This window comes from Delphinapterus leucas, chromosome 1 (genome assembly GCF_059928025.1).
Source record: "Delphinapterus leucas isolate spDelLeu-1000000601 "Yukka" chromosome 1, BTC_Dleu_Yukka2, whole genome shotgun sequence".
NCBI classification, from domain to species: domain Eukaryota; kingdom Metazoa; phylum Chordata; class Mammalia; order Artiodactyla; family Monodontidae; genus Delphinapterus; species Delphinapterus leucas.
Genome location: NC_143129.1, coordinates 62,428,521 through 62,716,878, shown reverse-complemented (window position 1 = coordinate 62,716,878; position 288,358 = coordinate 62,428,521). Strand labels below are relative to the sequence as shown.

At 38.7% G+C, this 288,358-nt stretch overlaps 2 protein-coding genes and 1 long non-coding RNA gene across 5 annotated transcripts; 1 reads left to right on the top strand and 2 right to left on the bottom strand.

The window, feature by feature from the left end:
• Positions 1 to 114,741: 114,741 nt before the first annotated feature.
• TNFSF18 (TNF superfamily member 18) lies at positions 114,742 to 236,387 on the bottom strand. Of its 2 annotated transcripts, none has more exons than XM_089911030.1 (4): positions 233,603 to 236,387; positions 158,696 to 158,872; positions 152,855 to 152,885; positions 114,742 to 150,582 (listed from the first exon to the last, which is right to left on the bottom strand). In XM_089911030.1, exons 1-4 carry the CDS (start codon positions 233,651 to 233,653, stop codon positions 150,236 to 150,238), a joined length of 606 nt encoding a protein of 201 aa, XP_089767156.1. In that variant the 5' UTR covers positions 233,654 to 236,387; the 3' UTR covers positions 114,742 to 150,235. The 2 variants fall into 2 exon arrangements, with proteins under 2 accessions (XP_089767156.1, XP_089767160.1); XM_089911034.1 differs by lacking the exon at positions 233,603 to 236,387 and adding an exon at positions 169,768 to 170,276.
• On the top strand, positions 232,875 to 247,531 carry LOC111170262 (uncharacterized). Of its 2 annotated transcripts, none has more exons than XR_016393127.1 (3): positions 232,875 to 234,419; positions 234,521 to 235,719; positions 238,419 to 247,531. It is a non-coding gene; the product is annotated as an uncharacterized LOC111170262 (long non-coding RNA). The 2 variants fall into 2 exon arrangements; XR_004022717.2 differs by having other exon boundaries at positions 232,876 to 234,419; positions 240,170 to 247,531.
• On the bottom strand, positions 238,719 to 287,386 carry TNFSF4 (TNF superfamily member 4). Its single transcript, XM_022565234.2, has 3 exons — positions 278,359 to 287,386; positions 262,103 to 262,151; positions 238,719 to 260,554 (listed from the first exon to the last, which is right to left on the bottom strand). The coding sequence occupies exons 1-3, from the start codon at positions 278,506 to 278,508 to the stop codon at positions 260,205 to 260,207; spliced, it is 549 nt and encodes a 182-aa protein (XP_022420942.1). The 5' UTR covers positions 278,509 to 287,386; the 3' UTR covers positions 238,719 to 260,204.
• Positions 287,387 to 288,358: the final 972 nt, after the last annotated feature.

Genomic DNA, 288,358 nt, shown 5'->3' with positions numbered 1-288,358 from the left:
AGTGAAGGTTTTTTCAGTGTAGTTGGAATATAGTTGGTTAAAGGAGATTAACTGAAGATTAAAGTGGAAAGAATCCTAAACTGTTAGGGCTGGCGATGGCTTAACCATCAGTTACTCTAGCTCCCTTATTTACTGACAAAGAAAACGAAACCCAGAGAGAGAGAGAATGACTGGAGCATCACCCTGGTGGGGCTATGGCTGGCAGAGCCTGGACCAGAGCTCTGTTCTACTGACTCGCTAGGCCAGGAGTTTTCTTATTCCACCAAATTATAGGAGCAGATCAAGGAGAAACTTTATATGTAAGTAACAGTAAACTACTAAAGGATTTTGAGTAGGGAAAGAAGACCTAAATTTGAATCCCAAGTCCTTAACCTGCCAGCTGTGTGATTTGCAAGGATATTACTTAACCAGTTTCAATTCAGTAGGTTGAGCTGTAAAATGGGGAAAATAAAATGCCTATGTCATAGGGTTGCTTTGAGAAGTCGATGAGGTGTCTTACACATAGTAATAGTAGGTGCTAAAAAAGTAGTGAAATCAAATTTTCTTCTCCCTTCCTTTCTTTCTATTCTTTTTTTTCTTTTCTTTTTTTTGTTTTGTTTTACTAAACTTTCCTTTTCCTCCCCCCACTTCTTCTTTTTCTTCCTCTATCAAATAGAAGGGTGGGGAAAGGCAGACACTGATCCACCCCACACCTACCTGCAATGTGTTCCTGCCCAGGATCTGCACCTCTTGGCCTGAAGTTTGCCTTGGAAGCATGCTATCCCCAAGCTCATGGCAGACCAAACATACCAGAATGCCCATAATCCACCCCCCAGAGAAGCCCTCAAGCAATGGCTGAAGAATTTGGTTGGAGAAATTCGTCAGCTTCTTCCTTGACACACTGGTTAAGCTTCCTCTGAGGCACAGGTTCCAGGTCGTTTCCCAGGGTTTCCCCCGAGAATTGATCTCAGTGCCCTCTGGGATAGCACACCCTTCATTGGCTGCCTTCCCTTCCCTGACTCACTTCTTCATTCCCCTTTCAACCTTTCCAATAAACTACTGGCAAATGATTATTTGTGTGCTTTGGGAGGAATTCCACACTCAGATGGCACGGGATCATAAATGATGGAACTGGGTCCTAGAAGATCAGGGAGGAATGGGAATAAAAGCATAGATTCCCCTAGTCCAGGGGAAGAAAAAGGACATTTTCAGGGTTGATACTGGCAGTTTACTGACAGCCAAGCTAGCTCTCTTATCTATGTTATCCTGCCCTCTCATCATTTCTTGACATTCCAGGGCTGAACAACATAATCTCAGAAGTCTCATTATAATGTCTACTGGGAAATCCTGAATGGCCTGGCTCCTGGGCTGACCTTTCTTTCCCAAGGCTGATAACCTCTCGGGTTTTTTTAATTTTGGTTTGGTTTGGTTTGGTTTGGATTTTTTGCAGTACGCGGGCCTCTCACTGTCGTGGCCTCTCCCGCTGCGGAGCACAGGCTCCGGACGCGCAGGCTCAGCGGCCATGGCTCACGGGCCCAGCCGCTCCGCGGCATGTGGGATCCTCCCAGACCGGGGCACGAACCCATGTCCCCTGCATCGGCAGGCGGACTCTCAACCACTGCGCCACCAGGGAAGCCCCCTCTCTGGGTTTTTGATAGCAGAACGAGGAGGAAGCCACCAGTGTTAATATGCGCCGTGATTCTGCGAACAAGGGTATTCCCAATACACAAACACCAATAACTGTCATTTTCAGAATTACTGTGGTGGTGCTGCTGATAAAGGCACCCCAGAGTAGTTGCCTGCTTATCTAGATGACAGTCAGTTTTCTGGAACTATGTAGATGGGTCTGGGCCAGGAAGAGGCTTTTCTCTGAGGCTGCAAGAGATTTGCCAACAAAAGCAGAGAGCTCCTGTAGCCTAGCCCTACCCTTACACCGAGGAGAGTGCTGCCTTGAGGAGGGCAAGGCTGGTCTTTGTTGCCTACCTAGAATCTCCAGTTTCACACATCCATCTCCCAATTAGACCTTCTTTGTGCTACAAGGCAGAATCCAAGAGAGCTTGTTGTGCACAATGCAGACAGGAGGAAGGAATATCTTTAGCAGACTCACATGAAAATATCTTTTAAAAGTCTAGAGCACTAGGAGAATGAAACCAACTGGTGTCCAAAAGGACCTTTTAACAGTCCAGGGAAACAAAGCCATTCAAGTTTCAGGGGTTGTCAAGGCTAGACTTTCTGAGGAGATTATCACTAATATGGCCTCTGTGTCCAGATGATGATGAAGTCCTTTTCACGCAGTAAATACCTAGACTACACAAATAATGTGAGAAATAGTTTTCTAACACATTGAGATTTGAAATATGACCTGTGTTTGAAATTTAAAATGGGGGTGCAAATATGAGCAAATTGAAAGTAGATAATTTTCTAAAAATCAATTGGTTGAAAACAATTGTTAAAATCAGGATTTTGGTCAAAAATGGATATTTCCAATCTCGGCAACTTTTCGCTCAGTGATGTTTACCACTTCATTATAAAAATCATTTGTTCACAAATGGGGATAGCACTCATCATGTATTGAGTATTTAGGGTGAATAGTAAAATAATGTCTATGATTATTGGAAAACTAAATTAATTAAAATGATCTATAAAGTATTTCCAATCTCTTTATTTCTTATTCCACTCCTAAAACAATATACTGAACTGTAATTAATGCTCTTTCTAAAAATATTTGACAAAAAGAGAAAAAGAAAATAAAATCAGGCATTCATTTGTTCCTTTGGGAAGTTTAATTTCTTTATAAAGAATTGTTTGTCACAATTCCTTACGTTACAAAAAGTCAGGAAAATGTAGTTAAGTATCAACTGAAAGTAGACAAAATGGCTTTTAAAATGTGTTTTTAAAATTTTTAAATTACTCTAGGTTGCTTAAATATTAGTAGTATATGAACAAGTGGTTAGACACTTTAAATGTTTACCAATTTATTTTGCGTTATTTATTTAGACAAATATTTTTTATAATTCCTGAAAATATTAACCAATGAATTTAAAATAATTTTATAAGATTTTTAAAATAAATAAAAGTACTAAAATATAAACAAATATTTACAAACAAGTGTAAGAAAGATGATTCCCTAACCAAATACTTTCTGAAGAAAAGACTTAAAAAGAATTGTAGCCTAAAAATTATAAAATGGTCGCATGATACACAGAAATTACATATTTTTTTAAAGCAGTGACTGGAAAGGTTTTTGTTTTCAACTAATTTGTGATTTTAACCAATTTGTCTTAGAGTAAGTCACTTGGAAAAATTTTAGTCATGAAGTTTATACAGGGCAGTCACATTCTACAAGAGGTTGATACAAGATTTAGTGACTTTCATGTGTATGATTTCCAAAATGACTTATTGAAATCTAGAAATAAAGACTTTAGGGGTGATGACTGTCCCTGTGTTACGTGATTACTTGGCTGTTGGGTAGAGAGGGCATCCATGTGATAGAGAGATGTTCCTTGAAGCAGGGCTCTTCATCATGATTTCCTGCAGAGGTCCAATCAGGCCTGAATGGATGACACAGGGGAGACCCTCTTATGTGCTTTATACAAAAGATTTTGGTACTGTGGTCTGTGGATTGTTTCCTGAAAGAGAGTAGTAAGGTAAATCACAATAAAGCACTCTAGTGAACAAAATAGGTTCTGCGCAAGCCACAGAATAGATCTGGGTGTGTCAAATACTATCATATGATTTCTATTCCAAATTCCCTTGGTGGAGACAAAAGGGTAAGGATACTTACCTTGAAAAGATCAAGAGACAGAGGCAGAGAGAAAGAGAGAGAGACCTGAGAAGTCTTTATAGATTATTATGATATTTAACTCTCCCAGGCTCAATAACACCAAAACTAGGAAAGGACACCTGGTCAAATTCTTTGCAAATTTTGAGTCATAAAAAGCTTGTGACTAGTACTGTACATTTCATATTACTAAATTAGAGCCTATAGAAGGTTTTATGACTAGTTCTTGGCAAAAAGATCAGAGAATGTCCTTTCAGCTGCCAGTGCTAACTGAAAAGGCAGTAGATTTTTGTAAGCAAAGGCAGTGGGCTGAGTAAGTATATTTCCTGAAGGGTGCCTTTGACATTTGCAAGTAAAGCTCAGCATTAGAAGCCTAGATATATCCGGTGAAAAACAATCTGTGAGCTGTGAAACTGCAAAACAATTTTGTGGATCATTTGGTAAAGTAATTTCTTGATCTGGTCTCCTTTGTCAGTAGTGCTATGATATTGACAAGATTGCTCTATTCTGGCGTTTTCTTTCTATTTTCTATTCTTTTGAATGCTGATGAATTAATGTTTCCATAAAATAAAACTTTTGATGATAGGAATGTAATCATCATGGCTTTTATATTTACTAAATTTTCTATTTAAAAAAAAACTTATGAGGGTAATGAACGCTTGGTGTAGTAGTCAAGCAAATACAAATGAATAAAATATTGTCTCCTTTGCCAATCCTTCCCCCAAGTGAACAGTATTATCAGTTTACTGTGTATCCTTCCATACATTTATGTCTATAAAATGTATTAATTTGTAAAAATTGGCATGACATTCTTCTCATGCCTGTATACACTCATTTTTGCAATGTGACTTTGTGGCTCCTTCCATCAAGAAATCGAGTCTATTTCTTTACCCTTTAGATCTGGGCTTGGCAGGGTGAGTTCCTTTGATCATTAGGGCCTGACCAACATGACACTGGGAGAGCAAACGATGGAAAGCATTTGCCTTTGGGACTTGTCTTGAGCACCACGTGAGTTTTATCACATCATAGTTATGCATAGAGCCCCTCCAAATTATGAAACAAAAGTAGCACATAAAGAAAGGATTTCTGAAGTCTTTGTTTAATGAGATAGGTCTTTTATCGCATTGTGTGATCTGATGGAACTTATATGCAATAAAATCTCTTACATTTCTATCTATGTATATGTAAATATATGCTTTACTTTTTAAATTGAAGTATAGTTGATTTACAAGGTTGTGTCAATTTGCTGTACAGCATAGTGATTCAGTTACGCATATATATACATTTTTTTTACATCTTTATTGGAGTATAATTGCTTTACAATGGTGTGTTAGTTTCTGCTTTATAACAAAGTGAATCAACTATACATATACATATATCTCCATATCTCCTCCCTCTTGCATCTCCCTCCCACCCTCCCTATCCCACCCCTCTAGGTGGTCACAAAGCACCGAGCTGATCTCCCTGTGCTATGCAGCTACTTCCCACTAGCTATGGATTTTACATTTGGTAGTGTATATATGTCCATGCCACTCTCTCACTTCTGCCCAGCTTACACTTCCCCCTCCCTGTGTCCTCAAGTCCATTCTCCATGTCTGCGTCTTTATTCCTGTCCTGCCCCTAGATTCTTCAGAACCATTTTTTTTTTTTAGATTCCATATATATGTGTTAGCATATGGTATTTGTTTTTTATATTCTTTTTCATTATGGTTTATCACAGGGTATTGAATGTAGTTCCCTGTGCTATACAGTAGGACCTTGTTGTTTATCCATTCTATATATAATAGTTTGCATCTGCTAACCCCAAATTCCCACTCCATCATTCCCCCCCACCCAACCCCCCGGCAACCACAAGTCTGTTCTCTGTGTCTGTGAATCTGCTTCTGTTTTGTAGATAACTTCATTTTTGTCATATTTAGATTCCGTGTATAAGTGATATCATATGATATTTGTCTTTCTCTTTCTAACTTGCTTCACTTAGTATAACAATCTCTAGTTGCATCCATGTTGCTGCAAATGGCATTATTTTGTTCTTTTTTATGGCTGAGTAGTATTCCATTGTATATGTGACCACACCTTCTTTATCCATTCATCCATTGATTGACATTTAGGTTGTTTCCATGACTTGGCTATTGTGCCTGGTGCTGCTATGAACATAGGGGTGCATGTATCTTTTCAAATTATAGGTTTGTCTGGATATATGCCCAGGAGTGGGATTGCTGGATCATATATAAACTCTATTTTTAGTTTTTTGAGGAACCTCCATACTGTTTTCCATAGTGGCTGCACCAATTTACATTCCCACCAGCAGTGTAGGAAGGTTCCCTTTTCTTCACACCTTCTCCAGCACTTGTTATTCATAGAATTTTTAATGATGGACATTCTGACTGGTGTTAGGTGGTACCTCATTGTAGTTTTGATTTGCATTTTTCTAATAATTAGCGATGTTGAGCGTCTTTTCATATGCCTGTTGGCCATCTGTGTGTCTTCTTTGGAGAAATGTCTATTTAGCTCTTCTGCCCATTTTTCCATTGGGTTGTTTGTTTTTTTGTCATTGCGTTGTATGAGTTGCTTGTATATTTTGGAAGTTAAGCTCTTGTCAGTCACATCATTTGCAAATGTTTTCTCCCATTCTGTAGATTGTCTTTTCATTTTTTTTATGGTGTGCAAAAGGTTGTAAGTTTGATTAGGTCCCATTTGTTTATTTTTACCTTCATTTCTATTGCTTTGGGAGACCGACCTAAGAAAACTGGTACAATTTACGTCAGAGAATGTTTTGCCTTTGTTCTCTTCTAGAAGTTTTATGGTATTATGTCTTATGTTTAAGTCTTTTATGCTTTAGTTTTAAGAGGGCAAGCATATGAGAATACATGACACCTTTTTAAAAAAAGCTTTTTAATCTAGCTGAAAAGACAAAGGCATTATAGCTGTCATCTCTCACCTTTTTGTACTCTACTTTCCACTTCAGCCAGTGTGTTTCTCCCCCTAAATTCCTGACATTCCCGTGTTTGCTTCATCTTTCTATTCTGTAGGGATAATGTTGGAGAGTGATCTGCTAAATTAATTTACACTAACGTGACAGGAATTTATTGGGTTATCTTTCTGATGTGGGTAATCTAGAGAGAGACTAATCAGAGTTTATTCCAAAAGCATGAATTGATAATGGTGGAATTTTAGGCCAGGAATATCCGATAGTTGAAAGTTCACACACAACCTCTTCCACCTCAGCCAGCCTGTCCCTAATACATTCTCAGATATATGCCTTCTCAGGAACACTGCTGTTCCTTACCCCAGGATTCAATTGGATGTAACTGGAGATAGAATACTTTTCCATTTTATCAACAGAGATAAAAGAGTAGAAAGAATTGTGGTAGTATGTTTATGATTAAAATCAGGATATTGATCACTAATGTAGTCAAAAGATTTTTTCGTGTAAGTTGCAGGAGAGAAAAAACCAACATGTGACTCAGCTAAAACTATATACAAATATCTCAGTATACTGAAGCATTAGAACCAATCAGGTCATTTTTTAAGATGTATGAAAAATTACAATAGTGTCAACTCATCAGTAACAACACTCACAAGCCAGTTATTTCATTGCAAATCATCTTTAGCATGGCCAACTGTTATACATATGTAAACACTTAGGGGCCTGTAGTGTGATAGATAGACAAGATGATAGAGATAGATAGATAGATAGATAGATAGATAATTGGGTTGGCTGAAAAGTTCGTAACATCTTACAGAAAAACCCGTAGATAGATAGAGAGATAGATAGATGATAGGTACATAGATGGATAGATAGGGAGAGATAGATGATGGCCATGGATAGAGATGTAAATTTGTTTTACAAGAAATATTTTACAAGAAATATTTAATTTAGTATAGAATTGTTTGCTGCTTTTGTCTATTGTCTTCTGGTTATGCCTGGCTCATAGTATTCTTCTATATGCCCACCCTGCTGTCATCCTTCGTGAATTCAGTGTGTATGTGGAAGGACCATTCAGCACTCTGGCCTCTCAAGCTCTTGATCTCCTCCACTGCAGTGACCTTTATTTATATTCCACGTAAGCCATATACTCCAGTGATCACACACTGGACCTTGACATCACTCATGCATGCTTTCCCTTGAAACCTTAAATTCAAACAGTCTGATCTCCGATCATAAACTCTGGTCCTCCAGTTCTATCCCTTGATTTACTATACCCTATTCTCATAGCTCATGAAGACCACCAGTCTCTTGATCCCTCCTAGTTCCCATGTACTCAGCCTCTTCCTTTTCTATGCAGCTTAAAATCCATAATTAATCACTTTTAATATTCTCTTGCTAATTAGATCAACACCCTTTCCTGTTGGTCTTCCACCACACCAGCTGGATAAAACTCAAACTATTTATAGATAGTTTACATAATAATATATATCAGTCCAACTGCTTTCTCTGTTTTTATGTCCAGGCTGCCTAGCTAAATTTGGTATCATGATAAAAACGTGGTCTTCAACCTTAACTGGACCCTCATTGCTGTTAAACAGTCAAATATTTCATCAGTTGTAGCTCCCATTTCTAATAGTGACTGTTTAAGAGCTTATCTACTCTTCTCAAGCTTCTTACCTGAATACACTCTCCCACAGTCTCAACAAATTACCACTCTCACCTTCTACTATGCCAAAAAGTAGAAATCTGTAGGTAGGAACTCCTCATCTTCTTGCAACCGCATCTGCAAGCTCACCTGCATCTGCACATATCTTTGCCTTCTTCCTTTGGATTTTAGTGAAACACATGCTCCTCTCTGTGTAGTCAGGTTTTCCATCTGTGTTCTCCATCCTATTCTGTTCCTGTCTGTTCAGGGAACTTATACCGTCAACTTTCCTTTTATCTTTTTGTTCAACTTTTCCTTCTCTACATGTTTTTTCTACTAGTATTCTTTTTCTTTATGGTGAGTGCTTTTAGTAACCTCTTTAATAATTCTTTCTTTACCCCAAAGTGATGGATATATATGGAATTAATTTCTATATATATATTAATTTCTATATATATTTCTATATGTGAGATAAGGATCCAGTTTCACATTTTTCATATAGGTGTTTAATTGCTCCAACACCATTTATTGAAAACAATATGCTTTCCCCTACTTGTTATAAATTGAGTGTCCATATAAACATCTCTTAGTCTTGTAATTCTTCACTACCTTGTTAGCTTCCTGATGCCATCAAGGAGATTTACTTTGGAGGGAGTCCAGTTTTCTGGTTGTCATCGATGTTCTAGAAATAAATAGCTCTTTTTCAAATTTGCTACTTAAAAAAAATAATCCACAGTCTCTGCTGAAATTCATTTTTTGTAACATCTTTATTGGAGTATAATTGCTTTACAATGGTGTGTTAGTGTCTGCTTTATAACAAAGTGAATCAGCTATACATATACATATATCCCCATATCCCCTTTCTCTTGCATCTCCCTCCCACCTTCCCTATCCCACCCCTCTAGGTGGTCACAAAGCACCGAGCTGATCTCCCTGTGCTATGCAGCTGCTTCCCACTAGCTATCTATTTTACATTTGGTAGTGTATATATGTCAATGCCACTCTCTCACTTCATCCCAGCTTACCCTTCTCCCTCCCTGTGTCCACAAGTCCATTCTCTACATCTTCTGCTGAAATTCTTGATATTATCTATTGTCTCCCTGAAAATAACAAGCAGAATTATTCTAAAGTTGTGTCTGATAACCATAATATCTAGAAGCCTTATAGGTCTATTTCTGTATCTGTTGTTTCTGCTGGTTCTCACCTATGTTACCTTGTCTCCCCATGTGTATGATTAATTTTTATTATCTTCTAGACTTTGTGTTTGACAAATTTCTTTTTTTTTTTTAATTGTCTTGTTTGTTTTTGTTTTTGTTTGCGGTACGCGGGCCTCTCACTGTTGTGGCCTCTCCTGTTGTGGAGCACAGGCTCCGGACGCCGCAGGCTCAGCAGCCATGGCTCACGGGCCCAGCCGCTCCGCGGCATGTGGGATCTTCCCGGACCAGGGCACGAACCCATGTCCCCTGCATCGGCAGGCAGACTCTCAACCACTGCGCCACCAGGGAAGCCCTTGACAGATTTCTTGTCTGAGACCTAGGATAGTGTCATCGTTCTCCAGAGAGGTTTGCTTTTGTCAGGTTCCTGGGAAATTTGCAACCTGTCTTCACTGAAATCCAATATCAGGTGTTGATCTGATTTGAATCTGGCTGGATGCTCTATAAGGACAGTTCTACCCCTACTTTACCCTTACTCCTAGAGTACCCCTCCAAATCAGGGACTTTGTAGAAACTATACCCTTGGTGAGCCCTGTGCTCTTTCCAGAGAAAGAGCATTCCTCCACAACACCAACTTAAAAAAAAAGAAAAAGTAAACCGTAATCCCAAATATAAAATTGATAAAAGCAACAGTGCTCTAGTTGAAACTAGACAGTAGGACCTGAAACAGGGAATTAAATCTTCTTAGTCTCATTGTGGCTCCTAAGATGGTTCCTAAAATACCTCCAATGAATCCACCTCTTCTAGAATATCTTTTAAAAACCATGTAATTTTAGAAAAAAGCACTTTGATCTACTTTTATAAAACTAGATGGTTGGCTCAAGCAAAGGTCTAAGTCATGCACACATGCCCCTTATATCTAATTAGTTTTACTTACATCTATAGTCACAGGCTGCATCCTTAAACTCAGGCTTTTATAAATAAAATTTAAGCCAAGGATAATAGAACCTGAAGATATGGTTGGCTCAGTACAAATCAGCAGTAGTCAAAAGACCCCAAGCCTCCTGTCCTTTGTAGATGGACAGAATGTTTCAATTTTTATTTATTCATTTATGAAATACTTTTGGAGTACCTACAATGTTCTAGACTTTGAAGATATCATAATTTAAAAAAGCAATCAATGTGTTTTTTATCTTCTAGTCTTCTGCTTAATTAGGTAGGAAGGCTATTTTTGTATTATGCTTTAATGTTATGTGCAAGCACCAAGCTCTCAGTAAGTCTATATTTTTATCTCTTCAGTAAATTTCCCCTTTTTACCACTTTAAAAAAATCTGGATTCTTTATTCACCTCTTTTATCAGTGATACCACTTCCTTTGAAACCCCCTCAGGCAGAAGCACTGATTCTATCGTAGCCTCCTCTCTTGAGCCTGGGAGGCTGTGTCTGCTTTCTATGCTCACCCACAAATTCCTCCTGACTACACCTTTAGTTCAAAAGCCTTTATTCCACTGAAAGCCATGCCGTCTAACTCTGCCACTCCTTTCCCATGGGATTCATGCAGCGGCAATTTCATACACCACATGATTTAAATAATGGGTTGGCCAAAATGTTCATTCGGGTTTTTCCATAAGATGTTACAGAAAAACCTGAATGAACCTTTTGGCCAACCCAATATTATGACTTACAATTGAATTTTGCCCCTTTTCTCACCATTTGTTATTTGCCCAACTCAAGGTTACTCCTCCTAACTGTTACAGAATCTAATAAATGGTCCACAGTTGGTCCTCAACGTCCCACTCTATTATTTATCCTGGTGGTAACATCTAATGTCTTCATGGTTACTTTTTCTTCTCCAATTATCCCGTCCTCTCTACTTCAACAACACACTTACTTATGTGGATATGTCTTGGACTTGATCAGTACCTGCGAGGAGGTGACCTTTGAAGTCTTGAACTCGGAAATTTCTCTTTTGACCACAACCCCTTATTCTTCTGTATTTCTCTCTCCCTCATGCCCACTAAACCTCATCACTGAAATAATTTTAACTTCTAGCTCCCTTGACCAGTTTTATTAGGCTTATTTTCCCAAGTCCCTTACTGCCTCCACTTTCCTTTACTTCCAATATACCATCTCCACACCCTGCAAGTTTTCTTATCCCCCCATTATTCTGCCAAATTAAAACATCCAGTTCAGGACTTAGTGTTCTAATTATTCTGTTTCTGATTTAGGTCTGATATAGGCTCCTGGAGAAAAAGTGCATGATGCTGTTGATTAGTTTCATTACAAGTGCAATACCTCTAATCTCAGTCAACATTGCAAAAGAGTTCCTTTATTCTTTTCTTTCTTGAATTTATTTTTTTTTAATTTTTATTTTGTATTGGAGTACAGTTGATTGACAATGTTATGTTAGTTTCAGGTGTACAGCAAAGTGATTCAGTTATACATACACATGTATGTACTCTTTTTCAAGTTCTTTTCCCATTTAAGTTATTGCAGAGTATTGAGCAGAGTTCCCTGGGCTATACAGTAGGTCCTTGTTGGTTATCTATTTTATGTATACTAGTGTGTACATGTCAATCCCAAACTCCCAATCTGTTCCCTGCCCCGCCTTTCCCTGGTAACCATAAATTCATTCTCTGTGAATCTGTTTGCTTTGTAAATAAGTTCATTTGTATCATTTTAGTTCCTTTATTCTTTCCCAGCAGCTTCTGTTCCTATTCCCCATAGAGAAATAGAGAATACCCAGAAGTTTTCACTCTACACAAAGCCTCAGCAGATGACCCAGGTTCCTATTTCACTGAGAAAAGAAACATTATCAAGTAAAAATGTTCTTAGTTCAAACCTATATCTTCAACCCACTTTTTTGTCTTATTGAAGTGGAATAAATATAACTTCTGAATTGCTAGGTTAATTCTGCTACATATATTTTTGGTCCCATTTCCTCTTGCATCCTTAGAGATTTTCTTCTGTCAGTAAGCTTCATTCTTTGCACCTCCGTTTCTTTCACTCTCTTTACGTAAGTTCCAAATACTCAACCCACAGACATGTTTATTATTTCCCCTTTCTGAAAAACCCTGTACCACACAACTTTCTCCTTCTCTTCACCACCATTTATTCTCTTTCCCACCCAATTTATTGAAATAAGCCTTACCTGCCACCTCTACTCCTTTACCTTTCTTTCATACATTATTAACCACTAAAATTTGACTTCTGCCTCTTCTGATCTGACCTTCTCAAAGGTCACCAGTGAAAAAATCCTATTTCCCAAATCCAGTGGTTTTTGTGCTTTCCTCATTCTTTGAATCTGGCTATGGTATTTAACAATATTGACCACTTCTTCTTTCTTGAAAGTCTGTTCTCCTTCAACTTTAAGATAGGTTCTGTTTCCTTTTATTCCTTTCCTATCTCCTTTATCCACTCTCTCAACCTCCTCTTCTTCTATCTGTCTCTTAATTGTTGTTTATCAGAATTCCAACTTCTGTTCTCTCCTTGCCCTCACTCTTTCTTGGAGTGTTTCCAAGCATTCTCTCTTCAGCTCTCCCCTATATGCCTTAAAGCATGTCTTTTACCCCTACCCTACACTTCTCTTGAGCTACAGCTCTATATTTCTAACTGCTTCCTAGAAATCTCTTTCCATTGTCTTACTCCTGCAGATATACCTCAAGTCTAACTTAGAACTTCTCTTCTCCACTTCTCACCACTCCAACGAAACTTTAGAATTCCTGTTTCTTACCTTACACTCTTTCCCTATTACTAATCCCCTCATTTTCTCCATTATCTGAGTTGAAAACCCTGGAATCACCCTAATTCCTCCTCCTTCCTCACCCCATTAAATCAATAGGTCAGATCCTCTCAATTTTGTCTTCAAAGCATCTTTTTATTTGGTGAGGCTCTCTGCTTCCCCTTCGGACCCTCCTCATCAAGGCATCCCTGGCTTTTTCACCTAACCTGTAGGTGGCCTTGATGAGTCCTGGCTCTCTTCACTCTAGAGCTCTCTTACTTCTACTCTCAAGTTATACTTTTATACAATCTGACCCAAATAAAACTCAGTTACTGTGTGCTGGAAGGAATTTTTAACTGAACAAAAATTTATTCCCTTCCACTAATAAATGAGTTATTAATGTACAGACAGTTATTAGAATTATTACCTTTCAGAATGTTTTTTAGATGTCTGAAATTAGTGGAGGGTTCGTTAAGGATGCTTTAATTCTACAAGGTGTAAAATAAGAATGCTTTAATATGAATAAATGAATCTGAAGTCATCTTTGCTTCTTATTGTGACTATTTATCAATTCTCTCTTACATTAGAATTTCCCCATTTAAAAAAGGGGGGGAATGCAAGAGAACCATGCCCACCACAAACTAGATGATCAAGAACTAACTCTTTTGAATTGTTTCTGTTGGAAAGCCTTTAGAATATTTGCTCTTCTCTCCCTGGTTTGAAGACTTTTAAAAATTACATCTGTGATCATGAAAACCTTAGAAAGTAAAGTATACAATGAATAGAAAACATGGAGCTTAGTCAGTTTTTCTACTTGTTAGAAGTTCTGATTGAACACATTGTTGAGAGGAAGGTGTAATAAATAAACCAAAGGACTTGAGATTTTAAGTAGATGCTAATTACATATAGATTCATTCACTATTAGTGTCAGTGATTGAGAGTTGACAGTTGTGATTCTAATTTTTTCGCTTTGGCATAGAGTTTGCACAGATAAAGCAAAGCACTGGAGATTTGGTGGTGCTGAATTTTTCTAAAACTTTATTTCTGATGTAAAAAAAAACCCCCTGAATGCTTAACAATACATAACAATGCATGAATTAATTATGGAATCAGAATAAAATTCAGTGTTTTTTACTTTGAATTCTCTATTCTCATGTAACAGTCAGCATTCTACATTATTGCATTACCTTAGATCACAATAAAATTAGGGCAAAGAACGTAATAAAAGAGGGTTTTATTTTGAAAGAGATTTAATATCTAGACCTGAAATTGACTGTCAATTTAGTTATATCCATTAAGTGTGTGTGTGTGTGTGTGTGTTATAAGGTATGTATATCTCAAATTAGTGAATGTGGAAGTGATTTTAAATGATTTTTTAAATACAAATAAGTATTTTCACAATGTTTTGAAATTTTGAACTGGTCCTGTAGGGCTGTAAAGTAGAAAAATGATGTCTTCTCTAAAATATATGTTTGACATTCTTCAGCTGAGAAAAGAAGTAATTTCTGGACATTCCATACATGACTACCCATATGTTGAGCTCAAAATCAGGTCATTTAGTTTCTCTTCTATTAAAATTAAATGTCATGATATAAACATGGTGCAGCATTGACCTTACAAAAGACTTGAAAATACTATTCCTGTGGTAAAATTAAATAAACCTCTCATTTCAAATGGGTTTCAGAATGTACATTAGCCAGTTTTAAGATCCAGTGACTAACACTGTTATTAGTTTGTGTCTTCCAGTGACAGTGTTAGTCATTGCATCTTTGGATGTGTCAAGATACATAAAGCAGCTGTAGAATTTTTTGTAAAACCAAATGTGGCAATACCAGTATGTAAGACAAAGATTTTCATAATTTCATATTTTGTATGATTCATCTAATTATTCAGAAGGCTGAACCAGTGCAAATGCCAGGTCATTTTCTAAATTTTTTTTTTAATTAGATAATGGAGAAGAACTGGTTGTTTTTTTTATGAATTATATTTAATTACAAATGAGATGGTAGCCACTTTAGAAAATGACTAGACAATTTCAATTTCATGTGATTCATTGAAGACAGAATGTCTAAAGATATTTCATACTCAAGTCTTCTGAGGGTCACATGACAATATTAAGTTTTGGAAGTTAACACAAAGTCAAAAATGCTGGTAAGTGCTGTCATATTTGAAATGAAATTGAAAACTCTATACTTTTATAAATGTCATATGTTGTACAAATATATTTAATACACGTTTGTAATATGTTCCCCCTTGGGGGAAGGGTGACTGTATTTTGGCCCAATTGTGACATTGTGCTAGCCCTAGTAAGTAGCTGGAGCCAGAGAATATATAATGAGATAATACTTTTATGGGCTGGTAAAATTATTTTAATGAGGACTTAATTAAGCTTCCAAGGATCCCTTCATATATTCCTAAGAAGTGAGAGTTAAAGTTAGGTCAAAGTATATAACCTTTAATCAAAAAGGAATGTATTCTCATGTGACCATTGTTAAATGAATATATTGTTTCCCTGCATGAAGTGCTTTAAGTTCACTTTTGTGGTTTTCATAAGAACCCTTGAGGGTCATTACTTTCCTTTCCCAATCCTTTAAGTTTGAATACTTTAATCTCCAGCTAGGGAAAATTTATTTATTAAAACTGAAATGGGGACTAAGAAATTTAGTCACAACAAATGAGTCTTTTGATGGAGAAAAATCTGAAGGGAAATTCACCATTAATTTTTAGACTAGTCAAGTCATAACTCTTATACCCATGGGAATTCCATTATTGCCCTTTAGGAGTTTTTACCCAGTCCGATAACATGTCTTCATTCAGCATTGTTAGTCTTGGTTGCGTTCTTCTTAAATGCCACTCCAATTTTAGTCTTTCTAAATGAACTACTGGCTGTATGTCCTTTGTGTTACCGTAAAGCACATTTATCCCTTTTCTTTCCGAAATGCTGAGCAGATGACGGGTGAGACAAGGAAGTGTCATTCAGTCTTCATGAAGTGGAAACAGCCTTTTCTTTTTTCACATCCTCACTGTGCTCCTCACTCAAAGTGGTATTCTTCGAGGCCTTACGGTTTCAGAGCTGAAAGGCCAACCTTGGATTTCAGATCTTCCATGAGATACTTTTCTCAGGAAGGTGGAGTGAGGGGAGGTGGATTTCTGCTCCCTTGAATGCAATCGTTAATCACAGTGTTTCTAACTAATGCAAAAATAGTTTGAGTTGAAATTAAATAATGTTTCCATGGTTATTTATCTAAATGGCTAAACTGCACAAACCTAATGTCTCAGTCACCCAAGCTGAAAAGTGATTGTTTATTATTGTGTATTTTAGGGACTTTTGAAAATTTTTATTATTTAAATTGAAGTATGGTGTACAATATTATATGTTACAGGTACACAATATAGTGATTCACAATTTTTAAAGGTTATACTTCATTTATAGTTATTATAAAATATTGGCTATATTCCTTTAGGGATGTTTTAAATCAAAGAATTTGGAATTCTTAAAGAACACCAAAATTTGGAGATTTTCCTGATGTTTGGTAAAAACTAGCTATCTCAAATTGGAGAATGTTTTTCTCCTGCCTCGAGGGCTTTGCATATGCTAGTCCCTTGTCATAGAATGCTATCTTTCACCTCCATGCCCAATTAATTTTTTGACACTTAAGATTCAGCTTATATACTCCTACCTTGAGGGTGCCAACTCATGACCCCTCAGCCTGAGTCTTGATTCTTGTTATATGCTCTTGTAGATCTTTGAAAACATTATTTAAGGCACTAACCACAAGTAGTACTTACCCATTTTTTTTTGTACATGTGATTAGTTTTAATGTGTCTCCCCTGCTAAACTCTAAAGCTCTGTCTGACTTGCTAACTCCAAACAGTTCCAAGTGCCTAGCAGAGTACTTTGTGTATATTGTAGATATTCAATGCATATTTGTGACTAAAATATAAGAACAAGTGTAGGGATGGAATACTTTCCCCCCCAAAATTAATGTGTGCTTTCCTAATTGTAAACTATGCATTTCTAATGGACAGTTTTCTCTAGATCTCTCAGTACTCCAGTATGGGTTTGTTCTAATCCATGAAAACCACACTTCAAGTGTTTCTGGTGACCTGCTCACTGCCAAATTCAGTGTAGCTTAAATATCATTTTAAGCTTTTAAACTTCAGTGTAGCTTTACACACAGTGAACTGTCAGCAACATCCTTTCTTTTTTTAAATTTAGACGCCTTCTTTTAAAATTGAAGTATAGTTGATTTACAATACTGTGTTAGTTTCAGGTATACAGCAAAGTATCAACATCAATTTTAACACTGGCTTCTCTGGCATGACTGTCTGCACTTGACTTTTTTTCTAGTGACTCTTACATCTACTCATATTAGAAGCTATCTTAGGTCAGATTCTCAGATCTAAGTAAGGGATTGGGGAAAATAGGATAGAGAGAGGGAAAGGAGTCAAACAAAGGTATAATTTCAGGCAAAGTGCACTAGAGACCAGCTTAGTCTGATCCCAAAGGAAACTCTGGGGTACGAGTTATATAAGAGAGGTAGACTTTCATACTCCTGCACTGGGCAGTCACTGGCTAACAATGGTGGGGGGAATAACTTTCCCAGCACTTTGGCTTTCTACCCTTGCAGGAAAAACAGCTCAAGTAGCTAGAGGACTGTCTGAGGGGAGTCTCATATGTGGGCACTAGAAGAAAAAGCACACAGAAGCTGCTGAGGCTGCATAGAAACACCAGAAAAGACGGGAAGGAAGCTGGGAAGAGTGCCAACACTGTTGCTCTAGAGGCTCAACCTGAAACATCATCCCTATCAAGGCAGATAACCATTTCTTTGCTCAACTGTGTATTCTATAATTTTGGATCCAACTACCATCTGTTCACAAAAGACATGTAAATCTACTTGTCCTTCCCTGAACATTATTGCTTCTAGCACAGTTTTTTAATTATAAGCTGGAAGTGCCTAGCAGGTGATCACCAAAAGTGAGAAAAGAAAAAAGAAAAATTAGGAAAATCATCAAAAACAATGAACTAAATTAAATGGCCCAACTATGACTCTTGCCTCACCCTGCCCACCTTATTAGATACCTACAAGGCTATCAAGCAATTTGCCTGGCCTCTGAGGAAAAGCTGTTTGACTGGGTCTTGAGAAAGAGAGACTGAGAAATTCAGGAGTAATTAATGGGTATGTGCCTGATTAATTGAATCCCATTAGAGTTTTACAGTTGACAAGGAGAAAAGCACACAGATATAATTATGTCATTTGATCAGCAATACAAAACCGTCCCAAAGCCTAGGAAATGGAGACCTTACGAGGAATCTTGCAGGAAAATGTCAAGTGTCGAGATACAGGTAGTCTGTAACTTTCTAAAAAGGTAGCTAATTAGAAAAGAGTGTTGGGAATGGGTGGGAGAGATACAAACAAAGGAATCTGAAACCTTGATAATATTTATCTTGCCTCAGAATATCTTAACTACCATCAAATAAAGTTATGCCAGGATTTTCCTATGGAGTTTAGGTTGTGGCTTTCATCTGGTGTGAATTGATTGCTGCAGGACAGGGGCTTTTATCTCAAATCCAGATTATAAAATATATACAAAATAAGATTATGTTTTATAAATTTACATTGATTAAGGCATAAATTGGAAGTAAAGGAGATTCTAAGACTATTTAGAGAACTGTTTTAATGATATCTTTACAAGGGATCGTTTTTGACAAATGTCAAGACAGGTTGAGGCATTTAGATAGGTAGGTAGTGATGGAGGGAGGAAAATTCATCAGTGAATGGATCATCAGGGCATTCTGCGGGATGGCATCTCCTTTACATGAACTAGATACCACAGCAACGGAAAAATCACTTATACATATTTGCACACTCTTGGATCCTTAAGGCTCTGGGGAGCAAGCTAGTATCTCTCCATAGCCATGAGACTCAAATGAGACACATGAACACTATACTCACTACATGTGCTGAGTTCCTTCTGTCTTAAGTCCCTGCTGATCTTTTCAGAGTTCTACACCACCAGTGCCAACCCATGGGAAAAGAGCAAATATTGACTTTGTCTTCTGCCCGAGGATGACTTCATATCTGCTGGAGCCAAGGTTCATTTATTTGTTATCAGCATTCAGAAACTGTCATTTCCTTTTCTACCTGCAAGGCTTAATAATCACTTTTAAAACTCTTAATTCTTTGTGTATTCATCACACATCCTGCTCTCAGATGTGGGCCTGAAACCTTGCTGAGAACCTGCTTCCGGTTTTGCTCCCTTGACTTTCACTGTGGAAAAACTTTGAAAGAAGTTGGCCATACCTTTCAATGGAAGGACAAGGAACTAGGTAAATTGCTTGACCTTAATAAGCTTTCAGATTTTTTACTGTACTTTCATTCTTGAAGGATAAAAATGTTCTCATAGAATTTAACAAAGAATCTTATGTCATTGAGGTTTTTTATATTTGTTGTAATCACTTTAGATACTTAGAAAAATGTCTCTGTTGTGGCTGAGCGAGTCTCCAGGATTTTCCTACGGAGTTTCTGTTGTGGCTTTTGTCTAGTGGGAATTGATTGCTACAGGACTTGGGCTTTTATCTCAAATCCAGATTACAAAATATATGTCCAGCTTGGAAATGGTGGCACTGCCTGGACAGGGGTGAGGAGTATGAAGCATAGAAGGGGGGACTGCTACTCTTGGTTTATCACCTCAATTGGAATGTGAATTCAATAGGTTTTATTACCAGTGGTACCAAAAAAAAAAGTTTTCACTGACAACAAAAGTCTTAAAACTGTAACTCACGGAGGATTAGCAAAACTATTAATTCAAGCCGAGTGGTACCTCATAAAAATGAATTTGTTCTGACTTGATCTAGTGGAGTTGGAAAGACCAAGACTCAGGAGTCCAAACTTGATTCTTTTCATACGGAATAGGTCCAAATGCCATATATTCCAAGAAAAGTACAAATGTGAGATAAAAATGAGCATGTGCTCCTCTAGCCCTTTGAAGTTAAAAAAATTACTAACCATGTCCACTGTCCCAGGAGCCTAGAGGGATGGTGAAACAAAACACCCACAATTGAGTGCATTTGCCAGAGCTACAAGGAAGTTTGCATGTTTTATGCCAAGATTTCAAATGCAACATCTCCCATCCTGAACTTCCATGGAAACTCCCTCTCATCAATCTTGGTCCTTCTTTTACTCATACCCTTAAGTTGCAAAAAACTTTATTTTAGAGGGCAAAGGGCAGAACATTTTTCTCACTCTTTTCATATTCCCCTGGGTGACTAAGTTCTCATTCAACACGGGAGAGAATGTTTATTCCAGAACTGCCTGTGGTGTAGAATGGCTCCAGAATATTCCGCCTACGTCTGTGTAAAGGGTTATGCAGTGACCAGCTGGCGAGGGTTGGAAAACAATGAGAGGCATGCCACTCAGCCCACAGAGGGTTTGTGAGTAGCTAGGGCTGAGTCCTTCTGCTTCTGCTTCTCACCCGAGGTTATCAGTCTGGCCGCTATGCTTGGAGAAGCCTGCAGCCACTGAGAAGGCTCACAAAGAACAATACCTATTTGCTGTTTTTATGACTTTGGTATGAAGTCTAATCAAATCATTTACTTAATGGAGGCCACCTGTTGGCAGCTGTTGCCTGGGCGTGTACCTATTCACCTGCATGGTACTTAACTTCATCCAAAGATGGGGTTTGCTGTGTTATGTTATGAAGGAGCAGATATGGTTCTGAGCCTCTCAACCAAAACAAAAGTGAACTAATTGATGACTACTGCTTTCCTACTTGTTTCCTGAGGCACACCCTTTGTTTCTCCTCACTCTTGCCCTTATATCTCATAATCAGTTTATTCATTTTCTTAGTATTGTTTATGCTATTCTTCTTGCTTTCCTAACTGCCCCCTCCCTTAGTTTCTGTTATATATTAATCTAAATCCAACTTCTCTTCCAAGGTTATCATGCCTCTCTACTTAGTTCGTGGTGATTTGTTTGTGTGTTGGTTTAGTTTTGCTGAATGTTTTTAAATCTTAATTTTAATGTAAACTTTTTAGTCTTTTTCTTTTGATTTCTGGATTGGATTTTGTTTAGAAAGGCCTGTCCTATAATGAAATTAACTTTTTATTTTCTTTTGCAAATGGAATGTATTTTGATATAAGGGATGAGGTAGTAATCTAGTTTTGTTTGAGTTTTTGCTTCTGTAAAAATGACTGCCTGATTATCCCAGCATCATTTGTTGCACTTTTCTCTACTGACTCAAGTACCATCCTTATCTGGTGCTGATTTCCCATGTGGATTTGGGTATGTCTCTAGATTCTCTTTGCTAGTACATAGATCTTCCTATCTCTACCAGTGCCAATAGTTTTCATCATTCTGGCTTAATTTCATTCTTTTATGTCTTTATCCAACATATTTATTGAGCACCTACTGTGTAACAGGCATTCTTCTGTGTGTTGGGAATACACCAGTGACCATTTTAATCCCTAGCAGTACTTTTAATCTTTCATTACTTTTGTGGATCAGAATTCTTCTTGTGGATCACTTTCTTTGCTTGTTTATTGTCATACAAATTTTAGAATCAGTTTACCATGTTAAAGAAAGTCCTCCTGGGATGTTTATTGGGATTGCTTTGAATTTCTACCCTAATTTAGGGAGAATTGGTATCATTTAAATATCACATATTCCTGTCCAGAAAATAATTATTTTTCTATTGATTCAATACTTCTATGTTCCTGCATAGAATTTAAAGCTTTGTTTAGGTAGGTCCTGCATATTTTTTGTTAAGTTTTTTTCCAGGTATTTATCTCTTTTGTTTTTATCGTAGATGGTATCTTTTCCCCATTATATTTTATCATATATTTTTGTACTGCAAAACTACTGATTGTTGTGAATTATTTAACCAATCACTATGCTGATTTCTCTTATTGTAAAAGTTTTTAATCAATCCTAATATTTTCTAGGTTTACATATCTATCTCTTATTTGCAAAAAAATTATAATTTTACCTCTTCTGTTATGATTTTTATTTTCTTTCTCTTGCCTAATTACATGAGATTGTAATTCCAGTAGTGATGTTGATAATGGTTATCTTTATTCAGTTTTGGATAATAATGGGAACACTTTTAGTACCCCGTCATAACGGTGGGTCTTGATTTGAGCTGCAAAACTGTTTTTCACCCAAGAAACTAATCTATTAATTTTTATTTTAAATTTTATTACCACGAAGTTGATTTAATTATTCTCTTTGACTCTGAATACAGTGGATTATATTCATAGATTTTTTATTTTTTTTGAGTAAAACATTTTGTCCCCCTTCCATTGTATTTTATTTAGGTTGAATCATAAGGAAGTGAATTGTGTGGGTGATTGCCACTAATTCTATTTGGGGTTTTTAAAAAACTGACTCTGGGATATTGGCCAAAGAGTCGAATATCTCTCCCTCTTCTTACTTCCTTTGTTTAAATAAGGAATATGTATGTCGTGTGTATAGATAGATAGATATAATAGATATAGATATGTAGATATACATATAGATATTTTCTTAAAGTAGAAATAAAATAAAAAATTAAAAGTCACAGTGAAAGATGTGCTATAAGCTTGCTAGTTTAAAATATCCTATTAGAAAGAATTCCAGAGGACATCTGGCTCAGATTTGCCTCCTCTATAACTAAAACCCAACAGTTGGGCACAAGTGTTCCAAATGTTGTGTTTGCCCTCCTTGAGCTTACATCAAAAATAAACTTGGTTTGAATGATTATTCAATAAGTATTAAACAGATCATCTGACTCTGGCCTTAAACCAAGTCACTACAGGTATCACTTACTAAGAATTATTATCTAGTTTCTAAAACCTTGAAAATCTTGTGGAGCTTTACTGAGGTCTAGAAGGCAGTAGCTGAAGGTGTATATATAGGACATCATACAGCAAACTCCCAACGATATTCTTTGGTCATGTCTTTCTATCTCCCAAGTTTCACTCATGGTGGTTATTAAGAATCAGTCCTTCTCTCCAAATTCCCTTCTCTACAGTGTCTTCCGAGGAGTACTGTTTTCCACTCAGTTCCTCCTTGCTAGTCTGACCCAGCATTCCCTTCATTCTACCTTAAGAAAAGCCTGTTTCAGGAAAGGTGAAACTTCCCACCACCCTCAGAAAAGACTGAGCTTCTCCAGAAGGATAGTTCCTGCCATAATTCTAGCAAATAAAGCCTTTCATCACTTTAAAATTATACTGCTGCTATCACAGCCACACTTCTACCTCTTAGGTGGGAGTTATCAAAATGAAAGAAATACTGTGAACCATCAGAGGAAGGAGGAATTTCAGATAAGCAGCTACCCATGCTCCTTCGTTCCTGGGAGCACTAAAAAGTTTTCAGAGGTGACATTTTGAGGAATTATTTAGGATACGCATTGGGGCAAAGATATAGCTTTAAAATATAGCATTCTACTTTGATCTTTTTTTCTTTTTCTTTCTTTCCTGTTTTTTAAAAAAAATATTTATTTATTTATTTATTTATTTATTTTGGCTGTGTCAGGTCTTAGTTGCAGCATGCAGGATCTTCTAGTTGTGGCATGTGGGCTTCTTAGTTGTGGCATGCAGACTTCTTAGTTGCTGCATGGGAACTCTTAGTTGTGGCATGCATGTGGAATCTAGTTCCCCAGCCAGGGATCAAACCCGGGCCCCCTGCATTGGAGCATGGAGCCTTACCCACTGGATCACCAGGGAAGTCCTCATCTTTTTTTTTTCAATTCATTGATGAATCTCTTGCAAATCAATGCCACTTTTATGCAAATCAGTATATAGTTGTCCTAACTTTGATGCAGAGCCTGTTTGGAAATCTCTAGTGGAGTTCTCTGAATTTTAAATAAAACATGTAGTTTTTGAGATCATTTGAGCCCTTGGGCACTTAATTAACTGACTGATTTTCCTATCAGGGATTCATAATTGAAGATAAAAGAAGTTACAGAGAAAGCCAGCTTGGGTTGTTTTGGATCCTGTCATATCCAAGCAAGACCAGAAAATAAAAAAGAGTATTTCTCTCCCAACTCTTCTTCAGATGAAATATTTTTCTACTGCAGAGCAGAAAGGATAACTAAGATGGAAAAAAATATGGCTTAATGAGGAGTTGGGCTGGAGGAGGTAAATTTAGTTGAATAGTGGAGCTTAGCTCTTCCTTGCCCACTTTAGAGAAGCAATTTCCTTTCTTACTAGAGTTTGGTTTCTAAGGAACAAGGCTTCCTAAGGAAGTAGGTCACCCACCCCTTTCCTGTGAGAGTGACTTCATTATAGGAAAGGCTATGTCATACTGGTGTCATTATGTCATATTGATGTCATCAGTCAAAGGAATGACAAGAAGTGGTTTATTAATGCCAAACAAAAACTGAGGTATTAAGAAATGAAGCAGGGGACCTCTGAGTGCAAACTTGTCTGTTCTCCCAGACATTTTGTTTATTTCCCACATGGGGAGCATCTATTTCTGTAGCTCCATCAAGGATGTGAGAATCAGGTTTTATTCTAAATATGGCTGTTCTAACATTAGCCAGTTAAAAAACAGAATCATAGGAATTGAAAGGACATCCAGGGCTTTTTTTCCAGACATTCCCCTATTTCGCAGTGGCCTTCCTAAACCCTTCCCCAAGTGTATCCTGTTTGTCCAGACCCTGAGGAAGAAACATCCCACGGTCTGTTTCAGAGTCCAACATGGTCAATGTTGGAAACTACTTCCCAGCCAATCCAAGTGTATTCAGTCCAAGTCTACATTTTTTCTACTTCAATGTGAGAGCTAATAAAAATAATCTTAAATCATAAAATCTTAGCAGAAAAAGAGGCCTTCAAATGTCATCTAGGTCAGTGATTCCCAACCAGAATTATACTCCAGGCTGTTAATAGACCAGTGGTTCACCTATGCCAGATTGAGTTCTGGTGCCTGGAGAGCTGCACATCAGATCATTTAGGCAGCTTGTGAAGAATCCAGATTTCTAGGCTCCCCTCTCCTACCTAGATCCTAATTCAGTAGGTCTGTATTGCTAAAGTGCTCCTCTGATTTCAGAATCTGTACTAAACCAACACCCCCTACCCTAGCCAATGTAGGAAGCCTGCCTGCATATCTAGCCCAGCTCTGCTTCAATGCCTCTAGTGATAGAGAGGCTGTGGGGAAGGGGGCGGGGAGGGGGCTGTCCATTACCTAATGAAGCAAACAATCTCTTTTCCAAGCAATTTTAATTATTACAAAATTTTCCATGTACCCAGTTGAAATCAACCACTGCTTGACTCTTATTCATTGGTTTCAGTTCTATGATATAGAACACAACAAGAAAATGTAAGTCTCTAACAGATTAACTCTTCAAATGTTTGTTGATCAGATGTCATATTTCCCTTCTCTCTCTCTTTTTTTCTTTTAAACAAACAGAATAAAACAAATCATGATTCTCTGAAATCCAGGAAAAGGTCCTGGAGCACTCAGCCAGGAACTTTCAGCCCCACGCCTTGATCCATACCCCAATTAATTAGCCAACTCATAGTTCATTTTGAATTAAAACTTCCTTGCTCAGAATGCCTTTGTAAAAGTCAGCCCTGTCCCACTCTTACTGTGTAATAAAGATCTTCTAGGAAGTCTCAGATTTATTTCAGGCTATCTTTGAAAACCTTTGCATCACCCCACCTTCCTCTAGATCTCTCACCTCACTGCTTTGGGTCTGAGTAGATATTAGAGCCTCAAGAGGTCCCTTGTTCCTGCAGAACCCAGGGGGACCTGAGCTGAGTTACAAGTCCAGCAGTTGTAGATTTTATCCAGGAATGAAGTGCACATTTCTGTTTTCTATCAATTTTCTTCCTTCTCCCATCTCCTTTGCCTATGTCTTACTTCTTTCACATCTCAGCATGGATATTACCTCCTTGAAGACACTGACTCCCCATACTGGGTGAGGTTGCCCACCCCATCATGTATTCCCATAGTATCTGTGTTAATCATAATAGCTACCATGTAGCATGGAAATTACCCGAGTAGTTGTCTGGTGGCTCGTTATTATGTTATAAATTAGTTCCTTGAGGACATGAGCTGTGTCTTATTTACTGTGAACCCTAGTTAGATACCTGGTAACTGCTCAGTCAATGATTGCTAAATAAATAACTAAATGGATGGATAGATAGATGGATGTATTGGGCTAAAGAGAAGCTTGAAGAATTCTGGATGAACAGAATTTGCCTTCCCCTTTCACTTTTTGGGTGGTTTCTTAGCTTTTTCTCAAAATGGTCACTTGAGAAGTCTCCAGTCTTGCCGTGAGGTGGTGTTAATTGCCTGTATGTATGTATGTATATATTTCCTCCAGGCCTGGAGACTCCCAGGGAATACTGCCCATAAAGTTCCCAAGCTGATCTGGGAAAGAAGCATCAATGATGCATTTAGTTTCTCACCCTTGAGACTGAAAGTTGTCCTATTTTCCAGTTGGTAGGTGGGTTGGGAAATTTTTTTTTTTTTTTTTTTTTTGGTTGGGAAATTTTTGAAGCTTATCCAAACCTCATCTTGGCATTCCTAACCTTAATGAAATGTTACAAAGGCTCCTGTCTCCTGGAAAGGCTAGTTTGCTGGAAGTAGCATGACACTCCTGTGATGGAGATTGATATGCAACATTCCTTCCACTCCTGTGTTGCCTAAGAACTCCCAAACTGCATTAAAAAATCTGGTATTTTCTCGCTGGCAAGTGTTCTCCCATCAACCATGCTCTCCCCAGGGAATTGCATTCTTCTTTCATGAGTAAAACATTATTTTATTCTGCCAGTGAGTCATTGGGACCCAGTGCAATTCAGAGGAGAAATACAGAACTGAAGTTGAGCATGCGGTTCTAAATATTTGGATTTACATTTTATGTTGCGACTAAATGAGCTCAAGGCATCGTCCAGCAGAAAGCACTTCCACGTTCTATTATGCACAGCTTTCCACCATCTCCACCCAGAAAAATGAAATAGATCTTGGGTCTTTCCTATTTATTCATACTTTTCATACTTGGTATCTCTCTTCCAAAGTAACTTCCATATAACATTTTCTCCTATTTAAATGACAGTGCATGGTAAGTTACAGTTTAAAGTTAATTCAAGAGAAGGACCACATACAAGCTAAAAAATGACATATATAGAGAGATTATGATTGGGGATCAGTCCCATTACTTCACAGTCTCACTTCAATCAGTCTCTTCAGTTAATTTAGAAAATAATTAAACCTTAACATACATCTCCAGTTTTACTTCCTAGTTATCCTTTCGGGGTGAGACAACATGGTAAACTCAAAAGAATATAGGAAAATCAAATGCTATAAAGTATTCTGTTATATGATCTTGTTGCACCCTGTTCTTTGGCTTTACAGTCATTGGAACAAATAATTGGCTATTGTATTTTTTTGGTTTATTTACTTAATTTTTTAAATTAATTTTTATTGGAGTATATAGTTGATTTACAATATTGTGTTAGTTTCTGCTGTACAGCAAAGTGAATCAGTTATACATATACATATATCCACTCTTGTTTAGATTCTCTTCTCATATAGGTCATTAAGAGTATTGACTTCCCTGTGCTCTACAGTAGGTTCTTATTAGTTGTCTACTTTATATATAGTAGTGTGTATATGTCAATCCCAATCTCCCAATTTATTCCTTCCCGCCATCTCCCTTGGTAACCGTAAGTTTGTTTTCTATGTCTGTGATTCTATTTCTGTTTTGTAAATAGGTTCATTTGTACCATTTTTGAAATTCCACATATAAGTGATATCATATGATATTTGTCTTTGTCTGACTTCACTCAGTATGACAATCTCTAGGTCCACCCATGTTGCTGCAGATGGGATTATTTCATTCTTTTGATGGCTGAGTAATATTCCATTGTGTATATGTACCACATCTTTTTTATCCATTCCTCCATTGATAGACGTTTAGGTTGCTTCCATGTCCTGGCTATTGTAAACAGTGCTGCAAAGAACATTGGGGTACATATATCTTTGTGAATTATGGTTTTCTTTGGATATATGCCCAGGAGTGGGATTGCTGGATCATATAGTAGCTCTATTTTTAGTTTTATAAGGAACCTCCATACCGTCTCCATAGTGGCTGTACCAATTTACATTCCCACCAACAGTGTAGGAGGGTTCCCTTTTCTCCACACCCTCTCCAGCATTTATTGTTTGTAGGTTTATTTACTTTAAATTCCTGTCTTCCACTAAACTGTAAAGTCCAGGAGAACAGAGGCCATGTCTGTTTACCCAGAATCTAGAACAGTGCCCCATACATTGTAGGCACCCATGAGTAATCCGTAAATGAATAGGACTAATTATTGGTTACCATCTACTTGATTGAAAGCAAGCCCAAAGGGTTACTTTTAAGGGTCTATGGTTGTCCCATGGTAGGATTAAAGGGAAGCCCACAGAGCTCTGCACCCTTCTGTTGAGACCCCCCACACCCACCCCCACTGACCGCCGAGTCTCCCAAGCTCTGTGCTCAATACTCCTCTTCACTTCACCACTACACATGGCCTGAGGACTAAATGCAGGAAAGCACTGTGGTCAGAACTGAGCATCCGTCTTCACCAAAGAGTCTTTAGGGCTTGCCCGAGTGTTATCCCACCTCTCCTCTCCTCAGACTGCTCTACATTCCTTACTTGGACTCCATCTCCAGTCCTCTCAGTCAGATCCCCCAAATCCTTCTTCTGGTCTGTGTTCTTATAGTCATGCCTCAGCAAAGTCTCCTATATACACAACCTCTTTTTCCATTACTCTCTTCATTAGTTTTTCCTAACTGAAATCTAGGTCTCCTTTAAAGACACCACTTCTTCCACATCCCTTCAAAGTGAAGGCAATTTTTTTCTTACAGTCCTTGTACCACAGTACTGGAGGTAAGTATTTGATTATTAGTTCTTCTTCCAAATATTGTTAACCATTTTAAACAATTCTCTGAAAACACCTACCATTAGATTCTATGCACATCACTCACCTATCTCCTAAGCTCTAGGTCTCCCACCTTTTTCAGTAAAAATTTTACCCTCTGTTTTCCCCCACCCACTACACTTGTCAGAATTTTTGATGCCTCATTATCCACAGAGATAATCCATTCTCTACTTGGTCTGTCAGTACCTTGATCTCATTTCTAGTGTTCTTACCCTCCACCTGACCTCACCTCAGTCATTTACTTCTATCAGAAATAAGACAACAGGCCCAAGTGGAGTCACTTATGATAAACCCCACATCCCCAAACTGAGACTTAACATACTTGCAGTTTTGACTCTTCCAGAAATGGAATCTTAAACCAGTCAATCAGGAATCACCTGATCAGCACTAGTGAGCACTAGTGCCTGACAGACCCCTGCCATCTCATTAAGGAAAGTGACCATCCCACAGCCAATCCACTTTTTGCTAGTATAACTTCCTTGTTCCTGCTCCCTTCTGACTACAAAAGTCTTTCATTTTATCCAGCTCCTTGGAGCTTCTTTCTGTTAGATTGGATGCTTCCTGACTCATGAATCATTGAACAAAGCCAATAAGATCTTTAAAATCTATCCCGTTGAATTTTGTTTTTTAACATTCCTACACTTATATACCCTAGACCATATAATTTGCAAGGACTGAACCTCACTCAAAATTCTCTGATCACCACTCTTAATGTCTCCAGTTCAGTTCCTGTAGTAACCCTCCTCCACTCCCCAAGGATCCTCCTCCACTCCCCAAGGATCCTTCTCCCATTCACCCTGTTCTCTTTTCACTGCCTATTATCTCCTCCACAGCCTGTCTTCCCTCCTTACCCAAATTAGTTCACTAGTTTATTCTCATTACTCCCTTAGATATACTTCCAATTCCCTTGCCCTTTTAGTTGCTCATCATATTCACCTGGTTAGATCCAGTTCTTCACCCAATTTGTTTGCACCTGAGCAGCTGAATATGGCTGGAAAAAATATACAGCTAGGCAGACTGATACATTTGAAATTCGTGGGTATTAACCTCAAATGACATAATCATACTGCACTTACCAGCAAGTCTTTCTCCTGCTTTCTAGGATGTTTAGTTTTCACCTTTTCCTCTCTCTCCAAATCTCCAACAACTCTACTCTTCCTCCCTCTCAGCTGATTACTCTGCTTGATATTTCACTGCAGAAATAAGAGCGATCAGAAAAGAAGCTCCTCATCTTTTCCTCCACCAAATCTCTAACCTCCCTGCACCTTTTGTACCCATAGATTCTGCCTCCCTTCCTATTGAAATGAATGTATTTTCTGTCCCCCTATGTGAGGTCAACCCTTCCACCTGTGTCCTGGATCCTTTTTTTTCATTCACACTGTGTCAGACTGATTGACACTTTGCTATCTTAAGAGGGAACAATCTTCGTCATGAGACCAAGACATCAAAAACCTCAAGGTTTTAGCAAAGAAGAATTCTAGGAGGAAATCCTCAATGGAGGTGGGGGTAACAGTTTAAGCAGAACTTACTCTGATAGCCCAAGTTTCATCTTCCCCTTGAGATTTTGTTGTTTATTTTTGCAGCCACTACCTTATCCTGTACTCAAAGGTAAACTGTTCCCCTAAGACTTTGATTCATGTACTGCCACAACCAAAATTAAATTTTGGTCTTTGGCATAACTGAGGCAGTCTGGATTTTCCCAAAGGCATTTTACTAGAAACTAAAGAAAAATACCTTAATATGTTGTGGCCCAACTTAGGTATAGAAAAGATGCATTCGTTTATTTGTTTATTCATTAAGTCTTAGCTATCTATTAAGCATCTCCTATCATACTTGGTATTGAGGGTAAAGACAGAGGTTTTATCAGGTGGTATGTGTTTGCAGATGGCTCAGAATCTAGGAGAGAAGACAATAAAAGAGAAACAAATAATTGCATAGAAAGTAACAGTATATAAATTAGGTACAGTGGTGGGACAGACATGGGGGTGACTTTCTTTACTTGAAGAAGGTGGGAAGGTGCATAGAGGGGAGGGTACTTGAGTTTAGAGAATGTAAACAGGTCAGTGTAGATGGAGTATTGATGTGAGAGAGGAGAGAGGTGAGGAAGAAACTAGGAGGGCAGACAGGTGCCGAGTCTTGGAGGATGTTAAATATTATACTAAAGAGTTTAGACTGTATCGCGCATGTGCAGTAAGGAGATGTTGACTTTTTTAAGCGTTAAAGTTTACATGTTAGACAATTTTCTTTGGCAGGGAGACTACTTAGGAAGTCCAAGAGAAAGAGAGAAGGTGAGGAGCTAAACTTAAAATGTTTAGGAGGATGAATCATTAGGTCTTAATGACCAATTGGAAGGAAGAAGGGAACGGAGTCAAGGATGACTTGCCTGTTTCTAATTTGGATGTCTAGATGGATGAGGGAAGAAAACAGTAGTGAAAGGAATAAATAATTTCCAGTAGCAAGTGTTTTGACTATATCCTTTTTGAGGTTAACATTAGAAGTTAATTTTTGCCTGCAAAATCATCTTTTGTGACCTTTTCTCTAAACTGGATTAATGAATGATATCATCTAAAATCCATTGTGTGTGTTATGTTATCATGATTTTTAAAAACTAAACAAAACTATTTGCAAGATGATAAATCCATCCCCATGACACCCCAGCATTTAGTGAAGATATCTGAAGACTCCTTCTAGAGCTCACATCCTGACAAATATGCTTTGGAAAATTCTATTCAAATTCTTTTCTATCAATGTTAGCTGAATATTGACTTTAACTCATTACTCCAGTAAAGACACCATAGCCAGGTTTATGCAAACATGGTAAAATAAAACATACCAAAAGGAGTCAGTCTTTCTGAATTATCAATTAGACAGTTCTGTGATCTCAGGGCGATTGTTTCCAATGGAGAAAATCAGACCATCCAAAAGATCTTAGCTGTGTCTACCATGATTGTATAGATTGGGCCATATAATTGGTCCTGTGACTACTGATCTTGAATCACATAACTTGAATCTGAGAGATAAGCATATGTTATCTTTCTATTATGCCATTACCCTTTATTAAGGAGATAGGAGGGAATATATAAATGATAAACTCCCTAGGAATTGGTTAGAAGTATGAATAAAAATGAGAAAATGAAGCAGTTATGAAGTTCTTTGAGATTTAGAGATGGTGAAACTAGGATCATAATGTTAATAGTGCTTACTCTATTCCAGGCAATATTCAACACTATGCCTCTATGATCTTATTTAATCCTCACTATGATCCCATGGGTTAAGCATTGTAACATCAGCTTTACACACAAAGCTGCTGGCTTTAGAGAGGTTAAGTCACTCATTCAAAGAAGCAGAGTCAGTAAACAGCAGAACTGGGATTTAGCTAAAGGGCCAGTGGAAACCCCAAGAGTTTAAGAAGCATGGACTTGAACCTCTGTTCCACAATTTCAGTGATGAGTTGTATCTGAGGCTAATCTTAGGGCAATGAAGTTAGGCTCCAGTAAGCACAGCAGAGACAAAGAATGGAGGAGATATTTGTTATTATCATCCTTTATGAGGTACACACACACAAATAACATGATGGAGTTTCTTCTAGGAAATCTGACAACCCTAAATTCTGGCCACTTGTCAGGCCTCAGCATGGCGGATGCCGGTCCTAATACACAAAAAGACAGGATGCTTAAGTGTGGTGGTCATCAAAGACTTTGTTTACATAATCTCTAAAAGACTTTTGTAAAATGATCTAAAGCTATGTAGTTACCGCTCATGTTAAGTTACCAGATAAAATTTTTCATTTAAGTTTAAATAATTGTAAAATATGAAATTTCCATGTGTTGTAAATATTACTGCCAATTAAACTGTTAAATCGTTCTTTTAAATATATCCAGTGGTATCTAAATATCATAATGGTTTGATACTGTCACCCACATTGGAATAGCTGAACATGTTCTATAATATTTGAAAGTTTTATCATTATCTTTGAATTAGTATTTCCATTCCCGCGGAGTTTTATCCTAATGTAATCTACTTTAGCCTTGAAAGTCTTTCATTGATTACCCTATCATTTCCTTTGTAGAAAATATATGAATATAAACTGAAATTTCCTGGGTTGCATTACCATACAATTTATTAGTACAGAATGGTTGAAACATGAATACGTACCATGTGGAATGTAATGTAATTGGCTAAAATTTAGAACATTTTTACTTTAAAAAAAAGTAAATAGGAGTTTTTTATTCCAATTGTTTCAGACATTCCATTCATGGATGAGTTTCTCATTACTAGAATGAGACAAAGTTCACAAATTTTACTCTTATTTTTCGTTTGTAAACGTATAAGCACTGAGAAATCTTGTTCACATGATTATGTAGAAATGTCACTCAATTAATAATCCTCCTTTTGTGTTAAATGCCAACACTTACATCAGGACATTGAATAATAAAAAATTTATTTAGTGGTCTATCAACTGACAGATCAATTAAGCCCACCTCCAGTTTTTTAAAAATCAAAGAGCTGAAAACCATCCAACTTGCAACAAATCTCCTGTAAGTAGAGTCATTTGCTTTCTCAACACCAACATCAATATTTTTAAATGTCCCCTTGTTTGTCACCCAGTGATTTTTTACACACTGGATCAATGAACCAAAGCAACTTTAGGATAGATAAGAGATGGTTCTTTCTTTTGTAAAGTGGACAAAAAGTTATTGTGAAGAGCCAGATGGGAAAGAAAAACCTAGGCTTGATCATAGGCATTTTATGGACTCTGAGGATAACCTAGTGCCTTGAAACCGTCTACATCTGCATATCCCTCAGAAAGTCTTCAGATACAATCAGGATATATACAACACTTTGAACACTACTTCTTTAGTGCCTGTGCTTGTATACATGGAAATCATAGTGTTTGGGGTCATCTGGGGTGTCTTTATTCCTAAGTGATAGCTAAGTGCCTAATTAATGTGGTTTGAAGGGCACCAGAATGTTTTTCTGGATTCTAAATTTCTCTCAAAGCAGTGGTTACCATTACTCATCTGAGTAAAGACCCCTCAAGTGTGTAATTGGTACTGACTGGGAAGAGTAATATCTACTGTTTACTGAGTATGTATCATGTGCCAGATACTTGAAATTTTTTACATAAATTTTATACTACTAGCAACCCTGTGAAGTAGATGCTATTAGTCCTACTTTACAGATGAGAAAAATTAAGGCACAGAAAGCTTAAATAACTTGCCCCTGGTTTCACCAGTAGTTGGTAGAGCTGGTCTTCAAACCCAGGCAGTTTACCTCCAAAAGCTACTAAGTTTAACCATTAGGCTAAAAAGCTCTCAATATTATTCCTATCTTTACACACTAGATTTCTTGGATTAATTTTCCAGACATATTTTGGGACCTTGAGAATAAGGGGCAGAGAAGAGATATGGGTTTGGGGGTTTTGTTTGTTTGCTGTGGGGGAACTATAGGTAATGCTATACAATGCAAGTAGGAGTGGGGTCTTATAGCAAGGGCCGTGGGCAACTGAAAGCATGACTGAAGATGTTGAGTCTTGGAAGTGGAAGACAGGGGTTCAGAAACAAGGAAAGCAGACTTCAAAGAGAAAAAAGAGATAATGACTTTATCATAATGGTTCTCTGCCCAGACCCACCAGGAATTTGGTGGGCCAAGCAGAGAATAATTCCATTTGGTCAGTGATAGATGTTGAGTATCTTATGCATCTAGGTGTATATGGAAAACCTATAGGAAGGCCTATAATGCCAGTTACTTCATTCACTGGACACATGCTTATTGATTGAAGTCTCTGTGTGTGGAGAGTAGCATACTAAAGATGTGCAAAAATGATCAGGAATATAGGGCTTCCCTGGTGGCTCAGTGGTTGAGAGTCCGCCTGCCGATGCAGGGGACATGGGTTCGTGCCCCGATCCGGGAAGATCCCGCATGCCGCGGAGCGGCTGGGCCCGTGAGCCATGGCCGCTGAGCCTGCGCGTCCGGAGCCTGTTGCTCTGCAACGGGAGAGGCTACAACAGTGAGAGGCCCGCGTACCGCAAAAAAAAAAAAAAAAAAAAAAAAAAAGATCAGGATTATAAATGCCTTAGATCATAAAGTGTGACTGTCACAGTAAGTTCCCAAGTCAGGAATGTTTCAGTCTTAGTTTCACACTATTTTCCATTCTACTTGCCAGTAGCAAGTTTAAAACAAGGCAGGAAGGACCTAGGTAGATTAGATCAACTAGTACTTTGGGATGAATATTGAAAAACACAAACCTTAATGTATGCCTTGGAGGTCAGAAAGTCAGTACTTATGAGAACCAGAAAGGAATTGGCAGAAAGTACGTTTGGCCATCTGGAACCACAGTTGTGCTGTTTGCAGCGTTGCATTAAACCCTGTATTTAAGTGTGGCTATTGTTTCGATGGAAAAGAAGATAAGCAGAAGAATTAGCACCCAAACCATGGAGACGTGTGAGTTGGCATTTGAGATTGTACCTAGAAAGAAACAAGAAGTTTGAGACACTGCTCTCAGGTTCCCTGCTCTTTGTTCCTGGAAACCTTCTGAGGGCCAGAATATTATAAGAAGTTTGCTGATAAATAGCCATCAAACAAAGTCAAAGAGCCAGAATTGAGGATTAAATGTTAAACCCACCTGGAAAGTGCATCAAGTAAGAAGGAATTCTTGCCTTTATTGGTAACTATACTGAAATCATTAAAAGTCTAGAAAACCCTAAGTTAACCTAATTCTCCCCTTGCCATTGTATACCCTTCTGTAAAATTTGACAGAGGATTTAGGACATCACTAAAGTGAGAGAATCTTAACCCACATGTTGTAAATATGAGTCAACTGTGACAAAGCTGTCAAAACACTAATTTAGTGTGGGCACGGGACCAAAGTAAGGGGAATGTCAGCGTTGTATACCATGAAACAGTCAAGCCACTTGTTTACTGTCAGGTTTACCTCTGGAGTTTACATTTTAAGAGGGATATTGATCAATTGGAGCATGTACAAAGGAAAATAACCAGAGTGATCAGGGACTTGGAACCAATTCATAAAAGAAACAACTAAAGACAAATTAGAAAACTTGGCCTCAAAAGAGAACAAGGAAGAACTGATTGATTCCATGTTTGAAGGAGTGTCATGTAGGAAAGGGAACAGATTCATTTATGTTGGTCTAGAGGGCAGATGGATAGGGAAGTTTTAGAGAGGCAGATTTAAGGACATGATTGGAAAGAATTATCTAATAATTCAAACTTTTCAATCATGGATCGGGTTGTCTTGTGAACTAATGGGCTGGAAATGATCAAGGAAAATCTGTCATGATATTACAGGGGGCGGGGCTTCTGCATTGGGTACAGGTTTGGGCTGGGTGACTTACATAGTGCTAGCTCTTGAATTCTGGAACCCCTTCCCTCAAACCACTTAACTCTTGACACAGATTTTTTTAATGAAAATTGCACTTGGAAACTCACTTTCTTTGTCTCTTTTACTTTAAAGATAAGCCTACCACATGAGCAAAGTAAATCCACTTGCTTATCGGGTTACATTTACTTATTAGAGAATATGAATATGGTTTGGAAAATAACCTTCTATGGGGGGTGGGGGAGGTGTGGTCTGAATTTGAATTGTCTCTCATACTGCATTCCAGGTCCCAAAGACTTCACTGTGAGCAAAAGGAAGTAGTTGATATTTTTCCTCAGAAAGGAAAGACTTTTTCTGTTTGATGGTTGGAAAGCATTCCTGCCCTGGGAAATGTTAATAAATTTTAATACCCCTTTGCACACCAATATTCTATACTGAAAATATGTTTAGACTTCCCCTAACTAATTCAGACTTTATAACATGATACTAGCTAATGATTCAGGTTTACTTCACTAGAGTCTTATAAATGACTAGTTTTTTAAAAAAGAACATTATATACTGTTATTCTTCAAAATATTCTGTATGGCATATGCATTCATTCACTTATATATTCAGAAAATATTTATTATCCTATTACACCTGGGAATACAGGAATGAACAAGACAGAAAATTCCCCTGTTTTCAGGGAACCTAGATTCTAAGTGAGGGGAGACAGAAAAAACAAACTAAAAACAAAAGTACTTAGCAAACAACATGCAGAAAAGTGAATGGGTTGAGGATAGACTGATAAATGTGCTTAGCTAGTTTTAAGTGCTACATAAAAGAGTGTAATAGTGGCTGTGTAAAGATTGCTAACTGAGAGTATTTGCTCATGCTTCCTGGAAAAGCTAATGTTTGATTTGAGACCTAAATAAACAAAAGCCATGTGAAAATATGGAGAGGACCTTTCTAGGCAAGAGAACAGCAAGTGCAAAGGCCCTGTGGTGAGGAGACTGACTTGTTTAGGAGCAGAAAGACCACGGTGACCAGAGGATAGTGCCCGTGGAAGGGAAAATAGTGACGGAGGAATGAGGAAAGTACATGGGGGCCAGATTGTGAAGACTCTTGCAGGCTTTATAGAGAAATTTAGGTTTTATTTCAAGTGCATTTAAAGTTATTAGAGAGTTTTAAGGAAGGAAGTAACACAATGGGATTTTCTTCTTGAAAGAATCTTTTGGCTTCTGTGTAGCAAGTGGATTGGAAGGAGGCAAGTAAGAACCAGGAGAAGGGGAACTATCATAATACTGTCCTCATAGAATAAATAAATATTTATTGATGAATTAAGTATCTGGGGCTGAAGCCAAGTTCCTTGTTCTTTCCATGAACTGTGCTCTTTTTATTTGGCTCCCAGGTAATGAAATTACAAGCACTATGTACACTCATATTTTAGAAGACTTAAGGGAGAGAATTGCTGCCTTGTGAGAGGACTAACGTTCAAAATAGGGACATGGTATCCCCAACAGGTAGCTGTTCAACTGAAGGAAAATCATGGACACAGAGGTGACAGAAGAGGTTGGTGGGAAACAAAGCAGAAAGAGACTCAAGGGTTATGGTCCCTTAAGCCCCTGCTCCTAATGCTGCCTATGTTGCTCTAGTTATTTAGCCTATTCTGTCATAACATCACTAACAGGTCCTCTGCACCTCTTCTAAAGGCTCTGTGCTGACTGGTTGGCTTTCAGCTTCACAGCAGAAGGCATAATCTACTGTCTCATGGATGCAAGAGCAGTGGTTCTCAAGCTTTAGCATGCATCAGCATCACCCGCAGGCTTGTTAAAACACAGACTGCTGGACTCCATCCGCAGAGTTTCTGGTTCAGCAGGTGGGGCCCAAGAACTGAAATCTCTGTATATTTCCAGGTGATACTGATGCCCCAGGTCTGGAAACCATGCTTTGAGAATCTCTGGCCTATAGACATAGAGTGATAGGTGAGAAATGAGAGAGAAGATGGTAGTGATTAAAGCAAACCCCTGTTTATGGCACTTGTGCAATAGATACATATAAGATAAAACCAAGTTAACTTGAACTTCAAAGGTCTCTTAAGTGGGGAAAATGTCAAAAGGAGGAATTACAGCTGCAAGAATGCAATACAGGGAAGAACGATTTTACCCTTTGCTTGAATATGGTGACATGGCTGGGAGCTTGGCGTTCTAGGATAATTGCATGGAAACAAATTGCATGTGACTTTGAGTTCCAGATGTTAGGAGCATCTTTCTCTTTCCTCTGGCCCAGGAGTTCTCAACCTTGGCTATTCATTGGAACAGTTTTTGAAAATACTAATGCTTGGGTTGCATGGCCAAAGATTCTGATTTAACGGGTTGAGGATGTAACCTGGGCATCAGAATGTTTAAGTGCTTTCCAGGTCGTTGTGCTGCCAGTGCTCTAGCTTCTGCCTCGTTCTGTTTGCAATCACTCTCTTTACCCTGAGGCCAATCCTTCATTTCCCAGTGTGGAGCATTGTAGGTTGAATGGAAGGGACAATGGTGGACTTCTTAGGGCTATCATTAACATTCCTCACTGTCAGCCTAAGAACAGGAAAAAACAGCCAAGAAGAGAAACTCAGGTGTAACTAGACAGCTGGATCCAAGTGACTCTCAGTTAGTGGCTCTAGAAAGTAAGATAATTTTAGATATTGGAGGAAGGGGTCGCTTTTTAAAAAAAAAACTTTGCACCATTAGCTGTTTAAAGAAATCTTTTTTTATAAAAATGATAGCAGCTTAGAATTCTTTGAAAAGTAATTAATTATTTTCTGGTCTTGATATAGGTCGTTTTAAAAAAATTTCAGTTGCCTTCAGAGGCAATCCTGTTTTCAGATTAGTTCTTACCTTATTGGAATAGAGACAGCAGGCTTGGCTAAGCATTTGGTTCTTATTTTCTGTTACATCACTTTTTCCAGCAAACCACTTGAACATGTATATTTTGTTAGCCTGTCCTTGTCAGATCTCAGGCAACCTGAGAGATGAAGGGAAGGGGGTGAAGGGGAATCATAAAGACCTGGAAGCCCTCATGGGCTCAGGCTGTGGTCAGGGTGCTTGCTGGAAATACACCAGGGAATGGAGAGTAAGTTATAGCCACACTAAAACAGGTTAGCAAGGTAACCGTCGGAAGGATTTCCTGTTTGTCTCTGTGGGACACAAATGAGAATCATTCTTCTCCTCTGATTTTACCCATATGTGTTGCAAATGACTCTGTAGATGGTAGGTCCTTTGACTCTCTATCAGAAGGCTCTTGCTCTGTTCATCCAAATACAGAAGGAAAGATGGGTGTCATGGTCCTTGAGTGAGTCTGTCTTAATGGGTGAGTTTGACATAAATTTTGCCATTAAGTGGAGAGAATCGCCAGGCCTCCTGAGTGTAGAACCTGGAATGGGGAAGACTGCTTTCTGTCCTTCCCCTGGGTACTGGAGTATCCAGATGGTTAGTAATGGGGGAGAGGAGAGCTCAGTTAGTTACAAAGGAGACAGAGTCAATGCCAAATTCAGAGGTCCAGGAATGGTTACTCTGGACGATCATCATCATCACTGAATGATCAAGGAAAGGATCCCAACCAAGTCGGCTCAATCTCTAGAAGTGGAGTTTGCAAACGTGGGTGTGCCTGAGTCTTCTGGGATGCCTCTTACCAAGGCAGATTCCCTCTTTGGATGTACAGTCCTGAAATCTACATTTCTAAAAAGAAAGCTCTCTCCACTAGTGATTTTAATACACTTGAAAAACTTTGCCTTGGATAACATTCACTTCTGGACTTAGTCATTGAATGTGCTGAAAATCATAGTGTCTAGAATATGGAAACATAGAGCTAAAATTTACGCTGGGAATGACTTTGATATATGAGAGAGGACAGAGGTGTGGGTGGGAAAGAAAAAAGAAAACAGGAGCACACCGAGGTCAACAGAAGAACAATTTTAAGGTAGCTGGAGAATGTGAGGCTTCTGAGACCCAGAGTACCAGACTCAAATCACACATATGTCTCTGTCCAATGTGCCTCAGCAATACATCAGATGTATTGCTCTATCATGGAAAAACTATGATTTAGACTGGTCTTGACTTTTCAAATACCATACAAATCAGTTTTAAAGTATACAACTAAATAGTGTCTAGTATATTCACAAAGTTTTGCAAGTATCAGCACTATAATTCCAAAATATTTTCATCACCCTCTAAATAAATTCCCATTCTCTTTCCTCTCCAATCCCAGGAAACCACTAATCTACTTTCTGTCTCTATGCATTTTCCTAGTGTGTAAATGCCATATAAATAGAATTGTACAATCTGTAGCCTTTTGTAACTGTCTTCTTTGGCTTAGCTTTATGTTTTCAAGGATCATCCATATTGTAGAATGTATCAGTACTTCATTCCTTTTCATGGCCAAGTAATAGTCCACTGAAGGATATACTACATTTTATTTATCTATTCCTCAGTTGATGTATATTTGGATCGTTTCCATTTTTGACTATTATGTGTAAGGCTGCTATGAATACTTGTGCACACATTTTTTTGTGGATATATGTTTTCATTTCTCTTGGGCATAAGCTACAAGTGGAATTGCAAGGTCATATTGTTACTCTGAGTTTAAACTTTCGAGGAACTCACAAATTGTTTTCCAAAGTGGCTGCACCCTTTTACATTCCACCAGCAATTTGTGAGAGTTCCAATTTCTTCACATCCATGCCAAAACTTCTTGTTATATGTCTTTTTTTTTTTTTTTTTTTTTTGCGGTACACAGGCCTCTCACTGCTGTGGCCTCTCCTGTCGCGGAGCACAGGCTCCGGACGCGCAGGCTCAGCGGCCATGGCTCACGGGCCAGCCGCTCCGCGGCATGTGGGATCCTCCCAGACCGGGGCACAAACCCGTGTCCCCTGCATTGGCAGGCGGACTCTCAACCACTGCGCCACCAGGGAAGCCCCTATATGTCTTTTTGATTATAGCCATCGTAGTAGATGTGAAGTGGCAGCAAAGTGTGGCTTTGATTTATATTTCATTAACGACAGATAATGTTGAACTTGTTGGTCATTTGCATATCTTTAGAGAACCGTCTATTTAAATCCTTTGTTTGTTTGGTGTTTTTACATCTTTATTGGAGTATAATTGCTTCACAATGGTGTGTCAGTTTCTGCTGTATAACAAAGAGAATCAACTATACGTATACATATATCCCATATCCCCTCCTTCTTGCATCTCCCTTCCACTCTCCTTATCCCATCCCTCTAGGTGGTCACAAAGCACTGAGTTGATCTCCCTGTGCTATGCAGCTGCTTCCCACTAGGAACCTATTTTACATTTAGTAGTGTATATATGTCAATGCTACTCTCTCCCTTCGTCCCAGCTTATCCTTCCCTCTCCCCATGTCCTCAAGTCCATTCTCTACGTCTGTCTCTTTCTTCTTGTCCTGCTTCTAGGTTACTCAGAACGTTTTTTTTTTTTTTTTTTAGATTCCATTATATGTGTTAGCATACGGTACCTGTTTATCTCTTTCTGACTAACTTCACTCTGTATGACAGTCTCTAGGTCCATCCACCTCACTACAAATAACTCAATTGCGTTTCTTTTTATGGCTGAGTGATATTCCATTGTATATATGTGCCACATCTTCTTTATCCATTCATCTGTCGATGGACATTTAAGTTGTTTCCATGTCCTGACTATTGTAAATAGAGCTGCAATGAACATTGTGGTACATGACTCTTTTTGAATTATGGTTTTCTCGGGGTATATGCCCAGTAGTGGGATTGCTGGGTCGTATGGTAGTTTATTTTTAGTTTTTTAAGGAACCTCCATACTGTTCTCCATAGTGGCTGTATCAATTTACATTCCCACCAACAGTGCAAGAGGGTTCCCTTTTCTCCACACCCTCTTCAGCATTTATTGTTTGTAGATATTTTGATGATGGCCATTCTGACCCGTGTGAGGTGATATACTTCATTGTAGTTTTGATTTGCATTTCTCTAATGATTAATGATGTTGAGCATTCTTTCATGTGTTTGTTGGCAATCTGTATATCTTCTTTGGAGAAATGTCTATTTAGGCCTTCTGCCCATTTTTGGATTGGGTTGTTTGTTTTTTGATATTGAGCTGCATGAACTGCTTGTAAATTTTAGAGATTAATCCTTTGTCAGTTGCTTCATTTGCAAATATTTTCTCCCATTCTGAAGGTTGTCTTTTTGTTTTGTTTATGGTTTCCTTTTCTGTGCAAAAGCTTTTAAGTTTCGTTAGGTCCCATTTGTTTGTTTTGGTTTTTATTTCCATTTCTCAAGGAGGTGGGTCAAAGGGTCTTGCTGTGATTTATGTCATACAGTGTTCTGCCTATGTTTTCCTCTAAGAATTTTATAGTGTCTGGACTTACATTTAGGTCTTTAAGTTTATTTTAAGTTTATTTTTGTGTATGGTGTTAGGGACTGTTCTAATTTCATTCTTTTACATGTAGCTGTCCAGTTCTCCCTGCACCACTTATTGAAGAGGCTGTCTTTTCTCCATTGTATATTCTTGCCTCTTTTATCAAAGATAAGGTGACCATATGTGCGTGGGCTTATCTCTGGGCTTTCTCTCCTGTTTCATTGATGTATATTTCTAGCTTTGTGCCAGTAGCATACTGTCTTGATTACTGTAGCTTTGTATGTAGTATAGTCTGAAGTCAGGGAGCCTGATTCCTCCAGCTCCATTTTTCGTTCTCAAGATTGCTTTGGCTATTCAGGGTCTTTTGTGTTTCCATACAAATTGTGACATTTTTTGTTCTAGTTCTGTGAAAAATGCAGTGGTAGTTTGATAGGGATTGCATTGAATCTGTAGATGGCTTTGGGTAGTAGAGTCATTTTCACAATGTTGATTCTTCCAACCCAAGTACATGGTATATCTCTCCATCTGTTTGTATCATCTTTAATTGCTTTCATCAGTGTCTTATGGTTTTCTGCATACAGGTCTTTTGTCTCCTTAGGTAGGTTTATTCCTAGGTATTTTATTCTTTTTGTTGCTGTGGTAAATGGGAGTGTTTCCTTAATTTCTCTTTCAGATTTTTCATCATTAGTGTATAGAAATGCAAGAGATTTCTGTGCATTAATTTTGTATCCTGCTACTTTACCAAATTCACTGATTAGCTCTACTTGTTTTCTGGTAGCATCTTTAGGATTCTCTATGTAAAGTATCATGTCATCTGCAAACAGTGACAGCTTTACTTTAAACACAGTAAGTTAAGCAAAATGAGAAGACAGAGAAACACACAGCAGATGAAGGAGGAAGGTAAAAACCCACCAGATTAAACAAATGAAGAGGAAATAGGCAGTCTACCTGAAAAAGAATTCAGAGTAACGATAGTAAAGATGATCCATAATCTTGGAAATAGAATGGAGAAAATACAAGAAACGTTTAACAAGGAACTAGAAGAACTAAAGAGCAAACAAACAATGATGAACAACACAATAAATGAAATTAAAAATTCTCTGGAAGGAATCAGTAGCAGAATAACTGAGGCAGAAGAACGGATAAGTGACCTTGAAGATAAAATAGTGGAAATAATTAAAGCTTTTTTTTATATTGGAGTATAGCCGATTAACAATGTTGTAATAGTTTCAGGTGCACAGCAAAGAGACTCAGGCATACATATACATGTATCCATTCTCTAATGTTTTAATTGCTTGCCATGCTTGAAACACCACTTCAGCCATGGAGCTTAGTGTTCTTATGGAAGTTAGAGCGCACATCCTGAGTAAGAAGGACACTAGCATGATTTGTTTGTTTTATGCATACCCTTGGAGAAAGAAAAACGTGTGTAAATAATACAGTGAACCAAGAAAACTGAAGTTCTAACCTTCTTACAGAGTTGCTCATGACCTACAATGTCATTGAGATGAGACTATTTGCCCCTCCCAAACTCAGCCTTCCTATACATAAATCCTTGTGTTAACCTTTTTTTGGTGACATAAGCTTGGTTTAGGGTCAATTTTTTTTTTTAATAGATATCTAAAGAGAGGCATCTTTTATTTATTATTTTTGGCTGTGTTGGGTCTTCGTTTCTGTGTGAGGGCTTTCTCTAGTTGCGGCAAGCCAGGGCCACTCTTCATCGCGGTGCGTGGGCCTCTCACTGTCACGGCCTCTCGTTGCGGAGCACAAGCTCCAGACGGGCAGGCTCAGTAGTTGTGGCTCACGGGCCTAGTTGCTCTGCAGCATGTGGGATCTTCCCAGACCAGGGCTCAAACCCATGTCCCCTGCATTGGCAGGCAGACTCTCAACCACTGTGCCACCAGGGAAGCCCTAGGGTCAATTTGAATTAGAGACCAAGCAAAGTAAAACTTCATCTTAAAAAAAAAAGAAATGTTTACATAATTCACGTGCAAGCTAATGTGTATCTGAGACAACAGAATACAATTTGACATTAATATGAATACGATAATTATGTTGGTACTCCCCCAAAATAGTCAACTATGAAAGGGCATAACTTGTCATCGAGGCTTAATTTATGACTAAAGGAAATGCTGTTATGAAATGTAGCTACATATTAAGTAAGAAAAGTTTTCCTAGAATAAGAAGTGTTTAAGAATGACAGTCTTATAAAAGCGTGTCAGTTGTATGAGCAGAAATGACGTGTACTAATCAGGAATGACCATTTGAAAATGGAAATCTAAGCACACGTAATATTTCTTATCATTTTTAAGACATGACTGAGAGGCTATAGGATAAGTTTTGTGAAAAAGTAAAATCACTTGGTGTTTTAAAAAATTGTAGCTGATAGGAACACACATTTGAATACTACCAGCTTATTTTTGTGGTGTTGATGAATACTTTTCCATTACTAAATAACTTTTGGAAGAGGCCCAGGAGAGACACCATCTCAGAAAATAACCTTTTTATGTGTTGAGAATAGTCTTCAAAGATTTAATGCAGACTACTGAAAAGTACTGTGTGACTTTAAGTGGTACTCTTGCGAGTTTGGTTGGTATTTGGTGTCAATATTAGATTATATTGAAACTAATCCAGGTGGCAAACAAATCCATTGTTTTACAAAGACCTGGAACTCAAATCTGCCTACTACCTTGCTCACAGAAATCATTTTGTGCTAGGAAGTTGAAAATCTCACCCACTGTGGATGTGGTTATAGCTCCAGGAACTGGACATGCCCCTGTGCTGGAGCCACAGACAATGCAGTACTTTGCTTAGGGAACGCAATGACTGATACCAAATCTGCTGTAGAACAGACAAGTTAGATGGCTTGGTCATTCATTACAGGGTGCGAAAAACATGTTTTAGCTTCTTGGGAAAAAAAACCTGACTTGTTCCTGTTTTTCAAAGGGAAATTCTAGAAAAAATTTATGGGAGAGGTTAGAGCTCCCTTTTAAGCCTATTTCTTACTATGAGATATCGTAGGTGTGTACAAATTATTGACATACCATGACTACAAAAGGTTATTCCTTGTCCTCTCATATTCCTAGGCTCAAAAATAGAGATTTTCCAACACTCTTTCCCTTAAAAAAAGAAAACCAAAGAACAAACAAACAAGCGAAGAAACTTGGCCATTTTCATTGTTATTACAATGTAAATATTAAAATATTTTCCTACAGGGGCATTTATTAATGGTACCCAAATCTATTATTTCATTTGCTCTTTCCTTAATAAAACTATGTCTTTAGGAAACTCATTTGTTAAGGAAGAGTATGACCCACTTTCACACATTGAAATTGTTCTCTGTTCCACCTAAATGAAAGTGATGGCCAAAACTGCTGTTCCAAACTTAGGGATTTGAACACTGAAATTCAAAAATTGTTTTCTGAAATCAGATTTTTGAAAATGAACTAAAATTGTTCAAGTTGTTATTCACAATTAATATTATTGGTGTGAGCACAGAGCTGAGGAACAGTGCCCTAAATACAAAAACCAACGTGAAAAGTCTCTCTGTTTGGAAGAACGTATGTTTGTGACTGGCTATCATTAAAGTGAATAAAATAACACATTATTCCCAGTTTAAAAATAGGGGGCTGAATTCTCTATAATGCATATCACGAAGTGCAATAGAAGATCTGACATTGTCAGGTTTCTGATTCCTAATCAAGGAACTCAACTACAAAATTTAAAGTGCAATAATTTAAAATTTCACACATGCACCCCCCCATACACACACACATACAAAATCTTAAACAGGATGTTCACCATCATGGAACACACACCACAGGTCAATAAAAATAGATACAATTTAGGCAAAGGATTTAGCTTACTCTGACATGCTTTATTTATTTGTGTTGGCTGCCTACTTCTTGGCTTCTGAGTTGTAATGTCTAGTTCAACTCATGTATCTGTTATGGTAGCACCAAGATTCTTTGATTGGTTATAGATACTTATAAACTGCCTTAGGTTCTTTCTGGAAAAAGATGGATGGATAAATGGATGGATGGGTGGATGGATGGATGGATGGATGGATAGGCGGGCGGATGGATAAATGGATGGGTGGAGAGACAGGTAGATAAATAGTAAAAATGGATTTCGATCCACACTTAGATGTGCAGGATATACACATTGTTTATATTTTTATATCTTTACTTAATTACTACTTTGAGCTCACAATTACACCATAGAAAGGGAAACTTAAGCTAGTCAATTTAAGATTCCTTCCCCTTTTCTGCAGACCCATGGCTCAGTCCTGAAGAACTTACATAGAGCCAGACATTGGGTTGCAGGAAAACATCATTTGTCCCCACCGGTTTTTACTGAGACTCCATGGTTCAGTCTTGTCCTCAGTTATTAGTCCATTCAAGTCGCTGTTGAACTGTCCCTTCCTTTTGCGTTAAGCCTGGTAAATCTCCTTACAGATTCTGGGCCCCATTGTGAATCATGGGGACTATGTTTCTGCTGCCAGATCATCCTGGGACACAGTGATCTTACCAATTGTCTGTGGCATTCCCTTGCCATGATCCACCACATAGTAAGCCCTCCTCTCTGGCTCTGCTCCTTTTCCTGCAATGTGCAGATTCTCTTGACTCCCCTAAATCTCTCAGGGGTCTTGCCACCTCTCTGGGACTCTTCTCAGAAAACACAATGTCAGACCCCTGTCTCTGGAGCCCACTCATTTATCTACTTTCATCATATCTGTTCTTCCTCTACCTCTCCCCAGCCTGGAGAAACTTTTTCTAGCAAAGAGGGAATGTTTTCCTTCAGTCTTGTTCCTCATACATTTTAGATGAACCCAGAACTCTCTTTTTCCCTCACAGAGCTGAGGATTTTAGAACCAAAGCAAGGAAATAGCTCTCAGAATATTTTTGGCTTTCTACCCTGTCACATTTCTCCTCCAAGGCAATAAAGACAGAGACAATAATTGAGTAAAGGGCTTTTTTTTTTTTTAATTTTATTTATTTATTTTTGTATAGCAGGTTCTTATTATAAAGGGAGTTTAGATGTTAGGAGACAGGAATGCAGTGGGGGAGCAGGGAGGAGAGAAAGACAGAAAGAAGACTTGTAGAACATAAGAGAAAAGAAAGTTGAGAATCACTGTTCTAGAATACAATATTAAAAAGCACTCCAGGACTTCCCTGGTGGCGCAGTGGTTGAGAGTCCGCCTGACGATGCAGGGGACACGGGTTCGTGCCCCGGTCCGGGAAGATCCCACATGCCGCGGAGCGGCTGGGCCCGTGAGCCATGGCCGCTGAGCCTGCGCATCCGGAGTCTGTGCTCCGCAACGGGAGAGGCCACAACAGTGAGAGGCCCGCGTACCGAAAAAAAAAAAAGCACTCCAGATGGTTTGAATAGTTAACTACTCAAAGGGCAGATGTTGCAAGTATCTGGGTGGTGATCCTAATGAGTCTTTTCTGCGTTATTGGCATCAACACATTCTGTAGCATTGTTACAACTAAAAGCAAAAGGCTGTAAATACCCTCACTTGTGACTTGCCTTCCTTGAAAACAAATTTCTCTGAAAAGTAAGTGCTTTTTCAGTAGATTACCCATTGATTGCCAACACACATTCCTTAGTCAGTTTTCCTGAGTTACCTCATGGAAATTAATCCTTTGCAGGGTTAATTTTCTCCCACTGCCAGGTTTGAGTTGCTTATGCATGGTGAGTGTGATGATTTGTCTCCATCCATCTACCCATTTTACTCACTCAGCCACTCAACATTTGGTGGACACATATGCAAGGAAGTGGGAAAAGTACGGATAAAATACAGTCACTGCCTCCAAGGATTCAGCCTGTTGAGGATGGCAGACCTACACACAGTTACAATACAATGTGGTAAGGGATCTGATAGAAACTAGCCAAGGGTTTTAGGGGATCTTTGAGAAGCTGTGCCTAACTTTGCCTTCCCTACCTCAGAGGTATCAGAAGAGTCAAATAGCCAGTTATTCTGTCTCTAGCTACCACTAGGGTTCCTATACTCCTTTTCCTAGGCAATAGCAGCCATCCTAAAGCTAGTATCTTATTTATTTATCTAGGTAGTTTTGAACTCCACATGCAGGGAACTGAGTTAATAATTCCCTTTAGTTCATGGACCATTAAGCAGTTCATCAGTCAGCTACCAGGACACTTAGGAGGAGGCTAATCCCAGCAAGCTAGCAGGCGTGCACAGACTTTGGAATAGCAGCTTTAAATGAGGTCAGTCTCCCCTACTGTACATTGCTTACTTGCTCAACTGTTGATTTACCACATTATTCCACAAAGGATAGGAGACTGGTGAGAGTAAGTTAGATCCTGCACTCACCAAGGTCAACAGTAATCCTTCCTGGGTTGTCCATTTGCCTTGATTTGAAACATTTGAAAAGAACACATACCTCACAAACACCAGTGTTAAACTGCTTTTGACAAAAACTTTTATTTCTGAAAATCTGAAGTGTTTCTAATCAGAAAAGGATTATCAGCTTAATTCAGAACATTTTGGAGCTAAACAGTTCCACCTCTCGTTTCTTTGGACGTTTCTATCCTCCCCCTCCCTCCCTCCCTCCCTCCCTCCCTCCCTCTCTCTCTCTCTCTCTCTCTCTCTCTCTCTCTCTCTCTATTTTGTCATCACTCCACCCTCAGAAAGTTGCCAGCTTATGCTTTGGACCACATCATGTCACCATTATTCTTCTACTTGGAGGAATCTCCCTTCCAGATGAGTTAATGTGTTGACATCAATACAGGAAATAAATATTTCTCTAGAAAGCAATGCTGCTTCCTTTTTTTTTTTTTTTTTTTTTTTTTTGCAGTATGCGGGCCTCTCACTGTCGTGGCCTCTCCCGTTGCAGAGCACAGGCTCTGGACGCACAGGCTCAGCGGCCATGGCTCACGGGCCCAGCCGCTCCGCGGCATGTGGGATCTTCCCAGACCGGGACTCGAACCCGTGTCTCCTACATCGGCAGGCGGACTCTCAACCACTGCGCCACCAGGGAAGCCCGCTGCTTCCTTTTTTGACATGTTGTGACAAGTATAACTAAATGAAAATAAAAAGTAATGAAACAGCTTTCAACTCACAAACACGTATCATGGTTAGTTGTTTACATGTCTGTCAGCCTTGTGAACCTGGAGTCTGGGGAAGGAATATGGGCTTTGGTATTAAGTAGCTTTACTTTAGTTCCTTATATAGTAATGCAGGAGCTGTGTATGCTTAGTCAAGTTCCTTAGTCTATCTGAGCCTCAGTTTTTTCATCCGTTAAAGCCGTGTGTAATAGTGGTCTTGTGCTTTCTGCTTGCTTTGTACTTGGCATCTCCCTCTGCCCAGCAAGCCCCTCCTTTCTCTCTCCTTTCCACTTAATCTGAATCTCACCCATCCTTGAAGTTCAAGTTCTAGTCACTATTTCCCCGGTTGCTGCAGCCCACTGTGATCTCTGCTCCTTTGAACTCTTTTTAGGAAACAGATACTCTTCGTACTACTCAATTAGCACTTATCACACTACCTTTGTAAAACATTCTCAAGGAGAAAGAAAAGAGAGCCCAAGAAGTAGGTCTAGATCAAAGCGCTTTTTCACCAATTTTCTGGTTCAAGTCTCCACGAAACATGTCTTGGTCTTTCAGTGGTAAAATAGATTGCCCTGGTACTACTTCTTAGGTATTCCATTGTAAATTCTCTGTCATCCATCTAGTTCTCGTTTGAAAGAAAAAAAAAAGAGAGAGAAAATGCCGTCGGACACTGTGGCTCCACCAGGGGTGTGAGCCTTCTGACTCTTCCTTGCCATTTCCCTTATCCCCCACTGGACCAGGAGAATTACGAGTTTTTCCCCTAACAACTGAGATCAGCATTGCCACTGCTGTCAAATGACAAAACAGACAAATTTGCCTAACACAAGACCCAAGTTGAAACTTAAGCCTTTCTATCTCTGCTTGCCTTGAGTAAAAACCTTCTCCAAATCACTCCTGACACTGCAGCCAAAGCTGCTTTCTTGCTCTCAACACTTTAACCAGGCTCTGCAGTGATTTTAAATGGTTATCCAGAAGCTCTGCTCCATTTCAGAGTCCTTTACCAGACAACAAACAACTTGTTCACTCTGGCTCCACATTTGGTCCTACACCACTTCTATCTGGGACTGTGTTGCAGCATTAGCTTGGAATATTGAGTGTTCTCTTTGAATCAGCATCCCCCAGTGTGCCTAGTCCTTACTTATAATGTTCTATAATGTTTTTTGGATTGCACTGAAAAGGACGTCATCATTCCATTACCTCCAAATTCATAGTTATCTATTATTCTGCTTATCATCAATGAACGCATCACTTATTTCATTTTAATACTTAGCCAGCCTATGATGTCTCTAGGTCATTTATATTTTTTATCATGGGGTCTGTGCAGCCTGGGTCTAGTTTTTTTCTTCCCCAATAATTTAGGAACCTGTTGAACATACAGCATCCTGCTGTGTACTGGGCTGGCCAAAAGGTCTGTTGGGTTTTTCTGTAAGATGGCTCTAGTGGCACTTAGCTGTCTTTTAACTTCATTCGAAACAGTTGTTTTAGATTGTATGCGATAGCGGTCATATCAGCGTGCATTTAAAAAAAGACATCAAAATTGGTGGATTTTTGTGTAGCCATTTTAATATTGAAGATGGAAGGAAAAAAGCAACATTTTTGGCATATTATGCTTTATTATTTCAAGAAAGGTAAAAGGACAACTGAAACGCAAAAAAACAGACTTGTGCAGTGTATGGAGAAGGTACTATGACTTGATCGAATGTGTCAAAAGTGATATGCAAAGTTTCGCGCTGGGGATTTCTTGCTGGATGATGCTCCACGGTCTGCGTAGACCAGCTGAAGTTAATAGCAATCAAATTGAGGCATTAATTGAGAATAATCAATGCTATACCATGCGGGAGACAGCCCACATACTCAAAATATCCAAATCAAGCGTTAAATGATTTGCACCAGCTTGGTTATGTTAATCGCTTTGATGTTTGGGTCCCACATAAATGAAGTGAAAAAAACCTTCCTGACCATATTTCCACATGCGTTTCTCTACTGAAATGTAATGAAAACATTCCATTTTTAAAATAAATTGTGACAGGCGATTAAAAGTGGTTACTGAACAATAATGTGGAACAGAAGAGATCATGGGGCAAGAGAAATGAACCATCACCAACCACACCAAAGGCCTGTCTTCATCCAAAGAAGATGATGTTGTGTCTATGGTAGGATTGGAAGGGAGTCTTCTATTGTGAGCTCCTTCCGGAAAACCAAACGATTAATTCCAACAAGTACTGCTCCCAATTAGACCAACTGAAAGCGGCACTCGATGAAAAGCGTCCAGAATTAGTCAACAGAAAACTCATAATCTTGCATCAGGATAACGCAAGACTGCATGTTTCTTTGGTGACCAGGCAAAAACTGTTAAGTTCTGATTCATCCTGTGTATTCACCAGACATTGCACCTTCAGGTTTCCATTTATTTAGATCCTTACAAAATTCTCTTAATGGAAAAAATTTTAATTCCCTGGAAGACTGTAAAAGGCACCTGGAACAGCTCTTTGCTCAAAAAGATATAAAAAGTCTTGGGAAGATGGAATTATGAAGTTGCCTCAAAAATGGCAGAATGGGGGCTTCCCTGGTGGCGCAGTGGTTGAGAGTCAGTCTGCCGATGCAGGGGACACGGGGTTGTGCCCCGGTCCGGGAAGATCCCACATGCCACGGAGCGGCTGGGCCCGTGAGCCATGGCTGCTGAGCCTGCGCGTCCAGAGCCTGTGCTCTGCAACAGGAGAGGCCACAACAGTGAGAGGCCCGCGTACCGCAAAAAAAAAAAAATGGCAGAAGGTAGTGGAACAAAACGGTGAATACATCACTGTTCAATAAAGTTCTTGGTGAAATGAAAAATGTGTCTTTTATTTTTACTTAAAAACCAAAGGCACTTTTTAGCCAACCCAGTATATTTACCAACTGCTACAATGCTGCATTTTCCAAGATAGTCTCTGATTCTAGTATGCTGCCTAATCTTTATGTGCATATTTTTTGTAGGTCCTATTTTGAGGTTTGGAAACCTCAGGTTTGTATAATATGATCCCAGGTTTCAAGGAACCTTCCATTCTGTGGTTGTAGGGCAGAACCACAAAACAAAAACCAGAAGACTGTAAATAAAAAGGGTCAGTCTGATCAATACAGGTAAGAGCATTATATCATTTCAGAGTAATTTAGGGTTGGGAAGGCAGGGAAATCTCACTTTGAAGTGATATCAAAGTCAAGGCCTTAGCATATATTCTACCCATTCAGATTTTTAAAGTAATAAACTTGTTAACATCTTAAGGGATATATTGTCTTGGAGCTGGGGAGACTTGATGGGTCTGGAGGAGGATGTTCTCAGCGTGGTGAGTCTACTTTCTGCAGGCCTGTAGGCTGCTTGATGCTAGCTGGTGGAGCTCAGCGTGGCCCACATGGGGCTGCATGGAGCATAATCCATAGGGAGTCATGTGCTTGCAGCTCACAATGAGCCTGGTGTGAAGCAGAAGTGATGACAGAGGTGGTAAAGCCACTAAGTTGGCTTACTCATTGCGAGGGTGAAATTCAAGGTCAGTCAGCTTCTGTTATTCCAGCAACCCGTCCCCACTTCCTCTTGGTGAATAAATCACACAACACGCAGCGCTTGAGTTGGGGAGGACTGAAAGAACACTAGAAAGGAGGTTAAAATGCCTACGTTCTGACTCTGCTTCCAGTGCACCAAGATTCCTGGGCAATCTGTTTACTTTGTCAATTAATTAGGGTGCTGGATGGTAGGGAATTTTGTCAGTCAACTATGTGCACACAGTAAATACTGTTTCTGAGGCAAAGGTAACTTTTTGTAAAATGTAGTTGTAAAAGTTCCATTATATTCCATTGCCAAAGAAACATTAAGAACTTTGTATAGCTGTAGAAAAAGCAACTAATTTTTTAAAGAATAAACATTCCAAAGTCAGCAAAAATAAAACAAAACAACTTTTGCTTTGCTACATGCAAAAGAAGGTGACTAGAGCAGGTGGGTGGTTTTATGCTTTTAAAAAATAATGGTAGGGCTTCCCTGGTGGTGCAGTGGTTAAGAATCCACCTGCCAATGCAGGGGACATGGGTTCGAGCCCTGGTCCGGGAAGATCCCATATGCCACAGAGCAACTGAGCCTGTAAGCCACAACTACTGAGCCCGCATGCCTAGAGCCCATGCTCCACAACAAGAGAAGCCATCGCAATGAGAAGCCCGCGCACCACAACGAAGAGTGACCCCTGCTCGCCCCAACTAGAGAAAGCCCGTGTGCAGCAACGAAGACCCAACACAGTCAAAAATAAATAAATTTATTTTTAAAAGTAATAATAATGGTAGCCTTTTATCAGTAAAATCTTACACAGAGCCATGGTGTATAAAACGGTCAAAGCAGAGCCACGCTGGTTGAAGTGGGCAGCAAACTCTATGTAGCTTCCCCTGCAGAGAGCCTGAGGGCACCGCATAACAGAATCCGAAACTGCTAACCTCCACACCTCCACAATGACTTCTGGCTCTGACATTCTATGAGGAAGAAATGTTCCCAATTTTCTTTTTTTTTTTTACAAGGAAATATTTTATTCTACTTTTCTGATATGAATAAAAGGAAAGGCAGTATATAATACAGCATGGTCATATGTTTTTGTTTTTTAACACCTGTACTGGAGTATAATTGCTTTACAATGATGTGTGAGTTTATGCTTTAAAACAAAATGAATCAGCTATACATATACATATATCCCCATATCTCCTTCCTCTTGCATCTCCCTCCCACCTTCCCTATCCCACTCCTCTAGGTGGACACAAAGCACCGAGCTGATCTCCCTGTGCTATCCAGCTGCTTCCCGCTAGCTATCTATTTACTATTTGGTAGTGTATATATGTCCATGCCACTCTCTCACTTCGTCCCAGCTTACCCTTCCCCCTCCCTGTGTCCTCAAGTCCATTCTCTACGTCTGTGTCTTCATTCCTGTCCTGCCTCTAGGATCTTCAGAACCATTTTTTTGTTGTTGTTTTTGAGATTCCATATATATGTGTTAGCATACAGTATTTGTTTTTCTCTTTCTGACATACTTCACTCTGTATGACACTATCTAGGTCCATCCACCTCATGACAAATAATTCAATTTCGTTTCTTTTTATGGCTGAGTAATATTCCATTGCATATATGTGCCACATCTTCTTTATCCATTCTTCTGTCGATGGCTATTGTAAATAGTGCTGCAATGAACATTGTGATACATGACTCCTTTTGAATTATGGTTTGTTTGGGGTATATGCCCAGTAGTGGGATTGCTGGGTCATATGGTAGTTCTAGTTTTTGATTTTTGAGGAACCTCCATACTGTGTTCCATAGTCACTGTATCAATTTACATTCCCACCAACAGTGCAAGAAGGTTCCCTTTTCTCTACACCCTCTCCAGCATTTATTGTTTGCAGATTTTTTGATGATGGCCATTCTGAATGGTGTGAGGTGATACCTCATTGTAGTTTTGATTTGCATTTCTCTAATGATTAGTGATGTTGAGCATCCTTTCATGTGTTTGTTGGCCATCTGTATATCTTCTTTGGAGAAATGTCTATTTACGTCTTCTGCCCATTTCTGGATTAGGTTATTTGTTTTTTCGATATTGAGATGCTTGTAAATTTAGGAGATTAACCCTTTGTCAGTTGCTTCATTTGCAAATATTTTCTCCCATTCTGAAGGTTGTATTTTCATCTTGTTTATGGTTTCCTTTGCTGTGCAGAAGCTTTTAAGTTTCATTAGGTCCCATTTGTTTATTTTTATTTTTATTTCCATTTCTCTAGGAGGTGGGTCAAAAGAATCTTGCTGTGATGTATGTCACAGAGGGTTTTGCCTGTGTTTTCCTCTAAGAGTTTTGTAGTGTCTGGTCTTACAATTAGGTCTTTAATCCATTTTGAGTTTATTTTTGTGTATGGTGTTAGGGAGTGTTCTAATTTCATTCTTTAACATGTAGCTGTCCAGTTTTCCCAGCACCACTTATTGAAGAGGCTGTCTTTTCTCCACTGTATATGCTCGCCTCCTTTATCAATGACAAGGTGACCATATGTGTGTGGGTTTATGTCTGGGCTTTCTATCCTATTCCATTGATCTATATTTCTGTTTTTGTGCCAGTACCATACTGTCTTGATTACTGTAGCTTTATAGTATACTCTGAAGTCAGGGAGCCTGATTCCTCTAGCTCAGTTTTCTCAAGATTGCTTTGGCTATTCGGGGTCTTTTGTGTTTCCATACAAATAGTGACAGTTTTTGTTCTACTTCTGTGAAAAATGCCATTGGTAGTTTGATAGGGATTGCATTGAATCTGTAGTTTGCTTTGGGTAGTATAGTCATTTTCACAATGTTGATTCTTCCAACCCCAGTACATTGTATATCTCTCCATCTGTTTGTATCATCTTTAATTTCTTTCATCAGTGTCTTAGTTTTCTGTACACAGGCCTTTTGTCTCCTTAGGTAGGATTATTCGTAGGTATTTAATTCTTTTTGTTGCAATGGTAAATGGGATTGTTTCCTTAATTTCTTTTTCAGATTTTTCATCATTAGTGTATAGGAATGCAAGAGATTTCTGTGCATTAATTTTGTATCCTGCTACTTTACCAAATTAATTGATTAGCTTTAGTAGTTTTCTGGTAGCATCTCTAGGATTCTCTATGTATAGTATCATGTCAACAGTGAAAGCTTTACTTCTTCTTTTCCAACTTGGATTCCTTTTATTTCCTTTTTTTCTCTGATTTCTGTGCCTAAAACTTCCAAAACAGTGTTGAATTATAGTGATGAGAGTGGGCAACCTTGTCTTTTTCCTGATCTTAGAGGAAATGGTTTCAGTTTTTCACCATTTCTCCTTCAATTTGTTAATATGGTGTATCACATTGATTGTCTGGCGTATATTGGAGAATCCTTGCATCCCTGGAATAAACCCCACTTGATCATGGTGTATGATCCTTTTAATGTGCTGTTGGATTCTGTTTGCTAGTATTTTGTTGAGGATTTTTGCATCTATGTTCATCAGTGATATTGGCCTGTATTTTTCTTTTTTTGTGACATCTTTGTCTGATTTTGGTATCAGGGTGATGGTGGCCTCGTAGAAGAAGTTTGGGTGTGTTCCTCCCTCTGCTATATTTTGGAAGATTTTGAGAAGGATAGGTGTTAGCTCTTCTCTAAATGTTTGCTAGAATTTGACTGTGAAGCCATCTGGTCCTGGGCTTTTGTTTGTTGGAAGATTTTTTTTTTTTTTTTTGCAGTACGCGGGCCTCTCACTGATGTGGCCTCTCCTGTTGCGGAGCACAGGCTCCAGATGCACAGGCTCAGCGGCCATGGTTCACAGGCCCAGCCACTCTGCATCACGTGGGATCTTCCCTGACTGGGGCACGAACCCGTGTCCCCTGCATCCACAGGCGGACTCTCAACCACTGCGCCACCAGGGAAGCCCTGTTGGAAGATTTTTAATCACAGTTTGAATTTCAGTGCTTGTGATTGATCTGTTTATATTTTCCATTTCTTTCTGGTTCAGTCTCAGGAGGTGGTGCTTTTCTAAGAATTTGTCCATTTCTTCCAGGTTGTCCATTTTATTAGCATATAGTTGATTGTAGTAATCTCTCTTGACCCTTTGTATTTCTGCAGTGTCAGTTGTTACTTCTCCTTTTTCATTTCTAATTCTGTTGATTTGAGTCTTCTCCCTTTTTTTCTTGATGAGTCTGGCTAGTGTTTTATCAATTTTGTTTATCTTCTCAAAGAACCAGCTTTTAGTTTTATTGATCTTAGCTATTGTTTCCTTCATTTCTTTTTTATTTATTTCTGATCTGATCTTTATGATTTCTTTCCTTCTGCTAAATATGGGGTTTTTTTGTTCTTCTTTCTCTAATCGCTTTAGGTGTAAGGTTAGGTTGTTTATTTGAGGTATTTCACGTTTCTTGAGGTAGGATTGTATTGCTATAAACTTCCCTCTTAGAACTGCTTTTGTTGCCTCCCATAGGTTTTGGGTCATCCTGTTTTCATATTGTTTCTAGGTATTTTTTGATTTCCTCTTTGATTTCTTCAGTGATCTCTTGGTTATTTAGTAGTGTATTATTTAGCCTCCATTTGTTTGTATTTTTCACATGTATTTTCCTGTAATTGATATCTAGAATCATAGCATTGTGGTCAGAAAAGATACTTGATACAATCTCAATTTTCTTAAATTTACCAAGGCTTGATGTGACCCAATGTATGATCTATCCTGGAGAATGTTCCATGAGCACTTGAGAAGAAAGTGTATTGTGTTGTTTGGATGGAATGTCCTATAAATATCAATTAAGTTCATCCTGTTTAAAGTATCATTTAAAGCTTGTGTTTCCTTATTTATTTTAATTTTGGATGATCTGTCCATTGATGAAAGTGGGGTGTTAAAGTCCCCGACTATGATTGTGTTACTGTCGATTTCCCCTTTTATGGCTATTAGCATTTGCCTATATATTGAGGTGCTCCTATGTTGGGTGCATAAATATTTACAATTGTTATATCTTCTTCTTGGATTGATCCCTTGATCATTATGTAGTGTCCTTCCTTGTCTCTTGTAATAGTCTTTATTTTGAAGTCTGTGTTTTTCTGATATGAGAATTGCTGCTCCAGCTTTCTTTTGATTTCCATTTGCATGGAATATCTTTTTCCATCCCATCACTTTCAATCTGTATGTGTCCCTGTCTAAACTGGGTCTCTTATAGACAGCATATATATGGATCATGTTGTTGTATCCATTCAGCCAGTCTATGTCTTTTGGTTGCAGCATTTAATCCATTTACATTTAAGTTAGTTATTGATATGTGTGATCCTATTACTATTTTCTTAATTGTTTTGGGTTTGTTATTGTAGATCTTTTCCTTCTCTTGTGTTTCCTGCCTAGAGAAGTTCGTTTAGGATTTGCTGTAAAGCTGGTTTGGTGGTGATGAATTCTCTTAGGTTTTGCTTGTCTGTAATGGTTTTAATTTCTCCATCAAATCTGAATGAGGTCCTTGTGGGGTAGAGTGATCTTGGTGTAGGTTTTTCTCTTTCATCACTCCCTTCTAGCTTGCAGAGTTTCTGCTCGAAGACCCACTGTTAACCTTATGTGGATTCCATTGCATGTTGTTTGTTGCTTTTCCCTTGCTGCTTTTAATATTTTTTCTTCGTATTTAAGTTTTGGTAGTTTGATTAATATGTGTCTTGGCCTGTTTCTCCTTGCATTTGTCCTATGGGACTCTCTGTGCTTCCTGGGCTTGATTGACTATTTCCCTTCCCATAGTAGGGAAGTTTTCAACTATAATCTCTTCCAATATTTTCTCAGTCCCTTTCTTTTTCTCTTCTTCTGGGACCCCTATAATTCGAATGTTGGTGTATTTAAGGTTGTCCCAGAGGTCTCTGAGACTGTCCTCAATTCTTTTCATTCTTTTTTCTTTATTCTGCTCTGCAGTAGTTATTTCCACTATTTTATCTTCCAGGTCACTTATCCATTCTTCTGCCTCCTTATTCTGCTATTGATTCCTTCTAGAGAGATTTTGTTATCATTTATTTTGTTGTTCATCATTGTTTGTTTGCTCTTTAGTTCTAGGTCCTTGTTAAGTGTTTCTTGTATTTTATTCATTCTATCTCCAAGATTTTGGATCATCTTTACTATCATTAGTCTGAATTCTTTTTCAGGTAGACTGCCTATTTCCTCTTCATTTGTTTATCTGGTGAGTTTTTTACCTTGCTCCTTCATCTGCTGTGTGTTTCTCTGTCTTCTCATTTTGCTTAACTTACTGTGTTTGGGGTCTCCTTTTTGCAGGCTGCAGTTTCGTAGTTCCCCTTGTTTTTGGTGTCTTCCCCCAGTGGGTAAGGTTTGTTCAGTGGATTGTGTAGGCTTCCTGGTGGAGGGGACTGGTACTTGTGTTGGTGGATGAGGCTGTATCCTTCTGGTGGGCAGGACCACATCCAGTGGTGTGTTTTGGGGTGTCTGTGAACTTAATATGATTTTTGGCAGCCTCTCTGCTAATGGGTGGGGCTGTGTACCTGTCTTGCTAGTTGTTTGGCATAGGGTGTCCAGCACTGTAGCTTGCTGGTCGTTGAGTGGAGATTGGTCCTGTTGTTGAGATGGAGATGTCTGAGAGAGCTTTCACCATTTTATATTACATGAGATGGGGAGGTCTCTGCTGGACCAGTGTCCTGAACTCGGCTCTCCCACCTCAAAGGCTTGGGCCTGCCCCCCAGCTGCAGCACCATGACTCTCTTAGCCCCCTGGTTAAGAAGAAAAGGGAGAGAGAGAGAGAGAGAGAGAGAGAGGGAGAGAGAGAGGGAGAGAGAGAAAGAAAAGAAAGAAAGAAGGAAAGAAAGAAAAAGAAAGGAGGGAGGGAGAGAGAGAGAGAAAGAGAGAAAGAAAGAAAGAAGGGAGGGAGAGAGAGAGAGAGAGAAAGACAGAAAGAGAGAAAGAGAAAGAAAGAAAGAAAGAAGAAGGGAGGGAGAGAGAGAAAGAGAAAGAAAGGAGGGAGGGAGAGAGAGAGAAAGAAAGAAAGGAGGGAGGGGGAGAGAGAGAGAGAAAGAAAGAAAGAAAGAACAAAAGAAAGAAAGAAAGGAGGGAGGGTGGGAGGGAGGGGGAGAGAGAAAGAGAGAAAGAAATAAAGGAGGAGGGAGGGAGGGAGAGAGAGAGAGAGAAAGAAAGAAAAGGAGGAAGGGAGGAAGGAAGGAAGAAAGAAAGGAAGGAAGGAAGAAAGGAAAGTTATTAAAATAAAATGTAAAAAATATTATTAAAAGTAAAAAAATAATAAACAAAAGAAATAGAGAGCAACCAAAGCAAAAAACAAATCCACCAAGGATAACAAGTGCTAAAAACTATACTTAAAAAAAGAAAAAAAGGACAGACAGAACCCTAGGACAAATGGTAAAAGCAAAGCTATGCAGACAGAATCACACAAAGAAGCATACATATACACACTCACAAAAAGAGGAAAAGGAAAAATATATATATTAAAAAAAGAGGAAGAGAGCAACCAAATCAATAAATAAATCTACCAATTATAATATGCTCTAAATACTAAACTAAGATAAACATAAAACCACAAACAAAATAGATGCAGAAGGCAAACCCCAAGTCTACAGTTGATCCCAAAGTCTACTGCCTCAATTTTGGGAAGATTCGTTGTCTATTCAGGTATTCCAGAGATGCAGGGTACACCATTTTGATTGTGGAGATTTAATCCACTGCTCCTGAGGCTGCATGGAGAGATTTCTGTTTCTCTTTGTTTGCACAGCTCCTGGGGTTCAGCTTTGGATTTGGCCCTGACGCTGCATGTAGGTCGCCTGAGGGCATCTCTTCACTGCCCAGACAGGACAGGGTTAAAGGAATGGCTGATTAGGGGGCTCTGGCTCACTCAGGCCAGAGGGAGGCAGGGGTACAGAATGCAGGGTGAGCCTGCGTTGGCAGAGGCTGGCGTGATTGTTGCAACAGCCTGAGGCATGCCATGTGTTCTCCTGGGGAAGTTGTCCCTGGATCACAGGACCCTGGCAGTGACAGGCTGCACAGGCTCCCAGGAGGGGAGGTGTGGATAGTGACCTGTGCTTTCACATAGGATTCTTGGTGGCTGCAGCAGCAGCCTTAGCATCTCATGCCCATCTCTGGAGCTCGTTTAGGTGGTTCTCTGAATCCCCTCTCCTTGCACACCCCGAATCAATGGTCTCTTGCCTCTTAGGCAGGTCCAGACTTTTTCCCGGAGTCCCTCCCAGCTAACTGTGGCACACTTGCCCCCTTCAGGCTGTGTTCACGCAGCCAACCCCAGTCCTCTCCCTGGGATCTGACCTCTGAAGCCGGAGCCTCAGCTCCAGCCCCCACCCACCCTGGTGGGTGAGCAGACAAGCCTCTCAGGCTGGTGAGTGCTGGTTGGCACCGATCCTCTGTGCAGGAATCTCTCTGCTTTGCCCTCTGCACCCCTATTGCTGTGTTCTCCTCCATGGCTCCAAAGCTTCCCACCAACGCACCCGCTGTCTCCACCAGTGAAGGGGCTTCCTAGCGTGTGGAAGCTTTTCCTCCTTCACAGCTCCGTCCCAGAGGTGCCGGTCCCGTCCCTATTCTTTTGTCTCTGTTGTTTCTTTTTTCTTTTGCCCTACCCAGGTACGTGGGGAGTTTCTTGCCTTTTGGGAAGTCTGAGGTCTTCTGCCAGAGTTCAGTAGGTGTTCTGTAGGAGTTGTTCCACATGTAGATATATTTTTGATGTATTTGTGGGGAGGAAGGTGATCTTCACGACTTACTCCTCCGCCATCTCGAAGCTATCTCATCATGGTTTAAGTAGCTCGTCTTTGTCCTTCTGGTTTCATGAGGGTATGAGAGCAGAGGAGAGGTACAAGAGAGTTCTGTACCTCCAAGTGATCCCCTCTCTCCTCCTCTGTTAAGCAACAAAACAAAACAAATGAACATAACAAAGGAAGATACAGGGACTTCCCTGGGTGGCCAGTGGTTAAGACTTCATGCTTCTAATGCATGGGGCATGGGTTTGATCCCTGGTCAGGGAGCTAAGATCCCATATGCCCTGTGATATGGCAAAAAATAAATAAATAAAAATAAATAAAACCGATCTTTAAAAAAAAAAAAAGAAACTATAGTATGTTTCCTGACAAGACACCAATCCTGTCTCCCTCACCCCCAGCTCCATGAAAGAGTAGGGGGAGTCTCTGTGCTCCTCTTTAAACCCTATTCCTAAACCCTAGAAGGATTAAGGCAGGAGATTGAAGTGTGGTCTGGGGGAGAACAGGAAACATCAGTGTATGAGATTAGGAACTTCCAAGAGGGCAGGGCTGAGTGTTGACTTTGGAAGTTCAGCCTCTGCATCCTTGGACATCTTCCTCGGGGCCCCGGTGGTGGCTGGTCTGCATCACCCTCCCCACTCTAAGGGCATGATGTTAGAATTAATGAAATAATCCCTGGGTTTACTCAGAGACCAGGATGTATGCTGTCACAAAGTACAAGATATTGTGCAATTCACTAATTTTCACAGGCCTCAAAATGAGGATTCTACTATCTACTTTACAGGAATTTCACTTTTTAAAAAGTTTAAAGTGCTGTAAAAATGTAAATATGGTCTCTGGGATATTCTACCCCCTCTCTTCTTACCTTCCTTTATTTTCTTTTCCTCATTTTCTTATGTAGAAATGGGGGTAAAGGAAAGGGATTGTGTGAGTTTACTGGAAGTGGTAAGTAAAAGCAGAGAAGGAGAATAACCATTCTTCTCTTTTAAACATGCTAACCGCCCCTCCACTCAAGGCCTGTTTCTCTCTAGTTGAGGTGAATCTATGTGTCTTCTCTATTTCCTAGAAACCTACTAAAAAAGAACTTTGGGGGTTTCTAAGCATTAGACAAAGTGTAAAGTATAAATGTTACTTAGTTCAGTGTGGACTCAACGTAGTTAATGAAAACATAAAGAAGCTGGGATGTATTGTGTTCATTCAACTAAATTCCAAGGACACATGTAGTCCCATGCTGAATCCACCTTAAAAAGAAAGAAATGTCTTATTCGATGTTAAGTCACTTATCTAATTTGGGAAGATCTACAGAAGGCTCTTACTATAATGAGGTAACTGTTGGAGAAATCAGGCATGATATATATACAACTAACAAGGATTGGCTCTCATCTTAAAACCAGGAAGTTAGCCATAAAATATGTATAGATTCATAGAAGAACTTTAGAGGAAAGGAAGCTTAGGTGTGTCAAACCCAGTGGCTTCAACCAACAATCAATTATGTAACTCATGAAACTGCAATTTGGACAGGCCTTGGTGGGGAAGGCTTGTCTCTGCTCCATGTGGCATCAGCTGAGGCTTCCTGGGAGCTGAGGATCCACTTGTAAGGGGGCTCACTCTCATGGCTGGCCAGTTAGTGCTGGCTGTTGGCTGGGAGCTCAGCAGGGGCAGAAGGCAGGGGATCTCTGTTCCCTTCCCACTTGGGCTGCTCTATGGGTTGCATAGTGGCTGGGTTCAAAAGCTCAGAAGCCTAAGAGACAAAAAATGGAAGCTGCCAGTTTCATAAGACCTGGAACTGGAAATAGCCACAGCAGCTTTTAAGTTTAATTAGGTCCCATTTGTTTATTTTTGCTTTTATTTCTATTACTCTCGGAGACAGATCCAAAAAAATATTGCTGCAATTTATGTCAAAGAGTGTTCTGCGTATGTTTTCCACTAGGAGTTTTACAGTATCTCATCTTACATTTAGGTCTTTAATCCATTGTGAGTTCATTTTTGTGTATGATGTTAGAGAATGTTCTAATTTCATTCTTCTACATGTAGCTGTCTAGTTTTCCCAGCACCACTTATTGAAGAGACTGCCTTTTCTCCATTGTATATTCTTGCTTCTTTTGTCGTAGATTAATTGACCATAAGTGCATAGGTTTATTTCTGGGCTTTCTATTTTGTTCCATTGATCTATGTGTTTGTTTTTGTGCCAGTACCATACTGTCTTGATTACTGTAGCTCTGTAGTATAGTCTGAAGCCAAGGAGCATGATCCCTCCAGCTCCATTCTTCTTTCTCAAGATTGTTCTGGCTATTTGGGGTATTTTGTGTTTCCATACAAATTTTTATATATTTTACATTTAATACAATATTTTTTATAATAGGGAAAATTTATAAATCACCACAGGGCCAAGAATAGGAGAATAGATCAGTATAATGTGGAATAGCCATATATCCCACATGTAGTATTGTGTGGCAATTAAATGAATGAATAAGAGCTATGCATATTAACATGAATAAACATAAAAGGTATAATAGTTACAAAGGAAGTTATAAAGGATGCATTCAACATGATACCACTTATATAACATTAAAAACATTACCATATATATATATTTCTTTTTTTTAGAGCTTCTGGCTCTTCTACTTATGTGACCTTGGGCAAATTACAGAAGTTTTCTGAGTTTCAGTTTCCTCATCAATAAAATGGAAATGACAGCGAAACTTAACTTCTTGGATGGAGAGATCATATGACTGAATACAGAGAAAGTGCTTAGAATAGTGTTGGGCACATTGTAAGCAATGCTTGTGTTAGTTATTATTACTATTACTATTACTGCTATTGCTGATATATAGAACAATGTCCACAGAAATGATAAATCTCATCAACCTATCTTCATTGGAGTGGGCTGCACAAAAAATTTCACCTCTATCGATAATATTTTTCTTCTCAAAAAAGTTTGAACCTACCATGGTGAATCTTAGGCAGGGCTACATGATGTTGTGGAAACGTATTCTCCTAGCAGTCTATGCTAATGATTGTGACACCCTCCAATATTGCAAAAGACAGAGGCCAACTCCCGGACTTGCCTGTTTTCTTAAGATGTGCCTTGAGATGACTTCATGTCCCCCCTCTTACTTTCTAGGAATGGAAGCAGCAATTATTGATGTTTGACTTATCAGTGAATAAAGAACCAGGGACTATTCTGAGTGACAGATATCCAGTTTAGTGGAAATTATAAAATTGACTTATACTGAAAAAAACAAAAGTAAGATTCATGATGTAAATCATAGGGACTATAGGGACATAGATTATCCTATTATTTTTTAATTAGTTATCTATTTTATACATATTAGTGTGTGTGTGTATATATATATATATATATATATATATATATATATATATATATATATCAATTCCAATCTCCCAGTTCATCTCACCCTGCCCCCCACTTTCCCCCTTGGTGTCCGTACGTTTGTTCTCTACATCTGTGTCTCTATTTCTGCCTTGCAAACCAGTTCATTTGTACCATTTTTCTAGATTCCACATATATGCATTAATATATGATATTTGTTTTTCTGACTTACTTCACTCTGTATGACAGTTTCTAGGTCCATGCACGTCTCTACAAATGACCCAATTTCATTCCTTTTTATGGCTGAGTAATATTCCATTGTATATATGTACCACACCTTCTTTATCCATTCGTCTGTCAGTGGGCATTTAGGTTGCTTCCATGACCTGACTGTTGTAAATAGTGCTGCAATGAACATTGGGCTACATGTATCTTTTTGAATTATGGTTTTCTCAGGGTATATGCCCAGTAGTGGGATTGCTGGGTCATATGGTAATTCTATTTTTAATTTTTTAAGGAACCTCCATACTGTTCTCCAGATTTGCTGTATCAATTTACATTCCCACCAAGAGTGCAAGAGGCTTCGCTTTTCTCCACACCCTCTCCAGCAGTTATTATTATTTTATTTATTTATTTATTTATTTTTTGCGGTACGCGAGCCTCTCACTGTTGTGGCCTCTCCCGTTGTGGAGCACAGGCTCCAGACGCGCAGGCTCAGCGGCCATGGCTCACGGGCCCAGCCGCTCTGTGGCATGTGGGATCTTCCCGGACCAGGGCACGAACCCGCGTCCCCTGCATCAGCTGGCAGACTCTCAACCACTGTGCCACCAGGGGAGCCCTCCAGCATTTATTGTTTGTAGATTTTCTGATGATGGCCATTCTGACTGGTGTGAAGTAATAGCACATTGTAGTTTTGATTTGCATTTCTCTAATAATTAGCGATGTTGGGCATCTTTTCATGCGCCTCTTAGCCATCTGTATGTCTTCTTTGGAGAAATGTCTATTTAGGTCTTCTACCCATTTTTTGATTGGGTTGTTTGTTTGTTTTGTATTGAGCTGCATGAGCTGCTTCTATATTTTGGAAATTAATCCCTTGTCAGTTGCTTTGTTTGCAAATATTTTCTCCCATTCTGAGGGTTGCCTTTTCATCTCATTTATGGTTTTCTTTGCTGTGCAAAAGCTTTTAAGTTTAATTAGGTCCCATTTGTTTATTTTTGTTTTTTTTTTCATTAATCTAGGAGGTGAGTCAAAAAAGATCTTGCTCTGATTTATGTCAAAGAGTATTTTTCCTATGTTTTCCTCTAAGAGTTTTATAGTGTCCAGTCTTACCTTTAGGTTTTTAATCCATTTTGAGTTTATTTTTGTGTATGGTGTTAGGGAGTGTTCTAATCTCATTCTTTTACATGTAGCTGTCCAGTTTTCCCAGCACCACTTATTGAAGATGCTGTCTTTTCTCCATTGTATATTCTTGCCTCCTTTATCATAGATTAGTTGTCCATAGGTGTGTGGGTTTATTTCTGGGCTTTCTATCCTTTTCCATTGATCTATATTTCTGTTTTCATGCCAGAAGCATACTGTTTTGATTACTGTAGATTTGTGTATAGTCTGAAGTCAGGGAGCCTGATTCCTCCAGCTCCATTTTCCTTTCTCAAGATTGCATTGGCTATTCAGGGTCTTTTGTGTTTCTACACAAATTGTAAAATATTTTGTTCTAGTTCTGTGAAAAATGCCACTGGTGATTTGTTAGGGATTGTATTGAATCTGTAATATTGATTCTTCCAATCCAAGAATATGGTATATCTCTCCATCTGTTTGTGTCATCTTTGATTTCTTTCATCAGTATCTTATAGTTTTCTGCATACAGGTCTTTTGCCTCCTTAGGTAGGTTAATTCCTAGGTATTTTATTCTTTTTGGTGCAGTAGTAAATGGGGTTGTTTCATTAATTTCTCTTTCTGATCTTTCATTGTTAGTGCATAGGAATGCAAGATATTTCTATATATTAATTTTGTATCCTGTGACTTTACTAAATTCACTGATTAGCTCTAGTAGTTTTCTCATGGCATCTTTAGGATTCTCTATGTATAGTATCATGTCATCTGAAAACAGTGACAGTTTTGCTTCTTCTTTTCCAATTTGTATTCCTTTTATTTCTTTTTCTTCTCTGACTGCTGTGGGTAGGACTTCCAAAACTGTGTTGAATAAGAGTGGCGAGAGTGGACATCCGTGTTTTGTTCCTGATCTTAGAGGAAATGCTTTCAGTTTTTCACCATTGAGAATGATGTTTGCTGTGGGTTTGTCATATGTGGCCTATATTATGTTGAGGTAGGTTCCCACTCTGTCCACTTTCTGGAGAGTTTTTATCATAAATGGGTGTTGAATTTTGTCAAAAGCTTTTTCTGCATCTATTGAGATGATCATATGGTTTTTATTCTCTAATTTGTTAATATGGTGTATCACATTGATTTATTTGCATGTATTGAAGAATCCTTACATCCCTGGAATGAATCCCACTTGATCATAGTGTATGATCCTTTTAATGTGTTGTTGGATTCAGTTTGCTAGTATTTTTTTGAGGATTTTTGCATCTATGTTCATCAGTGATATTGGCCTGTAATTTTCTTTTTCTGTGATATCTTTGTCTGGTTTTGGTATCAGGGTGATGGTGGCCTCGTGGATTGAGCTTGGGAGTGTTCCTTCCTCTGCAGTTTTTGAAAGAGTTTGAGAAGGGTGGGTGTTAGCTCTTCTCTAAATGTTTGATATAATTCCCGTGTGAAGCCATCAGGTCCTGGCTTGTTTTTGTTTGTTGAAAGATCCTGGCTTTGTTTGTTGAAAGATTTTAATTACAGTTTCAATTTTATTACTTGTGATTTGTCTCTTTATATTTTATATTTCTCCTGGTTCAGTCTTGGAAGGTTGTACCTTTCTAAGAATTTTTCCATTTCTTCCAGGTTGTCCTTTTTTTGGCATATTGCTGCTTGTAGCAGTCGCTTATGATCCTTTGTATTTCTAGGGTATCAGTTGTAATTTCTCCTTTTTCATTTCTAATTTTATTGATTTGAATCTTCTCCCTCTTTTTCTTGATGAGTCTAGCTAAAGGTTATCAATTTTGTTTATCTTCTCAAAGAACCAGCGTTTAGTTTTATTGATCTTAGCTATCGTTTCCTTCATTTCTTTTTTATTTATTTCTGATCTGATCTTTATGATTTCTTTCCTTCTGCTAAATATGGGGTTTTTTTGTTCTTCTTTCTCTAATCGCTTTAGGTGTAAGGTTAGGTTGTTTATTTGAGGTATTTCACGTTTCTTGAGGTAAGATTGTATTGCTATAAACTTCCCTCTTAGAACTGCTTTTGTTGCCTCCCATAGGTTTTGGGTCATCCTGTTTTCATATTGTTTCTAGGTATTTTTTGATTTCCTCTTTGATTTCTTCAGTGATCTCTTGATTATTTAGTAGTGTATTATTTAGCCTCCATTTGTTTGTATTTTTCACATGTATTTTCCTGTAATTGATATCTAGAATCATAGCATTGTGGTCAGAAAAGATACTTGATACAATCTCAATTTTCTTAAATTTACCAAGGCTTGATGTGACCCAATGTATGATCTATCCTGGAGAATGTTCCATGAGCACTTGAGAAGAAAGTGTATTGTGTTGTTTGGATGGAATGTCCTATAAATATCAATTAAGTTCATCCTGTTTAAAGTATCATTTAAAGCTTGTGTTTCCTTATTTATTTTAATTTTGGATGATCTGTCCATTGATGAAAGTGGGGTGTTAAAGTCCCCGACTATGATTGTGTTACTGTCGATTTCCCCTTTTATGGCTATTAGCATTTGCCTATATATTGAGGTGCTCCTATGTTGGGTGCATAAATATTTACAATTGTTATATCTTCTTCTTGGATTGATCCCTTGATCATTATGTAGTGTCCTTCCTTGTCTCTTGTAATAGTCTTTATTTTGAAGTCTGTGTTTTTCTGATATGAGAATTGCTACTCCAGCTTTCTTTTGATTTCCATTTGCATGGAATATCTTTTTCCATCCCATCACTTTCAATCTGTATGTGTCCCTGTCTAAACTGGGTCTCTTATAGACAGCATATATATGGATCATGTTGTTGTATCCATTCAGCCAGTCTATGTCTTTTGGTTGCAGCATTTAATCCATTTACATTTAAGTTAGTTATTGATATGTGTGATCCTATTACTATTTTCTTAATTGTTTTGGGTTTGTTATTGTAGATCTTTTCCTTCTCTTGTGTTTCCTGCCTAGAGAAGTTCGTTTAGGATTTGCTGTAAAGCTGGTTTGGTGGTGATGAATTCTCTTAGGTTTTGCTTGTCTGTAATGGTTTTAATTTCTCCATCAAATCTGAATGAGGTCCTTGTGGGGTAGAGTGATCTTGGTGTAGGTTTTTCTCTTTCATCACTCCCTTCTAGCTTGCAGAGTTTCTGCTCGAAGACCCACTGTTAACCTTATGTGGATTCCATTGCATGTTGTTTGTTGCTTTTCCCTTGCTGCTTTTAATATTTTTTCTTCGTATTTAAGTTTTGGTAGTTTGATTAATATGTGTCTTGGCCTGTTTCTCCTTGCATTTGTCCTATGGGACTCTCTGTGCTTCCTGGGCTTGATTGACTATTTCCCTTCCCATAGTAGGGAAGTTTTCAACTATAATCTCTTCCAATATTTTCTCAGTCCCTTTCTTTTTCTCTTCTTCTGGGACCCCTATAATTCGAATGTTGGTGTATTTAAGGTTGTCCCAGAGGTCTCTGAGACTGTCCTCAATTCTTTTCATTCTTTTTTCTTTATTCTGCTCTGCAGTAGTTATTTCCACTATTTTATCTTCCAGGTCACTTATCCATTCTTCTGCCTCCTTATTCTGCTATTGATTCCTTCTAGAGAGATTTTGTTATCATTTATTTTGTTGTTCATCATTGTTTGTTTGCTCTTTAGTTCTAGGTCCTTGTTAAGTGTTTCTTGTATTTTATTCATTCTATCTCCAAGATTTTGGATCATCTTTACTATCATTAGTCTGAATTCTTTTTCAGGTAGACTGCCTATTTCCTCTTCATTTGTTTATCTGGTGAGTTTTTTACCTTGCTCCTTCATCTGCTGTGTGTTTCTCTGTCTTCTCATTTTGCTTAACTTACTGTGTTTGGGGTCTCCTTTTTGCAGGCTGCAGTTTCGTAGTTCCCCTTGTTTTTGGTGTCTTCCCCCAGTGGGTAAGGTTTGTTCAGTGGATTGTGTAGGCTTCCTGGTGGAAGGGACTGGTACTTGTGTTGGTGGATGAGGCTGTATCCTTCTGGTGGGCAGGACCACATCCAGTGGTGTGTTTTGGGGTGTCTGTGAACTTAATATGATTTTTGGCAGCCTCTCTGCTAATGGGTGGGGCTGTGTACCTGTCTTGCTAGTTGTTTGGCATAGGGTGTCCAGCACTGTAGCTTGCTGGTCGTTGAGTGGAGATCGGTCCTGTTGTTGAGATGGAGATGTCTGAGAGAGCTTTCACCATTTTATATTACATGAGATGGGGAGGTCTCTGCTGGACCAGTGTCCTGAACTCGGCTCTCCCACCTCAAAGGCTTGGGCCTGCCCCCCAGCTGCAGCACCATGACTCTCTTAGCCCCCTGGTTAAGAAGAAAAGGGAGAGAGAGAGAGAGAGAGAGAGAGAGGGAGAGAGAGAGGGAGAGAGAGAAAGAAAAGAAAGAAAGAAGGAAAGAAAGAAAAAGAAAGGAGGGAGGGAGAGAGAGAGAGAAAGAGAGAAAGAAAGAAAGAAGGGAGGGAGAGAGAGAGAGAGAGAAAGACAGAAAGAGAGAAAGAGAAAGAAAGAAAGAAAGAAGAAGGGAGGGAGAGAGAGAAAGAGAAAGAAAGGAGGGAGGGAGAGAGAGAGAAAGAAAGAAAGGAGGGAGGGGGAGAGAGAGAGAGAGAAAGAAAGAAAGAAAGAACAAAAGAAAGAAAGAAAGGAGGGAGGGTGGGAGGGAGGGGGAGAGAGAAAGAGAGAAAGAAATAAAGGAGGAGGGAGGGAGGGAGAGAGAGAGAGAGAAAGAAAGAAAGGAGGAAGGGAGGAAGGAAGGAAGAAAGAAAGGAAGGAAGGAAGAAAGGAAAGTTATTAAAATAAAATGTAAAAAATATTATTAAAAGTAAAAAAATAATAAACAAAAGAAATAGAGAGCAACCAAAGCAAAAAACAAATCCACCAAGGATAACAAGTGCTAAAAACTATACTTAAAAAAAGAAAAAAAGGACAGACAGAACCCTAGGACAAATGGTAAAAGCAAAGCTATGCAGACAGAATCACACAAAGAAGCATACATATACACACTCACAAAAAGAGGAAAAGGAAAAATATATATATTAAAAAAAAAGGAAGAGAGCAACCAAATCAATAAATAAATCTACCAATTATAATATGCTCTAAATACTAAACTAAGATAAACATAAAACCACAAACAAAATAGATGCAGAAAGCAAACCCCAAGTCTACAGTTGATCCCAAAGTCTACTGCCTCAATTTTGGGAAGATTCGTTGTCTATTCAGGTATTCCAGAGATGCAGGGTACACCATTTTGATTGTGGAGATTTAATCCACTGCTCCTGAGGCTGCATGGAGAGATTTCTGTTTCTCTTTGTTTGCACAGCTCCTGGGGTTCAGCTTTGGATTTGGCCCTGACGCTGCATGTAGGTCGCCTGAGGGCATCTCTTCACTGCCCAGACAGGACAGGGTTAAAGGAATGGCTGATTAGGGGGCTCTGGCTCACTCAGGCCAGAGGGAGGCAGGGGTACAGAATGCAGGGTGAGCCTGCGTTGGCAGAGGCTGGCGTGATTGTTGCAACAGCCTGAGGCATGCCATGTGTTCTCCTGGGGAAGTTGTCCCTGGATCACAGGACCCTGGCAGTGACAGGCTGCACAGGCTCCCAGGAGGGGAGGTGTGGATAGTGACCTGTGCTTTCACATAGGATTCTTGGTGGCTGCAGCAGCAGCCTTAGCATCTCATGCCCATCTCTGGAGCTCGTTTAGGTGGTTCTCTGAATCCCCTCTCCTTGCACACCCCGAATCAATGGTCTCTTGCCTCTTAGGCAGGTCCAGACTTTTTCCCGGAGTCCCTCCCAGCTAACTGTGGCACACTTGCCCCCTTCAGGCTGTGTTCACGCAGCCAACCCCAGTCCTCTCCCTGGGATCTGACCTCTGAAGCCGGAGCCTCAGCTCCAGCCCCCACCCACCCTGGTGGGTGAGCAGACAAGCCTCTCAGGCTGGTGAGTGCTGGTTGGCACCGATCCTCTGTGCAGGAATCTCTCTGCTTTGCCCTCTGCACCCCTATTGCTGTGTTCTCCTCCATGGCTCCAAAGCTTCCCACCAACGCACCCGCTGTCTCCACCAGTGAAGGGGCTTCCTAGCGTGTGGAAGCTTTTCCTCCTTCACAGCTCCGTCCCAGAGGTGCCGGTCCCGTCCCTATTCTTTTGTCTCTGTTGTTTCTTTTTTCTTTTGCCCTACCCAGGTACGTGGGGAGTTTCTTGCCTTTTGGGAAGTCTGAGGTCTTCTGCCAGAGTTCAGTAGGTGTTCTGTAGGAGTTGTTCCACATGTAGATATATTTTTGATGTATTTGTGGGGAGGAAGGTGATCTTCACGACTTACTCCTCCGCCATCTCGAAGCTATCTCATCATGGTTTAAGTAGCTCGTCTTTGTCCTTCTGGTTTCATGAGGGTATGAGAGCAGAGGAGAGGTACAAGAGAGTTCTGTACCTCCAAGTGATCCCCTCTCTCCTCCTCTGTTAAGCAACAAAACAAAACAAATGAACATAACAAAGGAAGATACAGGGACTTCCCTGGGTGGCCAGTGGTTAAGACTTCATGCTTCTAATGCATGGGGCATGGGTTTGATCCCTGGTCAGGGAGCTAAGATCCCATATGCCCTGTGATATGGCAAAAAATAAATAAATAAAAATAAATAAAACCGATCTTTAAAAAAAAAAAAAAGAAACTATAGTATGTTTCCTGACAAGACACCAATCCTGTCTCCCTCACCCCCAGCTCCATGAAAGAGTAGGGGGAGTCTCTGTGCTCCTCTTTAAACCCTATTCCTAAACCCTAGAAGGATTAAGGCAGGAGATTGAAGTGTGGTCTGGGGGAGAACAGGAAACATCAGTGTATGAGATTAGGAACTTCCAAGAGGGCAGGGCTGAGTGTTGACTTTGGAAGTTCAGCCTCTGCATCCTTGGACATCTTCCTCGGGGCCCCGGTGGTGGCTGGTCTGCATCACCCTCCCCACTCTAAGGGCATGATGTTAGAATTAATGAAATAATCCCTGGGTTTACTCAGAGACCAGGATGTATGCTGTCACAAAGTACAAGATATTGTGCAATTCACTAATTTTCACAGGCCTCAAAATGAGGATTCTACTATCTACTTTACAGGAATTTCACTTTTTAAAAAGTTTAAAGTGCTGTAAAAATGTAAATATGGTCTCTGGGATATTCTACCCCCTCTCTTCTTACCTTCCTTTATTTTCTTTTCCTCATTTTCTTATGTAGAAATGGGGGTAAAGGAAAGGGATTGTGTGAGTTTACTGGAAGTGGTAAGTAAAAGCAGAGAAGGAGAATAACCATTCTTCTCTTTTAAACATGCTAACCGCCCCTCCACTCAAGGCCTGTTTCTCTCTAGTTGAGGTGAATCTATGTGTCTTCTCTATTTCCTAGAAACCTACTAAAAAAGAACTTTGGGGGTTTCTAAGCATTAGACAAAGTGTAAAGTATAAATGTTACTTAGTTCAGTGTGGACTCAACGTAGTTAATGAAAACATAAAGAAGCTGGGATGTATTGTGTTCATTCAACTAAATTCCAAGGACACATGTAGTCCCATGCTGAATCCACCTTAAAAAGAAAGAAATGTCTTATTCGATGTTAAGTCACTTATCTAATTTGGGAAGATCTACAGAAGGCTCTTACTATAATGAGGTAACTGTTGGAGAAATCAGGCATGATATATATACAACTAACAAGGATTGGCTCTCATCTTAAAACCAGGAAGTTAGCCATAAAATATGTATAGATTCATAGAAGAACTTTAGAGGAAAGGAAGCTTAGGTGTGTCAAACCCAGTGGCTTCAACCAACAATCAATTATGTAACTCATGAAACTGCAATTTGGACAGGCCTTGGTGGGGAAGGCTTGTCTCTGCTCCATGTGGCATCAGCTGAGGCTTCCTGGGAGCTGAGGATCCACTTGTAAGGGGGCTCACTCTCATGGCTGGCCAGTTAGTGCTGGCTGTTGGCTGGGAGCTCAGCAGGGGCAGAAGGCAGGGGATCTCTGTTCCCTTCCCACTTGGGCTGCTCTATGGGTTGCATAGTGGCTGGGTTCAAAAGCTCAGAAGCCTAAGAGACAAAAAATGGAAGCTGCCAGTTTCATAAGACCTGGAACTGGAAATAGCCACAGCAGCTTTTAAGTTTAATTAGGTCCCATTTGTTTATTTTTGCTTTTATTTCTATTACTCTCGGAGACAGATCCAAAAAAATATTGCTGCAATTTATGTCAAAGAGTGTTCTGCGTATGTTTTCCACTAGGAGTTTTACAGTATCTCATCTTACATTTAGGTCTTTAATCCATTGTGAGTTCATTTTTGTGTATGATGTTAGAGAATGTTCTAATTTCATTCTTCTACATGTAGCTGTCTAGTTTTCCCAGCACCACTTATTGAAGAGACTGCCTTTTCTCCATTGTATATTCTTGCTTCTTTTGTCGTAGATTAATTGACCATAAGTGCATAGGTTTATTTCTGGGCTTTCTATTTTGTTCCATTGATCTATGTGTTTGTTTTTGTGCCAGTACCATACTGTCTTGATTACTGTAGCTCTGTAGTATAGTCTGAAGCCAAGGAGCATGATCCCTCCAGCTCCATTCTTCTTTCTCAAGATTGTTCTGGCTATTTGGGGTATTTTGTGTTTCCATACAAATTTTTATATATTTTACATTTAATACAATATTTTTTATAATAGGGAAAATTTATAAATCACCACAGGGCCAAGAATAGGAGAATAGATCAGTATAATGTGGAATAGCCATATATCCCACATGTAGTATTGTGTGGCAATTAAATGAATGAATAAGAGCTATGCATATTAACATGAATAAACATAAAAGGTATAATAGTTACAAAGGAAGTTATAAAGGATGCATTCAACATGATACCACTTATATAACATTAAAAACATTACCATATATATATATTTCTTTTTTTTAGAGCTTCTGGCTCTTCTACTTATGTGACCTTGGGCAAATTACAGAAGTTTTCTGAGTTTCAGTTTCCTCATCAATAAAATGGAAATGACAGCGAAACTTAACTTCTTGGATGGAGAGATCATATGACTGAATACAGAGAAAGTGCTTAGAATAGTGTTGGGCACATTGTAAGCAATGCTTGTGTTAGTTATTATTACTATTACTATTACTGCTATTGCTGATATATAGAACAATGTCCACAGAAATGATAAATCTCATCAACCTATCTTCATTGGAGTGGGCTGCACAAAAAATTTCACCTCTATCGATAATATTTTTCTTCTCAAAAAAGTTTGAACCTACCATGGTGAATCTTAGGCAGGGCTACATGATGTTGTGGAAACGTATTCTCCTAGCAGTCTATGCTAATGATTGTGACACCCTCCAATATTGCAAAAGACAGAGGCCAACTCCCGGACTTGCCTGTTTTCTTAAGATGTGCCTTGAGATGACTTCATGTCCCCCCTCTTACTTTCTAGGAATGGAAGCAGCAATTATTGATGTTTGACTTATCAGTGAATAAAGAACCAGGGACTATTCTGAGTGACAGATATCCAGTTTAGTGGAAATTATAAAATTGACTTATACTGAAAAAAACAAAAGTAAGATTCATGATGTAAATCATAGGGACTATAGGGACATAGATTATCCTATTATTTTTTAATTAGTTATCTATTTTATACATATTAGTGTGTGTGTGTATATATATATATATATATATATATATATATATATATATATATCAATTCCAATCTCCCAGTTCATCTCACCCTGCCCCCCACTTTCCCCCTTGGTGTCCGTACGTTTGTTCTCTACATCTGTGTCTCTATTTCTGCCTTGCAAACCAGTTCATTTGTACCATTTTTCTAGATTCCACATATATGCATTAATATATGATATTTGTTTTTCTGACTTACTTCACTCTGTATGACAGTTTCTAGGTCCATGCACGTCTCTACAAATGACCCAATTTCATTCCTTTTTATGGCTGAGTAATATTCCATTGTATATATGTACCACACCTTCTTTATCCATTCGTCTGTCAGTGGGCATTTAGGTTGCTTCCATGACCTGACTGTTGTAAATAGTGCTGCAATGAACATTGGGCTACATGTATCTTTTTGAATTATGGTTTTCTCAGGGTATATGCCCAGTAGTGGGATTGCTGGGTCATATGGTAATTCTATTTTTAATTTTTTAAGGAACCTCCATACTGTTCTCCAGATTTGCTGTATCAATTTACATTCCCACCAAGAGTGCAAGAGGCTTCGCTTTTCTCCACACCCTCTCCAGCAGTTATTATTATTTTATTTATTTATTTATTTATTTTTTGCGGTACGCGAGCCTCTCACTGTTGTGGCCTCTCCCGTTGTGGAGCACAGGCTCCAGACGCGCAGGCTCAGCGGCCATGGCTCACGGGCCCAGCCGCTCTGTGGCATGTGGGATCTTCCCGGACCAGGGCACGAACCCGCGTCCCCTGCATCAGCTGGCAGACTCTCAACCACTGTGCCACCAGGGGAGCCCTCCAGCATTTATTGTTTGTAGATTTTCTGATGATGGCCATTCTGACTGGTGTGAAGTAATAGCACATTGTAGTTTTGATTTGCATTTCTCTAATAATTAGCGATGTTGGGCATCTTTTCATGCGCCTCTTAGCCATCTGTATGTCTTCTTTGGAGAAATGTCTATTTAGGTCTTCTACCCATTTTTTGATTGGGTTGTTTGTTTGTTTTGTATTGAGCTGCATGAGCTGCTTCTATATTTTGGAAATTAATCCCTTGTCAGTTGCTTTGTTTGCAAATATTTTCTCCCATTCTGAGGGTTGCCTTTTCATCTCATTTATGGTTTTCTTTGCTGTGCAAAAGCTTTTAAGTTTAATTAGGTCCCATTTGTTTATTTTTGTTTTTTTTTTCATTAATCTAGGAGGTGAGTCAAAAAAGATCTTGCTCTGATTTATGTCAAAGAGTATTTTTCCTATGTTTTCCTCTAAGAGTTTTATAGTGTCCAGTCTTACCTTTAGGTTTTTAATCCATTTTGAGTTTATTTTTGTGTATGGTGTTAGGGAGTGTTCTAATCTCATTCTTTTACATGTAGCTGTCCAGTTTTCCCAGCACCACTTATTGAAGATGCTGTCTTTTCTCCATTGTATATTCTTGCCTCCTTTATCATAGATTAGTTGTCCATAGGTGTGTGGGTTTATTTCTGGGCTTTCTATCCTTTTCCATTGATCTATATTTCTGTTTTCATGCCAGAAGCATACTGTTTTGATTACTGTAGATTTGTGTATAGTCTGAAGTCAGGGAGCCTGATTCCTCCAGCTCCATTTTCCTTTCTCAAGATTGCATTGGCTATTCAGGGTCTTTTGTGTTTCTACACAAATTGTAAAATATTTTGTTCTAGTTCTGTGAAAAATGCCACTGGTGATTTGTTAGGGATTGTATTGAATCTGTAATATTGATTCTTCCAATCCAAGAATATGGTATATCTCTCCATCTGTTTGTGTCATCTTTGATTTCTTTCATCAGTATCTTATAGTTTTCTGCATACAGGTCTTTTGCCTCCTTAGGTAGGTTAATTCCTAGGTATTTTATTCTTTTTGGTGCAGTAGTAAATGGGGTTGTTTCATTAATTTCTCTTTCTGATCTTTCATTGTTAGTGCATAGGAATGCAAGATATTTCTATATATTAATTTTGTATCCTGTGACTTTACTAAATTCACTGATTAGCTCTAGTAGTTTTCTCATGGCATCTTTAGGATTCTCTATGTATAGTATCATGTCATCTGAAAACAGTGACAGTTTTGCATCTTCTTTTCCAATTTGTATTCCTTTTATTTCTTTTTCTTCTCTGACTGCTGTGGGTAGGACTTCCAAAACTGTGTTGAATAAGAGTGGCGAGAGTGGACATCCGTGTTTTGTTCCTGATCTTAGAGGAAATGCTTTCACTTTTTCACCATTGAGAATGATGTTTGCTGTGGGTTTGTCATATGTGGCCTATATTATGTTGAGGTAGGTTCCCACTCTGTCCACTTTCTGGAGAGTTTTTATCATAAATGGGTGTTGAATTTTGTCAAAAGCTTTTTCTGCATCTATTGAGATGATCATATGGTTTTTATTCTCTAATTTGTTAATATGGTGTATCACATTGATTTATTTGCATGTATTGAAGAATCCTTACATCCCTGGAATGAATCCCACTTGATCATAGTGTATGATCCTTTTAATGTGTTGTTGGATTCAGTTTGCTAGTATTTTTTTGAGGATTTTTGCATCTATGTTCATCAGTGATATTGGCCTGTAATTTTCTTTTTCTGTGATATCTTTGTCTGGTTTTGGTATCAGGGTGATGGTGGCCTCGTGGATTGAGCTTGGGAGTGTTCCTTCCTCTGCAGTTTTTGGAAGAGTTTGAGAAGGGTGGGTGTTAGCTCTTCTCTAAATGTTTGATATAATTCCCGTGTGAAGCCATCAGGTCCTGGCTTGTTTTTGTTTGTTGAAAGATCCTGGCTTTGTTTGTTGAAAGATTTTAATTACAGTTTCAATTTTATTACTTGTGATTTGTCTCTTTATATTTTATATTTCTCCTGGTTCAGTCTTGGAAGGTTGTACCTTTCTAAGAATTTTTCCATTTCTTCCAGGTTGTCCATTTTTTGGCATATTGCTGCTTGTAGCAGTCGCTTATGATCCTTTGTATTTCTAGGGTATCAGTTGTAATTTCTCCTTTTTCATTTCTAATTTTATTGATTTGAATCCTCTCCCTCTTTTTCTTGATGAGTCTAGCTAAAGGTTATCAATTTTATTTATCTTCTCAAAGAACCAGCGTTTAGTTTTATTGCTCTTTGCTATCGTTTCTTTCATTTCTTTTTCATTTATTTCTTATCTTATCTTTATGATTTCTTTCCTTCTGCTAACTTTGGTGTTTTGTTGCTCTTCTTTCTCTAATTGCTTTAGGTGTAAGTTTAGGTTGTTTATTTGAGATGTTTCTTGTTTCTTAAGGTAGGCTTTTATAGCTATAAACTTCCCTCTTAGAACTTCTTTTGCTGCCTCCCATAGATTTTGGATCATCGAGTTTTCATTGTCATTTGTGTCTATGAATTTTTTGATTTCCTCTTTGATTTCTTCAGTGATCTCTTGGTTATTTAGTATTATATCGTTTAGCCTCCATGTGTTTATATTTTTTACAGTTTTTTTTCTGTAATTTATTTCTAATCTTATAGCATATAGTCAGAAAAGATGCCTGATATGATTTCAATTTTCTTAAATTTACCAGTGCTTGATTTGTGACCCAAGATGTGATCTAACCTGGAGAATGTTCCATGTGCACTTGAGAAGAAAGTGTATTCTGCCACTTTTGAGTGGAATGTCCTATAAATATCAATTATGTCTATTTGGTCAATAGTGTCATTTAAAGCTTGCATTTCCTTGTTTGTTTTATGTCTGGATGATCTATCCATTGGCGTAAGTGGGGTGTTAAAGTCTCCTACTATTATTGTGTTACTGTCGATTTCCCCTTTTATGGCTGTTAGCTTTTGCCTTATGTATTGAGGTGCTCCTATTTTGGGTGCATAAATATTTACAATTGTTATATCTTCTTCTTGGATTGATCCCTTCATCATTATGTACTGTCCTTCTTTGTCTCTTGTAACAGCCTTTAAAGTCTGTTTTATCTGATATGAGTATTGCTACTCCAGCTTTCTTTAGATTTCCATTTGCATGGAATATCTTTTTCCATCCCCTCACTTTCAGTCTGTACATGTTCCTAGGTCTGAAGTGCGTCTCTTGTAGGCAGCATATGTACAGGTCTTATTTTTGTATCCATTCAGCCAGTCTATGTCTTTTGGTTGGAGCATTTATTCCATTTTCATTCAAGGTAATTATCGATATGTATATTCCTATTACCATTTTCTTAATTATTTTGGGTTTGTTTTTGTGGGTTTTTTCTTCTCTTGTGTTTCCCACCTAGAGAAGTTCCTTAGCATTTGTTGTAAAGCTGGTTTGGAGGTGCTGAATTCTCTTAGTTTTTGCTTGTCTGTAAAGCTTTTGATTTCTCTGTCAAATCTGAATGAGATCCTTTCTGGGTATCGTAATCTTGGTTGTAGGTTTTTCCCTTTCATCACTTTAAATATATCTTGCTACTCCCACCTGACCTGCAGAGGTTCTGCTGAAAAATCAGCTGACAACCTTAATGGCATTACCTTGTATGTTATTTGTTGCTTTTCCTTTACTGTTTTTTTTTTTTTTTTTTTTTTTTTGCGTTACGCGGACCTCTCACTGCTGTGGCCTCTCCCATTGCAGAGCACAGACTCCGGACGCGCAGGCTCAGCAGCCATGGCTCACGGGCCTAGCCGCTCCGTGGCATGTGGGATCTTCCCAGACTGGGGCATGAACCAGTGTCCCCTGCATTGGCAGGAGGACTCTCAACCACTGCGCCACCAGGGAAGCCCGCTTTGCTGTTTTTAATAATTTTTCTTTGAATTTAAATTTTTGTTAGTTTGATTATTATGTTTTGGCATGTTTCTCCTTGGGTTTACCCTGTATGTGACTCTCTGCACTTCCTGGACTTGAGTGACTGTTTCCTTTCCCATGTTAGGGAAGTTTTCATCTCTAATCTCTTCAAATATTTTCTCAAACCCTTCCTCTCTTCTTGTTCTGGGACCCCTATAATTCAAATGTAGGTACATTTAACATTGTCCCAGTGGTCTGTGAGACTGTCCTCATTTCTTTTCATTCCTTTTTTCTTTATTCTGCTCCTCGGCAGTGATTTTCACCATTCTATCTTCCAGCTCACTTATTCGTTCTTCTGCCTCAGTTATTCTACTATTGATTCCTTCTAGCGTATTTTTCATTTCACTTTTGTGTTTTTCATCACTGTTTGTTCTTTAATTTTTCTAGGTCCTTGTTAAACATTTCTTTTATATTCTCGATATATGCCTCCATTCTATTTCCAAGGTGTTGGATCATCTTTACTATCATTACTCTGAATTCTTTTTCAGGTAGATTGCCTATTTCCTCTTCATTTACTTGGTCTGCTCCTTCATCTGTAACATATTTTTTTTGATGGGTTGGGCTATGTTCCTCTCTTGCTGGTTGTTTAACCTGAGGCATCCAGCACTGGAGTTTTCAGGCAGTTTGTTGGAGCCAGGTCTTTGTGCTGAGCTGAGGACCTCTGGGAGAGCTAACACCGATTAATATTCCCTGGGGCCTGAAGTTCTCTATTAGTCCAGTGGCTTGGACTTGGCACTCTCACCACAGGAACTCAGGCCCAATCCCTGCCCTGGGAACCAAGACCATGCAAGCTATGCAGCACAGCAAAAAAAGGGAACAAACAGAAAGGAGAACAATAACAAAGAATAAAAAATAAAGTAAAATTAGAAAAATAAAAAATATATTAGATAAAATAAAAATGAAACAACAAAGCAAAAAAGAACTACACACACACACACAAAGACCAGAAGAGGCCTTAGTGGGGGAGGGGGGCTTGGGCCCAGGGCCCACGCAGCCAGAAAAGGTCTTGGGGGGGTGGGGGGGAGGGGTGGCAGAGGTTAGGCTCAGGACCTGGGCAGCTGGAGGTGGCCCCGGAGGGTGGAGGTTCAGGCCCAGGACCCCAGAAGGCTTGTCAGGGCCCTAGTGGGTGGGGGAGATGCTGGCTGCATTCCTCTCCGATTCCCCAATCCTCCTAAGATCTCTCCCCATCTCTGCTGATTCCCTCACCATGAGTGGGCCCCTCCAAGTGTGGGAACCCCTCCCCTCCCCCAGCCGCCATTCAAGATCCATTGTCAAGCTATTTCAGAGGCCAAATGTCATCATTTTATAGGTGTCCAATTTGAATAAAATGGATTATGATTAATTTAGTAAAAGGTAGTATATTGACTCAATCGTTACCTCTTTCTACAGAATTAAGAGCTTTTACAAACATTAGCATGAGTTTATCATATGGGAAAGAGAAAAGTTACACTTATTATTAAAAAAAAATCAAGCTTATTAGTAAAGAGGCTGATTTTTTTTAATGCCAGTGGATAAACCTCTATTCAGTTCTGAGAATAAGTTAGATAAAGAGAAGGAAGAAAAATGGAAACTAAAACATTATGGAAACTTCTCAAGTCATTTTCATGGAAATTGGAAGGGCAAAACTTATTCCTTAAACAATCAGCCAGTCAACAAACACTTTTTAATAGAATTCCTAGTCTGTGCTAAGTCTGAAGCAGAGGTCTTGCTACAAATTTACAAAACTAAAGTTTCATATTCATTTAAAGAGGAGTTGGCCTGTTAATGGAAGATTCCTTTGATTAATGTCAGGCTAATTAATTCCAACTCAAGATTAATCAACTTAAAGAAAACATTTAATTAAAGCACTAGTCTGGTTTAAAAAAATCTTATAAATTAAAATGTCAGTTTCCATCCTTCTCACATGGCATTCAGAGATTTTGACCTGAATTTATATATGAGGAACCTTATTTAAAAACATTTTAGGCCATCAATAAGATTTTTTTGTCCATTTATTGTGTCATAGGCCATAAATACAAGGGTATCTATTTTCAAACATTTCCATATGAAAACAAAACAAAGCAGGGGAAAAAAAACATGAATGATGAAATTTGAAATACAAAGAGGAGGATCTGAGAGTCTGGATTTTAATTTGAAATCAGTTTATGCTTCCTGCTAAGTTTCATAAAGCTAATGTAAAACTATGGAATATTATAGATATACGCTGCTCTTAATGTGTAGCTGCTTGTAGCCATAACTAGGTCAAAAAATCAACTGGTGAAAATGGGATTTTCCACCTCATGGAAGCAGTACTTGATTTTTGACCTTGTCCTCTAGGGGTATTAGAAGAGTTGTAAGGAGGATGATATCCTGAGCCCACCCTTCAAGGCTCAGAGGAAGGGAGGAAAGAATGTGAGGACAAGGCTTGGTGGCTTGTGATTTCAAGCCCCAGGTGGGGCAGTTATAACCTTGGTGATCCTATGGAGAGCAAAACCAGGAAGAAGCAGCAGCATGAGAGAAGTGCTGTCAGATGTACTTTGATAGTAAACAAAGTAGTTGGGGCAACAGTCCAACTGGCATCATTTTCTGTCCCTCATTTTAAACACATTTTCTGTCCCTCATTTTAAACACACGTTTGCCTAGATTGGGCTAGGTGTTAGTTTGTCTGGTAACAGGGCTGAACCAAGAAACAGATATCTTTCAAGGTCTTTTCCAGCTCTGAGATTCATTCCATCATTTTCTGCCAGGGGAAACACAGGCTGAGCCCACAGATCGTCTGAGCATTAGAATAAGCACACCAAGGGGCACAGTTCTGGACATGAACAATCAGCAGAATGGAATTTGAGGAATGTGGTAGAACTAAAATGTGAAGCTAGGAAAGTTGACTTGCCTCCATCCGAGAGAAAAATTTTTTTAATTCTTTAAGGTTTTGAATACTTGAGGGTACATGCCTAGGTGGCAGGTTAAGAGAAATCAGTTTCAGTGGAATTCAAATTGAGTCAGGCTTTTCTGGTTGAAGTGGGAAATGTTAAAAGCCATAACGAGGCTAGGGAACTGGGTTTGGAGTTTTCCTGGGGTGAAGCTGTCTCTGTGTTCCTCTCCTGGGATTTTGGAGAACACATGGGTATGAACCATCAGAGTACAGGAAACACATATAAATGTGCTCTAACCTCCCTGCCTTGACTATGACTTCCCTCAAAGCAGCAGCTTTTCCTCCCTCCACATCCTCCACTCCGCTCCATCTAAATTCATTTTCATAGCTTTGATTCTCTCTCTCTTCTCCACCTTTCCCTTTTACAGCCTACATCCAAACCATTTCACTTGGGTCCACTTCCCTTGGGCTCTTTGGAGCATGACTTTGCCAAGGGGATACCTTAAATACAAATGCTTCTTTATAGGAAAACCTGTTAGGCTTTTTAAAATTAATTGAAATATGCATACTTGTAAACTCTATTTCAGTAAATCTGGTTCTTCTCAACCAAGATAAATCCCATGGAGTTTCTGTCTTTCTTCAGAGTTAGCGATTTACATCTTCTGACTCTCCTTTTATTGCAACAGTGGTGGCAAGTTTCCCTTGCCTAGTCGCCAAAGAGCTTGTGAGCATCAACACAGCCAACTGTGGGCTTTCAGTTTATATAATCCTCAGGGCAGACTGAAGAAATTGATATTGTTAAAAAGAGATTGAGGGTTCCCTGGTGGCGCAGTGGTTGAGAGTCCGCCTGCCAATGCAGGGGACACGGGTTCGTGACCCGGTCCGGGAAGATCCCACATGCCGCGGAGCGGCTGGGCCCGTGAGCCATGGCCGCTGAGCCTGCGCATCCGGAGCCTGTGCTCCGCAACGGGAGAGGCCACAACAGTGAGAGGCCCACGTACCACAGAAAAAAAAACAAAAAAAGAAATTGAAGTGAATTACATAATTTCCTTTCAGATGTGTGTGAATATAAGCATTCCCGAGATAAAGAGCAAGATCCTAAAATCATTCCCACTTGGATAAACAGGAGCCTTTTGAATTTGGGGCACATCATCCTTTAATTATTGGCTTTACTGACTCTCTAGAGACAATAAGAGCAGATATCCTCCCTTCAAAGGGAGTCCCTCTGAGAGTTGATTTCACCCTAAGTGTGTACCTCATATAAATGATTGTGAAGATACACAGATCAATGAAGACATAACCGATATAAATTAAATGCATGCGTCTCTGGAAAGTTACTGTGTTTTGCTCCCAGAAGGAAATCACTCTTCATTTCACCAGAATAAATTCCAGTTTTGGCTTTCCTTTGTTCTCCAAAGGTTTTACTTCTCAAAATTTTGCTTTTTAAAACATTATACTGTTAGAGAAAATTAAAAAGCAAACACTTTTCTTAAACCGGTCTTTCATTCACAGGATTGAAGGCCTCTGTGAGTATATGGCAGCAAAACCCAGTGAAATTTGGATTATTATTACTGATATTATTAGCGCTATTGACATGCAAAAATGTAGGTTGTATCAGTGCTCACAGTTCCTTGACTGGCACTTACTAAAACTCCTCAAAAGCAGCAGTGAAATAAGGGTATGCACCTTTTTTTGTGTTGTGATGACCTGTGGGACTGTAGAAGCTAGGAAACTACTGTTTTCCTTACTGCTCTGTTTGGCCTTCCTTCATTCCATCTTTAAAGTGGGCTTATTTGTAAGACTGTGTTCTAAGTTTGTTTGGATCTTAATGTATTGTTTATTGTTAAATTTTCTTTCTTTGTGGGAGAGATAGGGACTGAATGGGAAAGTAATATCAAGTATTGTATCATTTTATAGAAAGGCATGATTTAAGATACTCTGAGTCAGGCATTTATAACCTTGCAAAAGGATCAAGTTTTAACTTGACTTGGCAGTGGCCAGATGTGCACACTGAAGTAACTCCTGGACATAGTGTGGACGCTCAAATCCTGGCTCTAAATATACTAGCACTATGACTGCAGACAAGTTATTTAACTTCTTGAAGCCTTAATTTCTTTATCTGTAAAACTGAATAAAGCCAGTCCTTGCTTCTTAAGGCTGTTGTGAGTCTTCCTACATATAAGCACTAAATATGGTGTCTGAACAGAGTACATGCTCAAAAGCTGCTAGTTATATACACACTTTCCTCAATTTCCCAGGAAATTCAGAGAGTTCTCCTGAATTCTCTGGATAGTTGTGGCTATTTAGATGTGAATACAGATGATAGGAAAGAGGAGAGTCATGCCAAGAAGTGAGAGATTGGAGAGAATGATCTTATTCTCAGGATTCCTTTGAAGATTCTTCATAGCAGGAGGTACAGAGAAAATTTAAAAGCAACCCTAGTCTGTTGGGTTGAGGTGAAGGGCATGGTTTGGACCAGCCATTGGTCTTTTTGATGAAAAGAACTTCCATGGCAAAAGAGCATTCTCTAGAGGCCTGGCAAGTTGAGAATAGCATTGACTGCAGAACTTCCTTGAGTGGAGGAAGCAGCACTCTGCCAGCAAAGTTCAAGCCTCTGGGAATCCTTCTTACACTTAGAAGAAAGGACAGTTTTGTGGTGAGGACTAAATTGAGCAAGTTCTATAGAGTTTCATAGAGGTAAAACTATGAGGCCTGAATTACAAAGATACACACATCTCCAATTCTGACTTATGGGAAAGATAAATAGGTTTTGCAGGCTAAGATTATGAAGGAACTCTCGTGTGTACATGCAGTTTTACACAAACTGTATGTTGGATATATATGTTATATGCTATTTTCTATTAATAAGACTTGTTAATACAACTTTGTGAAAGAGTACTCATCCTAAAATTTAGAAATTCCTAGGAGTCCTAAAAAAATTAGGGAGGCAGGATAAGACAGTCAGTAATTTTCTTGAGAAAACTATGACCTTGAAAAAGTTAGAGAAATGTGTTTGAATGCTATTTACTCTGTGCTCCCAGAACCTAAGAAAACTTGTGTTTAATGGGAATTAAATGGTTGGCCCTAAAATTCCCTTTCTATATTCTTTCATTTGTTTCCTTTTTCCCTGGAGAGGGCCAATTGTGCACGCTGGCAGAGTGTGTACACTCACGATTCCTCATCTTGGGAATGAAGAATCATGAATGCGAACTCCCTGTTGAATGCTAGAAGGCATTCCACTCTGAAATGTTCCTCCCTCTGACCCTGGAACTGGCTTTATTAAAATGCCTCCTTCCCCACATGAAAGCATCAAGATTCACTGCTCACTGGACATTTCCTCCAGAACGGAGGCATTTTAGGCTCAGTCAATGTTCCATTAAGCCAGGGGAGATGTACTCCATTTGGAAAACAATGAGGGAAATTAGTACAGAGGATTTTCTCACACTGAAAACACATGTGTCCCTTGTTACCATTCTATCTTGGGAAAGTGGGAGCTCAGTATATCCCTTTGAAATTGGAATATTTGAGGAAAGTGATTAATGTCCACACAAACTAATCCAACCTAGGAAGTGAATTCCTTCCCATGCAAGCTAATCCTCCCTAATTTCAAATTTACCATCAAAGTCAAATATTTGGGGTTCTATGTATACTGAAAGTCAAATATATAAACTTCCAGTGCTCAGAGACCTTTGTCTCTTCTGGCCCCAATTTTTGTGACTAGTTGACAAGTATGGTTGCTGCACATTTCAAACAGCTCATTTATCTAGTCCCTAGAACAGGGAACAGACCCCATGGAGAGACCTTGTGTTTGGCAACCTTACACCAGTTGTTGTGATGCTTATTAGCCTGGCCCGCCATTTGTCTCTGACAGCCAGCTCCCGGATTTGAGATTTAAGAGCTGGCCAGACTTTCAAGACATTCCCTGAGACCCAGGGCAGGGGAAACAAAATGTCTATTTTCCAAATAGCTTCATTTGATTACGCAATGGCTGTGTAAGAACAGATGATCAGATCAGAACGGAAAAGGTGAATAATAACATTGAGGTCACTGAGGGTTTGTCCTTCAAAACAAAATGTCTTTTAATTCTGCCTCTTCCCCGAGCTGCTGCCAAATCCCAATTGACTATTCTTGAGCAGCCCAGAGTATTCATCTTTATTCATTTTCATAGCTTCCTTTAATTTCTTTATTCTCCTTTCCTGCATCGCAGCGAATAGATTGCGTTTTCTCCTGCTATCTTAAATGTTGTATACTGTATTTTTTTCTTATAACATTCATACACATGTTCATATATCTTCATTGGTTGCTTCATGTTTCAATACTTTTATCTTGCATTAAAAAGTATTGATTTGTCTCCATGTTCATCTATCATGTTGTCTAAATTTTAGTTCTGGATTAGATACTTCCCTTTTTGCTTTTCTCCAGTTCTAGGTTTTCCAAAAGAGAACAGTAAAGTTTACCAAGATATTTGATCACCTTATTTTCTCCTCTCTTACAGCAGTTCCTGGTTTCTCTCATTTAGAATTTTCTCTTATTTAGAACTTTCTCCAAAAGCATATTCAAGGTAATATCTTTATGAGGTAAACCTGAGGCTGTGTATGCCTCTTTTTTATTAAGACAATTTTTTGAATGAAAATGTAACTTGATATAAAATTCTTAGTCCAAATTTCTTTTCCCTCAATGCTTTAAATATAGAATTTCATTCTCTTTTTGCACCCACTATTGCTATTGACTAGTCTGACCACTACCTCAGGGGGGAACTCCCTTTGTCCCCTCAACTGGATTGGACTGCCAGGACAATTGATGTCCTTATAGCTACATAGGTCAAAGCTTTGCTCTCACACAGATCTTTCTCCACACGTTAAATACCTATTTTGACTTAAGTAATGTTTTAGGCTCTTGGTATGTAAAAGTTTAAACTTGCCAAAACAAGTTCAGATAGGAGAAATTGATGAGCAGAGCCTGCTAATATGGTGCCAGCAAGCAGTAAATGGGTCACATACAATTCACTGCAGCAAAACTAGTGCATACAGGCTGATAGAGACAGAGTCATAGCTAAGAAAAACACTTGGCTTCTAGTGCAGTTTTCTCCCTCAAGTCAATCTCAAGACCCAAAACTGTGGTGATACACAAAAGACACACTTTCAGAATGTCCTTCTTTCCCTTCCTATAAGATTGTATGGACCTCGAATAAGGGATGTGGATGGTGTGATGCAAGTCAATGACCACTGTCAACAACTTAAACAGTAGGAAGTACTTTCAATATAGCCAAACTACTATTCATTTATTCATTTATCTATCCATCCAGTCATCCACTCATTAAAAGTGTTCTTGTGCCCTTGCTATATGCCAAGCCCTGTGCCAGCTGTATGCCAGGGATATGAAAGAGAGCTTGCCCATGTGGAGTTGACCAAATGGTGGGGGAAATAGGAGTCAAGGAGTCTCACAGCTAAATGCAAGATCACACTTATGAGTCCTCTGAAGGAGAGAGTATGTGCTGTTCAAACATATCAAAGAGGGAAGTGACCTGGTCAGCGGGGTTGGGGAAGGTTGCCTTGTAGAGGTGATGACTGAGATTTGAAGAATGAGCAGGAATTAAATAGACAAAGACAGGAGGAGAGAGTGCTCTCAGCACCGGGTACATTATGTGAAAAGAATGTGGCCGGAGGGATGGTTGGGAGTCCATAGGACAGAAAGAAGGCCAATGTAGCCAAAACTCTGAACTCACAAAGGAACATCCTATGACACAAGGATGGGGAAGTAGGTGGGGATCAGAATATGTGGGACCTTCTAAGCCATGTTGGGAATCTTGGCATCCGGGCAAGGGCAAGTCTTGAGGTTTTTAAGTCTGGAAATGGAGGTGGTATGATCAGTGTTGCAAGTGGAAAATATTCCTTTGGTTGTAACGTGGAGGGTGTATTACCATGGGGAAGGATCTTCAGTAGCAGCAGCTGAACAACACTTCCAGGCATTGGAAGCATGTAACCATGTGTTCCGTGGAAGCAAAGCTTTCTCACATGTGTCAGTTTAGCCTGCTTTGGAAGATCACTGCCTATGTATGTGCGTCAGCACAAAGAAAATTTCCTTTCCCAACTTAATTTTTTGAATTTTGGAAATTTATATGTATGCTGACTCCTAGAATAGATCCATCTACTATCACGTAGAGCTCTGAGCAGACCTCTTTAAGTTAGGTTTCCTGTGGTTGATCACCTGAAACTGATGGCACTATTTCTGATGATTCCCTGAGGCAGAGTTTCTCATACTTTAGGCTGCATCAAAATCACCTGGAGGACTTGTTAAACCATAAACTGCTGGGCCCAGCCACTCCCAGAGTTTCTGATTCAGTAAGCCTAGGGTGGGAACCAATAATTGCCTTTGTAACAAGTTCTCAGGGTATGTTGATGATGCTGGTCCAGGAACCACACTGTGAGAACCACTGCACCTAATGCGTTAGATCCCAACTATGGCTGCATATTAAAATCACCTGGGGGCTTCCCTGGTGGCGCAGTGGTTGAGACTCTGCCTGCTGATGCAGGGAACACGGGTTCGTGCCCTGGTCCGGGAGGATCCCGCATGCCGTGGAACGGCTGGGCCCGTGAGCCATGGCCGCTGAGCCTGCGCGTCCGGAGCCTGTGCTCCGCAACGGGAGAGGCCACAACAGTGAGAGGCCCGCGAACCGCAAAAAAAAAAAAATCACCTGGGAAGCTTTAACTATACCAGTTTAGATGGGGGGCCAGACCCAATAAATCAGAATATCCCTAGCAATTCTAATATCCATACATTAGATTGAGAAACACTTATCTGGTGCCTTAGATATTTAATAATAAGCCTTAAGATACATTACTTTGTCTCTCTTTTCGCTTTATTTCTAGCTAACTCCTTAAGTCATACCCATAAAAAAATTTGGAGCTTATCAACAGAAATAATTTTGAGGTGCACACTATTTATAAAAAGTTTATCTGAGTTTTTTCTATGTGTGTGCAACTGTTTACACATTTATTTACATAATAAGGTCATACTATTCACACTGTATTCTAATGCTTTTACATATATTTTTTCCCGCTCATCAGTATACCTTGAACAAATTTCCACATTTCCATGTCAACAAATGTATTCTTTAAAACATTATTTTTAATGCTGATATATTATCTCATTGTGTGAAGAGCACAATCTCTGAAAACAGGACTAGTGATATCCTTAAAAATTCCTAAAATTACAATTACTGGTAAATGAAATTTATATTTTGAGACTTTTAGTACATATTGCCAAACTGATCTACAGAAAAATGTATACAAATTTACATTCTCTTGGGAATCTCCATTTCCCCACACTTTAACCAACCTTTGTTAAGTATCATTAAATCTACTTTCTAAGTTAGTAGTTGAAAAATTAGAATATATTATTTTAAAACTTTTTTAAAGTTTATCTGAGTTTAATTTTAAAAGGCCTACTAGCCAACATCTATTCATTTCTCAGTCATCACAGTTAATGAAAACTTACAATGTATGCTGCATGAGAGCATCATTTTGGTCTCTAGATTACCATTTATGTGCATCTCTTGTGGCACTGGTTGGTTCTGAAGGCTGTTTAATCTTTTAATTATTTCTACTATCATCCCATCTTCTAATATCAGGAGGGCCTGAAATTCATGATCCCCAAAGGATATTATCATCTAGATAGGTGTGTGTGTGTCTGTGTGTGAAGTTATGACTCACGTCCTAGGAGGTGAACAACATTGGCTTCAGCAACCTAGGTGCTGAGGAAATCTCAATTATGTAATTTCCTACAGCGTGGATTGCAGTCAGCAGGGCAGATTTCCCTGACTCTGCTCTCCACTCCCTGCTCCAACTTCTTCCCACAAAATGAACGGCTTTACCTCTGCCATGCTAACTGCTCCACAGCCAGTTTTCACCACCTTAGAATTTGTACTTGCTGCAACGAAGAGTAGATTTCCCTTACTACATGGTCTTGATGTGCCCAGGGGAGAAAGCAGAAGGAAGATTCCCTCTAGCCCAACAAACTCCTTCTCCCAATTCATCAGTTCCTGTCACTACTGCTGTTGCCACATCGCACTGTTGAGGACCTCGCCAGGAAGCCTCACGTGGCTCGGGGAGTGCTATTTGGCAAGGAAAGATGTAGCTCTGGAAGTCGGCTGGGCTTCAAGGGAGAGAGGGCTTGGTCTATGCTGTGTCATTAGCTATTTCCAAATCAATACAAAGGGTAAAAGGCTCCTCACTAGAACAAGCTGAAATGCAGCCTCTGAACAAGTTGAGTGGTTCAGATAGGTGTATGACATTACTTTGACAATTCGTACGTATGGTATCTTTCCAGCAGCTTACCTAAAAGCATTTAAACGATCCCATGGAAGCTCAAAAGATTTATGTGTGTTTTTCAAATGTGGAGAAACTCCCAGTTTGGAATAATTTGGGATTTGCATTGGCACGTGCCTTTCCGTCTACCTGAAATATGCCTTCTAAACTCAGAGATGGTGGTTCTTTTCATTAAATATAAGGTAGGAGTTGGTCACAGTTACCCATCTCCACATGGAACACATGCTTTAGTATCCTTGATTCTTAAGGGAGTCATTCCTTAAGTTTACCCTAAATCTATTTTGCTGCACTTTGTCTCTTGGCTGCCATACTATGATAATCAAATGAGTCAACCAAAATAATGTGCAGACAAGTAGAAAAGAGATCAATGCCCAAAGGCACATATCCAGACACCAATCTGCAGGAAAGCAGTATGCCTCACAGGCAACTATGGAAGGAGTTTGGACAGGATGATCTGTAAATCCTTTCCCACTCTAAGATCCTGTGTGCTTAGGACTTTATGTCGGTGTTGGGGAAGTAACAAAAAAGTTGTCCCTACTCCCTTTTTTTTTTTTTTTTTAATTTATTTTTATTTTCGGCTGCATTGGGTCTTCGTTGCTGCACGCAGGCTTTTTTCTAGTTGCGGTGAGCAGGGGCTACTCTCCATTGCGGTGCGCAGGCTTCTCATTGCGGTGGCTTCTCTTGTTGCAGAGCATGGGTTCTAGGCTTGCGGGCTTCAGTAGTTGTGGCACGTGGGCTCAGTAGTTATGGCACACGGCCCTAGTTGCTCTGCGGCATGTGGGATCTTCCCAGACCAGGGCTTGAACCCGTGTCCCCTGTCCCCTGGCAGGCGGATTCTTAACCACTGTGCCAACAGGGAAGCCCCCTACTCCCTTTTCTTAATTCTCCTTCTAATCTCTTTTTTTTTAATTGATGTATGACTTACATACAATAAAATGCACAGATCTTAAGTGTATAGCTCTTAAGCATGACTCTGGTTAAAATTAGAATTATACCAGTCCTTAAGAGAGGCTCCCTCACGCCTCTTTCTGGTCACTATCTCCTCAAAGGTAATATCTATTTTCTACTCTATCACCATAGATTAATTTTTACCTGTTTCTGAATATTATATTAATCACACAGTACACCGTCTTTTGCGTCTAGATTTTTTCATGCAGTATTATTTCTGTGAGATTCATCTGTATTGTTGAGGATGGCAGTGGTTCATTCTTTTTCATTTCTTATATGACATTGTATGAATATACCATAGTTTGTCCATTCTATGGATGAATATTTGGATGGCTTCCAACTTTTTATCATTGTTAAAGCTACTTTGAACATTCTTATACATATTTTGCTGCACACAAGCACTCGTTTCTATTGGGTATATAGCCAGGAGTGGAATTGTGTCAGGATCACGTTTAGTTCAAAAGATACTGCCAGTTAATTTTCCAAAGTGGCTTTGCCAATTTACATGGCCACCAACAATGTAAATCTCCATATTCTCACCAATACCTGATATTACTATCCTTTTAATTTAATTCAGTCTGGTGGGATATACTGGTATCTCATTATGATATTAATTTGCATTTTCTTGCAGACTGATGATGTTGAACTTTTTCATATGCTTCTCCCATTATTTCTTAAATAAGTCCAATCAGGCTTTTCCTTCCATCGCTCCAGTGGAACTGCTCTTGTCAAGTAACAAATGGCCTCCATGTTGGTAAATCAGTTCTGAGTTCTTATCTTCTTGACTACCAAAACCACACATCCCTTGTTTTCCTCCTCCCTCACTTGCTATTCTTTCTCAGTCTTATTTTGTCAGTTCTTCCTAATCTCCCAGCATTTTAGCATAGAGGTACCCTAATCAACTTTATCCCTCCTCTGACCCCAACCTCTTTATCTCCTTTCCTACTTTATTTTTGTTTATATCAATCATGCCCATTTATGATAATATATAATATGCCAAGGTATTTATTGCTTCACCCTTACCATAATAAGGGGTGAAGGCTCCAGGAGGGCAGGACTTTTTGTCTCTTTTGTTCCCTGATATATTCCCTATATCTAGAACAGTCCCTGTCACATAGTAAGAACTCAGTAAATATTTGATCAATAATTGAGTGATTGAGTGAATGAAATAATAGTGGGAAAATGGTAAGAAGCATTAGAAAAATATATTCTCCCAAGAAATATTTAATGAGTGATTATTACAGACATAGGCCTATTTGGACCTACATACTCTCGAATTTATATGACTTGCGTCACCAGAATTCAAGTTTTAAAGGCAGATGCCTTTGAGTTTACAAGTGGAACACAGATGGCTGGAGAGGAATCAAATCCTTAAAAACATCTGGCTTTGTTTGTTGTGGCAAGTGTCAAGCTGCCTCAAAGGAAAGCACAAAAACCAACTTTGTAATCAGTTTACACTGCAGTGTAAACTGAGGAAGAGTATGGTTTGACAGCATAGCATTATGTCATTTTATCCAGTTCTACTGGAAGCTTCCTTGGAACTTAACAGCTGTTGAGTTAGTAGCTAGGGTGTAGCTGGAGCCAGCTACCAATCTGGACTAAACTCTAGGCTGTATCATAAAAGTAGTTGGTAAACTGGACTAAATCTCTGTGGCCACAGCAAACATTCAAACTGAAAATTAGCACAAGGAAAGGCCAAAGTCAGTGAGTTTGGTAGTTTCTCTCAAAAAAAGCAAAGATCTCTGGACTTTGGCCCAGGGAAGACCAAGGGACTAGAAAATAGGTGAGAGATGCAGGCCCATGACAAGTCAAGAACTAGGTGGAAGGCACACATAATCATGGCATTTAATATTCATTTTGGCTTCTGGGATCTACAGCATGGATCTCCTAAAGGTATTTGTGGTATCAGGTGCTGTGTTGGTTGGATGCCACCTACAGAAGCGTATTCCTAAATCCTCACTGGAGACTTAAATCTGAAGACCAATAACAGAATAAAGTGATGGGGAAGGCTTTGCTGTCAAAGCTGGAGACTGTTTCCAAGATAGGCAGAGTTTCTTCCTCAGATTCTTGGCCGTTGGGCAAATTTTTCAAAGGTAGTAGATGTCAGCTGATTGCCCAACCCTTTTCCTCTAAAAGTACAAAAAGACATTTTGGCCAATAAGCCACTACATGAATATTTCTATTCTTAAGTTACTGACTATACTTTGCCTTATATGATGGATATATATGCACTGCCTTTATTCTTCCCTTTAGATTAGAATTATGAGGAGAATAGAAGCTATAGTTTACCCATCTCTAAATCTTTCCTCCTACCACTACCTCCACCTAGTCCAGTGCCTTGAACATGGCAGGAATTCAATAAATACTGTTGATTGAATGGAATTTCCCTCAAATGTGTGAGAATTCATATTACCCTTAGGGCATATTGAAACTCTCTTGCATTTGATTTTTCTCCTATCCACCATCAGCACAACTGAACCAAACTGGTTTGCCCACAATTCCTGCCTGGGTAACTAGAGGTGAACTTTTGCTGACCTTAAATATTTGTCACCATCTCTTAGGATCCTTCCATTCCTCACAAGATTAATGGAAATAAATAAACGGGTTTATGGATAATTAGAAATATTTGGGTAGTAAACATGGCTGGAGTATGTCCTGTGAACCTCAGATACCTCTCCACAATTTTTTAAAATATTCTGCTTTGAAAATAAATTGAAAAGAGGTGTTCAGTAATTGTGCACTACATTTTGTTCAAAGGAATCAATTTCTTCCAAAGTCACTGAGGAGAAAACAACTGTAAACTGACATGCAATGGAGCTGAACTGCAATTCTCATTTCCCTCCGTAATTTCTCAGTTACAAGTCATGGAATATGGCCTCCCTTCTGCTTATAATCTGTTTTCTTCCTTAAAGACACGTTTCTTTTTAAAGTGATTCCATCTGTATTTCATCAGGGATATGTGATAAAAAGGGAGCAGGGAAGAAGGAGGAGTAGGTAGAAAGGAAGCTTGGAGTATTAAGACAACCCCATAATATAGTAGAATCTCACCTTGTCAGGAAATACTGAAAAAAACTGAAGAAACTGATGTGGAATGAGTTTGCCTTACTTTGAGATTATAATAACTAAGGCTTTCTCACACAGGTTGCTAGGGATTTATTTTTTCTTCTGTATAGAATAAACAGTACCATCTTTGTGAAACTCCAAGGGTGAACACAGTGATGGTTAATTTTATGTGTCAACTTGACTAGGCCACAGTCCCTAGATAGTTGGTGAAACACCAGTCTAGATGTCCCTGTGAAGCTATGTTTTAGGTTAAGATTAGTATTTAAGTCAGTAGACATTTTTTTTTGAATTTTATTTTATTTTTATACAGAAGGTTCTTATTAGTTATCCATTTTATACATATTAGTGTATACATGTCAATCCCAATCTCCCAATTCATCATACCACCACCACCACCCACGCCACTTTCTCCCCTTAGTGTCTATACGTTTGTTCTCCACATCTGTGTCTCTATTTCTGCCCTGCAAACCAGTTCATCTGTACAATTTTTCTAGGTTCCACATATGATGTGTTAATATACAATATTTGTCTTTCTCTTTCTGACTTACTTCGCTCTGTATGAGTGTCGAGATCCATCCACGTCTCTACAAATGACCCAATTTCGTTCCTTTTTATGGCTGAGTAATATTCCATTGTATATATGTACCACATCTTCTTTATCCATTCATCTGTCTGTTGAAGGGCATTTAGGTTGCTTCCATGACCTGTCTATTGTAAATAGTGCTACAGTGAACATTGGGGTGCATGTGTCTTTGAATTATGGTTTTTTCTGGGTATATACCCAGTAGCGGGATTGCTGGGTCATATTATAATTGTATTTTTAGTTTTTCAAGGAACCTCCATACCGCTCTCCATAGTGGCTGTATCAATTTACATTCCCACCAACAGTGCAAGAGGGTTCCCTTTTCTCCACACCCTCTCCAGAATTTGTTGTTTGCAGATTTTCTGATGATGCCCATTCTAACCGGTGTGAGGTGATACCTCATTGTAATTTTGATTTGCATTTCTCTAATAATTAGTGATGTTGAGCAGCTTTTCATGTGCTTCTTGGACATCTGTATGTCTTCTTTGGAGAAATGTCTATTTAGGTCTTCTGCCCATTTTTGGATTGGGTTGTTTGTTTCTTTAATATTGGGCTGCATGAGCTGTTTATATATTTTGGAGATTAATCCTTTGTCCACTGATACATTTGCAAATATTTTCTCCCATTCTGAGGGTTGTCTTTTTGTCTTGTTTGTAGTTTCCTTTGTTTTGCAAAAGCTTTTAAGTTTCATTAGGTCCCATTTGTTTATTTTTATTTTTATTTCCATTACTGTAGTAGGTGAATCAAAAAATATCTTGCTGTGATTTATGTCAAAGAGTGTTCTTCTTATGTTTTCAGTGTCTGGTCTTATATTTAGGTTTTTAATCCATTTGCAGTTTATTTTTGTGTATGGTGTTAGGGGGTGTTCCAATTTCATTCTTTTACATGTAGCTGTCCAGTTTTCCCAGCACCACTTATTGAAGAGACTGTCTTTTCTACATCGTATATCCTTGCCTCCTTTGTCATAGATTAGTTGACCATAGGTGCATGGGTTTATCTCTGGGCTTTCTATCCTGTTCCGTTGATCTATATTTCTGTTTTTGTGCCAGTACCATATTGTCTTGATTACTGTAGCTTTGTAGTATAGTCTGAAGTCAGGGAGTCTGCTTTCTCAGGCTTCGTTTCTTTCCCTCAAGACTGCTTTGTCTATTCAGGGTCTGTTGTTTCTCCATACAAATTTTAAGATTTTTTGTTCTAGTTCTGTAAAAAATGCCATTGGTAATTTGATAGGGATTGCACTGAATCTGTAGATTGCTTTGGGTAGTATAGTCATTTTCACAATATTGATTCCTCCAATCCAAGAACATGGCATATTTCTCCATCTGTTTGTATCATCTTTAATTTCTTTCATCACTGTCTTACAGTTTTCTGCATAGAGGTCTTTTGTCTCTCTAGGTAGGTTTATTCCTACATATTTTATTCGTTTTGTTGGAATGGTTAATGGGAGTGTTTCCTTAATTTCTCTTTCAGATTTTTCATCATTAGTGTATAGGAATGCAAGAGGTTTCTGTGCATTAATTTTGAAAACAACTAAAACAACTATTTTAAATCTTTTTTCTTGAGGTAGGCTTGTATTGCTATAAACTTCCCCCTTAGAACTGCTTTTGCTGCATCCCATAGGTTTTGGATCATTGTGTTTTCATTGTAATTTGTCTCTAGATATTTTTTGATTTCTTCAGTGAGCTCTTGGTTACTTAGTAATGTATTGGTTAGCCTCCATGTGTTTGTGTTTTTTATGTTTTATCCCTTGCAATTGATTTCTAGTCGCATAGCATTGTGGTCAGAAAAGATGCTTAATATGATTTCAATTTTCTTAAATTTACTGAGGCTTGATTGTGACCCAAGATGTGATCTATCCTGGAGCATGTTCTGTGCGCACTTGAGAAGAAAGTGTAATCTGCTGGTTTTGGATGGAATGTCCTATAAGTATCAATCAAAATCTATCTGGTCTATTGTGTCATTTAAAGCTTGTGTTTCCTTATTAAATTTCTGTTTGGATGATCTGTCCACTGGTGTAAGTGAGGTGTTAAAGTCCCCTACTATTATTGTGTTACTGTCAATTTCCTCTTTTATTGCTGTTAGCACTTGCCTTATGTATTGTACTCCTATGTTGGGTACGTATATATTTATAATTGTCATATCTTCTTGGATTGTTCCCTTGATCATTATGTAGCATCCTTCCTTGTCTCTTGTAACATCCTTTATTTTAAATCTATTTTATCTGATGTGAGTATTGCTACTCCAGTTTTCTTTTGATTTCTTATTTGCATGGAATATCTTTTTCCATCCCCTCACTTTCAGTCTGTATGTGTCCCTAGGTCTAAAGTGGGTCTCTTGTAGACAGCATATATATGGGTCTTATTTTTGTATCCATTCAGTGAGCATGTGTCTTTTGGTTGGAGCATTTAATCCATTCATATTTGAGGTAGTTATCAATATATATGTTCCTATTACCATTTTCTTAATTTTTATGGGTTTGTTTTTGTAGGTCCTTTTCTTCTCTTGTGTTTCCCACTTAGAGAAGTTCCTTTAGCACTTGTTGTAGAGCTGGTTTGGTGGTGCTGAATTCTCTTAGCTTTTGCTTGTCTTTAAAGCTTTTGATTTCTCCATCGAATCTGAATGAGATCCTTGCCTGTTAGAGTAATGTTGGTTGTAGGTTCCTCCCTTTCATCACTTTAAAAATATCGTGCCACTCCCTTCTGGCTTGTAGAGTTTCTTCTGAGAAATCAGCTGTTAACCTTATAGGAGGTCCCTTGTATGTTTTTTGTCGTTTTTCCCTTGCTGCTTTCAATAATTTTTCTTCATCTTTAATTTTTGTCAGTTTGATTACTATGTGTCTCGGCTTGTTTCTTCTTGGGTTTATCCTCCCTGGGACTCTCTGCACTTCCTGGACTTGGGTGGCTATTTCCTGTCCCATGTTAGGGAAGTTTTCGACTATAATCTCTTCAAATATTTTCTCGGGTCCTTTCTCTCTCTCTTCTCCTTCTGGGACCCCTATAATGCGAATGTTGTTATGTTTAATGTTGTCCCAGAGGTCTCTTAGGCTGTCTTTATTTCTTTTCGTTCTTTTTTCTTTATTCTGTTCTGCGGCAGTGAATTCCACCATTCTCTCTTCCAGGTCACTTACCCATTCTTCTGCCTCAGTTATTCTGCTATTGATTCCTTCTAGTGTAGTTTTCACTTTAGTATTGTATTGTTCATCTTTGTTTGTTTGTTCTTTAATTCTTCTAGGTCTTCGTTAAACATTTCTTGCATCTTCTCGATCTTTGCCTCCATTCTTTTTCTGAGGTCCTGTATCATCTTCACTATCATTATTCTGAATTCTTTTTCTGGAAGGTTTCCTATCTCCACTTCATTTAGTTGTTTTCCTGTGGTTTTATCTTGTTCCTTCATCTGGTACATAGTCCTCTGCCTTTTCATCTTGTGTATCTTTCTGTGAATGTGGTTTTTGTTCCACAGGCTGTAGGATTGTGGTTCTTCTTGCTTCTGCTGTCTGCCCTCTTGTGGATGAGGCTAAGAGGCTTGTAAGTCAGTAGGCTTTGAGTAAAGCAGATTAGCCCCCATAATATGGGTGGGCCTCATCTAATCAGTTGAAGGCCTTAGGAGAAAAAGACTGACCTCTCCTAAGGAAGAAGGAATTCTGCCTCCAGACTGCCTTTGGACTTGAGCTGCAACACCAACCCTTCTCTGGGTCTCCAACTTGCTGGCCTACCCTACAGAATTGAGACTCATAGGGTCCTCACAATCACATGAGCCAACTCCATAAAATAAATTTCTCTCTAGATAGATAGGTAGATAGAGAGAGAAAGAGAGAACTGTATAGATATAGATATAGATATACACACATATTTTATTAGTTCTTTTTCTTTGGAAAACTGTGACTAATAAAAGTACATACCAAAAATGTTATTACTGGACTTCTTGGAGCCAACAATACAGGTGTTCAATACAAGTCAAAAACTGAATAAAGTGCAGGTTACTCAGGAGCCATTTCCTTGATTCTGAAAGGAAATGCTTGTCTATTATATATTATTTCCTGAAATAATACTTTTCCTGAGGCAGTTTCATTTGGAGTCCTTTCAATTCAGGGAAACAATTCTTTGGATTGCCTTACTGTTAGATCTACATTGACTAGAATGCAATCTTCAAAAATAGTTATTACACATTAATACCTACTATGTGCCTGATAGTCACGATAACTCTGCAAGAACATATTGTTATACTCATTTTATAGATGAAGAAATTGCCCTGGTAAGCCCATTGTCTCAATCAACACTGAAAGGTAAAGAATATCAGTATAATAAACCACTAATTAATCACTTAATCAGTAAGCATTCATTGGACATGTTATGTGCCTATACATACTGTATTGCATTATGAAGGTCTGAGACAGGTCAGCAGAGATATATTTCAGAAAGATTTTCTAAAAGCTGAAAAGATGTCTTGTCAACTCTCAATTCTTCCAAAAAAAATAGTTCATCAGAGCTCCCCCACTCCCTAATCATTCCTGTTAAAGTTCTCATTATTTTTCCAGCTCCTGCCTCACCAAAGACCTCCTGTCTCTTATATCCAGCTCCCTAGTTGACATCGCCACTTGACTGCATAACACATTAAATCTCAGAATTAACTTGTCCTTGGTTTTCTTCCTTTCCTTACATACCAATTCCAGTTGATCAGCCAGTCCTCCAAGGATATCCTGAGTCAGATCACAAGTAACTATTGCTCCTGGTAGAATCTCGACCCAAGCCACCATCATCATTTACCAGGACTGCCATAAGAGCCTCCTAATTTGTCTTCTTGCTTCTATTCTTTTTCCCTTCCCCTAGAAGCCAGAATGATCTTTCAAAGTATAAATTAGATCCTGTTACCCCTCTCCCCACTTACAATGCTCTGCACTTGTAATAAAAATCTAAATTCTTGGGCTTCCCTGGTGGTGCAGTGGTTGGGAGTCCGCCTGCCGATGCAGGGGACATGGGTTCGTGCCCCGGTCCAGGAGGATCTGTGTGCCATGGAGCGGTTGGGCCCATGGGCCATGGCTGCTGGGCCTCCATGTCCGGAGCCTGTGCTCTGGGGTGGGAGGGGCCACAGCAGTGAGAGGCCCACGTACCGCAAAAAAAAAAAAAAAAAAAAAATCTAAGCTCTTTCTCATAGCCAATAAGGTTTTGCATAATTTAACCCCTGTCTTCCTTTTGATTATTACCTTTTATCACTCACCAGCTTGCTCACTGTGCTTCAACCATTCTGGCTTCGTTTCTATGCCCATATATGCCATTCTCTTTCCTGATTTATTTATTTCCCTCTCCCTACAACACTCTTCACTATCCATCATCCCATTCTTTCACCATTCAGTTCCACCTAAGATGCCAACTCCTCAGATGGACCTCCTCTAACCACTCTAGTGAGAGGAGCCCACCACTACCAAAATATACCTTCCCATGTTCTCACCCTCACTCTTTCTCCTCTCTTTCTCCCATTGCTACTTTCCATCTTTTTTTTCTTCCCAGTGCTTAACATAATGTGAAATTATCTTACTAATTACTTGTTTACACATTTCTTATCTGTCTGATCCCATTAGAATATAAAGGGTTTTGCTAGTCTTGTTCACAGTTCAGAGAACAGTGCCTAGAGAATGAGTTACTCTTTGATGTATTTTGAGTGAATGAATGAAAGCCCTAGAATTTTTCTTCGGAGCATTCATTGCTTCACTTGACAGTGGGGAGTCACTTGTGATGATCTCTGATGTTAGCCCCCTTATGGTGAATGGGCCCTACTCTCCCATCTAATGTCTCTGATATTTTTACACTCAGTGTCTCCAGTTTGGGCATAGAGTTTCATGTGACCCACATTTTTAATCAAGATATTAAACAAATACCAAAGGAAAATTTTTAAAAATTCGTGTGGGAAGGGTGTTTGCTTTTTCCTGTTTATAACATTTCCCCAAAGAAACCAATCCATCTGCTTAGTATGGGTGTCTGTCTACTTACATCAGATGCAGCTGGTGTTCTCTTGTAAAATTCATTAGGTGAACAATAATTTTATTCCTCCAGGATTTTAAACTACTGAAAAATCACCTTTCTTTACTTGGGTACCCCAAAGGGGAAAACTGGTGCAATTTACATTAAACAAAGCATAAGATTACATTCTGCTAGGAGTTTTCAAACTTCCTCTGCATGAACTGTGAACCAGGAACATACCACAGCACTTTGAGGACGTTTCTGCCTGACAAAAAAATATTTCACTAATTCAGTTGAAGTTTAGTCTGTCTTGCTATGTTTGGTCTCCACAATGATTATCGAAAAGCATGACTACTTGGGCCAAGCTAATTGATCTGCCTGGAAGTTGTGTTGTTTTGGGGGTATGGCAAATATATCATTTAATCTTGTACTTGCTTTTATTTTTTTCTTTCCTGAGGTTGTCTAACTCCAGGAACCTGCATTTTTTTTTACACCATTGTCTGCATTTTTTTCCCCTTCTTCCTTTTTTTCTTTACTTTTGGAACTGACATGGACTCTCCTTTAAGAAGCTAGAGTCTGAACGAGGCCCTCCTAGAGGGGGAGAATATATAAAATTCAGTCTTGACCAGCCCCTTCCAACAAGGACATTCTATGATTCCATTCTGTGCTCCTACCTGGTGGTAGAAATTTCCATGTCCCTAGATAGATAGATAGATAGATAAACATAGAGATGTATAGAAATATATATATATATATATATATATATATATATATATTTTTTTTGCGGTATGCGGGCCTCTCCCGTTGCAGAGCACCGGCTCCGGACGCGCAGGCTCAGCGGCCATGGCTCACAGGCCTAGCTGCTCCACGGCATGTGGGATCTTCCCGGACCGGGGCACAAACCCGTGTCCCCTGCATCGGCAGGCAGTCTCTCAACCACTGCGCCACCAGGGAACCCCGAAACAGATATATTTGAGTTAATCATACTCTTCAGAATGCACATTATTGTCATAGGTCCATGCTAGTCTCTTGCTTAATTTCTTTCATTCTTTCCTCTGTTTCCCACACCAATTCTCCATCCCTATGCCTCACATCATAGGAAAGTGTTCTAAAGTATTTAATGATTAACTTTTTTGTATGTATTATTCTTACAAAATATGCATTTTATTTGCATGAATTTTAAATTGATGCAAATGGGTTATTTACAGATTCCACTCCTGTTTCTATCTTTTCTTCCTTTTTAAAAACTCAGCCATAACTTTTTTAGCATTTGTTTATGGAGCTGTGGGCATATGTAGTCTGTTATTTCTTTCACTGCATAGTCCTTCATGATGGTAATTCTTCACTTTCAACCTATCTTTCTCCCAGGATTGGACACCAAGATTGCCTCAAATTTCCACCACTAAAAACAACACTGTGATGAGCTTTCTTGAAAATGTTCCCTTGTGAAACTGTGTGAGAATGTCTTTGGGTTGATATCCAGAAGTACGATTGCTTGGTCATTAAGTACAGGGATATTTATTTGGACCAAGGACTGTTAGAGTGATCTCTGCACCAGCCTATACTCTCTGGAAAAGATGTCCCCATACTCTATCAACGCTTGGCAATGTCCATCTTTCTCTCTCTCTTTTTTTTTTTTTTTTTTGTTGCCAGTTTAACAAATGTAATGTCTCATTGATTAGTTTGCATTTCTCTAATTACTACTGAGTTTGGACAGCTTTTCATATGTTTGTTAGCCTTTCCTCTTCTGTAGATGGCCCAATCATGTCTTTAGCCCATCTCTTGATTGGAAATTCCTGTCTTGTTGATTTTCATGTGTTTCTTATCTTAAATATTAGTCTTTTGTGGTTTTAGACATTTAAACATCTTCTCTAAATATGTAACGTCTATAAACTTTATCTATGATGTCCTTCATTGAACAGAAAGAACAAAAAGACCTAATTATTATATAATCAAATTCATCAATTATTTTGTTAATGATTTGTGGAATTATTTTAGGGGGAAGCATTGTTTAAGAATAGTTTCCCCCACTTTTAGGTCACAAGGTTATTCTTTTGCATTACCTTGTATGTACTTTTATAAATTTTGTTTTAACATTTGGTTCTGAATCCATCTGCAATCTACCATTTGCATTTACTATTGAAGAAGGAATCCAGTTTCATTATTCCACACGTTGCAAGTCTGTTTTCTTAACACCATCCACTAAACCATCTGCTCTTTGTCCATTGGTTTGCAGAACTTCCTTTGCTGTATATACATAAGTCTGTCTCTCTAGGCTCCATGTTCTTGAAACTATTTTTATAACTATGATTTTTTAGTATTCTTAATAACTGATAGGTTAAGTTTTCTCTCTGCAGTTTTCTTTTCTGAGATGTTAGAATTTTTTGTTAGTTTCTTCAAAGATCCAGATTAAAGTTTTATTGGGTTTACACTGAATTTATAGATAAATGTGGAGTGAATTGATTTCTTTGTAACATTTAAGTCCTCATATCCAAGATAATAAAATGCCTCTCCCTTTGTTCAGGTCATCTTCTAGAAATCTTGTGTAACCTTGGGTATGCTAACTTCTGATAACTTTTTCTTGTGATTGAGAGAGACATCTTTTTTAAAAATAGCATTTTCTATTTGATCACTACTGATAAAGGAATGTGCTCTTATTATCGTGCAGTAATCTTGGATCCAGCAAACACATTGAACTCTTAATAGTTCTGAGTTGGTCTGAACCTCCATTGGTATTTCTAGGTAGATAATCATATCACTTGCAAGTCATGAGTTTTATCTTTTTTCTTCCAATCCTTGAATTTACTTCTTTTTCTTTCCAGGTAACTTTCAGCAGCATGTCTAGTACTGTGTGAAATAGTAGCAGTGTGTACTTGTCTTATTTCCAGTATTTAAAGGAATGTATAGGTTTTTTCACTGACCACAATGTTTGTTCTAGGTTTTTGGTATATAACTATCACCAAGTTAAGGATTTCCTGGCTATTCCTAGTTTTCTAAGACTTTGCTTTTAATTATAAATAAGTGTTGAGTCATCCTTATCTACTTTTGGAATCAAGACTACACTAGGCTCATAAAATGAGTAGGGCAATATTACTCCTTCCCTATTATCTGGAAAAACATATATAAGTTAGAAATTAAATGGCAAATCATTTTTTCTTTCCAATATGGGGCAGTCTGGGTTCTTCGAAAAGATATAGACTTTATTACATTTCCAACTAGAAAAGATTTGTCTTTTTCAAATCAGCATTGGTTCTTGTTTGGTATCTTCTACCTTGGTAGGAGGGTGCCTAGTGTTTTTAGCCATTGTTTTGCATAAACCAAGAGGACTCTTACTAAAGGAGGAATTTGCTTCCATTGTTGTTCAAACCCATTGAAAGGGATTCTAAAGCTATCTCTTGATAAGATCATTATTTTTGCTTCTTTGTTGCCCTTGAGATTAATCATTCCATGGGCTGAAGGTAAGGAGTAGAGGTGAGCAAATAAGGAAAAGGAGTTTGGTCAGTTGTATCTGGCAAAATGCCATCAATGATGAAGATGGATAGATTGTGCTGTGCTCTACTTCCAAAGATGCTTGTCTTCCAGATTTCTTCTTTGGGTAATATCCAGGACCCAGTTTGCAAGAATTTCCAGGTTCCTCTTTGTGATACTGAGGTTGTGGAAAGAATCCCAAAGATAGTTAGGATTTCAACAGTTCTAAAGATAAATCTCAACAGGTCATGGTAAAGCATGTTAAGTGTGTGCTCACCCAAATCTGTACCCTTTACATGGTGAAAGGAAGTAAAATCTTTTTTACCATGAGCATTTGTGAATTGGGGTTCACTCTCCCATGTGGCAATCTGAAGCTAGATGAGGGCTACATGCTGATTGACAGGGATATTGAGGTGAATTTGGGAGTGCTTAGCTTGAGCTCAGGTCTACCAAGTGATCTCCTGATACTTTCTCTACTTGAGTTTACCTCCACCCCTTTCCTCTTTGTACTTCTATGCCTCACATAATACCATTTACACCACAGCGGAAGTAAGCAAGGGAGGGGTGAAGCTGGAGAAAGAGTCATTGCCAGCCCTGCTGAGGCAATAAGTCAGGGTAGATTTCTTAATCCCCAAGGGACCTAATCATGCCAGTTGCCCACACTTGTCTCAGGTGGCTAGACCTATGGATGGAACGTGGCATCATTCCTTGAAACAGCTCATAGTGTTCCTTGAGCATGAGAGAGCCAGAGGATGGGGTAGAAGAGATCAGTTTTATTAGCAAGAGGGCAAACAACCAAGTATGTATGCTTAAACATTGTGCCTATAAAATTCCCATACTCTCTTGTCAGTAAGTTTCAATAAGAGGTTGTGCATAAAAGAACTTAGAAAAATATTAAGCCTACATATGGAAGGTGGTGTTACTTTTATCTTGTGTTTACTTTTCCATCTCACGTTATCATTGATTCTCAGTATAAAAATTGTCCTTCCTCCATAGGAAGGAAAACAAAGAGAGAAAAGTTAAACTTAACAACACATTGAAGGTCAAGTAAGCAATGAATTTATCCTTGTTTCCTCTCTCTGACTCCAATGCTCATTCACATACACTCAACAAATAATTAGTGAACCTTGATACTGTGCAAAGCACTGATATCATAAAAATAGTGTAATATTTTTCAGTTGAATCTGATCTTGTGGATACATGGTATATTTTTAAATTTTCTTTCTCTACTGGCAATTTCCTCAGCACTTCCAAACAGAAGACTAAGAAGTGTTTTCCCACAGTCACATAGTACTCCAGAAAACACTTGGAATTTGAACCAGCCCCCTTGACTCCTCTCTCAACCAGGTCACGCTGCTGCTAATTGTGATCTTAGATCATCAAAACTCTTTAGCTCTTCTAACAAGTGCATCCACCTTAATAAATTTGGCTACAGATTTTTTTTTTCTCCTCCATCCCTTTCTTTTTTTTTTCTCTCAGGTAAAACAGATTGTATGCTGTCAGCCAAATTAAGAAAAATCCTCATCCAGTTTATAAACTCAGCAGAGACGTCTCATAAATGTACTCACAATCTTATTACTGTACCTTTAAAATCCAATTGTTGAAAATTAATGTAAAACAAAAATAAACTTCAAAATATGGCATTTACGTTAACGTCGTTCCATGGAGGAATTTTAAACATTCTCTAATATTAATGACTCACTCTTGTACACATTGATTTAACACATTACAAAATACTTTCTGACATATCTCATTTGAGGACTTCATATAACCCTTTGGGCATGAAAGTCAAAGCAGGATTAATGATTTCCATTTTTCCAGATATTAAATAGATGTAGAATGTTCGGTGACTGATGATCTAAGATCACACAAATTCTCTTTGGCAAATCCAAGTCTTATATTACTGATGCATTTTCTGAGAACAACACTCCTTTGAGAGGAATTTAGCTGTAGTAAGCAAAACCAAACTTGCTTATGTAAACACAAAAAGTCATGTGATGTAGGCACAAATAGTTTCATATACCGTTTTCTCATCATGGAAACAAACTTGGACAACCGTAACCAAACGTGAAATGTCCAGAAAGTTTGTCATTTGGGATTCTGTCGTTCTCCTTCATCCTTTCCTCTCCATCTGGCCTCCCCTTCTCCCCTTCAGACACCCTTTATCCTTCTGCTTGTTTCATACTTCTCCATCTATCCAAAAAGAAAAAAGCATTTCAAAGGTCAATGTGCTATTTTTCCAGCTGTAGAAAGGGCATAAAGGAACAGTTAGTAGGGTAACCCTGTGTGTCCTAAGGAGGTAGTTCTCTTTATCCCTCTGGAGGAATTGTTGCACATATGTATCTGTGTGTGCATGTATCAAGATGGAGGTTGAAAGAGCAGAAGGATGAGTCAAAGAATGTTCCTGATATCCAGGAAAAATAGTAAGCTTTATATGTTATTTCTACCACTGAAAAACTCAGCCATTCATATATTTATTCACATAACACAATGCAATAATTTATTGAACACCTACTCTGCATCTGTTCTATGTTTCAGGGATCTAGTAGTACTCTTCCAGGTTGTTGGGCTAGACAGACCAAAAAATGAATAACTGCAGCATGGGGTGAAGAAAAGCATAATAATGTTGGTAAGTACTATGTATAATAGTGGCAAAAAAGAGGAAATAATCACCTTACGAGCTGGAAGTCAGCAAAGGGCTCTCAGAGAAGAAAGTATTTCAGCTGGAGTTGTAGAGAGGAATAAAACTTAGCCTGCCAGACATTCCAGGCAGAGAAAATAGCACTTGCAAAGGCAGAAAGGTCTGAAACGAACTGGCACATTCAGGAGTCTATAAGTAGTCCAGTGATGGAAAGAAAGAGTAGTGATGGGAGAGACTGACAGTGATCAAGATCATGGAGAGATCTGTATGTCATGGGGAGTGTACTTAAGTCATTTTGTCTGATCAGCATCTTTCCCCTTCAAGTGATAATAACACCCTGATTCTCTTTGGGGAACCACACTTCCCTACTCTTTGTGATCTTGGTTGGGCTATCTTTCATGGCAACCTCCTAGAGACAGAAAATGACTCAAAATTACCCAGTCTACGATTCTATCTTCCTTGGTTATGATGATTAATTCAAGGCACATGACTCAAGCCAGACCAATAAGAATTTCCCCTAAGATTTGATGTATGAAAATTGGGTTAAAGGGTCTTCTTCCTTTGGAATCTTGAATTGTATGTATCATGCAAGCCTGGAGTTGTAAGCAGCTACCATCTCCTGCTGCCTGCAAGTTGTATGCCAAATGAGACAAACACACCAAGGAAGGTAGAATCCAGGGACAGAGTGAGAGAGATCAAGAGAAAGGGAAAGATGAAGCCCTAGTGATATCACTTGAGCCCTGTGCCTGAAGCTTCTGTTCAATTCCTGGACATTCTCATTACCTGGGTTCTACTTGAACCACTTTAAATTGAGTTTCCATCACTTCTGGCCAAAAAAGTCCTAATATGAAACCATGTAAAGGACATTGGACTTTATTATCTGGGCAGTGAGGGAGTCTTTGAAAAGACTGGAGCAGTGACTAGATCTGTGTTTTAGAAAGCATATGCTGGCAACAGTGTAGAGAACAAGTAAGAGTAAGGGATTGTCACAGAGCCCAGTTATAAAACTAGTATGATAATCTAGATAAGAGAAGAGAAAGGCCTGAACTAAGGCAATGCTAGTGGGCATGAACGGAAAGAATCAACTTGGAGGAAGATTTAAGAGGTGATCAACTGGGTAAGAGGTATGAGGGGGAGGAAGGATTCAGGGATAATTGTTGACTTTCTTGCTTGGATTTTTAGGTTGATTGGTTTTCTGCTTAACCAAAAGAGGAAATAAATATTGGGGGTGGGAGGAAGTAAGTTCATTCAGGTAACTTTTTTTTTTTTTAATTAATTGATTTATTTATTTTTGCTGTGTTGGGTCTTCATTTCTGTGCGAGGGCTTTCTCTAGTTGTGGCAAGCGGGGGCACTCTTCATCGCGGTGCATGGGCCTCTCACTATCGCGGCCTCTCTTGTTGCAGAGCACAGGCTCCAGACGCGCAGGCTCAGTAGTTGTGGTTCACGGGCCTAGTTGCTCTGCGGCATGTGGGATCTTCCCAGACCAGGGCTTGAACCCGTGTCCCCTGCATTAGCAGGCAGATTCTCAACCAGTGCGCCACCAGGGAAGCCCCAGGGAGCTTTTAAATTTAAGATTTTGTGGCACATTTATATGGCGATGTCCAGTGGCAGTTATATAGTTCTAATGCTTCCGAGTAAGATCTGGGCAGGAGATCCAGATTTGAATGTCATCACTGTACAGATAATACCAGACCCTTTTGATGTGGAAGAGATTGCTCGGGGAAACGATAAGGAGTAAGAAGAGAAGAAGACCAAGGACTAAACTTTGGAGAATGACAACATTTAAGAGGTAGGCTTGTAATGGGAACTGGAAAGGAGATGTTGGAGAGATGGAAGAGGAATTATGAAAGAGTGGTATCCCAGATATCAAGCCATAGTCAATGATGTAAAGTACCTTGGGTTAGGTCAATTAGGTAAAGACTATACAGTGTCCTTTTCTTGACTATTTGGAGTTCTCCTATGACTGGAGCCTGAGCAGTTTCAAGGGAGCATAGGAGCTGGGAAGACAAAACTTTGTAAGCAGAGTAAATAAGAGGGAGTGTGTCCATTCAATTGAAACTTTTTAGTATTCTCAGATACAATACTGGTTATATGTAGAATTTTGTTGCATGTTATACTATATGGAGGGCATAGCAATCAGGAGTTTACAGAAAACATCTAGTCTTTTATTGTGAGCTCTATACTTCTAATATGGGCAATATCTGGGGTACAGGGACATGTCATAGATGATCTCAGAAACCCAAAAGACATGTCTTCCAGAATTATCCAGTTACTATATTTGTGTCTGTCTAGACTGACACCTCAGGTACCTCGTGGCTCTCATTCAGGTTAAGTGCTTTAATTCTGATCAAATAATAACAGTTTACAAGTCAAAGAGATTGTTTAGAATTATGATTTGCTGTCTTTGGCTCAATCTAAGTTTGCTTGGGCTGACTTTGCTTGAATTAGATTAGGGCTTATAGTTATGTATCTTAATACCCTTCTTAGAGATCTTGTGTGTGTAAATCACACAACCACAGAATTAGACATGATGATGATGACTAAAAAGATATATGTGTATATATATATGTATATATCTTTCTAGTCATGTCTAATTATCAATGACAATATATCCATGACAATATTTTTAGGACACTTTAAATAAGTCTGGCTCTAACATAAAATGAATGGAAAGTGAAGAGAAAGGAAAATGAGAGGAGAAGGTAAAAGATAAAAGTATAGAAGAGACGAAAAGGGAGAGAAGAAAAGGACAATAACAGATAAAAAGGCAATTTTTGCCATCAGAGTACCTTCTTAGGGTCTCATGTGAAAAAGCACCTGAAGCCAAGGCCTTCACAACAGCAGAAAACTTGGCTATAATATGACCTGATTGCACAGCTTCCATTCTTTCTGGACTTTTCTAGCAAAGGGAGTATACAGAAGGAAAGAAATGACCTCGCTGCCCTTTAAAACCATCTAGGGAACTCATGTCAAGGGGACCTGAACTCCCTACTACCCTGGGTTCAAATATCACCACAGCAGTGAGAACAGATGAAGGGATGAGGCCCCTGACCTTTCTACCAATGACTCATTGATCTAGCCAGCTGTAGGATACATATTTATTAAACTTCTGCTTTAGCCCAAGTACTGCACAAGGTCCCATGGATAAAGAAGGCTTAAACGCCATCCTCTAGAAGCTCAAGAACTATCTTTATATTTCACTTATTTGAGCAGAGTCTGTAAACTGGAGTTTACCTCCTTGACTTAATTCACTCCATGAATCTTAGACAAGTCCTTTGCCCACTCTGTACCTCAGTTTACTTATCTGTAGAATGGAGATAATGCTAGTGACTACCTTAGGGACCTTTCATGAAGATTAAGTGAACTAGAGTGGGTAAAGCACCAAGACCAGATTACTAGCACATAGTAGTTGCTCAATTGGTTCCTATTGTTTTTATCATTATCATTATTAATATTGTCATCAAAAGGAAAGGGACTTTTTCTTGGAATTTTTTGCCTGGGACCTGATTATTTTCTCTTGTCCAGCTGAATGAAACTGCTTGCAGGTCCTATGATAGAAAGCCCCATACTAAGCTACAGATTCTCAAAAAATCCTCAGCCTGGCCAGGCTCTTGTGGGTGTAACTTTCAGTATCTTGACCTTTGTGCTCCTTGTGGGTGATCAGGAAAATGAGAGAGGATTTATAGCATTTTTTGCTCCCTCCTTTTGTTGCTTATGGTTTTATTGTTTGCTAAAGGGAAATATTTTGCCACATGCCCACACCTTCAGCTTTATCACATTATCCGAGACAAATGATGGCAACAGCTCTTACTTCTCCAGCTTCTTGGGTGGCTGTCCGCATGTTTCTGGTCCATGGAGCTAGAGAAAGTTTCATTTTCAGAAATAGCACTATGATGCACCAACAACACTAACCTCATTTCCTGTCTTGAGTGGACCCAGAGCATTCCAGTAAGTTCACAAGTGTGTTGTAGACTGTGAAAGAATAGAAAACATGCTCCATTCTTTTGCAAGTTTCACCAAGATCCATGTGAATGAAACATACTGACCTCATGCTTTCATGAAAAGTATTATAGATCCCAGAGCTGCCAAAGGCAAAGGATGGAATGGGCCAGCCAAGGGGCTAAGCAGGGACATGCTGACAGCATGTTTTGCTATCCAGCCTGTCTCTGGCTGAGAACTTTGAAGACCATTTATGCTCATTCCTCTGAGCAGGGACTTATTTGCCTTAGCAGTCTCACGAAACAAACTTCAACAGGATATGCGTAAGCAAGTCGTGATATGTATGCATAGCTAGCAGGACATTCTCTGGAGTCCTACCCATCATGACCGTCATCCTGGTTATCTTTGCATCTTCCCTCAGTTTTGAGCCTCCACTACTCCACCCATCCTAGTTGTCTGATGCTACAGGCCGCCACAGAGTCAGTCAAGCAAGCATCTATCTCTAGGGCCCAGTGACAGGCCAAGCACTAAGTACCTTCTGTTGTGCACATAAAAGAATTCTGTGACTTAGTTTCTTTCTGTGCAGTTTGAAAGACAAAGTGAGCACATCCAAAGCGATTAAAAAGCCAAAAAATATCTAAATAATAATGCAGACCTCTAAGATGGGAGTCCCAAAGCAGGGGAGTTCAAGGTTAACTATAGTTATGTGACGGGAAGGACATAAGGAAGAGGAATTCAGCTGAGTCTTGGAGGATCAGCACGTTTAGAGAAGGAAGGCAGAGATGACAAGAGATGTGTGTTCCAAACAGTGGGAGCTAAAAACACAAAGGCCAAAGTGTGCAGAGTGGGTGTGGGGGACTGGGGCAGGGGAGCAAGGGAGGGGTGAGACCAAATGACAGGAGCAGAAAGTTTTAGGAAGTTAAGTTGCCCTCCTTAGATTCTAGCCATCCTTCCTTATGCACTGGAGTTCACTTGTGAATCTCAGGACCTCTTTTGAAAGCGGCAACTGAGAAAACTGAGGATACTGTTCGCGGAGCTGCATACAGTAAGAGGGGAACCAGAGCGAGCTAGATACTGCATTTTCCTTCTTGTTGTTAGGGGCGTTGTATGGGAAAATGGAGCTCCCGTCTTCCCATATTCCTCTCTCTCACCCCCTCCCCACACCAGCACCACCATGCATCATCGAGAAGAGCTGTTCACATCAAAGCAGGCGTGGGCAAACCTAGCATGGTGTAAACCAGGAACAAAGGCTCAGACTCTCAGACACCCTTGTGTGTTAAGTGCACAGCCTCTTCCACACTGGCCTTGGGCCCCAAAAGGAGGCTGCTTTCTAGGGAAGCTTTAACCAATTGCTTTTCTGCTTCAAGATAGTAAAACCAGCATTCACCCCTTTGGGCTTTAATTTTAGTTCTCTTCCAATGCTTCCCTGGTGAAAGAGTTAAGGGAGAGAATTCTCTTTCTCCATATTCCCTCTTCTCAGGAAAAAGCACACAGGCCTTTTTTCCCTCACCAATCAGAATACAAGTTCACACCTGCTTCTGATTCCTAATATAAGTCAGTAGTTGGGTATATATGTATATTCCCTGGCTGGACTGTAATCTCTCTGTGGACAAGACATGGTGCCATACGAGCCCCATTCATCTTTTCACCCCAGTGCTTAACAGCAATGGCTGATGCCTATGGAGTGTTCAACAACTGGAAAAGAAGACCAAAGAGTTTTTCGACATTGTCCTGAAATTTTTTCTAGGACAAAGCAGCTCATGAATGAGTGAATCCATGCATGCCTGCTTACTCTGCCCAACACAGTGCCATTAAACTCTTTAAGTTTAGGTTAATGCTTCCTTCAAGTTGAAAAAGATTGAATGGCCCCATTAAGTCATCAGGTCTTTTCCAAAGTAGCAGCTAGCCATAAGCAAGGTCTTATGATCACACAGGATAATTCTGCCAGAGAGGAGAGTGGAGCTTAGGATACAGAGTTTCACGTATTTATTGGGAAAGTAGAAGATGGTGATGCTACCCAAGGAAAGGCTTTATATGTCTCTTGTGATAGAGTGAAGGGCCCAGGTTCTAGGAAAGTGTGCTAAGGAGAGAGATGAAAGGGTGCAGAAGATCACATTACTGCTTCTTCATGACCTGTAATTCATCAAGTTGCACAACTGTGCCATGTTCAAGAGAGAGACTCTGTTCTTATCCCTGGAAAACCATGCCTTCCCTCTAAATAAAGAATTTAGCAATTTTTCCAGAAGTTCTTGTGTACACCAGGCTGAAGCCTCTCCCTGTGCTCCAAAAAAAAAAAAAAAAAAAAACAGCAAACCCACTTTCAATAGAGACGAGAGAACCATGAGCACTCTAAAACCAGATGGGGAGCCAGAGAAGCAAAAGAACAAGGCACTACATGGGTTTATTAAGAAAATATGTGTCACAAATAAGTTGCCAAGAAACTGCAGTATTGTCTTAAAGGGAAATTCCCCAAAGTCCCTAAAAAGTAGCCAGAATAAAGCTGATAGATTGGTGGCCTTTTCTAGAGGCCTACTGCATAAATGTTGAGAAAACATCCTGCGGTGCTTGCACGACTTTCTCCTACAGGGCCATTCCCTTCTTTTTCTTCCTTCCTTCCTTCCTTTCATCCTCCTTCCTCCCTCCCTTCCTTTATTTTCTTCTTTTCTTTCTTTCTTTTTTTCTTTCTTTTTCTTTCTTTCTTTCTTTCCTTCCTTCCTTCCTTCCTTCCTTTCTTTCAGAAACCTAGACTTTGATTTCTTGAAATTTTCCCAAGTATCATTCCTGCTGTGTTTTCTAAATTAAAGTGCTGGCTCTTATCTCATAAAGGGCCCCTCTTATAGGAGGCCCACTAAACATTGTCTGTACACTAAATAAAGGATGTATCACAAATACATCTAAAGAAGCCATGGTAAATAGTGTATAATTAACTCATTTAAAAGACACCTTTTGTCATTTTTATGATCAACAGATATTAAAGGTATCTATTTTTAAATTAATTTTTATTGAGGTATAATGGACATATAACATTATATTAGTGTCAGGTATATAAAATAATGATTTGGTATCTGTATATATTGAAAAATGATCACCACAATAAGTCTGGTTAACATCCATCACCATACATAGTTACAATTTTTTTCTTGTGATGAGAATTTTTAAGATCTACTCTCCTAGCAACTTTCAAATATGCCTTATTTTTCTTTATTTATCTTTGGACCTCAGTCTTTTTATCACCAACTGAGGGGCTAGCTAAAAATAATTTATCTTGTCTAAACTTGCCCCAGTGTTTAAGAGGATACAGCATCCAGTGGCAGCATATTTAGGTCAACTGGCAATTCTGCCAAGAAAAGAGCAGAGAGGTGGAATGGTGTAGTCACAATGGCAAAATAAATTCCCAAAGTTGGAGAACACAGATGTCTTCTTTGGCTGTCACACCACAGCAGAGCCCTGAGTCTCATCCTCTTTAATATCCACATCTTCCACTACACACACACACACACACACACACACACACACACACACACACAGACACACACACACACACACAGTGCACTCATACACCCTCATCTCTACTTCCTTCTTAGAGCTTTCCCTGGTTACCCAGCTCTCAGTCACCTCTCCTTTCTGTAAACACCTATAGATAACAATTCCCACTTTGCATTTTATTATCTGGGTCTTCTAGAGTGTCATATAGTACTTTCTATCTCTAACCACACTGCAAAGTCCTCGAGGATCAGGGATTGTGCTTATATAATACTTCTCTTGGGATTTTTACCTGGTCCTTGTATTGTGTTGAACTTGTCCTAAGCACTTGAAAGTAATGATTGGTGGATTGTTTTAGATGGAGTCTCTCATTCTGCAGGTCTGTTTCACATCCTTATCTTAAGTGAAAATTTCTCAAACATAATGTTTTCTGGATTCCCTAAGAGAAAAGAACTAGTAGAATTTATTACCACTTTGCCTAATGCAGCCAAAGAAAAAGTGACAAAACAAACTATACACAGGGGAGTTATGGGGAGGTTTCTCATCTGGTTTTATTTCCCTCACTAGAATATATCTTCTGTGTCATGGAATGACTGTGTCATTGAGACCCAAAAGGCTAAGAAGTTGTCCTAGAACTTCAGAAAAAAAAAAAGAAAATTTCAGAAAACAGATGTTCTTCCTCAAAAACTCTGGTGTTAACACCATAAGGGGAAGCCTCAGAGTCAGAAATCATGTAGGAATGGGCTTCCCTGGTGGCGCAGTGGTTAAGAATCCACCTGCCAATGCAGAGGACACAGGTTTGAGCCCTAGTCCGGGAAGATCCCACATGCCAAGGAGCAACTAAGCCCATGTGCCACAACTACTGAGCCTGCACTCTAGAGCCCACGAGCCACAACTACTGAGCCCATGAGCCACAACTACTGAGCCCGCATGCCACAACTACTGAAGCCCACGCACCAAGAGCCCATGCTCCGCAACAACAGAAGCTACCACCATGAGAAGCCCAGACATGGCAACAAGAGTAGCCCCCACTGACCGCAACTAGAGAAAACCCGTACGCAGCAACAAAGACCCAATGCAGCCAAAAATAAATAAATTTATTAAAATTTATTGAAAAAAAGAAATCAAGGGGGAACTCCATTTCCATGCTTCTCAATGACAGGTTTCCAAAAGATATTTCTGCCTCTTTGATGTCACTTGTAGCACCTTCTGATTGCAAGCTCCTTCAGGCCAAGCCCAGTTCCCATTCTTTTTCAGTTTCTCCCAGAGGTTGGTTATGTGGTACTCAAAATACTTGATTAAATGAAACCTTCATTTGTGATTTTTATTTCAATTACCAGGCATCATAATGGTTACCCTCAGTCTAGGCAATAACTCTCTTCCCACTAACATGGTATCATGAAAGAATTCCGTGCCTTAACCAAGGCTTATGATCTGCATTGATGAGTGAGCTAATACAGCAGAATGATGGAGCGTTCAGCCTCAAAGCCAACTACCTGAGCTTGCAGCCTGCCTTTGCTACTTATTTCTTCTGTGAACTTGGGCAAGTATCTTATCGTTTCCACATCTCAGTTTCTTTATTTGGCATGGATTTGTTAGGAAGATTAAATGAGATGATCCACATAAGTACACAAAAGAGCTACTGGTACACTCAGTGTTCAGTAGATATTAGTTATTATTAGTTATTCTTCTTGTCTAGCTCCAGAGGGTATGTCGGTCACCTGGACTTCTGGACACATTCTCTCTGTACCCTGAATTTGGAGCCTCCACCCTGAAACAGAGACTCTTACCCCACCTCAGGAAAGTCAACATGGCTCTTTCATCCATGGCCACATGTGGATGGATGCTGAACATCCTGTGTGCCATGCAGGAAGCAGTGCATGAGGGCCAGGGCTGCTGACTTGCCCGAGTTCAAATGAGCCCAGACACACTCCATGACAACATGACAGTGGCTTGCATTTGTTTCCTCTTTCTTTGCTGCTTCCTTTTCAGTAAAACACTAGTACAAACCAGACCACTGTATAACAAGGAAATTTCTAGGGCTTCATATAGTCGATTATTTTTTACATGTACATGTATCTATTGTTTTTCAAGTTCTTCTTGCATTTAGGTTATTAAAGAATATTCGTTCCTTAAATGTTATCTGATCAGATCAAAGTTCAATACCAATACTTGGATAGTATTTTGCAATGCGTTGTGATCAGTGTAACCCATGAAAACAGCTTCGTGATGAACTTCTTGAAGTGAGTATCAAGAAATTGTTATCTTATTTCTGTTTCTAATTCTGAGACTGCACTGGCTGGAGAACGTTAGGCAAATTACTTCCTTCTTGGATTTAGGCTTTCCCCATAATAATCTCTGAAAAATAGTATTCATTGCTACTCTACTGTCAGAGAAGATCTAAAAGCACTACAAGAGTTGCCCCCAAACAGTAGGTGAATGCAAGGAAATAAAAACCCTTTCCTATTTGGTAACTTCTCAAAACCGTCTCTCTGTGTTTCCATGATAAACTAATTAATAAAGAACTTGGATGACTTTCTGGAATCAAAAACAAAATTCAGAAAGATGATCCTATTGTACAAGGAATGACATTGTTTAATAGGGATTTACTTTCAGGGTAGGATAACTTTAGGTAGGAATTATTTTGTTAAAATTTTTCTGTGACCGGAATTAAGAATGCAGAGTGCAAATCTCAAATTATCCTGAGAACCCTCCACAAGGATGTCAGTGATTTCATAACTGTCAATCAAATCTTCTTGAATCTTTGGCTGATCAAAATAACACAAATTTGTCCAATCTCAGAACTCCCTGAGAATTCCAATACAAATATTTTTTACTGAAATATACTTTACATATAACATTGCAATTTGATACATTTATATACTGTAATATGATTAGCATTGTAGCAACAGTTAACACCTCTATCATGTTACATATTTATCCTTTCATTTTGGTAACTGGAATAATTAAGTTCTAGTCTCTTAGTGAGTTTGATGATTATAATACAATATTGTCTATATTCACTGTACTGTGCATTAGACATCTAAGGCTTGTTCACTCCTTGTTGCAGGTTTGTACCCTTAAACAACATCTGTCCTAATATAAATATTTCTGAAGGCATTCTTCACCACAGATGATAGACTGCCTTGTTAATAAGGGAACAGTAATAATAGCAAATGACATCCTAGCATATCTCTTTGTAATTTATAAATAAGTTATTTTATATACCTTACCTCATTTAATCCTCACAATATTGTGAAATAGTTATAGGAGACATAACTATCTCAATTTTTATACACGAGAGGAGAAAAAGAAGAAGAGGAATCAGTAGAGATGATGGAGAATATCCACTCATCCGTTTATTCATCTATTCATTCAACAACTACTAGTGAATAATCACATGTGCCAAGCACTAGGAGTATATAGCAATAGACCAAATCTTTACAAATCCTATAGCTTAATGGAAGTGACTGACAGTTGAGATAATAACAATAAAATAATATAAATGTTGTGATATGGATCTTTGAGATTAAAGAGCAGAGAGCCCTACTCGAAAGTTTGGAGAAGGCCTCCTTAAGGAACTTACGTTTTAGCTGATGTATAAGGGATGAGTAAGGAGTTAGCTAGATGAAGGGGAAGTGGGTTGAGTACTCCTGTGGGATAGAACATCATGTCCCAAGGAACAGAGTCAAGCAAAGACAAATAGAACTTATCAAGAAACCAAAAAAAAAAAGATTTGGCATGATGAGTATAAAATGCAAGATGGAAAAGAGATGAGGCTAGAGAGTTAGACAAAGGACCAATCTCATATAGGACCTTGTAATTTATTTTAAGAGAAATGACAAGACAAAAACGAGGGCAGCATGGAAAATCTAGGATAGTAAGATATTTTGAAAGTCAAAGGCCAGGGAGAGTTTTAGGAATATAGTCAATTACACTAATCCTATAAAGGAGCTAAAGAATAAGAGAACTGACAGTAGGTCATTTGAGACATCACGGATGACGTTAACTTTCAGTTTGATGTTAGAGGTGTAACACAAGCTCCATGTATGATTGAAATACAAGGAAATAGAGGCAAAGTACATGTAGACTATGGTTTGTAAAAGTTCAGTTCCTCTATTGCTAGCCTTGGTAGCAGGGTCAAAGGAAGTTTCTTCAAGGTAGAAATTTTTAAATATCTTTGAAGGCAGAGGGGAAAGGTTGGGTAAAGAGGGAGGACTTAAAGATGTCATGAACTCATTGCAGATTAAGGAAGTAGTAATATAAAGCATGGTGACTATAGTTAATAATATTGTATTGCACATTTGAAAGTTTCTTAGAGAGTGGATCTTTTTTTTCCCGTATCTGCTTTTTTTTTTTTGTTTAACATCTTTATTAGAGTATAATAGCTTTAGAATGTTGTGTTAGTTTCTGCTGTACAACAAAGTGAATCAGCTATATGTATATTGCCATATCCCCTCGCTCTTGCGTCTACCTCCTACCCTCCATATTCCACCCCTCTAGGTGGTCACAAAGCACCGATCTGATTTCCCTGTGCTAGGTGGCTGCTTCCCTCTACCTACCTATTTTACATTTCGTAGTGTATATATGTCAAAGCCATTCTCTCATTTCGTCCCAGCTTACCCTTCTCCCTCCCTGTGTCCTCAGGCCATTCTCTACATCTGCATCTTTTTTTTCTTTGCGATACGCGGGCCTCTTACCGCTGTGGCCTCTCCCGACGCGGAGCACAGGTTCCAGACGCGCAGGCCCAGCGGCCATGGCCCATGGGCCCAGGCGCTCAGCGGCACGGGGGATCCTCCCGGACCGGGGCACGAACCCGCGTCCCCTGCATCGGCAGGCGGACTCCCAACCACTGCGCCACCAGGGAAGTCCCTACATCTGCATCTTTATTCCTGTCCTGGCTCTAGGTTCTTCAGAATCATTTTTTTTTTTTTTTTTTTAGATTCCATATATATTTGTTAGCATACAGCATTTGTTTTTGTCTTTCTGACTTACTTCACTCTGTATGACAGACTCTAGGTCCATCCACCTCACTACAAATAACTCAATTTCATTTCTTTTTATGGCTGAGTAATATTCAATTGGCACATTGTATATATGCCACATCTTCTTTATCCATTCATCTGTTGATGGACACTTACATTGCTTCCATGTCCTGGATATTGTAAATAGTGCTGCAATGAACATTGTGGTACATGACTCTTTTTTTTTTTTAACAACTTTACTGGAGTAAAGTGGCTTCACAATGGTTTGTTAGTTTCTGCTTTATAAAAAAGTGATCAGCTATACTACATATATACCCATATCTCCTCCCTCTTACGTCTCCCTCCCACCCTCCCTATTCCCACGCCTCTAGGTGGTCACAAAGCACTGAGCTGATCTCCCTGTGCTATGTGGCTGCTTCCCACTAGCTGTCTATTTTACATTTGGTAGTATGTGTAAGTCCATACCACTACATGACTCTTTTTGAATTATGGTTTTCTCAGGGTATATGCCCAGTAGTGGGATTGCTGGGTCATATGGTAGTTCTATTTTTAGTTTTTTAAGGAACCTACATACTGTTCTCCATAGTGGCTGTATCAATTTACATTCCAACCAACAGTGCAAGAGGGTTCCCTTTTCTCCACACCCTCTCCAGAATTTATTGCTTGTAGATTTTTTGATGATGGCCATTCTGACTGGTGTGAGGTGATACCTCATTGTAATTTTGATTTGCATTTCTCTAGTGATTAGTGATGTTGAGCATTCTTTCATGTGTTTATTGGCAATCTGTGTATCTTCTTTGGAAAAATGTCGATTTAGGTCTTCTGCCCATTTTTGGATTGGGTTGTTTGTTTTTATGATATTGAGCTACATGGGCTGCTTGTATATTTTGGAGATAAATCCTTTGTCAGTTACTTCATTTGCAAATATTTTCTCCCATTCTGAGGGCTGTCTTTTCATCTTCTTTATGGTTAACCTTGCTGTGCAAAAGCTTTTAAGTTTCATTATGTCCCATTTGTTTATTTTTGTTTTTATCTCCATTCCTCTAGGAGGTGGATCAAAAGGGATATTGCTATGATTTATGTCATAGAGTGCTCTGCCTCTGTTTTCCTGTAAGAGTTTTATAGTGTCTGGCCTTGCATTTAGGTATTTAATCCATTTTGAGTTTACTTGTGTGTATGGTGTTAGGGAGTGTTCTAATTTCATTCTTTTACATGTAGCTGTCCAGTTTTCCCAGCACCACTTATTGAAGAGGTTGTCTTTTCTCCATCGTATATTCTTGCCTCCTTTGTGAAAGATAAGGTGACCATATGTGCATGGGTTTATCTCTGGACTTTCTATCCTGTTCCATTGATCTATATTTGTTTTTGTGCCAGTACCATTCTATCTTGATTACTGTAGTTTTGTAGTATAGTCTGAAGTCAGGGAGCCTGATTCCTCCAGCTCCATTTTTCTTTCTCAAGATTGCTTTGGCTATTCAGGGTCTTTTGTGTTTCCATACAAATTGTGACATTTTTATTCTAGCTCTGTGAAAAATGCCATTGGTAGTTTGATAGGGATTGCATTGAATCCGTAGATTGCTTTGGGTAGTATAGTCATTTTCACAATGTTGATTCTTCCAATCCAAGAACATAGTATATCTCTCCATCTGTTGGTATCATCTTTAATTTCCTTCATCAGTGTCTTACAGTTTTCTGCATACAGGTCTTTTGTTGCCTTAGGTAGGTTTATTCCTAGGTATTTTATTCTTTTTGTTGCAGTGGTAAACGCGAGTGTCTCCTTAATTTCTCTTTCAGATTTTTCATCATTAGTGTATAGGAACACAAGAGATTCCTGTGCATTAATTTTGTACCCTGCTACTTTACCAAATTCATAGATTAGCTCTAGTAGTTTTCTGGTAGCATCTTTAGGCTTCTCTATGTATAGTATGATGTCATCTGCAAACAATGATTGTTTTACTTTTTCTTTTCCTATTTGGATTCCTTTTATTTCTTTTTCTTCTCTGATTGTCATATCTAAGACTTCCAAAACTGTTTTGAATAACAGTGGTGAGAGTGGGCAACCTTGTCTTGTTCCGAATCTTAGTGGAAATGGTTTCAGTTTTTCACCATTGAGAATGATGTTGGCTGTGGGTTTGTCATATATGGCCTTTATTATGTTGAGGTAAGTTCCCTCTATGCCTACCTTCTGAAGAGTTTTTATAATAAATGGGTGTTGAATTTTGTCAAAAGCTTTTTCTGCACCTATTGAGATGATCATATGGTTTTTTTCCTTCAATTTGTTAATATGGTGTATCACGTTGATTGATTTGCATATACTGAAGAATCCTTGCATCCCTGGGATAAACCCCGCTTGATCATGGTGTATGATCCTTTTAATGTGCTCTTGGATTCTGTTTGCTAGTATTTTGTTGAGGATTTTTGCATCTATGTTTATCAGTGATATTGGCCTGTAGTTTTCTTTCTTTGTGACCTCTTTGTCTGATTTTGGTATCAGCGTGATGGTGGCCTCGTAGAATGAGTTTGCGTGTGTTCCTCCCTCTGCTATATTTTGGGAGAGTTTGAGAAGGATAAGTGTTAGCTCTTCTCTAAATATTTGATAGAATTCGCCTGTGAAGCCATCCAGTCCTGGGCTTTTGTTTGTTGGAAGATTTTTAATCACTGTTTTGATTTCAGTGCTTATGATTTGTCTGTTTATATTTTCTATTTCTTCCTGTTTCAGTCTTGGAAGGTTGTCCTTTCTAAGAATTTGTCCATTTCTTCCAGGTTGTCCATTTTATTGGCATATAGTTGCTTGTAGTAATCTCTCATGATCCTTTGTATATCTGCAGTGTCAGGTATTCTCCTTTTTCATTTCTAATTCTATTGATTTGAGTCTTCTCACTTTTTTTCTTAATGAGTCTGGCTCATTAGCCAGACATTTATCAATTTTCCTTATCTTCTCAAAGAACCACCTTTTAGTTTTATTGATCTTTGCTATTGTGTCCGTCATTTCTTTCTCATTTCTTTCTTCTTTTAAATAAATAAATTTATTTATTTATTTATTTTTGGCTGCTTTGGGTCTCCATTGCTGCGTGCAGGCTCTCCCTAGTTGTGGTGAGTGGGGGCTACTCTTTGTAGCGGTGCACAGGCTTCTCATTGTGGTGGCTTCTCTTGTTGCAGAGCACGGCCTCTAGGAGCACAGGTTTCAGTAGTTGCAGCACATTGGCTCAGTAGTTGTGGCACATGGGCTTAGTTGCTCTGCGACATGTGGGATCTTTCTGACCAGTGCTCGAACCCGTGTCCTCTGCTTTGGCAGGTGGATTCTTAACCATTGCGTCACCAGGGAAGTCCTGCATTTATTTCTGATCTGATCTTTATGATTTCTTTCCTTCTGCTAACTTTGGGGGTGTTGGTGTTTTTTTTCTTCTTTCTCTAATTGCTGTAGATGTAAGGTTAAGTTGTTTGAGATTTTTCTTGTTTCTTAAGGTAGGATTGTATTGCTATAAACGTCCCTCTTAGAACTGCTTTTTCTGCATCCCATAGCTTTTGTGTCATTTAAAGCTGTGTTTCCTTATTTAGTTTCATTTTGGATAATCTGTCCATTGGTGAATGTGCAGTGTTAAAGTCCCCTATTATGATAGTGTTACTGTCGATTTCCTCTTTTATGGCTGTGAGCTTTTGCCTTATGTATTAAGGTGCTCCTATGTTGGATGCATAAATATTTACAATTGTTATATCTTCTTCTTGGATTGATCCCTTGATCATTATGAAGTGTACATATTTGTCTCTTGTAATAGTCTTTATTTTAAAGTCTATATTGTCTGATATGAGAATTGCTAATTCATCTTTCTTTTGATTTCATTTTGCATGGAATGTCTTTTTCTATCCTCTCACTTTCAGTCTGTATGTGTCACTAGGTCTGAAGTGGGTCTCTTATAGACAGCATATATATAGATCATGTTTTTGTATCCATTCAGCCAGTCAATGTCTTTTGGTTGGAGCATTTAATCTATTTACATTTAAGTTAGTTATTGATATGTGTTCCTATTACCATTTTCTTAATTGTTTTGGGTTTGTTATTGTAGGTATTTTCCTTCTCTTGTGTTTCCCGCCTAGAGAAGTTCCTTTAGGATTCGCTGTAAAGCTGGTTTGGTGGTGATGAATTCTCTTAGGTTTTGCTTGTCTGTAAAGGTTTTAATTTCTCCATCAAATCTGAATGAGGTCCTTGCGGGGTAGAGTAATCTTGATGTAGGTTTTTCTCTTTCATCACTTTAAGTATGTCCTGACACTCCCTTCTGGTTTGCAGAGTTTCTGCTGAAAGATCCGCTGTTAACCTTATGGGGATTCCCTTGCATGTTATTTTTTGATTTTCCCTTGCTACTTTTAATATTTTTTCTTTGTATTTAATTTTTGATATTAATATTTTTTCTTTGTATTTAATTTTTGATATTTTGATTAATATGTGTCTTGGCCTGTTTCTCCCTGGGTTTATCCTTTATGGGACTCTCTGTGCTTCCTGGACTTGATTATTTCCTTTCCCATATTAAGGAAATTTTCAACTATAATCTTGTCAAATATTTTCTCAGTCCCTTTCTTTTTCTCTTCTTTTTCTGGGACACCCTATAATTCGACTGTTGGTGTGTTTAATGTTGTCCCAGAGGTCTCTGAGACTGTCCTCAATTCTTTTCATTCTTTTTTCTTTATTCTGTTCTGCAGTAGTAATTTCCACCATATAATCTTCCAGGTCACATATCCATTCTTCTGCCTCAGTTATTCTGCTATTGATACTTCTGGAGAATTGTTAACTTCATTTATTGTGTTGTTCATCATTGTTTGTTTGCTCTTTAGTTCTTCTAGATCCTTGCTAAACGTTTCTTGTATTTTCTCCGTTCTGTTTCCGAGATTTTGGATCATCTTTACTATCATTAGTCTGAATTCTTTTTCAGGTAGACTGACTATTTTCCTCTTCATTTGTTAGGTCTGGTGGGATTTTACCTTACTCCTTCATCTGCTGTGTGTTACTCTGTCTTCTCATTTTGCCTAACTTACTGTGTTTGGGGTCTCCTTTTCACAGGCTGCAGGTTCGCAGTTCCTGTTGTTTTTGGTATCTGCCCCCAGTGGGTAAGGTTGGTTCAGTGGGTTGTGTAGGGTTCCTGTTGGAGGGGACTGGTGTCTGGGTTCTGGTGGATGAGGCTAGATCTTGTCTTTCTGGTGGCCAGAACCGCATCCGGTGGTGTGTTTTGGGGTGTCTGTGAACTTATTATGATTTTAGGCAGCCTCTCTGCTAATGTGTGGGGTTGTGTTCCTGTCTTGCTAGTTGTTTGGCATGGGGTGTCCAGCACTGGAGCTTGCTGGTCGTTGGGTGAAACTGGGTCTTAGCGTTGAGATGGAGATCTCTGGGAGAGCTCTCACTGATTGATATTACGTGGGGCCTAGAGGTCTCTGGTGGCCCAGTGTCCTGAACTCAGCTCTTCCACCTCAGAAGCTCAGGCCTGACACCCAGCCAGAGCACCAAGACTCTCTTAGCCACACAGCTCAGAAGGGAGGAAAAAAAGAAAGAAAAATAAAATAATACAAAATAGAATAGAATAATATATTAAAATAAAAAATGAAAAAATATTAAAATAAAAAAATTTAAACAGTAATTAAAAAGGAGCAACCAAACCAATAAACAAATCCACCAATGATAACAAGCGCTAAAATACTATAGTAAAATAAACATAAAATTCATAAACTAGTCTGTTGCACACAGCAAACCCCAAGTCTACAGTTGCTCCCAAAGTTCATGGCCTCAATTTTGGGATGATTCATTGTCTATTCAGGTATTCCACAGATGCAGGGTACATCAAGGTGATTGGGGAGATTTAATCCACTGCTCATGAGGCTGCACGGAAAAATTTCCCTTTCTCTTCTTTGGTCGCACAGCTCCTGGGGTTCAGCTTTGGATTTGGCCCCACCTCTGCACGTAGGTCACCCTCTGGCACCTGCTCTTCACCCAGACAGGAGGGGGTTAAAGGAGCAGCTGTTAGGGGGCTCTGGCTCACTCAGGCCTGGAGGGAGGAAGGGGTACAGAATGCAGGGCGACCCTGCAGCTGCAGAGGCCAGAATGATGTTGCAACAGCCTGAGGCGCACAGTGTGTCCTCCTGGGGAAGCTGTCCCTGGATCATGGGACCCTGGCAGTGGCGGGCTGCACAGGCTCCCAGGACGGGGAGGCGTGGATAGTGACCTGTGCTTGCACACAGGCTTCTTGGTGGCTGCAGCAGCAACGTTAGCATCTCATGCCCATCTCTGGGGTCCAAGCTGATAGTCATGGCTTGTGCCCATCTCTGAAGTTTGTTTAGGTGGTACTCTGAGCCTCCTCTCCTCACGCACCCCGAAACAATGGTCTGTTGCCTGTAAGCAGGTCCAGGCATTTTCCCGGACTCCTTCCCAGCTAGTTGTGGCGCATTAGCCCCTTCAGGCTGTGTTCACGCAGCCAACCCCAGTCCTCTCCCTGGGATCTGACCTCCAAAGCCCAAGCCTCAGCTCCCAGCCTCCACCCACCCCGGCAGGTGAGCAGACAAACCTCTCGGGCTGGTGAGTGCTGGTCGGCACCGATCCTCCATGCAGGAATCTCTCCGCTTTGCCCTCTGCACCCCTGTTGCTGCGCTCTCCTCCATGGCTCTGAAGCTTCCCCCCCGCCCATCCCCCCATCTCTACCAGTGAAGGGGCTTCCTAGTGTGTGGAAACTTTTCCTCCTTTGCAGCTCCCTCCCTGTGGTGCAGGTCCCGTCTCTATTTTTTGTCTCTGTTTTTTCTTTTTTCTTTTACCCTACCCCAGTACATGGGGATTTTCTTGCCTTTTGGAAAGTCTGAGGTCTTCTGCCATAGTTCAGTAGGTGTTCTGTAGGAGTTGTTCCACATGTAGATATATTTTTGATGTATTTGTGGGGAGGAAGGTGATCTCCACGTCTTACTCCTCTGCCATCTTGAAGGTCCTTCCCAAGAGTGGATCTTAGAAGTTCTCATCATAGGAAAAAATTTTTCTAACTATGTACAGTGACAGATGTCAACTAGACTTATTGTGGTGATCATTTTGCACTATATACAAGTATCAAAACATTATGCTGTAGACCTGAAACAAATTTTGTATTATATGTCAATTATATCTCAATTTAAAAAGATTAAGGGAGTGAGATACACAGGAAGTTATAATGAAATGCTCCGGTAAGCAAGAAGGCTCAGAAAAAGACCTATGTGCATTTTTTTTTTAAAGTAATTCAGTGAGGAAGGCAGAATAATTCTTTATTTATTTTATTTATTTTTGGCTGTGTTGGGTCTTCGTTTCTGTGCGAGGGCTTTCTCTAGTTGTGGCAAGCGGGGGCCACTCTTCATCGCGGTGCGTGGGCCTCTCACTATCGCGGCCTCTCTTGTTGCGGAGCACAGGCTCCAGACGCACAGGCTCAGTAGTTGTGGCTCACGGGCCCAGTTGCTCCGTGGCATGTGGGATCTTCCCGGACCAGGGCTCGAACCCGTGTCCTCCGCACCAGCAGGCAGACTCTCAACCACTGCGCCACCAGGGAAGCCCTATGTGCATATTTTTAAAGCCCAAGTACCAAAGCCAATCCTACTCATTGCCCTCTCCCTGGCTACTTAATCTAATAATAACATTCCCGAAAAGTTTTGTCTTTTTATTACTTGGTCTATCTGTAGTGGGACACTTCCCTGTTGGACCCAATTCACTTATCTTCATCTTTGAGATGATGTTAAGATAATGTTAAGAATTGTTAAGTCACATATCCTTGCAATACGAAAGACAACATAGAAAATAAATTCTGGCTAATGAATATACTCTTCTCCATTCCTGTGAAAAGGGGAGGTGCTCATATGTAATAAATGGGTATGGAAAGGTCTCCAGAATTTGAAGTGAGATGAGTCAGACTATTTTCTTTCATCATTGCAGCAAACAAAATGGAAGGTTCTCAGATCATCATTTTCCATTAGGACATCATCAACATTTCATCAAAAAGTAGACACCTTTTACAAGCACTGGCAAGAAAACTAAGCCACCTAATACTTTTTCCCCATGCCACCAACCCAACAAAAAATGGGGTGATGGGGCTTTTCTTAGGTATTTCAAGGGATTATTGAGCCAGATACCCTGAATATCCCATCTCAAAGTGTTTCAGGACCTCCTACACCTATAGGTACAGATTCTTCTACTCCTGCTATGGAAAAGTAGACAATAAATCTATGCCTTTAACAGGCCATAGAAAAAGGCTATTGGAAAGAAAATTCGTTTATTTGCAGATGCTGCAAAGCTGGGCAGTAGAACTCATCCAGAAGCTTCATTCAGTACTCTAAATAGGGACTTCCCTGGTGGCACAGTGGTTAAGAATCCCCTTAAGCAATGCAGGGGACACGGGTTTGAGCCCTGGTCCAGGAAGATTCTGCATGCCGCAGAGCAACTAAGCCCGTGCACCACAACTACTGAGCCTGTGTCCTAGAGCCCGTGAGCCACAACTACTGAGCCCACATGCCTAGAGCTGGTGCTCCACAACAAGAGAAGCCACCGCAGTGAGAAGCCTGTGCACCGCAACAAAGAGTAGCCACTGCTCACCACAACTAGAGAAAGCCCACGAGCAGCAACGAAGACCCAATGCAGCCAAAAATAAATAAATTTATTTAAAAAAAATACTCTAAATATCCTCAACATACTCAAGAACTGGGCCAAGACCAATAGTGTGAAATTTAACTGGCACAAAGATTAATTCCTAGGGGTGGGGATTAAGAGGTACAAACTACTATGTATAAGATAAATAAGCTATAAGAATATATTGTACAGCACAGGGAATGTAGCCAATATTTTATAATAACTCTAAATGGAGTATAATCTATAAGAATTTTGAATTACTATGTTGTACACCTGAAACTTATATAATATTGTAAATTAACTATACTTAAGGTTTTTTTTTAAAGATTAATTTTTGCATCTAGGTTAAATATCACGAGTGCATATGAAAAAAGTAGAGGTGAAGATCTGGGTTTTTTAGCTGACCACAAGTTTAAGATGAGCCAGCATAGCTAATAACAACCTCTAATGCCACTTTAGGCATACTAGAGAAGTGTTTTCACTGAGAGACCAAAGTATCTCCCTATACCCTTTACAGATCAGCCCCATTCTGAAGTGCTTTATTCCAGTTTAAGTGTAACAACTCTACTGTGTGCAAGCACAGGGCAGCCATGATCAGATTTACATACAAATTTACAGTATGCAAGTCTTTGACACACACTCTGATGCTGATTTTGATCCCCATAATCATCCTATGAGATAAATGTTATGATACCAGTCTTAATAGATTGCAGTGATGAAATTGAGTGACATTAAGTGCCTTGATCAAAGTAGCATGGTTAATAAGTGGCAGAGCCAGGTCATTGACTCCTAGACCTTCATTCTTTCATCTGTATCATCCTGTGACAACTGGGATATTTGACCAGGGGAGACAAGATTTGGTGGTTCATGTTTATACTCTTCAAACATTGGAAGGACCATCATATGAGAAAGCTATTAGACTTACTATTTGTTTTAATTTTATTGAAGTATAGTTGATTTACAATATTGTGTTAGTTTTAGGTGTACAGCAAAGTAATTTATTTATATATACATACATATATTCTTTTTTAGATTATTTTCCATTATAGCTTATTATAAGATATTGAGTATAGTTTCACGTGTTATATAGTAGGTCCTTGTGGGTTATCTTTTTTTTTTAATTTTTATTGAAGTATAGTTGATTTACAATGTTGTGTTAGTTTCAGATATACAGCAAAGTGAATCAGTTTTATATATATGATCCACTCTTTTTCTTTTTTAGAATGTTTTCCCGTATAGGCCACTACAGAGCACTGAGTAGAATTCCCTGTGCTATACAGCAGGTTCTTACTAGTTAGCTATTTTATATATAGTAGTGTGTCTATGTTAATCCCAAACTCCTCTCTACCCCCTTTCTCCTTTGGTAACCGTAAGTTTGTTTTCGAAGTCTGTGAGTCTGTTTCTGTTTTGTAAATAAGTTCATTTGTATAATTTTTTCTAGATTCCACATTTAAGAGGTATATTATATTCGTCTTTCTCTGTCTGACTTACTTCACTTAGTGTGATAATCACTAGGTCCATTCATATAGACTTACTCTTAAATGAGACAGCGGATAGATATTAAGAGAACCAGGTATCAGCAAAGGTTGGGTGACTGTTACTAAAGGAGTAGAAAGCTGAAGAATGAGAATGTAAGACAGAGCTGATATAACTAAAAGGAGTCAGTAGACTAAACTGAAGTTCCTAATAAATCTTAGATTTTTTTTAAGCTTCAGAGAAAATTCCTGAACAAGAGTATATAAATTTTTCCTTTACTCTCATTTTTTTAAAATAAACCTCTATTTTTACTATGAAAGCACAGGAAAAAAGAGAGGGAGGATGCATTAACAATGACACTGGAAAAGGAACCACTGATAGTGCCATCTGCTTAAAACTGTAGTATCATATCTACAAAGCCTTTTATGGAACATGCCAATTATTCCCACTCTGTGTGAATTAAAAACAGGGAGTAAAGGATGAGAGGCTAATCTTTCCCAAGATAATGTTTGGATCTAATGGTGCTATATCCTTCCACACTCTTCAAATTCATTCTAATCCTTCAAAATATCATATAAAATGCCAAGTCGGTGTTTGCTCTCTCTACCTAACCCCAGTAATGGAGGATGTCAAGAAGTGAGAGAGTGGCATTGACATATATACACTACCAAATGTAAAACAGATAGCTAGTGGGAAACAGCCACACAGCACAGGGAGATCAGCTCCGTGCTTTGTGACCACCTAGAGGGGTGGGATAGGGAGGGGGTGGGAGGGAGGCTCAAGAGGGAGAGGATATGGGGATATATGTATATGTATAGCTGATCCACTTTGTTATACAGCAGAAACTAACACAACAATGTAAAGCAATTATACTCCAATAAAGATGTTAAAAAAAGAAAAGAAAGTAGAGAAATATACCGAACTAGCAGTCAGAAACTTTGCTTCTAATTCCAGGTCTGCTGTGTACTGCCTGACTGGCCTTGGGCCAGTGGGGCTATTGAAGCCTGTGGCACCTCATATAGAATTTATGAGCATATATCGTGTAATATGGTTTAAGAGTACATGCTTTACTTAGCATCAGACAGACCTGATTTTCAGCAATTCTCTGCCACTTAGAAGTGTCTCACCTTGAGCATTTTACTACGTTCCTCTAACTTCAGTCCCTTCATGTGCTAAAGTTACAAGTATGAAAATGCATGTGATATAGTTATATAAATTACCAATGAAGGGGGTCACTGGTCATAATCTCTATATTTTGGGGAAAGCAGATTTCAAAAGCTTCAAACAAAGTTAGATGGAATGCAATAAAGTGCAGTTGGAAGAGAGAGTGTGAGTGGATCAAGAAAGATGGAAGCTAACAAAAAGACATTCCTGACACTGCAGTAGCATATCACTCAGTTGAGTAAGGAAAGAAGGGCATATAGAAGGATATATGTGGCTCACAAATAGCCTTTCTAATATTTATACGCTGTAGGCTCAGACGTAACAGCGTATAAATAAAAGATGAGAGACGGGGCACATAACCAAGACAATTTTACTTTTTTTTTTCTTTAGCTGCACCGTGCAGCTTGCAGGATCTTAGTTCCCCAACCAGGGATCAAACCCAGGCCCACAGCAGTGAAAGCGCCGAATCCTAACCAGTGGAATTCCCTTTTTTGTACACATTTTTTTCCCAAGATAATTTTAAAACAGTGGCACAGACCTCCCAGAATAGAGTCGTGAGAGCCCAGAATGAACTAAAGTGTGTGACAAAAAATTCCAAAGCAAGAAAAATGACTACTTTGTGTTTTTGGTTTTTGTTTGTTTAAAGAAGACTAAGAAGGAAAGAATAAGAGCCTGATTTCTTGGGGATAATAGTGTCATGATAACTTTTATGGTAGAGAAACCTGAGTTTCTCACGATCTGTCTTGCTTTCCTCCAATTTCTCTCAATAATATTTATTGAACACTTGCTACGTGTCAGGTCTCGTGTACCAAATGTTGAGCCTTTCATAATAAGGAGATATAACCTCTTCTATCAAGATGTTGACAGTCCAATAAGAAGATAGGCATGCAAATAAATAAATGTAAAATATAAAATATACTAATTTATATTAATAGAGGTTAGTTCAAAACCCAGGGTAAATATAACCAAAAAAAACAAAATTCAAGTACACAGAAGGCTTTGATATACACATGGAAGAGGAACTATGCTAGACACTAGGAAAACAAAGAAAAGCATATTCCCATTCTCAAGGAGGTTACAGTAGATAAGGGAAAATAGATGTTTATACAAATATTATAATAGTATATATATACTGTATATAATATACAGTGTGTCTATATATGCTATATATACTTTAATAACTATATATACATATATATATATACACTATAATAACAAATATATATCCAGTATCATATTGCTTAGGTGATTACGAGAAGGCAGAGAGGCCCCAGTGAGGAAAATACTTGAACTAGTTTTGAAGGCTGGTTTTTTGGCTTTCATAAATGATTTCTGTGTTTTTTTAAACATCCTTATTGGAGTATAATTACTTTACAATGGTGTGTTAGTTTCTGCTTTATAACAAAGAGAATCAGCTATACATATACATATGTTCCAATAGCTCCTCCCTCTTGCGTCTCCCTCCCGTCCTTCCTATCCCACCCCACCAGATGGTCACAAAGCACGGAGCTGATCTCCCTGGGTTATGCGGCTACTTCCCACTGCCTATCTATTTTACATTTGGTAGTATTTATTAGTCCATGCCACTCTCTCAGTTTGTCCCAGCTTACCCTTCCCCCTCCCCGTGTCCTCAAGTCCATTCTCTACGTCTGTGTCTTTATTCCTGTCCTGCCCCTAGGTTCTTGAGAACCGTTTTTTTTTTTTTTTAGATTCCATATATATGTGTTAGCATATGGTATTTGTTTTTCTCTTTCTGACTTACTTCACTCTGTATGACAGACTCTAGGTCCATCCACCTCACTACAAATAACTCAATTTTGTTTCTTTTTATGGCTGAGTAATATTCCATTGTATATATGGGCCACATCTTCTTTATTCATTCATCCGATGATGGACACTTAGGTTGTTTCCATCTCTGGGCTATTGTAAATAGAACTGCAATGAACATTTTGGTACATGACTCTTTTTGAATTATGGTTTTCTCAGGGTATATGCCCAGTAGTGGGATTGCTGGGTCATATGGTAGTTCTATTTTTAGTTTTTTAAGGAACCTCCATACTGTTCTCCATAGTGGCTGTATCAATTTACATTCCCAGCAGCAGTGCAAGAGGGTTCCCTTTCCTCCACACCCTCTCCAGCATTTATTGATTGTAGATTTTTTGATGATGGCCATTCTGACTGGTGTGAGGTGATACCTCATTGTAGTTTTGATTTGTATTTCTCTAATGATTAGTGATGTTGAGCATTCTTTCATGTGTTTGTTGGCTACCTGTATATCTTCTTTGGAGAAATGTCTATTTAGTTCTTCTGCCCATTTTTGAATTGGGTTGTTTGTTTTTATGATATTGAGCTGCATGAGCTGCTTGTAAATTTTGGAGATTAATCCTTTATCAGTTGCTTCATTTGCAAATATTTTCTCCCATTCTGTGGGTTGTCTTTTCATCTTGTTTATGGTTTCCTTTGCTGGGCAAAAGCTTTTAAGCTTCGTTAGGTCCCATTTGTTTATTTTTGTTTTTATCTCCATTCCTCTAGGAGGTGGGTCAAAAAGGATCTTGCTGTGATTTATGTCATAGAGTGTTATGCCTCTGTTTTCCTCAAAGAGCTTTATAGTGTCTGGCCTTACATTTAGGTCTTTAATCCATTTTGAGTTTATTTGTGTGTATGTGTTAGGGAGTGTTCTAATTTCATTCTTTAACATGTAGCTGTCCAGTTTTCCCAGCATCATTTATTGAAGAGGCTGTCTTTTCTCCTTTCTTGTGTATTCTTGCCTCCTTTATCAAAAATAAGGTGACCTTGTGTGCATGGGTTTATCTCTGGGTTTTCTATCTTGTTCCATTGATCAATATTTCTGTTTTTGTGCCAGTACCATACTGTCTTGATTACTGTAGCTTTGTAGTATAGTCTGAAGTCAGGGGTTCTGATTCCTCCAGCTCCATTTTTCTTTCTAAAGATTGCTTTGGCTATTCGGGGTCTTTTGTGTTTCCATACAAAGTGTGAAAGTTTTTGTTCTAGTTCTGTTAAAAATGCCATTGGTAGTTTGATAGGGATTGCACTGAATCTGTAGATTGCTTTGGGTAGTATAGTCATTTTCACAGTGTTGATTCTTCCAATCCAAGAACATGGTATATCTCTCCATTTGTTTGTATCATCTTTAATTTCTTTCACCAGTGTCTTATTGTTTGCTTCATACAGGTCTTTTGTCTCCTTAGGTAGGTTTATTCCTAGGTATTTTATTCTTTTTGTTGCAGTGGTAAATGGGAGTGTTTCCTTAATTTCTCTTTCATATTTTTCATCATTAGTGTATAGGAATGCAAGAAATTTCTGTGCATTAATTTTGTATCCTGCTACCTTACCAAATTCATTGCTTAGCTCTAGTAGTTTTCTGGTAGCATCTTTAGGATTCTCTGTGTATAGTATCATGTCATCTGCAAACAATGATGGTTTTACGTCTTCTTTTCTGATTTGGATTCCTTTTATTTCTTTTTCTTCTCTGATTGCACTGGCTAAAACTTCCAAAACTATGTTGAATTATAGTGGTGAGTGTGGACAACCTTGTCTTATTCCTGATCTTAGTGAAAATGGTTTCAGTTTTTCACCATTGAGAATGATGTTGGCTGTGGGTTTGTCATATATGGCCTTTGTTATGTTGAGGTAAGTTCCCTCTATGCCTACTTTCTGGAGGGTTTTTATCATAAATGGGTGTTGAATTTTGTCGAAAGCTTTTTCTGCACCTATTGAGATGATCATATGGTTTTTCTCCTTCAATTTGTTAATATGGTGTATCACATCAATTGATTGGCGTATATTGAAGAATCCTTGCATTCCTTGGATAAACCCCACTTGATCATGGTGTATGATCCTTTTAATGTGCTGTTGGATTCCGTTTGCTAGTCTTTTGTTGAGGATTTTTGCTTCTGTGTTCATCAGTGATATTGGCCTGTAGTTTTCTTTTTTTGTGACACCTTTGTCTGGTTTTGGTATCAGGGTGATGGTGGCCTTGAAGAATGAGTTTGGGAGTGTTCCTGCCTGTGCTATATTTTGGAAGAGTTTAATACTATAGGTGTTAGCTCCTCTCTAAATGTTTGATAGAATTTGCCTGTGAAGCCATCTGGTCCTGGGCTTTTCTTTGTTGGAAGATTTTTAATCACAGTTTCAAATTCAGTGCTTGTGATTGATCTGTTTATATTTTCTATTTCTTCCTGGTTTAGTCTCGGGAGGTTGTGCTTTTCTAAGAATTTGTCCATTTCTTCCAGGTTGTCCATTTTATTGGCATAGAGTTGCTTGTAGTAATCTCTCATGATCCTTTGTATTTCTGGAGTGTCAGTTGTTACTTTTCCTTTTTCATTTCTAATTCTGTTGATTTGTGTCTTCTCCCTTTTTTTCTTGATGAGTCTGGTTAATGGTTTATCAATTTTGTTTATCTTGTCAAAGAACCAGCTTTTATTGATCTTTGCTATGCCTGCAGGTGACCCCGCGGTAAAGGAATAAATGCTTGCTGGTGTCCAGGAGTAGTCTGCTGGTTTTTGGATAGTTGTTACCACTGGTCCTCTACAGTTTGGGAAATTCTGACCTGTATTCAAGCTCATTGACTCTTTCCTCAGCTGTGACCAGCCTATGGTTGAGCTCATCCAAGGTGTTTACAACTGCCCATTTCCCTCTAAGCACTGCTTTCACTGTACCCAGTAAATTCTGCCGTGTTGCTCACAGGGTCTTGGTGCTCTGGCCAGGTGTCAGGCTTGTTAAATGATTTTGAAGAAATACTTTTGTAAAATTTTTATTGAAATATAGTTGATTTTGGTGAACTATATGGTGATTATATGCAGATGACATGATACTGTATATAGAAAACCCTAAAGACTCCTCACAAAAACTACTAGTACTGATAAATGAATTCAGCAAGGTAGCAGGATACAAGATTAACATACAGAAATCTGTTACATTTCTTTACACTAGCAATAAAAACATCAGAAAGGGAAAGTAAAAAAACAATTTCTTTTAAAATCACATTAAAAAATATCTAGGAATAATCCTGACCAAGGAGGTGAAAGAATTATATGCTGGGAACTATAAAACATCAAAAAAGGAAACTGAAGATGATTCAAAGAAATGTAAAGATATCCCATGCTCTTGGATTGGAAGAATTAATATTGTTAAAATGGCCATACTACCCAAAGCAATCTACAGATTTAATGCAATCTCTGTCAAATTACCCATGACATTTTTCAGAGAACTAGAAGAAATATTCCTAAAATTTATACAGAACCATAAAATTTATGGAATTAATAAATTTTAGGGAATTATAAAAGAATTGCCAAAGTAATCCTGAGGAAAAAGAACAAAGCTGGAAGCATAACCCTCCCAGACTTCAGACAATACTACAAACCTACAGTAGTCAAAACAGTGTGGTATTGGCACGAAAACAGACATATGGATCAACGGAACAGAATAGACAGCCTAGGAATAAATCCACACATCTACAGTCAATTAATCTTCATTAAAGAAGGCAAGAATATACAATGGAGAAAAGACAATCTCTTCAATTGGTATTGGGAAAACTGGACAGCCACATGTAAATCAATGAAATTACAACACTCCCTCACACCATACACAAAAATAAACTCAAACTGGCTTAAAGACGTAAATAAAGGACACAACACCATAAAACCCCTAGAAGAGAACATAGGCAAAACATTCTGACATAAATCATACCAATGTTTTCTTAGGGCAGTCTCCCAAGGCAATAGAAATAAAAGCAAAAATAAACAAATGGGACCTAATCAAACTTATAAGCTTTTTCACAGCAAAGGAAACCATAAACAAAATGAAAAGACAACCTACGGACTGGGAGAAAACATTTGCAAATTATGTGACCAACAAGGGCTTAATTTCAAAAATACACAAACAGCTTATACAACTTAATAACAAACAAACCCAAACAACCCAATCAAAAAACGGGCAGAAGACTTAAATAGACATTTCTTCAAAAAGACATAGAGATGGCCAACCGGCACATGAAAAGATGCTTAACATCACTAATTATTAGAGAAATGCAAATCAAAACTACAATGAGGTACAACCTCACACCGGTCAGAATGGCATCATTCTTCCAATCCAAGAGCATGGGATATCTTTACATTTCTTTGAATCATCTTCAGTTTCCTTTTTTCATGTTTTATAGTTCCCAGCATATAATTCTTTCACCTCCTTGGTCAGGATTATTCCTAGATATTTTTTAATGTGATTTTACAAGAAATTGTTTTTTTACTTTCCCTTTCTGATATTTTTATTGTGTAAAGAAATGCAACAGATTTCTGTATGTTAATCTTGTATCCTGCTACCTTGCTGAATTCGTTTATCAGTACTAGTAGTTTTTGTGAGGAGTCTTTAGGGTTTTCTGTATACAGTATCATGTCATCTGCATATAATCACCATTTTACCTCTTCCCTTCCAATTTGGATGACTTTTATTTCTTTTTCTTGCCTGATTGCTAGCTAGGACTACCAATGCTATGCTGAATAGAAGTGGTGCGAATGGACATCCTTGTCTGATTCCAGGTTTTAGTAGGAAGGCTTGACGAAATATTTTGTTATGTTATTTAAACTACCAAAATTTCAAAGTGCGTCTGATTATTTTAGTGAAAATAATTCTATCCATTTGTTGCTAAAACGGAGTATCTAAAATACTTAGATGGTTGTTTCAGTCATAACTAAAATCATTGTTGTTATAACCATGTCTTCTTCAAGATGCATGTTTTCTTACTATTGCTTTTCTGTCTGAGCTCCTCTCCTCTCTGTTGCTTCTGCCACTATAGATCACGCCTCACTGGGGCTATCTCATTAGCCTTTTAGGTGGTCTTGCTCTGCCCCTCCCACCCACCTTTCACCATGCTACCTGAACTACCTTAGCTACCTTCTCTGAAAAAGGTCCCATCAAGCCATACATTTCTAAAATAAAAAAACAAAAAGCCCCTAAATAGTAAAGCAGAGATTCCTTGAAATAGCACTACAACTGCTTGGGATTTGGTTTCCTTTTTGTTCAGTGTCAGCTCCCGTCTCTTATCTCCACCTATCACCTTCACCAAGCAGGGGACCACACACACTGTCTTCCACACCCTGTGCCTTTGCTCACACTTCACCCTCTGCCTGTAGGCCTGCCTCTACTCTTTCATCACACATCAATTAAAATTCTTCCCCCTTCTCTCATTTGGCTAGAATGTGTTATCCTTTATTATAGCCCTATGCTTATCATAGCACTTGCTTCATTCGTTATTGTACTGGATGATCTAATTGAAAAAAGAACTAGGCTGGGATTCGGACAATCCAGATTTGAATTCCTGAATTACTTCTTAACCTCACTGTGTCTCAGCTTCCCCATTTGTAAATGACAGATTGGGGATTGATTATCTTTGTATAAGGTACCTTTTAGCTCTATAATTCTGTGAATCCATCTATCTCTCTTACTAGATATAGCTTCTTAAATCACAATGTCTTACAAAGTTTCACATTGTCTATAGCACCTAACTGCACTTTGTACCTAGAAAAACCTTGACATATATTTGTGGAATAAATGAATGAATTAGTGAATGAATAATTAGATCTTTATATACGATAAAATCACTATTATGTTTGCAATTTAAATAAAATGTATTTAAATAAAGTGTATTCTCCATTTAACTATGTTTCTAGAGAAGATCTAAGACAAGGCAGCTAGTAAGAATAAGCCACAGAGATTAAAGCTTTTCAATATTCATCATTCCAAGCAGCATTCACATATCAATATGCAAATATATAAAGTCTGAAGAAGCTGAATATGTACTTAGTTGCTAGAAGGAACTCACTGAAACTAAAAAAGATATTTAAGATAGAGAAAGGCTGCCTAACAAAACTAATTATAAACTGATAATAACACAAAAATAATTGGCATCTATTTAACTTTCTACTGCCAGACACTGAGGTGAGTTTTTTGTGTGTGTGCATTCTTTTATTTTAATCCTTAAATGATACTATGCAGTAGAAATAATTATTATTTCTTTACAGATGAGAACACCTGGACCCAGAGAAGTTACGCAAAGTGCTCAAGCTCACACAAAGTGTAAGTAGCAGAGTGAGGATTTAAATTCAGGTCTATCTAAATCTAAACCCATCTCTGAACCACAGTACTCATTTGCCTCCCCTGTGATGATACAGCCTAGAAAATAACAGATGTTTTTTAAAACATCTTCAAAAGACAACTTAGTTGATGGACCTTACTTTGTTGAAAGGAAACAGATCCACTTACACTAACTCAAGGAGAAAAAATGGTTTGTTAAAATGATTTACAAGGCCTAGAACAGGAACTGAAATTAGATCAGAAACTGAAGCATCTCTGGGCATTGACTGTTTTCAACTTTTTCTTTCCAACAAGTTTCATGGTCTCTCCCTCCCTCCCTCCCTCCCTCCCTCCCTCCTGTTCATGGCAGCACCTGCTTTTCCTTTTACATTAGCTCTATTCTTCCTGTCAACAGTTCCATGGCATCATTTAACTTCTCCACTGCTAAATGGTGCTTTTTCCTTGTATGTTCTAGATCAAATTCCTACGAAAGGGCATTGGATTTGCCCAGCTCATTTTATTGCACAAGGCTTGCTTCTGCTGGGAAGAGGGTACCCTGACTGACCAACATTAACATGTAGTCTGCTTACCAGATAGATGCCTCTTTCTTTCCCTTTGCCCTGAGATTACCCACCCTCTACCATTCCACAACTCTTTTTTCTTCACAAACAAGTTTCTACAAAAAGTAGTATAACATATTGTTTCAGGTTCCATTAACTCCTCATCTGGCGCTATTCTTCCCATTTGTTCTTCAGTCCTTGAAATCTGGATTCTTCTCCCATTACGCCATTGAAAATGACCTTGCTGTTGACACCAGCAACTACTTGCCAGTGGAGTCTAATGAGCAATTATCAATCCTCGTAGTATTTGACTTCTTGCAGCCTCTAACATCACTGACCACACCCTCATTCTCAGTCTTTTAGGCCTGCTTCTCTTCCAGTTGACCTCCTTTGTCTCTGGCTGTTCCTCTATAGGATTCCTTTGCTATGCCTGTCTTCAACTGTTGGTGCTCCCTGGGTCTCAGTCGTTTGCTCCCTCTCTAAACCCTCTCTATAGTTATTTTATCCACATCATTGACTTTACTCTAAAGGCTGTTGACTTTCAAATATTAATCCCATCTCATGTGACTCTTCCTGAGTTCCAGCTATATACTAGTAATGCCCACTGGGATATTCTACAGACATCTCAAATCATACATTTATAAAACTGAACTCATTATCTCATCCATCCCAAACTTTCTCTAGTTCCTCCTTCCATATCCCCTACCATGAAAGCATCACCATCTTCCTCACTTTGTCGAGCAAGGTCCTTCCTTCTTCTTTATCCCTCACCTTAACTTGATCACCTTACTAGTTAAGACTCTGTTTTCAATTAGGAGAAGAAAACTTAAGGTAGCTGAGTGGGGTAAAGTAAAAGGGAATTTGTCATAGAGCTGCAGTGATTCTTACAGAATCCAGGGGTAAGGACATAGCTGGGCCTCATGGGTCAAGAGCAGTTCAGTGGAGTTTCTTTCCATTTCTCATTTCTGCTTCTCTCTGCGTACCCCTTTCATTCTTCTGTCTCAGCCAGATTGGGTCTCTCTGCTTCTCAGTCCACACTATAGGAGGAAGATGGGCTATCACATAGCTGTCAAATTTTTATCTTCTCCAGTCAAGAGATCATGCCAGGGCAGTTAATTCCAGACAAGTCAACACTGGCTAAGAGAATGGGCTCACATGGTGAAAATGAGGCTGCTGAAACCCACCCCTGTGGTTAAGGAAGTCTGATAAGGAAACCATTATGACTTTGGCAGAAACCCCGGTGGTACCTACCACAATCACTACAGTCTGGTGAGTCTATGTCATAAATTTTTCTCTCAGTCTCATCACCAATGCCATTGTCCTTGTTCAGGTTCTCCTTCATCTCTTCCATGGACTAATTTACTCACGTTAATTATCATATATGCAGTCCTCTGATCATTTGTTTACATACATGTTTCTCAGCTAAATTCTAAACTGCTTGAGGACAGGCATTATATCGTTTCATTTAGTTTCCCCTCTGGTATAATTTCTGAGATATACTTGGCCTCAGGAAATATTTGTTCAATAAGTGAAAGAGGCATTTTGTATCTTAGGCCATTATTCATTTGAATCCCCTACCTAACCACCCTGACTTGGATTCCATGCCTGCCAATAACCTTCTGGTTATAATTTGAATTACCATACAATGCTTCCTTCAGGAAGAGAACGTACTGACCAATAAACTTCTACCTTAGTTTAAATCTTACTCTCTTATGAGTTTGGTTATGCAGTCCCTGAGAGATGTATAAACTCTAAGACTTTGTAAAAATTCAGTTTCTAGGCCTAAAAACCTGGATCCTGGACTTCAGACATGGTAATTTCACCCCTCTGAAATAACCACTCTGAAAAGCCTTGTTGAGGAAGCAACTCACCACTTAAGGTGGCATCTGTCAATGTCTGTGCCCAGAAACCACAGTTCATGTTTCCAAAAATATTCGTGTGAAGTAGTTAATAACAAATCAAGGTTCTAGAGATTTATAATGCCTTTGCAGAGGAAAAATGTGTGGATTCTAAAATCTCACATATTACTGAACTCTTTATTGCTCAATAGAAATATGTGAGAAAAAATTCCCATAGAGATATGGCTTCAAGTTCATGAGAGATCAGTTTTCCTGAACGTGTTTGCCAAAAAGGATGATACGTAACATAAAAAACATGCTTCTAAGAGCCATTTTTTTGAGAAGATACACATGGCTGTTTCTAATAAATATATTTAGTAAAGGCCAAAGGCACAAGCTTACCTTAAAATTTGGTGAAAGCATTACTATAGTAAAGCAAGCTAATGTGCTCTAGAATACTGCTTCCTAGGAAAACAAGGATAATGAAATGACTTTCATGATGATGATGGTGGTGTGTGGTAGCCAGTTTTTTTAAAATTTTTTATTGAAGTATAGTTGATGTACAATATTAAATAAGTTATAGGTATATAGCACAGTGATTCACAATTTTTAAAAGTTATGCTCCATGTATAGTTATTATAAAATATTGGCTATGTTCCCTGTGCTATATACAATACATCCTTGTAGATTATTTTATAGATAATAGTTTGTACCTCTTAATCCCCTACCCCTAGATTCTTAGGAAGCTAAGGGGACACACCTGAGGAGGTATGGTGGCATCAGACCCTCTAATTGCTTAATAACAAGACACATCAGCAAGCACTTACTCAACAAGCAATCTGTGTTCGTTGATTATGTGCCAGGCTAGCAATAGAGCTGGGGACACAGCAGTCACAGCCCTTGCTCTCCAGTTAGCATGGTAATCATGGAGGTAATCGCCCATGACTGCCATCTGGGCACCAAGCATCCCTCGGGGCATGGGAGCTACACAAGCCACATAAACCAGGTTCTTTGCATATTGTGGACCAAGCAGAGATGACCAGTCACATGTCATTTTGCTTCTCTTTCTTACTGTGGTAGCCAGTTTTATGGAGCACTTGTTATACACATAAATACTTAGAATTTTCCATGCATTGTTTTACTTAGAGTTTTTAAAAACCTAGAGGAATGGACATTAGACTATTTTGAGAGGTTGTTTGCAACATATGTATCTCATATCTCGCTGGTCATTCTAACCAAGAACCAGCATCCCATCTTTTTTGTTCATTCATTTCAATATTTGTTGAGCTCTTTCAATTCCAAGCACTATTTTAGGTGCTGGTGATACAGCATTGAATAAACAAAGTGCTTTTATCTTGGGGCTTACCTTTTCTTGGGGAGGAAAGAGAATAAGATAGATGTTAAATTAACAGGTCAACTTGAGAAGTGGCAGTTTAAAAACTTAGGAATAAATCCAACTCTTTAATAAAAATGAAATCAATGGCAGCCACCATTTTAGTATCACTACGTATCAGAAACCTTTCATATATTAATTGGTATTTTAAACTTATTTTATTTTATTCCTGGATTCAACCAATATTAAGCTCCAACTATGCATCAGACATTGGATAAACAAAACAAACAAGAAACTGAGTCTCAGAGAGGGCAAGTAATTTGTGCAAGACCCAAATAAGTGATAAACAGCAAAACTGGGATTTTGAAAAAGTATATCTGACTTCAAAAGTAGAAGCAGAGTAACTAGTTATGAAGCTATTGAAATAATCTTGGTCCACAAACAAGAGCCATAGCAGAAAAGAGGTCAGATTCTCTTTGAAGGTAAAGACAATGTGATTTCCTTAAATGGGTGAAAAACAGAAGTCAAGAATGACTCTATGACTCAAAGGTTTTTGGCTCATGCAATATGATTGAAATGAGGAGGGCTTCAAGAAAAGCTGGTTTGAGGAAACATTAAAAGATTCACTTTGGGAAAGTTGAATTTAAGATGTCCATTGTACCTCCAATGTGAAATTATTGACTAGACAAGTGAATTTACAAGTCTGAAATAAAGGAGAACAACTTGGGCTAGAGATAAAAATTTGAGAGTTGACAGCATACAGGTAAATAATGTAATATTGATTGTGGCAAGGCTCATATGCCATAGATTGCCAGCATTCAAGTGGCAAAGTTGTCACTAGGTTATGAAAAGTGAAGAGCATGACCTTTTTTCAGACTCAAATAGAAGATAGAAGGCCATTTGCTTTTGTGATGAGAGACGGATTATGGTAAGTCTCATGGACAACACTAACTTTGGTTTTTTGTTCTGCTTTTTAAATTTTGTTTATTTGTTTAGAAGCTTTGATTGTCTTTAAATACTTGGAGAAATATTCAGCTGAGATTCAAAGTTGCATGCCATGAAGCAGTGGTTCTTAAACTGTAGTGTACATAAGAATCACCTATGGGTCAGAGCTCATTAAAAATTTGATTCCTAGGCCTCACTCCTAGAAACATTTATTCATTGGAATATGAGTGGGGCCTGGGGATCTTTTTTTTTTTCCCAAGCGTACTAGGTGAATCTGATATAGAGTCCATAGGCCTCAGTTTGAAAAACTCCACTATTGATCACCGAACAAATTGTTTTGTCTTAGTAGTGTAAAGATAGTTGCTTCTTGGTGCATCTGCCCAGCAAGGCTTAAACCAAATAGGATTTTGTCCTGTTCTAGAAATGCAAGACAAGGTAGTTTATTGACTATTTACCCTATTGCAAGTTAATTTACAAGGTTCTTTTCTTTTCCATAATTACTTTAACAATGTTCCTGAGAACAGGGTGCTTTTTTTTTTAAACTTTTATTGGAGTATAGTTGCTTTACAGTGTTGTGTTGGTTTCTGTGGTACAGCAAAGTGAATCAGTTATATGTATACATATATCTACTCTTTTTTAGATTTCCTTCCCATTTAGGTCACCAAAGATCACTGAGTAGGGTTCCCTGTGCTAAACAATAGGTTCACATTAGTTATCTATTTTATACATAGTAGTGTATATATGTCAATCCTCATCTCCCAATTCGTCCCACATCTCCCCGCCGCCCTTGGTAGCCATTAGTTTGGAGAACAGGTTTTGATGGGGAAGAAGGACAGTGCTTGAGAACTGTAGGTGATGGGATGGGAGACAGTAAAAAAAGGAGCCTGAAGGCTGCCCATTGGATTCTGTCATGCAGAGTACACATGATAACGTTAAATTCACACCAACACTCATATCTGTGATGCACTTGTTTGTTCATTCAACAGACAATAAGAGCCAAGGTCCAGGCACTGTCAGACCCTAGACTCTGGCCACCAGATTCCTCTCAGAGACTAGCCCATTAGATAAGAGGTTCAACCTGAAAGCAGGTAGGGAAGATGAGGAGGCTCTCTACATCTTCCATTCTAAGAAACTTAAATTCACCAGTACACCTCAGTCCAACTCAGACTCTGTATTGAGGCCCTGTGTGAAAAACATCTCTGCTCCACCCTCCCCCCCACCCTGCCCCACATGGTGTCCCTGGACAACACCAAAGCTGGGTGGAAACAATCACCCTGAAGGCTGAAAACAGAGATTCCCACCCTGATTATGCAATTGAAGCAATGAGAAAGTTGGTTTAATCTAATGGGCCCTAAAAAATGAATTTTCATTTTTCTATTGCCCAACGCTTTCTGAGTTCTTTGAGCAGGTCACATAAACCCTGTAGTCTACTTTCCCAAGCAATATAATGAGATTCACCAATACTGCTATGTGTCTTGGAGCGATCGTGTGGAACTCCTTAAAGCTGTTAACTGCTGATAGAAATCAGTAGATGATTAAAATAAAATGAATGGAAGAGTCTGCATTTTGCTATCTAGAGCATTCATTGTGGATATGTAGACAGAGTCTGCTTAGAGCCCAGCACTGTGTGTTTAAAAAAAAAATTGAACTAGTTCCTTCATGCTACTTTAATTTTTCTTGACTATCAAGAAATTGAAAAAAATGTTTTATATTCATTTCTAACAATTTTCTTAAGTCTAACTTTTCAGAACAGTGAACCCTCCTACACTGTTGGTGGGAATGTAAATTGGTGCAGCCACTATGGAGAACAGTATGGAGGTTCCTCAAAAAAACTAAAAATAGAACTACCATATGATCCAGCAATCCCTCTCCTGGGTATATATCCAAAGAAACAAAAACACTAATTGAAAACATACATGCACCCCAGTGTTCATAGCATTATTTACAATAGCCAGGATATGGAAGCGACTCAAGTGTCCATCAACAGATAAGTGGATAAAGATGTAATTTAGATATACAATGGAATATTACTGACATAAAAAAGGATGAAATAATGCCATTTGAAACAATGTAGATAGACCATTATGCTTAGTGAAATAAGTCAGAGAAAGCCAAATACTGTATGTTGTCACTCACATGTAAAATCTAAAAAATAAAGCAAACATATAACGAAACAGAAGCAGACTCACAGATACAGAGAACAAACTATTGGTTACCAGTGGGGAGAGGGAAGGGGGAGGAGCAAGATAGGGGTAGGGGATTAAGAGGTACAAACTACTATGTATAAAATAAATAAGCTACAAGGTACAAACTACTATGTATAAAATAAGCTACAAGGATATATTGTACAGCACAGGGAATATAACCAATATTTTATAATAACTTTAAATGGAGTATAATGTATAAAAATTCTGAATCACTATGTTGTATACCTAAAACTAATACAACATTGTAAATCAACTATACCTCAATTTAAAAACTTCTAAAAATAAATTTAAAAAGCAGTGTTTCATATGGGCCAGAATTTCTTTGATGCACCCTCATATTCTCTGGATCAAAAACTCTAGTCTGATAACCCACAGATAAATCAGCTACAGATGACTTACCAACATATACTTTATTATAGGTTTAAAATGTAAACAACTATTTGAAGAAACAAGGAAACAGTATACATTGAAAGCGAAACCTGAAATTACAACACTAGGGAAATTTAAAGGTCATCTGTCGGTAGCTGTCTTTCTGGTTGCAACTGCAGAGACCTCTGCTTACCCTGAGAAATCACTGATGTGTGGGGCTTTTGCTAGGAGTATGACAATTTCACTTTCTCCCTTGTCCGCCTTGATTGTCCCAGGAATGACGCAGAAGCCAAGAGGAGTTATTAAGAAGGAGAGTTTTACAAGCAGTGGTGTACTGGTGAATGGGTTTTCCAAAAAGAAAAGCCCTGATCTGTAGCATTTGCCAGTTCCCATGGTATAAATAGTCCCACCATGGCCAGTTTCAAGGATAACTGTATTTAACAACCAGATTGTGCAATTTGTGAAAATTTAACAATCACTTCTTATGAACTAGTACTGGTCCACTCCAGCACACTACTGCTTATAACTCAACAACAATCAATATCACCAAGTTTCCATAAATATAAGTCATATAACTTTAATCTCCTGAGAAAATATACATATGCAAGAGGAGTCAGGCATCCAAGCCTTTGGCCCTAAGCTAACTCAGCAGACATCTTTTAAAAAAAAATTACTAAGAAGCACCGTGGCCTCAGGCTTAGTCTGCTCCCAGGCAGTTTTTCTTGCTCACAATACAAATATTTTTAAATTAGCTTTATACGGTGATACTGTTAATTAACAATGTAGCCTTTTACAAATATCCATAAATATTTTAACTTGGGTTATCATGTAATCACGTTACATACCTTTCAACAAGAACCCATAAGCAGCTAGTTAATTTTGCAGAGTCCAAAGCTTTAGCAGACTGTCATAGAATTGAGTGCTATTCATTCTTTTTGCAAGTTAACACATTTGAGACCAAGACCGGCTCTTCAAAGTGAGGAAGGGGATTTGGTTGAAGTCAGTCCTGAACACGCTGTGCTCCCTGCTCCAGGCAAGGAAAGGAAAAGTTTGCTGAGAAAGGAAAGAATTGGTGTAGCTTCCCTCTAACTAACTATGCTTGGGCTAAAAGGGAATATACCGCCTGAAAAATCAAATCTCCTAACTTTATAGACTTCTAATATGATAGCAGAAATACCAACCCTAGAGCTAGAACAGTGTGATACAGTGGGAAGCCCAGGGCCCCTTGTTAACCACTAGTTCTGTGGGTTGAAACAAGTTACCTATGTTCCATCTGCCTCCAAATTCTCATTGTTAAAACTGTGCCAAAAATACCTGCTCCATTAACTTCATAGAGTTGTCATGTGATATATGAAAGCACTTTGCAAACTGTGCAGAGCTAGCTAAAAATATGAAATCATTACATGACGAAATACAGTAATGGTAATATCAATTTCTGGGGTAAATCTTATGATTGGTAATGATTACTCTTTCTTTACTACTGACAATGTTTAGACACGTACACAAGTTCTCTTGAAGTCCTATGTGAAGGTTCAGAATGACCGTTTTGACCAGCTAGTTTTATAAAGCGTCCTGAGTATGATAAAATCAAGGAAAGTTCCCGAATAAAGTGCGTTCCATTCCAATGCCACCTGTGCCTCTGTCCCAACAGTTCTCAAGAGTGTTCTCTATCCTCTAATGCCATCAAATCTAAAGTGGTGTATTGCTGGCCTATCTGTGGCCACCCTCCAAGTCTGACTACTTTTCATTAGGAGGGTCTCAGAAGATGGGAATATGGGAAGAATGAAGTCAAGAAATCCACGGTCCAAGAGTATGAGAACAAGGCCAGGCTACTGCCCTGGATCTTTTTTCATACCAGATAAGGCTCCCATGGGAATAAGAGTTCATTTTTCCACCCAGGGATTCAAGGATTAGACAAAGACACTTTGAGAAGATTCTGTCCTCTAGCCACCCGTATTCATTTTATCATGAACTAGTAAAGTGCCTTTGCTGACCTAACGTCAAGGGTACCAAATGTCTTTGGTCCTCCCTCTGAGTCTTATTCAGACAGGCATAAGAAATGAAAATCCACATGCAGAGGAGTTATGTTTGTGTTGATCTGTATGCCCAGATGAACTGTAGGCATTGAGAATCTTCCTCCTCCATCCTACCCACTGGCATCTCTGCATGTGCTGAAGAGGACAGAGGAGACCAAATCGAGTCTCTAGCAGATGAACTGGGGATTTGCTAGCAAATAGATCCCCCAGTATGTGTTATTTTTTAGAACCTGATGTTCAGCGTTGAATATCAAGTCTATTACATCTCCAGCATGGAATTCATAAGCCCCTCCTACGTTCTGGATTGTAGAGTTGTTCGTTAGAGCTTGTATGGGGTCTTCATTCTTACGTAGCAGCACCTCAAAAGGAGCTCGCCCCTTGTAGGCTGTATTGGGAGCCACTTGGCCGTAAATTAAATACAAACCATTCTGAAGTATTTTCAGCCTCCAATCAGCTGTCTTATTCACACAAGAAGGCTCAGGAGAGGGCATTTGCCATTTTGAAGGTAATGGTCCTATAAGACATTTACAAGAAAGGCGGGGGAGAGAAAGCAAAAAAAAAAAAAAAAAAAAAAGGAAAGCATAGTTATTTAATTATTTCATCTTCTTCCTGATTATAGTTCTTTCCTACTTACAGGATGTTTCTTTACCCGGTCTATACTAGTTCTCTCCAACCACAATTTTAATATTTTAAGTAAGTATCTACCTACTCCTTGTTTTAGAGAAATTGCAGCTCCTAAGTGTGTCTCTTGCTTGGGGAGTTCTAAGGAAATACATTTAGAATAGGGACACGGGTTAAGTTTTAGGGTGGCACTTCATCTCTTGTCGATCGATATTTGTGAAAGGGAAGAAAGGAGGAAGGAAGAGAGGAATCACCCGCCAGGATGGTGATGACCAAAGTTGGCAGTGCAGGATGCATATTTGCCTTTCTCTGTGTAAATACTATTTACTATGTATCACTTTATCAATGAGATTTTCTCATCAATCTGTATAAAATATAGCGCTCTCCTGTCACTCTCTCCCTTTACCTTGTTTTAGTTTTCTTCATAGAAGGTGTCACCATCTAGCCTATTATACATTGTTCATTTGCTTATTGTCTATCTTATACCCACTTGAACATAATGTCTTTGAGAACAAGTACTTCTCTATTTTGTCCATTGCTATATCTTCAGCACCAAAAAGAATTCCTGGTAGTACCCAGTATGTGCTCAATAAATATATCTTGATTGAATGATACAACCGTGTTCCTGAATTAGGTGCACTGTGTCTAAATTATGGCACTTTATGGGTATATATCATTCAAGATACACTTGGGATATCTTTATCCAAACCCTCCCAAAATAGCTACTGGTAAATTAATGAGTTTATAAATGGAAATTATTTGACTGTTTGTTTAAATATAAGTATCCCTGGTTTACTGCTGTCAAAGGGGATGGGGAAAGGGTCAAGACTTGTTTATTTTCATAGGAATATATGGAATTTACATATTTTCCTAATGTTAATTGTTTTACACAGAGGTGTGATTTCAGAATCCCAGGATGTGCTTTTACCTCCCAAAACACTTATCTGGCCTGTTCTCTAATTCTCCATAATTTTCGTTATGGAGGCAAAGCCTTTGTCACATAATTAGAAACCTTGATTAAAAAAAAAAAAGTACCCTGGAAGAGATAACATATTGACAAATTCTTATTTGTATATAAATGTCAGATATAAGGCTCTGAGGGTAGATTCTGAAGGAGAATGAAGGAAAGATCATTAAAGCAAGAAGCAAAGTCTCCCTGTATCTCCAATGAGCCCAGAGCCCAGTAAATTTCTTCCTGCTTGACCATGTAATTGACCATAGGCAAGTCACCAGGAAGAAGTGTCACTGGTTCTCATATTTAATTCTGTGATGGGGGACACTTAAAGACCATCTTAGCATCACTTGAGGTTCTCAACTTTTACCACATCAAAAGAAAATTTCAACATATCATGAGGAGTTTCACTCCATTCACTAGAAAAACAAAAACAAATCACAAAGGCAGAGATAAGTAAAAAGAGACTCCCTAATTTCCACAAAGCAAGGAAGCCTGGCTGTTTGCACTGTATAGGAAAACAGGAGTTGAAGTTAACTCTAGAAATATTCTTCTGTCAGCTGAAAATGGGTGTTTGTTTGACCTTAAACCAGTAAACAACCCAAAATATATTCATTTCAATTTTGTATGTATTCTAAAAAATGCCCTAAGGCTCAGGACGACTGTAAACTTTAGTGTGTCTTCTAAGCAAGTACCAGGTCACTATAAAGGAAAGTGACTCAGGAGCTAAGAGGAGAAGAGAAACGAGCAGAGAAGTGACCATTCCCCTAACTCTCATTTCTCATCTATATACTTAGAAACAAAAATCGCACCCTATACTCACTCTACTGGATGCTAGCAGTATGTGAAATGTGAGAATGACTTTGAGTTTGTCACAGGGAAAGGTTGTAGAAATCTGAAACTTGTGCTTATTAAAACACAGAATTAAAAGTAGATTCCTGGATCTCAGATTCCCAGGCCTATGGGAGTGCTATGCATTCCTGCCCAGAGATGTGACCTTGAATGTAGTCTTCATCAGGGCGTGGGCTTGTCCATCTGGTTTACCTCTGAAGCCTCAGCTCCTAGACAACTGCTTGGCACAAGATAAGCAGTTATAAATAGTAACTGAAGGATGACTAAAATAGAATGCATGCTTTCTTAACCCTGGAGCTTGCCTTCTGCATCAAATACTAAAGGAAAGTAAAAAAGGAGGTATATGAGACGTGTTACTCACCAAACTTCGCTATACAGGGCCCATTGGCAGTCTGTATGGGAAGAAGAAGAATCGGTCAGGATGATGACAGTGTCACAACTTTCTTGACTGATTTATTTAGAGCCTCTGATTCCTGAAGCCGACTTCTTTTCCCTAGCCACATAAAGAACTCCCTCCCTCCCCCTTGTTTTGGATCTCTCAGCTTTCCTTTACAGATGGCTGGCGCCTTCCTTTACCTTTCATTACCCGGCTACCTTTTGGGTCTTCTAGGAAAAAGTTAAGAACTCCTTTTATCCACCTAATCTCTACCCACAGTACAACTATTTGATCTTGGACTCTCCTCCTCTTGGGCTATAGAAATTTTCTATGAATAATAGTCTCTGCATCCCAGTGACTTCACAAGATGGTCCACTGGCATGTGAGAAAATAATAGAATTTCTATTTTAAATAACAAATTAAGCTATAGAAATATTTACATTTCAGATTGATAATGTCTCCACTATTTAATATTCAGACAATCATATACAGTGACTGAAATACCCTGAGGAGATCTCAGTTTCAAACTATTGCAACATACCACAGTTTACATGCTACAGGAATCCACGAGTGTGGTTGATTTTATAAATACAGATATTTAAATACTAAAGGCTTTAAGATACTTAGTAGTAAGGTAAGGTATACCCACACATTTTGTACCATGTAAAGTTCATTTGTTTCCTTGTGGCAAAGTGCTTAAGAGACTTTTCGGGCTTAAACATGGTTATCAGTTTTTCTTTTATAGGATTTCTCTGGCTGCTATGCTAGGAATAAATTAAAGGGTGACAAGAGCAAAAGCAGTGAGACAAGCTAAGAGATCAGTGTAACCATCTATGCAAGAAAGCATGGTGCCTCTGACCAAGGTGCTAGCCGTGGAGATGGTGATGAGTGATTGGAAATTGAGCCAACAGGAGTTCCTGACATGGATATGGATAAGAAAATGAGAAGAGACAAAGATGACACCAAGATTTGGGGCATGAGTAATTAGGAAGATAAAACTGTTAATCACTGAAATGAGCAAGATTTAAGAGGAGTAAACTGGGGGGAAAAGAGTCACGAGTTCATTTTTAAACATGTCAAGTTTGTGATGCTTATTAGATATCCAGGTAGGAGTGTCAAGAAGGTAGTTAGATCTGTAAGGATGGAATTTAAGGAGTTCTGATAATAAGAGTCTTCAGCTTCTATGTGGTGCTTAAAGATATGAGACTGTATAAGAGCATCAAGTCAGTGGGTAAAAACAGACAGGAGTACTGGGGCACTGCAATGTTTAGAGGTCAGGAAATAAGAAAGAACCCGCAAAGGAGCCTACGAAGGAAAGGCCACCTTGGTAAGGATTTTAATTATAGACCGTGGAATTTAAGTTGTCTAAGGAAGGATGAAAAATCATGAATGGAGTGATGGGACAATATTTTTTATTTTTTTATATAGCAGGTTCTTATTAGTTACCTATTTTATACATATTAGTGCATATATGTCAATCCTAATCTCCCAATTCATCCCACCACCCTGCCCCCAACTTGGGACAATATTATTTTAATTTTAAAAAAAGAACTTTGCACTATTGAACAATGAATTTAAAATTTAGTGTCATAACACGGTAAGCACACTCAAAAATGCATTCTTCCATTTTGATCTATATTTCTTCATGAGGTAATTTTTCAGTTACGACAGTCAAAACGGCAACCATAAGGTAAATTAACCTAGACCATAACTTTCAAATTATTATATTAAAAAGTGTTAAACTAAGATTAAGAAAATAAACACATTTATCAAATTACTTTACTAAAATATTTCAATTATTTTAGAAATCTTTATATTATATATTTGCATATTATATAAATATAACATTTTGGTAAAAGCAAAATGGTTTTGCACTGTGGATAAACAACATTAAGCATATTATTTGGTTCATCCTTATAAATTTCCATTGTGTATCTTTTAATATACAGAGTATTAGAACTTGTATAAATAAAACTTACAATAAATTAGCATATATATTGGGATTGTACTCAAGAACATTTTGTTGATAGAGAGGTGCAACAGAAAAGGTTGGGAAGTCACTGTTCTAGGAGATAAATCACTGGATTCCTACAATTCTTAGAAGAGATGTTAAAACTCAATTTAGTTTAACCCATAATAGGCATGTGATAGGGACTCAACTTCAATTCTCTCACTTATAAAATGGGGGAAGGAGCAGCACCTAGCCTATTGAGGTTGTTTATGGGTTTAAATGAGGTAATTCTTTTTTTTTTTCTTTTTTTTTTTGTGGTACGCGGCCCTCTCACTGTTGCGGCCTCTCCCGTTGCGGAGCACAGGCTCCGGACGCGCAGGCTCAGCGGCCATGGCTCACGGGCCCAGCCACTCAGCGGCATGTGGGATCTTCCCGGACCGGGGCACGAACCCGTGTCCCCTGCATCGGGCAGGCTGACTCTCAACCACTGCGCCACCAGGGAAGCCCTGAATGAGGTAATTCTTATAAAGGATTTTGCCCAGATATTCTGTCTTGTCCTGCTTATTAAGTATTAGTGTTTTGATAATGATGCTGATTATAATGAAGAATTAAAACTTTAAGCACCTACATTCCCAACATTATACTAGCATTGTAAGCAAGAGAAACTAATGTCATCTATGGTCCTTGCCTCTTAAAAAGTTTATCATCTTTCTAGAAAGACATGATTAAACACATGAAGGGATTGGATAACAATCTAAATATGAAAGAGTTCCAAAATCTGTGCCACAGGTAACATCTATGTTGTCTACTCTCATGTATAAAGAGTGTGAGGAGAAGCCTAATGCCACAGACGAATTAACTGCCAGAGACAGAAACCCTGGATACTGCAGAACTCCTGTAGGCTGCTTTCATGTCTATTTAGAACTACAGAAATCACCACTGTGTTATTCTGTCATTACTGCCACAAATGAAAATCTGTCTAATCACAAAAATCCTCTGTTTGGTAGTGAGGCATCGTCTTGGGTTGAGGAAGTGGAATAGATAAGCAAGGAATACCCATCTTGTTAAAAGTCTTTTTTAACTTTATCTTCAGTGTAAAGTCATTAATAATAATAATGGTGTAAATATGAATCGCTACCATCCACTGAGAGCCTACCATGGGTCAGGCACTGTACTATCTCATTCATTCTTACCACAACTCCGTGAAATAACCAACACACACATTTTCAGATGAGGAAACAAGGAGAAGGATTATGTAACTAGCCCAAGGTCATGCAGCCGATGAGAGGCCAGGCTAAGATCCAAACAGAGCCTGACTCAAAAGTCTCACTCCTGCCACTCTGTGGAGCAGTTTGTATTTCTAATTTTGGTGACGTTTGGAAGGAGTGGGTATCCACTTATAAAGAAGCATACGGGACTTTCTGTTTAGTTTAGTTAATTTATTTTTGCTTAGAAGGAGCAGTTGCTCTTGTAACCCCATTGTGACTTAAGCCCAGATTTACATACTTGGGGTAATAAATAATAATTATTTCTCCAAACCAACTCTAATCAGATCATCATTTGGAAATAGAATCTACTCTGCTTTTACGTACAAGCACAACTTTCCCTTTGGAAAGTAGCCTTCATTTCATTGAAGCAGGGGACTCTCCTGACATTTGGTTTCTTAGAGACAATTTCTGTGAGGTTATTTTTATCTAGGGATGGACCAACTCCTTGGGCTCATAACCGATTCTTTCAGTGAAACGTCTTCTGAATGAAGAGGGGGAAAAAAGAATTCTCCCAAGGAAATTTCTGTTGATTGATTTCGAACGAGCCAACCTTCCTGTCTAACACTTTTTGAATTAGTGCCTAGAGAGGCTGGAAAGTGGGATTTTGTATATAAAAACCAGAGTGGAGACTAAAATCATGTAAATTCCAAGGTCGTGGAGCATTATGAGGAGGTGGAAATGGCCACCTCATAATGACTCACCAGCCATTCAGTCCTCTTTTCCAAAAACACTAATCTGTGGCCAATAGGGAAAAAGAAGTGCAGGCAAGTGGAAAGTGGAATACAGGAGCTAATATCATTCCACTGTCAGTCAGGCATTGGCTTTTCCCATGGGAACTAAGCCTCCCTGGCATCCTGTCAGGACAATATCCTGAAAACCTTTCAAACTTCCCCAAATTTGGTACAAACTCTGGGCTATTCCTTTAGAGGCAGAACCTTTCATGGAGAAGCTGCATATTGTCTAGGAGAGAGAATCTGGAATCAGAGTTCAAACACAGGGGACTGATCAAATTCAGTTCTGGCAAGAAGTATCCTAGTATGAGCCCTCCTCCTTCCCTTTGCAAGAGCAGTGGTGTGCCTTTGAGAAAGGCACTTTCCTTCTCTCCCAGGCACTGGTTCCCCAGTCACACACAGGAAATGATGACACCTAGAACATACCCTGTGTTCTTCACAGTCATCTGGCTAATAGGATGCGATGTTTGGAGAAGGAAAAGGCACTTCCAGATTTAAGCTGTTGCTAGTCTCACCCTTCCCCTTCTTCAGAAATCTAAACACTCAGAATTCCTGACAAGTTTTTTTCCTGCTCAAAGCTTCACTGTTCCAGAAAGTTCAGAGTGCTGCTTGATACATTCCTGAGACAGTGGGGATGTGATTACAAATTCCTCTGTTGTACTCACTTGTGTACAAATTAATGGGCTACTGTGTAAAAACTTGCCCAAAGCTATACTTGCCCTAAGTTAACATCAGCAACTATAATGTACTGCTTCCTCCTGTATCTTTTCTCAAGTGCTTTCAAATATCTGAAGTAGTAAAACCATATCTTTGAAATTTTAACTGACCAATCCCCCTTAGAAAAATGTTTCTACAGTCACTGATTTCATATCACAGCCCTTTCTGAGATGGGCATGTACTACCTTATTCTTTGCAAGGCTCAGAATCTTTAGATGTACCCAGGAATTGGCTAAATCCTAAATTAAATAAAGCATTTCTTATTTTCTTTTTGGTCAATGCTATGTAGTCAACAGTCACATTTCTACTAAGAACCTCATGTACCTACCTCCCTTCCCTTCACTAACTAGACCCACAACTTGGACTGGAGCTCAGTGGGAAATTCCTGATAAGCATCAGGGCCTTCCCAAATAAAGTATTTCCTCTTTCCTCCATGAAGCCTTCCCTGATCAACCTAGCCCAAAGTTATTGACCCCCTCTTGACCTCCTAAAGCATTTATGTTCTATACTGTCCTTAGCTAAATTATTAATCACTGTATTTTATAGCTAGAAGGGACATTATAATGAACAAATCCATTTGCCTACCACCATTTTTCAGATGAAGAAACTGAGAACCAGAAAGATTAGATACCTTTCAGATGCATACAGCTAGTTATTGAGAGACATAGAATCCATATCTTCTTACTCCTAGTTCAGTGCCATTTCCCTCCTCAAAGATATGCTAACCATCTGTAACTTACTTTATTGTCTTTTATTATCTTTTTGTGTCTTTTTCCTCAGTAAGAGTGTAGCTTGCACCCCATTCCTTGAGGGCAAGCATTGTGTTTTACATCTTCTTATTCCACCAAGAGCAGAGTTCCAGAAAGGGAGAAAACACTCCACAGGCATCTGTCAACTGACTGATTTAACTGATTCCATCTAACTTAGTTCTGCAGCTAACATTTAGTATTTTCTACTACCTTTCATCTTAAACACTTAGATAAGCCTCAAAAGCCATATGGCCGTGACAAAATTGGAATTATATTTACATTATCTGTACCCACATGACTCTTTCTTCCAACTAGCTCTAACAATACTGAGTGACAATGATAATAACTAGACTTATAAAAGAAAAAAGGAGTATAATAAATAGCAACCTTAGGTACTGTTGTCTCCTTACCTTGAGTGGAAGAAAAGTAAAGATTAGTGTACTGAAGGAGCAAAGTAATAGCAAAATAACTATTGTTGAGTAGAGTAGCCATTTCTTCCAGGATGGTCTCTGTGCGCCTTGAGGACTTGAATGGCCTAAAGGCATATTCTCCACGTGGCTCAAACTCATTCTTTGCAGGAATGAGAGCTGTGGACAACAAACATTCACAATTGATGAGCACAGTCAGTTTTGTAGTATTATGGTAATTAGTAGTGGGTGTAAGAGGCGGGGTTTTCCTTCTGATTCTGTGTGTTGGAAAATGATACTCATAGGCTAAGTGCTGATTCTCATTTGGCACCAGGCCAAATGCACTGAAAGGAACAGAGGGCTAAAAGCCAACTCAAACACAGAGGACAAAATACAAAACAAAACAAGAGAAGTTAAGAGGGGGGAAAAAAAATTATTTCCTGAAGCAAGAGAAACTATGGAACTGTGCAGTATTACAAATTATTCCAGATAAGAAAATCACTGTTTGTAAGAAAAAATAAAGATTAAGCCCTATCATACTCCAAATATCATATATGTGTGAGGCAGTAGATCAGGGAGCTAGGGAGACTGGAATGCATGGTTTGGAAAAAATAGTTTCATCAATTTCTAGTGTATAAAATGTGTTCATTCTGAGTGTGTTTCATGTTTGGTAATTGCAATCATTGTTGCTTTTGTTGTGGTCATCCATTTACAGTGCTTGGTGTCAGTTTATTTATCTCTTGTAAAAATAAAATACAGTGTGTGTGAAAAAAAAAGTGTGTTTGTTCTGAGATGGTCTCTAGAAAACACCAAGTGTATTACTACAATTTAATTTTTAAAATAGGTCAATACGAGAAGCTTAATTCTTTTATGTCTCACCATTTAAAAACTCTGAAAATTCAATGCTGGCATCAAATAGAAATAAAGTTATCATACAAAAGGACATATTCTTGCACCCTGTCCTCCAGTCTGAGCTTACATTCTATTCCAAAAACCTTGAGTTTTCTTCCTGGCACCAAAAATACCAATTTACTACAAAATTGAGGAAGTTCCCTGGTTCTCTGTACCTCAGTCTTTCCATCTGTTAAATGGAATGCCTACCTTTTTTTTTTACACAGTGCCAGAATCATGTTCTAGAAAGAACATGGACTTTTAAATCAGACAGACCTGAGAGGGGGGGCCTGGTGTTGCCCAGCCCTTATCTGCTCAGTGGCCTGCAGCATGTTACTTGACTCCTTTGTTTCCTTCCTTGTAAACGGAGAAAATTTCCACTTCATAAGGCTTTTTCGAGAATGAAATAGATGTGAAGGTTTGGCTCATAAGAAGTGTTCCATAAGTGTTTCTCTCTTCTCCACCCTTCTGAGAGATGTTAAGACTGAATCAATTATGAAATTCTAGAAAAGAATGATTTTTTTAATATTTGCCACAGGGTATAACTCAACTGAAGTTCATTTAAATAAAAGGAGGTAAAATGAAAGTATTTTGAAGAAAAAATTTCTAATCTAAGAGAGAATCAAAGATGTTTTAAATTAGGGAAAAAGCCTAGAGATTGAACATCCTCATTTCTGAAAGAGGACGCTAAGGATAATAGAAGTTGAGAGGTGTATCACACCACTAATGGCTGGGTAACAGTGGAGTGGGGACCTGAGCCCAGGGATACTGTCTTTTAACCCAATCATCTTTTTTTTTTTTTTTTTTTAGTACCACACTAATTGTAGCAATATTTCTCACTGAGTTGTCAGATTTAACCTGGCTCTATTTTATCTTGATCAATAAAGTATCTCTGAAGAAAAGAGTCACTGAGTCACACGGGAATAATTTTTTAATACAACCATGTTTTGTGGCTCTCTCCTAGATGCTGTGATGCAGAGGTTAACGGAAAAATGACTCCAGAAGAGTGATGCATTCTACCTACAACTCTTCCCGTGTATCATGTCTGAAATGCATACGCACCAGCACACAATTTAAAACTGACCACTGAAAAGTCAGACTATTTCCTCTGTGTTTCTCATTTGTTCCTTCTCCTAATTCCTCTCCAAATTTTAGATGCAAGTGCCTCTGCTTGCTCAATTCAGTAAATATTTATTTAAATAAGGAACTGTTCCAAATAAAATCCAGTTCCTTCTTCTGCCCTTAACTAAGATTAGGCTCTGGAATATCCTGTTTAATTATTTTAACCTTCTGAACATATCTTTAAAAAGATGACATGCTTATCTCCAGAAGAATACATTCCAAGCACAAGGAACTATATTCAATATCTTGTAATAACCCATAATGGAAGAGAATGTTAAAAGAACATAAATATTTGTATATATATGTATAACTGAACCACTGTACTGTGAGAGCATTAGATAGACATTGGATTCCTCCAAAATCAGGTCTGCAGTCCCTGCCACGTTCCCCTTATACACTATTTACCATGACTTTATGCTTGTGATAGTGTATGGCATGGCATATTCAGTGAAAAATATTCAGTGTGTCAGAACTCAGGAGCACTACACAGCTGATTTTGCCTACTCTAGATATCACAGTATTCGTTGTTGGAACAAATAAGGCCCAGGTGGCCTGAAGATACATACATAAATGGATGATAGGTAAGAGGAAACAGACAGACATAATACATAAATATGGTTTTAAACTTGGAATTTTATGAAGGCAACAACAGTCTGTGTTAAGATTACTAAACGCCTACTCTGTAAAGAGAATTGTGTAAGCTCTATACATAAATAGATATATACGTACACATATAAATATATATTTACATACATATACATATTTACATATTATATGTACAATAAATTCTAAAAGTTATATGGAGACATATAACTCTCCAGATCATTTTCTCTAAGGAACTAATAACAACTCTAACCAGGGTGGTCTAGGAAACAGTTTGAATTAAAATTATGTTTTTCTTCCACGACTCGGGGATCCTCTTCTATACCCTAAATTCTCTTGTTCCATGCTGTTTTTGCATGTCCATTTTTTGGGAGCCCTTCCCAAATTCTTCATTGTTTGTCTATGTTTTACTGAATCTAGTACAGTCTTTAAGCAACAAGTCTATTGACAAATTTCCATGGAAGCCTTCCTGTTCCAGGCACCTGCCTTACCACTAATCTTTGAGAAAGGCTGTGTGGGGTTGTATGTCCCTGTCTAGCCGGAGTTCTCTCTGCGAGTGGCTTCTTGTTGTCTTGGGGAGGTGTGGGGGGCTGTCCTCTCTGGCCTAACCAGTATTGTGTCAGTATCCCGGCCATGGAAGGAGCATCTTAAACACACTTTGCTGGGAAGGATTACTTCCTGCTTGGAATCTGGACTGAAAATAGATTTTCCGTTATGCAACATGGCATAACACTTCCTAATTAAAACCATCAAACATCCCCGTAGAAGCCGTAATGACAGGGATTTGCTATTAAAGCATATCTTGCCCAGTATCAAATGGATCGCCAGAGAACTATATTTCACCTATCAACCAAATTAAATAAGAGGCTCTTAATATTCCCGAGACTAAGCATCTCCCAAATCTCCTGGATTTCCTTGGGTAGCCCTGGCAGATGCGGATGGGAGAGGTATTTTTCCCTTTATGATTCAACTTGTTTTCCTCATTTGACAAACTACCACACACGAGCTCCACCAGTGGAGAGCAATCAGCACGTTCACTGTATTCGACACCCAACTGTGACATGTGCTCATACAGAAATCTGGGAGACACTCTCTTCTGGTTTTCCATTTTTAGTACTGGTCTTAACCCCATCCAATTTAGATACTCTGGCTCATGGCTAGATTGGTTGGTTTTGGCACTGAGAACCTACATGAGTAAAGAAAGGTTTTGGTTTTTCTATATGAAATGATTCCAAAATATAGCAAAAGAACGTTACCCCCTTGCTCATTTAGGAAATATTACTGACTGCCTTCTATGTACCAAGTATGTAAAGAACTTAAGTACTAATAGAAAAGGGCCAGTCCATATCTTCAAATTTCTTATCACTTTTGGTTTGGTTTGGTTTTTAAAGGGAACTAGGGAAAGAGACAAATATACAAAGCAATATGAGGAGAAGTGTGTAATAGGACAAGAACCAAATACCTGACCTCACTTGGGTTAAGGGGAAGTTTTATAAAGGAGGCAATGACTAGGCTGATATATACGTCTAAAGAGACGTTACCAGGTGAAAAAAACCTCATAATATCCCACTCCCCTAAGCTAATCAATTTGTATAAATTTATTAATATGATATATATTGATAATATATATTTATATATTATGCTATCAGCAAATTATGTATGCTATATATAGTACAATGTATAAATAAATATATATATATATATATATATAGTGTGTGTGTAGTCTTACAGTGTTTTCAGGCACTTTCCTTGGCAATGGAGAAATCAGGAGTATGACAGGACCTCTGATCTTAAGGAATCCATTGTCTGGTAATTGCTGGTTCTCTTACATTTGAGTCTTCTAAACTTGCATTGAAAACATGTTTCAATTTCAAGACAAGTTTCACTTATTTCTCTTTTCTTTTTTTCTTTCTGTATGATTTTATGTAACTTTCCCAATTTCCTAAGTGCGAATTGCCAAGGCATCTGGAGTTGTTCAGGCCAAGATACTTGTCTATCTGGTTTGAGGACTCCAGCCCTGAATGGATGTCTCACTATAAAGAGGAAATCTCAGGCTGGTATGCCAATGGAAAAAATGCTGGATCACAGACAACACTGTGGAATGCTGCTTGATGAAATGGTGCCAGCTGAAGGTAGCAAGCAACATCCATTAGCTAAGTAAAGAATAAACAACCCTGAAGAGGAAGCTATGAATATTATGGAAAGATAAGGCCTAACGTGTTTCAGGTCTTTCATCACCCAGCAAGCCTAAGGGAAATCTCTTTGGCTGAAAGTAAGGATATTCTCCACCCAACACATACACGGCCTCTTACATCCTCTCCTGGTCCCTCATCTCATGAATTCCTAGATTTTGTCATGTACCAGCTGCTCTGATGGCAACACCACTGAGTGTTGATTTCAAATGTAAACCATAAAAAAAAGAAGATAGAAAATTATAAAGAGTAAAAACAAGAAAAATATATATTAAAAGCCTATTCTCTTCCAGGCACTGTGTTTAAAGTTTAAACTTTCACATGCATTATTAGGTTTATTTAATCTTCACAACATTAGAAAGTAGCCCTTATTAGTCCCATTTTACAGATGAGAAAATTGAGGTTAAGAGATGTTTAAGAACCAAAGTCACAAAACTACTAAAATTCAAATCCAAATCTGTCTAACTCTAAACCCTATTTTTTCCATTCTGTCTTGATGCATTAATAAGTACCTGAACATGGCTTTAGTAGGCGAAGAATTTTAAAATGAGAAACAATTTACAATGTTAAGGATCCTTATGTGCTCCATTTCTGAATATGATATCTACTAATATATCTTTTGAAGAAAAAGCTCTTACTAGATAGTACTATCTTTTTCAAACAGGCATAATTCTTTGCTTTGTCTTCAATTTCAAATTCTTCCTTTTATTCCTTCTTAATCTCAAAATGACTCAGGTTTCCAGACAGAGCCAGAGTTGAAATCAAATTTTAAATTAGGATAAAGACAGTACTTGCTATTTCCAGTTCCAAAACTATTTCCAGCCAAAAAATTTCCTTAAGCAATTTTTCTTAGCAAAAAAAGAGAAAAAGAAACCCTTTATACTTTAATACTGTATATATAGCAAGCATTTACTTTAAATTTTATCCATATTAATTTAAGGAAGAGAGTAATAGTAAAATTTGTGGGCAAATACAGAGTCAGAGGGAGTATTAATTAAAAGAGAAATTTAGAGCCAAGTAGAATTGTGGGAACCCAATGGACGGGTTAGTTGTGGCAGTTTAAACATAGAAGAAAACAGAGGTCCCAGAAGGCTTAAAGGGAAGATAGGACAGTAACTGTGGTAAAGATGACAGATGATTTCAACAATCATTAGTCATTCGTGAATATGCTGAAAACACAAAGACTGGTGTGAAGATTCTTCTGATAGTAACAATGTTGACAGCAATCACAGCATCAACAACAGCTAACCTTGTTTGAGCACCTTCTGTCGTTTAAGTAGGAGTTGATCAGCCCAGAATAAAGACTTGACCATGCTGATATGAAGTCAACCAAGCTGTAAGACCTTTTTAGGTTCAGAGAAGGAAATATGCAAATTTACCATCAATTTGTATTTATATGAACACATAAAGTATGCGGTTTGCAAGTGAATGGAGGGACAAGAAAACTTAATGGTATGGACTTTTGAAATGAATGAGCTAAGGAAGGGAGAAATGGTTCCTGGCTTTTCCAAGTCCATCCTGCCTTTGTCTACCTCAGTCTCATATAGTGGCTTGAAGCTCGTGGACATGGGGAGGCAAGAACTTCCCAGCTTATATTGCTCTGCAGTGTTTTGAGGTAGGAGAAAGAGCTTTAGGAAAGCACCTAAATTTTCCCATTATTACTCTCATCCTTAAATTAATATGAAGGATAAAATTTTAAATAAATGCACACACATATTATAGTTCTATTCATTTCCAATCACATAATAAAGTAGCCAGATTTCTTAAGTATTTATTTAGTTGCTTATTTCACACACAAAGAAAATGGCAGAATATTTGGACACTTCTGAATCTAAAGTTGAAACCAAGCAGAACCCTGTGCACACCCGCAACCCCCCCGCCCCTCCCCTCTATGTCCCCTGCCTTTTGTTTGTAGAAAAGTTGAAATCTCCCAGGCCTCCCTGAGTCACAAATGAGCAGGCTCAGGCAGTTAATGATTAGGACAATAGAGTTGTAACATGGAGGAGCCAATTTCGACTCCATGTTTCATCTGTTTCTTTGACTTTAACCTTCGCTTTTAGTTGCTTTTGTTATTATAATCATACATAATGGCCTTCCCTCTGGGGAACCCTACCCACCTGTGGGTAACTGCAAGAAAGAAGAAATTAACACATCCCCTCCCAGAGGATGGCAATTCCAGGAGATGTTTTGCAAGACTGATGGCCCTTTTTACTTTTCTTCCCCGCCTCTCCCTCTCTATTGTGCCTTTTTTACTTTACTTCCTTCTCTGATTCTATAAAAAACTGACCCCAATAAGATGTTTTTTGGGGGACCCTAATCCGCCATCTTCTTGGTCTGCCGGCTTTCCGAATAAAGTCGTATTCCTTGCCTCAACACCTCATCTGCCAATTTATTGGCCTGTCGTGAGGAGAGCAGAGTGAGCTTGGACTCAGAGTCACAGACTCTTTCAGTGCCTGATGCACATTCCTGAGTTGTTTTACAGATACTATAACTGCCACCAGAGGAAAAAGCTAACTGCACGTTAACCAGACATAAACTGCTCCATCTTGAGCAGTACTGAATCTATGGCTAGCACAGTTCCAAGAACTGGCCTCAAGAGAATGGGATTAACACTATTGCTCATAATAATCTATAGCTTTGTGGGCATCAAAATAATTGTAGCTTGCTTTGCCCATATATGTAAACAGGCAACTAAAACTGTCAACAAAGAGATGCTACAAACACATGTCTACTTCTTCCACTCTAAGAATACAAAGCCCTATGTCAGCATGAAGAAGTTACAGAAGACAGACCTTTGCCCATAATTCCACAGAAATGGAATGATGTCTGACAGTGGGGATTTGTAAGCAGCTTTTTGCAGGAAAGAGCCCTTTGCAGGAAAGAGCTCTCTGCAGGAGATCCCTTTTGTCTTGACACTTTAGCAAAGCTATATTTTAACTAACCTCTGACCTAAGCACATCTTTCAGATCTTTTGATCACACAAAGCCTTGTCTAACCTGTTGGTTCTTTCCTTAGATCAAAGAAACAGAAGTGAAGAATAAGTAATTAACAGATGACGAGATCTTTTCTCCAGCTTCCCATTCAGTAATCTCATGAACAAACTGTGTGAACAAGATAGCATCTATAGAAAGATCACAAGGAGTCAACAGGCCTGCACCCAGTGGGAGATGGTGATGAATCTGACCCTCTATCTCAATGATTAACTGAGATTACTTCCCCTTTTTCCCTTTAAAAACTTTCATGGCCAAACAGAATCTTCAGAGCTGGTCCTAGGACATGAGTCCACCTTCTCCTCAGATTGCTGGCCTTCTGATTAAAACAACCTCTCCATTCCTACCAGCACTTGTCTCGTAAGTATTGACTTTTGAGCAGCAAGCACCAGACCTGAGTTTGGTAACAAAATGTGAGTGTACAGATGGTATCATTGGGATGTTCTTTTGTCATCTTGTAATCCTAGAATGTAAAAGCTGGAAAGGATTACTTTAACTCCCTCAATTTTCCATTGAGGGAACTGTGGACACAGAGAGAGCCTACTTAAGACTCTTGATGAACTACTACTATTTCTCAGAGTACTTAGATACCTAGTTAGAAAATATTGAAGTGCTATTTCTGGTCCAAGATGTTGATATAGGAGGCTTCTGAACTCTCCTCTTCCCACAGACACACAAAATACACAACTACCATGAAACAATTCCCTCTTAAAGAAATTCGAAAACTAGCTAAGCAACTCCTACATATTGGATGAATGAGAAAAAAACCCACATTGAAACTGGTAGGAAAGGCTGAGACACAGTCTCACCATAAACCCCATCCCCAGTATAGCACCATACCATTGGGAGGGAATCCCCAACTCTCAGTTTCTCCATGAGGAGCAAAGGATTTGGACTCCATATCTAGCACCCCAACTTTTAAGACTCCCACCTGAGAAGTGCGCCCCCAAAGTGCCTAGCTCTTAAAGCCAGTGGGGCTTGCACCCATGAGACCCACAAGACTACAGCAAACAAAGAAAATAGTTTTTAACAGGTTCTATTGGACTCTAGTGGCTATCCCCTCTGGGTTTATCAGGAACAGACAAAAAAATGCCCAACTTCTAGTCTTTCCTTTAAAAAGACCTATTTACATACATTAAAAGCTGCTGCCTGAGGACCAGGCCTCTCTTTTAGCACACATCTAGGGGCTAAATGCCATTCTCCCCAGAGACTAGGGAAGCATCGGAGGACTTCCCCACCTTGTCTCTCTAGCTTGCTCCAAATTGTTAATACCTCCCAGAAAGGAGGTTGTACACACATCTTTAGTTTTAGCTGCTGCTACATAAGAGACAAGCCCCTAGATCACCTGGCTCTGATAGCCAACGGGGCTTGCCTGTGAAATTCCCATAGGACTGTAGCAAACAAAGAAACAGTTCTGCTCACAGGGCTCAGCACAGAGTGAGCAAGCAAAAAACAAAAACAAAAAAAACCCATCTCCCAGGCTTCCCCTGAAAAGGGTCTATTTGAATACTTTAAAAGCTGCTGCCTGAGGATCAAGCTTCTAAATAACACACATCTAAGGACTGACAGATTTTCCCTGGAGGCCAGGGAAACCTATTGACATACCCTGCCCTCTCCCTCTTGCTCACACTAAGCCACTAATATCACCCTGGAAGAAGCTTGTACACATGTCTGGTGCCCCAGCTTTGGCAGCTGCCACCCAAGAAATAAGCCTCTGGGTCACTGACTCTCATAGTCAACGGATCTTGCATTCCCAAGTCCCACAGGACCCTATCAAACAAAGAAGCAGTTCTTAGTGGGTATAGGAGCCCCACCCACTCCCGATTCTATATACCACCCCCGATTCTATATACCACCCCAGATTCTATATACCGGGGCCAAACGCAGAAGGAGCAGGCAAAAGTTCCCATCTCCCAGTTTATCCCTGGAAGGGGCTTAACTACATACTTTCCGAGAAGCTGCCTGAAGGTCCAGCTTTCAATCAACCTGAATCTAGGTGCTGATGCAATCCTCCTTTTGGGACACTGACAGGTCTTAGCACACCCTCAATTACAGGGAGGCCCAAAGACAAAGAACATGCCTTGAACAATCAGAAAAGTTTGAGAGATTAGCAAGAGCTCAGGCTGGGCTGATTGACAAGGTTCATCGTACATGAGACCACTCTGTCAAGACTGGGAGAGGTGGCTGTTTTATCTAATGTGCAGAAATCAAAACAGAGAATCAAGGAAAATTAAGAAACAGAGGAATATGTTACAAAAAATAACAAGATAAAATCCAGAAACAGATCTTAATGAAATAGAGACATGATTTACATGATAGAGAGTTCAAAAATAGCAGTCATAAAGAAGCTAACCAAAGCCAGGAGAACAATCCATGAATAAAGTGAAAATTGCAGTAAAGAGAGAGAAAATATTAAAAAGTATCAAAGAGAAATCACACAGTTGAAGAATGAAATAACTGAACTGAAAAATTCTATACAGGGGTAGACTAGTTCAGGTAGAAGAAAGGATTAGTGAAATGAAGATGACACAGTGGAATTCATCCAATCAGAGAAGCAAAATGAAAAAGAATGAAGATAGCTTAAGGGATTAATGATATAACATCACACAGACCAATATACACAGTATAGGGGCCCCAAAAGGAGATGAGGGAAGGAAGGACAGAAAGCTTATTCAAAGGAATAACAGCTAAAAGCTTCACTGATCTGGGGAAAGAAACAAACATACAGATGTCGAAGGCCGAGAGACTTCCAAATACGATGAATTCAAACAGACCCACACTAAGCACATTATAATTAAATCACCAAAAGTTAAAGACAAGGAAAGAAAAGACAAAGACAAAGTTCAAGAAAAAAGACAACTTGTTGAGTATGGATTCTGGGAGAAGGGGAAGATGGCGGGAGAGTAAGACGCAGAGATCACCTTCCTCCCCACAGATACACCAGAAATATATCTACATGTGGAACAACTCCACAACAGCTACTGAACGCTGGCAGAAGACCTCAGACTTCCCAAAAGGCAAGAAACTCCCCACGTACCTGGGTAGGGCAAAAGAAAAAAGAATAAACAGAGACAAAAGAATAGGGACGGGATCTGCACCAGTGGGAGGGCGCCGTGAGGGAGGAAAGGTTTCCACACACTAGGAAGTCCCTTTGCAGGCGGAGACTGCGGGTGGCGGAGGGGGAAGCTTCGGAGCCACAGAGGAGAGCGCGGCCACAGGGGTGCGGAGTGCAAAGCAGAGATTCCAGCACAGAGAATCGGTGCCGGCCAGCACTCACCAGCCTGAGAGGCTTGTCTGCTCACCCGCTGGGGCGGGCGGGGCTGGGAGCTGAGGCTCGGGCTTCGGTCAGAGCGCAGGGAGAGGACTGGGGTTGGCGGCGTGAACACACCCTGCAGGGGGTTAGTGCACCACGGCTAGCCGGGAGGGAGTCCAGGAAAAAGTCTGGAGCTGCCGAAGAGGCAAGAGATTTTTTCTTCCCTTTTTGTTTCCTGGTGCGTGAGGAGAGGGGATTAAGAGCGCTGCTTAAAGGAGCTCCAGAGACGGGCACGAGCCGCAGCTAAAAGCGTGGACCCCAGAGACGGGCATGAGACGCTAAGGCTGCTGCTGCCGCCACTAAGAAGCCTGTGTGCGAGCACAGGTCACTATCCACACCCCCCTTCCGGGGAGTCTGTGCAGCCTGCCAGGGTCCCGGGATCCAGGGACAACTCCCCCAGGAGAACGCACGGGGTGCCTCAGGCTGGTGCAATGTCACGCTGGCCTCTGCCGCTGCAGGCCTGCCCCACACTCCGTGCCCGCCCCGCCCCGCCGCCCCCACCGCCCCCCCCCGCCCCCCCCGCCTGAGTGAGCCAGAGTCCCTGAAGCAACTGCTCCTTTAACCCTGTCCTGTCTGAGCGAAGAACAGATGCCCTCCGGCGACCTACACGTAGAGGCGGGGCCAAATCCAAAGCTGAACCCCGGGAGCTGTGAGAACAAAGAAGAGAAAGGGAAATCTCTCCCAGCACCCTCAGAAGCAGCAGATTAAATCTCCACAATCAACTTGATGTACCCTGCATCTGTGGAATACATGAATAGACAATGAATCATCCCAAATTGAGGAGGTAGACTTTGAGAGCAAGATTTATGACTTTTTCCCCTTTTCCTCTTTTTGTGAGTGTGTATGCTTCTGTGTGAGATTCTGTCTGTATAGCTTTGCTTCCAACACTTGTCCTAGGGTTCTATCCATCCGTTTTTTTTTTTTAATTTTTTTTCTTAATAATTATTTTTTAGTTTAATAACTTTATTATATTTTATCTTACTTTATTTTATTTTACTTTATCTTCTTTCTTTCTTTCTTTTTTCCTTCCTTCCCTCCTTCCTTCCTTCCTCCTTCACTCCTTTCTTTCCCTTTCTTTCTTTCTTTCTTCTACTTATTCTTTCTTTCTACTTTTTCTCCCTTTTATTCTGAGCCATGTAGAGGAAAGGCTCTTGGTGCTCCAGCCAGGAGTCAGTGCTGTGCCTCTGAGGGGGGAGAGCCAACTTCAGGACACTGGTCCACAAGAGACCTCCCAGCTCCACATAATATCAAACGGCAAAAATCTCCCAGAGATCTCCATCTCAACACCAGCACCCAGCTTCACTCAATGACCAGCAAGCTACAGTGCTGGACACCCTATGCCAAACAACTAGCAAGACAGGAACACAACCCCACCCATTAGCAGAGAGGCTGCCTAAAATCATAATAAGTCCACAGACACCCCAAAACACACCAGCAGACGTGGACCTGCCCTCCAGAAAGACAAGATCCAGCCTCATCCACCAGAACACAGGCACTAGTCCCCTCTACCAGGAAGCCTGCACAACCCACTGAACCAACCTTAGCCACTGGGGACAGACACCAAAAGCAACGGGAACTACGAACCTGCAGCCTGCAAAAAGGAGACCCCAAACACAGTAAGATAAGCAAAATGAGAAGACAGAAAAACACACAGCAGATGAAGGAGCAAGATAAAAACCCACCAGGCCTAACAAATGAAGAGGAAATAGGCAGTCTACCTGAAAAATAATTCAGAATAATGATAGTAAAGATGATCCAAAATCTTGGAAACAGAATACAGAAAATGCAAGAAACATTTAACAAGGACCTAGAAAAACTAAAGATGAAACAAACAACGATGAACAACACAATAAATGAAATTAAAAATACTCTAGACAGGATCAATAGCAGAATAACAGAGGCAGAAGAAAAGATAAGTGACCTGGAGGATAAAATAGTGGAAATAACTACTACAGAGCAGAATTAAAAAAAAGAATGAAAAGAACTGAGGACAGTCTCAGAGACCTCTGGGACAATATTAAACACACCAACATTCGAATTATAGGGGTTCCAGAAGAAGAAGAGAAAAAGAAAGGGACTGAGAAAATATTTGAAGCGATTATAGTCGAAAACTTCCCTAATATGGGAAAGGAAATAGTTAATCAAGTCCAGGAAGCACAGAGTCCCATACAGGATAAATCCAAGGAGAAATACGCCAAGACACATATTAATCAAACTGTCAAAAATTAAATACAAAGAAAACATATAAAAAGCAGCTAGGGAAAAACAACAAATAACACACAAGGGAATCTCCATAAGGTTAACAGCTGATCTTTCAGCAGAAACTCTGTAAGCCAGAAGGGATTGGCAGGACATATTTAAAGTGATGAAGATTACTCTACCCAGCAAGAATCTCATTCAGATTTGATGGAGAAATTAAAACCTTTACAGACAAGCTAAAGCTGAGAGACTTCAGCACCACCAAACCAGTTTTACAACAAATGCTAAAGGAACTTCTCTAGGCAAGAAACACAAGAGAAGGAAAAGACCTACAATAACGAACACAAAACAATTAAGAAAATGGTAATAGGAACATACATATCGATAATTACCTTAAATGTAAATGGACTAAATGGTCCCACCAAAAGACACAGATTGGCTGAATGGATACAAAAACAAGACCCATATATATGCTGTCTACAAGAGACCCACTTCAGACCTAGAGACACATACAGACTGAAAGTAAGGGGATGGAAAAAGATATTCCATGCAAATGGAAATCAAAAGAAAGCTGGAGTAGCAATTCTCATATCAGACAAAATAGACTTTCAAATAAAGACTATTAGAAGAGACAAAGAAGGACACTACATAATGATCAAGGGATCGAGCCAAGAAGAAGATATAACAATTGTAAATGTTTATGCACCCAACATAGGAGCACCTCAATACATGAGGCAAATACTAACAGCCATCAAAGGGGAAATCGACAGTAACACATTCATAGTAGAGGACTTTAACACCCCACCTTCACCAATGGAAAGATCATCCAAAATGAAAATAAATAAGGAAGCACAAGCTTGAAATGATACATTAAACAACATGGACTTAAATGATATTTATAGGACATTCCATCCAAAAACAACAGATACACATTTTTCTCAAGTGCTCATGGAACAGTCTCCAGGATAGATCATATCTTGGGTCACAAATCAAGCCTTGGTAAATTTAAGAAAATTGAAGTCGTATCAAGTATCATTTCCGACCACAATGCTATGAGACTAGATATAAATTACAGGAAGAGATCTCTAAAAAATACAAACACATGGAGGCTAAACAATACACTACTTAATAATGAAGTGATCACTGAAGAAATCAAAGAGGAAATAAAAAAATACCTAGGAACAAATGACAATGGAGACACGACGACCCAAAACCTATGGGATGCAGCAAAAGCACTTCTAAGAGGGAAGTTTATAGCAACACAATCCTATGTTAAGAAACAGGAAACATCTCAAATAAACAATGTAACCTTGCACATAAAGCAATTAGAGAAAGAAGAACAAAAAAACCTCAAAGTTAGCAGAAGGAAAGAAATCATAAAAATCACATCAGAAATAAATGAAAAAGAAATGAAGGAAACGATAGCAAAGATCAATAAAACTAAAAGCTGGTTCTTTGACAAGATAAACAAAATTGATAAACCATTAGCCAGACTCATCAAGAAAAAAAAGGGAGAGGACTCAAATCAATAGAATTAGAAATGAAAAAGGAGAAAGTAACAACTGACACTGCAGAAATACAAAAGATCATGAGAGATTACTACAAGCAACTCTATGCCAATAAAATGGACAACCTGGAAGAAATGGACAAATTCTTAGAAATGCACAACCTGCCAAGACTGAATCAGGAAGAAACAGAAAATATGAACAGACCAATCACAAGCACTGAAATTGAAACTGTGATTAAAAATCTTCCAACAAACAAAAGCCCAGGACCAGATGGCTTCACAGGCGAATTCTATCAAACATTTAGAGAAGAGCTAACACCTATACTTCTCAAACTCTTCCAAAATACAGCAGAGGGAAGAACACTCCTAAACTCATTCTATGAAGCGACCATCACCTTGATACCAAAACCAGACAAGGATGTCACAAAGAAAGAAAACTACAGGCCAATATCCCTGGTGAACATAGATGCAAAGATCCTCAACAAAATACTAGCAAACAGAATCCAACAGCACATTAAAAGGATCATACACCATGATCAAGTGGGGTTTATTCCAGGAATGCAAGGATTCTTCAATATATGAAAATCAATCAATGTGATACACCATATTAACAAATTGAAGGAGAAAAACCATATGATCATCTCAATAGATGCAGAGAAAGCTTTCGACAAAATTCAACAGATTTATGATAAAAACCCTGCAGAAAGTAGGCACAGAGGGAACTTACCTCAACATAATAAAGGCCATATATGACAAACCCACAGCCAACATCGTTCTCAATGGTGAAAAACTGAAAGCATTTCCACTAAGATCAGAAACAAGACAAGGTTGCCCACTCTCACCACTCTTATTCAACATAGTTTTGGAAGCTTTAGCCGCAGCAATCAGAGAAAAAAAGGATATAAAAGGAATCCAAATCGGAAAAGAAGATGTAAAGCTGTCACTTTTGCAGATGACGTGATACTATACATACAGAACCCTAAAGATGCTACCAGAAAACTACTAGAGCTAATCAATGAATTTGGTAAAGTAGCAGGATACAAAATTAATGCACAGAAATCTCTGGCTTCCTATACACTAATGATGAAAAATCTGAAAGTGAAATCAAGAAAACACTCCCATTTACCATTGCAACAAAAAGAATAAAATATCTAGGAATAAACCTACCTAAGGAGACAAAAGACCCGTATGCAGAAAACTATAAGACACTGATGAAACAAATCAAAGATGACACAAACAGATGGAGAGATATACCATGTTCTTGGATTGGAAGAATCAACATTGTGAAAATGACTCTACTACCCAAAGCAACCTACAGGTTCAGTGCAATCCCTATCAAACTACCACTGGCATTTTTCACAGAACTAGAACAAAAAATGTCACAATTTGTATGGAAACACAAAAGACCCGGAATAGCCAAAGCAATCTTGAGAACGAAAAACGGAGCTGCAGGAATCAGGCTCCCTGACTTCAGACTATACTACAAAGCTACAGTAATCAAGACAGTATGGTACTGGCACAAAAACAGAAATATAGATCAATGGAACAGGATAGAAAGCCCAGAGATAAGCCCACACACATATGGTCACCTTATCTTTGATAAAGGAGGCAGGAATGTACAGTGGAGAAAGGACAGCCTCTTCAATAAGTGGTGCTGGGAAAACTGGACAGGTACATGTAAAAGTATGAGATTAGATCACACCCTAACACCATACACAAAAATAAGCTCAAAATGGATTAAAGACCTAAATGTAAGGCCAGAAACTATCAAATTCTTAGAGGAAAACATAGGCAGAACACTCTATGACATAAATCACAGCAAGATCCTTTTTGACCCACCTCCTAGAGAAATGTAATTTAAAATAAACAAATGGGACCTAATGAAACTTAAAAGCTTTTGCACAGCAAAGGAAACCATAAACAAGACCAAAAAACAACCCTCAGAATGGGAGAAAATATTTGAAAATGAAGCAAATGACAAAAGATTAATCTCCAAAATTTATAAGCAGCTCATGCAGCTCAATAACAAAAAAACAAACAACCCAATCCAAAAATGGGCAGAAGACCTAAATGGACATTTCTCCGAAGAAGATATACAGACTGCCAACAAACACATGAAAGAATGCTCAACATCATTAATCATTAGAGAAATGCAAATCAAAACTACAATGAGATATCATCTCACACCAGTGAGGATGGCTATCATCAAAAAATCTAGAAACAATAAATGCTGGAGAGGGTGTGGAGAAAAGGGAACACTCTTGCACTGCTAGTGGGAATGTGAATTGGTACAGCCACTATGGAGAACAGTATGGAGGTCCCTTAAAATACTACAAATAGAACTACCATATGACCCAGCAATCCCACTACTGGGCATATACCTGAGAAAAGCATAATTCAAAATGAGTCATGTACCACAATGTTCATTGCAGCTCTATTTACAATAGCCCAGAGAAGGAAACAACCTAAGTGTCCATCATCGGATGAATGGATAAAGAAGATGTGGCACATATATACAATGAAATATTACTCAGCCATAAAAAGAAACGAAATTGAGCTAGTTGTAATAGGTGGATAGACCTAGAGTCTGTCATACAGAGTGAAGTCAGTCAGAAAGAGAAAGACAAATATCGTATGCTAACACATATATATACAATTTAAGAAAAAATAATGTCATGAAGAAGCTAGGGGTAAGACAGGAATAAAGCGACAGACCTACTAGAGAATGGACTTGAGGATATGGGGAGGGGGAAGGGTAAGCTGTAACAAAGTGAGAGAGTGGCATGGACATATATACACTACCAAACGTAAAATAGATAGCTAGTGGGAAGCAGCTGCATAGCACAGGGAGATCAGCTCGGTGCTTTGTGACCACCTGGAGGGGTGGGATAGGGAGGGTGGGAGGGAGTGAGACGCCAGTGGAAGAGATATGGGAACATATGTATACGTATAACTCATTCACTCTTTTATAAAGCAGAAACTAACACACCATTGTAAAGCAATTACACTCCAATAAAGATGTAAAATAAATAAACAAATAAAAACAAAAAAACCACAACTTGTCAATCATAATCTCCCAATTCATCCCACCCCTCCTTTCCCCCTTGGTATCCATATATTTGTTCTCTACGTCTGTGTCTCTATTTCTGCTTTGTAAATAAGAGCGTCTATACCAATTTCTTCAGATTCCACATATATGCATTGATATATGATATTTGTTTTTCTCTTTCTGATTTACTGCACTGTGTACGACAGTCTCTAGGTCCATCCATGTCTTTACAAATGACCCAATTTCCTTCCTTTTATGGCTTAGTAATATTCTGTTGTATATATGTACCACATCTTCTTTATCCATTCCTCTGTTGATGAACATTTAGGTTGCTTCCATGTCCTGGCTATTGTAAATAGTGCTGCAACGAACATTGGGGTGCATGTGTCTTTTTGAATTATGGTTTTCTCTGGGTATATGCCCAGCAGTGGGATTGCTGGGTCATATGGTAGTTCTATTTTTAGAGATCAGGATTGACATATATACACTATTTATACTATGTATAAAATAGATAACTAATGAGAACCTACTGTATAGTGCAGCGAACTCTGCTCAGTGCTCAGTGGTGACCTAAATGAGAAGGAAATCCAAGAGAGGATATATGTATATTTATAGCTGATTCACTTAGCTGTACACTATAAACTAACACAATATTGTAAAGCAACTATACGCAATAAAAAATACTATTAATAAGAATTTAATAAAAAAATGTTAAAAAAAAAAAAAAAAGAGTGAAACAACTTATCACATACGAAGGAACCCCCAAAAGACTATCACAAGATTTTTCAGCAGAAACTTTGCAGGCCGGAATGGAGTAGCATGATACATTCAAAGTACTGAAAGAAAGAAAAAAAAAAAGGCAACCAAGTGCTTCCCTGGTGGCGCAGTGGTTGAGGGTCCGCCTGCCAACGCAGGGGACATGGGTTTGTGCCACAGTCTGAGAAGATCCCATATGCTGCGGAGCAGCTGGGCCCTTGAGCCATGGCCACTGAGCCTGCACCTCCAGAGCCTGTGCTCCGCAACAGGAGAGGCCACAACAGTGAGAGGCTCGTGTGCTGCAAAAAAAAAAAAAAAGCCAACCAAGAATACTATACCTGGCAAAACAACCCTTCAGAATTGAATGAGAGATAAAGAGTTTTCTAGACAAGTGCAGCTGAAAGAGTTCATCATCACTAGATTGGTCTTACAAGAAATAGAAAGAGAAAGAGTTCTTTAACCTAAAACAAAGATAACATAGATTCATAACAGGAACATATTAAAGTATAAACTGATTGGTAAATGTAAATATATGGTTAAATTCAAAGTCTTCTGATGTTGTAATAATAGTGGGTATGTCACTTACAACTCTAGTATGAAAGTTGACAAAAGTAGTAAAAATAATTATAATAATTTGTTAAGGAATACACAGTGTAATAGTTGTAAATTGTGACATCAAAAACATAAAATGTTCTGGGCAATTTATAAATGTAGAATTTTTGTATATGTTCAAAGTTGTTGTCGTCCTTAAAAAGACTGTTATAAAATTATCTGTTTTATGGAAGCCCTATTGTTACCGCTAAGTAAAAACCTACAGTAGATACACAAAAGAGAAAAGGAAAGAAATCTAGGCATATCACTTAAGAAAGTCATCAAACCACAAAGGAAGAGAGCAAGAAAGGAATATAGCAACCAGAAAAAAAATTAACAAAATAGGAAGAGCAAATCCATATCTAAAAACAATTACTTTACATGCAAATGGACTAAATTCTCCAGTCAAAACACATAAACTGTGAACTTTCCTGGTGGTGCAGTGGTTAAGAATCCACTTGCCAATGCAGGGGACACGGGTTCGAGCCCTTGTCTGGGAAGATCCCACATGCCATGGAGCAACTAAGCCCGTGTGCCACAACTACTGAGCCTGCACTCTAGAGCCCGCGTGCCACAACTACTGAAGCCCACGTGCCTAGAGCTCATGCTCCACAACAAGGGAAGCCACTGCAGTGCGAAGTCCACGTTCTACAATGAGGAGTATCCCCTGCTCGCTGCAACTAGAGAAAGCCCACACCCAGCAACAAAGACCCAATGCCGCCATAAATAAATAAATAAATAAATGGATTTTTTAAAAAACACATAAACTGACTAAATGGATTAAAAAACAAGATCTACCTATATGGTGCCTACAAGAGACTCATTTCAGCTTTAAGGACACAGACTGAAAATAAAAGGTGGAAAAAGATAGTCCATGCAAATGGAAGCCAAAAGAAAGCAGGGCTAGCTATACTTACATCAGACAAAATAAACTTTAAGCAAAAGACTGCAATAAGAGACAAAAAGACGTTATTATATAACAATAAAGGGCTCAATTCATCAAGAAGAGATAAAGATTTGTAAATATTTATAGGAGCACCTACATATATAAAGCAAATACTAACAGACCTGAAGGAAGAAGTAGACAGTGACAGAAAAATAATAGGGGACTCTAATAACCCACTTTCAGCAATGGATAGATCATCCAGACAGAAAATCAGTTTTAAAAAATGGACTTAAACTACATTTTAGACCAGATAGACTTGACATTTATAGAGCACTTCATCCAGCAGCAGCAGAATATACATTCTTCTCAAGCGCACATGAAACATTCTCAAGGATAGATCATATGGTAGGCCACAAAAAAAGTCCCAATAAATTTAAGAAGACTGACATCATATCAAGTATCTTTTCCAACAGCAATGGTAAGAGACTAGAAATCAATTACAAGAACAAAACTGGAAAATTTACGAATACGTGAAGATTAAACAACATGCTCCTGAAAAAAGATCAGTGGGCCAAACGAGAAATCAAAACAGAAATCAAAAAATAGCTTGAGATAAATGAAAATGGACATACAACATACCAATATCATGGGATGATGCAAAAGCATTTCTAAGAGGTAAATTTATAGTGATAAACACATACATCAAGAAAAAAACAAAGATCTCAATTAACAACCTAATTTTACACCTCAAGAAACAGAAAGAGAAGAACAAATTAAGCCCAAATTAGGCAGGAGGAAGAAATAACAAAGATCAGAGTGAAAATAAATGAAACAGAGATAGAAAAAAATAAACAAAATAGAAAACCTTTAGCTGGACTAACCACGAAAAAAAGAGAGGACTCAAATAAATAAAATTATAAATGAAAAAGGAGACATTACAAGTGATATTACACAAATACAAATAGTCATAAGAGACAACTAGGAAGAATTATACGCCAACAAATTGGACAGCCTAGAAGAAATGAATAAATTTCTAGAATTATACAACCTACCAAGACTGAATCAGGAAGAAACAGAAATTCTAAACAGATCAATTACTAGTAAGGAGATTATTGATTCAAAAAGCTCCCAAAGGAAAGTTCAGGACTAGATGACTTCACTGTTGCATTCTACAAACATTTAAAAAAAGAATTAATACGAATCATTCTCAAGTTCCTTCAAAAAATGGAAGAGAGGAGAACACTTGCATTTTACAAAGCCAGCATTACCCTGATACAAAAACCAGACAATAATCCTATAAGAAAAGAATATTACAGGCCAATATCCATGATGAACATAGATGCAAAAATCCTCCAAAAATATTAGCAAACCAAATTCAACAGTACGTTAAAGGATCACACACCATGATCAAGTGGGATTTATTCCAGGGATGCAAGGAATGTTCAGCATCTGCAAATTAATCAATGTGATATAACTGTGATACACCACATTAACAAAATAAGGGATAAAAATCAACGATCATCTCAATAGATAAAAGTACAAGCATTCGACAAAATTCAACATCCTTTCATGTTAAAAAAAAAAAACCAAAAAACCTCTCAACAAACTGAGTATAGAGGAAATGTACCTCAACACAATAAAGGTCATATATGAGAAGTCCACAGCTAACATTATACTCAACAGTGAAAAGCTGATATTTTTTTCCTCTAAGATCATGAATAAGAAAAGTCTGCCCACTCTCACTACTTTTATTAATATTGTTCTAGTAGTCCTAGCCAGAGCAATTAAGCAAAAAATGGAAATAAAACACATCCAAATTGGAAGAAGTAAAATTGTCTCTATTTGCAGATGACATATGTTATACATAGAAAACCCGAAAGACTCCATCAAAAACACTGTTAGAACGAATTCAGAATATGAATTCAGAAAAGCTGCAGGATAAAAACTTAATATACAAAAATCGGTTGCATTTCTATACACTAACAACAAACTATCAGAAAGACAAATTAAGAAAACAATGCCATTTATAATTGCATCAAAAAGAATAAAATACCTAGGAATATATTTAAGCAACATGAAACTTTTGTATACTGAAATCTATAAGACATTAATGAAAGAAATTGAAGGAAACACAAACCAATGAAAAAAATATTACATGCTCATGGATTAGAAGTATTAATATTGTTAAAATGTCCATCCTACCCAAAGCAATTTACAGATTTAATAATCTCTATCAAAATTCCAATGGCATTTTTCACAGAATTTTTTTAATTCTAAAATTTGTATAGAATGAAAGACCCCAAATAGCCAAAGCAAACTTGAAAAAGAACAAAGCTGGAGGCATTACACTTCCTGACTTCAAACTATATTTTAAAGTTACAGTAATCAAAACAGTACAGTATTGGCATAAAAACAGACCATAGATCAATGGAACAGAACAGAGAACCCAGAAAAAAACTCATGCATATATGATCAATTAGTTTATAACTAAGGAGCCACAAATATACACTGGAAAACGGATAGTCTCTTCATTAAATGGTGTTGGTAAAACTAGGCAGCCACATGCAAAAGAATGAAACTGGATCCCTATATTATGCCATACACAAAAATCAACTGAAAGTGGATTAAAGAACTGAATGTTAAGACCTGAAACCATAAAAATCTTAGAGGAAAACATAGGGAGTAACCTGCGTGACATCAGTCTCAGCAATGATTTTTTTGGATTTGACACCAATAGCACATGCAACAAAAGCAAAAATAAACAAGTGAGACTACATCAAATTTAAGTTTTTGCACAGCAAAGGAAATCATAAACAAAATGAAAATAAAACCTACAGAATAGGAGAAAATATTTAAATCATATATCTGATAAGGGGTTAATATCCAATATATATAAAGAACTCACTTAACAGCAAAACTAAATCTGATTTTAAAATGGACAGAGGAACTGAATAGACATTTTCCCAAAGAAGACATACAAGTGTCCAACAGGTGTATAAACTTCATTCTCAACATCATTAATCATCAAGAAAATGCAAATCAAAACCACAATGAGATATCACCTTACACCTGTTAGAATGGCTATCATCAAAAAGGTAAGAGATAACAAGTGTTGAGAAGGATGGTGAGAAAAGGGAATCTTTTTGCACTGTTTGTAGGAATGTAAATTGGTGCAGCCACTATGAAAAACAATATGGAGTTTCCTGAAAAAATTTAAAATAGAAATATCATATGATCCAGCATTCCTACTTGTGGGTATAAATCAAAAGAAATGAAAACAGAATCTCAAAAATATATCTGCAATCCCATGTGCCTTGCAGCATTATTCACAGCAGCTAAAATATGAAAACAAATATCCATCAAGAAAAGAATGAATAAAGAATCACTGTATATATACAATGGCATATTATTCAGCCATAAAGAAGGATATCATACCTTTTGTGACACGATGGATGAAGCTTGAGGGTATTATGCTAAGTGAATTAAGTCAGAAAAAGACAAATGCCACAAAATATTACTGTGTATGGAATCTTAAAAAAAAGCTGAACTCAAAGGGACTAGAATAGTGGTTACCAGAGGCTGGATGGCAAAGGAAAAGGGAAGATATTGGTCAAAAAGTACAAACTTCCAGTTATAAGGTATAAAAGTTCTGGGGGTCTCATGTACAGCATACCAAATATAGTTAATAATACTATACTATACTCATGAAAGTTGCTCAGAGAGATCTTAAATGTTCTCAACACACACACACACACACACACACACACTCAAAATAGTAATTAGGTGATGTGATTCAGGTGTTAATGCTAAGATGATAATAATTTTGCAATATATGTGTATCAAATCAACATGTTGTACACCGTAAACTTACACAATGCTATATGTCAAATATATCTCAATAAAGTTGAGGGAAAAAAGAAAGTAAATATTGTAATAATATCACCCTAGTGATCGTTAAGTATTAATATATAAAAGGTTTACTGATACAAAATACTGAATGCTAACTTCCCTCAAATTTTCAAAGAAAGTATTTCAGTAGGTACTTTGGAAGTTCTTTTTAAATGGCATAAGATATAGACTTTACCAAAATGTACAAACCCTTAAAAGAAACAATAACTGAATTCCCTTGATAAATATACATTATATAACAGTAGAAATTTTCAAAAATCCAGAAAAATACAATAGTTAAAATCACACATAACCTAGTATAACCACTGTTAACATGTAGATTTTATTACTTTCCTGCCCTTTTTTCTGTATCTACAAAACAAATAAGATCAATAGTCCAAATTTATGAATTTACACACAGAGAAGGATTTATTTTTCCAATAACTAATGCCAAAGTTTGCCCTTTTTGCAATCTCACCCACTTACCCACCACTCCCTACCCCACACACCTATACATGTAAGCTGTGGCAGTTGGGAAAGAGGTAGTATGGATGTTACCTGCTTTCTCTCCATCTCACATTCCCTGTGCCTTGGCCCACCAGTTCAGCATGAAGGCAGAGAGAACACATGCGGAGTTGGAGGGGAGGAGGGGAGACTGCTCAGGCCAGCAGAGGCCATTAGTGGAGATTTGGTATTACTTTGTTGGGCCATGATCCCTTTGGGTTACCCATTAGTGGTTGGGATATATATTAGTTTCCTATTGCTGCCACTATTAATGATCACAAATGTAGCAGTTCAGAACAGCAACCATTTATTATCTCATAGTTCTGTAGGTCAGAAGTCTGAGGTACTCAACTGGGTACTCTGCTTAGGATCTCACAAGGCTGAAATAACACTTCAGCCTTCTTATCCGAAGGCTCTGGGGGAGAATCTGCTCTAGGCTCATTCAGGCAGTTGGCAGAATTCAGTTCCCCTCCATCTTCAAGCCAGCACTGGTGGGTCAAATCCTTCTCGTACTTCAAATTTCTCTGACTCCCCCTTTTCTAACTCCAAACATCAAAAGTTCTATGTTTTTGAGGACCTTTGTGATTACACTGGGCTCACCTGGATAATCCAGGATAACCTCCCTATTTTAAGGTGCATAACCTTCATTACATCTGCAGAGTCCCTTTGGCCATATAAGGAAATGTATTCACAGGCTCTGCTGATTAGCGTGTGGACATCTGTGCATGGTCCTTCAACCTATCATAGGACCAGCTGGCCCTTTGTTGCCTTCTGATGTCAGGGAGTCCTTTGGGGAGCACTGCTGCATCCTTCCTTCACTCCCAATAGGTTATTTCCAGGGGTCTCCCAATGCAGGTTCATCTTTCTCCGCAAGAGTCTTTTGGGTAAATAGCCACTCCCTGCCTGTTACTCCCTCCATGACATGGCCGAGGCTCACTCACGTTAGATCAATGTCATATGTGCCTTATTCTGCGGAGATGAGAGACAGGTGTGGGGCATGAAGAGAAGCCATGCCCTGACACACTAGGTCATTCCTCTAAAAGACTTCTCCACACAGGTGATCTTCTAATATTTGTCCTTACTGCAAATGACCCCTTTCCCCAACTCTAGCCATTTTGTCTATATAGGAAAAGGGATGTTGCTATAACATTGGGTGGAAGGCACCTCTTTGTGAAATCTGCAAAAGGCAGTTTTTGTACTTAGAAGTTTCACGTTAGAACATAACATCCACTTGTGTATTCTTGGCTATGAGCTATCTCTATAGTAATTCCTGTACCAGTCACAAAGAGGTAAGGCATTGCAGGGGAAAGGATGGATGCATTTTTTATATATACAAATTTAGAGTCATACTTTTCATACAGTTACATAACTTGCTTTTTATACTTAGTATAACTGGCATTGCCTTTAAATAATCTACAAAATAATATTTAATGGCTGCATTGCATCCATATTGAATGGATATAGCTATTGTTGGAAATTATTTTTAAATAATTTTTTAAATATTGAGGAATATAAAAAGTAGTATATAATCAAGTGCTTTCACATGGATGCTTTTTCCTCTCTTTGGTGCTAAACAGTGTAAAAAAATTCAACAGGAAGTGTTCAGGTGACCCTACCCACTAAAAGAGTCATTAGGAATTATAGTCTATATCCTCAATATTATTACCTGTGCTCCAAACTGGACATAATGGTTATTCAAGTGTGAGGTGAGGGCTTGTTTAGAATACATGTCTAAGCTCTAACTAGTGTTCTTTTTGATACACTACAAGTTTCTTCAGCTGAGAGACAAACTGCCTAAGGGTTATGTGAGAAGGCTCAGTACTGTTCTGCCACTGAAAGGGTCTAGTCATTACAGGTTACAGTTTTTCCTCTTTGTATTTGAGAAAGGGTTCTTAGTATCTTCTGGTTTCCTGCTCAGGGGAAGCTCTTACTCCAAAATAGGCTATTAACTGTATTAGCTTATGGCAGGAATCTGCTTGCTAGAAGTACCAATAACAGAGAGGCCAGTATTAGACAAAAATCACCCTTCAGTTTTTCCCCTTCTTAATCTTGTGCTAGCCAACTCTTAGCATCCTCTGAAATTCAACCAAGCACTACTTCCTAGAGAAATCATCCCCTGACTTTTTCATCTTAGTTAAGTGCCTCTTCCATTTGTTCCCAAACCTCACCATATTTACCCATATTTTAGCGTTTACCATCCCACAGTATAATGATCTGCTTACTTATACATCTTCTCCATTGGGGTGTAGGACTCTACAGGTGATTTTTTAATCTCTTTACATCCAAAGCCTACCTAAGGTCAGGTTCATAGATAATGCTTAAGGAGCATTGGATGGATTAATGGATGGCTTTACTAACATTAGATCATCACAGAGTAGTACCCATGCTACTGGTACTCGCACAAATTCAGCTCCTAAGGCTTGAATTTATAAGTACCATATTCATCCCACTAATCAACCAATTATCAACAGGGCTAAATCTATGCTGAAATGTTTGCTTCACATTTTGCTTCATCATTTTTTCCCCTAAATATCGTGACACCAATAACAACATTTTTATTGTACAGCTAACACCTGGTGGTCTTATGGCTGGCTGTAATGCTCCAGCCTCTCTCTCCTATGAGATGCTGATTGCCAAGGAAAGGAAGCAGAGCAGTGTTTGTGCTCGTCATGTTGCCTAAACCCTGTTGTATAAACAGCAAGAACCATATTGGTCTTATCCAAACTGTACACCCTGCCAGTGATTAATAATAATCAGGATCTTACTAGACACCCTGTAGACACTGAGTGATTACCCTGTACACCTGTCTTCTGATGTATATCAAACCATGTTTTAATCTGAACCCTGCCACAAAACCACATCCTTGTTAAAAAAGTAAATACAGAGATTTTTTTTAAACATCTTTATTGGAGTATAATTGCTTTACAATGCTGTTAGTTTCTGCTTTATAACAAAGTGAATCTGCTATACATATATCCCCATATCTCCTTGCTCTTGCATCTCCCTCCCTCCCACACTCCCTATCCCACCCCTCTAGGTGGTCACAAAGCACCGAGCTGATCTCCCTTGCTATGCAACTGCTTCCCACTAGCTATCTATTTTGCATTTGGTAGTATATATTAGTCCATGCCACTGTCTCACTTCGTCCCAGATTACCCTTCCCCCTCCCCGTGTCCTCAAGTCCATTCTCTACATCTGAGTCTTTATTCCTGTCCTGCCCCTAGGTTCTTCAGAACCATTTTTTTTTAGATTCCATATGTATGTGTTAGCATATGGTATTTGTTTTTCTCTTTCTGACGTACTTCACACTGTAGACAGACTCTAGGTCCATCCACCTCACTACAAATAACTCAATTTAATTTCTTTTTATGGCTGAGTAATATTCCATTGTATATATGTGCCACATCTTCTTTATCCATTCATCTGTCAATGGACACTTAGGTTGCTTCCATGTCCTGGCTATTGTAAATAGAGCTGCAATGAACATTGTGGTACATGACTCTTTTTGAATTATGGTTTTCTCAGGGTACATGCCCAGTAGTGGGATTGCTGGGTCATATGGCAGTTCTATTTTTAGTTTTTTAAGGAACCTACTACATACTGTTCTCCATAGTGGCTGTATCAATTTACATTCCCACCAACAGTGCAAGAGGGTTCCCTCTTCTCCACACCCTCTCCAGCATTTATTGTTTCTAGATTTTTTGATGATGGCCATTCTGACTGGTGTGAGGTGATACCTCATTGTGGTTTTGATTTACATTTCTCTAATGATTAGTGATGTTGAGCATCCTTTCATGTGTTTGTTGGCCATCTGTATGTCTTCTTTGGAGATATTTCTATTTAGTTTTTCTGTCCATTTTTGGATTGGGTTGTTTGTTTTTTTGTTATTGAGCTGTTAGTGCTGCTTGTAAATTTTGGACATAAATCCTTTGTCAGTTGCTTCATTTGCGAATATTTTCTCCCATTCTGAGGGTGGTCTTTTTGTGTAGATTATGGTTTCCTTTGCTGTGCAAAAGCTTTTAAGTTTCATTAGGTTCCATTTGTTTATTTTTGTTTTTATTTCCATTTCTCTAGGAGGTGGGTCAAGAAGGATCGTGCTGTGATTTATGTCATAGAGTGTTCTGCCTATGTTTTCCTCAAAGAGTTTTATAGTGTATGGACTTACATTTAGGTCTTTAATCCATTTTGAGTTTATTTTTGTGTATGGTGTAGGGAGTGTTCTAATTTCATTCTTTTATATGTAGCTGTCCAGTTTTCCCAGCACCACTTATTGAAGACGCTGTCTTTTCTCCATTGTATATTCTTGCCTCCTTTATCAAAGATAAGGTGACCACATGTGCATGGGTTTATCTCTGGGCTTTCTATCCTGTTCCATTGATCTATATTTCTGTTTTTGTGCCAGTACCATACTGTCTTGATTACTGTAGCTCTGTGGTATAGTCTGAAGACTGGGAGCCTGATTCCTCCAGCTCCATTTTTCTTTCTCAAAATTGCTTTGGCTATACGGGGCCCTTTGTGTTTCCATACAAATTGTGAAAATTTTTTGGTAGTTTGATAGGGATTGCATTGAATCCATAGATTGCTTTGGGTAGTATAGTCATTTTCACAATGTTGATTCTTCCAATCCAAGAACATGGTATATCTCTCCATCTGTTTGTGTCATCTTTGATTTGTTTCATCAGTGTCTTATAGTTTTCTGCATACGGGTCTTTTGCCTCCTTAGGTAGGTTTATTCCTAGGTATTTTATTCTTTTTGTTGCAGTGGTAAATGGGAGTTTTTCCTTAATTGCTCTTTCAGATTTTTCTTCATTAATGTATAGGAATGCAAGAGATTTCTGTGCATTAATTTTGTATCCTGCATTTACCAAATTCATTGATTAGCTCTAGTAGTTTCTGGTAGCATCTTTAGGATTCTCTATGTATAGTATCATGTCATCTGCTAACAGTGACAGCTTTACATCTTTTCTGATTTGGATTCTTTTTATTTCTTCTCTGATTGCTGTGGCTAAAACTTGCAAAACTATATTGAGTAATAGTGGTGAGAGTGGACAGCCTTGTCTTGTTCCTGATCTTAGAGGAAATGGTTTCAGTTTTTCACATTGAGAACGATTTTGGCTGAGGGTGTGTCATATATGGCCTTTATTACGTTGAGGTAAGTTCCCTCTATGTCTGCTTTCTGGAGCGTTTTTATCATAAATGAGTGTTGAATTTCGTTGAAAGCTTTTTCTGCATCTATTGAGATTATCATATGGTTTTTATCCTTCAATTTGTTAATATGATTTACACATTGATTGATTTGTGTATATTGAAAAATCCTTGCATTCCCAGAATAAACCCCACTTGATCACGGTGTATGATCCTTTAATGTGCGGAAGGATTCCCTTTGCTAGTATTCTGTTAAGTATTTTTGCATCTATGTTCACTGGTGATATTGGCCTGTAGTTTTCTTTCTTTGTGACATCTTTGTCTGGATTTGGTATCATGGTGATGGTGGCCTCATAGAATTAGTTGGGGCATGTTCCTCCTTCTGCTTTATTTTGGAAGAGTTTGAGAAGGATAGGTGTTAGCTCTTCTCTAAATGTTTGATAGAATTTGCCTGTGAAGCCATCTGGTCCTGGGCTTTACTTTGTTGGAAGATTCTTAATCACAGTTTGAATTTCAGTGCTTGTGATTGATCTGTTTATATTTTCTACTTCTTCCTGGTTCAGTCTCGGGAGGTTGTGCTTTTCTAAGAATTTGTCCATTTCTTCCAGGTTGTCCATTTTATTGGCATAGAGTTGCTTGTAGTAATCTCTCATGACCCTTTGTATTTCTGCAGTGTCAGTTGTTACTTCTCCTTTTTCATTTCTAATTCTGTTGATTTGAGTCTTCTCCCTTTTTTTCTTGATGAGTCTGGCTAATGGTTTATCAATTTTGTTTATCTTATCAAAGAACCAGCTTTTAGTTTTATTGATCTTAGCTAGTGTTTCCTTCATTTGTTTTTTATTCATTTCTCATCTGACCTTTATGCTTCCTTTCCTTCTGCTAACTTTGGGGTTTTTTTGTTCTTCTTTCTCTAATTGCTTTTGGTGTAAGGTTAGGTTGTTTATTTGAGACGTTTCTTGTTTCTTGACGTAGGATTGTATTGCTATAAACTTCCCTCTTAGAAACTGCTTTTGCTGCATCCCATAGGTTTTGTGTCATCGTGTTTACATTGCCATTTGTTTCTGGGTATTTTTTTATTTCTTCTTTGATTTCTTCAGTGATCTCTTGGTTATTTAATAGTCTGTTTTTTAGCCTCCATTTGCTTGTATTTTTTACAGATTTTCCCCTGAAATTGATATCAAGTCTTATGGCATTGTGGTCAGAAAAGATACTTGATACAATTTCAATTTTCTTCAATTTACCAAGGCTTGATTTGTGACCCAAGATATGATCTATCTTGGAGAATGTTCCATGAGCACTTGAGAAGAAGTGTATTCTGTTGTTTTTGGATGGAATGTCCTATAAATATCAATTAAGTTCATCTTGTTTAATGTATCATTTAAAGCTTGTGTTTCCTTATTTATTTTCATTTTGGATGATCTGCCCATTGGTGAAAGTGGGGTGTTAACGTCCCCTACTATGATTCTGTTACTGTCAATTTCCCCTTTTATGGTTGTTAGCATTTGCCTTATGTATTGAGGTGCTCCTATGTTGGGTGCATAAATATTTACAATTGTTATATCTTCTTCTTGGATTGATCCATTCATCATTATGTAGTGTCCTTCTTTGTCTGTTGTAATTGTCTTTATTTTAAAGTCTATATTGTCTGACATGAGAACTGCTCCTCCAGCTTTCTTTTGATTTCCATTTGCATGGAATATCTTTTTCCATCCCCTCACTTTCAGTCTGTATGTTTCCCTAAGTCTGAAGTGGGTCTCTTGTAGACAGCAAATATATGGGTCTTGTTTATGTATCCATTCAGCCAGTCTATGTCTTTTGGTTGGAGCATTTAATCCATTTACATTTAAGGTAGTTATTGATATGTATGTTCTTGTTACCATTTTCTTAATTGTTTTGGCTTTGTTATTGTAGGTCTTTTCCTTCTCTTGTGTTCCTGCCTAGAGAAGCTCCTTTAGCATTTGTTTTAAAGCTGGTTTGCTGGTGCTGAATTCTCTTAGCTTTTCCTTGTCTGTAAAGGTTTTAATTTCTCCATCGAATCTTAATGAGATCCTTGCTGTGTAATCTTGGTTGTAGGTTTTTCCCTTTCATCACTTTAAACATATCCTGGCACTCCCTTCTGGCTTGCAGAGTTTCTCCTGAAAGATCAGCTGTTACCCTTATAGGGATTCCCTTGTATGTTATTTGTTGTTTTTCCCTTGTTGCTTTTAATATTTTTTCATTGTATTTCATTTTTTATAGTTTGATAAAATGTGTCTTGGTGTGTTTCTCCTTGGATTTATCCTGTATGGTACTCTCTGCACTTCCTGGACTTGACTATTTCCTTTCCCATATTAGGGAAGTTTTCAACTATAATCTCTCAAATATTTTCTCAGTCTCTTTCTTTTTGTCTTTTTCTTCTGGGACCCCTATAATTCAAATGTCCGTGTGTTTAATGTTGTCCCAGAGGTCTCTGAGACTGTCCTCCATTCTTTTTATTCTTTTTTCTTTATTCTTCTCTGCAGTAGCTATTTCCACTATTTTATCTTCCAGGTCATTTATCCGTTCTTTTGCCTCAGTTATTCTGCTATTGATTCCTTCTAGACAATGTTTTATTTCATTTATTGTGTTGTTCATCTTTGTTTGTTTGCTCTTTAGTTCTTCTAGGTCCTAAATGTTTCTTGTATTTTCTCTCTTCTATTTCCTAGATTTTGGATTATGTTTACTATCATTAGTCTGAATTCTTTTTCAGGTAGACTACCTATTCCTCTGCATTTTTTTGGTCTGGTGGGTTTTTACCTTGCTCCTTCATCTGCTGTGTGTTTCTCTGTCTTCTCATTTTGCTTATCTTACTGTGTTTGGGGTCTCCTTTTTGCAGGCTGCAGTTTCATAGTTCCCGTTGTTTTTGGTGTCTGTCCCCAGTGGCTAAGGTTGCTTCCGTGGGTTGTGTAGGCTTCCTGGTGGAGGGGACTGGTGCCTGGGTTCTGGGATGAGGCTGGATCTTGTCTTTCTGGTGGGCAGGACAGGTCTGGTGGTGTGTTTTGGGGTGTCTGTGACCTTATTATGATTTTAGACAGCCTCTCTGCTAATGGGTGGGGTTCCTCTCTTGCTAGTTGTTTGGCATAGCATGTCTAGCACTGTAGTTTGCTGGTTGCTGAGTGGAGCTGGGTCTTAGTGTTGAGATGGAGATCTGGGGGAGAGCTTTCGCTGGTTTATATTACATGGCGCCAGGAGGTCTCTGGTGGACTAATGTCCTGAACTCTGCTCTCCCACCTCAGAGGCACATGCCTGACACCTAGCTGGAGCACAATGACACTATCAGCCACACAGCTCAGAAGAAAAGGGAGAAAAAAGGAAAGTAAGAAGGAAAAAATAAAATAAAATGAATTTATTAAAATAAAACAATTATTAAAAAGAAAAAGAAAGAAAGAAGAGAGCAACCAAACCAAGCAACATATCTACCAATGATAACAAGTGCTAAAAGTGCACTAAAAAATGGTATATATATATTTTTAAAACCACCCATATATACAGGAGGAAAAGCCCATGCACACACTCAGGAAAGATGAATGCACCATCTGAGAATACCTTATGTCTTCATGCCAGGCTGATTGGTGAAGGTCTTCCACTGCATAAGGTCTTCCACTTCCAAAGCTAGTCCCCAAAGATAGGGAGAGGTAACTATTGTTTCAAATGCTTAATTTTCAACAAAAGATCACAGTATACAAACAAATAAGGAAACCTATTCAGAGGAATAAGATAAGTCTCTAGAAAATAACACTACAGAAATACTGGCTTCAGAATCACTTGACAAAGACTTTAAAATAACTGTTTTAAATATTCTCAAAGAGCTAATGGAAAACACCAAGAACTAAGAAAATCAGAAAATGATAAATGAACAAAATTAGAATATCAACAAAAAGATAGGAATTGTAAAAAAAAAAAAAAAAAAGAACCAAACAGAATTTCTGAAGCTGAATAATACAATCACTGAATCAAAAAATTCAATATAGGGGTTCAACAATGGACTCAAACAAGCAGAAGAATGAATCAATGAACAGGTCATTTAAAGGTATTTAGTCTGTGGAGAAAAAAAGAAAAAAGAATGAAGAAAAGAAAACAGAAACTAAGCTACTTATGAGATACCTTCAAGTAGATGAATATATGCATTATGAAAGTCCAAGAAAAGAAGCAAGAAAGGGGCTTAGAGTTTATTTGAAGAAATAATGGTTCATAACTTTCCAAATTCAAGGAAGACATCAATACACAAATAAAAGATGCTCAAGAAATTCCCAGTAGAATGAACTAAAAAACAAAGACATATTATAATCAAACTATCAAAAGTAAAAGACACAAAGAATATGGGATATTGCGAGAAAAACGACTCATCATCTACAGTGAATCTTTGATAAGATTATCCATAGGTTTCTCAGCAGAAACCTTGTATGCCAGAAGGCAGCTGGATGATATATTTAAAGTAATGAAAGAAACTGTTAACAGAGAATTCTACATCCAGCAAAGCTGTTCTTTAAAATGAGGTATATAGACTACTATATATAAAACAGATAACTAATAAGGACCTACTATATAGCATAGGGAACTCTACTCAATATTCTGTAATGGCCTATATGTGAAAAGAATCTTAAAAAGAGCAGATATATGTATATGTACAACTGATTCACTTTGCTGTACACCTGAAACTAACACAACATGGTAAAAATCAACTATACTCCAATAAAAATTTTAAAAAATAAAGGAATAAAATGAGGAATAAAGTAAGTCATTCCTAGATAAGTGAAAGCATAGGGAGTTCATTACCACTACACATTCCCTACATGAAATACTAAAAAGAGTCCTTCAAGTTGAAACAAAAGGGTGCTAGATAGTAACTTGAAGCCATATGAAAACAATGAAGTTGTCCCATAAAGGTAAATAACTGTGCTGTTGTAATTTTGCTTAACTCCCCTTTTAATTCCTTTATAAAATTTAAAATATAAAGCATTAAAAAATTCTAAATCTATGTTAATAACAATATATAAATGTAATTTATGACATTAACAATATAAAGTGGAGAGGAGTGGAGCTCTAAAAGGGTAGCATTTTTATATGTGATGATATTAAGTAGTTATCAGTTTAAAATATATCGTTATAATTTTAGGATATTTTATGCAACCCCTATGATAACCACAAAGGAAATATATATAAAATGTACACAAAAGGAAATGAGAAGGGAACAAAAACATGTCATTACAAAAAGTCAACTAAACACAAAAGAAAGCAGTAAGGGAGGAAATGAGCAACAAAAAGCTATATGACATACAGAAGACAATAACAAAATGGCAATAGTAAGTTCTTCCCTATCAGTAATTATTTTAATTTTAATGGCTTAAAATCCCCAATCAAAAGGCTTAGATTGGCAGTATGGATATAAAAATAAGATTCAACTATATACTGTATACAAGAGACTCAAACGAAATCTAAGTACTCATAAGCTGAAAGTGAAAGAATGGAAGCATATATTCCATGCAAATAGTAACCAAATAGTAACATATATTCAATGCAAATAGTAGAGGTGGCTACACTAATATCAGACAAAATAGACTTTAAATTAGAAGCTGTTACAAGAGGTAAAGAAGGATATCATTTAATGATAGAAGAGCCAATTCACCAAGAAGATATAACAATTATAAACATATATGCACCAAACATCAGAGCTCCTAAATATATAAAGTAAACATTGACAAAATTAAAGGGAGAAATTAGACAGCTCAACAATAACAGTAGAGGGCTTTAATACCCCACTTTCAATAATGGGTAGAAAAACCAGATAATAAGGAAACAGAGGATTTGAACAATGCTAATAAACCAATTGGACCTAGCAGACTATATATAAAGAACAACTCTACTCATAAAAAAGCATAAAACATGTTTTCTCAAGTACACATGGGACAGATCATATATCAGGGCACAAAATAAGTCTTAATAAATTTTAAAAGATTAAAGTCATGCAAAGTGTTTTTTCAATCACAATGGAATGAAACTGGAAATCAGTAGCAGAATAAAAATTAGGAAGTCCACAAACCTGTGGAAATTAAACAATACAGTCAAATAACCAATGAGTCAAAGAAGAAATCCCAAAGAAATTAGAAAAAATCTTGAGAAAAAATAAAATGAAAACACAACCTGCCAAAACTTATGTGATCAAGAAAAAGCAGTCCTAAAGGAAAAATTTATGGCTGTAAATAAAATTTAAAAAGAAAAAAAAAAGATTTCCAAATCAACTACCTAAATTTATACCTTAAGGAAACACAAAGAGAATAAACTAAACCCAAGGTTAGTAGCAGGAAGGAAATAATAAAGATTAGAGCAGAGATAAACAAGATAAAGAATAAAAAAGCAATAGAGAAAAATAAATGAAACCAAGAGTTGGTTCATTTTTAAAAATTAACAAAATTGACAAACCTGTACCTCAGTTGACTAAGAAAAAAGAAAGACTCAACTAAAATTAGAAATGAAAGGCTGGACATTTCCACCAATTTTATTAAAATATAAGGGATTATGAGAGAGTACTATCAATAATTGTACTCAAGTAAATTGAATAACTTAGGTGAAATGGACAAAAATCTAGAAACACACAGTCTACTAAAATTGTCATGAGAAAATAGAAACTATAAAAAGACTTATAACTAGTAAAGAGACTGAATCAATAATCAAAACCCTCTTCAAAAGAAAAGCTAAGGAACAAATGACTTCACTGGTGAATTCTATCAAACATTTAAGTAATGAACACCATACTCCTCAAACTCTTCCAAAAAACTGAAGGAGAGGAAACATTTTCAAATGCATTTAAAGAGGGAAAAATTGCCTTGCTATCAAAGCCAGGCAAAGTCAATACAAGAAAACTACAGATAAATATTCCTGATGAGTATCAATGCAAAAGTCCTCAACAAAACACTAGCAAACAGAATTCAATAGTACATTAAAAGGTTTATATACCATGATCAAGTGGTTTCTTCCTGGAATGCAAGGATGATTCAACATATGAAAAGTAATCAATGTAATACAGAATGAAGGAGAAAAAAGCACATGACCATCTCAACTGATACAGAAAAAGCATGTGACAAAATTCAACACACTTTCATGATAAAAAACACTCAACAAACTAGAAACAGAAGGAAACAACAAAATAAAAGCCATATATGAAAAGCTCTGGCTAATATCTTACTCAATGGTGAAAGAATGAAAACTTTTTCTCTAAGATCGGGAAAAAAGCAAGGTTCCTCATTTTCTATTCAATAAAATACTGAAAGTCCTAGCCAGAGCAATTAGGGAAGACAAATAATAAAGGGTTCAAATTGAAAAGAAAGCGGTAAAAACTATCTATTCTCAGACAACACGATCTTATCTTACAGAAAATTGTGAAGATTACACACACAGAGACTCACAAACTTGTAGAATAAACAAATTTTAACAAATAGTTCTGATAGAGAACTAATAAAGCAAAATTGCAGGACAAAAAAATCAATACACAAAAATCATTTGCATTTCAAAAAGGAAATTGGAAAACAATTCCATTTATAATAGTGTCTAAAAGAATAAAATAGTTTGAATAAACTTAACCAAGGAGATGAAAGACTTGTACACTTAAGACTACAAAATATTGCTTAGAGAAATTAAAGAAGACACCAATGAATGGAAAGACACCCAATATTCATGAATTGGAAGACTTAATATTGTTCAGATGTAAAAACTACTGAAAGAGATCTATAGATTCAATACAATTTCAATCAAAATCCAAATGACGTTTTTTGCAGAAATAGAACAATCTATCTTAAATTGATTTGCAACTTCAAGGGACCCAGAATAGCCAGAACAATCTCAAAAAAGAATAAAGTTGGAGGTCAGACACTTCCTATTTCAAAATTTATGACACAGCTATGGTAATCAAAACTGTGTTGTACTGGCATAAAAACAGACACATAGACCAATGAAATAGACTAGAGAACCCAGAAATAAACCCTAGTATATGTAATCAAATGATTTTTAATAAGGGTGCTAAGGCTGCACAATTGAGAAATGATAGTCTCTTCAACAAATGGTGTTGGGAAAACTGGACATTCACATTCAAAATAAGGAAGTTGGATCCTTACCCTGTATCCTATACTACTAGTCTACAAGTCTCCTTGGGCCTACTGGTGGCTGAGTATCTCTGTTTCCCTCAAAGCTATGCACACTCAGGCCTTCACATTCTTCTCTTTGCTGGAAACCTTCTCCCTTCTCCCTCCTTCAAGCTCAGATTTTAAAAAATTCTCACCTTGAAGTCTTCCCTGTTGTTCCTAGGAATATACTGACACTTTCTACTCCAGACACCAACTCTCTGCTCTTATCTCTATCCCAACACATCAGTGAGGCCTGGCAATTCTCTGTATGTATGTCCATCTCTCCTATGACACTGTGAGTGCCTGGAGAGCAGGATTCTGTGTTAATGAGCTATATATCCCCAGAGCTCATTATAACACCTAACACACAATAGGTATTTAGAGTTCTTAATTCATTGATTGGAAGAGCCAAGAGAAGAAAAGTGATTTGTAGAAATACAGAGCTATGTCACTATAACAGGCCTAGCTGACTTAGTATCTGCAGTTCCTGTTTAGCACCAGTGAAGTTTCTCCCTTTATAAAACACAAGTATTAGATAGTGACCCTCTGAAGGAGAGGAAATGGATTCTAGTCATATATGTGTCACTATTACCTAGGATAATGTTTGGCACATGATAGGCACTCAATCAGTGTGGAAGAAAGAAAGAGAAGTGAATAAGGAGAGGAAAGAAGAGGAGGGGGAGAGGGAGGAGAGGAAAAAATTTCTGGAATATGTCTCTAGAGTCTATACCTACTAAATCAAACTGACTCAGATGCCTAATTATCATGGAATTAAGGTTTGCCTTAAAGGGAGAGCCCACATATTCTCCTTGTGAATTGCTCCAGCCTTTTATAAGATTTATTGCCAAAAAAATCTTCCTGTTGGCTAATCCATCCTTCCTGCTGTGCAAGTAATCTCTTTTCTACCTTTTCATTCTTTAAGGGAAATGATAAATAGTTACTTTTCTAATATGCTCTCCTCACATATCCTATGTACTGAGCTAGGTTATTCTCACAGGTTAGCTCAAACCCTCACAATAATTCTGTGAACAGCCTATTAAGTTTATTCTTCAGATGGAAAAACTGACTGGTCCAAGCCTCCACAGTCAGAGAGTGGTAGAGTCAAACTTTAACCTGCCTGTCTCCAAAGACTGTGCCCCTCTTTCATAACAACCTGATGACATACCACCCATGCTTCCTTCATTGTTCACTCGTTTATATTTAGTTAGTTAACAAATGTTTATAAGGAACTTATTGCATGCTAGACACTTTTCTAAGTGCTCTGCAAGTATTAAATCATTAAATCGTTTGATACTTAGGTATCACTACTGTTCACATCTTACAGATGAAGAAGCTAAGGTATAGAGAATTTAAGTTCTCACTTTACAGTTGAGAAAACTGAAACAAAGAAATTAAGTAGTTTTCCCAAAGTCAGACTGTTAGTGGCAAAGCAGGATCCAAATGCCAATAGTCTGAATTTAGAGTCTGTGCTTTGAGACTCTACACTAAACTACCTCTATTTTTTGTTTCAAAAAATAATCCATTGGTGAACTAAATTATACTTGCTACTTGCTACTCAAGAGATTGATAACAACATTGAGATTATAACATAGGGTTAATTGTCCTTCTTGCCTTGAGTTTCTTATATCTTCTTTTAAAAATTTGTTCCATGGTCAGAGATAATCTTGATGTTGCCATTTTGAAAATTACTTCTGGGGATTGGAACCAAGATGGCAGAGTAGAAGGACGTGCTCTCACTCCCTCTTGTGAGAACACCAGAACCACAACTAGCTGCTGGACAATCATTGACAGGAAGGCACTGGAACTCACCAAAAAAGATACCTCACATCCATAGACAAAGGAGAAGCCACAACGAGATGGTAGGAGGGGCGCAATCACAGTAAAATCAAATCCCATAACTGCTGGGTGGGTGACTCACAGACTGGAGAACACTTATACCACAGAAGTTCACCCACTGGAGTGAAGGGTCTGAGCCCCATGTCAGGCTTCCCAACCTGGGGGTCTGGCAACGGGAGGAGGAATTCCTAGAGAATCAGACTTTGAAGGCTACTGGGATTTGACTGCAGGACTTCAACAAGACTGGGGGAAACAGAGACTCCACTCTTGGAGGGCACATACAAAGTAGTGTGCACATCGGGACCCAGGGGAAGGAGCAGTGACCCCAGGGGAGACTGAACCAGACCTACCTGATAGTGTTGGAGGGTCTCTTGCAGAGGCGGGGGGTGGCTGTGGCTCACCGTGGGGACAAGGACACTGGCAGCAGAAGTTCTGGGAAGTACTCCTTGGCAAGAGCCCTCCCAGGCAAGAGCCCTCCCAGAGTCCACCGCTTGCCCTACCAAAGAGCCCAGGTAGGCTCCAGTGTTGGGTTGCCTCAGGCCAAACAACCAACAGGGAGGGAACCCAGCCCCACCCAACAGCAGTCAAGGAGATTAAAGTTTTACTGAGCTCTGCCCACCAGAGCAACAGTTAGCTCTACCCACCACCAGTCTCTCCCACCAGGAAACTTGCATAAGCCTCTTAGATAGCCTCATCCACCAGAGGGCAGACAGCAGAAGCAAGAAGAATCACAATCCTGCAGCCTGTGGAACAAAAACCACATTCACAGAAAGATACACAAGATGAAAAGGCAGAGGACTATGTACCAGATGAAGGAACAAGATAAAACCCCAGAAAAACAACTAAATGAAGTGGAGATAGGAAACCTTCCAGAAAAAGAATTCAGAATAATGATAGTGAAGATGATCCAGGACCTCAGAAAAAGAATGGAGGCAAAGATCGAGAAGATGCAAGAAATGTTTAACAAACACCTAGAAGAATTAAAGAACAAACAAACAGAGATGAACAATACAATAACTGAAATGAAAACTACACTAGAAGGAATCAATAGCAGAATAACTGAGGCAGAAGAACGGATAAGTGACCTGGAAGACAGAATGGTGGAATTCACTGCTGTGGAACAGAAAAAAGAAAAAAGAATGAAGAGAAATGAAAACAGTCTAAGAGACTTCTGAGACAACATTAAACATAACAACATTCGCATTATAGGGGTCCCAGCAGGAGACGAGAGAGAGAAAGGACCAGAGAAAATATTTGAAGAGATTATAGTCGAAAACTTCCCTAACATGGGAAAGGAAATAACCACCCAAGTCCAGGAAGTGCAGAAAGTCGCATACAGGATAAACCCAAGGAGAAACATGCTGAGACACATAGTAATCAAATTGGCAAAAATTAAACACAAAGAAAAATTATTAAAAGCAGCAAGGGAAAAAAGACAAATAACATACAAGGGCACTCCCATAAGGTTAACAGCTGATTTCTCAGCAGAAACTCTACAAGCCAGAAGGAAGTGGCATGATATACTTAAAGTGATGAAACGGAAGAACCTACAACCAAGATTACTCTACCCAGCAAGGATCTCATTCAGATTCGACGGAGAAATCAAAAGCTATACAGACAAGCAAAAGCTAAGAGAATTCAGCACCACCAAACCAGTTCTACAGCAAATGCTAAAGGAACTTCTCTAAGTGGGAAACACAAAAAAAGGACCTACAAAAACAAACCCAAAATAATTAAGAAAATGGTAATAGGAAACTACATATTGATAATTACCCTAAACGTGAATAGATTCAATGCTCCAACCAAAAGACACAGGTGTGCTGAACAGATACAAAAACAAGACCCATATATACGCTGTCTACAAGAGACCCACTTCAGACCTAGGGACACATTCAGGCTGAAAGTGAGGGGATGGAAAAAGATATTCCATGCAAATGGAAGTCAAAAGAAAGCTGGAGTAGCAATTCTCATATCAGACAAAATAGACTTTAAAATAAATACTATTACAAGAGAAAAAGAAGGACTCTACATAATGATCAGGGGATCAATCTAGAAGAAGATATAACCATTATAAATATATACATACCCAACATAGTAGCACCTTAACACATAAGGCAACTGCTAACAGCCATAAAAGAGGAAATCGACAGTAACACAATAATAGTGGGGTACTTTAACACCTCACTTACATCAATGGACAGGTCATCCAAAACGAAAATAAATAAGGAAACACAAGCTTTAAATGAGACATTAAAGATGGACTTAATTGATATTTATAGAACATTCCATCCAAAAACAGCAGATTACACTTTCTTCTGAAGCACGCATGGAACATTCTCCAGGATAGATCACATCTTGGGTCACAAATCAAGCCTCAGTAAATTTAAGAAAATTGAAAACGTATCAAGCATCTTTTCTGACCACAACGCTATGAGATTAGAAATGAATTACAGGGAAAAAAACGTAAAAAACACAAACACATGGAGGCTAAACAACACGTTACTAAATAACCAAGAGATCACTGAAGAAATCAAAGAGGAAATCAAAAAATACCTAGAGACAAATGACAATGAAAACACGATGATCCAAAACCTGTGGGATGCAGCAAAAGCAGTTCTAAGAGGGAAGTTTATAGCTATACAAGCCTACCTCAAGAAACAAGAAAAATCTCAAATAAACAATCTAACCTTACACCTAAAGGAACTAGAGAAAGAAGAATAAACAAAACCCAAAGTTAGCAGGAAAGAAGTCATAAAGATCAGAGCAGAAATAAATGAAATAGAAACAAAGAAAACACTAGCAAAGATCAATAAAACTAAAAGCTGGTTCTTTGAGAAGATAAACAAAATTGATAAACCATTAGCCAGACTCATCAAGAGGGAGAGGACTCAAATCAATAAAATTAGAAATGAAAAAGGAGAAGTTACAACAGACACCGCAGAAATACAAAGCATCCTAAGAGACTACTACAAGCAATTCTCTGCCAATAAAATGGACAACCTGGAAGAAATGGACAAATTCTTAGAAAGGTATAACCTTCCAAGCCTGAACCAGGAAGAAATAGAAAATATGAACAGACCAATCACAAACAATGTAATTGAAACTGTGATTAAAAATCTTCCAACAAACAGAAGTCCAGGACCAGATGGCTTCACAGGTGAATTCTATCAAACATTTAGAGAAGAACTAACACCCATCCTTCTCAAACTCTTCCAAAAAATTGCAGAGGAAAGAACACTCCCAATCTCATTCTATGAGGCTACCATCACCCTGATACCAAAACCAGACAAAGATACTACAAAAAAAGAAAACTATAGACCAATATCACTGATGAATACAGATGCAAAAATCCTCAACAAAATACTAGCAAACAGAATCTAACAACATGTTAAAAGGCTCATACACCATGACCAATTCGGATTTACCCCAGGAATGCAAGGATTCTTCAATATACGCAAATCAATCAATGTGATACACCATATTGACAAATTGAAGAATAAAAACCATATGATCATCTCAATAGATGCAGAAAAAGCTTTTCACAGAAGTCAACACCCATTCCTGATAAAATCTCTCCAGAAAGTGGGCATAGAGGGAACCTACCTCAACATAATAAAGGCCATATACGACAAACCCACAGCAAACATCATTCTCAATGGTGAAAAACTGAAAGCATTTCCACTAAAATCAGGAAAAAGACAAGGTTGTCCACTCTCGCCACTATTATTCAACATAGTTTTGGGAGTCCTAGCCATGGCAATCAGAGAAGAAAAAGACATAAAAGGAATACAAGTTGGAAAAGAAGAAGTAAAACTGTCACTGTTTGCAGATGACATGATACTATACATAGAGAATCCTAAAGATGCTACCAGAAAACTACTAGAGCTAATCAATGAATTTGGTAAAGTAGCAGGATACAAAATTAATGCACAGAAATCTCTTGCATTCCTAACACTAATGATAAATATCTGAAAGAGAAATTAAGGAAACACGCCCATTTACCATTGCAAAACAAAGCAATAAAATACCTAGGAATAAACCTACCTAGGGAGACAAAAGACCTGTATGCAGAAAACTATAAGACACTGATGAAAGAAATTAAAGATGATATGAGTAGATGGAGAGATATACCATTTTCTTTGATTGGAAGAATCAATATTGTGAAAATCACTATATTACCCAAAGCAATCTACAGATTCAATGCAATCCCGATCAAATTACCAATGGCATTTTTTATGGAACTAGAACAAAAAAGCTTAAAATTTGTATGGAGACACAAAAGACCCTGAATAGCCAAAGCAGTCTTGAGGGGAAAAAACGGAGCTGGAGGAAACAGACTCCTTGACTTCAGACTATACTATAAAGCTACAATAATCAAGACAGTATGGTACTGGCACAAAACAGAAACATAGATCAATAGAACAAGATAGAAAGCCCAGAGATAAACTCACGCACCCTTGATCAACTAATCTATGACAAAGGAGGCAAGGATATACGATGTAGAAAAGACAGTCTCTTCAATAAGTGGTGCTGGGAAAACTGTACAGCTACATGTAAAAGAATGAAATTAGAACACTCCCTAACACATATACAAAAATAAACTCAAAACGCATTAGAGACCTAAATGTAAGACTGGACACTATAAATCTCTTAGAAGAAAACATAGGAAGAACACACTTTGACATAAATCACAGCAAGATCTTTCTTGATCCACCTCCTAGAGTAATGGAAATAAAATCAAAAATCAACAAATGGGACCTAATGAAACTTCAAAGCTTTTGCACAGCAAAGGAAACCATAAACAAGATGAAAAGACAACCCTCAGAACGGGAGAAAATATTTGCAAACGAATCCATGGACAAAGGATTAATCTCCAAAATATATAAACAGCTCATGCAGCTGAATATAAAAAAACAAACAACCCAATCCAAAAATGGGCAGAAGACCTACATAGCCATTTCTCCAAAGAAGACATACAGGTGGCCAAGAAGCACATGAAAAGCTGCTCAACATCACTAATTATTAGAGAAATGCAAATCAAAACTACAATGAGGTATCACCTCACACCAGTCAGAATGGGCATCATCAGAAAATCTACAAACAACAAATGCTGGAGAGGGTGTGGAGAAAAGGGAAGGAACCCTCTTGCACTCTTGGTGGGAATGTAAATTGATATAGCCACTATGGAGAACAGTATGGAGGTTCCTTAAAAAACTAAAAGTAGAATTATCATATAATCCAGCAATCCCACTACTGGGCATATACCCAGAGAAAACCATAATTCAAAAAGACACATGCACCCGAATGTTCATTGCAGCACTATTTACAATAGCCAGGTCATGGAAGCAACCTAAATGCCCATCGACAGACGAATGGATAAAGAAGATGTGGTACATATATACAATGGAATATTACTTAGCCATAAAGAGATACGAAACTGGCTCATTTGTAGAGATGTGGATGGGTCTGGAGACTGTCATCCAGAGCAAAGTAAGTCAGAAAGAGAAAAACAAATATTGTATATTAATGCATATATGTGGAACCTAGAAAAATGGTACAGATGAACTGGTTTTCAGGGCAGAAATAGAGACACAGATGTAGAGAACATATGCTCACCAAGGGGGGAAAGTGGCCAGGGGTCGGGGGTGGTGGTGGGATGAATTGGGAGATTGGGATTGCCATGTATACACTGATATGTATAAATTTGATGACTAATAAGAACCTGCTGTATAAAAAATTTAAAAAATAATTTAAAAAAACCTAGTATAATGGAAGAATGTATTGAGTTTTAATTACTGGTATCCTCACACATTTTTTGATTGTATTAAAACAAATACATTGAACTGAGTGGTCCCAAATCCTGAAAATTCATAACATCTTGTTTCTGCTGCTAATATTTATTATTTATCTCATGAAAATGTCTCTGCATGTAAATAACAATTTAAAAACTAATGAATAAATCAAAAAAAGAAAATTACTTCTATAATTATAGTGTAAATCAGATGAGAAAGTATCAAAGAAGACACATGAATTACTATCTTATTCTAGAAGAAAAATTCATAAAGACATGCCCAGGTTTTTAAGTGACAGCATAGGTATGCCAAGTGAATTTAGTTCTCTCATTCTAACTCCAATCAGTTGGTAGTGGCTTCTTGAAACTGTATGTTGAACAGGTTCTAAAACCATGTTCTGCTACAAATAAGTATAAAGAAAGCTTAATTTTCAAATTATTCAGGAAACTGTAAACAACTTTCTGGCTTACCACAGTCTTTCTTCTTCCTCTGTATGAAGGGCCTTTAAGCTCTAGCTACAAAGATGCTCTTGCTTTTTTGAGTCAGCACCCCACTATGAACAGGTTTAAAGTTAGCAAAGTATTTAAGAATAAAAATTCAAGGTAGTCCATCTTAAAGAAATAAACTAATCCTGAAGGCTAAAACACAGATTTTTATTTAATTCTCACAAATAACTTGATGAAACAAGGATATGTTTATCTATTTTACATGTAAGGAAACTGAGGCACATAGAAGTCAAATGTGGCTTCATATAAGTAGCAAGAAGCAGAGCTGAAATTTGAACCCCGGTATGACTGTGGACAGGCCATCCTATTTCCAGTACAGGAGTCATTAGGACACCAAACAGAAAGGATGTGTGTTATCAGATGGAGTACCAATTAGCTTACAATATTGAGAAATATGTTTGGCTCTAAATTCTGACAGCTATTGCAAAAGGCAATCAAATGTGGTAAGTGATGGGGCTTCCCTGGTGGTGAAGTGGTTGAGAATCCACCTGCCAATGCAGAGGACACAGGTTCCAGCCCTGGTCCGGGAAGAGCCCACATGCCATGGAACAACTAAGCCTGTGAGCCACAAATTACCGAGCCTGCACTCTAGAGCCTGTGAGCCGCAACTATTGAAGCCCACATGCCTGGAGCCCATGCTCTGCAATGAGAGGCTACCGCAGTGAGAGGCCTGCGCACCGCAACAAAGAGTAGACCCCGCTCTCAGCAACTAGAGAAAACCTGCATGCAGCAGCGAAGACCCAATGCAGCCAAAAATTAAATAAATGAATAAATATATTTTTTTAAATGTGGTAAGTGATGGAGTTTTTATTTTCTTGTATTTAATACATCAAATCATATGTAAAACACAAAAAAGAAAAGAAGTATTTCCTGGACCTATGTATCTCTATGAGTGACATGTAGATAATACCTGATGATATCTTCTACTATGGTTTTACATAAGACTTTAAAATGCTGTCCAAATGTACAAAATTGCTCTTTATAAAGGCAGAAAAATAATGTATAAAATGTCAGATGAAAGTCATTCTGTTGAAGTTGATAATGGGATCCAGGTGAGTTAGTTCTCAGGAAAAGAATGAAAAGAACCTACACTTTGATAAAATCCAGAAAGTTAGAAGGCCTACTCTCTGCTGACAAACTGTATTAGGTCATTTTGTATATAGATATGACTCAGTGGGGAGTGAGAAATATAAAAAGGGGAGAATTGTATTTTATTCATCTTCTTACATCTGAAGGACAATGAGGTAAGCAAACAAATATATTGTAATGTAGTCTAGTGACCATTTCTAACTTTTGTACAAGATTGGATTTCTCAGAACATCCTGAAAGCAAATGGACTATATCTTTTTCAAGCTAGACTTTGAGCTAATTTAATATTGTATCACAGCTATCACCCTTTAGAAAACCCAGCCAGCTAGGATTTATTTCCTCTTGTTGGGAAGCTTAAGTATGACTGCCAAAGCCACAGACTTTCTTGTTGGCTTTTAAATGTTTTCCTGAATCAAAACTAGCTTAAATGTAAAAAAAAAAAAAAAAAGAAGTAGACAATTTCCAAGCATTCACAAGCCTGAGCAAATACGTTTCACACTAATTGAAGGAAGTGAAAGCTTTTTTTATTCCTGTTTTTAACCATAAGAAATATTTTTCCTTTCTGAGTGGTTGATGGGATACCCAATTTCCAGAACTGCGACAAGTCTTGTTAAAGTCAGCTGATTCACAGTACTACTGAGTGCAAGTGGAAACTGCTCTGTGGGCCACAAAAATTAAGCATTCATTAATCCTTAGTACCAGCTCTAGCAAATTATGTGACACCAGACACTCTTTGCAGTATACACCCTAAAGTATCTACTCCTTACATCACATACCAGTGACCCATTTCCTATATTTATTAACAAGGAATGAATTATTTAAGTGTTTAATTGCCTTAGAGAATAAGAGGTTCAACCAGGCACCATAGAAGGCAGTAAAAGAGAAAGTGAGGAGAAAAGTCACTCTTCTAAATAAAGCACATATTATTTCCCATGTGATGAGATGGCATACCAAGAAATTAATTGCTGCCATATTTATCTATACAAAGGACTCAGCCTTAGATTTTCCAAAGTTTTCATTGAGAGTCACCAGTTTTTCTTCACAAAGGAAAACAAGGTACTATCAGGAAAGCATGAACTATTTGGTTCAAATTAGTGTTTTCATTTTCTTTGGATAAATACCCAAGAGTGAAATTACTGGACCATATGGTAGTTCTATTTTTAATTTTTTGAGGCACTCCCATACTGTTTTCCATAGTGGCTGCACCAATTTACCTTCCTACCAGAAGTGCATGAGGGTTCGCTTTTCTCCACATCCTCACCAATGCTTGTTATTTCTTATCTTTTTGATGATAGTCATTCTGACAGGTGTGAGGTGATATCTCATGGTTTTCATTTGCATTCCCCTCAAGACTAGTGAGGTTGAGCATCTTTTCATGTGATTGTTGGCTATCTGTATATCTTCTTTGGAAAAGCCTATTCAGGTCCTCTGCCCATTTTTATCAGATTGTTTGGGTTTTTTGATATTGAGTTATATGAGTTCTTTATATATTGTGGATATTAACTTCTAATCAGACAAATCATTTACAAATATCTTCTCCCACTCAATAAGTTGTCTTTTTGTTTTGCTGATGGTTTCCTTCACTGTGCAAAAGCTTTTACGTTTCACTGGATCCCATTTATTTTTGCTTTTGTTTTCTTTGCTTTGGAGAACAGATCCCCAAAAAATATTGCTATGATTTATGACAAAGAATGTTCCTCCTGTGTTTTATTCTAGGAGTTTTATGGCTTTCAGTCTTAAATTTAGGTCTTTAATTCATTTGGAGTTTATTTTTGTCTATGGTGTGAGAAAGTGTTCTAATCTCATTCTTTTGCATGTAGCTGTTCAGTTTTCCCAGCACCACTTATTGAAGAGACTATCTTTTCCTCATTGTATATTCTTGCCTCCTTTGTTGTAGATTAATTGACCATAAGTGTGTGGGTTTATTTCTGGGCATTCTATCCTGTTCCATTGATCTATGTGTCTGTTTTTGTGTCACTAACATACTGTTTTGATTACTGTAGCTTTGTAGTATAGTTTGAAGCAAGGGATTACAATACCTTCAGCTTTGTTCTTTTTTCTCAACATTGCTTTGGCTATTTGGGGTCGTCTGTGCTTCCATACAAATTTTAAGATTATTTGCTTTAGTTCTGTGAAAAACATCATGGGTATTTTGAAAGGGATTGCATTACCTCTGTAGATTGCTTTAGTTCTATGGACATTTCAACAATATTAATTCTTCCAATCCATGAATGTGGGATATCTTTCCATTTATTTGTACAGTCTTCAATTTCCTTCATCAATGTCATAATTTTCAGAGTACAGGTCTTTCACCCCCTCAATTAAATTTATTTCTAAGTATTTTATTCTTTTTGATTTGATTGTGAAAGGGATTATTTTCTTGATTTAAGAAAATTTTCTTGATTTAGTACTCTGAAAATACTAATTCAAAAAGATATACACACTCCCATGTTCACAGCAAAATTATTTACAGTAGCCAAGATATGGAAACACCTAAGTATCCACTGACAGTCAATGGATAAAAAAGATGTGGTGTACATACACAATATAATATTGATCAACCATAAAAAAAGAATGAAATTTTGCCATTTGCAACAACATGGGTGGAGCTGAAGGGTATTATGCTTAGTGAAATAAGTCAGGCAGAGAAAGACAAATACTGTATGCTTTCACTTATATGTGGAATCTAAAAAATAAAACAAATGAACAAATATAACAAAACAAAAACAGACTAACAGATACAGAGAACAAACTAGTGGTCACCAGAGGGGAAAGGATGGGGGGAAGAGCAAAATAGGTGAATGGGATTAAGAAATATAAAATAAATAAGTTACCAAGATGTAATGTACAGCACAGGGAATATAGTCAATATTTTATAATAACTTTGTATGAAGTATATTCTATAAGAAATCAAATAACTATTGAACAGCTGAAACTAATAAAATATTGTAAGTCAACTATACTCCAACAGAAAAAGACAAGAAAAGCAGAGACTTGACATATTTGGGGAGGGGGAAAGGGATGTGTGCTGTCAGTCAAGAAGTATTTCTTGAGCATAAATTTCACACTCAACAATGGCATAAGAAGTTTGTAATCAAATTGGGGAAACAACTCACAAGAGCACCATTTCCAGACATGTCTCTGAGCTTTGACATGACTGACTACTTTCTCCTTCCTTAAACACTCTTACTCTGGCTTCTCTGTCCTACTTTCCATCTCTCTGTTTCATCTTCTTTAGTATTTATGGTGTGCTCCTCTTTCCTAGCCCAACCCTAAAATATTGGCATTCATTGACATTTGGTCTATGGTCCTTTTCTCTTCTCTTGTGGCCACTCTAAGTAGGTTATCTTATCTCCAAGGGCATCAACTACCACCTACTTGATGATGAATCCCAACTCTGTGTCTCAAGACAGATATCACTGGAGCTCCAAATACACATATCCAACTTCCTGCTGGTCATCTGCATTTGGAAATCTTATTAATCAGTATGTCCAAAATTGAATTCGTTAGATGTCCATCCAACTATTTCCTTCCTTTTGGATTCTTTATCCTAGTGAATTAATCACTCCACACCCAATCCATTCAGTAGCCAATTCTTTACGCCTCTTTCTTCCTCACTGCCTCCCACCTCTCCATTCACATCTTGAATAACTCTTGAATCCATCCCACTTTTCTTTGGCCCCACGGTCACTACTCAAATTACTACAGCAGTAACCTCCAGTCTTTCTTTCTGGCAATTTATTCTCCACACTGCAGCCACCAAGATCTCCCATAAAGATAAAAGAAAGAGAGAGAGGGGAAGGAAGAAAAGGAAAGAAAAGAGGGAAGGAGGAAGAGAAGGAGGGAGGAAGGGAGAGAGAGACAGGGAGGGAAGAAACTTCAATTACGATAGTCCTACCATAAAACTTTTTATGTATCTTCACTGCCTTCAGATAAATTCTGATTTCTTAGTCTGACTGCCAAGACTTTGCTCACTTTTACTCATCTCTTGCCACTTTCTTTAACAATCTTTAATTTCTAATAACACAAAACTAACTTTGGATTTTTTTTTAACGGGTATTCTTTCACCCCTGGGCTTTGGATTAGGCCGTTTGGCTTGGAACACTTTTAGCATTCTTTCCATCCCCTTCACCTGGCTCATTCTTACTTATCCTCAAGATGTCAGTATAGAGTTATTACCTCTGCTGGTCATCTCCTCCAAGACCCCTATAATCTAGGTTAGATGCCCATCCTATGTGTTCCAATGCACTTTGTATTCTTCCTCTGGAACTATATGGAAAGAAGCACCACCTATATAAAACAAGAATTGACTGCAGCAACCTTAATACACTAGGGCAGTGGTACAATTCATAATAGGTGAGGTAGCTTTTGTCAAAGAAAATGTTTTGAAATCTCTTGGCTGTGAAGCATGCTCTCTGTCCACCCATCTACCACCCCAAATTGTTAGGTCTCTTTGAGGAGAGAGCTAACACAGAGAGCCAAATTGCACTTCATAGGAAACCCAACAGGATTTTAGGGTTTAGAGACTGCCACTCTACACAAAATATTTTGAAAAAGCAAGAGACTAGAGCATCTGGCTGCAAATTGGAGCTAAGCATTCCCTGGGCCTTCAAAAATCAACTGGTGGACTTTTGAGACCACATCTAACATTCGGTTAAGTTGATACCTGCACTGAGCTGTTATATACAGACTCCTTTCATTAATTCCCAAACTTTTAGTAAAACTCTGCTGCAAATTCTTTTTAATATTTATTTTATTTAGTTAGTTAAGTTTGGGGGGGGCTGTGTTGGGTCTTTGTTGCAGCATGCGGGCTTCTCTCTAGTTGTGGTGTGTGGACTTTTCTTCTCTCACAGCAATCAGAGAAGAAAAAGAAATTAAAGGAATCCAAATCAGAAAAGAAGAAGTAAAACCATCACTGTTTGCACATGACATGATACTATACATAAAAAATCCTACAGATGCCACCAGAAAACTACTAGAGCTAATCAATGAATTTGGCAAAGTAGCAGGATACAAAATTAATGCACAGAAATCTCTTGCATTCCTATATACTGATGAAAAATCTGAAAGAGAAATTAAGGAAACACACCCATTTACCACTGCAACAAAAAGAATAAAATACCTAGGAATAAACCTACCTAAGGAGGCAAAAGACCCGTATGCAGAAAACTGTAAGACACTGATAAAACAAATCAAAGATGACACAAACAGATGGAGAGATATACCATGTTCTTGGATTGGAAGAATCAACATTGTGAAAATGACTATACTACCCAAAGCAATCTACAGATTCAATGCAATCCCTTTCAAATTACTAATGGCATTTTCCTCAGAACTAGAACAAAAAATGTCACAATTTGTATGGAAACACAAAAGACCCCGTATAGCCAAAGCAATCTTGAGAAAGAAAAATGGAGCTGGAAGAATCACGCTCCCTGACTTCAGACTATACTACAAAACTACAGTAATCAAGATAGTATGGCACTGGCACAAAAACAGAAATATAGATCAATGGAACAGGATAGAAAGCCCAGAGATAAACCCATGCACCTATGGTCACCTTATCTTTGATAAAGGAGGCAAGAATATACAATGGAGAAAAGACAGCCTCTTCAATAAGTGGTGCTGGGAGAACTGGACAACTACATGTAAAAGAATGAAATTAGAACTCTTCCTAACACCATACACAAAAAGAAACTCAAAATGAATTAAAGACCTAAATGTAAGGCCAGACTCTATAAAACTCTTAGAGGAAAACAAGGCAAAACACTCTATGACATAAATCACAGCAAGATCCTTTTTGATCTACCTCCTAAAAAAATGGAAATAAAAACAAAAATAAACAAATGGGACCTAATGAAACTTAAAAATTTTTGCACAGCAAAGGAAACCATAAACAAGACAAAAAGACCACCCTCAGAATGGGAGAAAATATTTGCAAACGAATCAACTGACAAGGGATTAATCTCCAAAATATACAAACAGCTCAGGCAACTCAATATCAAAAAAACAAACAACCCAATCAAAAAATGGGTGGAATACTTCCTCATAAATGTTGGATATTGTTATAACCCATATGTACTTTACTCATAAGAATAATAGGACTTTGGTATAGAGGGAAGAAAGTCAGAAATGGGGAGGGAGAGCATATGGGAATTCATTTCATTACAGGGTGGGAACTAAGGAGAGTACTGAGCAAACCAAATCATAGTTGAAGAGGGTATGGCAGACTCACTTGATTTGTTCTGCCAACATTATCTAAGTCTAAGCTAGTGGACTGAAGCAGAGCAGCAGGGATTTCAGATGGTGGTATTCTTATAGTCAGGCCAGTGGTAGCACCAGGATTTGATTGCAGCATTTTCCAGTTTAAAGCAAAATCCAGCTAACAGCATTAAAGGTCAGGGTCCAATACCTACGAAGTCATGTGTACCAGTTATCATAACTTATTTAATGGACAAAAACTACTTTTTTTCATTTTGATAAATTAACCAGTTTAAAGTTAAATGTTACTCTATTAAATCTAGCTTCTCATTAAAACTTTTATAAACTTTAGCTAGTTATTGAGGTATTATTCCAGTTATCAACTTATGAGCTCTTTGTATAATATAGTCAGCCTTTTTATATTTGCTGAAAATATTTTCCCAGTCTTTTATTTAAATATATAAGTATATTATTTGCAACATGGAGAATCTGTATGTATACATTAAGTTAATGTTTCTTCTTTAATATATTGATCCCTTCAAGAAGTATTGCTTACAATGTACATCCACTTGTTGATATGATAGAGTATCTTGCAGTAGACCAGCATTGCTGTTGAGAACAACGGAAGGAGATTTTTAAAATGCACATGACTTCTGTATATTTTCTGCTCAATTTTCCGGTAAACCTAAAACTTCTCTAAAAAATAAAGTCTGTTAATTTAAAAAAATGTGTTTAAAAAAAATGGGTGGAAAACCTAAATAGACATTTCTCCAAAGACATACAGATGGCCAACAAACACATGAAAAGATGGTCAACATCACTAATCATTAGAGAAATGCAAATCAAATCCACAGTGAGGTTATCACCTCACACCAGTTAGAATGGGCATCATCAAAAAATCTACAAACAATAAATGCTGGAGAGGGTGTGGAGAAAAGGGAACCCTCCTGCACTGTTGGTGGGAATGTAAATGTTACAGCCACTATGGAGAATGTATGGAGATTCCTTTAAAAACCAAAAATAGAACTACCATATGACCCAGCAATCCCACTACTGGGCGTATACCCTGAGAAAACCATAATCCACAAAGATACATATACCACAATATTCACTGCAGCACTGTTTACAATAGTCAGGACATGGAAACAACTTAAATGTCCATTGACAGATGAATGGATAAAGAAGATGTGGCACATATATACAATGGAATATTACTCAGCCATAAAAAGAAACGAAATTGAGTTATTTGTAGTGAGGTGGATGGACCTAGAGTCTGTCATACAGAGTGAAGTAAGTCAGAAAGAAAAAAACAAATATTGTATGTTAACTCATATATATGGAATCTAGAAAAATGGTACTGATGAACCTAGTGGTAGGGCAGGAATAAAGATGCAGACGTTGAGAATGGACTTGAGGACATGGGGGTGGGGAAGGGAAGCTGGGACGTAGTGAGAGAGTAGCACTGACATATTTACACTACCAAATGTAAAATAGGTAGCTAGTGGGAAGCAGCCGCATAGCACAGGGAATCAGCTCGGTGCTTTGTGACGACCTAGAGGGGTGGGATAGGGAGGGTGGGAGGGAGGCTCAAGAGGGAGGGGATATGGGGATATATGTATACGTATAGCTGATTCACTTTGTTATACAGCAGAAACTAACACACCATTGTAAAGCAATTATACTCCATAAAGATGTATTTAAAAAAATGGAAATGTAGGGTCTTAAATATTTCAAATATGCTAATGTAACTGAGAATCTCTGAAAAGAAATGTGACTAACAGATGAACCAGGCAAGAATATGACTCCAAGGCAGTGCTGTGCCTAAATAGGAGGGCATTTCAGAATTGGGTTTCCTACACTGTGGGGAAGCATGGAAAGAACAATGTATTAATTGAGAGTGGAAGGGCTGAGGGGAGAGGCTGCTTGTTGACCCAGCAGGAGAGTCAGGGAAGGAACGAAAACAAGATTCCTCATGATAGAGCCAAACTAGCTGTGTCGTGTGACTGTGACTGTGACCTATCTTTGATTATAACTTAGAATCCTTTCATGCAATATTTTGCAGAGACTGTGTTCCTTGGAATATGATGAAGGAAAAGCCTATTGCGGAAAAAGAATGGAGACTGGTCAAGACTTAAGAAACGCACCCTCCCCTGCTTTTTATTAACTCTTCAGGTGGTAGCTGTGGAACACTGACCAAGAGCTGAGACCAGAAAAGAGACCATCGGAAAGAAATTTTAGTCACTATACAAGCAGGAGAGTATGTGGGTGTACCGCAGTCTGGGAGAAGAAACAAAAATGCTGTGGAACTAGAAGACAGGCCAAGGAAGGGCAACCCTACTTGCTCCCATCTTTCCTTTCCAGGCCATAAATTTTTCTCTGAAGGGTGTGAGAAAGAGGCAAGAGCTGAAGTTTTTCTATTAACAATTCAGACCCAGAATTTCACTTCTAGTTTGATGTTTGTTGGTGAAGGAGCATCCTCTGCACCATTCAGTTGACCACAACACATATTTATTGTCACCCTTTTATGTGCTAGGTACTGGAGATACAACAAAATATTAGGGGTCCCATGTTTTTGAAGTCTACTGTCGATCAGGGACTCTCTGCTTAAAGAAAGTCGGTGATTAAAACTTCTTGGTTTTGTTTTTCTTGGAGTGCTCCACAATGTAATAGGTCCCTAGTAATAGGGAAATTTTTTTCAAAGAAACCCTGATCTAGCTGCTGGGATCACTGCATTCTAACCCCTGTGGAATTAGTTAACTACTCAGATAGTTTGTCAGTTGAGAATGCTTTTCTTTGGGCAGGGGAAGTGCTACAGGTCAGTGCAATGTTGTTAGATGATAGTTCCAAGACCTGGGGTTCAGGAGTAAGTTCAAAACCATTCAAATGGAGTTATGGCCTGAATTTGTGAAAATGGTTTTTTCTCCACCCTGTGACCTTCTGATTACTTTTTATCATCATTATTATTGGGTTTTTTTTTTTTTATGACAGTAAGCGTGTTGCTTCACCCTACGGTGTACCTTTATCTTATTAAATGACAAACTGTTGGAGAGAAACTTAAACTCACATAGAGGCTAAAAAAGAAATTTGAAGGGTTACCATCAAAGAGGCTTTTGGGGTTGAAAGTGAGTCTGTTGAAAGTTTGCTTTCCCTGCTGCTTCCTCCCTGCTTCCTTTCTTGGAGTGTCAGGAGCTCTAATCTCAAGCAAAGGAACAACTATCACTTCATTTTTAAGATAGCTGTGTTCTCTATAGAACTCTAGGGGTCCCCTCCTTTGTCCATGGTGAGCCCACCGATACTTTCCCAGACTCATCTCAAAGCACAACCTGTGAAGCTTTCCCAAACACCTCCCAAAAGAACCAGTTATTCTAATGTACCAGTTGTTCACACCATTACTATACCATTTGTCATGCTGAACTGGAATTGTCTATGCACTTTCTCTCTCTTATTAAAGTGTGAGCCCTCCAGGGAAAGAGACTTGTCTGATTTCCTTTCGAGAACTTCCCTCTTCTCCCTCATAGAACATAACAGAAGTTTGGTAAATTTTGTAGAATAAATAAAGGAACAAATGATAATGTTTTACTTAGATATAGTACTTTACAGTTTTACTTACAATAATAATATATATTTGGATGGCACTTTAAGAGCTTACAGAATGAGCTACATATTCTATTAGATTTAGATACATATTCTATTTGATTCTCAAAATATTATAAGGTAAAGCAGATATTATTAGCACCTAACTTTTACAGCTGCCAACATTCAGAGTACGAGACTTCTCCACTTCACCCAAAACTAGTACGAGAAGGAATGGGGACATAAACCCAGATTCTGATTTCAAATTTCAAATATAGGACTGATTTCAAATATAGGACTCAAGCCATCACATTTGGCACTCTGAGATAAGAGGGAATATTTGAATAAGGGGAATTTACTCTGAGACTCATTCCAGAATAGAAATGACTGATTTCAATCTGGACCCACAGAAGGTGGTCTTAACACCTCCCGGAAAGATAAGGCAGCTCCTTTTTGTTTTGTTAAAGCATTTTAGAATTTTGAAGTTAAAGATTTTTGAGCAGCTGTATCTGAGGCAACAAAGGAAAGGCCTGTGAAGAAGAAAAAGGAGATAGAGAAATATAACCCAGAATACCCTTAGAAGGCTTTGGATGAAGGAGGTATTTGATAGTGATTAAAGGCAATGAGACAATTAGGCAAGGAAAAAAAAATAAAAGGCATCCAAATTGGAAAGGAAGAAGTTAAATTATCTCTGTTCAAAGATGAGACTATCTTACATATAGAAAATTCTAAAGACACACACACGCACACACACACATAACTGTTAGAGCTAATAAATAAATTCAGGAAAGCTCCAGGATACAAATTCGACACACAAAAATCAGTTATAATTTTATACACTAATAATGAATAACCCAAAAAGGAAATTAACAGTTCCATTTACAATAGCATCAAAATGTTTTTAAAAATCTACAAATGAATTTAACTAAGGAGGCAAAAGATTTGTACATTAAATACTATAAAACATTACTGAAAGAAGGTAAAGAATACACAAATGGAAAGACATCCCATGTTTATGAATTAGAAGACTTAATTTTCTTAATGACAATACTACTTTCTTAATGACAATACTACTCAAAATGACCTACAGATTCAATGCAATCCCTATCAAAATCCCAATGGTGCTTTTACAGGAAGAGAAAAACCCATCTTAAAATTAATATGGAATCTCAAGGGACTCAGAATAACCAAAACAATTTTGAAAATAAAGAACAAAGTTGAAGAACACATATTCCCTGATTTCAAAACTTACTGCAAAAGAATAATCATCAAAATTGTATGGTACTAGCAGAAGGACAGAAATGTAGACAAATGGAACAAAATAGAGAGTCCAAAAATAAACCTTTGCACAGTCTTTTGAATTTTAACAAGGTTGCCAAGACCATTCAATGGGAAAAGGACAGCATTTTCAATGAATGGTGCTAGGCAAGTTAGATATCCACATGCAAAACAAGGAAGTTGGATTCTTACCTTATAACATGTACAAAAATTAACTCAAATGAATCAAACACCTAAACATAAGAAATAAAACCCTTAGAAAAAAACATAGGGGAAAATCTTCTTGACACTGAATTTAGCAATGATTTCTTGGATATGACACCAAAAGCCCAGACAAGAAAAAAAAAAAAAAAAAGATAAACTGGTCTTCATCAAAATTATAAACTGTTCTGTTTCAAAGGACGCTGTCAATGAAGTGAAAAGGTAACCCATGGCATAGGAGAAAATATTTGCAGAGTATATACCTAATAAAGGATCAATATTCAGAATATATAAAGAATTCCTATGGTCTAACAGCAAAAAACAAACAACCCAGTCCAAAAATGGGCAAAGGACTTAAATGGACATTTCTCCAAAGAGGATATACAAATGGCCAATACGCACATGAAAAGACATTCAACATCACTAGCCATTAGGGAAATGTAAATCAAAACAATGAGGTACCACTACACACCCATTAGGATACCTATTATCCAACAAAGGGGGAGGAGAATAAAAAGTATTGGCAAGTGTTTGGATGCATCCTACAGCCCTACAAGCCCTGTACGTGCCCATCCTTGTGACCGAAGAAAGAGCTCAGAGTTAGCAAAAGAGACATTAATGGTTTAATGGATAGATGGAGCTTACATGTCTGAAGCAAGGTCCTGGAGCAACACCCCACTGTGTGTGGCAGGTGGCAGGGACAGGACATGGCAGCAGTCTTTGCTCTCAGGGGCAGGGGGAGGTTACCAGTTATAGGGTGAATTGACATCAGATTGGTTCACTGGTTACCAGAGAAACCAGCAGAGGGGCATGCCCCTCACAACCTCTTTGATAAGCTATCCTGGTACCTAAAGTTAAACCAATCATTAGCTGGGGTCTGGGGCAAGTATGTAGGAAGGTTAGTCAGGTGAGTAGCATGTAAATGAAGTAGGCACTGGTTGAGCAGGGGATGTACAGAGAGCAAGAGAATAGCCATCTTGGATGGCCTGATCATACAGCAAGGATGTGGAGGAGTAGGAACCCTTGTTCCTTGAGAATGTAAAATGGTGCAGCTGCTGTGGAAAACAGTTTGGCAGTTCCTCAAAAAGTTAACCATAGAATTACCAGATTATCCAACAATTCCACTTCTAGATATATACCCCAAAGAATTGAAAGCAGGTATTCAAACAGATACTTGTACACCAGTTTTCATGGCAGCATTATTCACAATGGCCAGAAAACGGAAACAACTCAAATGTCCATCAGCAGATGCATGGATAGGTATATACACACAATAGAATATTATTTAGCCTTAAAAAGGGATGAAATTCCAATATGTGCTAAAATATGGATGAACCTTGAAAATATTATGCTCATTGAAATAAAGACACAAAAGGCTACATACTTATTGTTTGATTCCACTTATGCAAAACTGAACTTTATTAGAGAAAATAATGTAAGTGTAAAGAAGATTTTTTAATAGGAATTAATAGTAAAGTTATGACTTTTAATATTGCCTTTGAGGATAATTTTTTTATCTCCAAAATTTGCTCTAGCCTTAGTTTTATCCAGTCCAACCTACTGTTGTACTTGAATTTCTAGTAGTTTACTGTCACTTGAATACATTTCTTAAGAGGGGATTTGTAATTCCTTCATAATTTCCCAGTAGTTAAATTTCCCAGTAGTTTCCCAGTAGGAAATTTACAATTCCTTACACTCAGATTTCTCAGATGATATCTTAATTTCATACACATGTCCCTCCTCCTCTATAGTACCCTAATTAATTGCATTTGGTTTTCTCAACTTGTTCATAATTGAAAAGATCTGGAAACTGGGTCACCTAAAACATGTTTACAAATATTTTAATTGCTCATCTCTTTTGTTTTCTTTCCCATCCTCACTTTTAATCAGGCCATCCTGTCATACTCCTTAAGGATAAAGGTTTAATTCCCATTACATTTTGATAACACCAAGGACTAAAACCACAGTTTGTGTACAATTCAGGATGCTTGCATATGCTGCTTTTCCCCCTTGACTGTCTTATAGCATTTCTATTAGAAGGTTGGTATATATAAATGCAGACCCCTATTTAACAAAATGTATTCCACAGAATGTTAATGGATATTTCTTGAAAAAAATTATTCTGTGATCAAATAAGTTGAGAAAAACTTAATTAAAAATACTAAATTAAAATAGATTTTTTTCTGTACAACATTAAAATGCAAACCCCATCAGATGAAGAATTGTGTCTTTGTTCTCTGTTGTGTCTCCAGTGCCAAGAACAGTGCCTGACACTTAGGAGGCATTGAATGAATATTTGTTGAGTGAGTGTGAATAACTTTTCAGAGCCTTTAATTACCTCATGCCCATTCAATTTCCAAGAAAAGAACGTTGTACATAGATGTCCAAACATTTTTGGCTGTTGATCTCTTTTTTTCCCCAAAACACTTAGCAAAGCTGGTGTTCCTCTGCACACATTTAGAAAAATACTATTGAAAGGCCTCCTAAATCAATTATTTGTGCCTCTTTGTTATAATTCTTATAAAATATTTTTATGGAGAAGAAATTAAAAATTTCTTAACCATTAATAATATTTGTCTTTCTGGCCAAATAAAATGACAAGTGTAAAAGTACTTTGACATATGAAATGTCACCTGTAGGCCATAAGATTTAGTTTAAGTTTAAAATTAGTGCTTGGAAATATAAAAATCTGAATAAATCTAGGCTTCTAAATAGATATTACCAAGGGAATTACCTAGTCTATTAGTGACTTTCCCGAAACACCTGGTTAACAGAGCCATGCTCTCTGAGTTGATGAGCTTGAGATTTCATGCCTCCCCCCAAAAAACCTGTCACATTTTTTGTGGCACCCCTATATCTCTTTTTTAAAAAATAACTTTATTGATATGTAAGTCACACACCATAAAATTCACTCATTTAAAGTATGCAGCGCTGCGGTTTTTAGTATATTCACAGAATTTTGCAACCACCTCCAAAATCTCGTTTTACAACATTTTCATCCTACCACACCAGAGTAGACACTCCAGAACACCTGCCTTGTACATCCTATTTTCTGAAACTCTGAACTAGGTCAAACCACCAATGTGCCAAGAAATGAGCAAGAACAAGAATACCCTTGAAAGGACTGATAAAAGTGAACTTTTACCTCATGCCCACTTCACCTGACCAATTAATAAAGTACATATCCAGCTTTACCTCATCTTTTACCAATGAAGACTTCACTTGATCAATTACCTCATCTTGCACCAATTAACCCTTTTTAAAAACAACTTATCTTCCTCTCTTTTCCCCTTAAAAACCCTGAGCCCCTCTCCTGTAATCAGGATACTATTTGGATTTCTACCTAAATCTGTGTACCCCAAACTGCAGTTCTTCGATCCCAAATCAACATTTAACCTCTTGAACTGGATTCTTGTTTTTTATAGGTTGACATCACATAAATGGTATCTACAATATCTGGTCTTTTGTGATTACCTCTTTCACTTAGTGTTTATTCAAGGTTCATCTACTTTATAACATGTATCAATACTTCTTTTTCTGGCTGAATATATTACACTGGATGGATATACCACCTTTGTTTATCCATTCATCAGCTGATGAACATTTGAGTTGTTTCCACTTTTTGGCTATTATGAGCATTCATGAACGCATTTTTGTGAGGACATGTCTTCATTTCTCTTGGGTATATACCTAAGAATAAAATTGCTGGCTTGTATTGTAACTCTGATTAATAATGTGAGGAACTACCAAATTGTTTTCCAAAGTGGGTGCAACATTTTACATTCCTGTAAGCAATATATGAGGGTTCTAATTTCTCCATATCCTTGTTAATACTTGTTATTGTTTGTTTGTTTTTTTATTTCACCATCCTAGTGGGTGTGAAGTGATTACAGCTTTGATTGACATTTACCTAATGACTAATAATGTCAAGCATCTTTTCATATTCTTGTTGGCTATTAGTATATTTTTATTGAAGACATGTCTATCCAAATTCTGTGCTCTTTAATTGGCTTATTTGTGTTTTTATTATTGAGTTGTAAGGTTTATTAAAAATATATTCTGGGGCTTCCCTGGTGGCGCAGTGGTTGAGAGTCCGCCTGCCGATGCAGGGGGCACGGGTTTGGGCCCCAGTCCGGGAGGATCCCACATGCCGCGGAGCGGCTGGGCCCGTGAGCCATGGCCGCTGAGCCTGTGCGTCTGGAGCCTGTGCTCCGCAACGGGAGAGGCCACAACAGTGAGAGGCCCACGTACAGCAAAAAAAAAAAAAAAATATATATATATATATATATATATATATGTATATATATTCTGGATACAAATCCTTTAGCAGAGATATAAATTACAAATATTTTCTTTCAGTCTGTGGGTTGTCTTCATTCTCTTGATAGTGTCCTTTGAAGTAAATGTTTTAATTTTAATGAAATCCCATTTATCCTCTTTGTTCTTTTGTCACTTGTACTTTTGGTGTCATATCTAAGAAAGTGTTGTCTAACCCAAGGTCACAGAATTACTCCTAAGTTTTCTTCTGTAAGCTTTATAGTTTTAGCTCATATTTAAGTCTATGATCCATTCTGAGTTCATTTTTGTATACAATGTGAGGTAGGGGTCAAACTTAATACTTTTCCATGTGAATATTCAGATGTCCCAGTACCATTTATTGATAAGATTATATTTTCCCATTGAATTATTTTGGCACCCTTATTAAAAATCAACTGACCATAAATATAAGAGTTAATATCTGGACTCTCACTTATATTCTATTGACCTATATTTCTATTCTTATTCCAGTACTACACTATCTTGATTACTGTAGCTTTGTAGTAAGCTTTGAAATAGTGAAGTATGAGTTTTCCAATTTTGTTCTTTTCTTCCAAGGTTCTTTTGGCAATATATCCCTTTTATTACTATACTTTTTTTTGTTTATTATACTAACAAAATGTTAGTATCAGCTTGCCAATTTCTGCAAAGGGGAATCTGGAATTTTTACAGGGATTGTAATGAATCTGTGGATCAATACAAAGAGTATTGCCATTATAATACTATTAACTCTGCCAATGCATGAACACAGGATGTCCTTCCATTTACTTAAATCATTTTTTTTGACAGTGTTTTGTAGTGTTCTGTGTACAAGTCTTGTACTTCTTATATTTCCTTTGTTAAATTTATTCCTGGTCTTTTAAATCTATTTATTTATTTATTTATTTTTGCCTGCGTTGGGTCTTCATTGCTGCATGTGGGCTTTCTCTAGTTGCAGCAAGTGGGGGCTACTCTTCTTTGCGGTGCATGGGTTTCTCATTGCAGTGGCTTCTCTTGTTGCAGAGCACAGGCTCTAGGTGCACAGGCTTCAGCAGTTGTGGCACAAAGGCTCAGTAGTTGTGGCTCACGGACTCTAGATCTCAGGCTCAGTAGTGGTGGCACACAGGCTTAGTTGCTCTGAAGCATGTGGGATCTTCCCAGACCATGGCTCAAACCCATGTCCCCTGCATTGGCAGGCAGATTCTTAACCACTGCACCACCAGGGAAGTCCCTGTATTTGCCTTTAAATCATACAAAAGAATAAAACAGTTAGAAACAAAAATATGTTTATATTGTCTTTTATATTTAGCTATGTATTTACCTTTTCCAGTGCTCTTTATTTCTTTGTATGGGTTTGAGTTACCATCTAGTGTCCTTTTATTTCAGCCTGAAGGGCTTCCTTTAGTACTGCTTATTAAATAACTCTGCTAGTGACAAATTGTCTCAGAGTTTGTTTACCTGGGAATATCTTAATTTCTCCTTCATTTTTGAAGGATAGTTTTGCTGGATATAGAATTCTTGGTTGACAATCCATTTCTTTCAGTATTTTGAATATGTCATCTCATCTCATCGTCTGACCTCCATGGTTTCTAATGAGGATCCTTTGTATGTGATGAGTCACCTCTCTTGCTGCTTTCAATATTGTCTTCTTGTCTTTGGCTTTCTAAAGTTTCATTATGATGAGTCTTTGTGTAGATCATTTAGAGTTTATCTTACAGTTCACTGAGCTTCTAGGATGTGTAGAATAATGTTTTTCATCAAATTTTGGAAGTTTGGGGCCATTATTTCTTCAAATATTCTTTCTGCCCCTTTATCTCTTTTCTCCTCCTGAGACATTCATTTTGCGTATGTTCATATGCTTGATTGTATGCACAGGTCTCTAAGGTGCTGTTCATTTGTCTTCATTCTTTTTTTTTTTTTTTTCTATTCCTAGGACTGGATAATTTCAATTCACCTATCTTCAAGTTGACATTCTTTCTTCTGCAAGCTCAGATTTGTTTTTAACACCTCTACTAAACTTTTCTTATTTTTGTGATTGTACTTCTCAACTCCAGAAGGTCTACTGAGGTTTATTTTGATTATTTTTCTTTTTATTTATATTGTCTAATTGGTAAGATATCATTGTCATGCTTTCCTTTAATTCTTTTGTTATTTCAACATATTTGTAATACTTGGTTTAAATTCTTTGGCTACTAAGTTCACTATCAGCTCCCCCTCAGGGACATTTTCTTTGGCTCCCTTTGTTTTTATCCACGTATGTGTCATATTTTTATTTTCCTTTGCATGTGTCATAATTCTTTTGAAATTGGATACTTTAGATAGTATATTGAATAATATAACAACTATGGTATCAGATCACCCTCCTCTCCAAAGTTTCTTATTGTTGTCGGTATTCTGAAATATATGGCCAATGAGTTCTCTCCTAGGCTTTTTTTAAAGTTCTTGTTTTTATTTTTAATCTGAGTTCCTAGGGGTCATCCTTGTGGCCAGCCAATGATCTATGGAAGATTTCCTTAAATGCTTTGTCTACATGTCTTTCACCCTTTGCCAAAGGGATCTGTGTGCAAAGGCATGCCTTCAAATTTCAGGCAATTTATGAAGCAGTCTTAGCTTTCACTTCTTGCTTGGGCAATGTCAATGTCAGCCAAATGTGGACTGGAATGGCTGAAGCCTTCTCCTTTTCAGGTCAAGTCCTGCACACACACACACTGCCTTCTAGATCCTCAGAAATATGTCAGGGCTTTCTGAAGTTCCTTAGTTCTAGTTACCTAGCTCCAAGACTTCCTTTAAATTTTTTGGTCATACTCTTTTTTGCCTCAACTGAAATCACAGCCTTAGACCAACCGCTATGATGTTGCCAGCAGATTACTATTATTTCAGGTAATATTCTGGGGATAGAGCTTTCAGTTGTTGTTGAGCTAGCTCTGAGTCAAAACAAATAGCCCCAACACCCTGGGAATGAAAATTTTCCAGGTAGCTGCAAATACAGACAAAATATCAATGGTACTATACAGATGGGTATTTTAATCAAGTTCCAGAATTGGTCATCCCTCTCCATTGGCTGCAAGACTGCTGGCTTGTCATGACTACCCCACTACCTGGCTAGAGACGAAAGGGGGATGGGAATAGCCCATGTTAAAATGACATAGATACTGCTACCTTACAGAAGTTTAGTTTCTCTTGCATAGACAATTTTCAATTTGTTCTGTGGTTTTGGTTAATTTCTAAAGTCGTGAAATGATTTTAGTTGTTTTGCCTGTATTTTCTGTTTTTGTGAGAAAGGAGTTTAACCATCTCACTCTGCCATTCCACAACACTTACTTTAAGTGTTACTTTTTTATCCTGGCTGTGCCTGTGTAATTAGAATAATATGTGTGGGTGTTAAATCAATGTCCATTTGTACTCCATCAAGAGTCAGACCTGGCCAACTCAGAGTTTAGAGTTTCTTTTCAAATTATAGTTTCTCCCACAATATGGAAGTACTTCTCTTCTCTTAAGAAGGAAACAGGAGAATATTATGTAAGAGAAGTCTATGCCAGGAAGGAGAAGTAGATCAATTGCCCCTTCTATCCTGGTAGATTATGGGAAAGAAAAGAGAGTTGACTAAGTACTATGGAAAGATCTTTCATTTCTTCATTTCCCCCACTCAGGATGAACCCCAAGGAAAGGGACCCAGTGGAAAGATCCAGGTGCACATGCCTGAAGATCCTGAAGGAGGGTGCCCAGAAAGATTGTCTTAAAGTATCTCTCCTTCTTTCCGTATATGGTACTCAAACATGTGACCAGATGTTGAGGTGCTGATTGGAGCAGCATACTGGCTAAGAACCAGGGTCTGAGTGAAGTGGTTGCCACATTTAAAATACCATATAAATGCCCTAGACTGTGAGTTCTAGTCACAGATGCTTGCATATCCTCCAAAACGTCAAATAAAACCAGCTGTACCGGAAAGGCTGAGTGGCTGCCTCATGGCAGGACCCAGAAGAGACCAATAAGATTCTAGAGAATGCTACATGAGTTCCAATCATTTGTCTTCTGTGTTGCCATGAGGTTGTCCTTGGAAAAAAAGCAAGGGATAGAGGCAGGAGTAGAGATGGGGAGAGGAAATCTGAAAAGCATTTATCCAAAAGAGACTGAGTCACTGAAAATACACTGTTCAAACTAGTATAGCCTGCGATGCAAGAAATAGGAAGTTGAAAGTCTCTGCCTTCCCCTCCCAAGGGGATGTGAGGAGATTGTAAAGAAGATCAGCCATGTACTAGAAAATAAAGAAGCTAATTTTCTTTGTACATCTAAGTATAGTACAAGTTCACATGTGACCCAATTGCATCTTTTTACTTTTTCCCAGTCAGACAGAAGAAGTATGCTCTCCTCTCCTTTCTCTTTTCCTCTCTGGTACACCCCACAGAAGTGCTAGGGCTATGGTCAACCTGACAGAAGCAAATTTCTGTGCTTGTTCTCACTGTTAGGAATCTCCATGTAAGGTCATAGAGGACTCCAATGCTTCAAGTTCCCCTGCCTTGAACGCCCCCTACCTCTTCCCCTTCTCCATATGACTGGCTGCCTGTCCTTAGTAAATCAGCTTGCACATGTGTCTCCTACTCCCCATCTTGAGTCAAACACCAGTTCTCTGGGCTCCCACAGCACCCTGCCCACCTCCATCTTCCTCCCTCCTACAATATTTCATGTGTTCACTTACTTCTCTTCTTTCCCTACTGGACTGTGAGCTTCTGGATGCCTGTTCTATGTTTTATTTGCCTTTTCTCAGTACCTAATCTAGTAACTGGAAAACAGAAGATATTAATTCTGGCATTGGGTGTTTATTACTTTTGATTCTGTGTCTCAAATTTTACTACTTTGTACTTTTTGTTCACTCAAATTATTGAGCACCTACCACAGGTCTAGTACTAAATAAAACCCAGCCCTTAAAGTTGAGGTGCTTATAATTCTGTGGGGCAGATAAATACACTGAAATACAATGTGTTGAGTATTTTAAGGAAAAAAAGTGTTGTTAAGCAGAATAGACAAAGCCCTTTCATGAGAAATCAAGGTAGATTTCATATGGGATGATATGTTTTATTTGAATCTCAAAGAATGAGTAAAATTCTGCAAGAAAAGTATAGGTGACACAGAGGGGTGGTCACTGACAGTATGTGAAAAGCAAGGAAAGATAATTCACGTTCACATGTTTAACATTTATTATTCCACCCAAGAGTTGAAATGATGGATATAGGTTGACTAAAAGTGTTAACCATATTTAGTGGGTGGAATCTGGGAGCTAGTTGAATCACAATCCCATGTCTTAGACCTGAGCTTTCAGCACCAACTTAATTTCTAAGTAAAACTACAGACTTCATCATTATATTTAGATTGGCAATGGCTTTCATTCATCTATGCCATCATAAGGTAGGAAAGGATTTTCAGTGTCATCTCTTCCAGTTTCCCTGACAATGTGGAATCCTTCCTGGAGTATCCACGTCAGGAGTTCAACCAATAGTGTGGCCCATGTTCTGGCAATGTTTCCTCTCAAGTAAAATGCTAAAGAGGACAGGTACTGCTTGATCCTAAATGTCTTCTTTACTCAAAACCTTAATCTGTTTGAAGATTATATCTGAAGCATATCTGGATTTCCTAACACTTGCTCTGGCTTGAGGAAATGAATAATAGGGGAGAGAGAAATTATGATTTTCAGTGTGTGAAACTCTTGAATACTTATGTGCACTACATCAGAACAATATCTTGCTCTCTCTTTCTCTCTCTCTGTGTCTCTGTGTAGACTATACTTGGCTCTTTCTCTTTATCGGGTTGAGTAAATCTGTCTCTTACATGCTTTGATATGTCTGTCAATAAGATCTCATTATAGATACTTAATGAATATTTAACTATAAACGTAAAACATAGACAATAGCAATATAGAATGTGGACGTCAAAAAGTATTTGAACAGATAAAGATACCTACAGTGAAGGCAAAATAATATAAACAATACAAGAAGAATACCATAAATGTAACTTTATAAAGAGATGCTATAGGTGACTAGGTGCCAAATGAATGCTAAAGAAAATAGGTGCTTTAAAGATCAGAGACAAAGGAAGTTATCAGAGGTCTGTATGAGCTCAGGAGAATATCCCAGAAGTGAGGTGGGGTGTGGGGATTGTGGGCTTGAGCTGAGAACAGGAGAATAGGTGGGGTGAGTAGTTATCTTTGGGGAGAGAAAAGGGGATGTGATTAGGAAAGGGCATGAAGAGGACTTCTGGTGAGCCAGCAATGTTCTAGTTTTTGAGTGAAGTGGTAATTACACTTGTGTTCATTTGTTTTATGAAGTTTTCTGTATGTGTTAAATTCCACCATAAAGTAGTTTAGAGAAAAGATTCATGGATGGAAAAGGCTCTGTTAATTAAAAATAAAGGGCTCCTGAAGCCTCCACTATGACACTGGGAGGTCAAAGATGAGTAAGATATAGTCATGGCTCTCTGGAAGCTCCCGTTCTACACACAGGGAGGAGAGGCGGTGACTGGAGATGAGTCCAGAAAGGTAGCCAGGAACAAGGTCATGGACACTTTGTACACAATGCTAAGGCACTTCAACTTTCTCCAATAAATAACGAGAACCCACAAACGGTTTTAGGCAGATTTATGCAATGAGATTTTCATTTTAGAAAGCTAACTCTAGTCATAACATAACATATGGAATGGAAATGAGATAAAACTCAGGGCCAGTATCTCTGATAAAGTCTTATATTGTTTTCACTTTCTCAGATACACGTTTTCCTTTCCTAACAGCTTTGAACTTCTGAACAGCTGTGTCACAATCTTATATTTTCCAGAAGAGTGTACACAGTCCTTGCCAGTCACAATAAATACAATTTAGCTGCTTTAATCCTTTTTGTTAGAGTAGAAGGAGGAAAATAGAAATATTAGTTGAATAAATGAATGGGCCAAAAATAGAAATATTAGTTGAATAAATGAATGGACCAATGAATTATCTTAATGTCTTTGGCCTCCTAAAACCTATTGAGTTGTGTCGAATTTTATCAGCAACATCTGGTTAGTTCCTAAATTTTTATTTTTCTCCTGATTGCATTTATCCCACCTCTATCTCATTAAATCCCTTTCACCATACCAGGAAATTTCTTTTTAATTTATTTATTATTTTTGGCGGCGCGCAGGCTTTCTCTAACTGCAGCGAGTGGGGGCTACTCTTTGTCGTGGCGAGAGGGCTTCTCATTGCGGTGACTTCTCTTGTTACGGAGCACAGGCTCTAGGCATGCGGGCTTCAGTAGTTGTGGCACGTGGGCTCAGCAGTTGTGGCTCAAGGGCTCTAGAGTGCAGGCTCAGTAGTTGTGGTGCATGGGCTTCGTTGCTCCGTGGCATGTGGGATCTTCCCAGACCAGGGCTCAAACCCATATCCCCTGCATTGGCAGGCGGATTCTTAACCACTGCGCCACCAGGGAAGCCCCATACCAGGAAAATTTAAAGAGGTATTTATAGTAAATAAGCCCCCAGCTGGTATATATCTCTATAAAAATATAATTTTAATTATATTATTTTATATTATAAAAATATATTTAGGGCTCCCCTGGTGGCACAGTGGTTGAGAGTCTGCCTGCCGATGCAGGGGACACGGGTTCGTGTCCCAGTCCGGGAAGATCCCACATGCTGCAGAGCGGCTAGGCCAGTGAGCCATGGCCGCTGAGCCTGCGCGTCCAGAGCCTGTGCTCCGCAACGGGAGAGGCCACAACAATGAGAGGCCCACGTACCGCAAAAAAAAAAAAAAAAAAAAAATATATATATATATATATAGTTACATTTATATTTATTAATATATTTAAATATACACTTACATATTTAGTATATTTAAATTTTGTATTTAAAAATATATTTAAATATAAGTTTAAAGGGGGCCATAGCTCTAAGATTTTCTTGTAAGCATTGTGGGTGCTTGTTTACAAGGTTGCATTCAAGGGTCACTGCCCAGAACCCAGATTTCAGGAAATACTGATGGGAAAGAATGAGAAAAAGAGCAAAGGATCAGCAATCATGTCATTGGTGTCAACAGTTCCTCAACTTAATAACACTTGCATCATGTCTGTAGGAGAATCTGAGCTATTTTCAGAATTTTGTTTCCCATGTTCTGACAAGAACCCTTCCCTTTTCTTTTTTTATCAAGGGTGGGTTTTTTTTTTTCTTTTAAGTCAATGGTTTTGAGTGGAAAATGCCCTAGAGCAGTAAGAGGAGGAAGGAAGCTCCAGAAAACCTCAGTGATGAGAACAAGGAGCCCCAGTTTTTACAAGAATATTGTGTGGCTCTGTGCATGTGTGTGCATGTTTTTGAGGTTGGAGTGGAAAAATGAGAGGGTGGAGTACAGAGGACTTTATCCTCTGCTAATTCTCAACACACCCAGGATAGGGGAAAACTTCAGGAAGGACCTAAGAAAACATGGAAGGTCAGATACAAGCTGAGGTCCAATTTGAAAATCTATATAAGACCCCTTTAGCTTAAACCAGCAAGAAAGTAAAGGTCAGCCAGTGGTCAGGTTTGAAAGTCTCTATCCACCTCTGACAGTAGACTTTAGGATGGAAATCACCAGGCCTTTATCCAGAAAGAAGAGAAGCATAGCCTACAGGGAGAAAATCCTTCTAAGCAGATGTCTACTCCTAACAGTTTCAAGTCCAGGTGTGAAAAAATAAATCAAGACTTATGTACCACATTCTACATATTTGAAAGTTCTAAGTCAAAGTAAGAGGCTGTTAAATCAAATATTTTATATCATCTTACATGGATTATAATAGTTTGGAAAACCAAGTTCAAATTCCAAATTTTCACATTCTGCTCAGAGTTCTGTTCTTGAACGTGGTAGCATGACAGAGCTGGTCCCTGGACCCCCAGCCCACAGTCTGCTTCCCCTTTCCACCTCTGGATCTGTTCTGTAATGTGATGAGCCATGAACACATGTGAGTACCCCAGCCTGCCTGTCCAAGCTCTGTCTCTATCCCTACAAATAGCAATTCTGTGGCTAGCCCACGGGCCTAGGCTTGGGTCATCCCTTGGATGAATTTTACAGAGAGAAAGAGGGAGAAAGAGGGTGAGCTCATGGGCCACAGTACAAGGTACTGTGCCTGGGAAGAGAAGAGTCAGGGGAGAGTGGGTGCCCAAAGCAAGCTACATTTTAACTTAATTTAGGGTAACTATACTTTCTCTGATTCAGCATCAGATTTTACACTTGACCAGCAGGATAAAACCAGAGGAAATCTAGGAAACAACCAACCAGTTGTTTTTAGTAAGGACAAGCCAAGCTCATTAAAAGAGTTGAAAGAACTTTAACACAGGAACCCAGAATACTGAATTGTGGTCCCATGTCTATCACTCACCAACAGGTCCACCTCCCAAATTTGTGGGGCCATGGGAAAGAGTACAAATGGTCTTCCTCATATCATACACCTAGCTATGTGAAAGTTAAAATCAAGTCTCAAACTGTTAAATAAAATATGCCCTGTCCTATTACTCTGACAAATATGCCTTCATAATGATCTGGAAGACCAGGTACAAATTCAGAATTCTTAGCCTCTTCGAACTTGGTATGGAAGATTGCTGCACCCCTACCCTTGCTCTTCCAGCCCTTGGCTCCTTCCTACACACTGAGGGATCTCACACCTTAACTTACACATCCAAGGTATGTCCACAGCACTCCCCACTCCCTACCCTTTCCATCCTTGATGTAGACTGCTGCCCTGATAACTCGGAGGCCTAAAGAAGGGCACAACACAGGCGTGGTTCACTCACTAGACGACTGGCCCAGGGAAAAGCCCAAGCAAGTAAGCCTGGAAGCAGGTAAATATGGTATAGTCCACAGGCTCCATGTAGGCATATCCACTTGGACCTGCCAGCTCCTTACCAGGGAAGGGGGCAGCCAAGGAAAGGCTAGCATGTGGCCCATGGGCTGCCAGTACTACTACACATGCACTTGGCCCCAGGAACAACCTGCCCCTTATGGCCCTTGTCAGGCATCTGAACTCTATCATTGACCCCAAGGAGAAGAATCTGAATGAGATGTTGTTTTGTGAGCCACTATGATTCAGGCTTCACAGCCTTCTCATACCCTGAAAATTCATCCAGCGGGGACAGGAAACTGGGAGCTGAAAAACTTGACCAATTCAGACCACCTGCTGAGGCAGCAGCTGTCAGCTATTGAGGAGACGTTCTTCGAGATCTCAGGGCTGGAGTTCTCTTAGGCCTTATCTTAGGGCAAGAAGTTATAGCTGTGGCATTTAATAGCAAGTGGTGAAGATGAAAGAAAATTTCCCAGCTTCTATTAGTAAAAAACAAATTTTGTGTTGGTAAAAGAATAGATAAATAGATCAATGGAACATAATAGAGAACTCAGAAATAGACCACATAATACAGTCAACTGATTTCTGACAAAGGCAAAGGCAGTACAATGGAGCAAAGATAGTCTTTTCAGCAAATGGTGCTGGAAGATCTCGACATCACATGTCAAAAAACAAAAGAATCTAAACACATACATTACACCCTTCACAAAAGTTAACTCAAAATGGACCACAGATCTAAATGCAAAAGGAAAAACTATAAAACTCCTAGAAGATAACATAGGAGAAAACACAGCAGAAATGACCTCAAGTTTGGTGATAACTTTTTAGATACCACACCAAAGGCAGGATCCAGGAATGAATTGATAAACTGGACTTCATTAAAATTAAAATTTTCTGCTCTGTGAAAGATACTGTCAAGAGAATGGGGGTGATTATGATGTCTCAATGCAAACTCATCAATTATAACAAATGTATCACTCTAGAGGGCATTGTTAATAATGGGGGAGGCTATGCATAGGTGGGGGTAGAGAGAATATAGGAATATATAGAAATCTCCTTTCAAGCATGCCGTGAACCTAAAACTGCTCTAAAAAGTAACGTCCATATTTTAAAAAGTATCTAGGCAAAACAGAAACCAAAAAAAAAATTTTTTTTGATCAGTCATAAAAGATTGAATTATCTTTCTATTCTCTCTATAGAGAGTATTACCAATAATACTTATCAGTAAGAGGTGATAGAGTATGCAGTCATAAATGTAGGGATAATTATGGTAGAGGAATGTAAGACAGACACTGTTTCAAACTTATTTTTAAAGAGATATTGTTATAGACTGATTTGTGTCCCCTTAAAATTCACATGTTGAAATCCTAAGCTTCAATGTGATGGTATTAGGAGGTGAGGACTTTGGGAGGTGATTAGGTCATGAGAGTGAAGCCCTCATGAATGGAATTAGTGCCCTAATAAAAGAGACCCCCAAAGAGCTCCCTCACCCCTTCTACCATGCGAAGACACAGTGAGAAAACAGCTGTCTGTGCACCAGAAGTCCACACCAAACATGGAATCTGCCAGTGCCTCAATCTTGAACCTCCCAGCCTTCAAAAGTGTAAGAAATAAATTTCTGATGTTTATAAGCCACCCAGTCTATGGTTTTCTGTTAGAGACGTCTGAATAGACTAAGGCAGAAATCCAGGAACTAAAAAAAAAAATAAAAAAAATTTTAAATAAATAAAAACAAAACAAAACGCAGTACCCCACCCACTCCTACCAGTTTTTGAGCATTAACTATATTCCAAATACTAGTACTTGCTTTATAGATTTCTTCATGCAATCCTCTTTATCCCCATTTCAGAGATGGGGCAGGAAGAGGTTAAAGAATGTGTGGGAAGGCACACAGGTAGTACTTGATGGTGGCAGGACTTGAACCCAGGTGGCTGGCTCTTTAGAACATACTCTTAAGCACTGGGCCTCACTGTCTTCCCGGATCCTCACTGAGCATGGAAAAAAAAGTTGTATCCGGGGCTTCCCTGGTGGCGCAGTGGTTGAGAGTCCGCCTGCCGATGCGGGGGACGTGGGCTCCTGCCCCGGTCCGGGTGGATCCCGCGTGCCGCAGAGCGGCTGGGCCCGTGGGCCATGGCCACTGGGCCTGCGCGTCCGGAGCCTGTGCTCTGCGGCGGGGGAGGCCACAGCAGTGAGAAGCCCGCGTACCACAGAAAAAAAAAAAAAAAAAAAGTTGTATCCTAATCCCATCTACTAGTCCTGCAATCCTGGACTGATGTATTTAATCTCTCTGTCCTCATTTGTAAAATAGAGGAAACAGTATCTCTCCTAGGGCTGTGCTAAGAACTGGAGGAAATAAGATAAGTGCCCAGCACAAGGATAGAAGAGCGAGGTATTCAGTAAGTGTTGGTTCCTCCCTTCCCTATTTCCTCCTGTTGGGCTGCAGTCAGCACGCCTACAAAGCCTGGACTTGTCCAACTTTAAGACGGAAGAAAGCCCAGAGTCAGCAACAGAGACATCAACGGTTTCATGGTTGGGGAGCTTACACGTTTGAAGCAAGGTCCTGGAGCGACTTCCCACAGCGGCCGGCAGGTCATGGCAGCAGGCTTCCCTCCTGGGAGGAAGGGAAGATTGCCAATTAGAGTGGGAATTGAAATCAGGTTGGCTCTTCAGTTACCAGGGAAACTAGCAGAGGGACATGCCCCACCCCTTTGATTAGAACAATCACTAGCTGGGGTCTGGGGCAAGTACGTAGGAAGGTCAGCCATTGTAAATAGGGTATAGGTGAAGCAGGCACTGGTCCCCGGGGGGTTGGTACAGAGAGCAAGAGAAAAGCCATCTTGAGTGGCTTGATCATACACCTTCCTTCCTTGTTTCTTTGGCTACTTGGCTCTTTCTTTTGGCTACTTGAATGCACAATTCACGGAAATAATATTGATTTTCCTTTTGGCATATTTTCTAACCAAACATGTCCCTCTACCTGTCTTACCTTGTTTCTGTTGTGATCACATGGATGCTCATTTTGTTTGCTTTTGTAATATGCTACCACAATTTTTTTTTTTTTTTTGAGGGAGAAGAAGGCAGGGTGTGATTTATAAATTAAGTAAATGAAAGTATGAGGCCCTGCGGACCAACGTAACTCTGTCATCAGTACTGGAAATGATCTTGCAAAGCATGTGTCTTTTTCGCTGAAGTCAGCAGTTCTGTTTTGACACAGAAGGACAGAATAACCCCCTGAGGAAGTCTGTTCTTCAATTCCTGCACAAGCAGTTTAAGGGCTGGCATTTGTTTGTTTAGCCTGGGCTGCCTTCTACTTTCTTTAACGGTGAGCCTCCTGTGAGCTGCAGCTTCCTGATTTTCCAGGTAGGTCACAAATCAGCTGTGTGAAATAAAGGTGCTGGCACAGATCTGGAGGATCAATTTTCTGTCCTGAGAAGAACAAGTTATTTTATCCTTTGCTACAGGTGGTTAAAGGACCCTTCCACAGAGGCGGGGAGGAAAAAATCTACTCCTTAAAATCAGAGGAGCAGACTGATCAGGAAAGTGGATTTCATCCCTTGCAGCTGTGTCTCCATTCAGTGGGTGGATTCAAGAAAGCAAGTCTGAGCTGCCTGTTCCTCCCACTGGGCAAGGATGCCACTTTTTTTCCTAACCAAAAGACTTCCACCCACCAGAGATTCCTCCTGGGCTGGCCCAAGCTATTTGCATCACAGCTGCTCCCTCCCAGCCCCAATTGCATCATCAAAGCAGAAGCTCTGGAGGGATGTTATCTCTGCCAGTTTCTCTAAGTTGTGATTACTTTAAAAAGTGAAACCAAATATCTACTTCTTTCACTGGGCACACTCCTGAGGAGCTGCAGCTACTTGCTGGATTAGCCAGGCAAAGGCGGGAGGCTTGGGCTCAGAAACGTATCCAGACTCCTCCTTTCACGCATCAGAGCCCTGTCCCACCCTCAAACCTTTGTTGACCTGCCTTTATTCCCCCAACTGCCGGATTCTTTAGTGGTCCCATAAGGTCCTGCCTCCCTAATACCAGGAGATCCAGGCTGGGTTCCTGCTCCTGGAGAGATGCAGGGGCTTGGAGTAGACCCCTGGGGTTTGGTGCCAAGGTAATTCTACCACCCTGAGGACTTGGAATAATGATTCTTCTTGAAATCGTGCAAAATATGCCAGTGGAACACTGACTTGTGCCTAATTAAAGGAGGCTTTGCAAGTACCAAACCTACCCCCTTCCCTTTTTTGGGTTCCTTGTTATGTAAAGTCTGAGAAGGATTTTTTTTTTTCTTTTTAATAAAGAAAGTCCAGAAAGGACAACCCAGCATGTTCTCCTTAATCTCTGGTGTACCTGTAGGTTCGGGGGGACTCCAGTTTGAAGACCCAGCTATGAACATCCTATTACACTGATCCAGCACTCCGCTCCTCTCCTCTCCCTTTGCCCACTTCTCTCTCAGTTTTGGTTTTACTGAACTAGTGGTTCCCTTCTCAGCTGCAGTGTGTGGAGCTACATCATGGACTTTCTGCCTGACTTTGCTGGCCTTGTACAGACTCTTCAGTCACCTCCTGCCCTGAGGTGGGGAGAGCGGAGCCAGGTTCTTGTGAATGAAAAGGAAGGAGTCATCACAGGGCACACACCTCACTGCACCTCTTCTCGACCAGCTTCCCAGGTATTGACTTGTGCTAACAACAAAAGGGAAATTTCTTGGGTGCATGTTTCCACATCTCAACTTCAAACAGCACAAACTTGCTCAATCCCAAAGCCTAAAAGACATGCTCTGCAGATAATAATGAGTTCTAATTTAATTCCTTAGATTCTTTCTTGCATTCCAAACATCGCTAGCCTGGACTTGTACCTAGGGGGCAGTTTTTTTCCACTGAATGCTCCAACACGTTACCTTTTTCAAATTCAAGTTACCAGGTATTTTCATAAAGCTCAGGATCTTGTCTTAGTTGCTGAGAAGAACTAGCCTCAAAATGTTTTTTTTACAAAGTAAATAAATGTCTCAAGAAATAAAAAAAAAATGTTTAAAAATTTTCTTCAGGCATGTTTTTGAGTCAAGGGCAATCTAGAAATAACTGGATGTCTTCAGTCCTTCAGCAAATGCTATTCCAAGCAGACCTAACTGAAGAAAGTGCTCCACATGGCATGTTTTTTATGGCACCCTCACTGGAGACCAGAAACTCATGTCCTTATTTTTGTGAAATGTCTCACACACAACTCTTAAGGATAAGGAGTTAGCCAGGTCAACAATGTAATAAAACCCAACTGGAGCTGGGTACTCAATGCTGCTAGGACTCCCTTTCAGTCTCTTTCACATTTCTCTGCCCATGGATCTCATCCTCTCTCATTGCTGAGTGGTCTTCTCCACATTGGGGTAAAACATGGTCACCAGCCAACACTTGAGTTTGACCTCTTGCAACTTTTACTACCAGAGATGGTCTAACTGATCTTTCCCTCTCTCTCTCTCCTTCTCTCTCACTCTCTCTCCTCCTCCTCTCTCTCTCTGTCTCTCTCTCCCCTCAAGCCCAAAAGTCCTTGGGCAGAGAATTCATTGATTCATCTTGGGAGACCCAGGGCATGGTCTACTCTGACCAGACACTGGGAACAATGAAATATAGTCATGGGAAACCAAAATGTTTCGAATAGTTGGAGTGGGGAAGTAACCATTGGCTGAGATCATGAACGATCTTCTATAACAGATTTGGGTTTACTCTGAAGGTAATGAAGGAGTCATTGAAGGATTTTAAACAGGGTAGCGGCCGGACAACTGCATATTTTAATGAGCACACTGTAATGTGGCGGAGAAAGCTTGGAGGGGATTGAGTAAGCGCAGCTGTGCATCAGTGAACTACGTCTCCCTTCTACACATCTGTGCCTCATACAAGATTCAGGCCCAGAGCAGCCATGACCTGGGCCCCAGCATTAGCCTTTAGCCAGATCAACAGCTAGGATGCCTTGCCACTTTAACTGGATGGCCAGAATCTAGTGGAACACATATATCCCTGACCCGGAGGAAAGGTAGAAAGTATCTGTGGGTTCTGCTCTCAAGGAGGCTTTGTCACCATGTTCTCTGTGCCCCTGCTAGCTGTGAGAGAATGCACGTAAGGAGTTCAGGTACTAGGGAACAGACTTCCTTTCTCTTCCTGGAGTACATTATGGCCCTGCAGTGAGGGGAAAAAGTTATTTTTAATTGCATGTTTATGAACTGCTGCAGGAGTGTCTCCAGTTAAGTGGAGGGGAGGAAAAAGTATTAGGTTCCTTGGCTGGGCCTGAAAATTAAACTGACAAAGACAGATTAACAGGAGAAAAGTCATACATATTTATTTAATGTAAGTTTTACATGACTCTGGAGCCTCTATAGGGAAATAAAAACCTGAAGAAATAGTTAAGCCTGAGTGTTTCTATACTAGGTTTGATGAAGAGTGGGAAGTCATGGAAAAACATGATAGAACAAAGGGATATGAGCTAAAGGTAGTAAACTGGGAAACTTAGCAAGACATGTTCCTCTGGATTCCTCTTAGCATCCCTCCATCTTTGGAAATAAGAATCCTTTTTTCCTGCAGGTATAGAAAGTGCTGCTTCAGGGGAGAAGGGGACATTCAGAATTCTCCCTGCACCTGTCAGGTCTCTATTTTTTTCTAGCTTCCGATATTCAATGATGTCAAGGCACCATGTTTCAGAGTAATGTTTTCTGAACCCCATCAAGTAACCCCTATTGGAAGCTGTTTTGCACCTCTTCCCTAATGTGGCCTCTTGAGGAATAAAATCTTGTTATTTATGTTGTCTATTTGCTGCAGGTCAGTTTGCTCATTGCTTCCTTCTCAGAAATATTACCTGTTATGTCCAATTAATGGTTCATGTCTAGCAACTCTAGGGCGAGGGCTCTGAATTGTCCGTGCCACTCTTGAACCACACCACCAAGAGAGTTAGAAGCTGCTTCTCTCCCCTGTCACTGAGAACTGATGTTCCATTACCTGCTTTCCTCTTTAATGAGAAATAAGCTTTGACGTATGCCATAGACCAATTTCTACGAAATTTAGCTTTAACTAAACACTGTCCAAAAGCGTCCTTGCTGGACCTGATAGTTAACCTCAGCCAGCAAGTGTGGATCAGCCCTGGCCTCTACAAAAACCATAAAGACAGCCCCATAAACCCCATGGTCCCTCAGCTCCTGGCTTTTCTTTAATAAACTTTCATTGTTGAAGGGGGGAAAACTAAGCATGTGATAAAACCTACATTAGATTTTATCTCAGGACATTTTTATTACTTATATTATTCAGTAGAGTCCAAATGAAAGGTTGAAAACAACCTAACATTTTGGGTAAATTACTCCCCCCAAAAAAGACTTTTTTTTTTTTTTTTCAGTGAGTCAACAGAGAGAAAGTAATGATGAATCTTCAGAGGCCAAAAACCAGGAGAAAGTGGGAACCCAGAGAAGTCAGGCAACATTTGAGTTCATAATGGCTGAGAATTTTCCAGAATAGATAAACGACATCTACTCTCAGATTGAGGCCCCAAACAAGGTCAATGAAAGGAAACCTACATCTAGACACATTGTGCTGAATACCATCATCAGCACTTGACATTGGTTTCCAACCCCCTTCTGTGGTTTGGTTGGGTTTGGATTGGTTGGTAATCTGAAGAACTATAGACCACATTTCCCAGACTCTTTCTCAGCTGAGGTCCTGGATATGACTGAGCTTCTGCCTGGGCTCTCCTGTGAAACTTGGAAGGCAGAAGGGAGGCAAGGCCATCTTCCTGCGGCAGCTCTGTCTGGGGAGTATGGTCCTGAGACATGAGTGTTTCAAGACAGTGGTGGCAACTGGACGCAGTGATCCAGCACCCGACAGGCCCCAGCGTTGTGGGGATATAAGCACTGAGGCGTTTGGGATGATGGACACAGCATTCCTCTGTTTGGTCACCCACCTGGTGGAGCTTCCTGACTTCTCACTGCAGCTACAGCGGTGAGTCCCAGTCCCAGGAGTAAGGACAGCCCCCGCCTCCCACCGTGTTAAATGGTGTTCAACTGTTCCCTGTGTTAAATCTCACTCTCCTCACTCCCAACTCTGAGGAGCACAGTAGGGGCCTCTCATGATCCAGACCATCAACTACCGGAGAAGAAATGGAAAAGATAACAGAACATCATCACTCCCCAATGTGTGGGGTTCACCCTGAGGGGCCGTTGCCATTCCTTCTCTCTCTTTGTCTTTGTCTCAGGTGGAGCCCCTTATTCTCGGTGCCTGCCTGAGAAGGGTCCCTAATTGGCAAAAAGGCTGGAAGCTCTGCTTTGGCCTTCTGATTACCTGTGTCATCTGCCCTGCAATGCTGAGACTCTGCCACCGTCCCCTTGGACAGGTTTCCTCCCTCTTGGTTCAGGGAACCCTTGCTAACAGTCTCTTCCACGTTGTTTTTTCTGCTTTTCTTCCTTTTTCTTCTTCCTTTTCTTCCATTTTCTTTCCTTGATAAAATCTGCAGTCTTCTAAGTGTAATTATAGCTCTTGGGGTTGTTGGTTCTGCTTTTAACATTTTTTTCTTTTTTAAAAATTTATTTATTTATTTTTGGCTGCGTCGGGTCTTAGTTGCAGCACATGGGATCTTCATTGAGGCATGCAGGATCTTTCGTTGTGGCACGTGGGCTCTTCGTTGCAGCACGCAGGCTTGTCTCCAGTTGTGACCTGTGGGTTTTTTCTCTTCTCTACTTGTGGCTTGCAGGCTCTAGGGCACATGGGCTCTGTAGTTCTGGCGTGCGGGTTCCAGAGCATGTGGGCTCTGTAGTTTGCAGCACATGGACTCTCTAGTTGAGGCACGCGAGCTCAGTAGTTGTGGCATGCAGGGTTAGTTGCCCTGTGGCATGTAGGATCTTAGTTCCCCTGTGGCACGTAGGATCTTTGTTCCCTGACCAGGGATCGAACCCACGTCCCCTGCATTGGAAGGTGGATTCTTTACCACTGGACCACTAGGGAAGTCCCAACATTTTTTTCTTAACAATTAATTTTTTCAGCTTTTGTTTTACTTCATTTCTGCTTGTTTTCTTAGGACTTTTAATGTGCTTTTTTCCCCTATATAATCAAGGTAAATGCTTTATTTGTTTATTTGCTCTTTATTTTTTTTAACAGTGAAAGCATTGACAACTATGAATTGACCTCTGAGTATTTCTGTGACTCCATCCCCAAGACTTTCTGTATTACGAAGATTTCTAATTTTTGTTATTTACTCCAAGGTCTGTTATTAAGTAATTGGCTTATGTCTTATTTTAGTGGTTATATTGGAGATTTTTAAACATTTTCCATATGGTATTCCTGTTATTCATTTGAATTCTTACATCAATAAAAGTAATAGCAATAAAGTATTACTAATAACTATTTCTCACCTTATTATACTGTGACCAGAGAATATAACCTGGAGAATTTCTTCTATTGTTAATTTATTCAGATCCAAGGAAACTACTTCTACTCATTAAGAAATTCCTTGTGCTTGTTTTCTATTTTCCCTGTGAGAATTTTAGAGAAGCAAAAGTCTTGTTTGTATTTTCTGATGTTCTCAGTATATGTTCTCAAACTTATGTAGACACCTAAAGGTGAACAAAGTATGCAGATATCTGAAGCCATGAGCCTCCTAGATGTCACTCGAAGTGTAAAATCTAAAACTTCTCTGTAGCAAATGAAAGGGAAACTCTCCCTTCAATGAGCCGGATTCCTAGCATAATCTTCTCTCTCAATTTCAAAGTTTCCCATGTCACTCATACATCCAGACATTTCCCATTGAGTTTGTGTGGTATACTCTCTCTTTATGTCATTACTCATTCCTTAAGTATCTACTCCGCTGACCAAATCATTCCAGCAGAGTGATTTATACCACCATTTCTCCCTGGCACATGCCATTTTGCAATTTCTTGTTTGCAATTATAAATCTTCTACATGGGGAGGAAGTAGTATATTTTATTTATTTTGGCATCCCCAGGGCCTAACTCGCTACTCACTGCACATATGTTTGCTGAATTTAGTTTGATGTTGAAAGAATTTTATCTTTAACAAAACATTTACCTGTCCTTTATTTCTATAACAAGATGTTAGAAAGAGATACATGCCCCTTCATCTCCCTCATAAGAGGGGTGTGGGCTTCCACGGGGCCACTGAAAGAGCTTAACATGTGACCTCTATAGGTCATAAGGGTGTGCAGTCTAATGTCCACCCAGAGAATATCAACTCAAAATATGAGCCAACTGCTCTGGTGGCAAGGACAGGGGAAGTACTGTTACATTGAGATTAGCCAACACTACTAGAGTTTGTCAGGGCAAGCGATATTGATGGGAACCAGATGTGAGAGCTCATCTTGGGTGCTTGTCCTATACAGCCTCCTAAAGAGGCAGCAGAACCCCAGCAAAAAGTTGGAGATGAAAGCCGGACTACCAGAAACTACAGGAGGCACAAGTAACCATCTAGATTAGGGAAGTGTCTTCTCAGGACAAGGGAACTTGAAGTCTGAGAGACTTGATCTTGGCTTCCTAAGAGCCACCAAAGTGCTTCATGAAAGACTCTGCTTTCAACAGCTGCCATATATAAACTGACTCTATTTGGTCGGTTCAACTGATGCTTTTTCTATCCCTTTTACACTCCCAGACCAGCAGGTTGGGGAAGGATGAGAGTATCGATAGGGAGATGGAGAAGCAGCCAACCACGTTCCCCTTCCCTACTAGAAGCTTCCAGGCTGAGACAGGCTGATCCAGGAGTAGGAGGAGATAAGCCATTAAATCACATTTTGATATCTGTTTAATATCTCCTCCTGGATATTCTAATTACCGACTTCAGACTGTGTTTGTTACTTGAAGCAACCCTACCTCCTGAACATAAAAGCCTTGGGATCCACTAGAGTTTTCATAGGAGAATAGGAAAGAGTACCTCCTCTGAAGAAACATTAAAGGGATGGAGGGAGGCAATGAACTCATACTCTGCTTATATCATGAGTTATACATGGTGACTCTACTGCTTCAACTTCATGTGATCCACTCGATAACCAGTGAGGGATGAAGGGCAATTCTAAAGCCAAGACCCACAAATGTTATCAAGAGGCAACAGAATGTCAGCTAGGTCTCTTAGTTGCAAAAACTATCAATAGCTAGTTTAAGCAGAAAAGGAATTTATTATGGGATATTAGGTAGCTCAAGGGTCCAGAGAAATAAACTTATGGCTGAGTTTCCAAAAACTCCTCCCAGAACTTCACCACAGAACAGCACTTTCAACATTGGTCCCAGAACCAAGCCACTGCCACCTGCACCCAGCCCTTTTCCTTACATTATTTACTCCAAAGTTACATGTCTGATTGGTGGAATCTAGATTACATGCCAGCACCATCCTATGCAACAAAGGTGGGAATCATAACAGGAGAACAATCAAAGTATAGAGTCTATTTAAAAGACTTTGGACAGCCACAAATGACAGATGTCCTTATTCTGGTTTATTCTGGCTTCTCATCCTGTTTATTGCACTGTGGAGTAATTCTTGACTTTTTTCCAAAGCCTTGAGAAATGTCTAGGTTTTGTAACTCTTCTTGGCAATAGAAGTTTTCTGCCTGTTAGGATCCACAAAGATTGCAAGTTGCAGGGCAAGCTGCCTAGCATTTTTATTTTTTCTGCTACTCAATCAGAAATCTTAATATTCATCTACAGCTTACCACATCCATGAAGACGTCTCGGGGAGCTCCAACTTACAATGACTTCTTTTGCCAATACTAAGTTTCATGTTGTGGGATTTCCTTAAGTTTTTGTTCATCTTTGTGTTGGGGAACTTGACTTGTTTTAAGTAACAATTTTGTGTTAGTTATTTTAAACACAAAATTATTCAAGAAAATCATAAGCAGTGTAATTCACTCTTGGCAAACAAATACTTCCAGCCAGGTTTCAGTCTCTCCATAGACACAGACCCCAAGGCAAGTTAACATTTGGCAAATTATTATCTATTCAGAAAGGAAAAAAAGATCATGAAAGTGTAACAAAAGCTGGGGAAAAAAAGTCAAATTTATGCGAAGAGTTGGCGGTATCAGTGCAATATTTGGCACATGGTGACATTCTCCTCTAAACCCATTACTCAACCTCAAAAGAGCCAGACCAATCCCTTGGGTTTTGTTTGGTTTAAATTAGAGATGATATTTTCCCTGAAGAAATAACCATCCTTGATTGAATTTTCCTCTAAGCCACGGTATGTGGGAAAAGAGGAGAAGGAGGAAGAGTGAGGAGTGCATATTGATAAAGGCAAGTCATAGACAAAAGTGGAAATCTGCTATTTTCTCTTGCTTCTGTGGAACAAAAGGCTATATCATGTGACATCAGGGGAACCAAAAGGACCACCCACTTCTTTCATAGGAGTTACACTCTGACCTCTTTTTACAGGAAAATAGCCCTATTAGAAGAAGCTCATGCAGATAAATCCATAATTTTCATTTTGGTATGAATTCATTCATTCATTCATTCATTCATTCACTAGTCACCACACATTTACTGACTGGCTGTAAGGTACAAGGATTGCAGTAGATATTAGAGATAAAACTGTAGACATGACACAGTTCTTGCTATCACTGACCCTGAGACCCAGTAAAGGAAGCAGGTAAGCAATTTATCAATTATAGTTGATACCAGACAGGATAGAAGGTATAGGATTTAATGGAAATGGGTAGGAAGGATAACTGTTTAGACTTAGAATGAAAAGGAAGCTTTCCTGGAATAAGTGATAATTAAGACTAGAATGAAGAGTAGACATTAAACTAGTCAAAGGGAGGGAAGAAAGCATTTTAGGCAGAGAGATTAGAAAACAGGCTTAAGGAACTGAAACTAATTTATTATGCTTTAGATATAGGTCTTTGAGGGTTGAGGACAAAAGTGGGTAGAACATGAGGCTGAAGAGATAGATACCAGACCTTAAGACACGAATATCATTTAGAAATTATGTATGGATGTGAGAAATGGCAGTCACCAAAACACCGTTTAAATAAGATAGTGGGTTATTTTTCTCTCATGCAAAACAAATCCAGAAGTAGACAGTCCAAACTATTTCCATGATGGAGGAACCATCAAAGATTTCAGCTCATTCTTACTTTCAGTTCTGCCATCTTTATGGCAGGACCCCTCTCCACAAGACCATTTCAAGGTCTCACGATGGCCACTTCAGCTTGAGCCACTATTTCTTTCAGTCAAGGAGATGGAAGGAGAGAGAAAAAGCAACAGGTTACAGTCCCCCTGAGTTAGTTTCCTTTTGGTGGAGCTTTTCGAGATGCCACACTTGACATTTTGGCTTGTATCTCACTGGCCAGAATTTAGTCATACAACCATTCCTATCTGTAAGGAGTGCTTGGAAATGTAGTTTCTTAGTTGAGCACAATTGCTCTCCCTAACAAAATCAAGGTTCTGTTAGTAAGGAAGAAGGAGAAAACAATATTAAGGGGAATTAGTAGTCTTTGCTATGTCATTCCATGTTAATTCTACCTTGAGGGCATTGGAGACTCATCCAAGAGTTTCAAGCCAAGAAGTGACCTGGTCAAAGTTGTATTTTCAAAAGGACCTCTTACATGCGGGGTAGAGCCAGGATTGGAGGAGACTTGATTGGTGGCAAGGGGACCTATTAGGAGGTGTTGAATAAAACCAGGCGATAGGTGATGGTGGCCCAAAAGTGTGATTTGATAAGGATAGAATGTGAGACCAGGAGCATAAAAGAGTAAAGATAAGGATCTTGCTGGCATCAAAGACAAATCTCACCCACTTACCATTGTATTTGATATGGCTCATCCCCACTCAGTCTCATTTTCTGGGCAAAGCAAGCCAACGTTGCATTTAACTCAGCTCTTTGAATGTCACTCTACAACTGAGGTAATCAGAGTGCTTGTCCCATGAGTTTTTAAATGTTATAAAACCATTCATATTACATATGCACATCCATTTATATAATTTTATATAAATCCATAAATAAGACTTCACAAATCCTATTGTTTTTGATGAAATATTTGATGCATGCAAAATAATATGTACATTATGGAACACAGTAATAAAACACTCATTACCCCCTATCCAACTTAAGAATCAGAATGTTAGCAATACTTCCTCATGTTTAAAAGCCCTCACCCACAGAGAGTCAAAATATCCATGCTTTTTGGCCACCTATGACCATGCTCTTTATATACAGAGAGAGGTGACAGCAATATGCGACCTCAGTGGCCTTATATTTTCCCCAGTGCCATAAGTTACCCTAAAACCATAACAATAATAGCTAGCATGTAATCAGTGCTTATTATACGCCAGGCACTCTTCTAAATGTTTTACATACATGAAATAACTTAATCTCCTCAATGATTCTGTGAAGTAACTATTACTCTCCTCCTTATTTTACAGATGAACAAACTGAGGCATAGTCTAGTATTTTGCCCAAGGTCACACAGCTAATGAATGGTAAAACCAAGGTTCAAAGAGGTCATCTGGCTTTCGCATCTGTTTCTAGCCACCATACTATCCCATTGCCTGTAGATGTATGACAACACTGATGGTAGTGGTGCTGGTGGCAGTGCTGGTGGTACCTTTTCCCCTTAAATATGGCTGGTCCTCTAGTAGAGTGTTAGATTCAGAAGTTTTAGAGATTATACTGACAGATTTATCCATCCCATAGATTTAGAACTTCTTGACAATAAGAATTAGGACGAGAAATTACAGATCTAAGGCCCAGGGTTGTGACGTGTGTGGCAGACTTTATTCTGGAACCCAAGGGTCTTACCTTAAGTACATCTCTTATTCTAGTACACCAGACTGGCTAGGTTACAAAGGATACCTTAACTGTTGACTTGCAAATAAAGCATAGGTCATGAATTAAACCAGACAAGTCAGTGGTGAAGTTTTCATCTCTCTCCTTGATCACTACTGCGAGGAATCTAGAGACTTTTTTGTTTGTAAAAACTCCAGGTGAGTCATTTATAATCTCTTTTGAACAGAGATGTGGAGTCTAAGGTCTCTTTGGGGTAGTGGTGAATAAGGTTATACTCCAGGCGCCTAAAACAGTGCATGGCAAGATATGAGCTCCATGAAAATTAGTTGTTAACATCATAACCATGATTCTATGATTTTAAAGTAGGAAAAGCCCCTTGGAAAATAATTGATGTGAAGACCCTACTGCTCTTTGTATGCAAGACTTTTTAAATTGTTGTATAACATATTTAGACTTCTGAGGAATAATGTTTGTAGTACTGCCATATTGCTTGATTTAACCTGTACAACGACATTAGAAAGTACACAAAAGCAATTGTCACCAAATTACAGAAGTGATGTAAAGCTTACATTTGACCAATTGTATTTTTAATACAAATATAAACAGGATTATTCCCCACCAATACGCATTAATCCCAGTATAGTTAGGAACCAGACCAACAGTTTCACAAGTTTCAAGCTATGTCTAGAGGTACAACAGGTGTAAAAAATGATAAAGGTAGATTTACGATCTGATTCCTTGATGCTCTGAGATTTTAAATATGGCTCTGTGAGTTGTTCTATATATAGTCAATTTCTTATTCTCTCCAACTGTTTTAGCTGAGCAATCCTAGTTACTGAAAAAAAAAAAAAATCCTAGACTCTCAATAACTTAAAGCAGTGGAAATTGCTTGTGTATGTAGGCCAAAAAGGTGTTTCTGATTGATAACGAGAGACAGGAAAGAGACTATTTCATGCAGTCAGTTACAGACCCAGGCTGAAGAAGGCTTCAAAGTTTCGCTGGAGATCAATATCCAGCCAGTATATAGGAGAAGAGCATAGAGTATTGCAAGTAGGAGGCAGAGAGAAAAGGAAACAGTTTTGTCAATTAGCTAGTAGTCTCTGCTATTGTAAACCTTAGTTTTCTCATCTGTAAAATGCTAAGTTTGCCTTTTTTAAAACTTTCTTAAGCCCATAGAAGTTTCAATAATAAAATAAAAACCATCAGGCCTACTACTTCATACAAATCATAAAGTCTGCACCATTTGCTAATGATGCAAAATATTCCATTTATCTTATTCATCTTTCTTGCAAACCCACAAAATTTTCTCTCTACTTCTTTTAGAGGCTCTTATGTCTTTGGTTTCTGTTAAATAAGACTCTACAAGTAGTGACTAAAGATTATTAAATATCTTGAAAATGTCGAGAACTGAACTGTGCTTAGTGCTCCATTTCACCCTCACAACAATCCAGTGAGATATGTTTCATTATCCCTATTTGTACAGTGGTGGAGCAGGGAAGGCAATGAATAGGGGACCTACAATTAAGTAATTAGCCAAAGGACACAGCTGGTAAGTGATGGTAAAATCCCAACTTGAAGTCAAGCCTCCTTTGATTCCAAATTTTGGGTTTATACCAATCATATTATTCTACTTCCTTTCTATCTCTCTCGGATTCTCCAGAACACCTACAGTGTCAGGCACCTGGTGAAAGAAACTGAACAAATACTTGTTCAAATAAATTGAATTGAAGTAATAATAAACCTCTATTGTAAACCTCAAGTTTAATAAACCTCTATTGTAAATCTTTGTTTTTGAAGGACATTTATATTGTCCCTTCCTTGATTGTCTTCTCCATGCCTGCTTTATTTTTGCTTTTCCTTCACTGCATTCCCTTCCCTTTCTTGATGGTCCCAAGGGCCATCTCAGCCCTCCTAAGAAGGAAGCTTTTATTTAGGGAATTATAGCATACATTGTGCTGCCTGCCACTTAGCCACTTGAGAATTTCTGGCAAAAGTCTTATGAAGAGCATGACTTACTGCAATTTGAGAGAGTTTCCTGTCTATTTAACTTTATGGGAAGAACATTAATTCAATGGAATGTGGATCTAGACTCAACTGTCTGCTCGTCTAGACTTAGCTTGGGATACTATTTTTTCTCCAGTCTCCTTAGCTAGATATTTATTCCTCTTCCAGCAAGACTCCTGTTGCATGCCAAATGAGATATGTTTTCAACTAACACTAAATTAACAGGGAAGTCAGCCAAGCCAGAAGAAAGTCATGCTTTTTTTTCTCGTCTAAGAGCAACTGGCAGAAGTCTCCTCTTACAAGTATCTTCTGCTTGTAAGCAGGTGGCTAGGCTACAGACTCAGAATGAATTCTACAGCTATAAAGAAGGTGTGGGCAGGTGATTAACAAAGGTGGGATTACTTTTTTGTGGGTAATTATGGTTTATGAGGCTTGTCTAACAAATTATACCCATAGGAATGAACTACCTTCAGAAAACAATAAAAGTATGGGTCCTTAGGAAGCTATTTCCATACTACCAATCTAAACAACAACAAATAACTAGAGGGCAGGACCTTGGCTTATAGAAGGAACATTTCACTATTTAGTGAGCAGACATTATTAATGAAGATACTCTATCCTTCACAACACTTTGGGAAAAAAGAAATGTGGACCCAGTATGAGAATTTTATTAGTAATACCCATGTTTTATCTCTGTACCTGCTAAGTTTGAGATAAATCATTTATTTATTCACAAAAAATTATTCACTGGCCAACCTTATATGCTTAGCACTGTATCAGGTATAGAAATTCATCACTGTAGTGCCTGAGAAAAAGACTTGCTTCAAATCACCATAATAATTTTTTTTTAAATGTATCATAAAAGAATTTTATAATGTATAATGGGAATTCAAAGAACGGAAAAGATTTCTTCTTCCTAGTGGAATTAAAGGAGGACTTAAAGGGGAGTTTTCTTTGAGCTAATCCTTAAATGATGATTGTACGTTAATTTTATTCCACATTATACACAACACAGTTTCAGAATAGCTGTACTAATATGACCATCTATATGGCTACTAAGAACAGTTTAAAACATATTTTTAATATACCCTCCCCATCTCCCTTACACACTTTAAAGTTATATTATGTTGTCAGACAATGTAGCCATTATACACTATAATCTCTTCCTTCCAAGTCTTATCTTTATGAAAACTAGGTGTTTCATGATCACCGCCAAGTCCTTAGGTCAATGTCTATCTATTTATTATAGCTCATTTTCTAATAGATTCTTCAGGAAGGGTTTATGGGAACAATATCTCCTGAGCTCTTAAAAGTTGAAAGCAATTTATCTATACCCATTATATCTGAATGTTATTTTTGCTGGATATAAAATTTTTATCTTGTATTTTCTTTCCTTGAGTATTTTAAATGTTTTCCATTTTCTTCTGGCTGTTTGTGTAAGTGTTTGTGGTAGGCTGCATAATGCCTCCCCCAGCCCCCATCAAAGATACCCATATCCTAATACCTGGAGACTGTGTGTGTTACCTTTTATGGCAAAGGGGATTTTACAGATGTGATTTAGAGTCTTGAGATAGGGAGGTTACCCTGGATTATCCAGATGGACCCTAAATGCAATCACAAATATCCTTATGAGAGAGAAGCAGAGGTAGATCTGACTACAAAAAAGAAAGAAGGCAAAGCGTTGACTGAAGCAAGGAGAGAAAATGTGAGGTGAGGCAGGGCTATTGACCAAGGAATGAGAACGGTCTCTAGAAGCTGGAAAACACAAAGAAATGGATTCTCCCTGAGAACCTCCAGAAGGAGCCAGCCCTGCTGACATCTTGATCTTAGCCCTGTAAGATTCATTTCAGACTGTCGTCTCTAGAACTGTAAGAGAACAAGTTTCGGTTGTTTTAAACCCATTAGTTTCTGGTAATCTTTTACGGTAGAAATAGGAAACTAATAGAGTGTTGGTCTCAAAGAGTCTGGTGATAACATTTTTGCCAAGGTGCCTATTAAATGATTTCCCTTTTTTTAAATTCAGTAATTTCACTATGTCTTGGTATTGGTCATTGAGGGTCAGTATTCCCATGCATGCAATATGTGGTTTCAAATCATTTTGATTTCAGAACAGTTTTTTAAACTATAGTTTTTAGCACTTTTTCTGTTTTTTTTTTAAAATTGGTTTTCTTCTTCAAGGACTCCTGTTATCTTATATATTGGTACTTCCTTGCCTCTTCTCCATGCTATCACTTTCTCTTGAACACTAGACCCAGGAAGACAAGCTGGAATCCACATCTGTCATTGGACACCACCAACTTTAAGGACACCGGTAATCTGCAGGAGAAATTAGATCCCTTTACCACAGAGCTGCACAAGTATATGGTCCAGGACTTGGAGAAGCCAAGGAAGGAGATCTGGAAGGAGGTAGATAAGCTGTGAGTTCGGGTGTTGCCTCACAGTAACATGGTGACCTGGCAGATCAGCACCAATGGGTGTCAGTTGCCACAATGTCTCCAACCTCTCAAGTATAAAAATGGCTGCTCCTTCATTTCCACCTTCTAAATTTCATGCAAACTTCTCCCTGTACAGGGAAAAGAATCCTAGGAATTATACTTCAACCTTAGCTAACTTGTACTAATATGAACCCACCACAGTTCACCCCTGTCAACACAGTATCTTTTAATCATACTTAACTTCCAAATAAAGACAATAGCAAAATGATGCTTCTACCAATGATACAGCTATCCCTTGTGCAACCAAAAACATGTTAACTCTCTCCCACAAATAAGATACAAAGTTCACTTATCCATCTTTGGATGATGTTCTATTCCTCTTCCAGCTGAGTCACACTAAGATGTAAAGTTAACACCATGAACACATGTTATAGTAGATGTGACAGAGGAACGGGAAAGTGGAAGGAAAAGAGTGGTTAATGTGTGCATAAATATGGTCATATCAAAATAAGGAAAAATACTCATAACTATTATAGTTCTCATTTCCAAAGTTGGTCACATGGTCATAGATGTGACTAATTTTTTAACTTCCTTTTTCCACCATTCACTCCCACCTCATTGGCCCCTGCTAACATGTTTTGCTTCAAACAGCTGGTTTCTTCAAATTTTCAGATCTTGAGTTAAATGGCATCTCCTCAACAAGGTCTCTCCCCAATTTAAAGTAAATAACCCCACTATTTTTTTTTCTCATAGCACTCTCATCTTCTCTTCGTTGTTTGTTGTTTCTTATTTTTTCATGACTCTCAAAACAACAGTGGTTTTAATGAATGAGGAAATGAATTCCTCACCACTAAATCTACCACTCACATCCTACCAATCAACAGGTCCTATTAGTTTTTTGTTCCTGATATCTTTCAGATCCATTCCTTTCTTTATAGTCATCAACACTCAGTTTCTTACTGATATCCTGATATCTTATCTGGTATCTAGCTTCTCCTCACTCCAGTTAATACTATGCACTACCCTCAATACTTCATGGAAAGAAATGATTCTGTGTTTGTCTTTACATTTTGAGTACCTAGCATAGTAGGCACACAGTAACACAAAGTAGGAATTCAATAATTATCTGTGGATGAATGGATAAAATGACATCAATCATATAAGGAATGCTATACAAGAAATCTACTAACTCTGTCTCTGGTCTCCTTATCTTATGAATTCAACACTCTAAAAATGAAAATTCAGAGACAAAATTATTTTGAACTTTCAAATATCTGCTCTTCCGAAAATACTATGTATTTGACCTCCAATAAAATGTTTTAACTGTAAATGAAATGAGAATTTTTATTACTCACCTAAAAAAAGTGTGTTTGCATCAATTTTTAAGAGATTAAAATAGTATTAACATGATTAAGGGGATAGAAATAGTTTTAATGAAAAATATACAAATAATGTGGTACATTATATCAATGTTTTTATTGATCGATAATATTCTATAATGCATCTGGGTAATGCATGTGTGCTAGGAAAGGGATGGACAATAGACATAACAGCAGCAAGTATTGGGGGTTTGAGAGTAAAAGATCAATAATAATGGCTCATTTTCATTTCTCATGAGGAAAAAAGGTATCACTAAGTGCCAAGTACAATGCCTGGCATATAGTAGGAGTAGAATATATTTATGTTGACTGTCTGACTATTGTGTATTTATAATAGTGAATGAGATTTTTATAAATTAAAAGGTTCAAGTTGTCTTAAGGAATTGTCATAGGATTATAGAACGTTAACTCTTAAAATGGATTATACAGGGAGGATACAGATTGTAATATCTTAAAAATCACTAAGATGATATATGTCCTTACTAATAAATAGTACATCCCAAATAAAAGTAAAGAGCTGGGCTGAAATGACCTTTAGAAATTATTTCCTGCTTATATTTCTTCAGTATAGATTGCTTTTTTGGTTACTGTTCTGTTAACCTCAGACCTCAAAAACCAAAGGTCAAGACTGAATAAATCAGGAGGAAAATAAAGGTCTTTTATATCCATTAGCAATAAAGAGAATGTATATGAACACAAAAGTATTTTCTCAACCTTGGCATGACTCCAAGGAAACCCAAATGCTAAAAGTCTGTTTCAGCTCCCAGCATTCCTCTGCTACCTCCCACAGACAGACCATAGGAAGATGAACAAAGTCAATGAGTTCCATTAAACAAAATGCTGGTCAAGGCCCATGTTTAACCACACCCCACGTACAGGGGCTCCAGAGTTCTGAAGGGCTGTAGCAGAATGATAGAATACCCTGGAAGCTCAACATTCTCTTCCTAAGGCAACTCCCTGCTTGCTTCTGGATTGAATGCTACCCTAGTTGTCCCCCAGGCATCAGTCAGAACTAAAGGACCTTACATCCCATGCCCTCAAGATTGGCATGAACCATCTGACCAGTTTTTGTTGGGGGGAGTGGTAATGGTAAAGCATTAATAGGCTTCATGTGTCAGCTCTCCTAAGTAATATTTACATTTAAATTTTAACAATATCCTTCCATGTCTTGATCCCATGGATTATGGATTGAATGAGTGGCTATAAGAGCCACCATGACTAATTACTAGGGATGTTCTTGGGGAAGTCCCAGGCTACCCACATACTCTGTGAGGGAGGCTATTGCAGGGGAAAAGTATAGATAGATAGATGATAGATGATAGATAGGTAATAGATTAGATGATAATGATGATAGATAGATAGACAGATAGACAGATGATAGGCAATTCCAAAGCACTCCCAAAAACTAAATTTTAGAAACAGGATATATTTAAGTCGCAAACAAATAAATGTGCACAGTGGTTGAAATCTTCAGGGATTGTTCTTTAGTGCTCACAACATCTCTCAGGTTGATATCTGAAAATACTTTTAAAAAAATATGTAATTAGGGCTTCCCTGGTGGCGCAGTGGTTGAGAGTCCGCCTGCCAATGCAGGGGACACGGGTTCATGCCCCGGTCTGGGAAGATCCCACATGCTGTGGAACGGCTGGGCCCGTGAGCCATGGCCGCTGAGCCTGCGTGTCCGGAGCCTGTGCTCCGCAACGGGAGAGGCCACGGCAGTGAGAGGCCCGCGTACCACAAAAAATATATATATATATATATATATAAAATTAATATTTTAAAAACCACCCATTGTGGTCTTCATTAAACATTAATTCTGAATTTAATAAGAAGTTCTCTGTATACCTTTTGCCAAAAGTATTAAAAACTTTTATGACATTTCCTTTTCTTATTTTCTTCTAGTAGAAGTAATTGAAAGCTTTTCTTCAACTGACAGAGAACAGTACTCCTATGAATTGGGTCAAAATGAAAAGTGATATTGACAAGAACTTAGGCTGTGCCCGCAAATCATGATAAATTCTTTCTATTCAAAAACTTTGATTGTCTCCCTTTGCAGGATATGATCTAAAATTCTTAGCTATGTCTTTAATGCCTCCAATATTTTATCCTCAAACTACTCATTAATCCTTACCTCCAACCGTGACCAAACACAGATTTCTGTCCTGGAAAACAGAATATGCTCAAATAAAGGAATGAGAGAATGAGTGTCATAACCACAATGGAAGTTCCTTGTCCCCAGAAAACACCATGAGAATTTCCACCTCTAGGCATTTGCACACACTGTTCTCCCCCTGCTATGTTCTCCTTTCCTCTTCTCCAATCTAAATTCTGCAAGGCTCTTCCATTTGCTTTAGTGATTTCCCCATCACTAAACCAGATAAATTCCATTATTCACTTGGTACTCACTTTCTGCCTTGTGGAGTGCCTTCTGTAAATTAATAATTATTGAGTAATATTCCATTGTATATATGTGCTACATCTTCTTTACCCATTCATCTGTTGATGGACACTCAGGTTGCTTCCATGTCCTGGCTATTGTAAATAGAGCTGCAACGAACATTTTGGTACATGACTCTATTTGAATTATGGTTTTCTCAGGGTATATGCCCAGTAGTGCGATTGCTGGGTCATATGGTAGTTCTATTTTTAGTTTTTTAAGGAACCTCCATACTGTTCTTCATAGTGGCTGTATCAATTCACATTCCCACTAACAGTGCAAGAGGGTTCCCTTTTCTCCACACCCTCTCCAGCATTTATTGTCCGTAGATTTTCTGATGATGGCCATTCTGACCGGTGTGAGGGGATACCTCATTGTAGTTTTGATTTGCATTTCTCTAATGATTAATGATGTTGAGCATGCTTTCACGTGTTTGTTGGCAATCTGTATATCTTCTTTGGAGAAATGTCTATTTAGGTCTTCTGCCCATTTTTGGATTGGGTTGTTTGTTTTTCTGATATTGAGCTGCATGAGCTGCTTGTAAATTTTGGAGCTTAATCCTTTGTCAGTTGCTTCATTTGCAAATATTTTCTCCCATTCTGAGGGTTGTCTTTTCGTCTTGTTTATGGTTTCCTTTGCTGTGCAAAAGCTTTTAAGTTTCACTAGGTTCCATTTGTTTATTTTTGTTTTTATTTCCATTTCTCTAGGAGGTGGGTCAAAAAGGATCTTGCTGTGATTTATGTCATAGAGTGTTCTGCCTATGTTTTCCTCTAAGAGTTTGATAGCATCTGGCCTTACATTTAGGTCTTTAATCCATTTTGAATTTTTTTTGTGTATGGTGTTGTCTGTCATACAGAGTGAAGTAAGTCAGAAAGAGAAAAATAAATACCGTATGCTAACACATATATATGGAATCTAAAAAAAAAATGGTCATGAAGAACCTAGGGGCAGGATGGGAATAAAGACTCAGACCAACTAGAGAATGGACTTAAGGACACGGGGAAGGGGAAGGGTAAGCTGGGACAAAGTGAGAGAATGGCATGGACATATATACACTACCAAATGTAAAATAGATAGCTAGTGGGAAGCAGCTGCATAGCACAGGGAGATCAGCTCGGTGCTTTGTGACCACCTAGAGGGGTGGGATAGGGAGGGTGGGAGGGAGGGAGACGCAAGAGGGAAGAGATATGGGGATATATGTATATGTATAGCTGATTCACTTTGTTATAAAGCAGAAACTAACACACCATTGTAAAGCAATTATACTCCAATAAAGATGTTTAAAAAATATATAAAAAAAGATAAAGAAACCAACAGAAAAAATAAAAATAATAATTATTGAGTATTGAGAACAACTATGTTCCAGGCAATATGTTAGGTACTCTTATGCTCACAATAACCCAGAAGGTATGTGTTAATATCCCCTCTTTACAGATAAAGAAAGTAAGATTCAGAGAGGTTTAAAAAAAAGAAAAATTTGTCAAGGTCACCTAGCTAGAGAATGACAGAGTCAGGATTTAAAACTAGGTTCCAAACATCATGAGCTTTTCACCATAGCACTCTGCTTCATTTTGTCCATTCATCTCATTCATTTATTGAACTAGAGTGTATCATTTTCTTAATCCAACGAGAACTCACTGAGGCATGTAGGCCTGGTGAGAGGTTATCTCTATAGTCTAAAGAAGAGTTAATGAGGAGAAGCCATAGCCCACAGGCTCATGGGTGGGGACTGGGAAAAGGAGGAAAACAGGATGACACTGGGGCTTCTGGCTTCAGCAATGATTATGATGTCTTTAAACAACATCATGAATCAGGAGGAGGGGCAGGCTTGGTGAGGGGGGAGGACATACTCTTGTGAGCATCCTGAGTAAAGTGCCCATTACTTCCACATGGAGCTTCCCAGAGGCAGGGTAGCAGTGGCTAAAAGCATGGTTTTTGGCGTCAACTATCCCTGGTCTTGATTCTGAGCTCCACCACTTATAAGCTGCATGTCTTTGGGCAAATTACTTTACCCCTTAGAGTTTCCGTTTTTCATACATAAAACAGGAATAATAATACCTAGCGCAAAGAGCTGTTAGGAAGATAGAATTAAACAATTCATATAAAATGGCTAATACGATGTCTGGCCTATGAGTACTCAATGAATGGCATTTATTACTAATTACACAGATGATGACAGAAAGTTTGACTCTGGAGTGCAAGACATCTGAGCTGGAGAATGATTTTAGATATCAGTATATGAGCAGAGGCTGAAGTCATAAGAATCAATGAAATTGGCAAGTGTATGGAACAGAGATCACAACTCAAATGCCCCATGGCCAGGCAGTGAGTGAGTGAAGTGAGCTGGTATAGGCACATTTGCACATTGTATGAAACGGGGGGAACTCTGGAGAAGTGGAGAGTGCATAGTCCCTCTAAAGAAGGAGGCTGCTACCCTGCTTGAGATGATTTCTGTCATGTCAAAACCGGGCCCAGCATCACCAGATCTCCTGTTTTGTATCGTTTTGTCAAAAGAAGCCAAAAATTCCCCAATGTTTAAGTGTTAGCAACTAAATTCAAACTTAAAAAGCAAATTGAACACATACATAAGCCAGACTGTGGCTTCTTGGATGCCAGACTGTGACCCCCACTGCAGAGAAAGAGGGCTGAGGATGGAGCTCTATAGAGCGTTATTGGAAAAATGATGGGTAGAGAAGGAGGAAGGGTAAAGGAGATGGAGACAGGCAGCGAACAGAGGGGGAAAGAGTGGACCAGAAAGGGGTGAGTTCAGAAAAGTCAGGGAAGAGGAGCATTCAGGAAGGAGAGAGTTAACACCATCACAGGTGGCACAGGGATCACTGTGGCCAGTTTGTGCACACAAACTCATTAAGTGTTAGGACCTCTACTTAAAACTGCAGATGTAATTACTACTAAGGAGAGGGGACATAATACTCAAAGAGACCATCCCACAGTTAGAGACAAGACAAGAAGTCCCAAGGGAAAGGACAACAGTACATAGTAGAATTCTATTTGAATCAGTCTCTTGAACCATGAAGAGCAGCCCTGCGGACTTCCACTGAATGTCTTTTCAAAAGCAAAGGTGGACTTTGGCAGCTCAAGCATCCCTTGGACACAACTGGGATGGCTGGAATTGGAGGCAGACAGGAAACCAGAAAGTTTACCCTGTCCTCCCCTCATCGGGGAACTAGCTGATCAGAACACGGAAAGGAAGAGAAGGATAAATAAAAACTCTCAACACTCTAACCAGTAGTGAATTCTGAGATCTTTTATTTGTTTCCCTGTAAATATCAATATTATTATTAGCTATATTATTAATGTTAATATTAATACTCTCTGAGAGCCAGGAGAGCACTAAATACAAAACTATGGTTTAAAATAGGGGACCTGCCTGGTATGCTTAAGAACTAATTACAATTTGAATCAAGACTGGAATCCCTTAAGCCATTCCCTAAACAGTCACTAAGTAACAACTGGCAACTGCCCTCAAAGGAATCACCAAAAAGGCTGAGGAAAAATGTTAGTTTGTAGGAGAAAAAAAAAAACTCCATACAGTAAAAGAGAAGATTATACATATTGACTCACAGTAACCAGTACATAGGTATTTACCACGTACATTCACAGTTAGCATTATGAGCATAAGATTCTAAAATGATCATTCAACAAGGGAGGAAAAAAGCAGGATCCAAAAATGGGGAATTAGTTGTCCAAGGTCCCTTGCTAGTTAGTGACTGAGTCAAAATTAGAATTCTAATCTCCTGACTTTTCATTTCCACAAAACTCCACTGTTTTCGGAGAAAGGTTAATTATCCCTTTGAAGGAATGATTTACATAGGACACACATACTTTGACGGGTGGCAGCTGGGGGAGTGAGTCTAGTGGATGGCAGAAATGTCCCTGTGTGGCTGGAGGAGGCCAGCATGGGAAGAGCAGGCCATGTGTACCCACAGGGAGTGGGTGCCTGTGAGGAGGGGCCGTAACACCAAAGACAACCAACCCACAAAACAAGCTTTGGCTTGGAATGTGTAGTCCAGAAGAAATATCGTCAGAAATTCCAAACTTAAAAAAATAAACATACATTTTCTTAAATATTATCTATATTCATAAACATTTACTTAGAATAAGTAATACTGAATAACTTTGACTTTAAGAACATAGTCAATAACAAAGAAGTACACATGCGCACACACACGTTTAAATCCTCTGAGTAGTCAAGACGGGTCTCATAGAATATCTTGCTCAGAACAATTCATGTAGGGGAGTTCCCTGGTGGTCCAGTGGTTAGGACGTGGCACTTTCACTGCCCTGGGCCAGGAACTAAGATCCCGCAAGCCGGCTTGGGGAAGGGTGGGGGGCCAATTCATGTAAAGCATTTAGCCTAACGCTTGGTCTACAACAGGCCCTCCATAGATGTTTACCTAGGATTATAACAATTATGTGAGTACCTGGGCAGCCACTCAGAGTTTGGTTACTCTTACCTTATGCACAGTTTCTTTTATTTAGCTTCTTTTTATTTAGAATTTTGATTTAGCTTCTGCCTATAACAGATTAAAACTGAGTGGTGGGAATATAGCTGGAGACAGACAGGCACTTAATTGGAGATGGAAAATAATTGTATCAAACAGACAAGAAAAAAATCCAAATGTAATTGAGACCATTTAGTGTAGGGCCAAACTGCCTTCCACCTTTCTGGAGACCCTGAAGCTATCACTGCAGCACACCACAGTACAACTACTATGATGACCCAGAATCATCCAGAAATATTCTATGATATGTCACACACTCTATTTAAAACTGCAGGGAAACACTTGCTACTATTCTAAAAAGTTTTTATAAAAAAATACAAATTTGTAAAAGTTTTGACACAGAAAACTTACAAATCATCTGGAAATTAAGAAAAATCACATTTGTCCACAATGCCATAAGCCAGATACATTAAGTGGGATATTTAAACTAAACATTAGGTGATCTTATTCTCTTGAAAGCCTTGGTATTGGCTGATTATTGGTCCTTCTAGCCTCAACTATCAATGTGAGATCATATGTGATATTATGGTGTTTCTAGACAGAGATCATTATTTTTCATAAGATGTAATGGCGTCTCAATGTCTTTTTGACATAAAGTTGCAATTGGTCATAGAATTGCTTCATTTTTTTTTTTTTTTTTTTTTTGAGACAAGGTGGTCCATGAGTACAAGGTGTGGGGCTGAGTATGTAGCTCAGCATAAGCAGGAGGATGGGCATGTGCTACTTCGCCTCTCTGTGGCAAAGAATGGGATTTCCTTCCCAGACAGTTTAAATTCCCAGTGACTGTTACTCTGAGAGGTCCAGTTTCACAGCTCTCCTGAGTGATAAAGATAACCCTCACAATAAATTATCTCACTCTCCCAGTTTAGAAAAATTTCTCTCAGTTTTCCTTATGTCACTGATTACATTTTTCACAGCATCACATCCCCGAGATGGTTCTTTGAAGGGAAATTTCTATCAAGAACATTTGGAGGCTGGGAAAGCAAAATGGAGGAAAAAGAAAGAAAAAAGCACAGAGTATTCCTTAGCCAGCTATCTTCATCCTGACAGCTGTCCTGACAGCTGTTCACAAGTTGATTTTCCTTTTGAACTCCGCCACATGAGAGAGGTATTTAGGCAATATGCAAACTTCAACCAATTTCATCTTGAAGAGGCACCTCTGGCTGCCAGGGGTCAATCCACCACCTTTGGCAGATTCATAAACCCTCTCCTTGGTCTTCTTCATTTTGACAGTACCAGATGTAAAATATCCAGCACATGGTAGTCAAGTGTCTTTTTCAATAATGAAAGTGTATTACAAGAATTTCCTGATCAATAGAAACAACATCCTGAGGAAGAGGCACCTATTTTTCTCACGCTCTTGGAGGTGCCAACAGGCTTGAGGCAATCCTGAGGGATGAGGGCTAGGTGATTTAGAAGATATAAGGATAAATACATAAAGTTAATTGGTACATAAAATAAAGATTTAAATATCCCTGAGTGGGGGAGGGAGTGATCTTCTGGTCACATCTCAAGTGGCCATATATGAGGGCTGAGCTGGGATAACTCCTCCACTCCCAAGGAAGAATCTGTGTCCTGTCCACCCCCAGTTTGGCATTCATGTTGGTGCCTGGCTTAGATGCAGCCATCAGGTCCTCAGTAGACACAGAATCCACCAGGATTTTGATGAATGAGAATCAATTCCCCACCATTCACCTGAATGTCTTCGCAGGAGGCACTGTGAGTGGTCACATCCAGGTAGACTTTGTCCTTGAAAGCCAGATTGGCTACTGTGACAGAGTCAACAGATGTGACCTTGCTCAGGGAGAAGAGGGGTTCTCGACCCTTCCGGTACTGAAGCCTGAGGCTGAGCTCCTGAGAGAAGTAGCCCTTCAGGGAGATGAGATAAAACCCATCACAGTTGATGATGATTGAGTTGTTTTGCACCTTCATGGTTCCATCCTTGTTTGGGGATGTGATGATGAAACCATTCTCATTTTCACACTCTAAGGAGGGTAGGGTAAAAAAAAAAAAAGATTCCTTAGCTCAGCGTTGGGCAACAGCCTTCCAATATGTCTAGAAACACATGAAGAGAAAGAGACAGGGAGAGATTTTGAGAAGAATGAAAGGAAGAAAATACTGTTTTTCTCCATGAGGGTTGGAATCTGCTTTCCCTGTGGAATAGATGAGGCAAAGCTAATACTAGTAGCCAAGAGGGTTACAGATGGGGCTGGGGTTCAAGAGCAGAGAGAATATAGCAGCTAGCAGTTATCACAACATACCTGTGGCAGGAAATGGAGCCTCAAGGTTTCCCTGGTTTTACAAAACCAGGAGGGATTGGCAATTCGGTGCTTCCTTTCTTGCTCAATGGATAGACTAGGGCAAAGGGTGGTGGAAGTGCCCCTTGCCTGGGTCCTGCACACCCCCTCCATGCAAAGCAATTGCTTTTAACTCTTCTCTGTCCTCTCTCCACTTGATCATGAAATGAAAATTTTTCACATGCCCTGGGCACTAGACCTACCAACAGCATGTGTTACTGGCCTTTGCCAACAGTCATTTAAGCTTAGTTATGCTGTGATACTAAGTAAAGCTTAGTAATGTCCGTGGGCTCAGATTCCGCTCATTAAGATGCAGGTAGAAGAGCTCAAGAATATAGACCTACTTCTCCCTTCTACCTTTTTATTGCTAGTATTTCCTGGAAGCTGCCTTGGGAATAGTGGTTGCCACAGGAGAAAGAAAAGGAAGAGTAGGAGGACACAGAATGATGGATTTCGTAGCTTTCTGTGGGGCCATTTCAAGTGCAAATCAAAAAACCAAATTTCTTTTATTTCTACGGTAGCCTCAATATCATCCTGGATGGTCAAGCAACCACATCTCAAACTCCCCACTCTGCCCCATGTCCCTCAGAGATAGGAAAGAATAGGTACTTTACTGAAATGTGCACTGCTGGGCACATTTCAGTAATTCTTGCTTTGTATCAAGTCCATGGGAAATACTTTGAATTGAAAGTAAGGATTACTTATTAGAAGGCAAGATATACTTTCCTTTAGCTCAGGAGGACTTAACAAATGAATATCCATACAGAAACTACTGGTGGTTGTTCAAGTATTAATCATGGATCCAAATACTGCTGTCCAGGTAAAGTATCACCTTGACTTCAAGTCCCCCAACTCTCATTAAGGTAAAATCCCGTCCTATAATAGAATTACTGGGGAATGACAAGTCTTACAGTCAGACAAACTTGTAAGAAGTAAAGCCTTAGTTTTCTTACCTAAAAAATGAGAATAATTCCTACTCAAAGGGTTCCTGGGAAGATTAAGTGAGGAATATGAAGTAATACAGTGACAAGCACATATTTGGTAACTAATTACTCCCCTTTTCTTCTTTATACACCTTCTTTGTCCCTAATGAAAACAATATGCAGCCTCCAACAATTTCAGGATTTAATGTTTCCCTAAGAAAAGAGAGAGATCTTGCGTTCTGGGAGAAATTAAGAGGCTGGAGAGAAGATTCTTTTAAAAATATGAATCAATTAAACTTTTGACAATACTTACTGGTAAACTGTACTCTGATACTTTGGATTGGAGGGTATTGAGATGGCACCTAAAGGAGGAAAAAGTATATATTTTTAAGAAAAAAATGAACAAATGGAATTCATATCCTGTGAAGCAGAAATGCAGTAGCCTGTAAAGGGAATGACTTGATAAGAGATTTGTTTTTTTCTATGTAGATTAGACCCAGCCTTCCTGCCTGCCCCCCTTGCCTTTCTATAACATCTCTTAAGGTAAGTTAGGAGTCTTCTTCTCTTTCGTGCAAGCATCTAAGTAAGATCTGTCCTCATTTGCCAAACTCTTCCTTGGTATATTGTTTTGGCTCACTAATCCCCAATTTCCCATTCTGGATGACAGAGCACTTAACAGTCACCTTCTTAAGAAACCCATTCAGTCATAGAGATACTTCATGGACAAGGCTGTGACCAATCAATCCTTCATGGCCACAGACTCCCAGAATGCACTGGGAGTGAATTCTGAAAGCTTCCTGACTGCTCGCTTTTTCACTGGAAAACAGGAGTAAGTGTCCTATTTTCAGGGCATAAAGGCAATAAAAACTGTTCTAAACCTTCAGAGATGAGTAGATCTGCGTGTAGCATTTTTTAATGTTGGGTCTTTCCCTACTCTTTTACCATGTGAAAAATCTAACCTGAACCAAGTGAGTACTCAAAAGCAAGAAAGAAGTAAAACAATGAAGAAAGGAAAGCTAATAAATAAAACGTCTGTGGAAATTTGGTGGTTAAAAGAACGAAGAAGTTCAATATGGAGCAAACTCCAAAATATTAATATATTAAGTGAAAAAAGCAAAAGCAAAGGGCAGAATCATGTATAAAGTACATTACCATTTGTGTCAAAAAATAATGATAATGTTTGTGTGGGCACTGAATTTATCTGACAGAATATAACGTTGCCTCTGGGGAAAGGAACTGGAAGCCTGAGGACAGGAGTGGGGGGGACCCTTACTTTCCATGGTTTACTTTTTTATATTTTATAAATTTTGTATTACCTACTAAAAAAGGAAATAGAATACGAAAACAACTACAAAAACCCACCACCTACTGCACCTGCCAAGGACAAGAGCTCCTCCCACCAGGCTATTTTTGGCAAGATGTCCTGATCGAAGGTGTGGGGAGGAATTTGTTTTCATACTCTGGGGTGTGGAATCCCTGCTTCCCACTTTCCTGGCACACTCATAGCAGCAGTCAAACAGATTCCACTGGGGCCTGCCCATGCAGATGAAGAATCCCCTACTTCCCTTGTACATAAAATCAAAAGCCTCACCAAGCTTAAACCAACAGGCAGTGTAGGAAGAAGGAGAGCCTTTCTGAGCCCTGCCAGTGCCTGGGCCCCTGGAGCGATATTAGTCAGCAGTGAGCAGGTGGAGAGGTGTTGACCTGGGAAGACTTGACAGTCTTCAGCTCTCTCCCCTCTGCGGACTGTTTGTGAGGCTGAATTGCTATCCTTCATGCTTAAAGCAATGTTCTGGAAGAAGGCCTCTCAAAAGGCATATTACCCAGTCACGATCACCATAATCCCCTGGGTAAATGAATACCTCCACTGCTCTCTGGGCAGGTTGGTCCCAGCCTGAATGGCCACCTTGTTAAAGTCAGAAGCAGCCTGCGCAGTTGCACAAAGAGCCCAGGGCTCAGCATGCAGCAACCTGGTCCTAACGCCAGCCAGGCAAGTATGGTGTCATCTTAGGAAAGTTTTATAATTTCTCTAGACATCAGTTTTCTCATCTTTAAAAATTCCTCCAAGATCACAGACATCCCTTTCAGCACTAACTGTTCATGATTTAAATTTTAAAAGTTGCAACTCTAAGTCAATTTTAATAAAAGAGAAAAATAGGAAGCTTCCTCACTCCAAATTTGCATAAAGCTCTCTGACTTAAAAGTTCTTGTGGTTTGATCATTTGACTGACTTTGCAAAATCTCCAAAAGGTTCCTGCAAATAAAAGAAATTTCCTAGTGTTCTAAAATACTGTGATGACTAAGTAGGGGCAGTAATGACCAAGAGGACATTCTGAGACCAAGATGCTGAGAGGCAGCAAGGAAAGCACACGTGACTTCCTCTTTCAGGTAGATGCAAATGCAACTCCAGATTCGGGCTTCCTTTCCTTCTCCTGAAGGTCACCCAGTATTAGAAATTTGTATATTCTCACAAGTTTCTTCCTAGCATCAACACCACCAAGCCTAGGCAATGTTGTGAAATAAGACGGTGTTTCCACTTGCTCCATGCCCTTCTACGACTCTTCCCTTCATCCTCCATACCTGATCGCCTCATGCTGACTACCCCACTGCCCAGAAATACCCTCACAGTGCCCAATTCAAGGCCTTCCATCACCTGGCGCCAACCTCCTTGTCAAGCATCACCGCTACACATATCCTTTCTGTGTCTTATGCTGGAGCCAACCATTTCCTCTAAGCTCTTTGCCCTTGAATAGAGCCTGGTAGGACAAAACAGAGGGCACAGGCTTGGGAGTCAGATTCAGTTCAAATTGTGACTTCTCTAGTTTTGTGAATTTGGAAATGTTGTATACCATTGCTGAGCTTTAGCTTTCCTGTCTGTGAAAATAAGGCATAATATTATTATTGGAATGTTCCAGGAGATGACTGTAAAGCTTAAATAAGTTAACATATGTGAAAGTACCGAGGAGTTTGCCTGGCACATGGTAAGCATTTGAAAAATACTTGCTTCCTTTTTTCTCTCCAACAAGAATGGCCCTCCATCTATGTCGACCCATGAAAATATCACCACCTTCAAGGCCTAAATCAAATCCCTGATTTTTGGTCTCCCATAGCAAGTACTTAAAAACCACTCTATTCACACGGATGTTTATAATAGCTTAGTTTATTATTGCTAAAACTTGCCAAGCAAAAGCAATCAAGATATCCTTCAGTAGGCTGAATGGATAAATAAACTGTGATACATCCAGACAATGGAATATTGTTCAGTGCTAAAAGGAAATGAGCTTTTCAAGCCATGGAAAGACACGGTGGCACCTTAAATGCATATTACCAAATGAAAGAAGACAATCTGAAAAGACTATATACTGTATGATTCCAATTATGTGACATTCTGAAAAAGGCAAACTATAGACACAGTTAAAGATCAGCAATTGGCAGGGGTGAGGGAGGAGGGAGAGATGAACAGGTGAAGTGCAGAAGATTTTGAGTACTGACACTATTCTGCATGATACTCTAATGGTGGGTACATGTTATTGTTCATTTGTTAAAAATCCATAAAATGTACAATACCAAGAGTGAACCCTGATGTAAAAAATTTTTTTAAATCACTCTATTGACTTTCATTCTACCACCACTGGATACATGTCTCATCTCCTCTACAAGACTACTTAGCTGTGTGCTCTTGGGAAAATGGCATTACCTTGCTGATTTTTAGTTTCTTCATCTGTAAAATGGAAATAGTAAAATCTATATCCCAGAGTGCTGTTGTGAAGATTGAATGAGATAAGGTATCTAAATTTTCAGTACCTGACCCGGAACACTGTAAGGAGTTGATAAATGTCAGCTATTATTCTTGGATGCCCATGAGAGATAAGATCCATGTCATGTTCTTAATTTAGTCTATATAACACTATTTTAGCTTTATATATGACTACAGAATGAAGGAATTAATAAAATGAAAAATGAAGTCCAACAAAAGTCCTAAAATATCCCTCTGGCTCTCTGTAGCCCAGAGAAATACAAAAGAAATACAAAAGAATCCTGGCTTCATAAGAAAGGTTACCAGAAAACAATCAGAAAATATTAATTTTACCCACATGCACAAACATGGTCTTTTTCATATCAAGAAAATCAAAACCCTCATACCTTCTCCAGATACTAAAAGAAAATGGAATATATCAAAGGTCCCAGAGGGCTTTCATGTAAGGACAAGCTATACAATAAGGCTTCTTCAATATGCAAAGTCTGAAGAGCCAGTACCATCCTCAAAGGGGAACGGAAACTCCTATAAGTCTACACATCAGAATCAAAGCACAGTCCTGAAGTTTGAATGAGATGGTTTCAGAAGCATGAGTATAAAAGAAGTCATCTTCTAACTGAACATTGTACTTTACAGATAAAGAAACTGAGGCCTACAGAAGTAAAGGGATTCAACTCCTGTCCTCCAATGAAAGTACAACTTTCATTATACCAAAACACAGTTTTCTTTCTCCCCATGCAAATTTCAAGTGTGGAGAAATTTCTTTGAAGACTTTATTAATATTCCATTCCTTGTGTCCACTTCGGTGCCAAGGTGGAGGAAAGAAGAAGTTGCCACACACAGCAGATTGGCAGGGTGGTGGTCTCACGATGACCTCATCATGAAAGTGCATAGGGAGAGCCAAAAGTTCAGGCTTCCCTCCTGGGTTTGAGGGCTGTCATAAGCAGAGCCAAGAAAACAGAGTACTCAGTAGGCAGCTGATATATGGACTATCTGACCAATCGACTGAATAATGCACATGTCCTGTCTAGGCACAGCTGATGATATGAAAGAAGGTCAGCTGTCCCACTGCTCTCCAACTCTAATGTACACTTGATTCACCTGGGAAATTTGTAAAAACGTGTAGATGGCCAGTCTATTCATAAAGATTCTGATTCAAAAGGTGTAGGTGGACTCAGTAATCTGCATTTTTACAAGCACCCAAGGTTCAGGATTTGAGAATTACCACACTCAACTGTGAACTCCTGAAGGCCCAAATCCAGAAAATGTATCTTCAACCATGCCCGTGGCAAAAAGCATGCCTGTCCCAAAGCTGGTGCTCAAAGGATGTTTGCTCTACTGTAAGCACTATTCAATAGTTGGTTGAATAGTTATATGATTGCCATGCTATTGCTGACTTGAAATAGCATCAACAATTATTGAGTATCTGTTATATGGCAGGCATTACATTCAACTCTAAGAACACAAAGGGAAAGAAGACACAATCCTTATTTTTGACAAACTTGTATGTCAACTGGAGAAACAGCTCCTCTACAAGAAAACCTTTGGTAAGCATCAACAGGCAATGTATGCCACAAGGTTCCAGAGAACAGAAAAATCATTGCACTCAATGATTTTGGCCACTCAAGAAGGAAAGACATGGTCTTAGGCCGTGAAAGCGAAAGATGACCCACATAATCCAAAGGCATTATATGGAAGAAAGGTCTAGCAATGAGACCATTCTTGGTATAGTCAAGAAAAACAATAAAAACTTACTGAGAACTTATAACATGCCATGCACTGCATTACTCTTTCTCAATTTCATTACCTTTTTTGCTATCCAAAATAATACTGTTAAGTAGAAATAGTAATTACCCATGTTTTACAGATAGAAAAATGAGAATCAGTGCTGTTAAGAACTTGCTCAGGAAGAAACAGGTATTAACTTGAGTTTGATTGAACCCCAAGTTCATGGTAACATCCTTTCTCTTTATCCTACTCTATTTTAGAGTAAAAAACCCCTATGAAAGCATCTGAGGGTTCAAAATTAATTTGAATTATTTTAATTGTCAATACTGAAAAAGATTAAAACATTAGGTTTTAGATAGTTGTCAAAATATTCAGATATATCTCAAAATATCTAGACATTCTCCAGGAAAGAGCTCCTCAGTCAATCCTACAAGGTTGTGTAGTATAGGTTGGCAAAGCCATTAGCTGGGCTCTGATTAGATGCAATTGTCCTGATAAGGGGCAGCAGGACAAGTACAAAGTAGGCAGCAAGCAGGTGATGCAAAAAAGAGTCAGAATTATGTCCTTTCCTGGCCTCTCTCAGCACCTGGAGCACTGAACTGTCTGAGAACACAGGTGGAAAATGTCTGATATCTAGCATTTACCCAGCAGTCTGTACCATGTTCCCAAAAAGGTGATGCTTGCTTCATGGGCTCATCTTTGGAACGTGTGAGTTTCTAATTCTGACTCACTGGGATGTGGCATGAGGCTGCCAACCTTATACTCATATGGCATTTGTCCTGGAGGGGGATGTATCTGTGGCAGGAGGGAATGATACTCATCAAATATGAAACCAGGAAGTGGGCTCTGTATTCACTATGTGGGCCTTGCCCTTCCTCACTTGATATCAGTCAAGATCCTAGGTGGGAGTGGGATGGGATGTGAATCAGTGGAGGATGGCGGGGAAACAGATCTGTGATGGGAACTCTGTGGTTCACCCTGCAACCTCCACTGGGATGTGAATGTCTCCTCCCCCAACATTGGGCTTCATGTCAATCAGAGGAGACCTGAGAGATCATGAAAGCACAGCCTCACAAGCTCTCAGGGTGTGTCTCAACAAGCCTCTGAAGAGGAAGATGGAATTTTCTACATTTACCCATTACAGTGGTCTGGGAAGGTAGACTCTCACCCTGGTGGACTTATTGTGTACTCAGCGGAAACTCCCTTACAAAGGCAAGGGCCCACACTTCGGATCAGCGAGGTTCAGAACCCCACTCAGAGAAAGGAATAGGAAGAATGGGCAAAAACTGATTCTTTGGCCAAAGAGTCTTCCATGATCAGAAAACTTTATCCCCAAAGTTACATTTCTTAAGAGATGAAGATGTGTGACTTTGAAAATCTTGCTGAATAAAGAGTCTACTGAGATTTAATGAATACAAAGAAAAGCCATTTTAACTGTCATTCAAGACTCTCTCTTTCTCTATCCCCACCCTTCACCATGGCTGCCAGCACCTTTTTGCTGTAATCTCTCTTAACTTTTACTCTCCTCGTTACTACACAGGCCCTGTGATATCCTAATATAGCCTCCTTTCTCTAACCACTTCCACTTTTCTTGTCAAATTTACTTAGTAATGGCAAGTCTCTACTAACCGACCCTCTCCCCTCTATCTCAGAGAACAGGAACTGTGGTTTCACTGTCTCAAATGCTTAGCAAATTAGCAGATTCCTAAGAGGAATATCAGGTATTCAGATAAACAACCAAATGAACCAAAAGCATCCATGTGGCATGAACATACCTTCAAAATTTTGTGATTTGCAAAATTTTGCAACCAATTCTTTATATCCTCAGGGGGAAGATTTTCTTATATCTGGGTTTCCCTTTCCACATTTACTGGGGAAATCCTTAAAGTACACTGACAAAGGGGTCTGCCAAAACATTTCTAAGAACTCCTTTCCTGTCAGACAGAGAAAGACAAATACTGTATGATACCAGTTATATGTGGAATCTAAAAAATACAACAAACTAGTGACTATGACAAAAAAGAAACAGACTCACAGATTCAGAGAACAATCTACTGGTTACCAGTGGGGGAGAGGGAAGGGGGGTTTGAAAGGTACAAACTACTATGTATAAAATAAGGATATATTGTACAATACAGGGAATATAGCCAACATTATATAATAACTATAAATGGAATATAATCTTTAAAAATTGTGAATCACTATGTTGTACACCTGAAACTTATATAATCTTGTACATTACTTGTATAATCTTGTAATAAATTTTAAAAAATTAAATTGAAAAAAGAAATAACTCCTTTCCCCACCTTGGTGATCTCCAGCAAAACACCCTAGTCTCTAAGCAAATGGAAGGGTTGGTTTACAAGGTACCCACTGCATTATCGTAAATCTTACAATGCCTTAAAAATAATGGCATTTATAAATAAACCTTTGCTCAGCTAAGGTGGAACTTAGCCCTTTAGACTATGCCCTGACCTTGGCTAGTGGCTGCATAATCACATAATATCTGACACTGGCTTGAGCCAACACCACGTGATTGCTCAAGGTTTTTTACATTGCCCCATTCTTCCTTAAGTACAAAGGGGGTAGCAGAATTATTACAATCAATATCTTTCTACTTGAAGTCACTCATTCCCCATCTCATTTGCTATATAAAAAAGGAGGCACTATTGCCTTGGAAAGGCAACCTAGTAGAATGGACAAGGCATTGGGCTGGGAAAAGGAACACTGAGGTATGGTCTTAGGCCAGAACAAGTCCTTTCACTTTCTCAGTTTCTAATATCCTTATTTTTATGTCCATCCTCAGTTAAGATGGTGGAATAAGCACTGTGGAATGAGGCCTGTCTAAGGACTTTTCCATACCAGAGATTAGGCAAATCACAACATTCAAAAGAGAAATCCCAAATTATTGGTAGATAAGAAGACCTTTTGAATAGAAGACCTTTTCAACACAATAAACCCCTTAGCTGTAACAAAAGCAACAATTTTTTCCCCCAAGTGGCTCCCTATGACGGTTAATGAACAATCAAGAATATCTTTTGTGTTGTTTATGCAATGAAGTTCTTAGCCTCATTTGCATGAGGCTAAATAATCCTCAACCTATATTCTGGTGTGAACTAAGATTGGTGACTGGTAAAAATCATAACCGGGGCTTCCCTGCTGGCTCAGTGGTTGAGAGTCCGTCTGCCTGCCAATGCAGGGGACACGGGTTCGTGCCCTGGTCCGGGAAGATCCCACATGCTGCGGAGCGGCTAGGCCCGTGAGCCGTGGCCGTTGAGCCTGCGTGTCTGGAGCCTGTGCTCTGCAACGGGAAAGGCCACAACAGTGAGAGGCCCGTGTATCGCAAAAAAAAAAAAAAAAAAATCATAACTGAACAGCAGTGGAATGATGATGGTGGCGGTAACGATAATGACAATGACATTTTAAACTAAAGCCTTCCTGTTAAATAACGGAAGAGAAACAAAGCACCTAATGCAAAAATTAAAGTATGCTCACTTTATAATCCCAACTGAGTAACTAGATATTGAAGCTACGTAGATAGCCCTCTGTGAAACTTCTTACTGAAGAGCTGTACCCTACTTGGTTATCCAATGCTTATCACGCACTATGTTATTGCTTGACCATCTTCTTTCTCCACTAGATTGCAAACTCTGAGAGTGCAAGGAAGACCAAGTCTTGCTTACCATTGCTTCCTCAATGTCTGACAGGTAACTTATTTTCCATAGATAAGTAAATAAATAAGTAAATTAATAAATGGTTGGTAGTGAGTTGAATAGTGTCCCTCCAAATTTATGTCCACCTAGAATCTCAGTATGTGACTTGATTAGGAAATAGGGTCTTTGCAGATGTAATTAGTTAACATGAGGTTAACTAGATTAGGGTGGGTCCTAAGTCTAACATGTGTGTCCTTAAAAGAAGAGGAGAGGACACACAGATTCGCACAGGGAAGATGGTCATGTGAACTTGGAGGCACAGCTTGGGGTGCTGCAACTACAAGCCAAGGAACACTAAGGATTGCTGGGAGTCACCAGAAGCTAGAAAGAGGCAAAGAAGGATCCTGAAGGATCCTTCCCTACAGCCTTCAGAGGGAGCATGGCCCTGCTGACACTTTGATTTTGAATGTCTATCCTCCAAAACTGTGAAAGATTAAATTTCTTTTAAGGTACCCAATTTGTGGTACCTTAAAAGGCAGCCCTAGGAAACTAATAAATCGTTGAAAAGATATTTGCATATAGTGTGAAATCACACTTACAACATTAAAATAATTCTTTGAATCAGTCTGATAGAACTAGAAAGGCCCAGGGAGATTATATAGTCTAATCTCCTTATTGTTTTTTAAAAAAAGTACAGCTCGGAGTGAATAAAGAACTGAGCTAGTGCCCAAATCCAAGTTCCCTTGCTCTTCTATGACTATATCACACATGCAATGATTTGCTTCATCAAAATAACCTATGCTGTATTATGCACTTGTTAAAGCTTCATTTGTTGTGTTATCTCTATTTGTGGAAGTAGATTTAGATCCCTATTTTAAAAGAATCTTGCTTCCCTTTATGCCAGGTTATAAATCTTTCCCCCAATTTTTCTTCAAAAGCAATTAATGTCAGAAAAGGAAACAGATTTTAAAACAGCCAGCCAAAATTCTTACGGCTTAGAGCCATGGCGTCTTGGCCAAGTGTAACGGAAAGAAACAGGACTAGAATTTAAATCTGGTCCTAATTTATAACCAGACCTTCCTATATTGACCTAGACAAGTCTCTATGCCTCAAACTTCCTCATTGTAAAAGTGCACACAAATATCTGTCTATCTTCCTCCGAGGTCACAGTGAAGAAGTGAGGACGAAAGTAGGGAAAAGATCACAAAACCAGAGATGGTTATTGCAAGTAGCACTAGGAGTGATGCCCCTCAACCTCCCGCAAAAAAAGAGCTTTGAGTTCCCAGTCTTCATCAAACCACATACAGGGCCAGATTAAGATCTTTATGGGCCTTGGAAGTTAAAAACGTTAAGCACCCAACACACAGGTAACTCAAAATATATTTTACATTGCTGAGCAGTAAAACATGTGTTTTACAACTTCTTTTATAACCCAGCAAAGTTTTTATAATTTCCCTTGATGACTATTTTGATGCTTGTTTATACATTTTTGTAATGTTAATTGTCATTTTCATCCTGATCTTTGCTTGACAGTTTCACTGGTTCTCTAGGGTTGTGCTGTGGCGACCTACAGGGCAGCCCAGCCTGAGGGTACATCATTTACACTCACTGGACACCCCCACAGCTCCCCACCTATATAACATTTTGGGAGTGTCGCTTTCTATCCATAAGCCCTTCTTCAATTAGTATTGGAAGAATTAAAGTTTGGGTCTATTTGCCCATCTTTCTGTCCAAGTATGTTCTTAAATAGCATTTTCAATGTTATCAAAGCTAGACAAATTTATACAAATTAATAACACATCAAACTTGCATTTCAGAATGAAAGGTTTGCTGAAAAGAAAGTAATGCATAATTATGCCCATCTTAGCTCCAACGTTTCTAATATTTTGAACCAGACCACTCTTCTAAATATAATTTTCTGCCCTATTTGGCAACCAAGTCATTGGAGAATTGGATGAACTACATCAACGTAAAGGGAGATGGAATGAGCCTGGGCCATGTGTTCTAAGTGTGCCATTTTAGATCTCTGAACCACTTTCAGACACTAACTTGATAACATTTTATACCCTCATAAATTCTCCCCTTCATTTTTCCTTTGTTCACTAATACAGCCATGAGGTCTTAATTAGACATCTATATTCAAAAATGCTAGAATTATACCAAGAGGGTTGTTTTTAGCCTTAAAAATTACAGTAGGAAAGTCAAAGTCCATGAAGTTAAGGTTAACTTTACCTATAATATGCTTTCTGAGATTTGAGTTATGGAGGGTTCGTGTGTGTGTGTGTGTGCACGCATGTGCGCACTATAAGGCAAACATTTTAGTGGTGGTATGCTTATGGAAGCGTGTTCATGAAAAATAATAATAATCTCAACATTTACAAAGCTCTGTAACACATTTGTTCCTCACAATAACTAAATTCCAATTTTTGAAAATGATTAAATTGACAGTCGGGATTTGGGGGACTTTACCCAGAGTCACAAAGCTAAAAGACTGGACTGAACCAGAATATTCTAGTTCCTAATCCAGTGTTCTCTCTCCTACACCTCAATGACTCCCCTAAAATTTTGAGAAGATATGTTGTATTTTTGTATGAGGAAGTGTTTTAATGCCTTCATTTGGCTACAAACAAAATGCACAAGCCATAGGATGCTGGGGAATCCAATTTCATCCTAACACTACCACATATGCCATATATTTTATCTGTGACTGTGAGAAATAACCCTTCTACTTTGTTATTCAGTTGTATCTTTTCACTCCCTAAATAGGAATAACAACATTGTACATGGCTCCTCCAACCTAAGTGATTCCAGGAGATTAATGTTCATGAGCCATGAATGGAGAATCCCTGAAGTGGGTGGGAAGCTGTGGGTTCTCTGAAAGTGAAGGGCACAGAAGTAATTTCCATTAAAAGAAACAGGATTGGAAGGGCAGGGTGGTCAGCCCCTAGGCAAGGCTAGGTCTACTCAGGGCTAGTAGCTAGGAGTTGAGGTCAGAGAAAAGGAATAGGGCCGATTATACTCCAAGGTCTATACCAAGAGCCCTTCTGCTTGCTTCCCATCTCTCCTCTGAGTGTGTATATTTGTTTCTATTCATGTGTACATATGTGACATTTTCCAGCATGATTCCTGTCCAAGCTATTCTGTCCTATTTTGAGTACTTGGGTCAGAACCCATATCTAAATTTTTCTTGTAGAAAATATCATCACTGTGTAAATAGTGAACAATATTAGGCCCTCTTGATATTGTTCATCCTCTTACACATGGATGAGCGCTTGGCTTCCTGAGAAAAGTGTTCTTAACTCCTCAGGAAATAAGAGTGGGTTCTCTTTAAAAGATATCCAAGAACTGTTAGTTTTACTGTGGTGCCCCCTAGTGCTATGTGAGATTAGACTCACTTTCTGTATTTGTCAATATGTAGACCACATAAGAGAAGCGAAATTTGGAGAAGCGACAAATTGGGTAATTTTTCCAGTATTTTCTTTTGCATAGAATGGAATGAAGTGTGTTCCCTTAGCATGAGTCACAAGACCCTTTGTGTCCTGCCCTCACCTAGATTTTCAGCTTCCTCTTCCTCCACTTTCCCCAATGAACTCTCAACTCCAACCATTCTGAACAACTTGCTCTTTTACCTAGAAAGCCTTCTGCCCCTACTCACCCACCATCATCCCTCTTATCTATTTAAAGAATTTCCACCTTTCTTCTAATATCAGTGAAGCATTACCTCCTCCTCCGGCTTTTACCCTCCCTGAGTTTCTGTTTTCCTGCCCATAAGTGGACTATGTCTAATGTCTGCTCAAAAATCCAACAATTCTATACATTTTCACTACCTCCTTTAAGAGCCTCAAAATACTTAGTGACAGATCAGTTCAATACTTCAGATGTTTCTTTTTAGCTCCCATAAAATTTCTTATAAAATGCAAATCCAATTACACTGAAAATTATTTCCATGTCTATCATAAAAAAATTCTTTAAAAACTTGTTAAATTACATGGGGACACATTTAATTTGAGCTAATCTGAGACAAGATTTTTTAATCAAAAATGCCTCTTTTTCTTCCTAAAGGATACAAAGTTCAAGTTATAGTCCGAAACTCCATCAAGAAACTGAATTCTAATTCTGGCCATCACTGATACAGAATTGGTCAGCTCACTTTCCAAATGCCTTCACTTCTGTCTTTCTCAGGAGTAAAAGTGATAAGAATGTAAACCTTTAACTGTGGGTGGGATGTGCTGAAGAATTATCACTAAAAGCACATCTTTAAAGTACTCTGATAAAGATGATACAAATCTTGGAAGAGCCCAGCTTCAATAGCTCTGAGACACATGGGTATAATTTGCAAAAGCTTCTCACCTTATAGATCAGCTTTTTTCTGCCACTGTTCCCAGGTGAAGTTATGGGGAAGCCTGGAGCGTGATACTTTAAATGGCAGTCCCAATAAACATCCAAACAGCATGTATTGATTTTTGTGACTCAATTTTATAACTTGTATCATGGATATTCTTCTACAGCATCCACTTCTTTCCCTTTTCTAAATAAGGTATTTTGCTAATCTAGAATAAGTTACTTAGATAGGTACATGGTATATAAATAAATACAGATTACAAACATATATGCAAATTTGATTTCCCTCAGTCCCTTCTTAAGAACCAGGGTATCCAGAAGCTTAGACACAAAAATCTGTTTACTTAAATTAGTATTTCTCAGATCCTCATACCCATTTTATGACTATATATATATAAACTACATACCCACAGGATATTGACCTGGAAGAGATATTTCTTGATCATTTGATCCAACTGCCTCATGTTTCAGATGAGAAAATTGGGACCCAAAGAGGGATGTGTATTATATAAGGAGTGAGTAAGGTCCATCTTTTTTTCTGACATTCAAAAACAAAAACTTCTGCTTTTCACATAATAAAACTTAACCAAGTGGTGAGAAAACAAAGGTTACTAAATAAACTTGACTGAAGGGAAGGTTGACTGCCAAATGGAGTTTAACAGTTTCATATGTATTTTTTTTACAGAGTCATCCATATAGGAAAATTTTTTATGAAGTTTAAAATTAAATCTAAGAAATAAGAAATCATGATTATTCTCCAAATATCTTTCTCCTACAATGAAAGAGATCCAATTTAACTAGGCAAATGATGAGCATTTCAGCTTTATTTCACCCCCTATACATATCACTCTAATATTATGTCTTATAAAAGTAGAGATTTGATTGGTATCACCACCTACCCCATCCGTCAACCAAAATTCCCAACAATCTTATCTATGAATTTAGAAAAGCTATCAGTCTATGTCCCTTCTTCAGCAGTTACTTTACACCCTTCTCTCTCAATCAATGTCTCTCTCTCTCTCTCTCTCTCTCTCTCACACACACACACACACACACACACACACACACCTGCTGCCACCATGACTGATCAAGTTCTGGGGAGAACACACACGACTGTCCTTCCCCTTAACAAAGCTTATGAGATTAAATTTAAGGACACAACATGCTGCCCTGGGTCTTATTAACAGTATAAGAAATTATGTTAGCTGAAACAGTCTAGCTAGAAGTAAGAAAAAAAAAGTTAATGTCAAGTTAAGCATTTCAAATATCTGTGCCCCAAAAAGTTCTGTATCCAGAGTATACAAGAACACGTTTGTTGAGCAAACAGCTCTAATATACCTCCTCTATCTTTGCTTCCATTTCTGGGCCAGGACCAGAGAAAGCTAATTCTCTCACAAAGATCAGCTCCATGAATTCTAGTATCCTGGAAGCCAGCACTCAGCTTCCCTTCCAGGCTCTAGCACAGAACTGCTGGGCGACTTGCTAGAAAGGACCCCTCTCCTCTGCATCCCTTGGGTACTGATAGTTTGGGGCGGCCCCCGCCACCAGCTGGCTACACATCTGTATCTGTTTCACCTTTTGCTCTCTCCTGCTCAGAGCCCTAGTGCAATTAATTGCTGAGCCTTGACTGGGGCCATATGTTCTGTCTTTTTATCATCCCACAGTGTAAGGAAATATGTAACACTGTGGTTGTTTGAAAAAGCACTCTCAGGACTCCCAGACCTGGTGAATAAACTCAGCTGTTCTATTTTGGGTTACTCTTTGTTTTCTTCTCGGAAGGGCCTAATTCCGGTCTCTGTCTTGGGCATCCTGCCATGGACACTTTGCTCCTCCCCCCCCCCCCAGATCGCCTACTCTAATTTCACCCAAAGGCTTCTGTGACGAGAAGGAAACGTCTGGCATGATGAGGACAGGATGGGTGTGCTGTGGTGCTCACTGGTCTGCAGGCTTGAGTTATGACATCAGCTATACTTCGGGAATTTGGGGACACGAGCACTCTATAGTACAGTGATCACAACTAGCCTGTAGGCACTGAAAACCCCTATTTCCTGTAGGCGAAGACAAGCCCAGGCATCGTCTAGGACTCTGCTCATCTTATCCTGATCTAATTTGAGGTACCCAGTCTCTGACCTGGCCATCAGAAATAAAAGTTCCTATTGTCTGACCTTTACCAGGGAGAGACTTTTCTAACACAGAGCATCCACCAGGGAAACAAGAACTCTCAGACTAGCCCCAACAAGGGAACATGGGGACACTACTCATTTCTTTTCTTCTCAGTGGAATCTCCTGCAGTCAAGAACATCCTTAAAGAGCTAATAATGTTTGTAGATATGAATAAGTAAATAAGAAAAAATAATGTAAAAGGGACCATAATAAGGAGAAGGAAAAATGGAAAGAATATCTTCATTAAGTGGGGGAAATACTAAAATGATGATCTTCCACTACATAATGTATTGGACAAAGTGCTGTCTATAAGTTGTGATTGGTAGAGAAAGGCTGTGAGAAACAATATCTGATCAAGTTACTGGGGTAAACGTTTGGCCATGCATACATACAGGCGTGAACACATACATCTCTGCCCTTAAAATACATAGGCTAGCTATTTAAAAGAACTTAATACTGATACATTTAGCATTCTTCAAAAAACATATTTCCTTGAGAGTCTATGAGGCTTATGGATACGATAGGAAAGTATAATAATGTAAAGAGATTTTCTTATAACCTTTTTACATTAATTCCCTGATCAGATGCTTACTAGCAAAACAGGTAAACCAAGTAGGTATATCAGTGACTCAAAGCTTCTAAGTGACAGCTCATAAAGGAATACCAGGATTCTTGCATTGCAAAGAAAAAGAATAATCCAGAAGCAGTGCCCCTGCCCTATCTCCACTGTGCCCCACCACTGCCACTGCTGAAAAAAAGGAAGGAAAACAGAGACAAAAGGGTGTTTGACCACACTTTTACGATTGCTGAGCAGAAAAGGGAAAAAAAAAATTTTGGTGTCAGATTATTTCCAAGTGACCATTTGCAGCTGTTGGAGCTGCCATCAGCCTGAGCTGGAGGAAAGGACATGCCAGTGGTGCATCTTACCTGAGCAGAGAAGTGCAGACAGATGTAGGTGAGACACAGGAGCAGCCCCAGCCCCTGAATTACGGAGGACACCAGCAATAGCTTGTTCCTCAAGAATCTCCGTCCTGGTGCGTTTCCAACATGCTCATCCAGGGGTTGGACCCCTTCCATCTTCACAATCTGGATGCAGGGAAGATGAAAACTGTGACAGAAGGGAACCTGAGGGAGGACTGACCTCTTCCCCGCAAAGAAGGAGATGAAGCCAAAACAAGGTGTATCAATCAGAAAACACACAAAGGTCCCAGGACCAGAGACAAGAGGCGATTGAAAGAGCAGAGCGGACTCTCAGTTTTAATGCTGCAGCTTTTGCAGGCAGGCGGGGGAACTTCTTTGTGACTAATCTGAATTTCCCCTTTACTTTCTTTCTTTTTTTTTTCTCTGGGCTAACAGGGAGTTGTTTTTGTGGCATTCCAGTTCTGATTTGAGTGACTGTGAAATGACACTCATAAAAGTGTGCTATTTTCTTAATTTCTCATTGCACCAGTAACCAAATTGTGGGTCACTTGATAAAGATAAAAATCATCATCCGTTGATGTAGGAGCTCATCGATCCCTTCTCCGAGGTGTCTTAAATCATAGAAGAGATTTAAGGAAAATACTAGCCTTAAGTTCTTGCCTGCACTTTATTGGGTAACTAAGCACTGAACCCATTCAACAGATTCAGGGAAAAAAAGCACATGAAGACCATTCTTCAAGTGAAAAAAAAAAGAGAAAAGTTTAAAATAGGATGGTGAATCATGTAGAATAAAGGAGTAAGATCCTCTAGTTTTAGTCCATTGCATTATAATAAACTAGCATATACTGAGCATCTACTGTGTGTCAGGCACTGTGCTAGACAGCCCTAAAATCTTTTTCTCATTTAATCTTTGAGGCAAATTTAGTAAAAACTTACATGATTAATTTTAAGCAAAGCAGGAAAGAAGCAGAAGAGTATCCTGACTTTTTCCCTTCCCTCCACTATACATTTTCTCCATACATAAGTTTGCATGAATGAACAAATGAATAGCTTCAAATAAGCTTTGAAGGTTGTTCCTTTCTTTGAGGTCAGCATAGACACAGAACTTGGAAAGTAAGAGTATTCTACCAATAGACACTACTTACCCTTCACCACTGAAATAAATGATCAGATGAAATAAATGATAAAATTATTGATAATGTCAAGTTCATATTAATAAATATTTACTGAATACATAGTGAGCCCAGTACTATATTGGACGGTATAGGTACACTGGTAGGGGCTGTTTAAGACAGAACAACTCTTCTGTGGGCAAGTATGTCTCTCTGAGCTCCCTATCAGCCACTCAATGGATATTTAAAGAAGGAAAGGAGAGAGAAATAACATCAACAAAATAAATGAGCTGTTGTATGCAACTTAATTTTATAGAAAATTGATATGAGGCATATTCAAGAGGGAAACAGCTTGTGGGAAATACATTTATTAATACAGTAATACAGTTTAAATCAATTAATATATGAATTGATACCCTCATTATAATCATTATACTTTGCATTTGCAGAACATATTGGTCTTCAGAAGTTCAAGTTTTTGTCTGAAATATAAGGTGACTGAGACACTACACCATACATGCCAAGCCAAAACTAGAAATCAAGTTCCATCTAAGGTTAACTCTAAATAGGTATTCCTATGAGAAAAGTATGTGTAACATACAGGGTATGGATTAAAAAAAATTGAAAGGCAGAGTCAAGATGGCAGTGTGGGAAGATGGGGAGTTAGCGTCTCTCCCCAACTAGGGCACCTGCTGGCCGCTGGTGGGGAACTCTGATGCCCAAGGAGACGGAAGGAACCCTAAAGTGAACTGGTAGGATGCAAAGGGACTGAGGTGGGGAGAAGTGGAGGCCAGACAGGATCTATGCCCCTGAGGTCAGGGAGATCAGGACACACAGGCGGGAGGGGCCCTCCACCAGGAGGAGAGGAAGAAGGGCAGAGGGCGATTGCCCCGCCCACTCAGGCCAGGGAGCCTTCTGAGCTCCCAGGCCTGTCCCCTGCCCTCCAAAGCCCCCTCCAGGCTGCATGGGTCCTTGTGGGCACAGTAGGGAGGCCAGGGAGATTAGGAGAGGCAGGCAGGAGGGACTCTCCCAGACTGGAGGAGCAAGAGAGGAGAGAAGGGCATTTTCCCCACCCACTGGAGCCCCGGAAGACTGCTGGGCTCCCAGGGGAGGTCCCATGCCCTCTGAGACCAGGGGTGGGGGGCACGCCTGAGCCCTTTCGGTCCCTTGAGCCTAGGCCCCACAGCCCCCAGGGACTTTTCCAGCCCTGTGGGTCCTGAGCATTGGCCCCGCCCACAATGCAAACCTCGCCCTTGCTTAGGCCCCACCCCCTACAGCCAAGGCCTCGCCCGCCCCCCACCTTTTTTTCTTTTCCCTCCTCCCCTTTTTTACTATTGTGGTACTGCTGTACCTTCTGGTTGCTGTTTTATCTATATTTTTATTTTTATATTCTTTCTAACATATCTGTTTCCTAGTCTAATTTTATTTTTTACTTTGTTAATGTTCTCTTTATTTATTTTTTTTTGTGCCACCCTACGCGGCTTGCAGGATCTTGGTTCACAAATTGGGGGTCAGGTCAAAACTCCTGTGGTGCGAGCTCTGAGTCAGAAGCACCAGACAAACAGAGAACCTCAGACCCCAGGGAGTATTCATTGGAGTGAGGTCTCACAGAGTTCCTCATATCAGCATCAAGACACAGCTTTACCCAATAGCCTACAAACTCCAGTGGTGGAAGCCTCAGGCCAAACAACCAGTAAGACAGGAACACAATCCCACTCATTAAAAAAAAAAAAAAGAGGCTGCAAAAAACTAGTCACAGATAAAGGAGCAAGGTCAAAACCTACAAGACCAAATAAATGAAGAGGAAATAGGCAATCTACCTGAAAAAGAATTCAGAGTAATGATAGTAAAGATGATCCAGAATCTCGGAAATAGAATGGAGGCCCAGATTGAGAGAATACAAGAAACGTTTAACAAAGATCTAGAAGAAGTAAAGAATGAACAAACAGAGATGAACAACACAATAAGTGAAGTGAGAAATACATCAGAAGGAATCAATAACAGAATAACTGAGGCAGAAGAACAAATAAGTGAGCTGGAAGATGAAATGGTGGAAATAACTGCTGAGGAGCAGAATAAAGAAAAAAGAATGAAAAGAATTGAAGACAATCTCAGAGACCTCCAGGACAACACTAAACGCACCAACATTTGAATTATAGGGGTCCCAGAGGAAGAAGAGAAAAAGAAAGGGTCTGAGAAAATATTTGAAGAGATTATAGGTGAAAACTTCCCTAACATGGGAAAGGAAATAGTCACCCAAGTCCAGGAAGCACAGAGAGTCCCATACAGGATAAACCCTAGGAAAAACACACCAAGACACATATTAATCAAACTAACAAAAATTAAATTCAAAGAAAAGATATTAAAAGCAGCAAGGGAAAAACAAAAAATAACATACAAAGGAATCCCCATAACATTATCAACTGATTTTTCAGCAGAAACTCTACAGGCCAGAAGGAAGTGGCATGATATACTTAAAGTGATGAAATGGAAGAACCTACAACCAAGATTACTCTACCCAGCAAGGATCTCATTCAGATTCATTGGAGAAGTCAAAAGCTTTTCAGACAAGCAAAAGCTAAGAGAATTCAGCACCACCAAACCAGCTTTACAACAAATGCTAAAGAAACTTGTCTAGGTGGGAAACACATGAGAAGAAAAAGACCCACAAAAACAAACCCAAAACAATTAAGAAAAAGGTAATAGGAACATACATATTGATAATCACCTTGAATGTAAAATGGATTAAATGCCCCAACCAAAAGACACAGACTGGCTGAATGGATACAAAAACAAGACCCATATATATGCTGTCTACAAGAGACCCACTTCAGACCTAGGGACATATACAGACTGAAAGTGAAGGGATGGAAAAAGGTATTCCAGGCAAATGGAAATCGAAAGAAAGCTGGAGTAGCAATATTCATATCAGGTAAAATAGACTTTAAAATAAAGACTGTTACAAGAGATAAGGAGGGACACTACATAATGATCAAAGGATCAATCCAAGAAGAAGATATAACAATTATAAATGTTTATGCACCCAACATAGGAGCACCTCAATACATAAGGCAACTGCTAACAACCATGAAGGGAGAAATTGAGTTACACAGTAATAGTAGGGGACTTCAACACCCCACTTACACCAATGGACAGATCATCCAAACAGAAAATAAATAAGGAAACACAAGCTTTAAATGACACAATAGACCAGATGGATTTAATTGATATTTGTAGAACATTCCACCCAAAAGTGGCAGAATACACTTTCTTCTCAAGTGTACATGGAACATTCTCTAGGATAGATCACATCTTGGATCACAAATCAAGCCTCAGAAAATTTTAAAAAATTGAAATCTTATCAAGCATCTTTTCTGACCACAACGCTATGAGATTAGAAATCAATTACAGGAAAAAAAAAAAACTGTAAAAACACAAATACATGGAGGCTAAACAGTGCACTACTAAATAACCAAGAGATGAAAAAAGAAATCAAAGAAGAAATTTAAAAATACATAGAAACAACTTACAATGAAAACACGACGACCCAAACCTATGGGGTGCAGCAAAAACAGTTTTAAGAGAGAAATTTGTAGCAATTCAATCTCAGCTCAAGAAACAAGAAAAATCTCAAAAAGAAATCTAACCCTATACTTAAAACAACTAGAGAAAGAAGAACAAAGAAAACCCAAAGTCAGTAGAAGGAAAGAAATCATAAAGATGAGAGCAGAAATAAATGAAATAGAAATGAAGAAAACAATAGCAAAGATCAATAAAACTAAAAGCTGGTTCTTTGAGAAGATAAACAAAATTGGTAAACTCTTAGCCAGAATCAAGAAAAAAAAGGGAGAGGACACAAATCAATAAAATTAGAAATGAAAAAGGTGATATCACAACTAACACTGCAGAAATACAAAGGATTATAAGAGACTACTACAAACAACTATATGCCAATAAAATGGACAACCATGAAGAAATGGACAAATTCCTGGAAAGGTACAATTTTTCAAGACTGAACAAGGAAGATTTAGATAATACAATGAGACCTATCACAAGTAATGAAATTGAAACCATAATTAAAAATCTTCCAACAAACAAAAGTTCAGGACCAGACGGCTTCACAGGCAAATTCTATCAAACATTTAGAGAAGAGCAAACACCTATCCTTCTCAAACTCTTCCAAAAAATTGCAGAGGGAGAAACACTCCCAAATTCATTCTATGAAGTCACCCTCATCACCCTGATACCAAAACCAGAAAAAGACATCACAAAAAAAGAAAATTATAGACCAATATCACTGATGAACATAGATGCAAAAATCCTCAACAAAATACAAGCAAACAGAATCCAACAGCACATTAAAAGGATCATACACCATGACCAAGTGGGATTTATCCCAGGGATGCAAGGGTTCTTCAATATACACAAATCAATCAATGTGATACACCATATAAACAAATTAAGGAATAAAAACCATATGATCACCTCAATAGATGCAGAAAAAGCTTTTGACAAAATTCAACACCCATTTATGATAAAAGCTCTCCAGAAAGTGGGCATAGTGGGAAACTACCTCAGCATAACAAAGGCCATATATGACCAACCCACAGCAAACATCATTCTCAATGGTGAAAAACTGAAAGCATTTCCTCTAAGATCAGGAACAAGACAAGGATGTCCACTCTCACCACTATTATTCAACATACTTTTGGAAGTCCTAGCCATGGCAATCAGAGAAGAAAAAGAAATAAAAGGAATACAAATTGGAAAAGAAGAAGTAAAACTGTCACTGTTTGCTGATGACATGATTCTATACATTGAAAATCCTAAAGATGCCACCAGAAAACTACTAGAACTAATCAATGAGTTTGGTAAGGTTGCAGTTTACAAAATTAATGCACAGAAATCTCTGGCATTCCTATACACCAACAATGAAAAATCAGGAAGAGAAATTAAGGAAACAATCCCAGTTACCACTGTAACAAAAAGAATAAAATACCTAGGAATAAGCCTGCCCAAGGAGGCAAAAGACTTGTACTCAGAAAACTATAAACTACTGATGAAAGAAATCAAAGATGACATAAACAGATGGAGAAATATACCATGTTCTTGGATTGGAAAAATCAATATTGTGAAAATGACTATACTACCCAAATCAATCTACAGATTCAATGCAATCCCTATCAAACTACCAACGGCATGCTTCACAGAATTAGAACAAAAAATTTTACCATTCGTATGGAAACACAAAAGATCCCAAATAGCCAAAGCAATCTTGAGAAAGAAAAACAGAACTGGAAGAATCTGCCTCCCCGGCTTCAAACTACACCACAAAGCTACAGTAATCAAGACAGTATGGTACTGGCACAAAAACAGAAATATAGATCAATGGTACAGGATAGAAAGTCCAGAGATAAACCCACGCACATATGGGCACCTAATTTATGACAAAGGAGGCAAGAACATACAATGGAGAAAAGCCAGCTTCTTCAATAAGTGGTGCTGGGAAAACTAGACAGCTACATGTAAGAGAATGAAATTAGAACACTACCTAACACCATACAAAAAAATAAACTCCAAATGGATTAAAGTCTTAAATGTAAGACCAGACACTATAAAACTCTTAGAGGAAAACATAGGAAAAACACTCTCTGACATAAACCACAGCAAGATCTTTTTTGACCCACCTCCTAGAGTAACGGAAATAAAAACAAAAATAAACAAATGGAACCTAATTAAACTTAAAAGCTCTTGCACAGCAAAGGAAACCATAAACAAGATGAAAAGACAACCCTCAGAATGGGAGAAAATATCTGCAAATGAAACAACAAAGGATTAATCTCCAAAATATACAAACAGGTCATGGAGCTCAATATCAAAAAAACAAACAATCCAGTTGAAAAATGGGCAGAAGACCTAAATAAACATTTCTCTAAGGAAGACATATAGATGGCCAAGAGACACATGAAAAGATGCTCAACGTCACTAATTATTAGAGAAACGCAAATCAAAACTACAATGAGGTATCACCTCACACCAGTCAGAATGGCCATTATCAAAAAATCTAGAAACAATAAATGCTGGAAAGGACGTGGTGAAAAGGAAACCCTCTTTCACTGTGGGTGGGAATGTAAGTTGTTACAGCCACTATGGAGAACAGTATGGAGGTTCCTTTAAATACTATAAATAGAACTACCATATGACCCAGCAATCCCACTACTGGGCATATACCCTGAAAAAAAACATAATTCAAAAAGAGTCATGTACCACAATGTTCACTGCAGCTCTATTTACAACAGCCAGGACATGGAAGGAACCTAAGTGTCCATCAACATGTGAATGGATAAAGAAGATGTGGCACATATATACAATGGAATATTATTCAGCCATAAAAAGAAATGAAATTGAGTTATTTGTAGTGAGGTGGATGGACCTAGAGTCTGTCTGTCATACAGAATGAAGTAAGTCAGAAAGAGAAAAACAAATACCAGATGCTAACGCATATATATGGAATCTAAAAAAAAAAAAAAAAAAGGTAGTGATGAACATAATTTCAGGGCAGGAATAAAGAGGTAGACATAGAGAATGGACTTGAGGACTTGGGGTGGGAGGGGGAAGCTGGGGCAAAGTGAGAGTAGCATCGACATACACGCACTACCGAATGTAAAATAGTTGGCTGGTGGGAAGCAGCAGCATAGCACAGGGAGATCTGCTAGGTGCTTTGTGACCACCTAGAGGGGTGGGATAGGGAGGGTGGGAGGGAGACACAAGAGGGATATGGGAATAGATGTATGCATATAGCCGATTCACTTTGTTGTGGAACAGAAACTAATACAGTATTGTGAAGCAATTATACTCCAATAAAGATCTATTAAAAAAATTGAAAGAAAAATCAAGTGTGTAGAACTTAATTCTTGAGTAATAGTTAATAGTTATAAATAAACATTAAAATCGCTAACTATTTACTCATTTGTTTCCAAACACTGACTAAAAGAGCCACAGCAAAAAAAAAAAAAGGAAAAAGCCTAAAATACTATTGGAAACAGTAGAGACCAGAAGAAAAAGAAAGAGTAAAACCTATTAGTGCTGAAAATCAAAGAAAATGTTTTTAAATGAAAAATAAAAACATTTATAGAGTGCATCCTTGTGCCCTGAGCACCATGTTTTCTCACTGTTAACAGCCTGGCTTCTATAAAGAAAAACTGACAATTACTGATATAAATTACTGTCTTTATAGACAATGAGAACTATGCAACAGAATGAATTCCCATTTTGATGATGCCCCAGGAAAGTTATACTAGCTATACCAACACTTGGTCCTGCACATCTGAGGCACGCCTGTCATCTCCCCGGCCTCCATCTCCTACTGCCGTATTTTGCCTACTTGTAGTTTTTTACTGACATTTAAATGATGTTTTACATTTGTTTCTTTTTAAATTGAATATATTCTCACAGCTTCTTCCCATTCTTTGTGGGAAGAAGGGGAATACACATGGAAAAATAAATATTAATTGGGCTGGAAGTTCTGGGCAAGACCTTTTGATAAGACTATGAAAGCATTTCAAGGTTCATCATTGGGCTGGTCTAGCATTTGGAACAAATGTAACCAACATCAGAGATATCAGTGTTGGCATTTCAATCTTGGGCAGATGGACAGAGTCCTCCATCTCCAAAGTTGACATGTTTTTAAAGAGGTCAAGTATGTCACCTGAATCTATGTGCAATTTTAAAAAAATTATCTCACAAAGATTAAATACACAGATACACCAGAGCAAATCAGCCTTGGAATGGAAGCCTCAGACTTCATTCCAAGCAATTATCTTCCCACAGATCTTTAATCTCCAAATAAATAGCCACTTCAAGTCTACAGAAAAGTATGGGGGGAGGGGAGGTTTAAAAACAAACAAACAAAAAAAACTTTGACAACTGACAGAATACCTCATGTTCAGGAAGCAGCAAAACTTTTCTTTGGTTGGGGGGTTGGTATTTGCTTTTTTTGTTCTTTTGTTTTTGGGGAGGTTGTTTTGATTTGGAGGGTTTGGGTGGTAAAATCTGCACTTTTCATTTGTTTCTAAGTCATTAGTCCATTCAATAAGCATGAGCCAGGTGCCTACATGCTGGTGCTGGGGGAAAAGAAATGAACTAAAAAGGAGGTCACAGACAGGTAGGGAGGACAATCGCGGCCAGGGAAGTATTGGGTCTGAGGTGGCTAGGCAGGAGGAGAGGGTGCACAGGAGTGGGTTAAGGACTTTGAACTATATCCTGAAGGCATTGGGGAAATATGGAAAGCAGAGTGTGATACTATTACATTTTAGAAAAAAATCAGAGTGAAATATAAATGGCAGGGCGGGATCAAGGAGATCAGCTGGGAGATTTTCCAGGGTGCTCTGTGCCAGTTGAGGAGATGAGTAAGTCTAAAACCCCACCTCTGCACTCAGCTCTCCAAGCCCCCCATCCTAGAGCAGGAGGTTTCATTCTACGAGAAGGGGAGCTATTATCTTCTTACAAAGGTGTGCTCTGCTTCCCAAGTCCTGAACAAAGGGCTGCAACCACCCATATTAATGTACATTTTTCTAATTCATAAACTCAGAGAGGGGTCCTTGTTCTAATTCACACAAAGACAGCTGTATGAGCTGGGTTGTCCTCAATCTTGTAATTATTTAAGTGAGCAATAATAAGGTCCAGATCTAAAACAGAGAGGATAAGGAGAGGAGAAGATATTCACAGTGGATATTCATTCACCAAACATTTTGAGGGCCTAATTTGTGCCACCCTCCAAGTGTACAAAGGGAGTCATAACTTAGCTCTGACCTGGGACAGGTGACAGAGTAAGATGGGAGGTGATAGAAACAAACGCATTTCAAATATCAAACACCTGATTTGCCATTTGCCTT

Bases quoted from the DNA above. Each gene is read 5' to 3' on its own strand.
- TNFSF18 (XM_089911030.1), bottom strand. From the start codon at position 233,653: ATGACCTGCCGGCCGCTGTGGGAAGTCGCTCCAGGACCTTGCTTCAAA. The intron at 158,873-233,602 runs GTAAGCTCCCCA...TGTTGTCCACAG, and splicing joins CAGGACCTTGCTTCAAACGT to CTCTCATTCCTGCAAAGAAT. The intron at 152,886-158,695 runs GTAAGGAGACAA...CTTCCCATACAG, and splicing joins TTACTTTTCTTCCACTCAAG to ACTGCCAATGGGCCCTGTAT.
- TNFSF4 (XM_022565234.2), bottom strand. From the start codon at position 278,508: ATGGAAGGGGTCCAACCCCTGGATGAGCATGTTGGAAACGCACCAGGA. The intron at 262,152-278,358 runs GTAAGATGCACC...TTCCTCCTTTAG, and splicing joins GTCTGCACTTCTCTGCTCAG to GTGCCATCTCAATACCCTCC. The intron at 260,555-262,102 runs GTAAGTATTGTC...TACCCTCCTTAG, and splicing joins TATCAGAGTACAGTTTACCA to AGTGTGAAAATGAGAATGGT.